General features: G+C 43.0%; 4 protein-coding genes and 1 long non-coding RNA gene across 11 annotated transcripts; 1 reads left to right on the forward strand and 4 right to left on the reverse strand.

Moving 5' to 3' along the window:
- Positions 1–118,137: 118,137 nt before the first annotated feature.
- CPM (carboxypeptidase M) lies at positions 118,138–190,128 on the forward strand. 2 transcript variants are annotated; one of them, XM_036298051.1, is made up of 9 exons: positions 118,138–118,272; positions 118,810–118,972; positions 160,919–161,016; positions 171,569–171,741; positions 173,469–173,653; positions 174,667–174,837; positions 178,032–178,184; positions 184,268–184,416; positions 186,635–190,128. In XM_036298051.1, exons 2-9 carry the CDS (start codon positions 118,813–118,815, stop codon positions 186,875–186,877), a joined length of 1,332 nt encoding a protein of 443 aa, XP_036153944.1. In that variant the 5' UTR covers positions 118,138–118,272; positions 118,810–118,812; the 3' UTR covers positions 186,878–190,128. The 2 variants fall into 2 exon arrangements, with proteins under 2 accessions (XP_036153944.1, XP_036153943.1); XM_036298050.1 differs by lacking the exon at positions 118,138–118,272 and adding an exon at positions 118,414–118,460.
- On the reverse strand, positions 178,180–186,641 carry LOC118650131. Its single transcript, XR_004965877.1, has 3 exons — positions 186,326–186,641; positions 184,482–184,503; positions 178,180–178,984 (listed from the first exon to the last, which is right to left on the reverse strand). It is a non-coding gene; the product is annotated as an uncharacterized LOC118650131 (long non-coding RNA).
- An 11,080-nt stretch (positions 190,129–201,208) lies between the features above and the next one.
- Positions 201,209–205,228, reverse strand: LOC118649553 (translation initiation factor IF-2-like). The gene is made up of 2 exons (XM_036296731.1): positions 203,701–205,228; positions 201,209–201,407 (listed from the first exon to the last, which is right to left on the reverse strand). Exon 1 carries the CDS (start codon positions 204,525–204,527, stop codon positions 203,766–203,768), a length of 762 nt encoding a protein of 253 aa, XP_036152624.1. The 5' UTR covers positions 204,528–205,228; the 3' UTR covers positions 201,209–201,407; positions 203,701–203,765.
- Positions 205,229–205,681: 453 nt separating this feature from the next.
- On the reverse strand, positions 205,682–221,716 carry MDM2 (MDM2 proto-oncogene). Of its 6 annotated transcripts, none has more exons than XM_036298682.1 (12): positions 221,577–221,716; positions 220,902–220,983; positions 220,713–220,797; positions 218,342–218,416; positions 217,891–218,024; positions 216,726–216,775; positions 213,166–213,233; positions 212,949–213,042; positions 211,838–212,001; positions 209,491–209,646; positions 208,796–208,873; positions 205,682–206,285 (listed from the first exon to the last, which is right to left on the reverse strand). In XM_036298682.1, exons 3-12 carry the CDS (start codon positions 220,791–220,793, stop codon positions 205,713–205,715), a joined length of 1,473 nt encoding a protein of 490 aa, XP_036154575.1. In that variant the 5' UTR covers positions 220,794–220,797; positions 220,902–220,983; positions 221,577–221,716; the 3' UTR covers positions 205,682–205,712. The 6 variants fall into 6 exon arrangements, with proteins under 6 accessions (XP_036154575.1, XP_036154573.1, XP_036154574.1 ...); XM_036298680.1 differs by having other exon boundaries at positions 220,692–220,797; XM_036298681.1 differs by lacking the exon at positions 221,577–221,716 and adding an exon at positions 221,454–221,552 and having other exon boundaries at positions 220,692–220,797.
- Positions 221,717–232,126: 10,410 nt separating this feature from the next.
- On the reverse strand, positions 232,127–232,931 carry LOC118651053 (THUMP domain-containing protein 3-like). The gene has a single exon (XM_036299794.1). The coding sequence runs from the start codon at positions 232,842–232,844 to the stop codon at positions 232,338–232,340; it is 507 nt and encodes a 168-aa protein (XP_036155687.1). The 5' UTR covers positions 232,845–232,931; the 3' UTR covers positions 232,127–232,337.
- Between the last annotated feature and the right edge of the window lie 24,638 nt (positions 232,932–257,569).

Genomic DNA, 257,569 nt, shown 5'->3' on the forward strand with positions numbered 1-257,569 from the left:
ATGCTCTTTTCCTTGGTTTTAAGATTCCTCATAAACTGGTCCCCAGGCAGCTGGGAGATTTTTCCTAAATCCTGGTCTTGAGAGTCTCAAGGCAGAGGCTCCCAGAACATAGCTGGAGTGCACTGAATTGCTTCCAGATATCCAGTTTCCCAAATTGTGACATTCCCTATTGGTCTTATTCTGGGTTAGTAAAGTGGCTGTAATCTGGGAAGAGGTGTCTTTGGGATCAGAGAAAGGACTTTTGTGATCCTTACATACAAAGGTGGTGATTAAAGCCACTGCACAGAATGAGCTAGCCCAGAGAGAGGCGATGCGAAGAGGACCAAGGTCAGAGCCTAGGGCAACACCAGCACAGGGCTAGACCACTGACTAGACTTCTGGAGCCTAGCTCAGTGCCTGCAGCGTAGTAGGTGCTTGATAAACATTCGTAAAGTTGTATACCATTAAATAGCACGTGTAATTCATTCATTCATTGATTCCTTCATTCAACAGATGTTTATTAAATACCTAGAAAGGATACAGTTAGGGGCTGGATGTTGAGAGTATATTGATGATAAAAATAAACAGTGTCCTGGGAGCTTACAGTTGGGGTGGGGGGGGGGTGCGGTTTGGAGACAGACCTTAATCAAGTAATCCCAACAATATTATCACAACATGATAACATATAAACTAGTCTAGAGTGGCAGGGAATGTTTTCTAAAATGTGACATTTAAGCTAAGATATCTAGAGTGGCCGAGTCCGGGAACACTCAATAAATTCTTGTCAACAATGGCCAGTGGCCTCTGCTGCTGCCCAGAGAAGAGACTCCGCCCTGGGGTTCCTGGGGGAGAGGAAGCAGGGCTGTGTCCAGGGTGCTGGGCAGCCACGGCCTTTTCTGCAGGTGAGCCTAGTAGGTTTTTTAAATGACCCGGTGCATGTTGTTTCCCACTGGGTATGGAAAGTTGCCTTACTTAAGGAGTAGTATTAAAAACCGAGTTCAGCCCTAGCCAGTTTGGCTCAGTGGATAGAGCATCAGCCTGGGGACTGAAGGGTCCTGGGTTTGATTCCAGTCAAGGGTACATGCCCAGGTTGTGGGTTCAATCCCCAGTGGGGGGTGTGCAAGAGGCAGCCGATCAATGATTCTCTCTCATCATTGATGTCTCTATCTTTCTCTCCCACTCCCTTCCTCTCTGAAATCAATAAAAATATATTAAAAAAACAACATCAAAAAACCCGAGTTCAAAGATTATTCGGAGAAATATCACAGAGGCACATGCAAAGTTTAAGCCCCATTTACCCAAAGTTGTCCTCCTAAGTCACAAATGTGGGCATGACTTTGGGACAATCTCAGTGGAGACCCTTGTGCTTAGAACCTGTCCACATAGCATCGGGGCCTGTCCTGTCCGGGGGAAGACCACACACCTTTGGCATCAGGCCAGAGACCTCAGCCTGCAGCTGATGCCTCCCCTTTACATAACTCAACTTTTCCAACGGCTAGGTTTTTATACCCTAGAATGTTAATAATTCTCGTTGCCACTTGAAGGGACACAAGGCTAAGTAGGTTAAGGATTAAAGAGAGTGCATGAGAAAAGCATTTTTTTGTTGTTTCACTTTTGTAATCTTAAAAGAAAATACTGCTTAGGAAGATGGGATGGATATACCAGGAGAAATCACAGGATCAGGTGGCAGTGCAGTCGAGTGTCATGGAAAACCAAGTCGATGTGCTTTAGTAGGTGCTCACCCAGTCTATCCGTTCAAAGGCTTCTTCTCATGGATGCTGGAACTTTCCAAGGCTCTCCTCAGGCTCACTGTGAGCCTATGCCCTCTAGTATTTTTTACTCCCTTCCTTTAGTACCTTGCATAAAATAATGTTCTAATATAAAGCAGTATGTACACGTGGGAAAATGAATTATGGAAGCAAATATGATACACGTGAGAAAAACAGACCATGCTATTTTATGCTTATGTTTACTATCTTCTATTTTCCTTTTGCTTTAAAAAAAAATTTTTTTTCTCTCTCATCATCTGTCTTGTACCCATCAGAGACCTTTTGGGAATTTGTCTCTTCATTCATCTTTCATGCTGTTTCTTAGAGCAATTTTACATCTGAGATTTTTACATTTAATAACACTGAGGGGGACAGCTGCATAAAACATTAATTACTTTATATGATACAGAGCTGTGATGCCTTCTAGATAACTCTCTGGGTCACGGCTCAATTACTAAACACGTTAAATAGTTTGAAAGGGCACTATTCTTAACATTTGAAGTTATTCGATTTATTTGCTTTTTTTATCCTGCTCTTTTAATTACCAGATTCTTCCTTTTATTTAACAAAGAGATTTGTTCCTCCTGTCTTTTTGGGTTTGCAAGACTGTGAAATCTCTATCCAGTTGGAATGCACAGAGCTCTGAAACTGGGTTGGACTCGTACAGGGTCTGGCTTGTCCTTGATCTACACAATTATGACCCCTCATTCCAGGCATTGTTTTTCTTTAGTCAATAGTTTTTTGTGCCCAAAAGTCTCATAGGGATACTTAAGGAAACAAAAATATAGCACCCCAGGGTTTGGAGAACATCATCCTTAAACCAAAACACTTTTGTTTTATGATTGCCCTTGCTCTGAAAACAGTATGTTTTCAAAGGGCAAGAGGCTGAAGCAAGGAAATAAAAGAAGACAAGTGTTAGAGTATAAAGAAGATAAAACTGGCCATCATTAGAGAAGAAAGTAGGGAAAGGAAAAGGGCAACTGAGGCTAAAGTTCAGCAAGAGATCCCATAGTCCCATATTTTCAGAGCTTTCCTGTTATTTCCTGGGGTTCATGTAAAAAATTAGCATTTGCAGGGTCAGCCTGGATGGAGGTGCTTGGATGGAGCAGGTACAGGGCACATTGATGAAGCCATAGAAATATTCTTGAGTGAAAGAAGTAAACAACAAGAGTATATGGTATAAGTACATACTGCATGATTCTATTTATATGAAGTTCAAGAATTGATTATAGTTACTTTTTATTTTATTTTTTAAAGAATGGTTTATTGATTTTTAGAGAGAGAGAGAGAAGTGGGGGGAGAGAGAAACATGGATGTGAGAGAGAAACATCAGTTGACTGCCTCCTGCATACCCCACAACCTGGGCTTGTGCCCTGACCATGCATCAAACTGGCAGCCTTTTGGTGCACAGGACGATGCCCAACCAACTAAGCCACACTGGCCAGGGCAGATTACACTTACTTTTGAGGCCTTGTTGACTGACAGGGAACATGGGGGAGCCTCCTGGGGTGACAGAAGTAGTCTAGATCTTGATCTGAGTGGTGGTTACGCAAGTGCAGACATGTAAAAATTAACCAAACTGCACACTTAAGAAAAATGGGTGTTTTCCACTGTGTTATACTTTACATTTGTTTTAGAAATCCACTTGTTCCCGCCACACAGGAAGACTTCCGTGGGACTTCTCCAGGGCTGTAGAGAATGGTCCTCAAACACACTAATCTGATGCCACGACTTTTCTCAAAGTGCTGCTCCTAAATGTTTTGGTTTGATGAGACCACATGAACAAATTACAGGACTCTCCCTTCAGTGTTGTCTGGAGGGGCAGACTAGACACGGAGTAGTGTTTTGGTGTTTGGCAACATGGTATGCAGATGGTGGGGGCGTTAAGGGTAGGCACACTTGGCACACATTCCACCCTGTGCCTCGGGGACGATGCATGGACAGAGAAAGATTCCCACTGGCACGTTAGTTAGCTCAGAGCCTGTTCCGGCTGGAAACGCTGGCAAGCTCTACCGCTCTCTTCCTTTGCTCTTTGGCAGGAGAACGCTTTGAGCGAGGAGGTAAGCAAGGGGTCCCGGAGGACAGCGGGCTCTTCCCCATCTTCAGTGCCTTTCCCCCAGGAGATATGTTTACAGCATCCTTTGAGGTAGAACCACTAAGCACACCCAGAAGTACATAATCTCCCCTCACATTCCACCTCTGGGGGGGCCCTCCCCTGTGCCAGGCCATATCCTTGACAGGCCTTACTGTGCGTTTCCAGGCCCTGGCAAGATTCAGCCTTGCTTTGTGAACCTCAGGGTGGGCCTGTTTAATTAATCTTCAAAGCATCTGGATCCTGTTTCTCTACACAGGTTAAGTAACTAAGCTTCTTGAGCCCCTCTATCTAAGCTCCTTGAGAATGAAAGAGTGAGTTGCTTTCTGAGGGATTTGCCTCCGTTCCATAATATCTTCCTTATGTGAGCTGACAGGGTGCTGTGCTCCATTCCCAGGAGTGGATGTCACCCCAGAATGGGGATCATTCTAATTTTGAAATGGGAGCAGCACATTGTGGGATCAAACAGAAGCTCGCGTGACATTTCTTTGAGAGGAACTGGGAGGTTTTCTTTTACTTCTGATGGTCCCTACATTCTTCCCTGCTTCTCTCTCATTTTCTGTGTCCTTTCTGAGATACCCTTCCTACTTTCTCACTGAACTTCACTAATGATTCTGTTCCATCTCCTTACATCCTTTCCACTGGCATCACTTTTTAACATAGGAGAACCAGACCAGACCACCCCACCCTAGGCTCACCTCTTTTATTTCTCTTCCTTCTCTACCCTACCTCTATTTAACGACTTGACTAAACAAAATACATAGAGTGTTGAGAGCCATTTACATTGACACTTTTGTTTATTTAAATCAAGATGTTTTGCTTGAAATACACCATCTGTTGCCCTAGCCAGTTGGCTCAGTGGATAGATTGCCAGCCTGTAGACTGAAGGGCCCCTTTGATTCTGGTCAAAGACACATGCCTGGATTGTGGGCTCGATCCCCAGTTGGGGGCATGCAGAAAGCAGCCAATCAATGATTCTCTCTCATCATAGATGTTTCTATCTTTCTCTCCCTCTCCCTTCCTCTCTGAAATCAATAAAAATAATTAAAAAGAAATACACCATCTTTTTTTAATTGTAACTAAAATATATCAACAAGATAGATTAAATGACTTTTTTTTTTAATGCCTTCTAGTTTGTTTAAGGAGCATTTTAATCTAATTATCACTGGAAAATTTCCATGTCTTTGACATTTTCTTTTAATTTGGAAATTTCTAACAATTACAAAAGGATGATGAACTGCCATGTACCTACCACCAACCATAATAATTATCTACAGTTTGTCAATCTGGTTGCATTTATCCACCACACACATTTCCCTTTTCTTCGATGTTTTAAAGCAAATCTCAGATTCCATTTTATTTCATTGTCCATACTTCAATGTATTCACTGACCTTCAACATTCACAAAGAAACACAAAGGTAGAAGATATAAAAAAATCACTAAAAGCTTTCATAAAACTGTCCATTTTTATGGGTAAATTTGTTTGGAAAGGTAAAGAGCCAATTTATTTATAGGCTAGTTCAGTTGCGTTCATTGTATTCCAGAGCCGCAGAGGTAGGAATTCATAATAAAAGCCACTTACTTTTCAACTAGCATTTACTCATGGTATTTCCCAGATATATCCACTTACCACAGGGTTTCTACCTTCTTGAGACCCATGGACTGGAACCAAACATGACACTTTAAATAATAACTGAAAGGGAAGATGGCCATCACACATTGTACTCTGGGGCTTACAACCAGCAGGGCAACTTATTTAGAAGTCTAAAATATCTTCGTTTTTAAAACGTTGAGCTCACCCAGTGCCAAATGGTTATTTGATGTTATAACCCTCAAACAAACCAGAGACAATGGAGGGCACTACGCATCAGTAGGTCAGAACCAAAGAATAACACGGTAGCTCTTCTGTCGGGTGTGTTCTCATGCCTGAGCTCCGCTGTGCTTTCTTCTCCAACTGAACTGTTTATTGAGCAGGTGTGGGGTCCCAGGATGAAAGTCTTGTTAAACGTAGACAAGAGAGGTCTCAGTGGTTTCTGCTGTAAAAATGTTTTGCTCTGTGATTCTTTCCTTTTTGAGTAACTCTGTTAGCTGGAAGCTGGGAGATTGGCCTCTGGCTTCCCTAAATGTTAACATCTCTTCCTTTGAGGGTAGGGGGAGTAGAGAATGGCCGATCTTCATAATAAGTCTCAGGCCAATGGTGGAGGGTTGAGGGTTCAGCTGCCAGTGTGAGACAGTGGCAGCTCCCCATATTTCTATATGAGAGGGATTTAAAAGACAGCTGTCTGAGGATTTGTGAATATTCAGAACCTCAAATTATTGGAAATAAACAGGATATAAGTAAATTAGTAATAATAGTCTCTACTCTCTAAAATCAATAAATACATTTTTTTAAAAGGGGAGAATGATGATTTTTATTTTTTTAAACATATTTTATTGATTTTTTTTTACAGAGAGGAAGGGAGAGGGATAGAGAGTTAGAAACATCGATCAGCTGCCTCCTGCACACTCCCTACCGGGGTTGTGCCCGCAACCAAGGTACATGCCCTTGACCAGAATCGAACCTGGGACCCTTGAGTCCGTAGGCTGACACTCTATCCACTGAGCCAAACCTGTTAGGGCAATAAATACATTTTTAATTGTATTTTTTCTAGTACTTTATGTAAAATGCAGAAAATGTCAGCCATCTATATCAAAGATTGGGGACATGATAGATTATTATGGGAGGAGGGAGCTCTGCCTATGAGTGAATCCATAGAGAGTGGAACTAATTCAGGATCACTCAGCACTCACAGGATGAGTTTTCTTTGATTAGGGGTCTTTGAAGCTGTCAGAGGGTCTAATTTGCCAGATTCTCTACCAGAAAGATGATCTAAAAGCAGGAGTCTTAACGTGGGCATAGACATCAGGAAGATCTGTGGATTCCCTGAAATTTTAGGCACAATTTATTGAGTAAGGACTTTTTCTTGGAAGCCTACATTTTTCATTAGATTTTCAAATGATTCTATCCCCCCAAAAGGTTAAAATCCATTCTTTACATTTAAGGTATATATATATATCATATATATATATATATATGATATATATATATATATATATGAGATATATATCATATATATATATATTTGATTTCAGAGAGGAAGGGAGAGGGAGAAAGATAGAAGCATCAGTGATGAAAGAGAATCATTGATTGGCTGCCTCCTACAAGCCCCCACACTGGGAATCGAACCTGCAACTCAGGCATGTGCCCTGACCAGTAATCAAACCGTGATCTCCTGGTTCATAGGTCACAATCAAGGTTTATAGGTGGAATTTGGGGAAAACTCAGAAGAACTTTTGCCTTCAATACACATTTTCACTACTCAATTGTCATTGTCCCATCACTCTGCTCAACCTGAGAAGTGAGTCATCTGCCTTTGACTAGGCTCTCAATTGGTTGTTATAGAGATAGGAACCCTAACATTGTCAGAAAAGCCACGTGTTAGTTGTGAGAAGCTGAATTTGATTCTCTCCCAAGGGCTTGTCAAAAACTCTAAAAGCAATGAACCCACTTTCAGGGCACTAACATGAACTTAATGACAGAATGTCTATTTGATGTAAGTGAGCTGCAAAAGCTTGTTTCCCTTCACCGTTTTATAATCCATGGCTTTCTAACACCTTTAGGTATTTTTAGCAATATGGTCAGGTAGACTCATAACAACTGTCATTTTCTGTAAACATTGAATTCTCTTTTACCAAATACAGACATAGTGAGTGTGCCAGCAATGTCCCTGACCTACTTGGGCAGATGAAGAGCATTTCAAAAATTATCCACAATGATGTTCACCTCCATGGATGTAAATAATTGAGAAGTAAGTATCATTCCAAATGACAGGCTTTTAATGCTAGAAAAGGCCCTTCATCTGAAAAGCTGAAATACAGGCATCTGCTATGAGCGCCGTGACAAAGCTATGTAATTTGTCTTCAGAGTAAGTACCGTAAAGCCTAGGCTCTGACATGTCCACTTCTGCCTTGATGTGGCTTTTGTTTTGTTTTGTTTTTCATTTTCTGCTCCATGGTTCTTGAGTTTTGTTGTTGGCAAGCTCTGAATATGGAAAGGACATGTGGTCATCATCCTTCCGAACATCTCCTCAAAAATAACTTCAGCACCTGCAATTGAAGACCTCTAAACAGGATTTCCAAACTGCAGTTCATAAGCCCTTAGTGGGTGGTCAAATCAAGTGACAGTGTTGCATCATGGATTTATTTTTTAATAAGATAGTAGAATATAAACTATCAGAGGAGTCATGTATAATAAACATAATTTTGTGAAATATTTGATGTGCGTTTTGGCAATGGTGGGCATAAATAAGTGGAACAACAAATCGATGTCTCTCTCTCACACTCTCTCTCTCTCTCTTTCTCTTTCTATCCCCATTCCTTCCTCTCTCTCTCTCAAATCAATAAGTAAAAATAAATAAATAATTTTTTTTTTTTTGACTTCTGAGTTAGGGGGCTCTGCTTGTCTGGTGCTGCTGTGTCTCCAAAGAGGACCTGATGAAGTTAGTTCTTCAAGGGTTAAAAAACAAACAAACAAACAAAACCTGACCTAGATTCAATTGTTGCTACGAGAGGAATAGCTGCTGCTCCTGGAAGATGCTTTGTGAGGATGACATGCTCCGAAAGAGGAAGCAGGTTGGGGGAGCAAATCCTTCTTCCTCCGCAGGCCTTGCCTCTTCCTCCAGCACCTGCAGTTGGCAGGGCCTAACAGAGAGCCGCTGGCAAAGCAGGAAAGGGGTTTGCAGAGTTTCAGGCCCAGGATCACAAAGCAGAGTATAAAAGGGAGAGCTTAGAGCTAAAGACAAGAAAGAACCTAAAGACTGTCCCAGCGATCTGCCTGGTTGATTAAGCCAAAAGCCTAGGGCGATCGTTGTTTCTTCTTTGTAGTCTTCATATCCAGTCCATCAGCAGCACATCTTGAAAGTTCTGCCTGCAAAATATATTCTCCACCCGCCCACTTCTCTCCATCTTGGACGCTGCCACCCCCAGACTAAGCCACCGTTGTCAGTGGTGATGACTGCCACGGTCTCCTACCTGGTATTTCTGGCTCCTTGCTTCCTGAAATGTTGTTCTTCTCACAGTAACTAGAAAGGCCTTCTAAAAACAAACACTTTAGGCCTGGTCAGTGTGGCTCAGTGGTTGAGCATCAACCTATGAACCAGGAGGTCATGGTTCAATTACCAGTCAGGGCTCCATCCCCAGTGTGGGGCGTGCAGGAGGTAGGCGATCAATGATTCTCCCTCATCATTGATGTTTCTATCTCTCTCTCCCTCTCCCTTCCTCTCTGAAATCAATGAAACAAAAACAAAAACAAACAAACAAAACAGTCTAGTAGCTTCCTATTGCACATAGAATAACCCCAAACTCCTCACATGGTCTCCCTTGGTCTTCCATCACTCTGACCACACTGTTCTGCCTCCTGTCCTTCGAGGGTGCCCAGCTGGATCCAACCTCAGGCCTTCATGGTGTTCTTCCCTCTGCCTGAATTCCTGCGCCACCCTATCACAGAGCTGCTGCTGATCCTTCATTCCTCAGCTCCAACGTCACCTTCTCGGAGAGGGGTTCCCAGACCACCCCTCCTAAAATAGAACGTCAGAGGCAGTTACCAAAGATCTTGTTCATTTGTTTGTTACTATGGGTCATTTCCCCCAGTAAGTGGGGACCTTACTTCTATTTATCACTCTATCCTCAGCACCTACAATAAATGCCTGGCAAGAAAAAAAAAAAAAAAAAAGACTTGAACCTACATAGTTAAACGGTAGCCTAAATTCAACTTTATTACTACATTTTTAGCCTTTTATTTGTACATGAAACACCTAGGTTGCATGCGTCTCCCAAGGAACTATAATTTAAATCAATTTTTATCCTCACCTCTTGAGAAAAATGTCCCTGAGCGCTTCACGGTCCTCTGCTTTCAGCGGACACAGCCTTTTCATTGCAACTCGGAAAGCCACGGAGGGAATTGGCAGCCAGCCTTTTTGAATGAGCGGGGGAATTATTTCAAGATATCACTTTCCAAAATGCTGCCATCCACAAAGAGGTTTTAGGAAGAAACACCATAGGTGACATACTAGTAAATCTTCCTTTCTGAAAAAGAAAAACAAGTGTTGGATTCTCATTAGTACACGGAACACAGCTGGTTCATCTGAGCTTTCGCCTCAACTATGTCTGCTGACCTGAGTCAGCTGCTCAGAGCCTCGTTGCCCCTTCTCCGTCTCGGCTCTCTGGCTCCCTTGAAGAAGCAAGAAAAACATCCTCAGAGCTCGTATCACTTTAAAAAATTCAAGTTATTACTCTGGGAGGACTTTCACAGAAGTAGAATAGGCATTATCTCAAATTTCCCATGAGTATGCCAGCCATAATGAACGGTTGCTAAGAAATACTTAACTTTCTTCAACGAACTGCTTCAGGGAGATGGAGCCCTGGGTGTTTCCCGCTGCCTCCGGCCAAAGCCCTTCGAACCAGGTTCATTTTAGTTCCTTGTGTATTAGCGAGAATCATACTGGAAAATCTGTACAAGATAAAATACTAATATGTTCCTAAATTATGGGATTGTTTTCTGTGCTTCAAGCATTTAAAGTAGCTATGTGAAACAGCTGTGAGCAAGTATTGCAAGACATGGTCTATACATTACCTTGCCTCTTGTTAAGCTGACAGTCCTTCTGATCGCCAAGATTTCCCACAAATAGATATCTAACGTACACAGCTCCTCACTTGTCAGTAATTTCTTCCAACAGAAACTGGGTTAAGACAACAACATGGAGAGATATGGAGCCTGGGTGGCATTTAATGGGATACATGAGAAAATAAATTCTGTTTCTCTTAGGAAGAATGTATAATACGCTGCAAACATGTTGAACATATTCTGATTTCCAAATCCTATGTGAAAGTTTCCTGGCTGATGCCCAGCTGTGGTTTGAAGGTATAGAATGGTAAAACTGTCTTATACTGTTCTTGCATAGCTTGGCTTGTCTTGAAGGTCAGTCGCTGCTTCGGTCCCAGTGCCAATTTTCTCATCACAGCACAACAAATCAATTATTCTAGTATTCTTCTCATACCCTAATGGCAGGATTATGGCAGGGTTGGCATTTTTCACCTTGTCCTTATGTCTTTAACTTCCTAGGGAACACTACACTGCCTCATTTTGCCTTATCAGATTGGCAAAGAATAAAAGCCTGACAGTACCGAGTGCTGCCAAAGATGTAGAACAATGAGCATATTCACACAATGCGGATGGGAATATAAATTGGTCAATCCTCTGGGAAATTAGTTTGCCAATATTTAGAATAGTTGTAGGTATGAATAACTTCAGATTATTCATAGCAACACTACTTCTAGGAATAAACTCTGAACATTTGTGTAAGAAAACACATAAGAATGTTCATTATAACTTTACTTGTAATTGTAAAAATTCAAAATAGGACAAATTTCTATCAAAAATAGAATAAATAGCCAAAACCGGTTTGGCTTGGTGGATAGAGTGTCGGCCTGTGGACTCAAGGGTTGCAGGTTCGATTCCGGTCAAGGGCATATACCTTGGTTGCGGGCACATCCCCAGTGGGAGGTGTGCAGGAGGCAGCTGGTTGATGTTTCTAACTCTCTATCCCTCTCCCTTCCTCTCCGTAAAAAATCAATAAAAATATATTTTTTTAAAAAATAGAATAAATAAATTGTGTATTTAATGCCATATAATACTCTTCAGCAATGAAAAGTAACTAGTGCTGCATGTTTCAACATGGATACATCTTTAAAATATAAGGTTAAGCAAAATTTTTTAAAGTTGCAGAAGAATATGCACATTTAAAATGCACATTTATATGTTTAAAAACAAGTAAAACAATTATCTGCCCTGTTAACAGATACAATATGACATAGAAAGGTTACAAAAACATGAATGGATGCACTAACTGGCATGGCTAAGTGATTAGGGCGTCAGCCTGAGCAAGGAAGGGTCCCAGTTTGATTCCAGTCAAGGGCATGTACCTGGGTTGCAGGTTCGATCCGCAGCCCCAGTGTGCGGGAGGCCACCAAATCGGTGCCTCTCTCTCACATCAATGTTTCTGTCTCTCCCCTCTTTCTCTCTCTCCCTCCCTCCTTCCTTTCCATTCTCTCTGAAAATCAATGGAAAAAAATAGCCTTGGGTGAGGAGTTAAAAAAAATGAATGGAATTTGCAAACATCAAATTCATGATGTACAGTGAATTTTTTTCCTGTGTAGTTTATTCAATCAACTAGATTGAGCATCTTCTATGAGTCAGGCGTTATACTAATTGCTAGGAGTCAAACAGTCCCCATCCTCAGAGGACTTAGAATCTGGTGGGGGTTGATCCTGAAACCACCCCCTCTGGCCTCATAGCAATTAATTGGAACTTCTGTTATCACCTCCTGCTTTATGTTACGGCATCAGGTTTCATTACACCATTCCTTCTAGGGCAGTGGTAGCCAGTAGGACTTTCTGTAATAATCAAAATATTCTAATATGTGCAATCCAATATGGTAGCCACTAGCCAATATGTAGCTATTAAACACGTGAAACATAGCTAGTGTAACTTGGTAACTACGTTTTACATTTTATTAATTTGCATTTAAATAACTACATGTGGTTAGCAGCTACCATATTGGACAACATGGTTATAGAGTGTATGCTCTTTGAGGGCAGGGACTATATCTCTCTCTCGTCTTTATAGCCCTGCCTCACCTTCTTCCCCTGCAGGACACCTAGCTAGATACTGCCTCTCACAGAAGACATTTGATAATTATCTGTTGACTCGAGTCCTTGCGGTTCTGTTAATTAGCTGGTGCTCCAGGGAAATTCACTTAATCTCTGGGCTGTCATTCGTTTCTTTATCAAATGCACAGTGTACACCAGTTCTGTTCCAAGCTGAGAGGGTATAAACATAAATAAAACATAGTCCCTTTCATTGAGGAATTGATGCCTTGTCTGGCAATAGTTCTTTTAGAAATAAAGCAGAGGGTTAGTCTTGAAGTTTTCTAAGATCTCTTCCACCCTAACATTCTCTATATATTCACTGAATTATTCGTATGTGCCTAAGATCACTGTGAAATTTCATGCAAATGGACAGTAAATCAGTAAAATGAGTTCTCCATAGGCCATGGAGGGCCACGTAGAGGTTACCCTGAGGAACAAAGTGAACAACCAGGTACTATGGAGGCAGGTGTGTTCCTTCTCCCTGGTCCTTGTGGGAGGATGTGACTCATTAAATAATTCCATGGGCTGGTAGAGACCCACTACTCAAGGATAAGCAGGAACTGTGCCTGGCCCATTTGGTAAGGAGAGTTATTTGGCTAGAGGACCTTATCAATGAGAGCAGAATAGGGTGATAGGGTAGGGAACTTGCTGTTAGGCTGTCTGATCCCCTCATGATTTTATCACAGACGTCAGGGCAGCATATGATACTGAGCCTTAATTTTAGGCCTCACACTACACTGGGCCAGGCACCCTTATGGACAAGACAAGAATAAGTGGTTCCTGCCTTTATGGGTCTTTTAAAAAATATAACGTATTTTTATTTATTTCAGAGAGGAAGGGAAAGGGAGAGATAGAAACATCAATGATACGAGAGGATCATTGATCGGCTGCCTCCTTCACACCTCACACTGGGGATCGAGCTGGCAACCGGGTCATGTGCCCTGACCGGGAATTGACCCATGACCTCCTGGTTCATAGGTTGATGCTCAACCACTGAGCCACACCGGCTGGGCCCCTTTTGGGTCTTACGGTTTAAGTTTCAGGGGCAGATTGGTCAAATTAGTGGATTCTAATATGGTTTACAATAAAGATGTGTCTTCCCATCTCTAATTCTGCCATGGGTCCCAGGACCCAACAGAATGGAAAGTGGTTTTTTTGGCCACTAGAGGGCATTTCCTGCTTTCTGCATAAGCTCCTGCTTCCTTGGGGTTGACCCACAGCTGTGGGTTTAGTGCACGGATTGATTCTTAACTGGTACACATCAGAGTCACTTGGGGAATTTTTAAAAAGACGTCTATCCCCAAGAATTCCTATTCAGCAAGAATAGGATGGAGCTTGGGCCTCTGTAACTTAAGCATTTTTCTCAAGTGATTATGGTAATTAAGCAGAGATGAACAACCAATTTAGTGAGGTAGCCTCCATTCTGATTTTCAGGGTTTTGCTTTTTTCAGCTTTATTGAAATATAATTGGCATATAACACTGTGTGTGTTTGAGGTGTACAATGATTTGATACACTTATATGTTGCAAAGTGATTAGCGCCACAGCCTTAGCGAACACTTCTGTCACCTCAAATAATTGCCAGTGCCTTTTTTTTGATGGTGAGAACATTTAAGATCTTCTCTCTTAGCAACTTGCAAGTATATAATGTAGTATTATTAACTATACTCCCTATGCTGTACATTAAACACTCAGAACTTACCCATCTTGTGACGATTACACCAGTTTGTACCCTTTGACTGACATCTCTCCAACCTCTAGCCAGCGGTGGGCAAACTATGGCCCGCGGGCCGGATGCAGCCCGTTTGAAATGAATAAAACTAAAAAAAAAAAAAAGACCGTACCCTTTTATGCAATGATGTTTACTTTGAATTTATATTAGTTCACACAAACACTCCATCCATGCTTTTGTTCCTGCCCTCCGGTCCAGTTTAAGAACCCATTGTGACCCTGAGTCAAAAAGTTTGCCCACCCCTGGGAGTCTAGCCCCACCCCTAAGCCCCTGGTAACTAACATTCTACTCTGTTTCTATGAGCTTGGCTTTTTTTAGATTCCACATAACTGATATCATCCAGTATTTGTCTTTCGCTGTCTGACTTAGCATAACGCCTCCTTAATGTATACTCTTCTTAACATAATGCCTCAGCACAAGGTTGCCCTGAGTGTGGACACAAAAGCTGCGCTGAGTTTTGAAGCAAAGTGGAGGTGGGAAGGCTGACTCATCAGCAGCTCCTGCTGTGCTTGTCATCTGGGATCCTACAGCTCAGGCTGGAAAACCTTATCCTTTGGTTGCTGGCTCTAGACCTGCCCTTCTGGCCAGTGGAACCTGTGTGAGTGCTGGGAGTTTGGGGGGCGGGGGGGGGGGGACCAGAAGAGAGAGAAGGATCTTACACCTCCCCCATCCATCCTCCTCACCTACCCTCTCCCATCTGTCTGCCAAGCCAGACACAAAATTCTTCTCTTCGGCTGAAAAAAAAACAACAAAAAAACCCACCCAGAAATGCTCTCAAGTTTTCCCTTTTGCAAGTAGTTACCTGAAGGAGTCAGCAGCCTGCAGACAGTGAAACCTGAACGCAGTCTGGGCTCAGGTACAGCACGCGCTGCAAACAAATGCGTACATACCGGTTCTCAGCCTCATTTCCTGCCTAACTCCCAGCTCACTCGGTTCCGAGAAACAGGAAGTAAGGGGCTATAATAATTGGAAACACCTGATTTTTCATCACTTTAACCCTGAGTCACCAAGCCTTTCATTGTCCTCTTTCCGTTAAGGTTTTATAGTAGTGGTTTTTGTTGTTATTGTTTGTTTTGTTTTGTCAGTGAAATGGGCTCCCCTCAAAATCTTTAATGAGTTCTTGAGTGATATTTTTACAGTCGCTTGTTTTAAAATCAGTGTAATCACTTGATTATAAACATTCCCTGAAAAAAATAAAAAGTTCAAAGGAAGACTCTGGGCAAAGAGAGCCACAGAGTTATTTAAGGATTATAGACTTCCTTTCAAAGCAGTTCTGCCAAATTATGAAAGATGCACTCCCTGGGAGATAATGCGAGTTCATCTGGAAAAGGCAAGTGCTCCACTTTTAGGTAAGCTGCGAAGTCATTCCGCCCTCTGTGACCACACACACACACACACACACACACACACACACACTATTCTATTTATTAATTGTCAGGAAATCTTTTTAAAGCTCCCAGGGCTGACATAAATGTCCCCTTCCAACCAAGATGATTAAATAAAGGAAGCGGTGTATCTAGTCATCTGGTCCTGAGTGGGAGACAACAGAGCAGCTGGCGGAGCACACGGGGACCTCACAGGCCTAACAACTACTTGACCTCTTTTTTTTTTTTTTTTAAACCAGCATAGAAGGCTTGGTCGTGCGCCTATGCAAATGAGACATTCTATGTGCAGCACTTGCTTCTGAATTACTCACTTGCATCACTCCCTTCGCCACACAGGAGTAGAGCACGAATTGACTGAGTGGTAACTTGAATGAAGTTGTTTCTCCCGGCGCCGGAGACATCCAACAAAATGGGAAGAATGCACCACAAGCACAGGTGTGTCCGGGCGGGGACTGTACGTCACCCTCCGTCCAACTAAACATGTCATTAGAAATGTCATATCTGATATGCCGCCGTCAGGTGGTGCAAGCAGAACGAATAACAATAACATTTATATTAAAGTGATAATAAATACTCTACTGTGAATCTCGCCTCCTTTTTTCATAGTTGTCCTCCACCTACAAAACACATTTCTAGGCAAATCAATCTTCCCAAGAGAGTATGGAAACAGCCGGGCTTTTCTTGTTTTATGAAGCCAGGTCACAACTTACACCGTGAATAATACAGCTACCATTTTACTGAATGCCTATCCCGTGCGAGGCGGTCTACAGGCGGTACCTCATTTAACCTCCTACCAGCTGTTATTTTGACTGTTTTATAGATGGGAAAACTAAGACTCAGAAAGGCTAAACAACTTGCTGAAGTCACCCTGTCGTGAAGAATGGCAAGGGCATCCTTATACAGTTGTGTAAGTCACTACACACCAAGGCACCCAGCTGAGGGGATGAAAGATGCCTGTGATCCACTTGCTGGTCCGCTTACCAGTGGGGGCCGCGCCCACCAGAGTGTGTGGTGGGGGGAGCACCCTTTCCTGATATGAACAAAGACATGGAGGGGCTAGCTGAGGCCTCAGAATAACCTGGAGTCAAGTCCATTGAAGTGACTCCAGATTCCATGCGTTTCACACTACACACCCTTCTGAAAACATTTTCCTACACCAAAGGGTCCCCCAAAGGTCCCAGACCATCCTGTTGCTTTCCTTGGTTGGGTCTGGGGACGGGCATAAGGGGAAGGATGAATCTACCCCAGAAAGGAAGGGGGCGGATGCCCTGTCCCTTTTGGAGTAGCCGGGCTTTCTGGTTTGATGGGAGGGGTAGTGATTGGGAGCAGCAGCAAAGCACTGTCCTGGCGGCCTCCCTGGCCGGCTGTGGGAGTCGCAGCTCTGAGTGGCTGTAAATGCCCGGTGAGGGCGGTGAGAGCCTCCACTTCAGGGCCGTGAGCCGGCTGACAGGAATTCTCGCCGGACTCCACCACAGGCTGGCATTTTGGCCTTGGGGCCAGTCACTTCACCACAGTGACCTCTCCTTCTCATCTGAAAATGCAGACAATGATAATAGGTGCCCCTAAAGGTCCTCAAGGCAACGGCGCCCAGGAGTAACGCTGGGAAACACCTGAAAGCAGGCAGTGTCTCTTTGGTGCTTACAGTCATCTGTGCAGTTCTCTCCTCTTTCTCTTTTCCTCAGCACTCCCCTTTTCTAAGCTTTCTATCAGGAGGTAACGTGAGCCGATGAAAACCAGTTAGCACTAGAGATGTTAGGGATTAAAAATATAGACTTTCCCCAAATTATCCTTATTCCAAAGAAAAGACAAAGGCCTTACACAAGGATAGAATCATTGGGGGAATTTTAGCAGCAGATCAAGGATTTGGGTCTCCCCAGAACCTGTAAATCTGAAAGGTATTGTGACTAAGGATTAGGCTACCCTGGGAAGACATTATATAAAAGCCTAAGCAATCGTTTCGACCGGATGACCAGCCAGTAGCTATGACGTGCATTGACCACCAGGGGGAAGATGCTCACCGCAGGAGCTGCCCCCTGGTGGTCAGTGCGCTCCTACAGCCAACCTCCTGTGGCCAGCCAACCTCCTGAGGTTCCTCCCCACAGCCTGCCGGCCCCAATCGGCCCTGATCGTCAGCCAGGCTGAGGGACCCCACCTGTGCACAAATTCATGCACCGGACCTCTAGTGTGTGTAATATGTAAACAAACAAACAAACAAACAAAGCACCTATGCATGTAAATCACATGTCATATTACACAGTCATACTACACAGTCATTACTTTCTGGACAAGAAAGAACTTCTCACAGCAATTTTGCAAACTTTACATGTTTTTTTCTTCTTCCTCTTGTTCCAGATATTTAAATATTTTATCTGCCTTCAAGGAAAAGGTTACTTAGTTCTTTCTTCTGAAAGAAAGGGAACAATGATGGCTAACACTTACATAGCACCTACTATGCGCTAGCAGTGTAGTAAATGATTTATGCCTGTTTATTCACTTTATCTTCATAATAGCCTTGGCTATTGTAGATGATATCACCATCACCACCACCATCATCATCACCTCCATCATACAGATGAAGAAATCAAGGTACAGAGAAGTTACATGGCAAAGCCTGGCTCTGGAGACCATGTCCTAAAGCACACCACCGCAGTTTCCTGCCTCCTTTTGCAGCCCTGGCTGGCCTTTTGCAGATAGATCCTTTATTTTTCATTAATAGCAAAATAGACTTAGTGGGAAGGATCATCCTCAGCTATTACATTGACTCCTGGATTATCTTTACACATCTCTCCAAATCTCTCTTTCCTACTCCCTTTTCTCTCTTCTTGTTTATCCAGTTTAATCTATTAAGGCCATTTCTTGCCTGGCTGGTGTGGCTCCGTGGTTAAGCGTCAGCCTATGAACCAGCAGGTTATGGTTCGATTCCTGGTCAGGGCACATGCACTGGTTGTGGGCTGGATCCCCAGTAGGGGGTGTGCAGGAAGCAGCCGATGAATGATTCTCTCTCATCATTGATGTCTCTCTCTCTCTCTCTCTCTCTCTCTCTCTCTCTCTCTCTCTCTCTCCCTCCCTTACTCTCTGAAATCAATAATATATATATATATTTAAAAGACCATTTATTTCCTGCCCTTGTCTGGAGGTGGTTTCAGGTTCTCTCACTCATATTTAGAAACCTGTGAAATCAAGGTGGCTCAGAGTGTCTCAATCTCTTTCCCTGTCTCAACCCATTTTCAGGCTGACAATGGTTAGTCTATATTTTAATTGCAGTTATATTTTATCATGACCATGACTGTGGTGGGTGTGATGTTCAGGAGAAAATAAATAGGATTTATTTAATAAACATATTTCAACACCCATGAAAGGTATTTCCATTACTCACGTTGACAAATAAATAAAAAGACTTTGACTTGGAAGCTTAAGGGAAGCAGGGAACAGGACAATGCATTGTATAGTGGGCAGGCTTGTATCAAGGTTCTCGTCTGTCTGCATGCCCTTCCTCCAAGGCACAAAGTGTGTGCTCTCTTCTGCAAGCGAGATTATTGAGGTTTGAAGAGGTCAGGCGATCTGCTTCGAGTGGGTTGTGATGAGGCAGGACCAAGTGTGGGGTAATGCTCCTCACTGCTGGTTCCGCTGCTGGTCCACAGGCCTGTGCAGACTGGTTCCTTTGCTTCTGATGCCATAAGATTTAATGAACCAGACTATCTCAACTTGAAGATTAGCATCCTCTGATGGAAAGGAAACCTTCTTTATTGCTGATAAGGTATGGTCATGCCAAGATATGGATCATAAATTCTTTAGGAAACATCAGTCAGCTTGCAAAGGAAACTCATCCACCCCACTTACATTCATCTATGATATCTGATAGGAGTATCCAGTACCAAAGAAATAAAAGATGGGTCTCACCTGCATTCTATGTTGCAAATATACTATATATATAGTTTATTCTTGTATTATTATATAGTAATTATTGTATTATTTTGCATATAACAACTGCAAACCTGTAAACCTACTTTTGTGCCACCTTGTATATTGTACATATATATGCACACACTCATCTATACTAATAAAAGGGTAATATGCTAATTAGACCGGACATCTTCCAGACATCCTCCCGGATGTCCTTCAGGACAAAGCCACAGTGGCGGGGGCCAAGGGAGAGGCGGTTAGGGGCAATCAGGCCAGCAGGGGAGAGCAGTTAGGAGGATCAGGCTGGCAGGCAGGTGAGTGGTTAGGAGCCAGCAGTCCCAGTTTGCCAGAGGGATGTTAAACTGGCAGTCGGACATCCCCCGAGGGTTCCCTGACTGGAGAGGATGCAGGCCAAACTGAGGGACCCGCCCCCCCCGGCCCCCCCCCCCGCCACATGAATTTCGTGCACCAGGCCTCTAGTATATACATAAATGTAATCATATGTTTTTTAGTGTATTTTTTCCGCTTTTTTTCTTGGTTCACCTTGTCTCCCCTCTTCTTTTCACATGAGCCACTCTCTAAAAGAAACCATGTTGTTTCCTTGCCTGTACCCTTCCATAGTCTTATCATTGCTCATATAATCCTATTCAAATAAATACACACACGTGTTTATACATTTTATACAGGTGCATGTCATTTCTTTTTTAGCAAAGATGGGATCATATTGCATGTGATTTCTGCATCACGCTTTCCTCACCCAGCAGTTTCTGGTGCAGTGTCCTGTAAGTAAACGTGTACTGCTGTGATTTAGTCTTGTTAGTAGTTCCTAATATTTCACGAGTGAGCAGTACCATCATTTCCTTGGCCATTCCCCTGCTGATAGACATTCACATTGTTTCCAGATTTTTGCTACCAAGAACAATTCCATAATAAATATCCATATACTTATCATTTTATGCACTTTTGATTTTCTTTCTATAAGGCTAAATTTCCGGGAGTAAGATTATGGATCCAAGTATACAGACATTTTTAGTGGATGTTACCTGATACATCTGTAAAGAATATTTTTCTAGTCAATTTAAAATAAACTTTTGTGTAAAATACTCCTGACAATTTTTCACTATTATTTGCACTGAAACATTTTTCTAGATAGAAGTTACCTGTTCTGTTCATTACCTCTTTTATGATATCAGCTTTTAATTTTATATAAATGTCTATATTTTCTATTATAACTTCCCAATTTTCCTCTTTACTTCCTTCCCTCACATAATCCTGTTGACTAACACTCAGCTTCCCAGGATCATCTCAATCTCAGAAGTCACCTCCTGTGTATGAACCACCTTTCCTCAGACTTACTCAGCACATTGTGTCGCACTGTCTGAGTAAGTCAGGCCCACGGGACGACAAGCAGCTAGAAGGCAAAATCAGTGTCCTATTCACCTTCATTATAATCTGCAGCTACTCAATATTTAGTGCACAAACAACATTATTTAAGTGCTTTTGTGTAAATTCTTACTTTACACCTACTTTGACTTAATTAGTGCTTCCAAACACCAAGCTGAAAACAAAAGGTTGGGTTAACTCAATATTCCTGAATGGGATCACAACAATGCACATTTGTGATGCTTCAATACTAGTAAATATTTAGAAAAAAACAGAGCGCTTATTCACTTCACCACAGACTGAATTACTACATAGAGGGAATAGGAACCAATGTGTGTTTTTATAGACATTAAGCCCTTGTTCAAAAGTGAAATGCCTACTTGTGCGATGTGGTATTTTCGAGAATATAAAATGAGATTGCTATTGATTCCGTTCTGAAATGGCCACCATCCTTGGCACGACCCTACTGCCTTCCAGAGTTTTCATTTGCTGTTTTCCTGCCAGAAAGTATCCTACTGGCGGAGAGGGGAGAAAGCATCCGATTGGGTAAAATATCCTAGAGATATGTGTATAATGTACATGTGGGTATAGTATCAGATCTTCTTACTTTCATATTTTCATCTTTTGTTTATTTCAATGACGGAGGAAAAAAGTTTAAGGACATAAATATTAAAACTGAAAGACTTGACTTGGCACAATTCTTTACCAAAAGCTTTTTTTTTCTTAACAGAACCAGTCAACTTGAAAACTATTAGAATAAAAATATAAAGAGGCTATAATTTTGAAACCTAGTGTTTGTTTATGCCTCTGTAATATTTACCGTTTGGAAGGCAACAGTAAACTCAAATGTACCCTAAAGTCAAATTTGTCTTAAATGAGCATGTAGCTCCTGGCAGATAATAGGTGCTCCATATTTATTGGGTCAAGGACTGATGAATCGTGGTAGCTGACAACTTCATTTATAACTTTGTTACATTTAGATTTGTTTTAAAATACACCTAACCTTCTCTAGCTGATGGTTTTTTTTAATAAAAACATTAATCCTCAAAATAAATATTTGGCAGAAACTAATATTGTTCAAGGACCGCAACAGGAAACCTATGTTTGGCTTCTTTCCCTGGCAATTTAGGGCTAAAAGCAGCTTCTAGTGACAAGCTTATGGCAGTGTTGTTTTTTTAAAGCATTGGCTCATGTAAATTTTTTGTGGTTTTGGTGCCAAGTGTAAACACACTAAAAAACTAAAACTAAAACTAAATCTAAAAGCAAATTTGTCTCAAAAATCTGACTCAGGAATATTAGTCTATATGTTACTGGGCAAATGATGTGCGTACCCAGGAAGGTAGTCTGATGTGGGCAGCAGTTCTAAAATGCACAAAATGGTTTAAATCGTGCGGCACTGTTCAAGGCATTTGGAAGAAAAACCAGAGCACAGAACTCACTTATAGAAACTGTCAAACAACATATCAATTCTTCAACAACAAATTAAAATATAAAATATTGCCCAATCTTCCCTTCAGCCAACCTTCCACTCTCCCAACATCTGGGAAACTGGGCAGGGGAGGAAGCAGATTGCTTCTAATTACCCCGTGGCCGCCAAAGATTACTTAAACTTTCAAGGTGGCACATGAAGCCAGGGAGAATATTAAACACTGTAAATAGTTTTCCCACATCTTTCACAGATCATTAGCTTGAAAAAATAAATGAAAACTAACAGCTCTAGTCTAGTTTCCTTTGCTCCTGATATCTTTTTCCGAATACTTGACCCAGATCGAAAATTGTTATTTTGTTGACAACCTCCATCACAGTTCTGTGGGTACCGGGAGAAAGAAACAGGTTTTACTGGTCCACCCCACAGCAAAGTGGCTGAATCACAAACATGGGCCCTGGGATGGGAGAAGACAGTCTGGCTGTCACAGGCATCTAACTCAAGTGACATTTGATATAATTAATTTACAGGCACAAAAGGGCAAAGATAAATCGAAGGCAGAGACAACCTTCCAGCACTCTCTTTTCCTTCCAGAGTCTGGCTTCATTCTCCTGGACCAGGTGCTCATCTATTAAAATGAGACTGCTAACTAGTTTACCATTCACAGTCCTATAGTTTGCAGAACAGTGAATTCAGACCATAGCAAATTTGTTTATTTCTTTTTTTTTAAAAAAAAGTGGGGTTTTTTTTTCATTGATTTGAGAGAGAGACAGAGAGACATCGATTTGTTGTTCCACTCATTTATGCATTCATTGGTTGCTTCTTGCATGTACATGCAACCTACGTGTATCGAGACGATGTTCTAACCAACTGAGCTACTGGCCAGAGCCTTGCTTCTTTTCTAAGCTAGGGAACTCTAAGGCTGACTCATAAGCCTTCCCTATGACCTCCTAGGCCTGATGAACTTGTGTCTCCCTCAGGTTCTTCATGAGGCTCCTTACCAATGCTTAGCTAGAAGAACAGGTGAAAACAGCCTAATAATTCTAGGGCAGCTGCTCCTTTGCAAGTCTCACCTAGGTAGTCTGGAGTCTCACTTCAAAATGGAGGAGTGTTTGGAAACTATTGCCTTGGGGCCTTACCCAAAAATGAGTCTGAGATAGTTCCATTTTGACATCCTGTTACACATGTAAAAACATTTCTAGCCCTAGCCGGTTTGGCTCAATGGGTAGAGTGTTGGCCCGTGAACTGAGGAGTCCCGGGTTCAATTCTGGTCAAAGGCACGTACCTTGATTGCAGGCTCGATCCCCGGCCCTGGTTGGGCATGTGTGGGAGGCAACCAATCGATGTGTTGCTCTCACATCAATATTTCTCTCCTTCTCTCTGTTTCTCCCCCTCCCTCCCACTCTCACTAAAAATCAATGGGAAAATACCCTCAGGTGAGGATGACCAACAACAAACAAAAAAGCCTTTCTATACTCAGGGACTTGTGGATTTTTTTTGGTCATTGTTTCATTTTAAAAAATGACAACAATCTTCCATTAGGAGCTTTACTTTTTAAATCTACAAAATAGAGTCTAACATAGAACTAAATGAGACAGCCATGAAAAGTCCTTAGCAGAGTGCTTGGCACATAATAATGGCACACATGTGCTAAATATATACTAGTTCTTAGTATTTTTATTATTAGATATCCTTTCACCTCCATGAAGGAAAAAAAGTGAATTCGAGCATCTCAATTAGGTTTAACACTTCAATAAATATTTGAGATCTATTTAGCCCCTTTGATGTCCAAGAACTTGATGACTATGTATGAGGTAATCACCCTATCACTGATTCTTCTCACTCACTACCATTGAAAGCTGTTTCACTCCTCTTGGCCCACCAATGGGGAAAATCCACTGATTAGCCTAAGAGGTGAAGGGTAATAGATAAATATATATATATAGATCCCTTAGAGAACAGTACCAGCAGCACAACTGCCTGAATTTGAATGGTTTAACATCTTGGAAAGAATTCATTCACACCCCTTGCTGAAGTGCCCCTGGCCCTCATGAATATGGAGTTTCATCATCTTTGTTCCAGTAATCTCATTTCCTTCATTTGAATCCTACAGTGTTTCTCATGGTTTGTTTTTAAATTTGATGCATAATTGACATATAATGTTATATTAGTGTCAGATGGACAACATAACAATTTGATATTTATATGTGTTGTTTAATGACCATCACAATAAGTCTAGTTAACATTTGTCCCCATACATAGTTACAAAACATTTTTTTCTTGTGATGACTTTTAAGATTTACTTTCTTAGCAACTTTCAAATATGCAATAGAGTTTTATGCTATGCATTACATCCCCATGACTTACTTATTTTATAACTGAAAATTTGTACCTTTTGACCCCTTCATCCATTTTGCCTCCCTGCCCCTTCCCTCCCCTGCACAACCCCCCCCCCCCCCAGTTCCCCATCTCCGACCTCTGGCAACCACCAGTCTGTTTTCTATATCTATGAGCTTCATTTTTGTTTTCCTTCCCTAAAATTCCACATATAAGTGAGATAATATGGTATTTGTCTTTCTCTGTCTTATTTCACTTAGCATAATGCCCTCAGGGTCCATACATGTTATCACAAATGGCAAGAGTTCCGTCTTTTTGATGGCTGAGTAACATTCTATTGTACATATGGACCACAACTTCTTTATCCATTTGTCTACCAATGGATGCGTAGGTTGCCTCCACATCTTGGCTATTGTAAATAATGCCATAATGAACATAAAGGTGCATGTCTTTTCAAATTCATGTTTTGGGTTTCTTTGGATAAATAACCAGAAGTGGAATTGCTAGGTCCTTTTTGTCTCTTGCTATAGCCTTTGTTTTATTTATTTATTTTAATTTTATTTTTTAAACTTATTTTTTAATTAATTGATTTGAGACAGAGAGAGAAAGAAAAGCATTGACCTGCCATTCCCCCTATCCATGCATTCACTTGTTGCCTCCTGTATGTGCCCTGACTGGGGATCAAACCTGAAACTTTGGTATATTGGGATGATGCTCCAACTAACTGAGTTCCCTGGCCAGCACTATTTTTATTTTATTTACTGTCAGTCTGTGTGTCTTTCTATCTAAAGTGGGTCTCTTGTAGGCAGCATACACTATATGTGTCTTATTTTCTTCTCCATTCACCCACCATATGTCTTTTGATGGAAACATTTAATCCACTTACATTTAAAGTCATCATCGATAGGTATGTAGGTATTGCTATTTTATTACTCATACTAGAGGCCCAATGCATGAAATTTGGGGCAGGGGGTGGGGGGCGGGAGAGGTATCCCTCAGCCTGGCCTGCACTCTCCAGCAATCTGGGACCACTGCCTGCCTGATAGCCCCTAACCACTTGCCTGCCTGCCTGATCGCCCCTAACTGCTTGCCTGCCTGCTTGATCACTCCTAACTGCCTCAGCCTTGGCCCCGCTGCGGCAGCTTCATCCAGAAAGACGTCCGGAATGATGTCCGGAAGGTTGTTCGGCTGTCCGGTCTAATTAGCATATTACGCTTTTATTATTATAGATAGATTTTTTATCTTTTCTTTCTTTTTTCTTCTTAAAGAAGTCCCTTTAACTTTTCTTGTAATATTGGTTTGGTGGTGATGAACTTCATTAGCTTTTTATTGTCTGGGGTCAAATTAGGGTTTTCATATTCTTCAGATATATATCCAGAGTGGAATTGCTAGATCAGATGGTAGTCCTATTTTTAATTTTTTGAGAAAGCTTCACACTGTTTTCCATAATGGTTGTACCAATTTACATTCCCACCAACAATGCACAGGGTTCCCTTTCCTTTGCATCCCTGCCAACACTTGTGATTTCTTAATTTTTGATGGTGGCCATTCTGACAGGCACGAGGTAATATCTCACTGTGGTTTAGATTTGCCTTTCCCTGGTGGTTAGTCATGTTGAACATCTTTTCATATACCTGTTGGCCATCTGTATGTCTTCTTTGGAAAAACTCTATTCAGATACTCTGCCTATTTTTTAGTCAGATTGTCGGGGTTTGGTTATTTTGTTTTCTTTTGTTTTTAATGTTAAGTTCTATGAACTTCTTATATATTTTTATATTAACTCCTCATCAGATATACGTTTTGCGAACATTTTCTCCCATTCGGTTGGATTGCCTTCTCATTTTGTTCATGGTTTCCTTTGCTGTGCAGAAGCTTTTTAATTTAATATGGTCCCAGTTGTTTAATTTTGCTTTTGTTGCTTTTGCTTTCAGAGTCAGATCCAAAAATTCATCACCAAGACCAATGTCAAGGAGCTTATAACCTATGTTTACTTCTAGGAATTTTTAGTCAGGTCCTACATTCAAATCTTTAATCCATTTTAATTAATTTTGGGGTACAGTGTAAGATAGTGTGTCCAGATTAATTTTTTTCACATGGCTGTCCCAACCACAATTTGAGTAAGTTAGTTTTATATAATAACCAATGCATCTTGCTATTACCATCACAGTGCAAAAATAAGAGTGTACCCTTTTACTATTCAAATTAATAATTCAAAGCTCCACCTATGCAAGAGTGATTTTTATCTTTATAGAGTTTTTCCTTGATGAGCCAAAATCCCCGGGAGGTTATTCAATCTAACAGCTGTCCTGTTGGCTCACAGAAAATCTGCTTGGTGCACTGGAGCTTCACATTCTCTGTGGCTATTGCTGAGATTCCTGACAAAAGAGGTGGCCCACTGTGATGGACATCCTGCAATACACGTAGAGAAGTGTTTAAGAAGACATGTAATAAATATGTTTTTGCGGGTGCAAATAAATAAATAATTGATCACACACACATGCACACATGCACACACACAGCCTCTTGCTCAGAGCCTCTGCTTTGATGATAGACATAGATAGTGGTGCCTTTATTGTGTTTTTTTAATCCTTACCCAAGAATATTTTTCCATTGATTTTGAGAGAGAGTGGAAGAGAGAGGGAAAGACAGAGAGAAATATCGATGTGAGAGAAACATAGATTGGTTGCCTCTGGCACGAGCCCTGACCAGGGCCTGGGCTGGGGGGGAGCTTGCAACTGAGGTACGTCCTTGACCGGAACCGAACCCGGGACCAGAACCGAACCCAGGCCGACGCTCTATCCACTGAGCCAAACAGGCCAGGGCAGATTGTGGTCCCTTTAAAGGTGGCAAGGATGGATGCAAAATGAAGAAGTGGGTCTGACTCCCTCATTATACTCTTTCGTTACACAGCCCTTTCAGCTTGCATGCTCTCTGGATCATTTCCCCAAGGCCACCCACAGTGACAGAGTGGCTGGGAGAGGACAGTCTCTAACCTCAGCTACAGGTTGAATTATCTCTCATCACAATTCAGGCCCTATTTTTATTGAAGAGAAACGGAGCCACTAGATCCAACTGCCCTCCTAGGGGTGAGCTTCTTTTTGGGGTCAGGTGCTCTCCTGCTTGGTGACATTGAACAGGGACCCGTTTAATCCACGAGAGATGTTCTATTTACAGGAAGGAAGGGGGTTGGTGCCCATACCCCTCTCCTTCAAATCTCCTTGGCCCTTGTACCACTTTGCCCATTTCTTCCCAGAAGCATCAACATCTGGGGTCCTCTAAAAGGGGCCAAGCAGGTACAGTTTCCCCAGACAAAGAACATCTGTGCAAGGCAACTGGATATAGGCCCAGCCAGAAAGAGAAACAATACTCATTAAAATAGCATCCATTGTTTACGTTTGCATGACAGTTTCACTTAAAGGAGGTGGGGGAAGGGAAATTAATGTCCTCCTACACTGGGCATCTAGCGGTCCATGTGGTTGAACCACTTAAAAACTTCAAATGTGTGATGATTCATGTCGATACTGGAAAGATCTAAACTCAAGATAGACTTACTACTACTGACCAGGAGTTAGACATCTAAGAAGCTAGCAGGAGAACAAATCCTCTAGGCTGTCCATGCTGAATGAGCTGGAAAAAAGGAAGGTAGCTACATCATTTTAAGGGTCAACTAACCTCAAAACCAATCTGGAATTGCCTCATATAGCACATTCCAGGCGCAATGATTTGGTGGCAGTTTATAGGCAGCAACTATTATGGTAGCCACATCTCTATCATCATTTGAAAGAAATTCCTGACCCAAATGCCATACATACTGAGTCACCTGGCATCCCCTGCCACCCACACCTCCCACTGCTGGCTGCACAAATATGGTTTGTGGTTTCAGGAGGTGACTTAAATAATTTGCCTATAGGAAACAGTTTGTACCACACGTAGAAAAAAAATCCATAAACACATACACAGCTAACCATTTAATTCTTCGGCATGGAACAAAAATAATTTTGTCTGTTGATCTATTCTTTACTTGGTAGTGAAGGGTATGACAGAGAAATGGGTTAAACTATATACTATTTGCCTTTCAGATATTTTTGGTTTGTAATCTTGTCTTCACTGGATGGAACATGGCAGCAATATAAAATTTTAAACTGTTTGAAAAATACAAGGTCAGTAACAACAGAAAGTCTGTAATTTTTCAGTTGGAATCTGGCTCCAATAGACATTTACAAAATATCAAAGATGACAAAGCTCTAAGAATGGGGAATATTTTGGTTTCTCTTATTAAAACTAGCTAATATTCATGCCTTGCCATATTTTCTTCCCTATTTTCTATGGGTAGACTTCAAACTCCTTAGCCTGAAATTACAAAGACCTTGGCAATCCAGCCCAAATCCACTATCTAGCTCCCTAAACTCTACACTCCTAGGACTACCCACCATTACTTGTATATAACTTATAACATAACACAGTCCATTTTGTTCACAGGATGTTCTTATACCCAAGAGGTTCTTCCTATCTTCTCAACCTGAAAAAACTTAGCTCGAAGTTCACCTCTTAAGAAAGGCTTTAAAACTGGCCGTTCCCTCCTCCACAACATTTAATTAAAGTATTCTATTTTACCACTCAGTATTGTGCTTATTTGTGTACTCATCTGTCTCACCTATTAAACTTGAGATCCTTCATGGTAAAGACATTATTTCATCTGCCCTAAGCCCAACAATGCCCAGCACAAGGTATCTACTCAACAAATGTATTTCCATTGGTGTTGACTATGTAGAATGTGTTGAACAATACCACTTTTTCTGACCCAGAAGCAACGCACCTAAAGCCAGGCTTAGCCTGCCTGGGTTCTGAGACCAACCCGAAAGAGAATGTGATGGTAATCTTACTTGGGTGATACAGAATCAAATGGATGTTGATGCTCGATCTGCCCTGAACTTATGCCCCAGTTATAGAGCCTACGCTTTGGTCTTAGGAACATACTATCAACTCAGCACTAGATCCATACTTTGTGTGTCCAAGTTTCTGTTTCGAAAACATGCTGTCTCAGCACTACCAAAGGGAGGTTCCTCCCTCTCTCAATACAATGGAAATTGCAAGACATTAAGAAGCTAGACAAAAATATTTCACCTTTAGTTCCATATTAAACACAATGCTAGGAGCACCCATACCTGTATTGCTTCTAGTTCTTTACTTGAAGGTGAGATTCTTCAAGTATTTAGACCATTCTAGTCAAGGCTCACTTAGCAAGGAGGGCTTTTCTTAGAGACACAGGTAAAGGGGAGAGATGTAGGGGGATTGTGGTGTTTCTGAATCATTGCTGCAAATGTATTGACACTCTTCCAATCTAGAAATGGCATTTAGATCCCCACCCTTTGAATGTGGGTGTGCATTTGACTAATTGAGTAAGTGGGAGTGTTGTTGCATGACTTCTGAGGCTAGATCATAAAAGGTCATACAGCTTCCTCCTTGTTCATTGGAAGACTACTTTTGGAGCCCTGAGCCATTATGGAAGAATTATGACTACTCTGAGGCTACTGTGTTTCTGAGGCCAAGTATAGGTGTTCCAGTAGACTGGCCAGCCTTCCAGCCATCCCTACCAGTGCCATTGGGATCCTACACGAATCATTCCACCAGCTGAATATTACCAATGATCTCCATCAATGTCTTTTGGAAAAGAAAAATCATCCAACTAAGACCAGTCCAAATTTATGACCAATACAATCATAGTATATAATGAAATTATTATTATTTTAAATCACTAAGTTTGGGGTTAATTTGTCATGCAGCAATAGATAACAGGAGCAGAGGTAGACAATAAAATGCCCTTATCCCTTTTTTGTTTTCCTTACAGAAGATATTAAATTTCGATAGCATTATTGAGGATATAGATAAGCATATCTTCTTTAAATTTTTTATAGACACTTAAAAAGCAAGTATTATTTCTAAAATTAAAAGGGGTTATTGTCAGGGGATTTGGAAATGTAGTATTTCTCTTTCCTCATTACAGACTTGCAGGCCATCTCTGGAAATAGATACACAGACTCATGTGCTTTTTGAAATACTAGTGGCCCGGTGCACGGATTCATGCACATGGAAAGGAAACTAATTAGAAGAAATATTTTAATATCACTATTTGCCCTTTTTCTGTAATAGAAATGTCAACAAAAACAACCAAATTCACGATCGACAATGATAGATCGAAACGCATGAGTGGGATTGGTGCTGGTGAGAGCTTTATATGTATTGCACATGCACGGGTCAACATTTATTTTTAAATTGCCAGTGTGCGTCATATGTGCTGGCCGGTCAGTCGGGTGGTCGGACGGACAGACGATGGTCGGTCACTTAGCCTTTTATATATACAGATAACAGACAATAGTCACAGTGTCTGTTAATTTCTTCTGCTTTCCTAGAGAAGGAAAACTCATTACATGAGACTGTGAAGTGATTCCAGACTCCATGGAGATTTTTCTCTATATAGCCCATTATATAAGCCCAAGGTCTAGTTCCTCCAAGATTTCGTAGTGCCTAATTCAAACCTCTAGTAGTGCTTACCCCTTTCTACTTTACATTTAAGATATTTAAATTTATTTCTATAACAGTCAAAGTTTAATTGCAAAGACAGAAAGCAGTTTAAGCAGGAAGACTTTTAAATTTTTAATATATTTTTATTGATTTCAGAGAGGAAGGAAGAGGGAGAGATGGAAACATCAATGATGAGAGAGAATCATTGACTGGCTGCCTCCTGCACACCTCCTACTGGGGATCAAGCCCGCAACCCAGGCATGTGCCCTTGACCGGAATTGAACCCGGGACCTTTCAGTCCACAGGCTGACGCTCTATCCACTGAGCCAGACCGGCTAGGGTAAAGCAGGAAGAAATTTTTGCATTCTATTAAATGACTTGCCAAATTGTTGGGAGGACTAAAAAAAACACATTCTAGACTGAACCACACAGCAGAGCCAAGCCACTAAGTTTGTTGTTCCCTCCTATGTGGTCAAAAAGCCACTGGCTCTTGAATCATATCACCACTGCCATGATTGGGAAGCACCACATCACTAAGTCACCACGATCTGGTGACTGTCTCAGCCCCAGATCCACACCATGTGGGCGGCAATCTGCAGCAGCAGAATAGATGCCCTGAACACCCACAACCAACAACTCAACGAGCATGGTTGAGAGCAGAGAGCAGGAGAGGCTGCCATGACTTCTAGTTTTCTTCTGCTTTCTTAATTTCCCTCAAGTACATAATCTGAGTGGTTGAACCTAAACCACATCTAGAACCTAGAAGCAATAGAATCTGGGAAATGCACTTTTTGCTCTTTTTTTAAAAAAATAACTTTCCAGGTTTTATAGTATAAAAATACACACTTAAAAGAAAGTGACATGGTATTGAATGCCCATCAACAATATCATCATAATGTATCATTTCTTCTACTATACTACAAGCAATTTGGATCTACCTTTATGTCCCAACCCCCAAAGCACCTAGCTTCCAGGTAGTCAATTACTTGAGATAAGAAAATGGGGCTAATTAGAGGTGAGGCAGGGAAGAGGGAAAAATCCTGAAGACCTACATGCCTCTTGCAAGTCCCTACTAGGAAATGAAGTCCTCAAAAGGGCAGGATAATATGATGTCCGTCTTAAAGCTGCCTGTGTCTTAGATGGTGTCCATTTCCCCTGACTACTCTCAGATCTATTTTTCACTCACCCCCACCCTGCTTTGTGCCATGGGAGGCTGACCTCTACAGTTGGCTTTACCTTGGTTCTTGTGCCTTCTGACTCTGGGTTGGGCTTAGCCAATGAGAGGCGCCTGCAAAAGATCAGAGGGCAAGGAGAGAGAATCCAGGTATCTATTCCCTCAGTTCTTTCTCTAGCAGGCTGGTTTAGCTGTGGCTCCTTTTCTCCACCTAATGCCTAATGCCGGTACCCAAGTCAGAGCAGCTGTCACGTGGCCCAGTCCATCAGCCACAGCTCTCACTGGGGTCTGATAACTGCTCCTTCGCTTGCCCCTTCACAGCGGATCCTGTTAATGGCTTCCCACTGATGCTAGTCACAGAGCGCATTACCCTCCCCACCTTTGCAAAGGCACCGGTTAATGAGTGCCATTTGTTCGCTGCGAGGACACAGACTTCAGTGTGATTGCTGGAGTTCCCAGAGACTGCCTGCACACCCCAACACCTCTTCACAGCACCATGCTTTCTGCACCCCACGCTCCACCTCTCTGGTTACTTCTTCCTTTGGCTGAAGCTACGTCTCCGCCCTCTGGACCTGTGCCCATGCACAGGAGGCAGTCATGGCTCCACAAGACGCATCCTGAGATCAGGAGAGCTGGTTCTGTTAACACAATGACTGCCATTGTCTGGATTTACCTGCTTAATTTCAACCCCTCACCTGTAAAGAGAAGAATGCAACACCTCTCAGGACTGGTGCAAGGATTAAATAAGGTTATATATGTAAAATATATAAGTACACTGTAGGTGGTTTTACAAATATCAGGTATTCCACAGGCATTTCCGAAGCCGGATGCTCTTTCCATTTTTCTTTACTGTTACACGTTCCCTTCTGCTCATGAAGTTTCTGATCAGTAGCAAATTGATGTCTTAACTAGTATTATAATCCTGATGGTCTTAATCTTTGTTCCAAGGAGAGAGAAATGAGAAGAGAAAGAAAGAAAAAAAAAGCAAGACAGAGGTGGTATATAAAATGTCATTTTCACTCCTAAATACAGAACACTACTCTGGGGGTCCTAACATTTCTCACTTATTAACTCAGGATGGAGAATTGGCAGAGAAAGTCATTCCTGTGGTTTGCGTTTGTGGGCAGTCAACGAGACTCTGGCCTTGGGCTGAAATAGACAATTTCGAGTGATATTGACAGAATGAAACCAAAGTAAAGTGTGGCCAATCTGCTGATTTCCACAGACTTTGAGGCCCAGTTGTTCCAGGTCTCCTTCAGATCTCAGACAGATTTTAAGATTTTAGCTAAAAGAGTGGCCGGGACAGCTGGACAGCTGTGCAGAGTTTTAATAGGTTTTGAATCCTGACTTTCCATTTTTCCAGACAAAGAAGCTTTTAAAATATTTAGAGGGCTCTAATTACCAAGCAATAATGAAAGACCTTTTAAAGAAGGCAAGCTTCATATAATTATAAAAGATTAAAGTTGTTGAAGAATTTACAGGTTTAGGGAGAATGATTTAATTGTATTTGAAAGATTAAAACTTGGTTATAAGATCTAGGCAAAATTCACCAAAAATTTCTAGGAGACTATTTGAAAAATGGTCGACATGATGAACTAGTCTAATAGAATCAAATATCTGAAATCTGAAGTGAGTCATATGTAAGCCCCAATGCAAGTGATATCTGGACTAAAAAGTATGACAATATTGCATTATGATAAAAATGTATATGTCAGTTTTTAAACAGTTTTAAGAGAACAGTGAAAAAGGTACCGGTCCCCTGACACAGCTATTTCGAGTTAACATGCATCTTCCCTAAAGAGGAGATGGTCAACATACTAAATAACTGGCGGAGCACAAGCACGGACCGAGTAGAGCAGACCCCACCTTGACCTGCTTATGGCTGAACCAGGAGGTCCCACCTGAATACCAACTCCGCCTCCGTCCCATGCACCTGCTCTTCTCACCTGCTGCAGCAACTCAGCCTGAAGCAAAACAATCTACCAGTCAGAGCATTCCACACTTTCCAAGATAAAACCTAGTTCTTTGTTTTTGGGGTTGTTTTATTCTGCGCTGCCTACTTTCTCCATTTCACTACCAAAGGCAACTGGCAACTTCTTGATGACCCTCAAGAAGGTGGTGCCCCCAGGCAAGCAGAGCACAGTTCCACAGAAGAGATATTATCTTGAAGAAGGCAGCTGGCTTCAGGGAGTGCCAGCTTCCATTTCTTGATGTATGTGACTGTCCCCACCTTTGAGAGGGTGACAGGGGGCGTGGAGGGTGGGCAGCTGAGCAGGATCAGGCCTGTTAAGATGTCACTCACCACCATAATCCTGGTCACACTGGCTTCCATCCTGACCAGCCCAATAAAAATTGAAAAACAAAGAGTTCCAGTCATCATCAACGAGTTGGCTGGCTCACCAGCAGTAGGTTTTTGGTTTTGTTTTTGATTTTTTAACTTGAGTAGCTCTTCCATTAAGCCTCATGTCTGGGCTCTCATGCCCCCTGCAGTAGCTTTATCTGCAGGTACCACACTGCATTGAAATCGTCTCCTTCCTGTCTGTCTCCACTGCTCTGTGTCCTTGAGAGCAGGAGGCTCGTCTCCTTCTTTTCTGTGTCCCCAGCACGTAATCCAGTGCCAGGCACACCTGCCATGTGTTCAAAAAGGCTTTGGTGACCTGAACAGAATTGGTCTTAGAATGAAGTGAAGATAAACATTAAATTGTATTGAAACAGTGATACTTTGTGGTTAATCCAACATAATAAAATTATTATTAATTAATTACATTATACTACTTACTGTTTTATAACTATATATTTCCAGTTTAAGAAATGTATACCTGGTGAGAAAGAATTTGACACCCATGAACTGAAACTCTTGAAGCATACTTTTAATATTACATATAAACATGAATTAAAATTAAACCAGTATAGAGGAAATATCCTTTCAATTGCTTAGCATTCTCTTTTCAGAAGTTATCCAAAAATCATTTTCTTTAAAAAGAAAAGCAAAATAATCAGGTTAGTGTATATATATATATATATATATATATATATATATATATATATATATATTCATTCCTGGATTGAGGTTTTTCACAAATGAAGTTTAAAACTATTACTATAGGAAACAATGTTCCCTTTAATCTGAAAATTTTTTATTGATTTCTTATTTATTTATTTTAAAGGGAATACATACTCACTGATGAAGCTTAGAAAAGTATGAAAAAGGATTAAGAAAAAAACATCATGATCTATAAGTTCATAGTGTAAATAATTTATTTTTTAGACATTTCTAAATATGTGCATATCCATATTTCTCACATGGTTGAGATTGTGTTGTTTATATGGTTTTACATCTGGCTCTTTTCTCCTTCATGTCATTGCTTAAACCACACTAAAAAAATTAAATGGTGACACTGCTGTGCTCTTGGGCAGGACGCCCTCTGCCCTGCCTTTTCATGTTGGTGAGTGGCAGGCTGATTGTCTCATCCTTGACCAATCCTGGGGAGAGATTGGATGGGCAGCAGTATAGTCTCTGGCTTGACACCCAAGTGGGCCTGATTGATTGATTGATTGATTGATTTGAGAAAGGAGAGAGAGAGAGAGAGAGAGAGAGAGAGAGAGAGAGGTACCAACTTATTGTTCCATTACTTTTGCATATTTTTGTTGATTCTTGGCTGTGCCCTGATCAGGGATCAAACACACAATCTTGGTGTATCAGGATGACACTTTAGCCAACTGAGCTACCAAGCCAGACCTTGGGCTTTGTGTTTTATTAAGGTGGTTTTCTTTCCAAACCCCTAACCAAATCTTGAACTTTATAAGAGCCAAGAGTAAGACCCAGAGGAATGCAACAAGTGTGATTAAAGGGACGTCTGATGAAGGAGAGAATAAGTCCTGCTTTCCATGAGTACAGAGAATAGTGATTTCAAGGCTCCCAATGGAACCAGGGAATTGTGTTTAACTTGACCTTCAGCATTACGCTGGGTGTCTTCCATGGCCCCTCTGGCTCCCCTCTCATCCTTTACCAGCTGCTCTTTCCACTGGAAGGATGCCCGATGCACTGTTCCCCAGGCTGTCTTGCCCTCTGACTTCTCTTTGGGACTGGCCAATGGGGAGCCCAGATGAAAGATGGGAAGAAAGGAGAGACATTGGCATATTCACTTCCCAGCTCCCTCCCCATGGAGTCACTGCAGGCTGTTGCGTCTTTCCACTGAGGGCCACAGCTCCTTCCAAGTGCTCCTCTCCCTGTGTCTCTCCCTGGTTCTGGCTTCTGGTAACCAGACCCTCCCCTCATGCCTTCAGGCCTGAGCGGAGTGCTCCACTGTTACTAATTCTGGGGCACTGCAGTACCCTTTGGGTTTCCCTTCACACTGCCCTTCTTTTAAATAGTCCTCTTACTCAATTTGAGGGGCTTTCTGTTTTCTGTTAAGAACTGACTGATAGAAATACTACTTATACCACAAGTTCCTCTTCCAATGCTGAGTACTTACTTCATTCAGTCTTCAGAATTAAACTATGACCTGAGGTTCCTCAGCAGGTTCCTCCTTTGGGGATGATAAATGTATAAGTAACCTCCCTCCAGTTCCAGCAAGGGGTTCTTTACAATGGCGACGATGCTGATGGGTACAGTGTAACTAGCTGTTGGCATGTTCCTGGTCCACGCCTGGGCCAGACACTCTCCACAACTGGTCCTGATCCTTCAGCACGAACCAACACGGTGGCTTGTGTTCCCATTTTAGAGCTGAGTAAAGCAAGTATCTAGAAATTTAGGTAACTTTTACCTAACGCCACACAACCAATGCATGCACATGCCCTGTCTCCCTCCTTCAAATGACACTTTCTCAGCTAGACCTTCCTGGCTAACCAATTTTCATATTTCCTATTCCTCTTCTTTTCTTCAGTACTTTTCACCAGCTAATATACTATACGTATATATATTTTCTCATATGTTTTGTTTAATATCTATAGCATCCAATGCTAGCTCTGTGAGGACATGGATCTTTGCTTTACTCACTGCTTTATCCCAGCACTTAAAAACAATTCCTGGCATATAGTAGAGCCTGCATAAATATTTTTAATGCTGGTATGATAAAGCTGGAATTCAGAGCCAGGTCTGCCTCACTTGAAGGTCATTGTTTTCTACAACACTCTCCTTAACCAGTTACAATCAAGGTAAATAGATAATAGCCTCAAAGAGAAAAGACAATGGTGTTCTTTTTGAACTAGACACAACCTGCTGTAACTGCAACAGAAGACAGCTAATGAAATAAAACAAAACGATGCTCACATATTTGTTTTCAAAAATATGTTTACTATCAAGACACTCAGACATATGGGCTTTGACAGAAGTGAGGTGGCATTTGGGATGCCAAGGAGAAGAGTGTTGCGCAATGGGTTTGAGCCACCCACTGTTGGGCCGGGCGCAGGTGCTGTTCAAGTGAAAGGAGGCTTTCTTCAGGGTTGGGAAGCTGGATGGCGAAGGCATGCAAGCTGGGCAAGCATGGCCAGCTCGGGCAGCCGGGGTCTGGAAGGGACAGGCGTTCTGGAATTGAATCCTGATTCTTGCCTTCTGCTTGCTCGTCACATGCCTTGTGCTCCATTTCCCTTAGCACTGACTTAGGAAAAAAGGAAGGAAGCTGATAGTTTATGAACAGGTTGGTGGCAAGACATAAGTGCAGCAGAGAAAGCCCATGCTTTCCAACCACATATACCAGGCGGAGTCACTATTACCATGGACATGGCCTGTAGCCTCAGACATAGATAGCTTTCCCAGCCTGCTCTACCACTCACTTTGATCTCGGTCAAGTTAATTAACCTTTCTAAGTCTCTTTTTTCTTTTCCTTTTTTTAATGTAATTGGGTAATAATAGCATTTATGTTGTTGTAATAATTATAGGAGAAAATCCTTGTGCCTGGTACATAGAGAAGTCCAAAAAATTAGTGCCCAAAGTACCAAATAACAGGTTCTAATGAAGTCCTCTCTTTTAAAAAAAAATATATATATTTTATTGATTTTTTACAGAGAGAAAGGGAGAGAGAGAGTTAGAGGCATTGATGATGAGAGAAACATCAATCAGCTGCCTCCTGCACATCTCCTACTGGGGATGTGCCCGCAACCCAGGTACATACCCTTGACCAGAATCGAACCTGGGACCTTTCAGTCCGCAGGCCGACGCTCTATCCACTGAGCCAAACCGGTTTTGGCTGATGTCCTCTCTTAGCCAAAGGAATATTCTTCAGCATAAGGTCCCATCATTAGAGAGAGAGGCAATTTTGAGAGACTATCTCGGGAATTCCCCCCGACGGGTTCTGGGACATCTGACATCACCAGGTGACAACGTTTCCTTCTCACAGGAAGCAGGTAGAATGAATAGACTGGACTATCAGTTCTGGCTCTTAAGCAAAGCGTTACTTTCTCTGGCTGCTGCTTCCCAGAGACCGTCTCTATATTGTTCAAAGTCTTAGAGGTTACGCCTGCTTGCTGTCTTATGTTTCTATCAGAAATACATTGAAATGTGCCCTTCAGTGTCCCAAATGAGACAGGAAAATTATGAGTGACTGTCACCAAGGGCTAGTAATTTACTCCCTGAAAGAAAGTAATAAAATGGGTCAGAACACCTCCCCGGAGGAACCGCAGTCCTCCAGGCCCACTGGGCTCATCAACAATGCATGAGTGCTCCCTGCCCTATCTACCCCTGATCATCTATTAGCTATTAGCCACATGAGACTATTTACATTTAAATTGGTTAAACAAAATGAAAAACTCAGTTGCATTCGCCACATTTCTAGTGCTCAATAATGGCCCATGTGTCCAGTACCTACTATATTGGATAGTGCAAGTAAGGAAGGTTTCCATCATTACAGAAAGTTCGGCTGGACTGCACTGCTCTGGAGGGTAGTGCCAGCTTCGGGCCCAGGCCCAAGCAGACACGTGAAAAGTCTCCTTTTCAGGCCAGAGCTGCAAGAGGTGGGCATAAGATCTGAACATTGTTTAGCCTTGAATTTCAAGGAGAAAATAAGAGATGGTAAAATTCTTTCAGCTGGATCCTTAGTGTCCTTGAACCCCATGTCATTGTGATTTTTTAAAAATGGAGTATGGCCCCTAACCGTTTGGCTCAGTGGATAGAGCGTCAGCCCGCAGACTGGAGGGTCCCAAGTTCGATTCCGGTCAAGGGCATGTACCTTAGTTGCAGGCACATCCCAGTAGGGGGTGTGCAGGAGGCGGCTGATCGATTTTTCTCTCTCATCGATGTTTCTAACTCTCTATCCCTCTCCCTTCCTCTCTGTAAAAAACCAATATAATATATTGAAAAAAATATTTGTTAATAAAATAAAAATGAAGTATGATCTAGCCCAAAGAGGGGAATCATACCTGGATTTTGCCACATCTTAAGATAATGGTTCAAATCTCCCCAAATAGAATTTTTTGTTGTTGTTAATCCTCACCTGAGGATATTTTTTCCATTGATTTTTAGAGAGAGTGGAAGGGAGGGAGGGAGGGGGTGTGGGAGAGAGAACCATCAATGTGAGAGAGGCACATCAATTGGTTGCCTCCAGCACACACCCCTGACCAGGGCTGGGGACCGAACCTGCAACCCAAATATGTGCCCTTGACCAGGAAATGAACCCGTGGCCCATAGGTTTGTGGGCGGACACTCCAACCACTGAGTACCACAACCGGCGGCCCCAAACAGAATTTTACTGGTTTAAGTCAAGCATATACTTGGAATGCTGAAGAATGTTCACTAACTTCCTTGCTGAAGGGTCAAACTTATGTTTCAATTAAAGGAGAGGAGATTCTCAGCCAGGTCCTAAGAGGGCTGTGATCCTCAATTTACTTTTATTGATTTCAGAGAGGAAGGAAGAGGGAGAGATAGAAACATCAGTGATGAGATAATCATTGACTGGCTGCCTCCTGCACACCCCACACTGGGGACTGAGCCCACAATTCAGGCATGTGCCCTGACCGGGAATCGAACCCTGACCTCCTGGTTCATAGGTCGACACTCAACCATTGAGCCACACCTGCAGGGCGTTCTTAACATTTTTGATGTTGGAGCAGGATAGTATCAGAGCCTCCCGTGATAGGAGGGTCACAGAATAAAGCAACTAAAAACCAATCAGATTGCACCAGGAAAAAACACAAGTAAAAACAAGATCTCATGTTAGCTTTTTGCCATTGTCTTATTCTGAGTTTCTGTCTCCCTTCCAGTCTTGAGTTAAACTTTAAAAAGATCCCTTTTGGGGGTGGGGATGGCCGGGGAGAGGTCAATAGGGGGAAAAGGAGCCATATGTAATACTATATGTAATACTTTAAACAATAAAGAATTTTTTAAAAAGTCTATCTTAAAAAAAAGCTCCCTTTTGTTACTGTGGTCTCAGTAGTAGTTGAGTTCTAGAAAAGAAGGCAGAAGACTCGTTCTGCCACCTTAGACACCTTGTAACCCACTGGTACACAAGCAGAGAGCATCCTCAGTGTCAGATAACAGGAGAGAGGTTTCTGAACAGAAGCAGAGGAGACTCTTCAATTATCCAAGACCAATCGCATTTCCAACTGAAATAAGTTAAAAGCAAGGTGGTTACCCCACACTTTGGTTAAAGAGCTGGTAAATTCCCCAAGTCCATGTTTGTGAAGTTCTTTACTTTTTCCAAAAACAGACCAAAGGTTCCACAACCATCTCATTGTGCAGTTTATATTTTCCCCTCTGGCCTGGCCGTCTTTGGGGTAAGTGTTCTCCGCGCACAGTGCTGCCCCTGCTTCTAAAAGAAGCGCACTGTGGCCCAGTGGTTTTCAAATCCTGCAAAGCTGTGGCAGCCTCTCTCCTGCGAAGTCTGATAGGCTCGCAGTGTTTCAGAGAGACGGGAGTGAAGTGAAGCTGCTCAGGCTGAGGCGGGGGAGGCCCAGCCTGTCCCCTCGGAGTCTCTGGGGAAGCTGGAGGCTTGCAGAGCCTGCACAGAGCTTGACTGCTCCCCACGGACTCAGTGGAAACCTCATATTAGACAGTCCAGTGTCAGGGATGCTGGGATTATGGAAGAGCAGCGCTGTCACCAGCAAAAGGAGTTTACAAAGGAGACTGGAAATCATCATCTCACGGGCAAAGCAAGCACAGAGATCACAGACTTAAAAAGAATCATTTACCCACGTGTCTATTGTCCTCCTGCCCCACCCCCGCAGAGGAGTGGGCGCTCTGCGGCTTTAGTGCTACTTGGATAGGTCACTGCTACTGCCTCCACCTCAGTGGCTTCTGTACACGTAGAGATGAATGTCCATCCGGCCAGGAAATGGCCACATGAAAGATGTTTCTACAAAGCAAATAGTTTGTTTTCAACCTACAAAAAAAAACGTTTTATAAATTATCACTTAAAGATTATTGCCTTTGCATTTTGTTTTAAATTGCATAGTGTTTTGGCAGTAAGAGAAGAAAAGGAAGGTACTGGTGTCCAGGGCAGCACCAGGACAATGGAAAGAGAGAAAAGTGATCCTGGGTATTTATGGTGTGCGTGGAGATGAGTTTCATGCCCTTAAAAGATTGTTCACCGCCTTTTCTAATTTTCTTCATATTTTAAATTACAACTTAAAAAGCTTTGTTCTTTCTTAAGATGTCAACTTATAAATCTCATTATTGCATTTACAAGTCTAGAAGAGTTTAATAATAACTTTTAATAGAGTTTTTACAACTTAATTAAATAATCTTTTAGGCATTTAAAATTGCATTTATAATATCATACCTTTTGTGCTTTAATTGTCTGTTTATCAAATAAACTTTATTATATACTTAATTCAAACACAATTCTTACACATCTACTAAATTAAATTTACAAAAAAATAGTTAAACTCAAGGTTTTTTTAATTATCCAATTATTGCTTATACTCCAAGCAAAATTACCTTATTCCTCTGAGGTTTAATTCAATTAACTCATTCTAAATTGGAATCACAACTTGCTAGACACCTCCATATACCAAATTCTTAAATACTCCAAGTATTTAAAATATCAAATATCACATTTGATATGTATCAAATGTATGTTAAATTTTAAATGTAGCATGCGTAAATAATTTGGGTGTGGTTCTTTTTTTTAACTTCATCTTTTTAAAATTTAATTATAAGTCTTTCCAATGAGGAAATAATTAGGTCAGACCAAATGTATTTGATGCTTGCCCTAGTGCACTATTTCCTGTTGTACAGAGAAAGCTTCTGTGCAGATGGCAGGCCTTGATTCTCTTACTTAATCCTGGAGCCTGAACCCACTGGTAGTGCTCATGATAGGGTTCCAGATCTTTCAAAAAGAGTCAGTGTCATACACCCTGTCCCTGAATTTAAATCACATGTTGCTTAATTCTTCCCCGCATTATTGGAAATATATAACTCCACTAAAATTATAACTAACCCTTGCATTTCTTAATATGTGGTATAGATTGTATACTATAGTGGGCAGTAGGATCACTTTTCAACATGTGGTATTTTAAAGTTAGTCACCTTAACCCCAAAGTGAGTAAAATAGAAATAAATGAAAGTACCTTTTTTGGGCAACATTATTCCTATTATCATTTTCATTTTTAATCAAACCAGCTGTTTTATATACAATTTAACCCAATAGCTAAAGTATGGAAGTAAACTTATTTATTTTTTTAAGCCCTAATTAGTGCTTTGGAAACAAGTTTTACAGGACTTTTTTTTTTTTCATTTTAAGATTCCATTTATAGGAAACATCCAGAATAGATAAAGGAATAGAGATAGAAAGCAAGTTAGGGATTGCAGGGGGAGTGTGGGTGGTGAGGGGCGTTCCATTTGGAGTGATGGGACATTCTGCAACTCACTAGTGGCCGCACAGCATCATGCATGTACTTCATGCTTGGGAATGGCACATTGTTAAAATATAAACGGTAACCTTTACATAGTACTTAAAGTGAAGCATGCCGTGGAGAATAGGAAAATATGACAATTAAAGAAAATAGTCAAAGAGCGGGGGTAAAATAAATTCCAGTGGAAGAGCGAGAGCAAGTTCAACAAGCGGCTCTAGAGCGGGCCCTGCTATGTTTTCAGGAGGCAGCTCCCCGTCTGCGGCAGGAACCAGGGCAGGTCGGAGGGAAGGTTCTTCAGGCAGCGGTGGTGGGGCCTCCGCTCTGTCTGGAGGTGCCTCCCCGGGTGGTCCTGGCTCCGCTGCTGGAGGTGGCAGGACCCCTGGACCTGGACACCCCTCTGAGGCTGCCCCTGCATGGGATTCCTCCGTACGTATGACAGGTGCCGAAGCAGAGGCCGGCACTGCCTCCTGGGCTGCGGCCTTGGGCTCTGCCTCCTGGGGCTCCAGGTTATTGGACCTGGTCCTGGTCACGGGGGAGCGCTGCTCGGGAATCCTGAGCTCCCCGTGGAGCCGGGTGGGGTTCCGCAGAGTCCTCCTCCTCCGGACATGCCAGGGCCCCGGTTCTGCAGACCCCGGGGTGGCCGCGCTCGCTGCAGGCCCGCTCTGGCCCTCCGTGGTGTGGCTCTCCGCCCCCTCCCTGGTGGAGATGGGGCACGTGGCTCCGTCAACCGACTGCTCCTCTCTGACCCGGGCTGAGCTTGCTGAGTCCCGCCGTGAGAAGGGCCACAGGCGGCGCCTGGGCTGAGCCTGGACCCAGCGGCGGCCTCGGCCTCGGCGAAACCTACTCTCCTCGCTGCCGTTCTCCAGGTCCCGGCCTCGGGACACGGGCAGGCAGCACGAAAACATCGCGTCCTTCCCCCTTCCGGGTGGCTCTGGTCCAGTGAGCTGGGAAGGGGCGGTTATAGAACGTGGCTCCAGTTACCAGGGTTCCAGGTGCAGTGGGGCTGTGTCATCAGGAAGTGAGGTCACTGCCCAGGTCTCTCGCCCTGGCCGGTTTGGCTCAGTGGCTAGAGCACCGGCCTGCGGACTGAAGGGTCCCAGACTCGACTCCGGTCAAGGGCATGCACCCTGGTTGCGGGCACATCCCTAGTAGTGGGTGTGCAGGAGGCAGCTGATCGATGTTTCTCCAGGACATTTTTTAAAGAAAAGACACATCTCAAAATGTGGTAGTACTATTAGTAGTAAACCAAATAATAACAACAAAAATGATTCTGAGGAAATGAATGCCAAAAGGGTTCAATTCTACGTTTACTCAGAAGTATGATTCCTCCTGTACTGAGTTCAATTTGTAGCCATAATTGATGAAGTGTTAAAACTACGGTTTTAGCCCTGGCTGGTTTGGCTCCATGGATAGAGCTTTGGCCTGCGGGTTATATTCTGGTCAAGGGCAGATGCCTGAGTTGGGGACCCAATCCCCAGTAGGAGGTGTGCAGGAGGCAGCAGATCAGTGATTTTCTCCCATCATTGATATTTCTATATCTCTCTCTCTCTCCCTTCTCTGAAATCAATAATAAAATAACTAAATAAATAAATAAGTAAAAGAAATCTAACTCTAAAAGATATTTTTTTAAAAAAACTACAGTTTTATCAGTAGAAAATGTACTGACTAATGGAACATTGAGACCATCAAAACTTAAGTGATTTTTGCATATCAAATGAAAGAAAAGGGAAAAAAATTATTTGAGAGTATTGAGTTAAAAAGAATAAAACACCTGAAAGGAACAACTATGAACTATTTCACATATAAGCAGGTTTTCATCTTCTTATGAAGCCGTACTTGGGATAGGTAAGACCAGGCACAGACACAGCTGACCAGTTGGTTTAAAAATGTTGGGTGATACTGTGGCAAAGGAGGTAGCTTAGATGCCATCTCCAGTGAAAGGATAGTCAACATATTTGGAAACTGACTAATGATATGAAAGGCTAACTCAGAAAAAAATAAAACCGTCAAAGTATTTTTTCACTGAAACAAGATGAATGCACAAATACTGTTAATATGACCATCCTTTTAGTATATGTATGAGTTAAACATGACCGTAATGGGAAAAAATAGTTCTTTTATTTTCTCAGCTTTGTGGCCAATAAACACAACTGTGAACTGCATGAAGCTATAAAGGATTACATTGTCCATAAACTCGTCTGGAGTTGGGACTCCAAGGAGGGTTATATTCTGATGGCACAGCTGCAATGACTGGAGAGCATTCTGGATTAGTTACCCAGTTTCAGGAACGCGTGCCAGGACGTAAATCAACATGCACTTCCTTCATCCAGAAAGTTTCACTACAAAATCAGCTGAACTAAACACGGGAAATCTGTGGGGGCCGGAATTCCTTTCTTTCTCAGAAAGATGATTTACAAGTCATTGAAGGATTGAAGACACATTTTGCTCCGTTTTATATAAAAATTTAAAACGACTAACCTAACCTTTCTCAAATTACTCTGAAATATCTTCTTTCATTCTGTCAAAAGTCCCCTTGTGAGGTTGGTTTCTTTATTAAAACCCAGCATGGATATACATTGCTCTCTGTAAGTGGTATCATCAACCCAACCAAGATTGAGACTTCACAGCAGTTCTCAAAGTGTGCAGACAGGCGTCTACCACCGAGAATCCCATTTTACTCATAGATTTCTGTTTAGTTAAGACCACGGAACAACCAAAAGTTTTGTAGGTAGTAGTGACTTCCTAACAAGTGATAATCTTTTGTTCATATACTCTCAAGAATATGCTCATTTTTTGTCATTTTTCTCCTTCTTTATGTTTGTTCTGATTCCATTTATTGAAATGTAATTTTATGTCTAACAATCTAATCATTAATGAACAATAAAAATATGAACTTGCATTCTGTATGTTGTTGTAGTTTTTTGCCAGGAATGCGTTCCTATTATATTAAAAGAAGTATTGATCTGTAACAGGTTGGAAATAAAAAGGGGAAAGATCATTCAGGACAGATTGAGAGAGGTTGCCTTAGAGGGCCAGTCTGGCACAAGGGGTCCATGAAGCAAAGGGAACATGCCAAGGATCTAGTACCCAAAGAATGCCAGTCCCCAAGGCACTGGGGCTGTGTGCAGGACCCATGTAGGCTTCTGGAACACACTGCTGAGGGTGAATGGTACCACCAGCGGGTGAAGTTCTGAACCTCAAGTGCTCATGGGGCATATGGGCAGAGCGAGGATGTGCAGGCCATGTGTGAACAAGGACCCTCGCAGTGTGAGGTGGAAAAGAAGGGGGAGCCTAGGACTATGAGCCGGCTCATCCAGGCTCCTGGTCCAGCATGAACTCCATAGCACGTAGGAATTCTCAATTTGACCAGACTCTTAAGAACGTGCACTTGTCAAGATGGGATGATAGAATGTATTTATTTAACAGCTGTTAACTTTTTTATAACTTTAAAAGTTTGACCTTTGGAACGTGGGCCTTCAATTTGTTCTTTTGTCTGGGCTCCACAAACATCAGAGAACTAGCCAGGAGACATGTCAAAACTGGAGCCATGCATTTGGCAGTCGGCATGGAGGGGATGTTTGAGGCTGGGGGAGAAGCAGTAAAATGTAAAGAGGCAAGTCCTCCATTTAGACTGTCTGCTTTGAATCCTTCATCAGCAACCTACTAGCTGTAGAACTCTGGACTATCTTTCAGTACCTCGATTTTCTCGTCTGTGAAATGGGGGTGTTAATAGCACCTACCTGATGGAATGCTTTTTGAGGATCAAATGACCTCATGTATGTAAAGCACTTGGAACAGGCTGGGCATAGAAAGTAGGCTTCCCAATACGAAGGGAGTTGTTAAATAACCTAGGGAAGGAATACAGAGCAAGAACAGAAGAGGCTTGGGAACATTGGGAAAGTCTAGAGCTACAGAGGGTGGAGAGTGTCCCAGCGCCGAACACAGGGACTGGCAGGTGGTGAGTCCTCAGTAAATGTGGATGGATTTGAAAGGATCCTGGAGAGGAGACTGAGAAGGAGCACTTGCCACGTTGAATGCAGCAGAAAGGTCAAAGGAGGCGGCACCAATGATAGCCTCCTGGATGCACAGTCAGGACATACCTAAAGGGATGTTTCCATCCACAGGAAGTCAAATTGCAGTAAATTAAAGAATGAGTGGGTAGACATTTCTCTTTTTAGTTTAGTAAGTGTAGTGGAAACTACTCTTTTTAGAAATTAGTGTAAAGAATGAAAAAGATAAAACAGTAGCTTGTGGGGCCTGTGAGGTTGAAAGAGATTTCTTTTCTGCGCAAGGAGACAAGGCAGACTTGTTGCTAAGAGAAAGAAAGCAGTGGAGGGGAAGAGACGGCTCCTGGAGCAAATATTAGGAGAAGGATGGGAGGAGGTGAAATCAAGAGAAAAGACAGGGGGGCCGTCTGTAAAAAGAATATTTTGCCTGAGGTGAAAGGAAACAGGATCACCGATTAAAATGTAGAAAAATGTTGAGGGGTGATAAACTGGAGAAGTTCTTGAATTTCGTGCAAGGGGACTTTGCTTTCCGGAAGGACAACACGCCTGGCTGACTGACAGGAAGCGTGCTATCTTACCCATCGTGGCAGATGCGGTCAGTTGGCTCACTCACCCTAGCTTCTGGCTAGCTGTCTTCGGATACTGGAGACCAGCCGCATACCGCTCACGGGCCAAAGGTAGCCGACTGCCTGATTTTCTATGGCCTGTGAGCTGGGAATGGTTTTCACATGTTTGTGTATGTGTGTGCTAAAATATACTTAACATACAATTTACCACTTTAATAATTTGTAAGTTTATAATCAGTGTCATTAGCACATTTACAATGTAATACAATCATCACCACCAAGCATGCCCAGAACTTTTTCGTCATCCCAAGCGGGAATTCTGTACTCATTAAACAATCCTTTTCCGTTGTCCCCTTCTTTCAGACAAGTTCTATTTTACTTTTGTCTCTCTGAATCTCTTAACTTTATCTCTATTCTACGTGCCCCATATACGTGGAATCATACAATATGTGTGCTTTTGTATCTGGCTTATTTCACCTGGCATGACGTTTTCAAGGTTTACCCATATTTAGAAGCATGTACCAGAATGTCATTCCTTTGTAAGGTCAATAATATTCCGTTGTATGGATATAACACATTTTGTTTATTCATTCATTTGTTGAAGAACATCTGGGTTATTTCCAGCTTTTGGCTATTGTGAATAATGCTATGAATATCAGTCTGGGTCTATATCTGGGAGTGAAATTGCAGGGTCACGTGGTAATTCTATGTTTATCTTTCGGAGGAAATACTAAACTGTTTTCCACCGTTTGCCCCACTCTCTATTTTCATTGGCAGTGCACAGGGCTCTCATTTCTCTGCATCCTCCCTAGCATTTGTTATTTTCCATTTTTAAATAATTGCCATTTTAATAGGTGTGGAGTGATATCTCATTGTGTTTTTTTAAAATATGTTTTTAGCCCTAACTGGTTTGGCTCAGTGGATAGAGCATTGGCCTGTGGACTCAAGGGTCACAGGTTCGATTCTTGTCAAGGGCATGTACCTTGGTTGCGGGCACATACCCATGGGGAGTGTGCAGGAGGCATCCGATCGGTGTTTCTGACTCTCTATCCCTTTCCATTCCTCTCTGTAAAAAATCAATAAAATATATTTTTTTAAAAAGAAAGGAAACAAAACAACGAATTCAAAAAAAAAACAACAAAAAATATGTTTTTATTGCTTTTTAGAGAGAAGGGAAAGGGGAAGGGAGAAGGAACGAGAGAGAAATATCAATGATGAGAGATAATCATTGCCCAGCTGCCTCCTGCAGGGGGAATGAGCCCACAACCCAGGCATGTGCCCTGACTGGGAATCAAACCAGTGACCTCTTGGTTCATGGGTCAATGCTTAACCACTGAGCAACACTGGCTGGGCTCATGGTGTTTTATTTTAACTGTGGTAAAATATATACAACATAAAATTTACTATCTTAATCATGTTTAATTACATTAAGTGCACTTAAGTGTACACACTATACTTTAGTATACACATTATGTATATTAAGTAGCATTAAGTACATTCACTTTGTTTAGCAACCATCACCACATTCATCCACAAAACTTTTTTCATTCTACAAAACTAAAACTCTACCCATCTGTATTAATAATAGAGGAATATGCAAATTGTCCAGGATGCTATCACAGTAACAGTAATGACCAGAAGGCTGTCTGGGGCGACAAGGCCAGCAGGGGGGTTAGTGAGGGATGACCAAACCACTGAACAGCAGCCAATGTGGGGCAACCAGGCCAGCAGGGGGCAGGGGAGGGAGAAGGGGCAATCAGGCCTACTGGCAGAGGCGGTTAGGGGTAATCAGGCTGGCGGGGGTGGCAGGGGGGGCGCAGTTACAGGTGATCAGGCAGGCAGGCAGGTGAGCAGTTAGGAGCCAGCAGTCCCGGATTGTGAGAGGGATGTCCCAGATTGGAGAGGGTGCAGGCTGGGCTGAGGGCCCCCCCCCCCCCCCCGAATGAATTTCACCGGGCCTCTAGTTAAACAATAACTTCCCATTCCCACCTTCCCCCAAACCCTGGCAACCACCATTCTACTTTCTGTCTTTATGGATCTGACTAGTCTAACTATCTAAAGGGATCTGATTACCAATTCCACTGTATCTGGAGTTTTTCCACACACACCCAAGCAATTCTAGGATACCAGCAGGGTGTCCTACAATTCAACTCAATTCTGATGCTATGCACCTGGAGATAGCAAGAATTTTCTCCTCTTTTAAGGCTGAATAATATTCCATTGTATGCATATACCATATTTTGCTTACCCATTCATCTGAGTTACTTGTACCTTTCGGCTATTGTGAATAATGCTGCTATGGATATGGATGTACAAATATCAGTTCAAGTCCCTGCTTTCAATCTTTTTAGGTAAATACCCAGAAGTGTAATTGATGGGTCATATACATATTAATTCTAATTAATTTTAATTTTTTGAGGAACTGCCATACAGTTTCCCACAGACGCTGCATTATTTTCCTTTCCCAGCAGTACTCAAGGACTCTAATTCTTCTGCATTCTCACCAACACTTATTATTCTCTGTTGTTGTTTTTTTGTTTGGTTGGGGTTTTGGGGGGGGTTTTTTTGCTTTTTTATAGTAGCCATCCTAATAGGTATGAGGGAGTACTCATTGTGGTTTTGATTCACATTTCCCCAGTGGCTAGTGATGTTGAGCATATATGTATATACTAGAGGCCCAATGCATGAAATTCGTGCAAGATTAGGCCTTCCTTCCCCTGGTTGCCGGCACCGGCTTCCCTCCAGCACCTGGGACCAGGCTTCCCTCCGACCACAGCAGGCACCGGGACCTGGGTTTCCCTCGCAGCCCCAGCTTCATCAGGAAGGTCGTCCAGAAGGGCATCCAGTCTAATTAGCATATTATGCTTTTATTATTATAGATATACTTTTATTTATTTTAGAGAGGAAGGGAGAGGGAGAGAGAGATAGGAATATCAATGATGAGAGATTGATTGGCTGCCTCCTGCACACCCCCTACTGGGGATCAAGTCCGCAACCCAGGCATGTGCCCTTGACCAGAATCAAACCTGGGACCTCTCAGTCCCCAGGCTGATGCTCCCTCCACTAAACCAAACCAGCTAGGGCTGTTGAGCATCTTTTTATGTGTTTATTGGCTATTTGTATATTTTATTTGGAAAAGTGTCTATTCAAGTCCTTACCCATTTTTTAAAGCTGATATTTGAGAAACATTGATTTGTGGTTCCACTTATTTACCCATTAATTGGTTGATTCTTGTATGTACTCTAACCAGAAAACTGAACCAACAACCTTGGCGTATCACGTTGATGTTCTCACCAACTGCACTACCCGGCCAGGGCCCTTTGTCCATTTTTGAATTGTTTTTGTTGTTGTTGAGTTTAAGAAATTTTTATCTATTCTGGATATTATTTCTCTTGTGCGATATGTAGTTTGCAAATATTTTCTCCTATTTTGTGGGTTGCCTTTTTACTCTGTCTGACAGTGTCCTTTGATGCACAAAAGTTCTTAATTTTGATGTTTAATTCATCTTTTTTTTTTTTTTTTTGCCTGTGCTTTTGGTGTCATATCCAAGAAACCATTGCTAAATCCAATGTCGTGAAGACTTTCTCTTATGTTTTTTTTTTAAAGAGTTTTAGTTTCAGCTCTTAAGTCTTTGATCCATTTTGAGTTAATTTTCATATATGATGTAAGAGACCAACTTCATTCTTTTGCATGTGAATATACTTTTTCCCAGCACCATTTGTTGAAAAAACCCATCCTTTCCCCATCAAATGGTCTTTGTATCTTTATTGAAAATCAATTGATCAAATATTTGAGAATTTATTTCTGGCTTCTTCACATTTTTAAGTGGTTGAAACAGATAAAAAGAAGAATATTTTGTTACATGTGAAGATTTTATGAAATTCAAATTTGAGCACCCACAAAAAGTGTTTTATTGGGACACATCCTGGCTCATTTGTTTTGTTATCATCTATTGCTGCTTTTGTGTTAAGGTAGCAGAGTTGAATAGTTGTGACAGAGACCATATTCCTGCAAATCCTAAAATATTTTACTATCTGGTTCTCTCAAGAAAATATTTGCCAATCCCTGATGTAGATGAAAAGCTATAAAATGCATTTCCCAGGCTTACTCACAGCTAGGAGGCAGGCAAGGGACCTAGTTTCCACAAATTAGATTTATGCGCACAGATTTACAAGTGGAAATGACTCACAAGAGTCAGCCGCATGTGGGGAGATCAAATTTTCTGGTAAGAAAACTAGTGGCATGTCATTTTTCCAGGAAAGTTGTCAGAGGGAGGGTTCTGGCATGCGACCCTAGCATCAGGAGTGCTGAGTGGCTGGAGACGGCTGCAATCATGTCCTACTAGGAAGGCCCTCTGGTGTGTGGGGGCATTTTTCTGACTGTACTTCTTGGCCTCATTGTTCCTAGTTCTCTGTCTCCTCTGGAGAATCTGTGAGCTGTCTAATATTCCTTTAATAAATCTCTTCCTGCTTCAACCGCTAGAGTGACCTCTGTTGTCTGCAATCAAGAACCCTGACTGAAAAATAAATAAATAAATAAATAAATAAATAAATAAATAAATAAATAAATAAATACATCCCTGACTGAAATAGTGAAGACAATTATATTGTACTTGGTAATAGTTCCTCAAAGGTAGTGTTTTGTGAGGAACTCTATTTCAACTTTTATTATCCATAATTTTTCAATGTCTGTAAATGGAATGGAATTTATAAATCACAAGGGGATATAATAGAAATTATCAAAGGAATAGGCACAAATTTTAGACACACAAAAAGTTAAGACTCTGAGTGAGAAATGATCATTGAAATAGCACATTTAATTGTAGAAATTTCTCCCCCTCTCTCCGCCCCCCCCTCCGCCCCCCGAAACACACACTTTGATCTCATTGTAACTGAAAGAAAAAGATAGATTTCTGAGAAGAGACCAAAGAAAATTAAGTCCCAGTACTCTATCTCTCTGGAGCAGAAATCTTAATAAGATTGTTTATCATGAAAGCATTTGTTTATTGTGGAAGTTAACATATCTTGGAGGTGATGGAGATGAGCAGGTAGGGAAACAGGTAATGCTCTAGGACCCAGAGATAATAATTCAGAATTCTAATCTCAGTTATTACACTTAGATGCTAAATCATTGCATTCAGAGCTGCTCCCATTTCTTCCAGCCAATCATTACACTCTTGAAAAAACAAAGTGCTCAAATTAGAATGTTTGTTTTATTGTTTCTTATGCATGCTCTCTATTTTCCCACACAGTCCTGTGGGTGAGTAATAGTGACATCACCACATAAATAAACCTTACATGAACTCTGCTACAGGAATGCTCATGATTTCCAGATCTTGGTTGTTGTTTTTTTCCTATGTGATTTATGTCTATTATTTGATATTTTTACTTTTTCTTCTTAATTTGAACAAACTGATCCCATCAAGGGAGTCATATATTTCTCCCAGGTTCACCTCTCCTATAAAAAGGACAATTTTTCTAATACTACTCTATGTGAGAAAAGTTGGGATAGAGAAATGAAGAAAATAATTTAAAACGGAATAAAGTAAATAACACAGACATATCCTAAAAGCTGACAAGATATATATATATATATATATATATATATATATATATATATATATATATACTTTTATTGATTTCAGAGAGGGAGAGAGAGACAGAAACATCAATGATGAGACAGAATCATTGATCTACTGCCTCCTGCGCACCCCACACTGGGGGTCGAGCCCGCAACTCTGGCATGTGCCCTGACCGGGAATCACACCGTGACCTCCTGGTTCATAGGTCAATGCTCAACCACTGAGCCACACTGATCGGGTGACAAGAAGATTCTTAAAAGAAATCAGAACAGATGAAGAAGTAAGACATAAAAAGTAAGTAAGCTAGCACTAGGTGAAGGTTGATTGGGAAAATAAAAGTACCTTCAGAGAAAAGCACACTTTTCCAGAAGGAAGAGGGAGGATTTACTCTTGAAGTCCTTGCCCAGTGGACTGTGTCACCCGGGCCCTCCCCCTTTGTAGGTGAAGAACAGCCTATGCGCTCGCTTGTGCCACCACCAGCTAATGACAAGCGACATCAGACATCTGAGAAATAATTAACTGCGTGCCCTTCACTTGCAGCCTACAATTAGACAATTGTGGGCGCGATTATCTGTGTGTGCAATTTTATAACAACAGATAATTGTGGCTGAAGAACTGACTGCATTGTGAAAGGGAGATAAAATTGGGGCCCCCTTTTAATAAGTTAGTGTTTAAAATCTAAGCAAGTGTATAATTTGATTAGTGGAAACACACCCATGACGTTTTGTAAATTACATTTTTATGTTTTAACAGGTGCTTTCCCCAGCCCATTTGTGGGCCTCGCGGTAGCATCATTGGCATCGTACAATCGTAGTTAACATTATAAGCAAGAAATGCCACATCACAGACGGTCCAGCCATGGATGCTGCCCGGGCCACACGGCGATTCTACAGCCAGCACAGAAAAGGCACAAAAAAAGACTCAAAGTTGAATTTAATACCTTGTATCCTGCTTGAAATATATAAAGAAATCAAACACCGGGCTTCCAGGACGGTGCCCAAATATGGAAGGTACACAGCGAGTGTTGCCTGAATTGATGCTGTGTTAAAAATCCCCTCCTTTTGTGCTCCCACAGCATTCAAAGCATGCCTCTACGTTAGCCCTGAGTGCTTTGTGGGTTTTGTTTGTTTGTTTATCTCTCCCATGTCCTATGGGTTAATGAAGGAAAATGCCCATGTCATTTTTATCTTTTATTTCCTCAGCATACATCAGTGATGGCGAGCCTTTTGAGCCCGGCGTGTCAGCATTTTGAAAAACCCTAACTTAACTCTGGTGCCATGTCACATATAGAAATTTTTTGATATTTGCAACCATAGTAAAACAAAGACTTATATTTTTGATATTTATTTTATATATTTAAATGCCATTTAACAAAGAAAAATCAACCAAAAAAATGAGTTCGCGTGTCACCTCTGACACGCGTGTCATAGGTTTGCCATCACTGGCATACATCTTTCTTTGGTGGCAGAAAACAAACTCAAATTAGCCTAAGTAAAACAAAACAAAAAAAAACATTCCTAGCCATTTTGGCTCTGTGGATAGAGCACCTGCCTGCAGACTGAAGAGTCCCGGGTTTGGTTCTGGTCAAGAGCACATACCTTGGTTGCAGGCTGGACCCCCTGCCCTGGTTGGGGTGCATGCGGGAGGCAATCAGTCAATGTGTCTCTCCCCCTCTCTCCCACTCTCTCTAAAAATCAATGGAAAAATATCTCCGGTGAGGATTAACAACAACAACAAAAACAGGCAACAGAGGTAAGGCTCTTAGTAGGGCTCTCTTTCCTCTATCTCATGAATTGGCCCCTTTTAGTAAGTTGGCCTCATTCCTTCTACTGTAGGTGGGTGTCCTCCACGTGGGCAGCAGTATGGGCTGATGGCTCTTTAGTCAGACTGCCAAGGTTTGAGTCTGGCTCTACCACTTACCTAGAATAAGTTACGGAACTGCTCTGAGCCTCAGTTTCCATATCTGTGAAATGGGGAAAATAATGATACCTACCTTATTAGGTTGTTGTAAAGATTAAATGTAAAGCACTCACAACATTGCCTGTTACATAAAATATGCTCAACAAATGTAAGCTATATTACATGTTTTTTGTTTATTTTTTAATGGAGGAGGGAGGGAGGGAGGGTGGTATGACTGCAGACAATTCTAGGCTTATAACATTCCAACTTAGTGACCCCCCAAAAAAGAGGGGACATTTATATCACAGCATCTTTAACAATTTTCCTGCATCCACAACTTTGAGGAGGCATTTTGATTAGCTAAGACTTAATGAGGATTTACTATAGGCCAGGCCTTCTGTGTGTTACTTCAGTGGATTTTCACAACTATAGATGTCAGTGCCATTTTTATCCTCATTTCACAGATGAACAAACCAAGGCTTAGAGAAGTTTAGTACAGAGGGTGCAAATATTGGCAACTTTTTTTTTGTAAAGAACTAGATAGTAAATATTTTAGGCTCTACAGGCCATATGGTCACTGTTACAGTTAATCGACATTGTGCTGTAGCATGAAAGCAGCAGTAGACAATGTGTAAAAAAATGAACATGGGCCTGGCTGGTGTGACTCATGGTTGAGCATTGACTCATGATGCCTGGTCAGGGCTCGATCTTCACTGTGGGGCATGCTCTATCCACTGAGCCAAACCAGCTAGGGCAGCATGCCAATGATTCTTGACCATAGACATGAAAATAAATTATATCTGGTTTAGGGACAGCCCTCCCTCCCCCACTGTGAAAACGTCAGTTTTGTATCGACTTGTAAATTCATTTCGATATTCCTGATCTATACAAATGTCTGTTCTTCGGATTATTCTTTGAATTGGTTGTAACATCTATCTGATTTCCTCAGCAAATAAAGAGTTAAATAAAATCTTTAACACATATTCATTTGATATCTGAATGAGAGTCAGGATTTTACCTTTTTTAAAAAACGTATCCTCTAGCAGTTTAGAGGTCTTCCATGAGATGCCCAATGGATTCAACTGACGGAGCCAGGAGAACTCCATCAACAGAAATGGTACACCCCACGTACAGCTAAAGTCTAGGCACATTTTTTTCTTGAGTTTTAGAGGTGAATTTAAAGTGACAATAGCCCTAGCCTGGTGGCTTAGTTGATTAGAGTGTCATCCTATGTACCAAAAAGGTTGTGGGTTTGATATCCAGTTGGGCTGCATATGGGAGACAATTGATGGATGTTTCTTTCTCACATTAATGTTTCTCTCTCTCTAAAATCAATATACATACCCTGAGTGACTATAAATAAATAAATAAAATATGCCCAGCCAGTGTGGCTCAGTGATTGAGCGTCGACTTATGAACCAGGAGATCACATTTCGTTTCGATTCCCAGTCAAGGCACATGCCCAGGTTGCGGGCTCAATCCCCAGTGTAGGGCATGCAGGAAGCAACTGATCAATGGTTCTCTCTCATCATTGATGTTTCTTTTTCTTTTTTAAATATATTTTTATTGATTTCAGAGAGGAAGGGAGAGGGAGAGAGAGATAGAAACATCAATGATGAGAGAGAATCATTGATTGGCTGCCTCCTGCACACCCCCTACTGGGGACCGGGCCTGCAACCCGGGCATGTGCCCTTGGTCGGGAACGGAACCTGAGACCCTTCAGTCTGTAGGCGGACGCTCTATCCACTGAGCCAAACCAGCTAGGGCAGTGGTCGGCAAACTGCGGCCCCTTGAGTGTGGCTCTTCCACAAAATACCACGTGTGGCACGCATGTACAGTGCAATTGTAACTTCGTGGCCACACTCGTGGCCGCATGTGGATCGTGAGCCACAGTTTGCTGACCACTGAGCTAGGGCAAGATAAAATATTTAAAGACGCACCTATTGGGCTCCTGGGTCCATTTCTCTGTCTCCAGTTTTCTCACCTACTGTCCTTCCTTTCCTGTCTTTTAATTCATTTCCTTCTTTCTGGTTGTTACCCCAGTTGTCATTAACAAAGCCAAAGGAGTTCATCAACACCAAACCAGCACTAATGAAATGTTCAAGGGTATTCTTTAAGAAGAGGAGAGGCCAAAACCGGTTTGGCTCAGTGGATAGAGCGTCAGCCTGCGGACTGAAAGGTCCCAGGTTCGATTCCGGTCAAGGGCATGTACCTGGGCTGCGGGCACATCCCCAGTGGGAGATGTGCAGGAGGCGGCTGATCGATGTTTCTCTCTCATCGATGTTTCTAACTCTTCTATCTCTCTCCCTTCCTCTCTGTAAAAAAATCAATCAAATATATTTAAAAAAAAAAAAAAAAAAAAAGAAGAAGAGGAGAGGAGGAGAAGGTGCAGGAGGAAAAGGAGGAGGAGGAGGAGGAGGAAGAAGAAATAAAATATATGAACAATAAAATGGCAATAAATACATATCTATCCACAATTGAATCTAAAAATAAAAATAAACAAACAAGAAATTTAATGAACAAAATAAAATGATGAATAAAATAGAATCATAGGCATGGAAACTGGAACAGACTGACGAATCTCAAAGGGAAGGTGGGAGGTGGGGTGGGAAGAGATTAACCAAAGATTTTCTATGCATATATGTATTACTTATAGACATAGACAATAGGGTGGTGAAGGGCTGGGGTGAGGCAGGAATTGGGTGGAGGGGGGCCATGGGGTGAAGGGGGTGGGGGGATAGGAACATCTGTAATACTTTCAACAATAAAGATTTTTAAAATATAATAAAATTTTTAAAAAATTAAAGTACAAGTCTTATGCTCATTCCTACTATTTCTGGTCCTTGTACACCTCCAAGTTTTCCTAACAATCTGGCTCAGTCTGGCAGGGGAGAAAAGGTCAGGGGAGGGTCTGAATTGCATGATTACTTGTCCTGCCAATCAGTCAAGTAGTCCCACGCAGTGTGTTTGGAAGACAGGCCAGGCTGAGCTGCTCAGATGGTCATCCAAGGGAGTCTGAGGTAGCACTTGACCTAGGACAGCTGAAACTCTGTTTTACCAGGATTTGCCTCCAGATATGGAGCACCCCTGGAGAAGATTTTCTTATTTCTCAGCCCCCTAACCCCAAATGTTTTCTGTGGGTTTCAAGTCATACTTGGGATTACCTAGAATTTTCTAATTCCTTTTCTGGCCTACAGCAGTGGTTTTCAAAGTGTGGCATCACCTGGAAACTTTTTAGAAATGCAAATCCCCCTCCCCTACCCCCAAATTACTGAATCAGAAACTCTGGGGGTGGATCCCAGCCATGTGTGTTTTAACAAACTGTCGGGGCTAAAAAAACTAATACTTTCCCTCCAACCTTCTAAGTTCTTCTAACTGGGATAATAATTAAATTAACAGAGACAGGGTAATAGGAGAAAATCAAGTTGTAAATACATGAACATAGGAGATTCACATAAACACAAAATTCCAAAGACAGTGAGGCAACATGGGGTATAGAAGATATTTTTGAACAAAGGAGAAAAGGGGGTGGACTGGGTCTTAGATTTCAGAAATGTGAATGGGCAATTGACAGGTAGAGGAAGAGAGGAACACATATGGCAGGAAAATTCTAGTTGGCAACTCAGCAACAATGGGGCCCAGGGGGATCTAGCCAACAATCCCCTGCCTTCAGCTCTCTATCACCATACTTAATTCAAATTAGACTCAGGTGAACATACTAAACTCTCCTTCCTGAACCAGGTTTCTTTGTCTGAATCTCTTGGGCAGGAAAGGGGACAGGGTCAAAGTTTCTTTCTGAGTCTTGTTTCTTAACAGAGAGCTTAAAATCAATATCCCAGAAAGCAGCTTCGAGTGGCAGAATCTTGGTTCCCTTTGATATAGTAGGGCCTATATAGTTTGCCAGTGATGGCGAACCTTTTGAGCTCAGCGTGTCAGCATTTTGAAAAACCCTAACTTAACTCTGGTGCTGTGTCACATATAGAAATTTTTTGATATTTGCAACCATAGTAAAACAAAGACTTATATTTCTGATATTTATTTCATATATTTAAATGCCATTTAACAAAGAAAAATCAACCAAAAAAATGAGTTCGCGTGTCACCTCTGACACGCATGTCATAGGTTCGCCATCACTGTAGTAGGCAGTTAGGCATGAGCAGAGTAGGAATGATCGGCCTGGTAAGGAAGATCACCAGAAACTGACAATTATGGGGTGGGCCCTCACCCACAGGGTGACCCTTCCTCCCCTAACATATCACACTGGTCACGTGGTTCAGACCCCCTGACCTTTCATATCACAGGTCATACCGTTCAGACCCTCCCCTGACCTTTTCTCCCCTGGTATGACACTAGTCATGAGGTAACAGAGAGGGCCAGAGAATAGCCTCATATAACTCCCATACAAGCCCTTGCACAACCACTCCCTAAGGCCTCAAGACATTGATGTTCTGATCAGCATAAATAATCTCAGAACAAAGCCTCTGATCTGCCGACCTCAGAGACAGAGTTTTAGTCAAATTAGAAATAATATTTAGGCCCAGCTGGTGTGGCTCAGCCGCTGAGCATCAACCCAGGAACCAAGAGGTCACATTCAATTCTGAGGACAGATTTCCCGGTTGAGGGCTCAATCCCCAGTAGGGGATATGCAGGAGGCAGTTGTTTGATGATGTTTCTATTTCTCTATTCCTCTCCCTTCCTCTCTCTTTAAGAATCATTAAAAATACATTAAGAAAAAAGAAATAATATTCAGGCCTCAGTTGTTTCAGCCCCAGGCCCAGAAAAGCAGCAAAGCCAGAGGAAGGGATGCCATGGCTGACTTCAGGATCAGCTGTGATGACTAATGACCTCGTACCCTAGTGTTGACCCATCAGTGGAGACCATGACCCTGAAAGGACACATCTAAAAAGCTGATGAATATTCTATTGAGATCCTCCCCTGAGACCTCCAGACAAACCCCATAAGAGAAAATTCCAGGGTTTCTTCTCTCTCTCTCTCTCTCTCTCTCTCTCTCTCTGAAATCAATAAAAATATACTTTTTTAAAAAAAGGTGAAAAACCACCATTCTCTGGAGCATCATCCCAATCCGTTGAGATTCTGCTCCCCAGCAATTGTCAACAGTTTGGCTCAAATAAACTTATCAAAATTCTTTTTTTAAAATATATAATTTTTATTGATTTCAGGGAGGAAGGGAGAGGGAGGGAGAGATAGAAACATCAATGATGAGAGAGAATCACTGATTGGCTGCCTCCCTCATGCCCCCTACTGGGGATGGAGCCCACAACCCAGGCACTTGCCCTTGACTGGAATCGAACCTGAGACCCTTCTGTCTGCAGGCCGACACTCTATCCACTGAGCCAAACCAGCTAGGGCGCCAAAATTCTGTATAGGTTTGAAAATTTCTTATGTTAACAAAGTGGGGGTTTTTTGCTGGAATGAAGGTGGACAGTGACAATCTGATAGAATCTCCTGGTCTACAGTTTGAGTATCTCTGGTGATGTCATCAGGTAAATTCTCTGTGGCTTACACAGCGTCAGTCACTGAGATTGTTTAAGCATGAGCTGTTGTGAGGATTTCTCTGAAGTTTATATCATGTCATCTAGCTGCAGTTTGTAATTTCAAGGCTCAGAAAAAAAACAAAACAGTTTTGGTTCTCAATAATTCCAAGTCAAATGATGGGAGAAAAATAATACATTAACTCAGTGGGTTGTAACCAAACATGAAAGAAAACTAGAAAATGTAGGATCCAGTGCAGTTTACAGGTGAAAAAATAACTTTAAAGACAAGTAGCTGAGCTAGAATTTAATATCCACAACTGTGTATTAGAGTTTCTGTTAAAACATAACGTTTCTCTCGAAAAACCCTCATTTTTCTCAAAGATAGCCAAATTAAGACTAATTTACTTTCTGCATAAGTCTAGTTTCAATAAATTTGTCCTGATTATTTGTATAAGTGTAACAAGAATATCAACTGATCATATATACTCTTTTTTGAATCTGCTTTGCTGAAATTTCATAGGAATCTCCAGATTGAACTTTAATTAGCTTCCCAAGGCTAAGTAGCCAAGCCACTCAGTTGCCATGAAACTTCTGCAATATGTATAGATTTGGGTGAATTCTTCAGGGCCCCCAAAAGGTCTTGAGGTTCTTCCTTTGCCATTTCCAGAAAAAGCAACCTTGGCTCCTTACCTTGAAAGACTGCTGTGGGCCATGTAAGCAAGGTACCAGGCTGTTTTCCTAAAGGGTTTTTATCGGCTTCCAAAGTCAATCTTAATTCCTTAAAAGCTTCCTGGTGACATCCTAATCTATGCATGTCTCTTTCAAACATGGCATTCCATTCAAAGCCTAATCAATATACCAGTTTCCAAATTGTGTTCTATTATAAAGAGAACAGATTCTTATCTAATGTATACAAAAAAACTATATTGGCATGAACATAATACTCACTTGTTAAGAGTTTCCAAATACTGAAAGAATCAGGCAGGGAGAAGAATACAAATGTTTCAATACTGCTTACAGTTAAAAAAAATTTAGTACATTTCTCTAGGAAAAACAAGTTTCAATTATATCTGGGGGGGAAAAATTTAAAAATCAGCAATATTCCAAATAAAAAGGCGTAAGAATTATAATTATCCTCAGTTCATTCAATCCCACAAAATTAATTCTTGTTCATCCTCAGCAAGCCAGTATCTCATGAATCCAGTTATTTCTGAGAGTTCATCCTGTTTAAAGGTATGATCTGAAAATTTGTTCTTGTGGTGGGCATTAGACAGACATGAGCAAAGCAAGGACAACAGACCAGTACAGGTCACCAGAGCGAAAAGCCCTGGGTGCCTAGCAACGGGCAAAACTGGGGGGAAAATGACCTCGTCCCCAGGGTGACCTTTCCTCCCCTGGCATCTCTCTGGTCCTGTGGGTTAGGCCCCCTGGTGTCTCATATCCCTGCTCACGTGGTTCAGATCCTCTCCTGACCTTTCCTCCCCTGGCCCGTTGCTAGTCATGCAGGTTAGGCCACCTTAGAGGGGGAACAAACAAGAGAGCTGGAGAACGGCCTGTTAGCATTAAGCCCCCAGGACAAGGACATTCTGACTGGAATCAAACACATCTAGGCCTCAGTTGTGTTTCAGCTCTAGGCCCAGAAAAGCAGCAAAACCAAACAAGCAATGCCACGGCTGACATCAGGACCAGCTGCATTGACTGATGACCCCCTGCCCTGGCGCCGACCAATCAGTGGAGACCACAACCCTGAAAGGACACATCTAGAAAGCTGATGAATATTCTATTAAGGTCCTGCATTGGGACCTCTCCTAAAATCCCCATTCTTCAAAGCCTGCAGAGTGCTCTCCCTTTCTGGAGCAGACCCCAACCTTTTCCTTTCCCTTCTCTCCCCACCTGTCTTCTTTCCTCTAGGTGTGCTAACTTTACCCTTACCTCTCCTAAGCTCCAAAGGCCCTTCCTTTGCTTCTGTAACTTGTTTTCTTCTACCACTCACTTCTTCTACCTCTGTGACTTTTAAATAACTAGAGGCCTGGTGCATGAAATTCATGCATGGTGGCGGGGGGGGGGGGGGTCCCTCAGCCCAGCCTGAGCCCTCTCGCAGTCTGGGAGCCCTTGGGGGATGTCCGAGGGAGCGAGCCTAAGCCATCAGTCGGACATCCTTAGCGCTGCTGTGGAGGCAGGAAAGGCTCCCGCCACCATTGCTGTGCTTGCCAGCCACTAGCCAGGCTTCTGGCACACTGACCATCAGGGGGCAGCTCCTGCATTGAACATCTGCCTCCTGGTGGTCAGTGCTTGTCATAGCACTGACCGGTCGTTCTGCCATTTGGTCGGTTTGCATATTAGCCTTTTAATATATAAGATCATTCTCTTATAGTTTGAGCCGTGGCTCTGAATTCCTTCTTAGCTGGAATTCAAGTACTGAGGTACTGAACCGAGGTCCAGTCTGACTCTACCAGTCTAACACCTGGTGTCGTTTTCACTGCTGCCAACATTCTCAGAAACCTGTATTCTATATAATAAAAGCCTAATATGCTAAGTGTCCGGTCAACCGGTTGTCTGTTAAACCATCAAAGCATAATATGCTAATGATATGCAAAGGCTACTCACCGCTCCCTATGACGTACACTGACCACCAGGGGGCAAACGCTCTGACCGGTAGGTTAGCTTGCTGCTGGGGTCTGGCCAATTGGGACTGGGTGAGACAGGCCAGACATGCCCTGGAGCCCTCCTGCAGTCCCTCCCAGGCTGGCCAACCTCCTGCATCCCTCCCAGACCCCAGTCGTGTACCAGTGGGGTCCCTCGGGCTGCCCTGCACACTCTTGCAATCTGGGACCCCTTGGGGGATGTCGGAGAGCCAGTTTTGGCCCAATCCCACAGGCCAGGCCAAGGGACCCCACTGGTGCACCGGGCCTCTAATTTAAAAATAAGGCTTGAGCAACGGGCTTACAGAGACTCTATGCCTGTGTTTTCTTCTATGACAAATGACATAAGGAACATAGAAGGGGAAATAATTTCCAGGAGGAAAGTATCTATTTCCAAGAAGCTAGCTTCACAAATAGTTTCTCCTAACAATCTAAATTTAGAAGAGAAAAAGATTCACTCATTAATGTTAGGGTCACCAAAGGAGGAACGCACGAAGCCAAAAGGGGGTAAATAATTATGAATTTATTAGGTCATCTGGATACCAGATGGGCTGAGCCCCAAAATGACGCCAGCCCCCAAAGATGGGGAGTCAGAGGTTTTTAAAGGACTCTAGGCGAGCTTTTTCTGTACAGGTCCGGATTTTGGGAAACTCCGGAGGGGAGAGATAAAGGTCTTAGCAAGTGGAATGTGGTCTAAGCAAGTGGAACGTCCATTGTGAAGTGGCCCAAAGGTCAGTTCCCAGGGGAGGGGCCATCGATTCAATTATAAGATCAGACCTAACAATTAATTCCATTGAACCCCACAGTAAGAGACCAGAAAGGCTGACAGGGTAAAATGCTCACCCTTTCTGCTGGCTGTGGTCAGATGTTCACGATCTTCCAGCTGCAGCAGTCCAGGGAACCCACTGTGTCCCAGCCAGTGAATTCTCCTTGCTGGCTTGCCAAAACTATCAGGGCTAAAAAAGAAATGCTTCCCCCCCCGCTAAGTTCTTTTAGCTGAGCTAATAATCAAGTTAATACAGACATTAACAAGAGAAAAATCAAATTTTTAATACATGTGCATGGGGAATTCACATAAGCATGAAATTCCCAAAACAATGAGGCACCATTGGGTATATAAGACATTTTGGACAAAAGAGAAAGGGGTGGAGACCAGGTTTTAGAATTCTGAAATGAGAATGGGTGATTTACAGGTAGGTGAGGAAGAGCAGAACACACTTGGCAGGCAAATTCTTGCTAGGTGACTCAGAAACAAAGAGACACCAGGGGTGGTTAGCTAACAGGCCTCTCCTTAACGTGTCAGGGGCAAGAAAGGAATATTGGGGACTGGCTATGGCTGTGGGAAATATTGATCATGCTCTGTTAACCATGATTGCCTTGTGTTAGTTAAGGAAAGGACATTCTGACCTGGCTGGGAGTTGTACACCCCTGGGACCTGGAAGTCAACCTTGGACCTGGGAGTCAACCTTGTAATGAGGTCCATTCTCATGGAAAGATTAACACCCCAGCCATCAGCCCAGCTTGTGGCTGAGCAGTGCTCCCCCTGTGGGAGCAGAATGACCAACAGGGGGCAGCTCCTGCTTTGAACGTCTGCCCCCTGGTGGTCAGTGCATGTCATAGCGACTACTTGTTCCACTGTTTGGTCAATTTGTATATTACCCTTTTATTATATAGGATTATTATCACTGTTGAATTGGGTTTAAAGTTAAATGACTATCCTATAAAGTTTCCTGAAGTCTATTTTAAATCCACAAATGTTATCTGAGTCCCTATTATGTAGCAGGCGCTGCACTATGAAGGGACGTTTAGGATTAGGAAGTAGGTGCAAGTCTGTCACTGTGCCCCTAGACATCACTATCCATGTTTTTACAGAGTTAACCATGTTCTCCTTGGCAACACCAGCCTGGGGATAAGAGGTGTCAACACTACAATCCCAGAGCAGTATTTCTTAGGTTCTGCTCCCCCCTCCTTCCAATTATAGAGACCCTGGCTCATCTCAAAGTGCTTCTAAATTCCGTGTGCCGCTTTGCTGGCCAACGCATGCTCTCAGCCTGGCATGCAGTTCCACTCTTCTGCTGGCAAAAGTAGAGCTCCTGCCCTGGCCGGTTTGGTTTAGTGGATAGAGCATTGGCCTGCGGACTCAAGGGTCCCAGGTTCAAGTCCGGTCAAGGGCATGTACCCAGGTTTCAGGCTCCCTTCCCAGTAGGGGGCATGCAGGAGGCAGCCAATCAATGATTCTCTCTCATCATTGGTGTTTCTCTCTCTCTCTTCCTTTCCCTTCCTCTCTGAAATCTATATATATATATATATATATATATATATATATATATATGTATATTAGAGGCCTGGAGCACAAAAATTTGTGCACTCGGGGGGGCGGGGGCGGGTGACCCTCAGACCAGCCTGTGCCCTCTCGCAGTCTGGGACCCCTCAGGGGATGACCACCTGCTGGCTTAGGCCCACTCCCTGGGGAATTGGGCCTAAGCTGGGAATCAGACATCCCTCTGGCAGCCCTGCAGCCCTCGGGGGATGTCCACTTGCCAGCAGGGAGCAGGCCTAAGCTGCAGTCTGACATCCTTAGTGCTGCTGAGGAGGTGGGAGAAGCTCCCACCACCACCACTGTACTGGCAGCCGTCAGCCTGGCTTGTGGCTGAACAGAGCTCCCACTGTGGGAGCGCCCTGACCACCAGGGGGTAACTCCTGCATTGGGCGTCTGCCCCCTGGTGGTCAGTGTGTGTCATAGTGACCAATCATTCCCAGTCATTCTGCTGTTAGGGTCAGTTTGCATATTACCCTTTTATTATATAGGATAGAGGCCTGATGCACGGGTGGAGGCCGGCTGGTTTGCCCTGAAGGGTGTCCCGGATCAGGGTGGGAGACCTGCTGGGGTGCCTCGCCAGCCTGGGTGAGGGGCTGATGGCTGTTTTCAGGCTGGCCACATCCCCTTTAGGGTCGGGGGTCCCCACTGGGGTGCCTGGACAGTCTGGGTGAGGGGCTGAGGGCCCTTTTCAGGCTGGCCAAGGCCCCCAGCGATGGAAGCTCCCAGCCTCTCCTTTTTTTCTTTTTTCTTTTTATTCTGGGATTTATTTACCTTCTATAATTGAAACTTTTCTGTCTTGAGTGGAGCTCACAGCTGGCTGCAGCAGGCGGGAAGCTTGGCTTCTTCCATCACTGGAGCAACCAAGCCTCCTGCTCACTCCAGCACCGTGGCTGCCGGCCGCCATCTTGGTTGGGTTAATTTGCATATAGTCGTTCTGATTGGCTGGTGAGTGTGGCTTAAGGCATAGCAAAGGTACGGTCAATTTGCATGTTTGTCTTTTATTAGATTTTATATATATAAAATAGAGCTCCCGACACCAGGTGATGTCTCCATGCCTTCTCCCCCAGCCTACTTGCTTTTTAGGCTTTCTTACTGCACCATCTGTCCCTCAGCTGGGGTTGAGTCCAGAAAGAGCTGTGAGAAAACTGTTTCCACAGGAAAGCCTCATTGGGGTGAAGGAAGTGAGCTGCTTTCTTTCTCCATCCAAGAGGAAGAGCCTTAGTGGAGTGGCCATTCTCTTTAGGAATGCTAATAAAACTACTGCTGTTTTTATTTTGTCCTCTTCCCAGGACTCTCTCAACAGTCCCTGATGAAGAAAATATGGTGAGCAACACGCTCCCGCTTCCCTCCAGCCTGACCCCGGGAGTCACTGCTCTCCGCCTGGCTTCCTTTCCTCCGCAGGCCTCCTGGGTTCTCCCCACTGATCTTCTCCTGGAGGGAGACATCCAGCTGTGCCCCAAAGCGCCCGACTCTTCAGGCCTCTGACTCCTGTGTCCTTAGACGCTAGAGCAGCGGTTCTCAACCTTCCTCATGCCTCGACCCTTTAGTACAGTTCCTCATGTGGTGGTGACCCCCAACCATAAAATTATTTTCGTTGCTGCTTCATAACTGTAATTTTGCTGCTGTTATGAATCGTAATGTAAATATCTGATATGCAGGATGTGTTTTCATTGTTACAAATTGAACATAATTAAAGCATAGTGATTAATCACAAAAACAATATGTAATTATATATGTGTTTTCCAACGGTCTTAGGAGACCCCTGTGAAAGGGTCGTTCGACCCCCAAAGGGGTCGCGACCCACAGGTTGAGAACTGCTGCTCTAGAGAGAGAACTCTTGCTGCCAGGTAACTAAAATATAGGCAGAGTATAATCCATGCTATATTTTAAATAGTATCTCTGTAATTAAATCCTAAATCCTTTCACTGTACCCCAAATAATGTGATTTCAAGATTCTTTACTTCTTGCTCGTCCTTTCAGGATACTTTATATAGTGTGCCAATTGTTAAAGAAAACTTTATTCTGACCCTTGTTGAAATGGCAAGGAAGACTTTATTAAGACACTTGTAGGTATTGTAATAGGGGAGAGAGATTCAGCTCAGCAACAGACAGCTGGGAATATATAGCCAATGAGCTGAGTGAGGGGGTCAATGGATGAAAATGACTAAGAGGAGACATCAAAGGTGGACATCCTCACTAAGGTGACTTAGCAGGATCCTTGCTACGAGGTAGGAACTGACCTGGACAGGCTGAAAACAGACGGAGGCCAAGGTCCAGGCCTACTTGAAAGGAGGGCTCAGAGGAGCAGAACTAACGTTCGGTCATCACAACGTTGCCTGTTTTAAAATGTGGTTCTTAAAATGGAGCAACGCAGACATGATCTGGCCATCGCAGGGTCTAGAAGGCTATGTGCTTTTTGGATGTGAGTGTTAAATTTCTCCAGCATCTAGCTGAGTTTGGCACGAGGTTACTAAATAGCTGTGGAATTCAATTATATGGTTGGCTCACAATTCAGGCTGCAGACAGGTAAAATTTAGCTGTTTACTCTTCCAGAAGACAGCCTGAAGTGATGTCTGAAAATGGCTCACTAGTCACCTGACCCAGAAAATGCCACAAAATCATGCAAATCAATAGGTTCAAATGTTGGCGTTCACCTTAAGGGCCCTTGTGAAACTGCCCAGGCCGTGAAGGGTGTGCATATCTGTAAAGCCACCAGGTATTTGAGATGTCACTTTACAGAGCAATGTGTGCCATTCCGTCATTATGATGCTGGAGTCGGGAGGTGTGCCCAGGCCAAACAGTGGGGCTGCACACAGGGTCCGTGGCCCAAAAAGAGTGCTGAAATTTTGCTGCACCTGCTTAAAAATGCCGAGAGTAACGCTGAACTAGAGGGTTTAGATGTGAACTCTCTGGAGCACATCCAGGTGAACAAAGCTCACAAGATGCAGTGCAGAACTGACAGAGCTCATGTATGGGGAAGAAAAGTTAAAAGCGAATAAGAAACAAGAAAATAAATATAGAGTCCAGAGATGGCTTGGTGTTTGGGGGTTGGCTGAGCATTTACAGGGGCATGAAATTATCTAAGCTTTGGCTTGATCACATGGTACCCTGGGATCCTAGGAGCAGCTCTACTGTGAGCCTAGACATTTATTTCAATAGGCTGGACATCACGGGCCTCACTCCCTCTTCCATGCTGCTTTGCAGATCAGAATGGCGACCCTAACTTCGCCAGCATATGATATCATAGAAAAGATGCTACACAATCTAAGGCTGATGCTGAGGACGACCTCATCAGCTGGTGAGGCATCTGGTAGATGCCGAGTAATGCACTTGTCTTAACATTTAAAAATAATATTTTTTAAAATTTATATATATATATATATATATATATATATATATATATATATCTTTTAGTCTTCACCCAAGGATATTTTCTCATTGAATTTTAGAGAGAGTGGAAGAGAGAGGGAAAGACAGAGAGAAATATCGATGTGAGAGAAACACATTGATTGGTTGCCTCCTGCAGGAGCCCCAACCAGGGCCTGGGCCAGGGAGGAGCCTGCAACCAAGTTATATGCCCTTGATTGAAATTGAACCCAGGACCCTTCAGTCTGCAGGCCAACGCTCTATCCACTGAGCCAAACTGACTAGGGCAATAATTTTATTTTTATTGATATCAGAGAGAGGGAAGGAGAGGGAGAGAGAGATAGAAACACCAAAGATGAGAGAGAATCATTCATTGATCCGCTGCCTCCTGCACTTGCCCTACTGGGAATTGAGCCTGCATCCGGGAATTGAATCGTGATCTCTCAGACTGAGCAACACTGGCCAGCCTTCTATTCTCATTTTAAAATATCCACGGCACCTGTGTGAGTTTGCGGCAGCCCCACAGGGCACATAGGAGCAGGTTTGAGAACCATGGCCTTGGTAGGCACTTCATGCCCTTTTTACTTATATATCTGGGGTTTTTTAAATTTTTTTTCTTTATTGATTAAGGTATTATATATTTGTCCTTTTTGCCCCATTGCCCCTCCCCCACCCCCTATATCTCTGTTTTATCTTTAAACATTTTTTCCCCATTTTCTTATTTGAGGACTTATTGGCCAGAGTCACCCAACTGGTGGCACAAACATGGTGAAGAGAATCCAAAAAGGTAATCTTGTGACCATTTGGAGAAAATGTCAGTGAAAATGATGAAAAATGGGGGGTGAAGGGGGGATGAACTCAGAAGGTCTTAGAAAATGAGACAAGGAGCCATGGTCTTGTTAAATCACCCAACACGTGTGAAAGCGTGTCATAAACTTAAAGTCTTTTTTTTCCTCTTGAATCATGGCCAACTTCTGTCGCTTGGTTTTGAAGGGCAGCTAGGATAGACTGGAACAGCAGGGAGTTGGTGACCGGGTTGTTGCTGTTTTAAATTTTTAAAAACCAAGGAGGAAAGGTGAAAGAGAAGGACGAAGACAAGGGGGGAAGAAAAGATTGTCGCTTCCCTCACACACATAGTTTGTGTTTAAATTATACATGTGGCAAATACCTAATTCCGCTGCCTAGAAATAGTCATTTTTGCATCAGATGCTTTAATGCAGAAGGTGAAAGCAACAGTGGCTGGTCAGACTGGGGCTGAAAAGAATGAAAGAATCACTGGGCTTGCACAGGGCCTCCCCTCTGCCTCCTTCAGCCACGGCCGTGGTCAGGCACGTGTCCTGCTCAACTCTGCCTTGTGCTCCACTTAAGCATCTTGGCATCCCAGTCTCTGGGTCCGTTAGGACCAGCACAAGGTCTTGAAGCAACGCCTCACAGTGAGCCGGGGCTGCTCAGACTGTGCAGAGCTATGAAATCCTCAGTCCTTCTGGGAGTAGGGGCTGTTGTTCTTAACCCAGGAGGAACCTTCATGATCTCCGTGAATGGGGGCCTCTCAGCCTGGTTCCTTAAAAACTCAGTGAGCCACACAATTGAAAAATCAGAACACCAGATCCTGGGACCCCTGAGCAATAGGGTGCTGTTTCAGAATCCGGGGGGCATTTGTGCTCTTGCTTCCAGATTCCTGAACTTGGGTTTCATTAAGTAGAAATCTGAGCTGGTGGCAGAAGGAGCAAAAACGAATGTGTTATGAGCCCCTTGGTTCGGAATCAGCATTTTCCTGTAGCCCGGCCTCAGAACAAGGAGCAGTGGTGGGATTTTGTTCGCCTCCCACAAAGCAGCTGTGCTGACACTTCAAGCAGCTGGCTCTGTGTCAGCAATCAACCTGACGGTGAGTTCACAAGCCAAGCGAAGCACTCCGGCTCCTGGTGTTGGCAGTGACTGGAGCACTCCGGAAGACAAGCAGCCAGGGAGGAGATACAGCCCCTCCGCCCACAGCGGAGAACGCTTCCCTTTTGTATAAACTGGAAGGGAAAAGAGGCGAGGCATCATATTTTAAATTACTAATTAGCTATTTCATGCTGCGGCCAAAGCACTTATCTGTTGGGCTGAATGGATCACTGTAATGGTTTTGTTTAATGGCGTTTGGGGAGTTACACGTCTACAATGTGAAACATTCAACTCATTTGCACCAGCATTAAGGAACGGCTTGGAGCCGTGGCATTTCAGAGTTGAATGTGGTGCTGTTCCACATAAGGCAGCATCCTTTGAGCATTTCCGTGGAGCCAGACAGGCCCCCGGGTTTCCGGAAGCAGAAGTGACTAAATAAGTGGGATTACTGAAGGTATGGAAATCAAAACATCTGCTCTGAGCTGTCTCCTTTTGTTAGGAGCTGTCAATTTGCAAAGCCAAACTGGAGAAGAAACACTTTGTAAAACGCACAGAAGAGGACTCTGTGGCCTTTAACCGTGTCATTAAACAAGCCCAGCAAGGAGGCACTTGTAGGGAATCACAGCTCTACTATTACAGGAAGTGGGAGGCGGATCTCAGGCTTCAGATGGAGTCTCATCTATACTAGTACAGCAAACGTAGGGGCAGGGACAACGGAAAAATATAGGTTCCATAGCTTTGGATTCCACCTCACATGAGAAACAAGGAAGGAATGTATGTACAATTATTATCTAAACCACACAGAACTCTGATCGCCTGTGGAGGAAGCCAGGAATCACAGGTGTTTCCATGGGGCCAAATGGACAATGACTCTAAGTCAGCGGTTCTCAACCTGTGGGTTCCGCAGGCCTTTGGGGGTCAAACACCCCTTTCACAGGGGTCGCCTAAGACCATCCTGCATATCAGATATCTACATTATGATTCATAACAGTAGCAACATTACAGTTATGAAGTAGCAACGAAAATAATTTTATGGTTGGGTCACAACATGAGGAACTGTATTTAAAGGGCCAGAAGGTTGAGAACCACTGCTCTAAGTGGTTCCCAGATACAGACTGAGGAAGAAGGGAATGAATGGGAGCCTCTGATTTGGGACCTCACGTGCAGACTCTGCTAACAACAGCCGTATTAGCAACACAAATTCTTTCCTCTCTCACGGCCTTTACACTTGCTTTTCCTTCTACCCAAAACATCCCCTCTGTTCTTACATGGCTGGCTGCTGCTGGGCTTTCACCTCTCCACCAGCTTTCCCAAGCTCCGGCCACCCTCCACCACATCACTCTGTTTCAGCGCCTTCCCGGCGCCTGCCCCCACCCGAACTTGCTTTGTATCTGAGTATTTGTCAATGGTGTGTCTTCCCAGTGGTGGTAACTGTTTAATAACTGGCTATGGGGGAGGAGGAGGGTAGTAAATATATGTAGCACTCAACTTCCAAATAATAATAAAATATACAATATCTGTTGTAACCAATTCTGACAGAATGCCTTTGAGGATTTTTGACAAACTCTTATATCTGTAGCCAAACTTTAGTTGCAGTTCAACCATGATTTGACAGACGGAGTTGCAGCCCAATCTACTCTTTTCCCAGTAAAAGTATTGTCATTAAGTCTGATAAGTCACCTGCCATTAAACTATTTCTCACCCTCATACAAATTATAGTCACTAACTTGTCACCTCTTTCAGTTTCAGCACTATTGCAAACTATTGCGACCCTGCTAGCCATCATGTTAGATCTTTGTGTAGTTGCAAGGAGTGGAGCAATGTTTATAAATAGCTTGCAAAATTCCTGAAAGTGTATCAACCTGCTTCTCATGGTCCACACAAGCTCCACACCTCCTGTGCTTGGGTGATACGTTCTATGATGAGGAGAACATCTAGCAAATATCAAATATGTGCAGATTGTTTTTAACTTTTTATTTCTAATTAATCCTCACCCAAGGATATTTTTCCATTGATTTTTAGAGAGAGTGGAAGGGAGGGGGAGAGACAAAGAGAGAGACACATCGATTGGCTGCCTCCTGCACAAGCCCTGACCAGGCCGAGGTATTGAGCCTGCAACCAAGGTATATGCCCTTGACCAGATTCAAACCTGGGACCCTTCATTCCGCAGGCCAACGCTCTGTCCACTGAGATAACTGGCTAGGGCTGTGCAGATTGGTTTTTAATTCAAAATATACGAATATCTTGGTTCTGATTCTCTTAAACCTTCTACACCCATTCTTAGACTTCCTGAAATGGAAAGACTGGGAAGAGAGCTCTATCCCAACTGTGGTTGCCCAGCTACTCAGGATGCAGTTCCCACCCTGTTATGTGAGGATTCTAATGATCACAGGTGTTAATCAGAGTTGCAGACGTGCAGAGCAATTCTTCTCCCTGTCTGATTATCTTTTTTATAGACATTGTGTCATGGGTTTCAAAACATTGAGAGGATTTTACTCTCTTGACTCACACTATTAGTTCTGCCTACTCACAGAAGTCTGTGACTCCCACCCCAAGCTAGTCATGTGACTGGCTGTGGCCTTCCCTTAGCTCTTAAGACATGTGGATGCATCAGTTTCCTAGGGCTGCTGTAACAAAGTACCACAAAGTGGGTGGCTTCAACAACAAAAATTTACTGTCTTATTGTTTTGGAGTGTGACATCAAGGTGTTGGCAGGGCTGGTTTCTTTTGACAGCTCTGAGGGGCAATCTATCCCACGCCTCTCTTCTAGCTTTTGGTGGCTTGCTGACAATCTTTGACATTCCTTGGCTTGTGGACCTAGCACCTTGATCTCTGGTTTCATGTTTAGACGGTGTTTTCCCTATGTGCCTGTCTGTGCTTAAGTTTCTCCTTTCTGGCCTGGCTGGTGTGGCTCAGTGGTTGAGCATCAACCTATGAACCAGGAGGTCATGGTTTGACTCCTGGTCAAGCACATGCACTGGTTGTGGGTTGGCTTCCCAGTCAGGGGCATGCAGGAGGCAGCTGATCCATGATTCTCTCTCATCATTGATGTTTCTATTTTTCTCTCCCTCTCCCTTCCCCTCTGGAATCAATAAAAATATATTTTTAAAACCCAATTTTAAAAATGTTCTCCTTTGTTTAAGGATACTCGGTATATCGGAATAGGAAACACCTGACTCCAGCATGACCTCATCTCAACTAATTACATCTGCCATGACCCCATTTCCAAGGCCACATTCTGAGGTGCTGGGTGTTGACAAAAGAAACATGCAAACCTGTGGAAAGTCTTAATAAGAATTTATTTGAACCAAGATTTTGAGGACATGCCAGGATGCAAGATTTCAATGAACTGAGAAAATGCTCCAGAGAACGGCCATTCTACCGTTCTTTTTATACATTTAGAATCAAAGGAGAAAAGAAAGGTTATATGAAATCTATTGGTGGTGATTAAAGAGGCAGGAGAAAAAGCAGGAAACTCTTTAGGACAGACAAAAAGGATAATAGAGTGAGGATAGTTAACATTTAACAACTAGAGTGAATAGAGCTGGTATGTGGGCAACAAGATAACCAGGAGGAAGAGGAATTTGGTGTCATTGTGCTCTGTTGCCAGTGAGTCTGTGTTTGAGGGTCTGGAAGAGAAAACTGCCGAACACTTCAAAGGTGTGTGAACCTAGAGGCACAATAACAATAGGCAGGGCTCACTGAAGGTAAAGAGAACCTGTGACTGAGGAAGCTATAAGCCTGGGATGTGACTACACACCGTGACCTGCCCAGTTAGGAGTTAATGTTCAGACCATCCTATGATCACCTTCTGTCACTGGGCTTGTCAGGCCTCTGTAGCCCCCTTTCTTTTTGGCAGGGGGGTGGGGGGGTGAGAGGATGGGGGGATGGGGGAGGGGGGTGGACTTTATTACATGAATTTGAAGGATGGGGAGACAGTTCAATCCATAACAGTAGATGCTTTTTGTGTGAATGTATGTGTGTCTACCTATAAAGACCTTTGAACTAGACAAATTCCTAATATAAGTAAATGTATTTTCTACCTAATAATTAAAAAATTGTTAAACTTTATGGGATCTTGCATTCTTCCATAGCTTTAGAACCTTACATCTCATCGAGGTATTCAGAGATAGCTCACATAGCTTTGTCTGTCTTGTGGTCCAGAGCTAGAAGGTCATTCTTCTGACAACCTGGATTGAGTGGACAGTGTTCAGTCTGGATAACAGGCCGTGGACAAACATTATATCTTTGAAATCCACTCAGAAAGCTCTACTCTTACACCCGTAATCCCTCTAGGATTTCAAAATATGGTTCAGTGCTTACTTACTGTGAGTCAATTCTAAGGTAAGCATTTCCCCCCACATTTTAACATCTTAGAAACCAGAATCTGTTTATGATCTCTGTGGTGTTGTAGTTTAATTAGCAGCATTTTTTTTCCCTCTTTTTGATGGGCCATAAAAATAATGCTATAATCTTAATGGTGTCTTAGTTTTAATGGCATACAGTATTGAGCATCTACTCTGCAGGCGTTGCTAAGAATCGGGAATATAAAGGATAGTAATAACAAGAAGCCTCACTGTCTCTTAGGAGACACAAGTAAGCCATGAACTTCAATGCCGTAATCTTGGGAGATAGTTTTCTCTTGCAGACTCCTGGTTTTCATGTGCCCACCCCCCTTTGCATTGGAATTGTTGGTTTCTTGCCTATATTCTTGACTCTAGCAACTTGAGTGCAAATCCCTATCGTAATTGCTCTTTTACGATAATTGCTCTTTCACTGCCCAGGACTGCACGTGGCCCACAGTCAATGCTACTCATAGACTAGATTCAATGAGTGGATGTATCTCCTAAGCCTACACCATACTGAAAAGTCTCACTAAGAAAACTTAGAATTTAGTCTGACTTCTAAAAACCAACTCAAGTTTAATTGCCTGTTCCAACAGACTTTCAAGCAAGACTGCCCAGAATACGTATTGTTAAGTGCCTTTTTGTTGTGGTGGTTCTTAGTGAAGTTGGAAAAATCACACCAAAGTGTAAGAACTGTTCCGTTGTTTGTAGTGATTTCACAGCCAACTGTCAACTGGATGCAGTGTTAATCAGAAATGCAGGGATGTGGCAAGATGGGATGTGTGGGGTGAAGTCTCCCCTCTATTCCAGGGAGGAGCTCTGCAACCTTAAGGGTCCTATTGTGCTTCAGCTTTCTCAAGTTCAGACAAAATGAAGTCTAGGTGAGCTTTCGCTAGCATTTTGAATAGGTAAATAGACACACAGTTGAGGAAGAGACCAAGTGTACAATTTAATAATGCAAGTGCAATGTAAGGCATGCATATTAGTTTTTACTGCTGCAGAGCAGATATGAAATCGAGCAGCTTAAGATACACTTTTATTATCCGACGGGTCCTGTGGGTCAAGAGTCGGGGCCTGGTGTGTCTGGGTCCTCTGCTTAAGGTCTCAGGAGGTTGCAAGCAAGATGATGACTAAGTGGTGTTTTTACCTGGAGGCACAAACAAAGAAGCATCTGTTCCCAAGCTCCCTCAGCATCTCCTTGTGGTTGTTCAACTGGGGTTCCCTGTTTTCTTGTTGGGTACGGCCTGGGGCTGCTCTCAGCTCACAAGGTCACGGGTAGCGCCTTGCCACATGCCTTCTCCACGGGCTCTCTCACAACAAGGCACGATGCTTCAAAGCCAGCCATGGAGAGTGTCTACCTAAGGGAGCACCCAGTCTCCCTTTAAGGACTTCTTACTTGGTTGTCAGCCCCCTCCAGGGGCTTTTGATGAACTCTAAATCAGCTGATTTGGGATGTGGATTACATGTGCAAAATCCGCTCAGCTTTGCCCTATTGGCTAAAGGCTGGTCACAAGTTTCACCCAAACTCAAGGGGAGGGGGGATTTCAGAGGGTGTGAACATCAGGAGGTGGGGATCAGAGGACTCAGAATCCTGCCTACCTCAGCATGTATTCCTTCACTATAACTTCAGGGAAAAGCCATGGGAAAATAATATCCACGAAGTTAGCCTCATGGAATTCCAGGGTGGGAAAGGACCTCCAGAGCCAGTCTCTGACTCTAAGGGAACAAGCCTTTACAAGACCTGAAACATGAACACTAGCCCTTTTACAGGCCTCCAAGGACAGCGATCCTCTTGGTAGTCAGTCCTCGTGGATGCTGAAAGTAGCACTGCCAGGAGAGAAATCGCCTTCTTCTCCACACCAGGTCCAAGTCCTTGTAGTGGCTTTCTAGCCTTGTGGGGCATGAAACTGGGAAGGCTGTGGGCTAAGAGCTCAGTGGGAGAGGATTTTGGATCAATTAGTGATGTCTGCCCAGGAAGAGAATATGGAGGGCGCGGACGAAAAGGGGCCGCATGCAAACCTGACTAGCTCAGGGAAGGCCTGTGTGGCGGCCTTGCAAACTCTAGAGACTAAAGTAGCTACAAAGGATGGTCTGAGATGAAAACTTTTTAACTAAAAGCAGTTTATGGCAGGTAGTCATGTCCTAGGCTAGATTCGTCCCTGACAAAAGTCAGTCTTTACCTTAACTAAGCCTGTCTGTTGTCTCTTGCATCTATGATAACTTATCATTGGAATGTCAAGGTAACTTGCAACTTCCCCTTTCCCAGGCCCTTCAGGGCAAAACCAATGCACCAGGGCCCCAGGACTGAGACCACACATTTCTTCACGGTTATTGTCATCATGTTACATGTTGGCTGTTCACTACCCTGTACCCACCTGTGTGAAAGAAGCATGTGCCTATCATTTTACTTTTCATCCAATCCTAGAGGTTTCCCGCTTTGCTTTCTCCCACCTCCCTAATCTATCACCAATGGATTTCATGTAACCCACTTATGTTGCCTCCTTGGATTGTCATGTATAAAAATAGGTGTAAAACCTCCATTCTCTGGAGCATTATCCCAATACGTTGAGATTCTGCTTCCCAATAATTGTCAACAGTTTGGCTCAAATAAACTCCCCAAAATTCTTCACAGCTTTGGAAGTTTGTTATGTTAACAAGGGCAAGCATGATATGGTTACAAATGTTGTAATGAGAAAAGGACCAGGTTAGAAGATCTCCATTCTATTCCAGCTCCACTCCAGCCGTTGGTTAGGAACAAATTACCTTTCAGACCTTGTTTCTTCATCTGTTATTTTGAAAGAAAGAAAGAAAGAAAGAAAGAAAGAAAGAAAGAAAGAAAGAAAGAAAGAAAGAAAGAAAGAAAGAAAGAAAGAAAGAAAGAAAGGAAGGAAGAAAGGCTGCCTCTGAGGGTTTTCTTAAAGATCAAATGACATAAGTTGCTCCAAAATGAAAATCTTTAAACAACTATAAGCTCTCATTGCCATCTAGCTTCCTGAAAAAAAATTATTCCAGCACATCTTCTAACACGGTCTTCATCCCCAGCACCTTATTTCTGCTTTCTTCAAATCTCAGGAGGGAAATATCTTTCTCAAACTTGCGCTTGATGAACCAGTAGCTCCCTGGAATAGATGCCTGGAGTATACTGACAAGCAGCATGACAACACCATCGTAAATGGTGAGTCAACCATCGTGTGCATCCTAGGATTGCGAAACGTGCGGACTGCGCAGGTAGATGGAGCAACTTGGGATCAGAGCAGGTAAATATTTGTGAAGTAAATGCGGTGTAACTTCCCTGAACTCTTTCTAACTTCAGGGAAATGTGGATTCAGGAGCTCAGACCCACGGGCTCCGATCTACTCTTCTTCAGTAGTTGGTTTTGCCAGTATCGATCAGAAAATGCAAGAGAGGGAACAGTTACCACAGGAAACCCTTGAGGACCCAGCAGCATTGGCATTGTGTTAAATTTGCAGACTCTTGGCTGCACTTCAGACCTGTTGCCTCGGAATCTGCATGTTAATGAGATCTCTAGGCCACTCACATGCACATCTAAACTCTCCAGAGAAAGATGCCGCCACCCTCCCCACACCTCTGGAGAGCCAGCCACCTTTACTGGTCTCTGTTTTGCAGGAATTACTGGCGTGTTGGTATTTTTTGTTGTGATTCTATTTGTATTTATTTTTTCCTAGATTTAGTAAAATATAATTGACCTAAGACATTGTGTAAGGTGCACAATGAAATGATTTGATATATATATATATAGTGTAAATATGTGAGGTGAAGGATGTGTTGACTCAGTCAACACACTGAATCAACACATTCTTCACCTCACCTATTTACAACCTTTTGTGTGTGGTAAGAACTTGAAACACCTACTCTCTTAGCAACTTTCAAAAATACAACACAGTATTGTTAACTGTAGTTGCTATGCTGTACTTTACATTCCCTGAATTCATTTGTCTTCTAACTGGAAGCCTGTACCCTTGGATCACCTTCACCCATTTCCCCATCCCCACCCCTGGCACTTTAAACGTGACTCAGAATCATTGCTCTGACTGCTATTTCACTTTTCTGACAGCAACCTGCGATCTGATCTGGTAGCAGTTTCTTTGTAAGATAAAAGAGGACATTATTGGGATTTCGGCAACTTGTTTTTTGAAGTCATACGTGTGACCTGTTTGTTATAAAACAGTTCCATTAGGAACTGATTCAGTTACACTTCAACACCCCAATTTGGTGGTGGTGCAATGACCAAAACGTCAATATCCTAAGGACAGATACCATCTGATTTCACCTATATGTGGAATCTACAAAACAAAACAAACAAACCAAAGCAGAAACAGACTCAAATACAGAGGACAAACTGATGACTGACTGCCAAAGGGGAAAAGGGTGGGGGGAAGGAGGAAAAGGTGAAGGGGAATAAGAGGGATGATTTTCCAGTTATAAAATAAACAAGCCATGGGGATGTCATAATGTACGACACAGGGAATACAGGCAGTGACATTGTAAAAAGTTTGTATGGTGACAGATGGTTACCGGACTTAGTGTGGTAATCACTCTGTTAGGTATAAAAATGTTAAATAGCTATGTCGTCTACCTGAAACTTACATAATATTCTACATTAACTATATTTTAGATTTTTAAAATGTCGATATCCTTAATGGTTACATTAGGTCGCAGAGCACACACATATCTGACAGTTTGCTTCAACCAGAGCACGTATAAGATGGCAGTGAACTCCCGATGGCAGTGAACCTTGTCATATTCACATCTAGATCCCATCTAAGGCCTATTAAAGTGTTTTGTAGTGAGAAGGAAAATAGGGGGCAACGTTGGGGGCTTGCAGCCTAGTTCAGTATCTAGTTAAACAGGAATCTTACTCCCCCATTCTAACGGACTTGGGCGGAGCTGCAAAGGGGCCGCCACAGGAAGATACACATAACAAAACCTCCCACACTGTCAGTTTAGGCTTGGGATTAAAGTCCCCTGGACGAGCAGCTGCCTAATAAAGGTTTTCTTTCCTGATTCCTCTGGGTGCCGGCTCTCGCTCTCTTGGGCCATTTGCCGCAACAGTAGCAGAAGCGAATTAATAAGGGCACAGGCCTGTATTACGTAGGAGGAAAGTGAAACAGGAAAAGATGGTCTGAATCTCACTTACCTGTAGGCCAGGTGTCAGGGATCCTTGCAAACAGTCCCTTCTGCAGCAATGAAAACGGGGCTCAGTGCACATCCCGTCTGCACCCAGCACAGGCTCCTTACAAACTGCCAAAGAACAATGTCGAGCGCACTAGAGACTTTGTGGAAGTCAAAGAAAAGGTTCGTCTTAAACTGCAAACAGCCTAATAACATTCCCCATTGGACCTTGCTGTTACCCGCCAGCTCTGGGCTGCCCTACAGCCTCTCTAAATACATTTTCCGCCAATACCCCTAAACTTCCCTCCCCATCTCCCTGCCCTTTAGGGTTCTTCCTTTCCTATGAGAACAATGTCCCAAGTCTTCCCATTTTGTATAACTGCACATTACTCAATACTTTCGCTAAGAAGGCTTTCACTTTGCACTCGTGAAACAGATGATCCTCCAGCTCAGGGCCCTGTCCTCCTTAGGAGGCTGCCAGGGACTCTGAATAACAAACGACCTGCAGTCCAGGGTTTGGGGTCTGGAGTCAAGACTCTGCTCATGGAAGCTGCTCATGCAGTTGTTCATGTAACTTACCTCATCCAAATTGCTCAACTCCTCTAAGCCTCACCTTCTTCATATGTAAAATGAAGAGTGGACCCTGAGCAATAGAGGCTTTATCTTGGGTAATAAAAATAGTGCCTACCTTATGTTTGAGGAGGGTTATGACAGGTATTATATGAAAAGGACTTCCCTGAGTCCAGTGCCTGGCACAAAATAATACTAATTATTATTAAATCACTTCTGATCTCAATCATCCCAAGTTGTGGAGGTCCAGAACAGGTCACCCCACCCAAGATGTGCCTCTATGGTATGCAGATTGTTTTGAGCTAAAGGCAACTTTAGCTACAGGCTCAAGAGAAACTTCCGCCCCCTACTCTACCTTAAGTACCTATAAGAATTTGAATTAGAGGCCTTTCCCATAAAACAGCGGTTCTCAACCTGTGGGTCGCAACCCCTTTGGGGATTGAATGACGCTTTCACAGGGGTCGCCTAAGACCATCGGAAAACACATATATAATTACATATTGTTTTTGTGATTAATCACTATGCTTTAATTATGTTCAATTTGTAACAATGAAAATACATCCTGCATATCAGATATTTACATGACGATTCATAACAGTAGCAAAACTACAGTTATGAAGTAGCAACGAGAATAATTTTACGGTTGGGGGTCACCACCACATGAGGAACTGTATTAAAGGGCCGCGGCGTGGGGAAGGTTGAGAGCCGCTGCCAAAAGAGATGATCAGAGATAACTCCTGTTGGCCTATCTGTAGGGCAGGGTAAACTTCTATTTACTAAGCATCTGCTCTTCTTATCCTGCAATGACTTTTTAAAAATATATATATATTTTTTTACTTCAGAGAGTGGAAGAGAGAGGGAGAGAGTTCGAAACATCAATGATGAGAGAGAATCATTGATTGGCTACCTCCTGTATGCCCCTTACCGGGGATCAAGCCCACAACCTGGGCATGTGCCCTGACCAGGAATCGAACCCGTGACCTCCTGGTTCTTAGGTCGACGCTCAACCACTGAGCCACACCGACTGGGCCTACAGTGACCTTTGATTCCCCCAAGGCACCTTACTCATCCCTAGCTCAGGATGTCTTATCTACCTCAGCCCCCTTTCTATCTCTGAACCTCTCCTGCATGTGGAGCCTCTGACTCTCTCATGTATGCAGGGTTCTCATACATATGTACACATTACATTTGGTTATTTTCTCTTGCTAATCTGTCTCATGTCTATTTAATTATTAGAGCAGCCAGAAGAATCTTGAGGGTAGAGGAAAGTTTGTTTCTCCCCCACAAAGTATATGAGTCTACCAAATTAAACTCTAAGTACTCATTCAGTAGGCACCTACTTAATGATTCCTTCATGCATAGTACTACAAAAACAAAACAAGAAAAAAGAGAGTAGGGAATAATAAATAGATGCTATAGAGAGCATCTATGTGCCAGGGACTTTACATATATCATTTTATTTATTCCTCCAAATAATGTGATGAGAGATCAGTGTCCCCACATCTATAGCTGAGGAGACAGAGCATTGCAAGGTTATATAACTTGCCCAGAGGCACTGATCTGATTTTGCACCCAGTCTGTGTAACTCCAGAACCCTTTCTCTTCTGTAAATTTCAGTGCTTCAAAGGTAGAGTTGACCAAAAAGGTAGAGATATGACCAAATCTTCTTAAGAAAATTCTAAAGGAAAAGGGGAGAAGTGTTAGGTGAATAGAAAAGGGAGAAGAAAGAGGGGAAAAAATTAGGAAGGGGAAGACAAGAAAGAGAATTAGATGTTGAGGGAGAGATAAGAGAGCAGGAGGAAGCTGGGAGGATGATTTCTCCGGTTCCATTTAAATTGCCCGGATGAGAGCCAGCACTCTGAGCTCACCTTTTCACCTTAGGTGATATATGAACTAGCGCCAACAAGAGCAAATGCACCACTTCTGTGGTTTATCAACAACTCCAGCTAGCAACAAGTGGTCTCACCCTCTCCTTAGAGAGGCTCAGGCAGACGTACTTTAGCCTCCTATGTCTTTTGTATTTTGTACTACCCAATAATTGTCTCATATGAGTTCATCTCATCCCCATAATCAGGCTATGCAACACTCAGGGCACGTGCTTTGATTTTCTCCTTTGTAAGAAGGTAGTCACGGATGAAAACACACTACTGAATTTCATAGAACTTTCGAAGAAGAAACAAACAAACAAACAAAAAATTAGATAAAGGTTGGGGTAGAGAGAGTTATTTTAAGAGTAGAGAGCCCAGACATACACCCACACATGCATGGTCAACTAATTTTAGACAAGGGTGCCAAGAACATACAATGGACAAAGAATAATCTCTTCAATAAAAAGTGCTGGGAAAACTGGATATCCACATGCAAAAGAATGAAACCTGGATGCCTAGCTTATACCACTCATAAAAAGGAACTCAAAATGAATCAAAGACAAATGTAAGATTGGAAACCATAAAACTCCCAGAAGAAAACATAAGGAAAGATCCTTGGCATTGGACTTGGCAATGATTTCTTGGATAAGATGCTGAAAGCACAGGCAACAAAAAGCTTCTGCACAGCAAAGGAAACAATCAATAAATTGAAAAGGCAACCTACAGAACGGGAGAAAATATTCATAAACCATATATCTGATAAGGGGTTTATGTTCAAAATACATAAATAACTGCCCGGCCGGCATGGCTCAGTGGTTGAGTGTGGACCTATGCAGGCTCGATCCACAGTAGGGGGCATGCAAGAGGCAGCTGATCAATGATTCTCTCCCATCATTGATGTTTCTCTCTCTCTCCCTTCCTCTCTGAAATCAATAAAAAAAATACATTTTTAAAAAAGGAAAAAGAAAAGGAGGGCTAAAGAATCATAGGCATAAAGAAAATAAAAATTTCAATAAATAAATACCTATCAATAATAACTTTAAATGTAAATGGGTTAAATGCTCTAATCAAAAGTCATAGAGTAGCTGAATGGATACAGAAACATGACCCAACTATATGTCGTCTACAAGAGACCCACCTCAGAACAAAAGACTCACGCAGAATGAGAGTGAAGGGATAGAAAAATTTTTTCCATGTAAATGGAAAAGAAAAAAAAGCTGGAGTAGCAATACTCATATCTGACAAAATAGACTTCAAAATGAAGGCCATCACAAGAGACAACAAAGGTCACTACATAATACTGAAGGGGTCAATCCAACAAGAGTATATAACCCTGGTAAACATATATGCACCCAATATAGGAGCACCTAAATATATATATATATATATATATATATATCTTCTAGAGGACTCTAAGGAAGAGATTGACAACAACACAGTCATAGAAGGGGACTATAACACACACAGCCCCCCCCCCCCAACACACACACACACACACACACACACACACACACACACACACACACTTCACTAGCTAGATCTTCCAGACAAAAAATCAATAAGGAAACAGAGGCCTTAAATGACACACTAGATTAGATGGATCTAACTGATATTTACAGAACATTTCACCCCAAAGCAACAGAATAGACATTCTTCTCAAGCGCACATAGAACATTCTCAAAGATAGACCACATGTTAGGATATAAAACAAGTTTATATGTGTTTCAAGAAGATTGATATAATACCAAGCATCTTCTTGAAAGGACAGAGCAGGACTGATGGCTGTGTCCTTAACCCCTCTTTCCAAGAAAAAGCCGCAGGGTGTATCAGTTACTCAGCCTGCCCTTATCTCGGCCAATGGGAAAGCGGGGGAAACTAGCCCAAGGCCAAAAGTATGCTGGCCACCCCCCCTGTCTTTGTGTAACCAGACCCTAGCTGCACCCTGCCCCAACCCCCGACCCCAAGCCCTATAAATTCTCTGTTCTCTTGGGACTCGGGGCTCTCTCTTGTACCCAGTAATGGAGGCAAGGGGGGGACCAAGCGAGCTTGTATAAGAGACCCTCTGCTTTTGCATCGGACTGGCTAGTTCCCTGGTGTGGTTTCCTTGGGGATCTTGAAATCTGGGCATAACACTTCTCAGGTCACAATGACATGAAGTTAGAAACCAACTACAAAAAAACCCCCAAAAAACTCAAAAACACTCAAATACAGGGAAGCTAAGTAGCATGTTATTAAACAACGAGTGGATTACCAATGACATCAAGCAAGAAATTAAAAATTTCCTGGAAACATATTAAAATGAAGACACAACCACCCAAAACCTATGGGACACAGCAAAAGCAATCCTGAGAGGGAAGTTCAAGTCAAGAAACAAGAAAAAGCATCAATAAACTATCTAACCCTACAACTAAACAAATTTAAAAAAGAGCAGAAAGAAAAGCTCAGAGGAAGTAAAAGCAAGGAAATAATAAAGATCAGAGTGGGCCCAGCTGGCGTGGCTTAGTGGTTGAGCATCCACCTATGAACCAGGAAGTTGTGGTTCTATTCCCAGTCAGGGCACATGCCTGGGCTTGCGGGCGCCATACCAAGTAGGGGACGTGCGGGAGGCAGTTGATCAATGATTCTCTCTCATCATTGATGTTTCTAAATCTCTCTCCCTCTCCCTTCCTCTCTGAAATCAATAAAAAAAATTTTTTTTAAATCAGAGCAGAAATAAATGGCATAGAAACTAAAAAAACAAAAAAGGACAAAAGATCCATGAATTGAAGAGCTCATTTTGTGAAAAGAAAAATGATTGATGAATCCTTAGCTAGACTCACCAAGAAATAAAGAGAGAGGACCCAAATAAATAAAATCAGAAATGAAAGAGGTGCTATAACAATGGACACCACAGAAATACAAATGATTGTAAGAAAATACTATGAACACCTATATGCCAACAAAGTGAACAACCTAGCTGAAATGGACAAATTCCTAGAAACATGAAATCTTCCATAACTCAATCATGAAGAATCAGAAAATCTGAATAGGCTAATAACAACTGAGAAAATGGAAGCAGTAATTTAAAAACTCCCAGCAAACAAAAGTCTGGGACAAGATGGCTTCACAGGCGAGCTTTACCAAACATTCAAAGAAGAGCTAACACCTATACTCAAACTACTCCAAAAAATCCAAGAGGAAGGAACACTTCCAAGGTCTTTTTATGAAACTAGCATTATCCTAGTTTCAGAACCAGATAAAGACACTACAAAGAAAGAGAATTACAGGCCTGATGAGCATAGATACTAAAATCCTCAACAAAATACTAGCAAGTCGATGCAGCAATGTATTTAAAAAATCATACACAATGATCAAGTGGGTTTTATTTCAGTGATGCAAAGTTGGTACAATATTTGCAAAGCAATAAATGTGATACATCACATAAACAAAATGAAAGATAAAAATCACATGGTCATATCAATAGATGCAGAAAAAGCAGTTGACAAAATCCAGCACCCTTTTTTGATAAAAACTCTCAGCAAAGTGGAATTGAAGGATCATACCTCAATGTAATAAAGGCCATATATGACAAACCTACAGCCAACATCATACTCAATGGGCAAAAACTGAAAGTGTTTCCCTTAAGAACAGGAACAAGACAAGGATATTTGCTTTCATCACTCTTATTCAACATAATACTGGAAGTCCTAGCCAAGGCAATCAGACAAGAAGAAGAGATAAAAGGCATCCAAATTGGAAAGGGGAAAGTAAAACTGTCATTATTCACAGATATTATATTGTACACTAGAGGCCTGGTGCACGAAATTTGTGCATGGGGGGGGTGTGTCCCTCAGCTCGGCATGCACCCTCTCCAATCTTGGACCCCTCGAGGGATGTCCAACTGCCCATTTAGGCTGGAACCCAGTGGGATCGGGCCTAAATGGGCAGTCGGACATCCCTCTCACAATCCAGGACTGCTGGCTCCCAACCGCTCGCCTGCCTGACTGATTACCCCCTAACCAGTCCCCTGCCAGCCCCTAACTGTCCTCCCCTGGTGGCCTGGTCACCCCCAACTGCCTTTCCCTGCAGGCCTGGTCCCTCCAAACTTCCCTCCCCTGCTGGCCTGATCGCCCACAACTGCCCTCCCCTGCTAGCCATTTTGTGTTCACATGGGGACGGCCATCTTGTGTGTTGGAGTGATGGTCAATTTTCATATTACTCTTTTATTAGATAGGATAGAAAACCCTAAAGACTCCACCAGGAAACTACTAGCCTCAATAAATGAATTCAGTAAGGTGACAGGATACAAAATCAACATCCAGAAATCGATGGCATTTTTATGCACCAATAATGAACTCTCAGAAAGAGAAACTAAACAAGCAATCCCATTCACCATTGCAACAACAACAACAAAAATAAGATACCTAGGAATAAACTTAACCAAGGAGGTAAAAGACTTGTACTCAGAAAACTATAGGTCATTGAAAAAAGAAATAGAAGAAGATACAAACAAATGGAAGAGTACACCATGTTCATAGATTGGTAGAATTAACATCATTAAAATCTCCATACTACCCAAAGCAATCTATAGATTCAATGCAATCCCTATTAAAATACCAATGGCATACTTCACAGAACTAGAATAAATAATCCAAAAATTTATATGGAACCATAAAAGACTCCAAATAGCTGCAAAAAAAAACCCACAAAAAAAACAAAGTTGGAGAAATCACAATACTGGATATCAAACTATATTACAGCCAGAGTAATCAAAAGAGCTTGATACTGGCCCAAGAGCAAGCAGATAGACCAATGGATCAGAACAGAGACCCCAGGAATTGACTCACACCATTATGGTCAATTAATATTTGACAAAAAAGGCAAGGGAATGGAATAAAGACAATCTCTTCAACAAATGGTTTTGGGAAAACTGGACAGACACATGTTAAAAGATGAAACTAGACCACCAACTTACACCATACAGAAGAATAAATTCAAGGTGGATAAAAGACTTAAATGTAAGCCATGAAATCATAAAAATCCTAAAATAAAACATAGGTAGTAAAATCTCAGACATTTCACATAGCAGAATTTTTGCCAATACATCTCCTTGGGCAAGAGAAACAAAGGAAAAAAATAAACAAGTGGGAATACATAAAAATAAACAGCTTCTGCACTGCAAAAGAAACCACCATCAAAATGAAAAGGGAGTCCACTGTATAGGAGAACATATTTGCCAATATACATCTAATAAGGGATTAACCTCCAAAATATATAAAGTATTCATACAACTCAACAAAAGGAAGACAATCCAATTAAAAAATGGGCAGAGGACCTAAGTAGATCCTTCTCCAACGAGGTCATATAAATGGCCAAGATACATATGAAAAAATTCTCAAAAGTCACTAATCATCGGAGAGATGCAAATTAAAACCACAATGAGGTATCATCTCACCTCTGTCAGAATGGCTATCATCAATAAATCAACAAACAACAAGTGCTGGTGAGGATGTGGAGAAAAGGGCACACTAATTCACTGCTGGTGGGAATGCAGATTGGTGCAGTCACTATGGAAAACAGTACAGAGTTTCCTCAAAAAATTAAAAATGGTACTGCCATATGACCTAGTAATCCCACTTCTGGGAACATATCCTAAGATACCCAAAACATTAATCAGAAAGAACATATGCACCCCTATGTTCATAACAGAGTTATTTACAATAGCTAAAATTTGGAAACAACCCAAGTGCCCATCAGTGGATGAATGGATAAAAAAGCTGTGGGACATTTACATAGTGGAACACTATGCAGCTTTAAAAAAGAGGGATCGCATACCCTTTGGGACAGCATAGATGGACCTGGAGACTTTTATGCTAAGTGAAATAAGCCAATCTGAGAAAGACAAATATCATATGATCTCACTTATTTGTGGAATCTAATGATCAAAATGATTTGCTCAACAAAATAAGACTCGAAGCATGGAGGCATGAGACAAACTGGCATATCTCCAAGTGGGGGTGGAGGGACGAGGAGAGATAAACCAAAGAACGTATATACTTATATGCATAGCCCATGGACACTGGCGATAGAGTGGTGAAGACCTGGATGGTGGGTAGGGACTGAGCTGATGGGGGTAAAGGAGAGGAAATGGGAGACAACTGTAATACCATCAACAATAAAATAAAAAATTTTAAAAAGTAATCAGGGAAATGCAAATAAAAACCATAATGAAATATCACCTCAAACCTGTTATGATGGCTAATATAGGGGAAGAAAAAAATTCTCTTTGTCCCTTCCAGATTTTTTGCCTGATCTAATAATTAAATTGACATAAAACAGATTACCAGGGGAAAAATTTAATTACTTATTTTCAAGAGTCCCACAGATATATGACTCAAGGGGAAGTTGGGCAATTAAGGCTTATATGTCATCCTGAGTTAAGGAATGAGGCAGGGGCCTGAGGCTTCAAAGGGAAGAGGGAAATTCACAGGATGATAAGAAGACCGGTTATTTGGTGATTAGAAGTTTGCCCTACCGAGCAGATAGGTCTTTTAGAGGGGAAAAAGCAAAAGTCATCTCTCATAATAGGTCTTTTTCTGGTATAGGCCCCTATCTAACTTCTTTTTGGTAGGTAAGGGAGAGGTGAAAGTTTTTCCTGAGCCTGCTGGGTCTTGATTGCCTTCAGCTCAAAATAGTCCACATGCCAAAATGGCATATTTTGGGTAGTGTATTATGCCCCCTTCACTATTGTAAAAAAGAGAAGAGATAATAACTATTGACTAGGATGTGGAGGAAAGGGAACCCTTATACACTGTTGGTGGGAATGTAAAATTGTGCAGTCATTATGGAAAACAGTATGGTGGTTCCTCAAAATATTAAAAATTGACCTACAAGTATCACATGATCTCACTTATATGTGGAATCTAATGAACAAAATAAACTGATGAACAAAAATAGATCCAGAGAACCATAAAAGTACTAGAGGAATCCAAAGGCAGTGAAATCTCAGACATATGCAGAAGCAATTTCTTCACTGATACTGCTCCTAGGGCAGTGGTTCTCAACCTTCCTAATGCCGCGACCCTTTAATACAGTTCCTCATGTTGTGGTGCCCCCAACCATAAAATTATTTTCGTTGCTACTTCATAACTGTAATTTTGCTACTGTTATGAATCGTAATGTAAATATCTGATATGCAGGATGTATTTTCATTATTACAAATGGAACATAATTAAAGCATAGTGATTAATTACAAAAACAATATGTAATTGTATGTGTGTTTTCAGATGGTCTTCAGCAACCCCTGTGAAAGGGTTGTTCGACCCCCAAAGGGTTGCGACCCACAGGTTGAGAACCGCTGTCATAGGGCAATGGAAACTAAAGAGAAAATCAAAAGCTTTTGGACAGCAAAAGAAACCATCAACAAAACAACAAGAAAGCCCACTGCATCGGAGAACATATTTGCCAATGTTATCACTGATAAGGGTTTAATCTCCAACATTTACAGGGAACTCATACAACTTAACAAAAGGAAGATAAACAACCCAATCAAAAAATGGGCAATGGACCTAAAATAGATACTTTTCCAAAGAAGACATAAGGAAGGCCAAGAGACTTATGAAAACTTGCTCAAAGTCACTAATCATCCCAGAGATGCAAATCAAAATGACAATGAGGTACCATCTCACACCTATCAGGATGGCTATCATCAACAAATCAACAAGTGCTGGCGAGGATGCAGAAAAAAAGGAACCTTCATGCACTGCTGGTGGGAATGCAGACTGGTGCAGCCACTGTGGAGAACAGTATGGAGTTTCCTCAAAAAACTAAAAATGGAACTCCCACTTGACCCAGTGATCTCACTTCTAGGAATATATCCCAAGAAACTAGAAACATCAATCAGAAAGAATATATTCACCCGTATGTTCATAGCAGCACAATTCACCATAGCTAAAATTTGGAAACAGCCTAAGTGCCCATCAGCAGATGAGTGGATTAAAAAACAATGGTACATCTACACAATGGAATACTACACTGTGGTAAAAAAGAAGGAATTCTTACCATTTGCAACAGCATAAATAGAACTGGAGAGCATTATGCTAAGCAAAATAAGCCAGTCAGAGAAAGATAAATATCACATGGTCTCACTCATTTATGGAATATAAGGAACAACCCAAACTGATGAACAAAAACAGATCCAGAGACAGAGAAGCATCAATCAGACAGTCAAACCTCAGAGGGAAGGTAGGGGAGGGTGGGGGTAAGGGGAGAGATCAACCAAAGGACTTGTATGCTTGCATATAAGCCTAATCAACAGACACAGACAACAGGGGCGTGAGGGCATGAGTGGAGGAGTGGGGGGAAGGGGGGTACTGGGGTGATAAGGACACATATTAATACCTTAATCAATAAAGAAAAAAATTTTTTAAATAAATCCAGAGACTTAGAAGCATGCAACAGACTGGGGATCCTCAGAGGGAAAGGGGGGAAGGAGGATGCAGAGAGGGAAGAGATCAACCAAAGAACATATGCATATATTCATATCCCATGGACACAGACAATAGTGGGGTGAAGGCCGGGGAGGGGACGGGAGTGTGGAGGAGGGGAGTCAATAGGAGAAAAAGGGGTTCATCTGTAATACTTTCAACAATAAAGATAAATTTTAAAAAATAAAAATTGAACTGCCATGTATCTAGCAGTCCCACTTCTGAGTATATATCCAAAGGAATTGTAATCAGTATCTCAAAGAGATATCTGCACGCCCTTGTTCATTGCAGTATTATTCACAATAGCCAAGACATGGAAACAACCTAAGTATCTGTCAATGGATGAATGGGTAAAGAAGATGTGATATGGATATATATATATGTATCACATATTCTGTCTTCAGGAAATATTTTTCAGGCATAAGAAAGAAGGAAATCCCGCACTCTGCAAAAATGTGGATGGAACTTGAGGTCATTATGCTAAGTGAAATAAGTTAAAGACAAATACCGTATGATCTCATATATGTGAGAAATATAATAAAGCCAAACTCAGAGAAACAGAGAGTGGAGTGGTGGTGACTAGGAGCTGAGAGGGAAGGGAACTAGAGAGATGTTATTTCAAGATAAGCAATTTGCAACAGGTAGATCATCTCTGGAATCTAAGGCACAGCATAATAATTATAATCAACAGTACTGTATGCTGTACTTCAAAGTTGCTAAGAGATGACATCCTAATTGTTCTCACCATCGAAAGAAATGATAATTATGTGACCTGATGGGTGAGTTAGGTAATGCTAAGGTGGTAATCATATTACAATATAGAAATATATCAAACCATCATTGTACACCTTAAATTTATTCAATGTTATATGTCAATTATGACTCAGTAAAAAAATTTTAAGAGGAAGCCCTAGTCATTTGGCTCAGTGGACAGAGGGTTGGCCCACACTGAAGGGTCCCGGGTTTGATTCTGGTCAAGGGCATGTAGGTACCTCAGTTGCAGGTTCCAGCCCCTGTCAGGGCGCATATTGAAGGCAATTAATTGATGTGTCTCTCTCACATCAATGTTTCTCTCTCTCTGCTTCTCCCCATCCCTTCCACTCTCTCTAAAAATCAGTGGAAAAATATCCTGAGGTGAAGATTAACAAACAAACAAGTAAAATTTTAAGAGTAAATAATATAGATTTGTCAATGTACTGCCATGTGCATTTACCTTGTTGGTCCCAAGGAGGTGTCCCCTGAAGAGAATCAGCCACCCTGGGAAGAATTCAGTTTACGAGTGGGGAACACCCTCTGGGGAAGGAGCATAGGCAGCAGGTAGGAGGGATGTTTGCTTTGCTCTGTGCCTGGCCAACACTCAGTCTCAGGTCATAGGATTGCCAGGAGCACTTCTATAAGCAGGGAGGGCTGTTCTTTGTCACAGAAAGGCAGAGAATGTGTGCAGGAAAGGGCCTCAGGTTAGGTCCTGACTCTGCTGTACCTGACTCATTCTTGGTGCCACGTGTCCTTTCCCCATCCTTACAGCCCGTCCTGCACTGAATCAGGGAGGGGTCCACACCCTCACGGGGTCAGAGAGACACCAGGAAATGCTGAATCCTCCCTCCAGGTCAGAGGACACCACCAGCAGAGAGCATCTGGGCTCAGGGCACAGAGGCACTCCCTAGGGGCGTTGTTTTGATGAAGCCACTTAAGCAAAGCCCTGTCTCAGTTCCCTATTTGTAATATGAAAAGAAACAATGTCTACTTCTCACGGTTGTCATTAGAGAAAATATGTGCGGAGTGACTGGAATTTATATATTTATTCAACATCTCACCCATGTTATTGTAATTACGCGCCATGAGGCAATAGGAATATGGCAACGAGCAAGACAGGTCAAGTTCCTGCTCTCTTGACATTGTTCCTGCGAGGAGGAGACAGAGACCATCAGCAGATAAATACACTGTCAGTCTGAGGTCAGCATTTGGGTTCATGTCAGGAAGAACCTATGAAGGGTGAGGGAACCTGGATGGGGAAAGGGACGGAGCTGGAGAATGTGCTCAGGGGTCTCACCTTGGCCTGGCATGTAAACTGCACCTGCAGAGTTGAACTTTGAGGCAAGAGGATAAAGTTTTTACCCCTGTCTCTCTCGGTGCTTGGCCCCCCCCAGGTGAAGTGCTCCTTAGTCAAGGGCATGGCTGCAAGAAGGTCACGGGTGTAAGTTGTCAGCTGCAGCATTCACAAGAGGTGGGCTATGGACTCACCAGCTGGTTAAAGGGGTCTGGGCAGAGCACCAACACCATCTATATTCACAGGGGAAAAGTCAGAGTGTAAAGTTGGAGGAAGAATGACCATCAGTGACCTGGAAGGGACTGTTGTGGCAGAATGCACGGGAGAACGATCAGCCAGCTCTCTGAGGGAGGAAAGTTTAACCTTTATTTCGCAGATCTGCTAGTCCAGGGGAATTCAGATCCAAAGCCTGAACTGAACTCGTGGGGAGGCTCTGGCTTCCATATCTCCTCCTGTGGTGGCCCCTGAGGGTCCCCGCAGCTCTGCCCAAGTCAGCTGTGGTGGGGCCCTGGGGTTAGGCTCTGCAGCTCCGCCCAAGTCAGTCAGAGTGGGGAAGGAAGACTACAGTTTTAACCAGATGCTGAACTAGGTTGCAAACACTCCTCCCTCCCCCCACATTTTCCTTTTCAGGACCATGTGCTTACTCTAAATTGGATGGCCATGAAACAAGGCTGGTAGACTCAGAACCTAATGCTTATAATTTGGGGGGGGGGGGGGGGCTTCTAAAGTAAAGAGAATATAAAATCATAAAAACTAGTACACACAGGAAGATTTATTCAAAATGAGAAATCTAACAAATTATAAATAATAAGAGCTAATAAACAAACATTACAAAATCCGGGGAGGGGGGGGGATAACATAGTATTTACATTAATGAACTTTCCCCACACATTTTGGCTATATATATTTTTATTACCTCCTCATGTGATAATGTTTGGTAATACACTCTCTATTAAGAGAATCAAAACATTTTGATCTTTTCCCTAAAATGGTAGACCCCAAATATTTTTTGTTATTAGTATCTTTTTAAAGTTTCAGCTCTAGCTTTTGTTATTTGGTTAAGTCATATGACTTGTAGGATTATTGTCAAGTTCGGGAAAGCCTTTAGGTTTCTTTCATATTTGACCTGTAAGCTTTGGAAAGGTGTACTAGCTTCAGACTCCACACATTTCACACCCACTCTCCTCCCATGCTGTCCTAATCTTTTGGTTGCTCGGTGTCATGGGACATGTTCATAGTGACAATGCGCAATTGGCAGTGTGTGAGTGGTAAGATAATTCCAGGAAATCGTTACTGCGCTAGGACATCTAGAAAAACATACCTACGAAAGGAAATAAATGTAAATGACTTCAATATTTCCCCTAAACGCACATGAAACAAATCCCTAAATCAACTTCCCCTTAGCCAGGTCTCCAAAATGTCCATAGCCACTCCAATGCCAGCTGACGAGGGAAAGCACGAGGGAGGGACAATTGGAGTAAAAAAAAGAGAGACTAGTCCTATGTTTTAACTGATTGTGGTTAAAATATTTTACTTTTGCAACATTTATAAAAACACACAAGCATGTGACTAAATAGCTAGAGGCCCTTCCAGGACTTAGAAAGGGCCAGGCACGTAAGAAGCTCTGAAATGGAAGCTTCCTTAGCATCACCTCCAGTCCACCTCTGTCAGCGAGGAGCTATCCAAGGAGGTGACATAGAGGCTGAAAACACTTCGTTGACACCCAGTAAGCTGTTAGCACCTGGAGACTTGTGGTTTCTGAAGGCTGAGATCCTTGCTCTCCTCTGAGACTTGATCCAATGATGTAAGGTCAGGAATATAGAACTTTGTCTGGGAGGCCTCTTTGAATATAGAAGTTGCCTGCATCAGAGACCTTCCCGACAGGATCCCATTTTGGGTGGTTGGCCAGCCCGCATATAGGCAATAAATGGTAACATTTGAAGTGTCTGTACAGTGTTGGCTGGAATCAGTAAAGATAAAACCAGCTCAATGTTTGTCAGTGTTTTGCATTTTCTTCTTTTATATTAGTTTTTTAAAATTTTAATTAGAGTTGACATTCAATATTATATTAGTTTCAAGTCTACAGCAATGTTTAGACATTTATGTAACTTGCAAAGATGCCTCCCATAAGTCTAGTACCCACCTGACACCAGCCATTGGTTTGCATCTTCCCTTCCTTTGCTGGGTCCCTGGGTGAGGAAGTCCCTGGTTCCTGCCAGGTGTTCTTGATTAAAACAAGAGTTTCCTTGTGTTTGTTTAGCTGCCTGTCTTTCTTAAAAACTCAGCTGTGCCAATGCAGCGGCCTTCTCTCATTTATGTGCCCAGCACACTGCCCAGCACTCAGAAGGCACTTGACCATGTTGCAGGATGAGTACCTAACTGCCCATCCAGGGATGTGCGAAAGAAAGAAAATCATTCCACCAGTTTCTTTATTTTCTCTCAAATTCCCAAGGAGAGGTGAGTTAACACCTTGTCTAATTTGGTCAGTCATGGAATGCTTGACCCTGAACAACTTGGGAATATTTCCATTTTTCAGGTCCTTTGTAGAAAGCATGAGCTAGTTTACGTAAAGAATATTCACTGTTGGATAGAAAGCACTCACAAAATAAAGAAGAAATAACACACAATGTGCAGTTTTCATTCTGGTTACTCGGCACCAAAATATGGGACAGATTCTCTTTCTTATTTTTGAGAAGGACAAGAGAGCGGCTGTTCCCTTTGTCAATAAATAAAAGGTCTTTGTGTTTGCACGGATTTCACATGATGGACTGAAAAAAAAAAGAAAGAAAGAGAAAGGCGTGTAAAGTTTTCCATAGCAAGTGCGCTCACCAAATTTGCGGGAACCACTTAATTACAGAGAATTCGGGGGGGGATAAACCATACCGTGTGCAGGGCTAATGGAAAGGCTACAGGAGGTCAGGGCGTTTTTTCCTTTGGGTTTCCTCTTTCCTCCCTAGCTTCCACGCATCCAAAACCAGCAAAAGCAACAACAACAAAAACCCCACAAATTATTTTTTAATTAAAGTTGACAATTTGCAGCTTATTTCCAAGGGACTAATACTATCTCACATCAAGCTAAATCAATAGCAGAGAAAATATTTTTTCCTGTGTTTCAGCTACCAGGAATGTTTAATAAAAGCAACTTAGATCCATCATAAACGTTCTAGGGTTCTCAAATAAAACCTGGCTTAAGATAAAAAGCCTGCTCAGCTTCAAAGATTTCAAAGGAGTTGAACAACATAAATATTTTTATTAAAAAAAAATTAAAATCCAGACGAATTCTGAAACTAGTAAGTGAAGATTAACTCGGGATATTTGAAAAGGATCTATGCCTACCACATAGCCATGTTTATAAGGCAAGAAGAGCCTCGGTTTCATTAATGAAGGAATAACAGGGGCTGCTTAAATGGGCTTTTATTAAGTAAAAGTTAATCTAGGTTAAAAAAATAATAACTTAATCCATGTAGTTTCAGGTAATTGCCTCCTAACCAACTGCCCTATTTCTAAGGGTAATTTTGAATGATATTGAGAGTTTTTGCCTAATGACTCTGAACTATTTCTGTGAACACAGGTCTACAACGTATGTGAAAATCAGCATCATTATTGGGCTCTGCTACATAGCTTTGCTTTTATCAGTCATTAATACCTTAGTTTGAATTGGCAGTTGAGATAGCAAAGATGTGAAAACAAGAACTCTGGGAAGGCAGGTGGGCTACAGGGGTCCAGACAGGTTAACATAGGAAATAGTCAATGCCCTAGCCAGGTTTGGCTCAGTGGATAGACTGTCGGTCGGCCTGCAAACTGAAAGGTCCCAGGTTCGATTCCGGTCAAGGGCACATGCCCAGGTTGTGGGCTCAATCCCCAGTGGGGGACTTGCAGGAGACAGCTGATCAATGATTCTCTCTCATCATAGATGTTTCTATCTCTCTCTCTCTTCCTCTTTGGCAAGTGAAATCAATAAAAATATGTTATTCTTCTTCCTCTCTGAAGTCAATAAAAATATATTACTAAAAAAAAGAAAATAGCCAAAAAGCAACTGTCTCAGAGAAACAGCTATCCTCTCTCTAGGCAGAACCTGTAGAATGAGATCGCACTCTGGACCGCGGTCAGCTGATGCAAGTCATGCCATCCTATAAGACTCTTCGGGAGAGAGCAGATGGCCTTCTCCAAGGCCCATGTTCTCTTCTCTCTCCATGTAGCATTATGTCTCAGTCAAACCCATGGGCTCTGCAGCCAGACTCACATTTCAGCTCTATGACCTTGTTAGACACAGCACATTTTTTGTTTCTGCATTTATGCCCCATCAAAATGTAGCTTTCACGAGGGTGGGAACTTTTTTAAGTTCACGATCATAGAAGAGAGCCTAGTGCAGGGGTGGGCAAACTTTTTGACTCGAGGGCCACAATGGGTTCTTAAACTGGACCGGAGGGCCGGAACAAAAGCATGGATGGAGTGTTTGTGTGAACTAATATAAATTCAAAGTAAACATCATTACATAAAAGGGTACGGTCTTTTTTTTTTTAGTTTTATTCATTTCAAACGGGCCGAATCCGGCCCGCGGGCCGTAGTTTGCCCACGGCTGGCCTAGCGCATAGTAGGTGCTCAGTGTTTACTGATTGAATGAGTGAATGCAGTATTTAACCTCTCTGGGCCCCCTTTTCTCATCTGTAAAATGAGGATAATAATAGCACTCAATGTGACATGTGCACAGGTAGCAACCAGTGTCAAAATGCAGGATCAGGGTTTACTTTCCCAAGGAGTCCTTTATGTTCTTCCTATTCAGGGGAGAACGTGGTTGCAGGATGTACAGCTGCTGACAAGGGGAACGGGAAGGCAAGCGCAGGTGGGTCCCGTTATGTGCTGTTTAATGGTGTTTACTTGGAAATGCTCTCTGCTCTTTCAGGGAGATGTGATCATACAGATGTCCCTTATGCTCTTATTTTTGTTGTCACGGGCCAGCCACTTATGTTTAATGAAACGAAAATGACTCAAATAAAATGTGATGGGGAAGGAAGAGGGAGAGGAGCAAAACTTTTCAGTTACATTTTGCAGCTCTCATTGGACTTACACAACGTGGGTGGGAAAATATTTTTAGAATTCAGTATGCTCAGTCACAAAATAAGCGTGTAAACATTGGTATTCTTCCCTACAGAGGGCTGTGTTCAGTATGAAAAAAAATAATGGAAATTTTTTTGCAAAGGCAAACTAAATATGAAACACCAATGAATAAATGTAGCAAGAACTATGAAGGCTTATATGAAAAATCCGCTGCAATGTTACTTAGAGACATGAAAGAAAATAATTAAATGAAGAGATACTTTATTTCTGAATGAGAAGGTTCTTTATTACAAACATTCCAAATTTATAAAACATTTATAAATATAACTAGTGGCCAGTGCATGAAATTCGTGCACAGAGGGGGGGGGCATTCCATCAGCCCATCCTGCACCCTCTCCAACTGAGGACCCCGTGGGGGATGTCTGACTGCCAGTTTAGGCCTGATCCCTGTGGGCCTGGCAATCAGACATCCCTCTCGCAATCTGGGACCACTGGCTCCTAACTGCTCACCTGCCTGCCTGATCACCCCCACCCCCAACTGCCCTCCCCTGCAGGCCTGATCTTGCCCCCAACTGCCCTTCTCTGCTGGCCAATTTGGTTTTGATTGGTCAATTTCTATGCCAGTCAGCATCAAAAGCTCTACTTCCTAGGCAGCCATTTGCTCCTCATAGCACTCAGATTCTATTCTGATTGGTCGGTTCCTATGCCAGTCAACATCTCTGTACCTATCAATGGGGCCTGATCAGAAAGGTGGGGCTGATCAGCAGCCTGGGTGGAGACCTGGAGAGAAATGGAGGCATGGCTGCTGGCCAAACTGGGAGAGAAAAAGAGAGGCAAGTGCTGATCAAAAGCTGCCACAGAGGCAAGGGATCAGTCCCTGCTTCTCTCTTCAGGTCTCTCTCTGGCCCTGATTCACAGCCTCCTCAGCAGTCAGTGCTGGGGCACCGCAGGACTGCAGGACTGACTTCCGGTTGGTGGAGCCTTGGTAGTGACCGGTGGTTACGACTCAGTGTTTTTATATATAAGGATGTGAAATTTTCCACAGTATTTTTCTTGGACCTATTTAAAATAATTTAAAGTATCAACTTTTTAGACTAAACTTATAAGAATAGCCCTGGCCCAGTAGCTCAGAGGGTTAAAGCATCATCCTCAATAAGACAAGGTTGCCCTGACCAGTTTGGCTCAGTGGATAGAGCATACGCCTGTGGACTGAAGAGTCCCAGGTTCGATTCCAGTAAAGGGCATGTACCTTGGTTGCAGGCACATACCCAGAGGGGAGTGTGATGGAGGCAGCTGATTAATGTTTCCCTCTCATAGATGTTTCTAACTCTCTATCTTTCTCCCTTCCTCTCTGTAAAAAATCAATAAAATATATATTTTTTTAAAAAGACAAGGTTGTGGGTTCAATCTCTGGTCAGGGCATATACAAGAAGCAACCAATGAACGTATAAATAAGTGAAACAACAAATCCATGTTTCTCTCTCTCTCTCTTCCTTCCTCTCTCTCTCTAAAAAGAAATAAAATCAATAAATAATAACCAATATGCCTGGCCATCATAGCTCAGTGGTTGAGTGTCATGGTTCGATTTCAGGTTGGGGCACATGCCTGGGTTGTGGGCTTGATCTCCAGGGTGGGGCGTGCAGGAGGCAGCCGATCAATTATTCTCTCTCATCATTGATGTTTCTGTCTCTCTCTTCCTCTCCCTTCCTCTCTGAAGTCAATAAAAATATATTTTAAAAATAATAATAGCCAACATAAGTTAGAAGAACAAAAGAATATGGTTAAGGAAGGACTTATCCTATCAATTATTTAATAAAGCATATTATAAAGGTACAATACTTAAATGTAAGAAATAAAATTGCTAGTCATGATCCCCTAAATTTATGGCCTATTAAGGGTCATAAACTACACTTTGAAAAACATTGGTTTATAGATATCAAAAATGGGCAATTTGTTTAAATTTAATGTATAGTCATAATGCAGAATATATTACAGTTATTAAAAATAATGTGATAGAACTATATTTGTTTGCATGAAAAGGTTTGACAATATATTAGTAACTAAAAAATTTACTAGAATTACTTATTTTTTTAATATTTTTTAATTGATTTTTTACAGAAAGGAAGGGAGAGGGATAGAGAGTTAGAAACATCGATGAGAGAGAAACATCGATCAGCTGCCTCCTGCACACCCCCTACTGGGGATGTGCCTGCAACCAAGGTACATGCCCTTGACCGGAATCAAACCTGGGACCCTTCAGTCCCCAGGCCGACGCTCTATCCACTGAGCTAAACCGGTTATGGCAAAAAATTTACTAGAATTACTTATTTTTTAAGAAGAAAAAAAGCATATGGACAAAACGTGGACAGATAAGTGCCAATACATTAATAAGAGTTATAGCCCATTTTTCTTTAGCTTAAACCTTATTTTCAACTTTTTACTATTTTAGATAATGTTATGATTACTAACTTCACGAAAAATTTTTTTTTCCAAAGTTTCTAATGATGCCTTCAGAATAGAGTCCTAGAAGTAAAATTACTGCAATAACCATTTTTAAAGCTATGTTACAAAATTGTTTTCTAAAAAGGCAGTAGCAATTTTCATTCCTACCAGAAATATATGAATGGCCACTTTCTTGTTCCCTTACTTATATTAGGCACCTCATTTTAAAAAACGAGTAGATATACAATATTTGCTCTTTTGATAGGTTAAAATTTTTTCACTGTTGTTTTAATTTGTATTGCTTACCAGTGTAAACATTTTAAAATGTTACCCTAAATTTAAATGACCATCCTAATAAATAAGTGAACAGTTGCTGAGATTAAAGAATACAAATCATTTTAATTTCCTATTATGACGTGTAACATTTTGTTCATTTTCATATTTAGTCATTTGCTAAAAAAAGGTTTATTTTATTCCTACCAAAGGCTGGCCACTGTACTGGGCGCTGGGAATTGAACTGAGAAAAAGATCAACTTAGTTCCTGCTCTGGGAAGTGTCCAGTCTAGTAGGGTATATAAACGAGGACACAAGCCCTACCTGGTTTGGCTCAGTGGATAAAGCGTCAGCCTGTGAGCAGAAGGGTCCCAGGTTTGATTCTGGTTAAGGGCATGTACCTTGGTTGTGTTTTATGTTTCTCATTGATGTTTATATTTATGTTTCTCATCTGATTTATGTTTCTCATCGATGTTTCTAACTCTCTATCCCTCTCCCTTCCTCTCTGTAAAAAATCAATAAAATATATATATTTTTAAAAAGGACACAGGGAAAGGCAATCACAATGTAAATAAATAAGCAGATAACGGGGGAGTATAGGTTACAATTCCCTCATGGGGGATCAGCGAAAGCTTCCTGGAGGAATGATGACTAAATTAAGGTAGAGATGGTGAAATAAAATTACTATAAGTTTCAATTTTTTTACTCACTCTCATTTAAAATCATAGTTGAGGCCCCGGGCATTGCAGTGGTGCTTAATGAGAAATGGTGAGTTGGGACACAAATGCTTTTACTTCACATAGCCCTGGCTTAGTCATCACCCTCCAAAAAAAATGCAGGAGGTTAGAGAATGCTTACATACCTGTTTCCAACAAATTCAAGTCTATAATGATTTTTTTATCTTATAATCATACAGCTGGTTTCTGTCTGTTTGCTAAGAAGGGCAATGGGTGTTCCTGTAATATTCAGAGGTAAGTTTTCATCGTTGGAGGGGCTGTTGATCCCTAACCCAAGACTAGGAATGTTTGTTCTGCAGAACTACATGTAACGTATAGATGTCATTGCGGAGAATCCCATTCCTCACTTGAGGTTGTAAACCGTTTGTCGTCGGAGGTTAAACTGGCGCACCAACATTGTGATAATGAACCAGAAAGACCTCACAAATACTGTTCCAAGTGAACTCCACCCGTATAAAAGACTGTGGGTTTTTCTGGCGTGGAATAATAGCTGAAGCTTTTCCTCCTGGCGAAGGTTACGCAAATAAAAGTAAATAGGTGAGGCTAAACCAATTACCAGTACAGTAATTTTAAGCACGCGAGGTGGAGCGGAGGAGTCTGGCCCAGTGTCCCAGGTCATGGGCACTGAATTAGCGAAGGTCCTGGAGGCCCGCACAGGTAAGCGCTCTGCAGGCACTCAAAGTCGTTCGGATGCAAAGCTTCCAGGTGAGGATGGTGGATTACACAGATGCATGAGATTTCCCTCCCCAACATCATCTACTGTTGTAATACCTTCCCGGGATGGCTTTCATAATCAACACATGTATTGCTCTCTAAAATACTATATAGCTTACCCTTTGTTTTCTGTCTCCACCCTCCCTCCCCATTAGGATGTAAGCTCATAGGGAACAGGACTTGGGTCTATTTTGCTTACTAACAACCCCAGTTAAGAATGGAGACTAAAAACTAATTGGAGGTTCAAGAATGAGGCTTATTAACTTTGGTCTTCATTCTAGGCCCAAGGTGATTATTTGCTGACTCTCCTCCTCTCTACCCTTTATCCCCATATTCGTATTTTTAAGTGTTTCCCATTGGGCTGGCCAAAAATGTCCCAAGAAGAAGAGTCTTGCAAGCTCCTATCTACTCGTAGAGGGTGAGGTCTGGCCGACTATCAGATCCTCAGAGCTTAGTGAGAGGAGGTGGGAGCTTCTGCATTCAGTGTATTTTTTATCAACTTTTCCACGTTGGCTTGTAGACTCGTGGGAGCAAATCCATGTCCAAGTTAGCTCAGCTCAAGAAATAGGAGCAAAAAACTATCCTTTTATTCTCTGCTTCCAAATTCTGCCAGTTCCCTTTGACAGTCTCTCTTTGGCCCCATTTATCAACTCCAACGTTATGCTACAACTGTTCACCTACTACTTTAGGTCATTAACATGCTCCTTCTGCACTTCTGATCTGAGAAATCCCCTCTCATTCTTCCGGTCCTTTTAATCCCAATGAGCCATACCTGCTCTCCTTATCGAGGACAGGACCTGTCCTGCATTTATTCATTTCCTTAACATAAAGCACGTACAACCCGGATACAAGGAAGTCGCATTATTCCTGATCAAAGAGAATGAGGTAGAGGGGAAGGGAAGCGAGGGAACTGACTGGAAGGCCGGGAGCAATCACACAGCGTACTGAGGATGTTTATGGGAACTTCGTGGATTTCCTTAACTCTACCACATGTATATAAAGATCCCAGCTGAGTTTACATGAACTTGATGAACTTCATTTCTCCATGAAGTCATATTGGCAAGAAAAATGGTCTTCAAGATCAAGTCCCTCTTTGCCGAACCTTCTATTAATTTTTCCAGTTCCAAGCTACCATGTGCAAATGAACTGCAATGACAAGTCAAGTTCACTAGTTAGCCAGAATTTACCAGTGAGGACCCTAGAACTCTCAGATAGATGATGATACCTTTCTCAAACAGTAGCATAACTTTCACCTAATGATGGCTTTATTTGCTTTTTTAAACCTGGGAGCCAAAACACATTTTTGATATTGAAGGAGAAATATTATTCAGAATTCTTTAGGGGGAGAGCATTGCACTTGTTTCAAAGGAATCCTATATAATAAAAGGCTAATATGCAAATTGTCCCCTCCACCAGGAGTTCAACTGGGAGTTGAGGGGGGGGGGGCAGCAGTCGGCCAACAGCCCGCAGCCCTGCCCCCTGGCCAGCCTTGCCCCCGATCCGCCACCCCCACCCCCCCACCCCCCATCAGGGGCAGTGCTGGCTGGTTAATCTCCTGCAACCTCTCCCTGCAGCTGGCCCAGCCTGATAGGCCCAAATAGGGCTGGCTGACCAGACCCCACTCATGCACAAATTCATGCACTGGGCCTCTAGTATCTTGATAAGGCCTTTGGGAGTATAAAACAAAAAACTAGCAACCCGTGTGTTCATGGAGAAATTAATTGATAAATAAAATGTAGTATGGTGTGACTAAGTGGTTAGAGCATTAGCCCAAGCACTGAAGGGTCACTGGTTCAATCCCCAACCCCAATTGGGGGCACATTTAGGAGGCAACCAATCGATGTGTCTCTCACATCTCTCTCTCTCTCTCTTTCTCTCTCTCTCTCTCTCTCTCTCTCTAATTCTCCCCCTCCCTCCCTCCCTTTCACTCTCTCTAAAAATCAATGGGAAAAGAGAAAAAGTGAAAAATATAGTATGTACATACAATGGAATATTATTCGGCCTTAGAAAAGAAGTAAATTCTGATACATGCTATGACATGAATGAACCTTGATGACATTACACTAAGTTAAATAAGCTAGTCACAAAAGATAAATACTGTATTATTCCACTTGTTCGATGACAGGATATAGTAAAAAGTCAAGATAAGTAGGCCAAAAAGGGCCTTTCTTCCTTTCATTCATTCATTCTGCTTTCTTAATGGGAACCTAGACCCAGAAGATTCTGATTGCATAGGTCTACAGTGAGCCCATTAATCTGTATTTTTTAAAATGGTCCTCAAAAATATATGATGATCAGACAGCCCTGGGAACCACAAGACTAGAGGGAAAGCATTAAAAATTTTCATGGGCTGGTAAATATTTGGGACTAACATTTTGAAGTGATTCTGAAGCTCTTACTAAAAGAATTCCAAGTTTTAAATAGAAAACCCATGTCAGAAGAAATTTGTACACTACAAATTCTTTTTATAATTCTATTTTATCTTTTTTTAAAAAATATTTTTATTGATTCCAGAGAGGAAGGGAAAGGGAGAAAGAGATAGAAACATCAATGATGAGAGAGAACCATTGATTGGCTGCTTCCTGCACGCCCCACATTGGGGATGGAACCTCTAACTCGGGCATGTGCCCCAACTGGGAATTGAACCATGACCTCTTGGTCCATAATTCAATGCTCAACCACTGAACCACACCAGCTAGACTCTGTTTTTTCTTACTTGAAGATTACAATTACATAGACACCTTGATTTCTTCTCTCAGTTGTGATAGGTAATTAGCATGCTAATTCTTCTTACCTGTTCTGCAAGTAGGAATAGGTAGTTTCAGAATGGTTAGTTCATATGAACAAGTCATGCTAAGAGGATCTAAAATAAAGATGTAGGCAGGGCCAGCTTCCTGAGCTCAAGACCTCTTTAGTGACATGGGGTCCACCCTTAGATGAGCCTGGGGCTGGGGTTAATGATCTGCTGTTGCCATCTTAAATTTTTAAATAATTTTTTTAACAAGGGGCCCTGCATTTTCATTTTTCACTGGGCCTTGCAAATCTACCTGGTCTAGGACTTTGGTCACTGATTCCAAAATGTGATGTTCTAGGCCAGTGGTCGGCAAACTCATTAGTCAACAGAGCCTAATATCAGCAGTACAACGATTGAAATTTCTTTTTTTAAAAAAATATATTTTATTGATTTTCCACAAAGAGGAAGGGAGAGCGATAGAGAGTTAGAAACATCGATGAGTGAGAAACATCGACTAGCTGCCTCCTGCACGCCCCCTACTGGGAATGTGCCTGCAGCCAAGGTACATGCCCTTGACCGGAATCGAACCTGGGACCCTTGAGTCCGCAGACCGATGCTCTATCCACTGAGCCAAACTGGTTAGGGCTGAAATTTCTTTTGAGAGCCAAATTTTTTAAACTTAAACTATATAGGTAGGTACATTGTTATTAACTTAATTAGGGTACTCCTAAGGCTTAGGAAGAGCCACACTCAAGGGGCCAAAGAGCTGGATGTGGCTCGCGAGCCACAGTTTACCGACCACGGTTCTAGGCTCACCTAGAAGAAAGGTCATATGAGTAAAGCAGCGCTGTCCCTTTTATTCAAGATTCAGTGTATTTTATACACAACTTTCATATTGGTTTGTCCATGTAGCACTGCAAACTAATAAGAGTATCCACAATTTAAAGAGAATTTAGAGCACAGAATAAATAGTTACAACCGAGTCTCGGAGAGAAATCCTCACAAAGACTAATATAATTTTGTCATAAATATTTACAAGTTTTAAATTCTTGGATATTAGTCACTCCATTTATTTTGGTGTTTCCTTGTGAATGAAGTCCATCCAGTGTCTACATCTGATTGAGAAGAATCTGTGAAGCTAATGCAGAAAGAAGAATCAAGAATGCCAAAAATAAATGTTTCTAACTTGAGCCAAAGAATGAATCACTTGTGCATTCATATGTTATAGAAAATGTGATCCTTTTTTCCAGTTTTATAAGACCAACACCTATCAGAAGCATGAATTCTTACGTTTACCAATTTAGATCTGAAACGCCATAAAAAGGCCGTTCATGGAAATGAACAAAGAATGTATTTGTATCTTTACCTGAGAATGCTTGCCAGAATCCATTCCAAATTAACAGAGTAACATTTACGTTACATTTGTATGTTTTGGTGAGTTTTATAAACCCCGATGCTAACTGACTTTTGCTTGTAAAGTAGAGACATAAACTGATGTTGAGAGAGAAGACTGGTTATGTCAGAACTGAAATGTTTGTGCCTATTTATTAAACATGGTCAACCTTTCTCACCAGGAATCACCATGGAGTCGGCTTCCTCAGAAGACATTGAGGTCCAAAGTCTGGGTTTCACTTCTTCCTTATCCCTAAGCACCTAACAATTCAAGGACATGGAAAGTATTCAGCAAATCCTCTCTCCATCCTCTCTCCAATTGCAGCCTCCTTTCTCCTGCAAAGTTTTCACACAGATCTGTCCTGATTGGGAGGTGCTCCCAGGCAGCCAACTTTTCATGTTCTATCTTTCAAACTTCCATTATAATGTATTTGTCCCTGGTCCCACTCCCTCTCTCTGATTCCCAGATGAAAATCATCTGATGACTAACTCAGGTTCATGTTTTGAAGAATTAGTATATTAACAAGGTAGTACAAGACTTCTATTCTCCTTTAGGTAATATTTTTACAGTAACAATGATGGATCAAGACAGTGGCCAATAGAGTGACTCTAAAACTTAAAATTTCTGACTGGGCAGTTGGGATATTAAAATATCTCTTAGTCTCATAATTTGTTTGTTTGTTTATTTGTTAATCCTCACCTGAGGATATTTTCCATTGATCTTTTAGAGAGAGTGGAAGAGAGAGGGAAAGACTGAGAGAAACATTGATGTGAGAGAAACACACTGACTGTGTTTCTCCTGCTCGCATCCCGACTAGGACCCGGGAAGGGGAGGAGCCTGCAACCAAGGTACATGCCTTTGGCCGGAATCGAACCTGGAACCCTTCAGTCTGCAGGCCGACACTCTATCCACTAAGCCAAACCGGCTAGGGCTATTTATTTAAAAAAAAAAAAAATATATATATATATATATATATATATATATATATATATATATATATATATTATTGATTTCAGAGAAGAAGGGAGAGGGAGGGAGGGAGGGAGGGGGAAATAGAGAGAGAGAGAGAGAGAGAGAGAGAGAGAGAGAGAGAAACATCAATGATAAGAGAGAATCATTGATCGGCAGCCTCCTGCATGCCCCATACTGGGGATCGCACCTGCAACAGTCTCATAATTTAGATGGCAGCCTATGGACAGGACTGGCTCTTTCAAAAAGTTATTTCATTTTTTTTATTGAATCATCAAATATGTATAAGGACTTAACCTGTGCCAGGGCATACAACATTGAGCAAGATGATCAGGTCCCTATTCTCATGAAACTTACATTCTAGGAGGCATGTGGGGAGAGCATCTACAAATATATATACTAAATATATATTTAGTAATAAGCAGGTGCGATGGCATTGGAGTGGTGACGAGACTGTAGATGCCAGAGAGGAAGCAAGAAAGGCAACGGGACTGAGATAATGGTGCTTAGGCCAGGATGGCACCAGCGGGGGTGTCAGCAGCAGATGGAAAAAGGATAGATTTTGCAGATAGAATTAGTAGAAGTTACTGATATATTACACATGGTGGGGAGGACAGGAAAGAGAGAAATCAGCATGAGTTCTGGGTTTTTGGTTTGAGTAACAGTTTCATTTCCTGAGATGAAAAAGCTTGGGAGGGGAGACAGGAAGTTCAGTGAAACAATAGGTTTTGAGGGGGAAATCATGGCTTACATTTTTTAGATATTGAGTTTGAGATGTCTCTTAGACATCTAAGTAGAACTGTCAAGTGAGCATTTAGATGTGTAGGTCTGGAGCACAGAGAAGAGGTCAGGGATAAAAAATTTAAATTGGAAAGTTGTGCCCGGCTGGTGTGGTTCAGTGGTTGAGCGTCGACCTATGAACCAGGAGGTCACAGTTCGATTCCCGGTCAGAGCACATGCCCAGGTTTCGAGCTCAATCCACAGTGGAGATTCATCACTGATGTTTCTATCTCTCTTTCCTTCTCCTTTCCTCTCTCTGAAATCAATCAAAATATACTTAAAATTTTTTAAAGAAATAAATACATCGGGAAGCTGTTGGTATATAAGTATAAGCTAAAGCCATGGGGCTAGATGAGATTATCTAAAGAGGGAGGGTGAATGGAGAAGATGAGAAGTCAAGAAAGCCACCTCGTAAGGGATAAGCAGAGAAGTCAGGGGAAGAGTGTGTAAAGGTGCCAATGCTGATGGGAGGCAGCATAGGATGCAGACAGGTGTGTGGCTATTGGAGGCTTTTGGCAGCCTTGACAGGGAAGTTTCACAGCGATGGGAACAGAGTGAGGGGACTGAAGAAATATATGTCATACTGGAGAGTATTATGCCAAGTGAAATAAGCCGGTCAGAGAAAGACAAGTATCACATGATCTCATTCATATGTGGAATCTATGAACAAAATAAACTGATGAACAAAAATAGATCCAGAGACATTGAAGGTTGCAATAGACTGTCAAATTTCAGAGGGAAGTGGGGGGGGCGGGCCACGGGGAGGGAGCAGGAAGAGATTAACCACTGAATTTATATGCATACTAGAGTCCCGGTGCATGAATTCAAGTACATTGAAAGGAAATTAATTAGAAGAAATATTTTAATATCGCTATTTGCCCTTTCTCTATAATAGAAGTGTCAACCAAATTCACGATCAACAATGACAAATGGAAACACACGCGTGCAATTGGCGCCAACAAGAGCTTTATATATATAGATAAACTTGCTTAATTAGACCTGTTTTCTGATGTAGCTAAACTTTTTCCAGCCCAGTGAAGCACCCAACTTCTCTTTCAGGTAATTGTTAACAACACAGCAGTAAATATCAACACAAAGCAGATTATTATTGTAGATCACGCAGGGAGAACAAAGGGTGAAATATTTAACTGCAGCAGTGTTTGACTATATTCTGCACAGTGAGAAAACCTGAAATCATTTTCAAGTTCCACCATTTCTTACTTATTTTCAGTTGGGTCATGTTTCTAAACTTTCTAAATCTCCATTTTCTGGCTAATGAAAAGAAAATAGGAGTCTACAGAGTCTCCTGTCTACCTACTCCAGGACTTCTGTGAGGATCAAATGAGATGAGGCGCATGAAAATGCTTCACAGACATTTGGTTAAAGTGTAAAATGTTTGCACCTGGCTATAAAGCAAGTCATGTTCCTGGGCTGAAGAAACTCCAAGGAGGCTAGTCACTAGGCCCTAGTGACTAGGGAGAGGAAGCTGGGTGTTGCTACATGATGTTATTACCTGGCACCCACAGCCACCGTTTCTGGGCTGGGCTGGGCTGTGGGCCATATTTTGCGCTAAGGGGTCTCGGCAGCGTCGGCTGCAATTTGGTGGGGTGTTGCTCTGGGGTGCTGTCGGGGCCTGTGTCCCGCTTGGGGGAAGCCGAGTGTTGGTTTGTTGGCACCAGGTCCGTGGTGCCATTTCTTTGTAAATGGCCAGTGCGCATCACGGCAGCTCCTGCACTGAGCATCTGCCTCCTGGTGGTCAGTGCACATCATAGTGACCGGTTGGATGGTCAGAGGGACACTTAGCATATTAGCCATATATATGCATAGCCCAGGGACAGACAATCGTGCAGGGAAGGCCTGGAGAGGGGAAGGGAACAGGGTGGAGGGGGTCAATGGTGGGGAGGGACATCTGTAATACTTTCAACAATAAAGATAAATTAAAAAGAGAGAGAGAGAAATGCCATACTCTTTAAGAAGCCCAAAGCCATGCTGGTCTAGGAACACGTGATATTCTAAAAGGTTTTTAAATTTTTTTCTAACCTATGTAACACACAGAAAATACCCAACAAAAATGCTGTGAAGTTTTCATTGCTACCTACATAGCTCATAAATCTTGAGATGCCCTCAAAGAGCTCCTAAATCACCAGCATTAATGATTTTATGGGGTAGCTCTCCAAGACACCATGAAGAAAAAACGAATAAAAACATCTGTAAACAGTCTAACAAAAATAGAAAACCTGACTGGGATAACTCATGCCTGATGAATTTCTGCGTTGTAATGCTAACGAAGCTACCGCAAACACAGAGTATTGACTTCTGTGGTTAAGGCATTCATATTAGATCAAATCCCACAACTAATAAAACTCTGTCTGCAGTTGTGACAGACTTTTGTTTCACTTGTCACAGGGTGCTACTGAAATTCTCTCATGTTCCATTTAGTTCAGCAATTGTTTTTATTGAGCAGATAGTAAAGAAAAGGGGTTGTGCCTGCTGCTGAAGGGGACACAAAGATGAATCATAAGCAGTCCCTGCCTTCAAAAAGCTAACAGAGCCCTGATGAGTTTGGCTCAGTGGATAGAGCGTCAGCCTGCGGACTCAAGGGTCCCGGGTTCGATTCCGGTCAAGGGCATGTGCCTTGGTTGTGGGCACATCCCCAGTAGGGGTTGTACAGGAGGCAGCTGATCGATGTTTCTCTCTCATCGATGTTTCTAACTCTCTATCCCTCTCCTTTCCTATCTGTAAAAAATCAATAAAATATATTTTTCAAAAAGCTAACAGAGTATCTCCACCAGGCTGCCACCACAACAGGGACAGGGGCAGGGGCTGAGCCTATCGGGGTGTCCACTGTAACCCAAAGCCTAGGTGTAGAAGGAAGGCACTGGCCTCAGTCCTTTCAGGCTACTATATACCGGGTGGCTTATGAACAATAGGAATTTGTTTCTCAGAGTTCCAGAGGCTGGGAAGTCCAGGAACGTGCTGCCAGTGGGTTTGGGGTTTGGTAAGGGCTTCCTGGTTCACAGACAGCCATCCTCCTGTTGTGTTTTCACATGGGCCAGGGCGCTCTCTGGGGCCTCCTTTATAAGAGCATTAATCCCATACTTGAGGGCTCCATCCTCATGACCTAAGTACCTCACAATGGCCCCACCTCTTCATACCATCACCTTTGGCATTAGGTTTTCAACACATGAATTTTTGGTGGAGGACACAAACATTCAGACCACAACAGCACCCAAATCAGTATATCTAAATAAATGGATCAATTCAAAATAGAGAGGATTGGTATGCCTGGCATAGCATACTAGGTGTTTGATAAATATTTGTTGAACAGACATCTTAGGATACGTTACAAAATAAGTGGGAAAACATAAAGGGATATAGGGCTGGGATTGTCAGAAAAGATTCTTGAAAAGATTGTACCTTCTGAAATCGGACTTGAAGGCTAGATAGAATTCTAACAGAGTTAGAAGGAAAGATATTCCAAGCATGGAAATAAGGAGAAATGTTTCTTTAAGATCTTTAGACACAAAAGAAGACCCTTTAAAGAAAGAAAGAGAGAGAGAAAGTACATGCACGCTAAAGGAGGCTCTTCATTACCCAATCACATGAAGTGTACTACTTTCAGTTTGTTACCTAATATTGAGCCAAATATTCTGTAGGAGCAAAGTGTATCAATGCCCTGGGCTGGGTTCCGCCATGATAACTTGCAGAGAAACTCGTTTTCTATGACTAATACCTACCTTCCCTGCCTGGCCTTATCTTCTGGAGAAACAGCAGTTTTGGTTAGGTCGCCTGTAAATTGTGGATGAAGCTCACCAGCCATCCAACCTCAGCCAGAATCATGCAAATAGACGAGGGTATGACACAGGTAGCAGAGCTCAAGCCTCATGTCCTTCTGACCCACACAGAGGAGGTTAAACAATTAGAAAAGCAAACAGTTGTCCTCCCTACCCACTTTCCTGGGAAACAGGTATCAAGGACACTTGCAGGACTGATTGACCAGATGGGACCTCCATGGACTCTTGCCCTGTCTGTCCTCTTTCCCACAATTTGGAGAAGGCAAACACTCTGGGAAGTGTGAAAAGATTATAAATAGGACAAACTCGGGGAACGCCTCTCTCTCCCCTCTTCAGCTGGTGCTCTGCCTCAGAAATATCCCAGATGTGCATTTGAAAGAGGGAAGAGAAGTGGGCAGAGCCAGCTTCATGGATGTGGGGACCTGCACAGTCTCTCAGGGCCCTTGGTTTAATGCCATACTTTCACTGTTTTGAAATTCTCAATAATTTTTAAAAATATTTTTATTGATTTCAGAGAGGAAGGGAGAGGGAGCGATAGAAACATCAATGATGAGAGAATCATTTATCAGCTGCCTCTTGCACGCCCCCTACTAGGGATCAAGCCTGCAACCCAGATGTGTGCCCATGACTGGAATTGATCCCAGGACCCCTCTATCCACTGAGCCAAACCGGCTAGGGCTCAATAATTTCTGAACGTTGGACCTCACATCTTCATTTTGTACTGGGCCTACAAATTGTGTAGTTAAGTCCTGGAGTTGGGAGCTGGCAAGAACTAGCCTTCAGGGAAAAGCAAGCTCATGCCTGACTCTCACTGGGCCTGAAACTGGTGCTTCTTGACCAGTTTCTGGCCAAATACTTCCTTTTCCCACGTGTGTCAGAATAAAGGGATCTTGGACTCACTAACCTGGGTCTGAGGGAAAGCAGGAAACAGCTCTCCTCAACTGTGACATTTCTTTGAAGGCTTATATTTTATCCTAAAGGGAAAAAAGTGATATCTGCATGCTGTTCCATAATATATCTGTTGGATACATTTTAAAAATAAGATAGACTTTCCCTTCCCCCCAAAAAAAACTCATTAAGTAAGACTGACACTTTAAGAAGATACACCCTGTCTATCACTTGGGCATGAAGGTCTTCTGACCTGTCAAATACCCCCCCCCCCCCCCCCCCGGCTGTATCAGCGGGGGGCACACAGGGCCAACTCAGCAAATATCCACTCACGGGACTCCCATTTCCTCTCTGTCCTTCACTGGCACATTATGTAACTCATTATGTTGTTCCTTTTTTTCTGCTCTTCTTCCTTTTCCTCTTCCAGTAAAGAAAGTCACGCTTGCTTGCTAGCATACAGCCCTACAATTACTTTACATTTTCTCTCTCAGTCTAGATGTGCCCTCACAGTCAGGCTGGTTGGCTTCTGATTAGGCCTCCTGTCTCCTGGTGGGGCTCTGCTCTCCTGGGCTCTACACCACCTCCCAGTCTCCATCCCTCTTTTCTGCTTGGGACACAAGGTTTATTGTTGGTAGGGGGGACGGGGTCACGGAAGGGGGGTTTGAGGGGCTGTCAGGGCCAATATTCAGCATATGCTATGGGAACTCTAACAATAATGACAATCATCAGATTCTCTCTTACTTCGCAGGTTTGCACACACAGTACCCTCTTAGAATGCTCAAGGAGTCCTACCTGTCCTCCGTTCTCCGTTTAGATAGCACTTCCTCTGGGAATCCTTTCCTGATATGCCCCCCCCCACCCCCACTCCCCACCAAGACTAAGCCAGTCCTCCCCCCTACTCTTTCTTCCCCATATAGGAACTCCTACCACAAAGTACTTACCACGTTCTTGCGAACTTGCCTATATGCCCCCTCAACCCCAATGTGATCAGAATAGGGACTTGCCTCCCTTGTTCTCCACTCTGTTCCTAAAGCCTGGCAGCTCTCCCCACCAAAAATAAAAATTAAAAAATTGTTGAATGCTGTCGAAGGCTAGACACCAAGTGATTTTTATGTATTATCTCATCACAATCTTAGACGGAAAGCATTAGTCTTCCCGTTTAATAGATGGGGAAAGTAAGGTTCAGAGAGGTGAAGTTGTCCAAGGTCACACAACTGGAAGTGGGGTCATCAGGCTGTCAGACTTTAAAGTCTTTATGGTTAATTCCTGTGCCCGTTGGGGTTCAGTCAGAGAAGCAGAACCACTAGGAGTGATACAGATGAGGGGTTTAAGAATCGGAACTTTTCAGCAGCAATTTTTGGAGCTCCTTAAGTGGTCTTTATAAGGCTATCGATTCTGCACCTGGTGCTGGGGCCTGCAATCTGCAGGGTAGGTAGTCAGGAAGGAAAGATGGGCGTGAAGTGGAAGAGAGCAAGGACAAACTGGAACCTGCGTGGACCATCTGGACCCTCCAGGACAGACTGGTACCTAGAGAATTGCTTGATGGTGGTGGAAAACCCTCCCCGCCCCCATAGAAATTGGGTGTTCAGAACCTCTTTAGATGGGGAACAGCTTATTACAGTTGTTTGGGATGTAGGGATGTTAGAAATGGGTAGAGCATATGACAGTGTACTTCTTTTTTATTTTTTTAAATATATTTTATTGATTTTTCACAGAGAGGAAGGGAGAAGGATAGAGAGAGTTAAGAAACATCTATGGGAGAGAAACATCGATCAGCCGCCTCCTGCACATCTCCCACTAGGGATGTACATGCCCTTGACCGGAATCAAACCCGGGACCTCTCAGTCCACAGGCCAACGCTCTATCCACTGAGTCAAACCAGTTAGGGTGACAGTGTACTTCTATTAAAAAATGAAACTACTCATTAGCTCAATACTGTTTTAATGCGTGTAAAGAAATGTAATAAAAACTACATGAGAATGTAAAATAAAATATACTATCCTTTCTGCCTGAACCTCCATGTCTCCATCCTCCCCAGGCTTCACCCTAAACAGACACAGCTTCAAGGAGCCTTCTCTGACCTCCACCCACGCCCACCCCAACCGCATTTACATTTTGTGATACACATCAAAATGTTAATTGAGTGGTTGTTTATCTGTGAGTCTTCCCCAAGAGCATGTGAACTCTATTAAAGTAAAGGCTATTTCTGCTTTTCCACCATGTATTTACAGTGCTTACAATATTATTGGATGTTTAAGAATTACTGACAAACTGGCTAAATGAATCAATCATGAGGAGACAAAAGACTTTGTTTTGGCTGCTGTCTGAGTATATTTATAATTTCATTTTGTGAGGTATTGTTGAATGGACATCGTGTAGGCTGTTTTCAAAAGGGTCATTGAAAAGGAAATGATTGCATGAACTTATAAGTACCAACTAGAGCATTTCCCCTTTCAGTGCACTTTCACTTTCTGCAGTGTCAGTTACCTGCAGTCAACCACGGTCTGAAAATGTTATATGGGAAATCCCAGAAATAAACAATTTGTAAGTTTTAAATTGCATGCCATTCTGAGTAGTCTCGAACTGTCTGTGAGTCTGCCTGGACATGAATAATCCCTTTGTCCATTGTGCATCCATTGGTCATTCGGTAGCCTTCTGGGTTATCAGATCGGCTGTTGTGGTATCTCAGTGCGTGTGTTCAAATAACCCTTATTTCACTTAATAATGGCCCCACGCACAAGGGCAGTGATGCTGGCAATTCAGATATGCCAAGGAGAAGCTGTTATAAGTGCTTCATTCCAGTGAAAAGGTGACCGTGCTCAACTTAATACGAAAGGAAGAAGTATCGTATGCAACCTTATAAGATCCCTACAACCATAAACACCCAGTCATGGATAAGAGGATTATCTCCATTTTCCAGAAGAAAGAGAGCGTCTGCATTTCCAACAAGCTCCAAGGTGATGCCAGTGCTGTGCCTGGACCACAGTCTGAGTTGCTAGGGTCTAGATCAGTGACGGCGAACCTTTTGAGCTCGGCGTGTCAGCATTTTGAAAAACCCTAACTTAACTCTGGTGCGGTGTCACATAAAGAAATTTTTTGATATTTGCAACCATAGTAAAAAAAAGATTTATATTTTTGATATTTATTTTATATATTTAAGTGCCATTTAACAAAGAAAAATCAATCAAAAAAATGAGTTCACGTGTCATAGGTTCACCATCACTGGTCTAGATCTTCAGCCCTCAAACCTCTGTACTCCCCACCTCCATTCTCTGACTGACTGCTCCTGAATTTGCTTCCCTTCCTACCTAGTGTGAACTCCAAAGGCAGTCATTTCAACCATACCTTGCCCCTGTCTTTCTGGAACAACCACCCTGGCCATCTCCACCCCTGTCCTGATAAAATCTCCGGTCTCCAGTCACAGAGCCATGACAGGACGCCACGGAACTGCCACTGCTTCTGTAACAACTGTGTGATTTCCAAAGTCAAATCAGCGGCCCTTCACTTCGTTCCTAGTCAGTTCCCTTCCCCAGGCCTTATTGTACCTTTGCCTGAATTTAACTGATCTCCTCTATCCCCCGCCCCTCCTTTCAGGACTCAGTGAACAATGAAAGGAGAACCTTTTCAGGCCTTCGAGAAGTCATCTCTAGCATAGTTAACTGCTGCATACCTTTAAAAAAAAAAAAAATCCACTAAAAATTTCAACAATATCATTAAAAATTTCCAACTCTTAGAAAATTCTGCAGACAGAGGTATTAATTAAACTAGATTATTTCCTTTATAAACAGCTTACAGAGTGATCCAGATGTGTGACACTATAGTCTCCTTAGCTCTTAAACCTTTCTGTTCTGCTGCCTGGGAATCACAGGTGGCCTCGGGGCTCCTAAGAGCTCGATTTTACAATAGTATCTGCAACAACAAAAAAAGGGCGGGCACACTCTCAAGGCACAGTTGAGTCACCGAAGGCATTTTAAATTTTTTTTTATAACTTTGTCATTATCTTTTGTGCATTTACTATAAGTTTTTCCTTTGTGGTTGCGGTGAGTTTCACATATACCATCCTATGTACATAACAACCATCTATTTTAAGTTGATAGCAACTTAAATGTGAGCACATTCCAGACTTTATATTTTTACTCCCCAGCACATTTTATGTTTTGATGACCTTTTTACTTACTGTAATACTATGTCTTCCTTCACCAAGGCACTTTAAAAAAATACCTTCCCTCGGCCTCATAGAGAGAAATCCTGTTCAATTCGTAGGGAGTGAGGCCGTGGCGCCACCATTTTTAACGTGTGGAAGAGGAATGTTATTGCAAATCAGTGGTTTCCAAACTTTTTCTATTCATAGGACCCTTGGCACCGAGTCCCTCATTGCCTGACGGTCACAGGTAATGCGTGACAGGTGTACGCGGTCTCGGCCCGCACCGCAAACTGCCTCAGGTTTGGGGGGAGTCCTCATTCTCCCCAGTGTAAACACAGACCACCCAGCCCTTCCAGAATGAAGCCTTTTAGGGAGAGAGAACGGATATTGACCCAGGAAGTATGAGTGGAGGCAGCACTGGATTTACAAATAGTGGTTCTGCTTTGTTCTATGGGATTTGCAGCTTTAAATTGACCTCAGATGCAGCCAACTCTCATACACCACATATATTTGTCGGAAATTTCCCTGGACTCCACACTTGACGACATTGAAAACTCTTACACACATGCTTTCTTGCTTTCTTAAATCCCACGCGACTGCAGAACAGGGCAGAGGAGCGGGGCGCGGCTGGGGGCGCGGTCCCAGCCTCTCCGGCCGCAGAGACCCGCAAGAGCCGGCGCGGCACCCGGGCACCCCGAGCTCGCGGGGCGCCTCCCGCCGCTCCAGGTGAGCTGGGGGCGCGCCGGCCCCCGAAGCCCAGCGCGGGAAGCCGGCCGAGTTTTGAACACCTCCAAACCTGCAGCAGCTGGAGACACCAAACGCCGGAGCGCCCGGGATCCCAGCAGCGGCGGGAGTGGGAGCAGAGGCAAAGCCTGAGACGGCCGCCGACCCGCACAGCCCGGCCCAGCGCCGGCTCGCCCAGGTGCGGAGAAGGCGGAGGACTCCGGGAGGCGCATCTCGGCCCCGCCTCCGAGGGACCCACGGCGCCTGAATGGGCCGGCGGGACGTCAGTCAGGCGACAGGGGCGGGTCCTGAGTGCGCCCGCCCCCTGGCCGGGCTATAATCGCCGGCCCCGCGCCGCGGGCGGGTGGAGGTGTGCGCGGTGCCGGGGTGAGGCTGAGGGCGCGCGCGGCTGGTGCGGCTGGTGCAGCGGGTGCAGCTGGTGCAGCTGCCGCAGCTGCCGGGCGCCGACCCGCAGCGGAGACGCGGGGGGGAGAGGGAGGAGCGGGTGGCGGGATGGAAGGCACCCCAGGCTGTGCCCGTGTTCCGGTTGCACTAACTCCCGAAGGTGTTGCTTCCAACTTTTGCCTCCTTAGGCAGCAGGGAACGGTAGTGTCGGGAGATCTGACCCTAGAGACTGTCAGTGCCCCGGGCTAGTAAAGTCCACACCAGCTCCCCACCCGCCCCATCCCCTTCCTTGCCGGGTCTCCGCTTGATTATCCTTTTTATTCATCTCTAGAACATGGACTTCGCCCGCCTCTGGCTAGGGCTGCTGCTGCCCTTGGTGGCCGCGCTGGATTTCAGCTACCACCACCAGGAAGAGATGGAAACGTTTTTGAAGAATGTTGCCCAAAACTACAGTTCTATCACTCACTTACACAGTATTGGGAAGTCTGTGAAAGGTAGGGTCCGTCTCGTGCGCCTTTCCAAACCTTGCTTTCACTTATTACATAGGCCTCAGCTTCGGGACCCCTCGCTATGAAGCTGCTCGGAGGAGCTCCTGGCGGGCGCACCAACGCCGTGCTTGTTGGTGGCCTGACGCTTTTGTGTGTTGTGTAATTTTATCTTGTTAGAGGAGCAGCAATAGGGCGCCCCGAGTTTTGCTGAAGGTCTCCGCCGCCATTCGGAGTCATTCAGTCCTAGGAGTTGAGGGTGTTCTGTCATTTCGGATCTTGCAGACATTGGTTGGCTGGGATGTGTATTTTGGTTCCTTTTGCGGATAAGCTGCCAAGGAAGTCCATCTCAGGTTTCCCTTATAGTTGACTTCTTTAAGTATGACTCGGACTGTTAGTATCAAGTCTAAAGGTCTCTTTTAAACTGAAACAGTGCAGTTCTGTTGGTGAGATTTCCATGTCTTACTGTATAATTAGTCCAAATGCTTAAAGTGCAAAAAAAAAAAAAAGTGGCTCTGATACTGTTAAAGGCTGTTTTTATAATTATCCATTTGAATAAGACAGTTGCTGGATAAGAAATACATTAGCAGTGATTGGCACCACCTCTGCATTCACATCTGTGGTTTCATTGTTTTAGTGATTTAATTTAGAAACTATATATTAAGTATAATAAATATATAACTTTATATTAAGTAGTTGTCATTTTTATAGACAGGGATGTTGAATCATAAAGATATTAAGGATTTTGCCCCAGGTCACCCAGTTGATAAGTTTTACAACCAGGATTGGCTCTGAGATCAGTACTTCGGGGCTCGGACATTTGGGGGCAAGATAAATAATGTTATTAGCTATTCTTTTTAAATCTTCATTGTTGAAAGTATTACATAGGTCCTCCTTTTCCCCTCATTAACCTTTTCCAGCTCACTCCCATCCCCTCACTCTCATCCCCCTAGGCCCTCACCACTGCATCGTCTGTGTCCAGGGTAGATATTATTTCTTAATCCTCTTTTATTGTACTGGTACCTACAAAAAGATTAACAAGAAAACTTGACCCTTAAATCAAAAGGTTTGTCAAATTTATGCAGTTTTGTTGTGGGCAGCAGGAACCAGCACCAGGTGTCTGACTGGTGGGTGAGGCCAAACCTGGGTTCAGCAACCTCAGTACTTAGGTTCTGGCTAGGAAAGAATTCAGAGCAAGACCCACACTGTAAGAGAACATTTATGGGGTAAAGTACGGAGGTCAAAACAGTAATTCCTAGAAGAAATGGGCTGAGGAATCAAGTTATAGAGCTAAAGGAAGGGTCATGGAATCTTGGGAGTGAAGGGGCTAATGGTAACAGGCCTGGGGCAGGGAGAAGAGGGAAGGGAAGGGAACAGAAAGGCAGGAGTGTGCTCCCGAGGGCGAGAGCGCCCTGGGTCCTCTGTCCTAAGGTTTTAAGGATGGACATTTTAGGGGAGGTCCCAAAGGAAGATCTTAATAGAATTTTCAGCAGTTTTCCAGGCGTGTCCTTTCGGGGTTGTGGTCTCCACACTGGTTGGCCGGCACCAGGGCAGGTGGTCATTACTCAATGCAGGTGGTCCTGACTGAGGCTGTTTTTCTCGCTTATCTGATCCTGACAACTGAGGCATAGACCTTATCTCTGGGGAGAAAAGGTCAAAGGGCCCAAGCTCCTGACCTTTCATAGGGGAGGAAAAGTTACCCTGGGGGCAAGGTCCCACCCACCCAGTGATTGTCCACTAGGCACCTGAGGCTTCCCATCCCCATGGCCTTCTGTACTCGGGCTCATTGTTCTTGCTCTGCTCGTGTCTGTCTAGTGCAGCGGTTCTCAACCTTCCCAATGCCGCGACCCTTTAATACAGTTCCTCACGTTGTGGTGACCCCAACCATAAAATTATTTTCGTTGCTACTCCATAACTAATTTTGCTACTGTTATGAATCATAATGTAAGTATCTGATATGCAGGATGTATTTTCAGTGTTACAAATTGAACATAATTAAAGCATAGTGATTAATCACAAAACAATATGTAATTATATGTGTGTTTTCCAATGGTCTTAGGCGACCCCTGTGAAAGGGTCGTTTGACCCCCAAAGGGGTTGCGACCCACAGGTTGAGAACCGCTGGTCTAATGCCTAAAACAGTTTGGATCTCAATTCTGTATCTTCAAACCCTACCTAGATTTTAGCTCTGAGCTTTTCAGCCCTTGGGAGTCTCTTAATGACTCTATTCTTATTCTTTCCCCCCAAGGTTTATATTAAAGAAGTATTATATACATTTGCTCATGTGCAATGCAAAATATAAATAAAAATCCCGGGCTTATGTGTATAATGGTGCCTTTGTTTTAAAACAACATTGCCAAAAGAGTTGGTGCTAGAATTACTCTATAATCCAAAATTATAGAGGTAGGATGCATGAGAAAGCATATCTTGAATCAGCATATGTATTCAACCTTTTGAAATCATTTCCCCTAAGGTTAGAGAGGGACAATTTTAGAAGATCTAAGAATACTAATTATATTAATAAAGAAAATTCAGACCACAACTAGCTTGAGTTATTGTTTGGTCATCATTTAAACCACAAGGTGAGAAGGATGTTGTTAATTTTAATACTGGATTAAGTACTAGATTTGGTAAGTTCTTATTTCTTCAAGCACAAAGTGTTCTTGAAAGCTGGGGAGTCTCTTAATGCAAGCCAGCTATTTTGATCTGTCCTGTGTGATACCAGACTATAGACTATTATAGAATAGTAAGAAGCTAGGAAAATTCCAGGACAAGCAGAATAGAAAAACTAAGGTACTTAAACAGCAGTTTGCAGCCACCTAATAAATCTTATCTTCCTTAAACCAAGGACACTTAAGAGTAAATGGTTTGCACTTCTCCTCCCCAACCAGAGAGTAAATAGTTTAAATAGCCCTACTCAGGGAGAAGATAACAGAAATCCAACTAGTGCCATTTTCCAACCACACCCAAGGACAGACAAATTAAGAGACTAAATCTCATTTTGGTACCTCAGCATAAAGCTGATGAATATTCTACTGATCTGCCCCTAAGACCTCGTCTAAACACTCGGCCTTTATTTATTTTTTTAAATATTTGTGTTGATTTCAGAGAGGAAGGGAGAGATAGAAACATCAATGGTGAGAGAGAATCATTGATTGGCTGCTTCTTGCATGTCCCCTACTGGGGATTGAGCCCGAAACCCAGGCAACACTCAGCCTTTAAAACCCCTAAAAGTGAAGGTCCCAGGGCACTCACCCTCTAAGGAGCATGCCCATGCCATTCCCTCCTCCCTACCCCCCACTTATCTGCTAACCTCTAAGGGACCCCTATGATACTTGCAACCAGGGAGCAATGGGGAGCAGCAGCTAATCCAGCGCTAGCCCCCTTGAACCTGTCTCCAAGGCCCCCTGTTCTCTGACTTCCCAGTGAGCCAAGGCAGCCCAGCCTGGGCTCTCCTGTTGCTGCCTCTATGCCAGTGGTTCTCAACCTTCCTAATGCCGCGACCCTTTAATACAGTTCCTCATGTTGTGGTGACCCCCAATTTCATTGTTACAAATTGAACATAGTTAAAGCATAGTGATTAAGCACAAAAACAACATGTAATTACATATGTGTTTTCCGATGGTCTTAGGCGACCCCTGTGAAAGGGTCGTTCAACCCCCAAAGGGGTCTCGACCCACAGGTTGAGAACTGCTGCTCTATGCCCTTCCTTGTTTCACTCTCCTAAGTATATTTTTGCCGCGCTCAATAAATTCTTGCCTGCTTTTGTACACTTTGTCTCTTGACTGAGATCTTTCCCGCAAGAAAACAAGAACCAAGATCTTCTTGTCTCTCCAGTAACAGGACCAGCAGGCTTTCTGTTGTTGTTGTTGTTTGTTATACGAGTTCCTGTGGTTAGAGAACTGAGGAGTTATCCTGTGAAAAGAACATCTGACACTGGTCGTCAAACGTTTGTACTGAGTATGTTCTGAGTAATTCGCTCAGCTTGAGAAAAACCCCAAATCTGCTCTTAGATTCCAAGCGGCCGGTGAACCTGCACACCGGTAGCTGGGAGTCCATGGCCGCAGCCTCTCTGCACGTTAGTAGGGGCATTAAGGACAGGGCTCCTTTGTTGGCTGTTCACTAGATAGGCAGTTTCTCCCGGCCAATCTGCCCTCTAGTGTAAGATAAGTTTACTTAGCAAAAGGATCTATTATACGTGATGTTTATTTTTTCTTTTTCTGTTATGAACATGGGCAACCTACCCAGAAGGGGAAGTAATATTCCTACCTCACCAAATACATTATTTTTATTTTTGTAAATGCATATTTTATATATTTTCATTGTTGTAATGGATTCTACTCTGTCCCCCCCTCCCCCCGCATTCTCATTATTTCATTGCATATTTTTATGAATTGACAAAATCTGCAGATGTGAATTGGTTGCTATATAGTATTTTATACATTTGGTTGTCTGGATTTTCTTAGTCATTCACCTTTTTCGGGCATCAGTATAGTTTCTGATCTTTTTTTTTATAAACAGTGGTGTTATAAAACCATTGATGCATGTCATAATAATTGACTTCTGTTATATTTTTCAGTTTTTAATTTTGAAGTGTTTGAAAACCACACAAAGTTGAATGCACGTATACCCTTCACCTAGATTCAGACGTAGTAGACTGACCCTATTTCAGTTGAATCTTTAGGAGAAACCCCACTACCTAATACCGTAGTAAAAGAAAATCTACATGAAGCGAGAGAAGCAACTCCAAACAAACAAGCAAAACAACCTGGCAAGTGAGTTGAGAAAAATCAGTAAAAGTACAATGGTCATTGGTTCATCCCTCCATTCAGTGAAGGAAGCTTCTCTCCCCGCCCCTTTTAAAAATTCCTAATGCCCCTTGTGTAGCAGGATACCTGGTACCTATTCAGTAATCTATGTTTACTTAATGAACATTTGCCGGGCAGGTACTGTGTGAAGCAAGCAAAGATGCGTGCCATTTGTTCCCTGCCATCAGGTAGCCTGCTTTAAAATACAAATGTATTTATTGTGGGTTCCCACTGCTTGGCTCTTCACACCACCACCTCCCCCCCGCCCCCCCCCCCAAAAAAAAAATTAGTTCTGGGACCTTTTATCTGATTAAGGAAGGTTGCAAAGGTTAAGGGTTAATAATAAAAATCTCTGTTATCAAGTGTTTTCTATGTATTAGGTATTTTAATACATTATTTCAATCTCAACAACTGAAGGTAGGCATTATCCTCATTTATAGAGCAGGTGAAATGAGACACAGAGAAGTTAACGTGCTGAAAATGACACAGCTGACAAGTGTTAGAGGGAGGGTCCAAACTCAGCTTCACCTGGCGCCCAAGTGCGTCTTTTCTCTGTAAAGAAGCAGCTTGACACGGATGTAGATGGTTGCATGTCCACAGAGGTTGTGAGTGAAGGGTTTCGGGTTCGTGGTTTGGGCACATTTGATGTGAGAGTACAGCTTCCGCCAAAGACCTGTAGCTGTGTTGTCCATTACACCACCCATTCGCCACTTGGTAACTGAGCAGCTGAAATGTGACTATACTAAACTGAGATGCCCTGAAGTCACTTTGAAGACTTAGTACAGAAAAGTAAATTACTCCATTAATAGGTTATATAGATTAAATATTGAAATGATAATATTTTAATATGTAGTTTAAATAAGAAACACAAGTTCATCTGTTCCTTTTTACCTTTGTTAATGTGGTTATGGTTACTAGAGCATTTTAAATTACATATGTAACTATATTTTGATGGGCTGTGCTGATCTAGACAGAAATTTCTTTAAAAAAAATATTTTTATTGATTTCAGAGAGGAAGGAAGAGGGAGAGAGAGAAACATCAGTGATGAGAGAGAATCTTGATCCGCTGCCTCCTGCACACTCCCTACTAGGGATCGAGCTCACAACGCCGGCATCTGCTCTAGACCAGAATCGAACCCGGGACCCTTCAGTGCACAAGCTGATGCTCTCTTCACTGAGCCAAACCAGCTAGGGCGAGAGAAATTTCTTAGTAATATTTTTCTGGGTACAAAAATTCAAGTTCATTTAGAAAATTTGGAAGATACAACAAAGCACCAAAAAGAAAATTAAAATCTCACCATCCAAAGATAACACGTGCCTTCCCCTCTCCCACTGAGCCACACATCTTGTTTGTCCATGAAAACATGTTATCTAGAAAACTTGGTATTTTAAAATATATATATTTTTATTGATTTCAGAGAGGGAGGGAGAGGGAGAAAAAGATGGAAACACCAATGGTGAGAGAGAATCATTGATTGGCTGCCTCCTGCATGCCCCCTACTGGGGATAGAGCCTGCAACCTAGGCATGTGCCCTGACCAGGAATTGAACTGTGACCTCCTGGTTCGCAGGTCGATGCTCAACCACGGAGCCACGACAGCCGGGAGAAAACTTGATTTTTGATACCTGCTTTGTGTCCTATCGATAGATGTACTATTGCTTATTTAACTCATACCCCACTGATGGACTTTTAGTTTGCGTCTAAACTTTTCCTGTTATAAACAATGTCATAGTGAACATCTTTGTAGCTAAGACAGCAAAAGTTGACAGAGCACAGGCTTTGGAACCAAAGAGTCCAAGTTCAACTTCTAGATTCTGTGACCCTGGGTTGTTAGAGTAACTCTTGGCACATAATAAGCACTACATAAGAGCTACTGTTAGGGATACATTAGCTGCTATTAGGGATACATTTCCAAAAAGGAAATTACTGGGTCTTAAGCAGTTTTATGTATTTGATACATGTAACCAAATTGCCTTCCAAAAGAATTGTATTGATTTATAATCTCAGGAGAAATGTATGCTAAGAAAAAAACAACTCTAAATCTTATACCACTCATAAATCAATACTGGCCTTAATGGTTTGAAAGATTACTGTAGTATTTGTCAAAGGGTACAAAGTTTTGGTTATACAAGATGAATACATCTTAAAGATCTACTGTAAAACATAGTGCCTATATTTAATAATACTGGAATATATGCTTAACAATTTCTAAGAGGATAGATCTTGTGCTGAGGTGATGATGATGATGATGATGATGGAAGATTACTGTACTATCAATTTTTCATTGTGTTTAATGTGTAAGGAAGAATTTATTATTAAAAAAAAAAAAGAATTTGTTTCTCATGCTTTCCTCCCCAAGTGCTCTCACCTTCATGTATTCATTGAACAGATATTTATTTAATTCCTCTGCCAGGAATCTTTATACAATTTCAGATGCTCAAAAGTCTCCCGAGATTTGGCTTAGATTCCTGCTCCTAAGAGGCACAGACTGTGTTCACATACACTGATCTCTCATTGTCTACTGCCCTCAACTGTGTAGATTTTGGCTGGCAATTTTTTCTAGGGGGATGGGGCATGTATGTTAAATTTTGCCACAACACTTAGTTTTCTGTGATCCTCATTTCTCCAGTGTGGTCATAAAGCCAGTTTGCTTGAGAGCCTGTATAAATGCTCTTTGTGATGTAAAAGATGGGGACATATTGAGGAATGAATATCAAGAAAACCACTAAAATCTAGGAATTGCAGCTGTAATACACATGTTTGTGATTTAAAGTTACACTGATTTAGCAGGTCTTTCCCCTTGTTTAACTTGAAATGCAAATTTTCCCCCTGAAACATCCTTTTGGATATTGGCTTTGTTTTATAATTATTCAGGTGGTTTGTTTTTTAAGACACTGCTCTTTTTGTTTTCTTATAAGGAAACTAGAGGCCCGGCGCACGAAATCTAGCGTGGGTACGGTCCCCAGGCCTAGCCTGCGATCAGGGCCATCTTCCCCTGCTGCTGGCAGCCGGCCCCGCCCCCCACCACCACCCACCCCGGTTCCCTGTTCACCATCCTGGCGATCGGAGCCTGCGGGCGTGGGGGAGGGACCAAGAGGTCAGCCCGGTCCGCCCGCTCGCCAGTCCCACCCCCAGCTGCCGCCCACCCTGGTTCCCTGTTTCCCATGTGGTGATGGGAGCCTGATGGTTGGGGGAGGGACTGAGAGGTTGGCCATTCCCACCTGCTCGCCGGCCCCACCCCCACTGCCGGTCGCCCTCTGTGTGTGGGGTGACCAGCGGGGCAGGGGCCTTGGCCTGGTGCCACCCACATCCCCCACCACCCACCCCAGGTCCCCGTTCGCTGCCAGCGATCAGAGCATGCCGGTTGGGGAAAGGGACCAAGAGGTGGTCAGTGACTGGTTGAGTGGTCGTTCTGGTCATTCTGCCGTTATGGTCGCTAGGCTTTTATAATATAGGATGATTTAGATTTATCCTGTTTGTAGTATAATTTAAAAGAGAAAATTGAAACAGAATATCCTCTGTGCTTATACCTAGTAACCATTTTCTTTTTAATCCTCACGCGAGGATAACTTTCCATTGATTTTTAGAGAGAGTGGAAGAGAGAGGGAAAGACAAAGAGAAATATTGATGTGAGAGAAACATATTGATTGATTGCCTCCTGCATGCGCCCTGACCAGGGCCCAGACAGGGGAGGAGCCTGCAACCAAGGTTCGTGCCCTTGACCGTAATTGAACCCCAGACCCTTCAGTCCACAGGCCAACGCTCTATCCACTGAGCCAAACTGGCTAGGGCTATTTTTATTTCAAATCTCAAATATATCTAAACAGAAATAGTCTAGATACAAGTGGCATTTGAAACTTCAAAAAAAATAATGACAGCCAACAAACATCAAGTGATTTTACTATTTGCCTGGCACTTTACATTTATGTTTCACTTAATCATGTTCATGATAGTATGGAATACCATCATTACCCCCATATTAACATGTGAAGAACTGAGATAAAAACGAATTGTTTATAGTTTGTAAATGACAGAGGGGGTGATTGGAACTAGTCTGTCTTGTGCCAATAGTGAATAAACCTTAAATCTCTTTGCTGTAGAGAAAATTTTCTCCAGTTATCTTTTTGTTGCCTACCCTCTTCCACACATCTTGCCCCTAACCCCTGTGATTCTGAAAAAGTTGACAAGTATCCTCTATCATCCAAGCAAAAGCCTATATTAAATGTTTGTGTTTTGTTTTTAAATATGTTTTTATTGATTTCAGAGAGAAAGGGAGATGGAGAGAGAGACAGAAACATCAATGATGAGAGAGAATCATTGATCGGCTGCCTTCTGCATACCCCCTACTGGGGATCGAGCCCGCAACCCGGGCATGTGCCCTTGGCCTGAATCGAACCTGGGACTCTTCAGTCCACAGGCCAACACTCTAACCACGGAGCCGAACCAGCTAGGGCTTGTTTTTGTTTTTTGTGAGTGATCTGTGGAATTTCTTGAACCCTTTTTGGTATTCACAGTTTCATCCAAAGCAGTTTGAATTCCATTTTTTTTCATAAACCTAATTTTTTTCTAAATGCAGAACTCCTGGGTTGTGAGACAGAAGGCAGAGGTTCTGGTTTACACACCCACAGGACAGACAGAACACCATCCAACAAACTGCCTTCTTCTGAAAACGGTGGTTCTCATTAAGAGCAGTAGCCCCCCCTAGAGGGACCTTTGGGAATTGAGAGGAGTTTTAGGCCACGAGAGTAGGGGGTCCATTCCTTGATGTATCCTCCTGATCTTGTTAGCAAGGCACAGAATAGCAAGGCACATGGATAGTGAAAAATTGCCCCTACATTTTTTAATGCCCTCCATAGAGGAAAGACCAGCTTACAATGATCTGAGCCGAAAACCATACTCTGTTTTATGTACAAACACAAAAATACTTCCCCTCCACAATCTTAATATATACTAAACTTTTCAGGAACGTAACTAGATAAAAAGGAAAATTTTGATTTTTGTTTTTCTCTGAACTTGACTGAGAGGTATTTCACATTCATAAAATTCTGACACCAGTGACCATACAGCTGAATTAGCCTGCATTTGTAATAGATGCATTCACTGTGATTCTCAGGTATAGTCAGCCCTCCTTATCCTCGGGTTCTGCATTCCTGGATTCATCCAACTGCAGAGCAAAAATATTCGGCGGGGTGGGGCGGGGGAGGGGGGGAGTTACATTGTTGCTGATGTGTCCTGCATAGTTAGGCCTACCATGGCTGCATCTGTACTGAACATACACAGACTTTTGTTTTCTTGTCATTAGTCCTTAAACAACTATTTACATAGCATTCATATTGTATTAAGTATTATAAATAATCTTGATGATTTAAAGTATTTAGGAGAATATGTGGTTATATGAAAATATTACACCATTTTATATAAGGGGCTTGAGAATTCTCTGATTTTGTTATCCTCAGGGGTCCTAGAACCAATCACCCACGATACAGGGGGAGGATCATATAGATATGAGCATCTGATTTTTCTTTCTTTTTTTTTTTTTTTTTTTACTTTTAATCTAGTGCCCCTTTCATTTTTTTATTGTTTAAAGTATTACAAATAGTAGTACATATGTCTCCTTCCCCCCCCCCATTGACCTCCCCCCGGCCTCTTCCACCCCCAGGTCTCCCCCACCCCCTAGTGTCTGTGTGCATTGGTTATGTTTATACACAGAGCATCTGATTTTTTCATCATGTCTACTGGACCATGCCCAAATTTTTGCATACTGATATCATTTTTTATTTTAAGTTGCCTTCCTTTTATTTCTCCTTTATGTACAGCTTGAACATTAAATTGATCTTTTCAAAATTATGTATATAAATATGTTATATCTTCTATGCACTTAATGCCAGCATGGTGAAGGGAAAGTTGTAAAATATTGGACATAGACCGATATGTTAGGAACTGTTAGTCCACAATCACAGAGAGCTGGTCGGGACCCACTGCACATTTACGGAGCAGCGTCCAAAGGTGTTTGGTGTCTGTTCTTAATCAGCGAACATGTGTGTCTGGAGGTAACAGTGGTGACGGCAGGATCTGGAGTTGAGAGATGATAACGGCCATTAGCTGTTTCCTTCTTTTCGTTTGCATAGTTGGAATTTCCCTTTCTCTAAGAGTACAAAGCAGGAAAGTATAAAAAGAATTTTAAAGTAAAAAATTTTAAAAATATTATATTAAATACCAACATGCTTTTGGGTGAGGGGGAGGGGATTAAATGAAATCTTCCTATCTAGTGATTTGAAACCATCGATATGCTCCCTAACTTCTTAGCAGTTCGATGGAATGCAGTATAGCAGTTTACTGAGCGGTTTGTAAGTCCTCATTTGAGTATGTGTTAAAATAAAACAGGCATGAATTGTACATTCAAAATGTTTCTTATCGCTGCGTGTCAGGTGTTTAAAGTACAAAATTTCTAGTCTGTGACCTTTCACATACATAACCTCACACCAGAGGGCTTAGTCTTCACTGCGTCAGGAAAAGTGTGGCCACTTCAAACACGTGGCCTTCAAACTGGCCCCACAGACTTATCATGAATTTACCCAGAGCTAAAGATAACGGCCTTTCTGGTGGGGTATGGAGGCATTAACAACAGTGCTCACATATTTGGAGGGCTTACCCTATCACGGAGTTCACCAGACGAAACCACCGAAGTAACTCTTCTATTTGTTTAAACAAAGAGCTTTCAATTAGTTGCTTTCCAAGTTTTTTACTTTCTCTGACAGGAATCTCTCTGAGGAAACTAGACCTACATTATGAAGCATAGCTACATCACAGGAACGGACAGTTACCCAAATGCATACCTAAGACTCCTTTCTGACAAAGTGCCCCGGTGTATTACGAACACAGCAGGTGTGGCTGTGACAGACGATTTGATCATTTACTCAGTTAACTGAGGCTTATTTGTAAATGGTACCTCCTCCTGAAAGCCTTTTCCTAGTCCCCGGGGCAGAGTTAGAATCCCACGCTCCTCTTCCGAGCATCTTCCATCTATACGTTGCACCTGGAGAGCAGGGACCAGGCTTTGCCCATCTTTGTGTCCAAGGCCAGTACCTGCTTATATGTGACACACCCTCTACGGGTCAAAGTTGAAGAGACTTTCTGTATGTGGCAAGTGAAACATGAATGCACATATGCTTTTATACAGTATCTATATATATAAAAGTCTAAGCGACTGGTTGACTGGTCGCTATGACACACACTGACCACCAGGGGGCAGACGCTCAACGCAGGAGCTGCCCCTGGTGGTCAGTGCGGTCCCACAGTGGGAGCTGACCGATGGGTTCCAGATGCCGGGCTCACTGCTGGCAAGCGCAGCTGCTGCAACACAGCCTGGCCTGCAGGGATCCAGCCAAAACCAGCAGTCCGACATCCCCTGAGGGGTCCCGGATTGCAAGAGGGCGCAGGCCAGGCTGAGGGACCCCACCAGTGCACTGGACCTCTAGTAGTATATAATATGTTATATTGTATAAGTATATTGTATAGGATGTGTATTTCTATGTATATTTCTATATAGTTACATATGCTGTATGTAACTTTATGTATAACTTTACATAGTGACACATATCGTAGGTAGTAAGTACTTCAGTCTCTCAAGAAAATGAACTTGTTTTTTGGCAATGTAAATTTTTTTTGGCTGCAACTATTTTATGGTCAGTAATACGATAACTTGGAGAGGCAGACGTGGAGGACTCATTATGCCACAGCTCAGGTACGCTCCTGGAGTGGAGGAGGAGGCAGCAGGGAAGCTGGTGCGTCGCAGGCAGGAAAGGGCCTCATTCAGCTATTCACTGACAGGTCTGAGGTGGTTCTTTCCTCCCCCTCAGCCCCCCAAACCTAACCAAACATGTCTCTAAGGAAGAGAGAGTAAATATAGGATATACACACACCTCCGTTAAGCAGAGTTTAAGTAAATATCCCTGGTTTTACTTGAACAGCACAAGAATAATTCTCCAAATAATTTTATTTGGAGAATATAAAAAAAGAGAAGCCTTTCTCTTTCTTCATGTGATGAAGTCTTTCCCCAAAAAAAGTTAAACAGATCTGAAACCCCTCAATTTTAAGTCTTTTTTTTTTTCCCTCTCTCCATACTCAGGAATGTTGCACAGGTTTAAGATGAAGGCAGTCGGCTTGCTTAATCATTCTTGCTGTGAGTGGTTCAGAAACACGCAGGTTTTGGGAAGACACATGTAGATAGACTGTTGAAGGTATCTTAACTTTAATTTTCAGGCCCTATTAAGTATCCACTCTCTTGCCATTGTTGGTCACTCAGTTGAGCCCAACCACTAAAATTCTCTTAATGTGTATGTGGGGTATTCACCCTGTGAAAGTGTAGAGACCTGGGACACGGGGCACAGGTCATTTTAACATGTGGTAATTCCACAGGAGCTTTGCCATCAGTTTTATTTAGATAAACTTATTTATACCTTAATAATAGCACTAGGTGCACATGGAGTTAAATGTCAGATATAGGTTGCTCCACTGGGGAACATTTTTGTTTTTTGTCTGTTACACGTAGGAGCTCAGAGGGATAATCTTACTGTACTAGAGATAAGCCTAGCGGGTTTATCATTTGTTACTGGTAAGTTCCCTTCTATTTATGAAGAAGCAGAAAGATAAGTTGGGAAAATACCTCATTCTAGCCTTAACAAACATTTAATTGGGTTGGGTCATGTTTTGAGTTTTAAGAACATGTACTTCTAAATGTACAAAATGTGTTGGCAGGCTCTACAGCATCCACTGGTTCAAAGTGGAGAGGCGGGCGGTGAGCACAGAGGCCCGAAGGTGGAAAGGTGTGCTGTGCTCTGTAGAAAGGAGAGCAGAGGGCCCTAACTGGTTTGGCTCAGTGGATAGAGCGTCAGCCTGTGGACTGAAGGGTCCCAGGTTCGATTCCGGTCAAGAGCATGTACCTTGGTTGCAGGCACATCCCCAGTAGAGGGTGTGCAAGAGGCAGCTGATTGATGTTTCTCTCTCATCGGTATTTCTCTCTATCCCTCTCCCTTCCTCTCTGTAAAAAATCAATAAAACATATAAAAAGAAAAAAGAAAGGAAAGCAGAGGGGCTGAAGCCCACTGAGCAGGGGAGAGGTGCTGGGTGGAGGGGGATGTGTGTGGGGACAGTTCATAGAGTGCCTTAGAAGCCAATCAAACATGGAGAGTTTGAATTCTGTTCTGAGAATAGAATCGAAGGGTTTCAAGCAGAATGATGTGGTCCGATGTAGGTCTGAAAAAAAGATAACTTTGGCTGCGGATTGAGGATTACTTAGGGGCCAGTATAGAGACAGGGAGAATGATCCAATGAGAGTCATCCAGGCAAATGGCGATGGTGATATAGATTAGAAAAGGGGAGAAGTGGAGGGATCCCACTTCTGGAGATTTGTTTTGGAACTAAAACCAACAGTACTTGCTAACAGATTGGAAGGTGGGTGGGCAGGAAAAGATTGAAAAGCCAGGAAGACCTTTAGGATTCACGCGTGGGCAACTGAGAGTATCAGCTTTACTTACCCAGATGGGAAAAACTAGAAGAGAACACGCTTGCAGTGAAATCAAGACCTCTGATTTAGGCAGTTTTTTATAGCTTTGAAATCCTTATTTCAAACAATGGACATCTCCATTGTAGACATACAATGGGGATGTCCAGTAGACAGTGGGTGGGTGTGTGGAGTCTGGGGGAGCGCTTGGGCTGTAGAAGTAAAATTGAGAACCATCCACATAGAGATGAAATTGAAAGCCCTGGGACTAATAAAATAGTCTAGAGCAGTGATGGCGAACCTATGACACGCAAACTCATTGTTTTGGTTGATTTTTCTTTGTTAAATGGCATTTAAATATATAAAATAAATATCAAAAATATAAGTCTTTGTTTTACTATGGTTGTAAATATAAAAAAAAATTCTATATGTAACACAGCACCAGAGTTACATTGGGGTTTTTCAAAATGCTGACATGCCGAGCTCAAAAGGTTCGCCGTCACTGGCTAGAGCGTGGAGATAAAAGGCCAGAATTAGAGCTGCAGGACCTTATGTCATTTAGAGGCTGGCAGAGATAGAAGCCAGCAAAGGGGGCTGAAAGGAAGTCAGAGGCAGGAGGAAACAACGTGGTATCGTGGTATCGCAGTCATCAAGGAAGGGCCACAGGTCAAGAAGGAGGCTGTTTCAGGGTCCCATGACCACCCCCTTGGGAACTGCCAGAAGCACTAATGACTCAGCATAAAGTCACTCTCCCAGCTGAGAGTTACTCAGCAAAGGATGCAGTGCAGGAACAGCAGGATAGTGACATACAGGGTGTGCCCACAAATGGATACGCACTTTGAATGATTATAAAGTTGTCGCTTATTGACATATAGTTCGTTATCTGTTTATTTTTATTCTTTTTTTAAAATAAATTTTTGTTGTTGAAAGTATGACATAGGCCCCCCTTTTTCTCCCTTGACCCCCTCCAGCCCGCCCCTGCCCCCCCACCCCAGACCTTCACCACCCTATCGTCTGTGTCCATGGGTTATGCATATATGCATACAAGGTCTTTGGTTGATTAATTCCTACCCACCCTCCCTCCCCCGCCTGCCCTCTGAGATTCTACAATCTGTTCCATGCTTCCGTGATATACAGTTCATTTTCAAAATTTAAAAGATTCTACAGAAATGAATAATTTTGTGTGTGTGTCAATGCCTGTTTTCAAACTGATGCCCATTCTGGTCCAGGCACTGCTGATAACTCCAAGCATTGGAATCGCAAACAGCAAGAATCACTTTGTTCGGTATTTGTGCCCCCTCAATGCGTTGGCTGTTGCCGGTTTTTGCCATAAACTTTATTTTTTATATATCCCCATAAGAAAAGGCCTCGTGGCACGTTAGGGTAAATGTTCTTTGTTTAAAGCTTAGTTGGCTTCACCCATTATTTCAAATCAGTTAAACCTGAAAAGAAGTGAACATGGAATGAGTTACCAGCTGTTAAAGTGTGTATACATTTTGGGGGGGGGGGCACCTTATGTGTAGTCACCGATGAGAGAAGTCAGCATAGGCTTTCTTCTCCCTCGGTGAGGATCCCACAGATTCACATTTCTCTCCAGCTGTGCCTCCACCCGGGGAAGACAACTCCAGTGTTGGCAGTGCAGAGTTCTTCAAGGCTGTGCGACCATCCAGGGTGCCGGCCCACCATAGGCACCAGGGGCACGTCGTGAATCTTCATGCTTACCTTAGTGCTCTCGGCTCGGTACATCCTGACCACTGACTCGGGGGCACAAAGTAACGTCATTAACTAGTGCACATTTCAGCACTTGAGTGCTCAGTGTGGGTAAGAGTCCTTACTGTGACTGCAGGTGTTCCCAGAGATAGATAAGCCAGGAGTGAACAGAACAGAACAGACTGGCCGTGTTAACACGTTAAGCGCCCAGCCTGTTTTGTCTTCCGGATGGAAGGACAGCACAGTGTCAGTCACCGGTGACAGTTACATTCTGTGTTTGTCTAGACAGGATTGATTTAATTTCCTCAGCACACATTTGCTGAATGCCCGATATGGTTTGTGGCCTGTGCTGGCCTAGGCATATGGAGGTAAAAGATTGGCCCCTTCCCTGCTGGAGTTGACAGTCTGAGGGGTGGGTGGAAGATCATTCAATAAATACAGATGTGATCGGCCCTGCAGAGGGGAGGGCTTCTGTTCAGGGGAAGGGCTTACCCGGACTGATGCCAAAAAGATAAACAGAAGCAGCCAGGTGAGAGGGAGAAAGCAAGGCAGTAAATAGCATGTTCAAAGACCTGGTTGTGAGGGAGCGTATTGCCCTTGAGGAACAAAAGGAATTCAGTGTGGCTGGAGATGGGGAGGGCGCGGGAGGGGAGAGCGCAGGCCGGGCGGGCAGACCGCGGAAGACCTTGTGCCATGGTTAAAGACTCTGCTACATCCAAGGGGAGCCATAATCATCCTAGGGACTCATGCGTGATCAGAAAATGGGACATTTTTCTGGTGGAAAACTTTCCAATCATTTTATAATTCATCCTGCATTACAATAAAAATTCCCTTTTAAAAAAAAATAAGGCAAAGCAGCCTTTTCTGGGATTTAAAAAAGTGAGAAAATATAAACACACCAGGGTGAGAAAAGCAAAGCACCAACAAAATGCAATGTTAAATCTGCAAAACTAGAAACAGCTCCTAAGAACAGGCAGTGTGAAGAGTTCTGATTTAAATACCATATTTAGATCAAGTTGTTTGTTTAAACCAATACTGTGTTATACATGGTGTCTTTTCTTTTTGTCCCCACAGAACACAGATCACACACACACACAAAGGTTCTTTAATCAGTGATTTTGGAGACAAGTTCTGTGTATGCCAACCATGCAGAAACTGATGAATATGAACTGAGTCTATAATTCAAAGAGAAAGCCAGAGTCCTAGGAACAGATACTGTTCCCAGCTGTACCTATACTAATAAAAGGGTAATATACTAATTAGACCGGATAGACTGGACATCCTTCCAGACAAAGCCATGGTGGCGGGGGGCCGAGGCAAAGGTGGTTAGGGGCGATCAGGCCTGCAGGGGAGAGCAGTTAAGAGGGATCAGGCTGGCAGGGGAAAGCAGTTAGGGATGATCAGGCAGGCAGGCAGAGGCGGTTAGTGGAGATCAGGCAGGCAGGGGAGTAGTTAGGGGCGATCAGGCCAGCAGGGGAGAACAGTTAGGAGCCAGTGGTCCCGGATTGCGAGAGGGATGTCCGACTACCAGCAGTCAGACATCCCCCAAGGGGTCCCAGATTGGAGGGGGTACAGGCTGGGCTGAGGGACGACCCCCCCACCCCCCAGCCCCTCATGCATGAATTTCATGCACTGGGCCTCTAGTTGCGATATAATTGTGTATGCTTTTAAAGTATAGGATGTGGTGCTTTGATACACACGTGTATTATAAAATGATCATAAGGTTAGTTAAGACACCCTTCCCTCACATAATTATTATTTTGTTGTTGTGATGGTGAGAACATTTAAGCACATAATGCAGTTTTGTTAACCATCGTCACCATGCTGTACATGAGCTCCTCGGAACTTATTCATCTTATAGCTGGAGGTTTGTACCCTTTGACCAATACCTTCTCATTGACCCCACCCCCCATCTCCTGGTAACCATCGTTCTACTCTCTGTTTCTGAGGTCAGCTTTTTTAGATTCCACATGTAAGTAAGTCATGCAGTATTTGTCTTTCTCTGACTTATTTCATTTAGCATAAAGCTAAGTTTCATCCATATGGTAGCAAATGGCAGGATTTCCTTTTTTATGGCTGAATGGTGTGTGTGTGTGTATGTGTGTGCAGGTGTGTGTGGGAGGATTTTGTATGAGTGTGTGTGTGTTTTCTTTTTTTAAAATATATATATTTTATTGATTTTTTTTTTTTTTTTTTTTTTTTACAGAGAGGAAGGGAGAGGGATAGAGAGTTAGAGACATCGATGAGAGAGAAACATCAATCAGCTGCCTCCTGCACACCCCCTACTGGGGATGTACCCGCAACCAAGGTACATGCCCTTGACCGGAATCAAACCTGGGACCCTTCAGTCCACAGGCTGATGCTCTATCCACTGAGCCAAACCAGTTGGGGCATGTTTGTTTTCTTTATCCATGTATCTATTTATGAACCCTTAGGTTGTTTCCATGCCTTGGCTATTGTGAATAAAGCTGCAGTGAACATAGGGGTGTAAATATCTCTTGGAGATAATGAGTTTATTTTCTTTGGATATATACCCAGAAGTGGGATTGCTGGATCATACAGTAGTTCTAGTTTTCTTTTTTTTTTTTTTAGAAACCTCCATACTCTTTTCCATTTACATTCCCACCATCAGTGCACAAAATAGGAACAGATACTTTCTACTTAAGAATAATTTTGGAACATTTTATTATGAAATACAACCACTTGTATTTTCAGCACTGCGAGGGCACTTACTCTTGGTCTCATGCTCTAGGTAAGCTATTCAACGCGAGCAACGAGGGTGGGAAAATGAAAGAAAAGAAACTCCTGTTCATTGAGTACCTATTATATGCCAGGCACCGGGCTAGGCTCTTTACAAATGTTTCTCCTTTAAGCTATACAAAAACTCTGTGACATGTTATTCACATTCCCGTGTTGGGGCCAAGAACAAATCGATTTTATAGATGAAGTAAATGAAGGATCCAAAATGGTATCTTGGTCACTGATAGATTTGAGTCATTAACCCAAATTTGTCTTTTTAAATTCATTTACATATTTGTTCAACACATTTACTGAGCTCCTGTTGTCTAGCAGAATCTGTGTGGAAGGATACAGAGGAGAACGTGGACCTCCTCTTTAGGAACCAAGGCTGGGAGCCTTAGGCACCATCACTGTGGTGGGAAAAGCACTGAAACAGGCCTGGCCTCTAGGATGCTTGGTCCAGTTGAGAAAGGCTTTTCAGGGAAGCTGATGCTTGAACAGAGCTTTGAATGTTACCAGGCAGATTGGTGAGGGGGGTAGGGATTCCAGGTGAAGCGAAAGGGGAAAGAGACTGGAGCCTAGGGGCCCGGTGGGCTGGTGCTGAGGAGAGGGAACTGCCCTTGTGCCTATGGACAAGGATAAAGACTGGACGGCAGTTGCTAATGGATCTTAGCAGGGAGGGATCTGAGTCTGTGCTCACTGGAAAATATAACATTTTAGGAGGATTTTCGTCATCATGGTGGTTTTCTTTTTTAAAACGGATTGTTCAAAGAACAGTGATAAATAGAGAAAATATTTTGACTCACGTAACTCTTCATTAGAAATGCAATATTTGTAGCCCCAGGAGAACTGTTTACATAGGACATTCTGTTCTCTATCCTTGGGAAAATGTTTTAAAAGGAATGAAAAGGGGTGTCTGAGGATTGGTAACGAAGTTGGACACTTTATTGAATGTTTACTGTGTACTAGCGACTTTCACATGTTATTTGAAATCCTGGCATTGGGGAATGAGGTAGTGTTCTCCCGGTTTTACAGATGGGAAACTGAAGCTTAGGGAAAGGTGACTTGCCCAGGACAACTTAGCTAGAAAGTGACAGAGCTGGAAACTCACACCCAGGTCTGTCAGGATTCAAGGCCCCAGTTCCTTCAGTTTTCAAACGCTCTCCAGAGCCTATAGGCTTCTGTTGAGGAGACTTGGGGCACTTGAGCGGGTGAGGAGACTGGCAGTGTGGGGTTCCCTTCCTTAAGCCAGAGCACCTCAACTTTAACTTTCTACATTGGATTTTCACGTAGACCTGATTATATAAAGGTTCCATGAACAGGAGTGGGTAGCATGAAAACTACCATCGACCATGGTCCCTTTGCAAGAACAGACGGAGGAAGTGCCGTAGGCTAGGCAACGTGCCAGGCGCTCTGGCGTGTGCCCAGGGTATCAGTTCCCACCTTTTGGAACGTAGTAGCCTAGTGGGACGTGTATAAGTGATGCTTTACAAAGGTTCAGTGCCCCCTGAAATGGATCGAAACAAGATTGTATCTATTGGAGAATATTGAATGTATTCTACATGTCAAGCCGAATGCTAGGAGCTTGTGTAAACAGCAGAGTGTCTCGGCTGATCATCTGTATGTTGAGTTAAGCAAAAGATCCCTTGACCTTCCCCTCATCCACTTCCTTGCTTTGCTCGGAGCAGGTACAGTCTCTCTAAATATCTCAAAATGCTCAGAAACACTTCACCACCTTGACTGGTTTTCTTGGGCTGAGGGGCTCCCTCCGCACAACTGAGACTCAGACTCACACAGACTCTGTTGATTGCCACGGTGGAGCTGGAGAGTAGGGAGCAGAACCTGGCCATCAGGAACTTGGGTTTTCCAATGAGCACAGTCTAAGATACCTCAGATGCTAAGGCTGCAGAACCCCTGAGGGAAGACATCAAAATTGATAGGACAGATGCCACTCAGCATCCTTCACATCTGGGAAGAGAAGATGGCGGTGCAGGATAGGGGCATGTGAGCTAGGCTGACCAGCCTTACTCCTGTGCATCCTGTGAGTGAGATGGCCGGGTTAACACGTAACTGTCATTCCTCGCCACGGGGGTCCAACTTGCTAGCAGGGGAAAGCTTTTCCCTGCGTGCTAGAGATGGAGCTAGAAATGAATTAAAGAACAAAAACAAAATAACCTTTTACATTGGGTACATTAACAGAATCCCAGGCTGCCCGACACTGGGGCACGCTCCATGCAGCAGCAGTCCAGACTATATTTCCTCTGAGGGACATATCATGAGCTGGTATAAAAGTGCATGTGGTCTAGTGAGAAACCATTCCATTTTGAGGTGGGAACTCTAGGGAAATAGTCGGCTAATGGACCAGAGTGCTGTCCATTATAAGAGATGGTAGCTCTCCAAGCACTTGAGTTCCAAAGCATCTTAGACTCCTAGGAATCCTGGTGTGATCTTAAGGTCATAAGTGACCAATGGAAGTGGAAAAATGCATTTTCTTATATTTGTTCCTTTACTATCGCCACCTTTAAACAAGTTATCATCTGGCAGTCATTTTAAACATCGATTGAGTGTTTAGCAAAACAATCTTAATTTTGAAAATCGTGGTAAGAAAAAGGTCTGGGTATCAGGTATTGAAATTGGGGTCTTTCCGAATAGGCGGAAATGCCATACTTATACCCACACCCGTAACTACACAGATATCTGTGAAACAATGATACGCCAGTTTAATAGTGGTTAAGGACACAGACTCTGAAGAGTTCAAATCCTGGGTTCAAATCCTGGTTTGGCTATTTAGCCACTGTGTTCCCGGACCAGTTTCTTGCCTTCTGTGCGCCTATTTCCTCTTTTGTAAAATGGAAATAATAGTGTTTACACCACAGGTTGATAAGATCGTTGACTAAGTTAATAGATGTTAAATGCTCAAAATGTGATTGGCACGTGGTAAATGCTACAGAGGTCTGCGCTACTGGTACTGCTATTACAGGAATAGGATACCGGGCAACCCGGAAGAGTGGCTCGGCCACATGCTTTGATGGATAAAATACTTGAAGCTGCTGTTTACTGGGGGCATCTTTGGTGTCAGACACAAGAGAGGCAAAAATGTGCGCTTTATCTCCTTGAATCTCACAGCGCCCTGTAAGGTAGGTACCAACTGACAGCTTGAGAGACTGACCTGCAGGTGACTTGCCCAGGGCCCTAGAACACGTAGCTGGCAGATTCAGATCTGAACTCCCAGCTGCAGAGCTTGGCTCCTACTCCCTCCGCTCCTGCAGGGTTAGGCTGACCTCGTTCCTGTCAGCACACCTACAGCCACACCAGCCACAGCATCCAGGCTAGACCCCCCATTTTTCAGAAGAGGAACATGAGACCACTGGATTTTAAGTGAATTGCCGAGTGTCACCCTCTAATAAGACTGAAGTCCACAGTAGGAAGCCAGATCTAATATGAAGGTGGTGTCTCTCTCTCTGAGGGGCCAGTTGGGCAAAAAGACGGATAAGCGGCCACATAGCAGATGACTGATTCCACTGGGGTCTGGCAGATGTACACGCAGATACTGGGTAACGAATCATCTTTTGCTTTTGTTGGCTTGTATTTCTACACTTGACAATGTGAATGAACATAGAAAAATAAGAGGTTTTTTTGTTTTTCCACTTTTGCATTTGCTTTGGAAAATCCCCTATGTTTTTAAGAGGGTTCAACATCATGTGTAACAATAATGTAGTCATCAGGAAAAAACCAGCCCGAGTTTCTTCTTATCACTGGCCCTCAGCAGATGAGTTTTCCGTCCAATAGAGAAACACATTTCTACAAAATATGTTTGAGGGATAGATTTAGGACATTATTTATAACAGTATGAAATAAAAGAGATAGTTACCTAATGAATGCTATGAATTGTATACTTTAAATGGTTAAAATTACAAGTTTTATGTTGTCTGTTTTACACAATTTTTTTAAAATATATTTTATTGATTTTTTTTTTTTTACAGAGAGGAAGGGAGAGGGATAGAGAGTTAGAAACATCGATGAGAGAGAAACATCGATCAGCTGCCTCCTGCACACCTCCTACTGGGGATGTGCCCGCAACCAAGGTACATGCCCTTGACCAGAATCGAACCTGGGACCCTTCAGTCCACAGGCCGACGCTCTATCCACTGAGCCATAGCTTATTTAGTTATTTCCATATTGATGTATATTTAGGGCATTTACAACTTTCAAGTATTTCCAGCAATGCTGTGATCAATACCCTTGAACAAGCACATGAGCTCAGTAATTCCCCAAGGTAGGCATTCCTAAGTCAAAAGGTACGTGCATTTTTGTACTTGGTAGATACTGACAAATTGCTCTTCGATGAGATATTATTTCACTCCCAGTGACACATGAGTATGCACATTTCCCCACATCCTAATTTCCAATCCAAGGGTAAAAATAGGAGCTCCAGTGGCGCAACCGGTTAGCGCGCGGTACTTATAAGGGTAAAAATTAAAATCTCCATTTGAAATTGTATTTTCATGTTTAAAAATCAGAATGGGCATGTTTTTACTCTATTTCCCATTCTATAAATATTGAGGTTGTGCTGTAGATGCTGGAGAGACATCAGTGAGCACACACAGATCCCTGCACTTGTGGAACCTACTTGCAAAGCCTATTGGCCATTTATACTTCCTTGTGCCCTTAGCCCATTTTTCTAATTTGTAGGCTTTCTTAGACATTATTATGTTTGTGGCAAATATTTTCACCCATCCTGTGGCTTGTCTTTTAAACTTTCTTTTCAATGTCTTTTGCATTACTGAACTTTTAAACTTTTATGAGGTCATATTCATCAATCTTTTTATTTATGCTTTTAAGTTTTATGTCTCATTTTAAAAGGCCTTTTTTTTTTTACCCCAAGGTCATAAATATAGCCTGTACTTTTTTTTTCAATATTTTTATAGTTTTCATATTTATATTTAGCACCTGAATCCATCTGGAATCTATTTTTGTGAGTTGAGTGGTGTATGGATAGATTTCATATCCTACAGTATATATTTTTTGAATGCTCACAGTTTTAAAAAGCATGTATGATTTCTGTAAGCAGAAAGAGCTGTGGAGATTTTGAAAAGACGCTTAGAGAGTGACTGTCCAGCGGCACAAAGGTGAAGCGATGGGGAAAGTAGGCTGTGGGCCTGTGGAATAGGTTTGGGTCGTAAGGGTTCTAGGTAGCGACAGGGGCAGAAAGATGGGCCCATGCCTGGCCTTGTGTCCTGGTTGTCACAGCAGCTCAGGAAATAATGAAACATCTCAAACATACAAAATGTCATAGCTTCAGAAAACACGGTAAAATGAACCAGAGACTGGACGCTGCAGTATTTCCAGTTGTGACAGAATTGTGAATCCACCATCTGGGACAAAATCGAGTTTGGATTAACAGCCTATTTAAAAATAACCCAACCCTGGATTAATGATTGGCTTGATTCCCATTAGTTCTGGCTACCAGAGGTTAATAAAAGTACGTTCCTAAAGTGTGTAGGCATGTTAATTAACACCTTTTAGATTTAAGAAAGAGAATGTTGTGTGACAGAAATATGGGTGACAAATGAACAAACCTTCAGAAGATATAATTCTTTCAAGGGGAACTGGTCTGGGTTAATCCACTCAATCATCTCAGTACCTTTCTTCCTTTGGCACGAAACCCATACGACCCTTTAGTGTCTGTGTGACACCAGTGAGTCTAGAAATGCCAATTCATCTATCAGGCACGCTTGCCTGCTTGCTACGTGCCAGACCCTGTTCTACGTGTTTTTCGAATGTTAGCTCATTTACTCCCTATAACAACCCCAAGAGGTACAAACGTAGCCTTATTTTTTTTTGGGGGGGGGGTGCATTTTTTCAAACTTTATTGAGATATAAATTATAGCCTTATTTTATTTATGTGGAAACTGAGGCTCCAAAGAGGTCAATAGGGTGCCCAGGGCCACATAAGATGCAGCAGAATTACAGTTTGGAACTAGGTAGTCTGGCTCCAAGTAAGCATAACCACTGTGTTAATTTAATGCCTCCAAATGGGCTGGTTCGGCAGTTGCAACGAGCAGAACAGAATTCTACTCCGATGAGTCCTCCTGAGGCAGAGCTGAAAAGCCTGTGCCAGGAAAGGGTACGTATACCGCCTCCATGCTTATCAGACCACCTGGAAGGAGCCTGTGTGAAGTTGGAAGATGGGCTGCCACAGCCCATTCGACTTCAGTCACAGTGTGAGTTCCATAGTTCCTGGCAGAGCTTGACCTTGTGGCAAACGTGAAGGAGAGTGCCTTCTGATATGAGTGGTGGCACATCCATGCAGGGACGGCTCCTTACACTTCATTCTGGAAGGCAGTGGCTCTCAATTTGCTTTGCATCACACAATGGAATACTGTACAGCCCTGAGAATGAGTGATTTGCATTTATACAACAGTATGAATGAATCCACAACAGGGAGTCGTGCCTGGAAGTAGGATAAAGGTACTTCTAGGGTGCTGGCTGCACAACTGTATGTCCACTTTATAAAATCCACAGTGAGCTGTATAATGTACCCTCTTCTATATGTACACTAGAGGCCCGGTGCACAAAATTTGTGTGGGGGGTGGGGGGTGGTCCCCTCAGCCCAGCCTGTACCTTCTCCAGTCTGGGAAATGTTGATTTTGGGGTCATGGCATCCAAGAAAAGATGATCACTGTGGGATCAGGCCTAAACTGGCAGTCAGACATCCCTCTCGCAATCCAGGACCACTGGCTTCTAACTGCTCACCTGCCTGCCTGCCTGATTGCGCCTAACCTCTCTGCCTGCCTGTCTGCCTGATCACCCCTAACCAGCCTCACCTGCTGGACTGATCACCCCTAACTGCCCTCTCCTGCTGGCCTGATCGCCCCTAACTGCCTCTGCCTTGGCCCCTGCCACCATGGCTTTGTCCAGAAGGAGGACTGGAAGACCTGGTCTAATTTAGCATATTACCCTTTTATTAATATAGATTATTTTACTAGAGAGTTTTTTAAAATAGTATATTCTGTAGTTAGCTGAGGTGTTGTAAAACACTCAAGCTCCTGAACTCACATCCAGAGAGTCCCATTCTGGGTGGAGCCCAAGAGCCTGCAGTTGTGATAAATGCCTCAGGTAATTCTGCGGCAGGTAGTGCAGAGAGATGCCTGTAAGAAACACGGTGATGCTACTGACCTCGTCTGCTATTGGTCAGCTTAACTCTGGCCGGCAGCAGGACTGCATAAGCCGAGCAAAAGATTTTTTGAGAATGACTGAATCCACACTATAAAATACAGCTTACATGAAAAATCCACAAAAATGCAGAAACGCTATATAAAATGCCTGCAACAAGATTTCTCTGAATCCCTCGGATGGGTAGATGAGAGCTGTTTAAAAATCTTCCTGCATTGCAGTGGTGTGGCTCTAGCCTACCAGAGTTTGTCTCCATTCGATAGAAGCCGTCCTTGTGTGACTAAATCACCACCCACACCCTCCACGGTTTCTTCTTCCCCTTCCACCCAAATGCAAAAGCCGTGGCTGCACTGATTCCCCCAGCGTTTCCGCTGGGCCTTTGTCATACCATTTTGTGCCAACTTACATGTGTGGCTTGAACCGTACCTTATTATTGGCCTGTAAGAGCACATCTAATTCTGAGTGATGGTTGGGCATGTCTCAAGGTATTGCCCTATTAGTAATTCTTTGAGTATTGCCAATGGGTTGAGCAATGAGAAAACCCTGGAAAATCTTGTTGCCCGTCCTCTTTTAAGAATCTGCCTCATCCTTTCAGTCCAATCATTTGATTGAGTGTAGGTGAATAAGGCCCCTGTCTACCAATTTCTTAAACTCAATTGAGGTAAACAGAGGCCCACTGTCAGAAAGGATAATGGCTGGCCTACACGTGCTGCAAATGATGGGTGCAGAGCTGTGACTGTGAGATGAACCAAGGCTACCTCCACCCATTGTGAGAAAGTGTCTAGTAGAGTCAAAAAGCACAGCTGGAGTGGCTCCTAATGTTTATTTGGACTTTTCAGTCAGGTTCCTGTGTCACAGCCCTTGGAAACGTAGGTGCCTTTTAAGAGGCCTGACTTGCATCATACATTTATGTGCATGAAATCAATTCTAGGCATCTGGCCCACTCTTTCTTGGGAATAGTTTGCCAGTGAGCAATGTGCTATGTGACCAAGCTGTCTCATATCCTTTGTGAAATTGGCAGGGCATGAATCATTCATTAAATATATACAAACTAGCAAAGATCAAGATAAGATGTGCTTTAATGGGTGAGTAAGCTCAGGTGGCTTATTAACAACTGCATTTCCTCATGCTTCTTCTGAAATGGACATAGCTCAGCCCATATTTTCAGCGAGGAGCTGATACGAGATGAAGCTAATTATAGTATTGGATGAAGCTGAAGAGTTGGGCTTGGGAGAAGTTTTGACCTTACGATGTTCATTGGCGGTGGCCCGGGTAACCTTGGGTCTGCTCTGGCAGGCAGTTCAGAGCCTAAACGTTCAGTGTTGCTCCTAGAGACAGATTGAGCAAAAGGCGAGTTGTGGGTCATTGGTGAAGCTAAGATCTTCAGTGCAGGAAAGACTTACGATCAATGAATTGCAAATACACAGCCAGAGAAACTGTTGGGAAACTTAGTACCTTCCAGAATAAATGCTGGTTTCTTTGTCTATGTGTGCACAGGCCTCCTTTGCAGATAACATCGGCTTTGATGACCAGTTAGTGTCTCAGAGCTCTTACAGACACAAAAGTAAGCCCATGGCATTCCAGAAAGCATCTTCTCATTGATGAATCTAGTGACACTATTGAAGAAGTGACTTAGCAATGGTTGTTTTTGTCTGGTGGGGAGATGGACCTGGGAGACAAAGCTCTTGCTTTGTTTTGGGAGTTAGAGATACCTCATGAATTTGGGAGTTAGATGCCTCAAGTTTTTGTTCTCAGAAAGACAAATATCTATTGCACCAAGGTGATTACAGAGGAAGTTATGTTTAACATTGGAGCAATGTGGGACAAACATTAATCTTAGAGTTAAATAAACAGAAAACCAGTTCAAAGCTACTGGTTTGAACTCAGTGTTCTCATCTGTAAAGTGAGGATAATAACATCTGCTTTACCTATCTCATAGGGTTCCTCTTGAAGATAATAAATAAGATGAAGTATATGAAAATACTTTGGAAATTATGTTAAATATCAGCATTTTAGGCAGATATGATTTCCTGAAATCTTTGAGGTTTTCCTCAGATTCCATGATTATGACATCATTTAAATATGCTACCCCCTTCATAATGCTAATGATAAAATTCTCAGTGAAATGCTGGCAATGTCCCAAATCGTGAAAATTCCTACTAAAGCAGCTCATCTTCTAATGCTCCTCAGTGAGTGATCATTATCAATGGGTCTGCTGAAAGCATCGTTACCAATTGTTTCGTAAGCTTGAGAAATCTGTTGATAATTTTAAAAAGGTAGGGTGTTGTGATGAAATGAATGTGTAGGCACTGGTTCTTTTTTTAAAAATATTTTTTTATTGCTTTCAGAGAGGAAGGGAGAGGGAGAGAGAGATAGAAACATCAATGATGAGAGAGAATCATTGATCGATTGCCTCCACGCCCACACTGAAATCGAGCTGGCAACCCGGTTATGTGCCCTGACTGGGAATGGAACCATGACTTCCTGGTTCATTGGTCGACACTCAACCACTGGGCCACCCTGGCTGGGCCTTTTTGTAAAAAGTCAATATATTTGTATTGACTTGGCAACAGTAAGTACAGCAAATTTAACAAGCTACTTTGTTTTAGAAATTTGTTAGTTGGTTTAAATGATCTAGGACTGTAGTGTTCAAGTATGCTCATATTCTTGGCTTTATTAAAAATGAACAACAGGCCCAGCCAGCCTGGCTCAGTGGCTGAGCGTCGACCCATGGACCAGCAAGCCATGGTTCGATTCCCGGTCAGGGCACATGCTCAGGTTGCCAGCATGATCTCCAGTGTGGGGCATGAAGGAGGCAGCCGATCAATGATTCTCTCTTATCATTGATGTTTCTAATCTCCTTCTCCCTCTCCCTTCCTCTCTGAAATCAATAAAAATAAGTTTGATTATTTTGAACAACAACAAAAATGAACAACAGAAAGGAAGTAAATCTCATTTTTAACACTTATTTGAAGGAGGTTGAGTAACTATCATATAACTTCTTAAGTTTGTTGACAACAAATGTAGGCTGACTTTGTTAAGGGATAAATTGAAAGAATCCTCGATTTTTTCACAAATATGTGGCCCTTCATTGATGTCCACTGGATAAAGCAGGGCTTCTCCTGAGTCTGTGTCCACAGGCTGGGTGATAGGCAGGCCCTTCTTTCTCATACTCTTCTCCTCAGTAGCCACTGATGCTGCCTCGCCTCCCTCCCTCTCCTGTAATAGTCTTGCTGATCTGTTCTAACCAACGCCCAAGGGGGAGTGGTGATAGAATTGAGGCAGAGAGAACAGTTTCAAGCATCTACATTTCTCTTTCTGAGACCCAAAGTCCAATCTTAAGGAAGAGATGAAAGTCATGATTAAATTGCCCCAACTCCAGCTTTACTGATTCCTTATTCATATCCTATGTTAATTGCTTGGACTTGGTTAGATTAATGAGTTGGTGACCAGAGGGCTCAATGATCACATAAATCATATAATCTAAAAATATTTTTATAGTTTTTTTTTTCTGATTGTATAAAAATAAGAAATGTCTGTTCTTTAGTCAGCATTCACATTTGCATCCAGATGATTTTTCTTTCTGAATCTATAGGGAGATTAATCAGCTAAGGTGCCTTCGTTTTGGATAGTTTACATAGTAATTTCTACCCCTTCTCTAGTACAGTTCTGTGTTTTCCAAGGGAAGAGGCAGCCTGTGAATTTCTCACCTGGGGCTTCATTCTCTCTGCATGACTCCTCGTTTCCGGTGATCAGCTCTGATTTCTCTTGATCCTGCATCTCACCTTTACAAGCTACAGAAGCCTGAAGCCAGATCAAACCATAATTTTTTTACCTTTACCTTTTTTAAACTTCCCTCTCCTCCCGTCAGCTTTTTATTTTAAACATTTTCAAACCTATAGAAAATTTGTAAAAATAGTAAAATAAATAGTCTTCATGTAGATCCTCCAGGTCGCATTTACTTTCTCTCTCTCATAAGCTCCATCTACAGATTTTGCTAAACTATTAGAAATGGTAAATGGCATGCTTATTTACTAAGTCCTTCAGCATGCACCATCTAAAAATGACTTTTCTCTACCTAACCACAACACACCATTATTAAATTAAGAAAAACAATGATCATTCAATAAACCATTTTAAAGTTCTCCAGTGTTTCCAAGAATGTCTTTTATAACTTTTTTCCCCTCTTAGAATCCAAACAAGGATTGGAAACACATTGCATAGAGTGTCATATCTCTTTAGTCTTATAACCTGGGATAGTTGCCCTGCCTTTTGTTGCCATTGACCGGCTCATATTGAGCCAGTTTTATGTCATTGACTGATTCCTAATGAACCAAGTCCTCATTGCCAAGTTCCCAGGCTGTCCTCTTACAGTAACGAGGTGAAATCTCTCCTCCATAGCAGGGCCAGACTGGAAATCTTACATGGGTGAGCCTGGAGATAGTTAAAAATCTATGCAATAGCTTCAATCACTTTGGCAACAGACCCTGTAGGGAAATGTTGTGAAAGACGTGTTTATGGTTAAGGTTTCAGCACAATTTGCCAAGGAGACCTGCTCCTGGGTCTAGCACTGTCCTCAGGCATTCTGTCCTGGGAATTCTCTGTGAGGGATTCTCCTGCTGTCAGGGATTCAGTCCTTGGGCTTAAAAAATAAACCCACCTGGCTGTTTGTGTGCTAACAGGTGTTGAAGGACATGCTCTCAAGGTAGCCCCTTCTGCTTCCTGAATCCACACTTCACTTTTTAAAAATCTTCCATGTGTCTGGTCTGTCTGAACTGATCTGCAGACCCTCTGGAACATGCGTTTCTGCTGACTGTTGACATGTGACCTCTGTCTATATTTTATGGACACAGTTTATATTTGAATTTTTTAAAAATTGCTCTAATACTGTGTCATCTGCTAGGGCCGATAGTTTTTCATCAGCCAATTCGGTGCTCTCAAGCCCCCAAACAAATGTGAGCTTACCATGTTTCTGGCACTCTTTGTAAAGAGTGTGAGGATTAAATGAGATCGCAACCCCATCATGCACAAGTGAAATTAATCCCATAACACAGATGAGAAAACTGATCCACTCAGAGAGATTTAGCAACTTGCCCACTACCACATGGCTAGGGGTTTAAACTGGATTCTAGAACCTGCATACTTCATCTTTTTATGAGATGCCACTAAACAGGCACTGCATATCTTTAAAAAATTTTTTTAAAAATATATTTTATTGATTTTTTACAGAGAGGAAGGGAGAGGGATAGAGAGTTAGAAACATCCATGAGAGAGAAACATCGATCAGCTAGCTGCCTCCTGCATACCCCCTACTGGGGATGTGCCCGCAACCAAGGTACATGCCCTTGACCAGAATCGAACTGGGACTCTTCAGTCCACAGGCCGACACTCTTAGCCACTGAGCCAAACTGGTCAGGGCTCTTTTAAAAAATTTTAGATGCTGTTTTGAGATAGTGTGCTGCTGAAATACTGGTTTTGATGTCATTACTAAACTATTGAGCCATTGGTGGATTTAAACCTCAGAGCAATGGTACTGGTGAGAAGTCCACCGTTGTTGAGTTGAGCTCTTGAAGGAACCTCATGTTGGCAATGCCAGGGCTTCTCCTACTGTCAGGGGCTCAGCACCCTAGTCTGGACCTTGGCTTGCTTCACTTTCAAATGAAAGCCTTTTAGGGCACAGACACAGAGAGTAGGATAATGGAAAGAAAAAGTTTTATTCTCCAAAGCAGTCTATGAGGACACTAGAAATTACCTTTTTTTTTTTGCCACTAAAAAATGAGCCCCATGGTAGCAAAATATAGACAATAAGGATAAGCACCTCCAACAAACTGCCTTTTCTTTGGATCAAATGGCTATGAATTGACCTCGTCATAAATTATAGCCACGTGACACCTGCAGGAACTCATAAGAGATAAAACACCAAGTGGGGAGAAAGACCCAAAACATCAACACTGAACTAGAATGGCCCTGACCAACCATAAAAGAGAACCTTCAAGTGGACAATCAGTGTATAGGGTTAGCTGAAATTGTTGTATCTTTTAAAATAACATTAAAAAAAAAATCTCTTTAAGTACTTGTTGTACTTTGGGATAAGATGATGTGGTTCCGTTTGCCTTCTCTCCCCAGGGACGGAAAACAGCCGTTCTCAGCTTTTTATAGCGGGCGGCCTCTAGGGGTTTTCACTTCGGTGACTTAAAAACAAGTTTCCTGTCTCTATGGAAAAAAAAAAGATGAGAAGGGAACATGGGGAAATTATGATGGTTGGGACATGAGAATTGTGGCTGGTTTTCAGAACTCAATTTTTAAAAATTTCTTATAATGTCCTAATTTATAGCTTACAAATTAAAATTTTTAGAGGGAGGGGAACAGATTCATCAGCCTCTGACCTGGGAATAGAGTGGGAGGAAGAGAGAGGGTGGAGCTGGCAGAGGAGGAAGGCAGAGGAATTTTCTAGAGTCCCGTTTTGGTTGATGGTTGGTGATTAATGAGACAAGCCGCTTCTCCGGGAGTCTTGACTGTCTTAAAATCAAAAAAGAAGAAAAGAAAATGTATTCCAGCTCAATGCATCCTCCAATTTTTCCTTTCTATTTTTCAATTGAAAAGGAATCCCTGGTTTAGAAATGGAGGTTCCCTAAGCCTCTCTACTCACTTGTTCAGGAAGAAATAAAGCAGAACCTGACATCTACATTTCTCAGATATTGAAAAACATTAGTGCCACGGGGCAAATGTGTAAGCAAATGAAATTTCATCTCCCCCTGATGTCGGACGAGTCTAACCCAAAGCCATATCGTTGAGTCTAACCCAAAGCCATATCGTTGGTTTAGATCTCGGCACTCTCTCATACGGAAACGCTCCAAGAAAGTGCGTTGCTCTGGGATTGATCTCTGTTCTTTTCAGAGACCACCTCAGTGTGGCTGTAGACTTTTATATCAATACTGGCAAATAATCTAATCTAATTATTTAGATTAGAGGTGACCCCGCATCCAACTGGACTTCCTCGGCTGTTTATTATTTCATCCCGTCATTCAATCCTTTAGCAATATTGGTCAGTCACCTATGTATGTGGCAGGCTACGCTCAGTGCTGCCAGCACAGACATGCACAATCCCTGGCTGCAGGGAAGCCTGTGGCTTCCGGAAGTGTTAGGAGCAGGGTTGCAGAAGTGCCATCAGAGTTCAGAAGGGAGAGCAACAGGCTGTAAGGGATGGACCCAGGGAGGAAGAGGGTCAGAAAGGTGTTGGATGGAGGGGGCTTTTGGTTGAGCCTTGAAAAGGCAAGTGGACGTTGGCCCCTTTGGGTGGACAAAGGACTATTCATGCAGAAGAAAGAGAATGTATTAAAGATAAGGCCGATGGTTGGCTCTTTCTGGAAATACACATAATTAAGAATGGCAGGCCGAGTCCCCTCTCCCCCAGAGGGACAAAAGCCACAGCAGTCGCCACCACCCATGAGGATCCCAGGGCCCTGTCGGCCAGCAGCCTCTTGGAGCAGAGACCAAAAGGTCAAGGAAACAAAGGACAAAATGGATCTGTACCCAAAAGGATGGATGAGATGGTGATGATTTGGAACCTTGCTTGAGTCCACAGGCAATGCCCCAATAATGTGTATACTGCCGTGTCAGATTGGCACTTCCCCAGTCACTACGCCTGCATCTGCCTATCCAAACAGGGGAAAAAATGATCATCAAGAGAATTAGGACTTTTTTCTTAATTTTATTGACTTCAGAGATAATTGTAGACTTGCAGTGGAAGTATTGGAATTTCACAAAAGACATAGGACTTAACTGGAAAATGGGGGAAAAAGAAAAAAAAAATCCCTCTAGGTAGCTTAGGTGAAAAAAATGTCCCTTTTGTTTTGCCATTGGTTATGATTTCAGAGCATAATGCTTTGGGCTTTTGTTTGTTTGTTTTTTTTACTATTATTTTTCGGATTTTAAAATTTGTACGTACATACAATTTTCTCTCATTTTTAAACCCTTCCCTCCCCCATTGTGACATTTGCACTTGGAGAACACCCCAGAAAGTGGGAATTCCGTTTTTCCCTTCCAAACTGGAAGAACATTCTTACAAAGAATTTTTGTCTTGGAGAATTTAACAGTGTTCCCCAAGGCTGTGTCTTCAAGGGTGGTTCATTTTCTCTGACACTTGTTACTCACCGTAAAGTACTAGGAGTCCTCAGAAACGGTCTGTTCCTGTACATTACACTGCTTGAGTCAGGATTAGTTTTATTTCGCAGCTGAGAACAGTGGTAACTTGTTTACAGAAATGCATTTGGGAGAGAAAAATCTTGTAAAGCACAGTGAATGTTTCTTCAATTTCTTGTTCAGCCAACGAGGAAAAGACATTGCCTTTATTTTGACCATTAGTCACTTCTCAATCAATGTAAGAGCCTGTTGAGCATTAAAAATAAGAGAGAGCGGGAGGCTAGAGCCTGGTGTGTGGGGAGGACGGCGCTGAGAGGCCTGTGTGCCCCGGGAGGGGCTTTGCTCCGGCTCGATGCCCTGGAGCCGCCGTGGGACACGCCGTGGAGCCCAGGGACCGTTCACATTTGATTAACCCCCAATAATGGAGCCTTTACTACCAAACATTGTGCTGCTTTTGGACTTTATAGTTTTCAAACGATGAAAGTGATGTCAGAAATACAAAATTGGTGTTTTTCTTGGCAATATAATGAGTGAGGGATTTACATTTGTGTCAGCCGACTAGAACTGGCTTGGGATAGGTAGTCAGTACCTATTGTTGAATGAGTGTGTGAGAAAACCAAGAGTTAAGCTTTTGTGTAGGATGGTCGCTTACACAATGGAAATGTATCTGATTTTTTTTGAAAATTCACACCCAGATTTACCAATGAGTCTGGTCACCTTGGGAAGCTGCGGTCAACCCCTCAAGGCTTCGGTGCAGGCGACAGTGTAGGTGCCGCGCTCAGCTTCGTCTCGGACCTGTGGTCAGCCCGCCTTTGCTGTCCAGTTCCTGATTCCTGAGGTCAGGCACTGTGTTCCAGCACGTTCCTGGACTACCCTTGCCTGCCACCGTGTCTCAGCGCATCCTTAAAGGGCCTCCCTGCCCACCTCGCTCGAGATCGCCCCCCTTTCCTTAACCATGGGGCAAGTGTTTAGGAGCTTTTGGTATCTTTTTTTTTTTTCTCTTCATGCTCAACTTTGCACTCCTAGAATTCAAAGCATTACTTCAGCTCTGGAGTCATATCTGCCCACATACAAATACTATTTGATGGTGCATGTAGATATAATGAGATTATCCAGGGAAAAAATTCCAGGAGATAGGCTTTGCCAGTGAGGCCTTACTATGTGGTATTTTTTCTTAATATAGTGTTTCCGTACCTTTAATAGTAAAATATTGACTGTCCATGATCAGTCGACAAGTACAGTGGATGTGCACGACACCTTATGGTGCTATAAGAACAAATCTGTACAACATGTTTGGCAGGTGATCATTTGGAATAGAGTCGCCCTGGGCAAAAAAAACTGCCCAGCCCCATGCTGCTTCCAGGCAGAGCAGAGCACTGGCTTTTATAACAGTAGCAGCAGGACTCCTGGGACCCCCGATTCCTTTCCAAACCCCTTCTTGACAAGTTCCTGTGTTCATGAACAAGGTCGGGAATTCCAGGCCCAGTGCATAGGAAATGACAGTGAAGCTTCATGGGATTACATGGCTGACTTGGGGGCTGTGTATGGGGGGAGAGCATTGCATCTGTGTAAGTGTGGGTTCTCCGTTTTGCAGGTATGGAAACGGGCTGGGAGTTCACATGGGCTGGCCAGAACCCTTCAATTCCGTGCAGAAGCCACAGTGAGCCCTGGGCAGTTTGCCACGAAGCAGACATTTGCATGAATTTCGGGTTGCAGAAACAGGATATGTAGGCAGCATATGGGTTTTGTCTATGTCTTTTCTTCTGTTGTTGCTTCATTCACTCTACTTTTTTAGCCTCTTTGTTGACCAGTGGCCAAACATATGGCGGGGAAAACACCTAGCAGCCAGATCCCGTGAGGCACAGCCACTCCAGACTCCACGACTTTGGGGCTTGCTGTGTCCTTACATAGAAGGCAACTTGGGGGGATACACTGATATACCAGCTTGCAAACCCCTTTTGGGTTTGCACACCAATGGAGCAAACAATATCTTTAACTTCTCAAAGACTCCTCAAGGGTCTTCTCAGCCTCCTCCTTCTGGTTCTTCAGTGGGGGGAAAGAGAAATATCTCAGCACCAGAAGTGGTACAGAGCAAGCTTGGGTCAGGTTTCCTTGATTTTGTCTTTGATATTTTCCATCCCTCAGGTGACTAGAGCAGGGGTCCTCAAACTTTTTAAACAGGGGACCAGTTCACTGTCCCTCAGACCGTTGGAGGGCCGGACTATAGTTTAAAAAAAAAAACTATGAACAAATTCCTATGCACACTGCACATATCTTATTTTGAAGTAAAAAAACAAAATGGGAACAAATACAATATTTGTATTTGCATGTGGCCCGCGGGCCATAGTTTGAGGACCCCTGGACTAGAGCATGCAGCTGAGGGGTTAAGAACTGAGCAGATTCTGTGGGTGGGTTACCCAACTTCATGCCTGGTTACAGTGGTTCTTCCACTAGTGGGAATGCGAGTCCCCTGGATTCTGATTAAAACGCAGGCTGCTGGTCCTTACCCCAGTGTCTGATTCGGTGCCTGAGGGGCGGAGCTCAAGAATGTACATTTCTGACGAGGTGCCAGGTGGTGCGAATGGACCACACTTGGAGAAACACTGCCTTAGGTCACTTAAGACTGTGTCCACCCCTGTGAAAGGGAATACCAGGACCTCCTGCTCATGGCTTTGAGCTGTGAATACTGCTCTGCAAGCATAGCCATTCTGGAAACTTTTGCTGGTGCTTTTTGTCCTTGTTTTGTGTGTCAGTGTTTGGTATTTTTTTTTGTAATGAGCCATTAGCAGGTGTGAACTTTGGAAGCTGAGTTTATAACCTGATTTAAGTAATGTGCTATTTTCAATTCTTTCTTCTTTCTTTTTTTTTTTTGTAGCATAATTTATACAGTTATTTAAAAACATCATTTAAAAAAATTCTTGTAAGGGACTCATCCATTATTTAATTTAAGGCTTAATATGCTATGGCGCTATTTCCTTCCCTGGTATTTTTAAAACGAACAGTCTGTTTCAGGTGGTTGTCATATAATTATGCGTTCTGATTTCTTTCGCATGATAAAATGTTTTTATGTTATAAATTCTGTGCATAATCTCAGTGGACTTGCTGACATTTATATAAAATCATTTCTTGTTGGACATCTACCAATAGAGCATTGGTTGAGTAAATGGTAGTACTTTCATGTATAAGACATTAAGCAGCCATTTAAAAAGATATAGTAGAAGTATATTTGTTAACATAGAGACATATTCACGATTATATGTAAAATGAGATGATTTTACCAAAAGATCAACTGCCTGCTGGATCTATTAGGCCGTTTACCGCCCCAGTCCCAGAAGCTTTCACACTTTAATGGGCCTCAGAGTCACCAAGGAAGCCTAGTAAATGCAGGTTTCAGGCTTCCTGCCTCGAGTTTGATGTAGGAGACGGGACTCAGGGGCTGGCATTTTTACAAGGACCCAGGTGATTCTCTCTCTTTTTTTTTTTTTAAGGACCCAGGTGATTCTGATGTGGGAGTGACACTCCTCCCATTTCTACCTGTGGGAGCTAAACTTAATTTTCCGAGCTTCTCCTACTTTCTTCTCAACACCTAGAGAACTTTGTGGCACTTCTTGCCTGCTTTCTTGTGTCATGTGGATCTTGATGAAGCCTTCTGAATGCTAAGGCTTTTTCCAGTCCTCCAAGCAGGCCCCGTCGGGCTCCCCTGTCAGAGCACTGGGGTTTGTGTCAAGCCCCACGTGAGTCCCTGAATACAGATACTGACATATTTGGAATCCAGTCTTGTTTACTTTGTAATGAGGAGAAAGAGTCCCAGCATTTCAGAACTATTAAGCACACCTGGTACTAGCAATAATCACCTTTCCAACCTTGATAGAGAGAAAAAAAAAAAATCCTGTGTAAATGACCTTGGCAGTCAGGCTGTGAAAAATAAATAGTTTGTCCTTTGCGTATTAATTCTGGTCTAAGCCAGACAGCCAGTGTTCATTGAGAGGGTGGTCAAAACCCTTCAGGAGGCTTGTCATTCCTAAAGCTTTGTGGGAATACTATTATCTTCCGGATTTATTGCCTGGTTTCTTTCTTAGACTTTGTGCCCTTGAGGTTTATTCAAGGTGAGTGTCACACCTTGCAGTTCACTTAGGGGCCATCTGTGCTCGAGTTGAAGTGAGTTTCCCATTAAAGTATTTCTTCGGTTTTATAGGTTTGGTTTCTCTCCTTCCTTAAACCAAATCATATTGGCTATCCATCTCAGGTCAGGTTCAGTGTCTGACACTCTCCTTTGTGTAGCAGGCCAGCTGTCACAGATGTAGTGTGATAAGTATAACAATTGGTAAATATTTTGTTGAGATTATTTTGAAATTTTCCCTTACCTATGAGGGGACTAGGCCATATTTTGTACAAACCTGTGATTATCCTAGCTTTAAAAGCACAAATTGCTACCTAACAGCATTCCCCAGGAGGAAACCTGAAGAGCCAGATTTGATAGCTCGCTTCTCAGAAAAAGTTATTTCTTGCTTCACGTGCAAATGTTAACTTTGTACAATTAACTCCAGATGACCTGCAAATTGGCATTATGGGCAAATAGAAGGTGCTGGTTAATGAAATGATTCTGGCAGATTGTACTTGTCCATATGGCAAACTCAGAATCATTCTTCAGAACTCTGTTCAGACATCAGATCTAAAACGCTACACCTGTAAAGTTTTACATGCTCCCCTTGCTTGGAAAAAGTTAATCATTTCTTTTATTCTACATCCACAACAATACCTTTCACACAGCTCTGTGATCAACTATCACAGTCCAGTGTAGTTATATGTTTGCACGTTGCTCTTGTCCACCAGGTCAGAAACTCACTGGGCATAGAGTGTGACCTACTTATCCATACAATCTAATCACCTGGATAAATGCCTGGCTAGAGCAGAACTCAATAAGTGCATGTATGAATGAATAATCTGCAATGAACAAGTAGCATCAACCGGATAAACTGCATTTTGGGGTTGTTTTCTGAGAATTCCTGCAGTTGCCAAATTTAAAGCTATCACCTTGTCAAGACAAATTTCTCTAAAATATTGTTATAGTAAGGATAAATGGTGAGGCCCTAGCCCATTTGGCTCAGTGGATGGAGTGTCAGACTGCGGACTGAAGGGTCCCAGGTTCGATTCCGGTCAAGGGCATGTGTCTCAATTGTAGGCTCCAGCCCTGGCCCTGGTCAGGGCATGTGCAGGAAGCAACCAATTGATTGATGTGTCTCTCTCACATCGATGTTTCTCTCTCTCTCTCTCTCTCTCTCTCTCTCTCTCTCTCCCCCCCCCCTCCCTTCTACTCTCTCTAAAAGTCAGTGGAAGAGTATCTTTGGGTGAGAATTAACAACAACAAAAAGAATAAATCATGCAAAAGATAAGTCCAGCATCTGCTTCTTCCTGTATTCCTCATGGCAACTGTGTGTTCCCAGCCTGTGGGGCCCCTGATTTAAGGAATAGAGCTGAAATTCTGTGGAAAATTGCTCTACATTAGCCCATTAGCTACTATTAAATTCCTTTCCTGGGCTTGAATTCCACAGAAGGCTTAGCTATCACAGATATTTGAACCGTACATATATGTGGTAGACATCAAACACACAATCCCCAATCTCTAATCCTAAAATGTATGCATTGAAAGAGCCAGATGATATAGAATTGAAAGGGACCTCTTCCCTTTCCTGATTAGGAAACCAAGCCTCTTGAGAAAGGGGCCTTTTCGTTAGTGGAAGGAGCGCCAGAATTGTAATCAAACAGGCAGGATTCCGGTCTTGGCTCTGGGGCTCAAATCACAGTCTCCTCCTGGCTGGCTGTGTGATCATAAGCAGTTTACTTCATATTTTTTGAAGATCAGTGTTCTCATTTGTAAAGTTTGGTTAAAGACCCACCTCAGTGAGTTATGACAAGGGATGTCCTGAGATGCTGTGGGCCGGGTATAGACTGATGTCTGCACAGAGCGAATTCCCAGAGACCGCAGTCTCTGTCCTTCCTGCCCACATCACACCCTCTGTGACACAGTTAGGACCTAGAGGTTCTCCTGGGGTATTATTAGGGTATGTGTGGTTCCCAGTTTACAAGACGCCTGCACATCAAAGATGCGCGGACACTCACCACAAAGGAGCTGTGTCCCACCAGCATTTGAATACAAGAGTCAGTTTCTCACCTTAAGAACAAGCTCCCTTCGGAGTTACATGTTTACTGGCTGTTGATTTTTTTTAATCTATTTTTCCCTTTCCTTGCCCTGAGAATTATGGCACCTCCCAGTCAGCCATCAACTACAATTGAAGTTTGTGTAATTGTGTGAATTAGCAAGATCATCAATATATATATATATATATGATAAAAGTGTAATATGCAAATCAACCGAACAGCAGGACGACCTTCTGGACCACCACGCTATGACATGCACGGGCACCAGGCCAGCCAAGGCGGGTGCGATGCAATTGGTCGGGGAGCCCTGCCATCACCCCACGATCGCCCTGCAGAGGGAGGCCCAGGACACCCTCTGCACAGCGATCGATTGTGGAGCCCAGGCCGTGTGGGCGTGGTCTCCCTCTTTGGGGCCCAGGCTACCTGGCCGGCGGCAGGTGGGCAGGGCCTCCCTTTGTGGGACAATCGATCTGGGGCCCCCACAATCAATCACCCCACAGAGGGAGGCCCAGGCCACCAGCCAGTGACGTTGTGGCGGGTGTGCGGGGCCAGCCAGCGATCGCCCTGCAGAGGGAGGCCCAGGCCAGCCAAGCAATCGCACCCCATGCCTGTCACCTGCAGAGGGAGGCGACTAGTGGCGGGGAAGGGGGGGAAGCACCACACAGATGGCAAGCAGTGGCAGCGGCGGGGGTGGGGCCAGGTGCCAGCAGCCAGGGGAGGGAAAGCCTCAATAGGCCCTGATCACCAGCCAGGCCTAGGGACCCTACCTGATGGGTCCCAGATTGCAAGAGGGCACAGACTGGGCTGAGGGACATCCCTCCAACCCCCACCCCCTTGCATGAATTTCGTGCACCGGGCCTCTAGTGCACCAGGGGGTAGATGTTCCAACCAATTGCTATGACATGCACTCACCACCAGGGGGCAGATGCTCAACGCAGAAGCTGCTGAGCTTCGGTGACTTGGTAACTGTGGTTCTTGGGTCACACACCTGGAACCAGAGAGGAGGGAGGCCAGTTCTGTGGTGTGTCACCCGAGAACCACCCTCTCACAATCCAGGACCCCTCGGGGTATGTTGGAGACCTGGTTTCGGCCCAATCCCTGCAAGCCAGGCCAAGGGACCCCACCAGTGCACGAATCTGTGCACTCGGCCTCTAGTTTTCTATAAAGCCACTAGAAACTCAGAGCAAAGCATATAATAAGCATTTTGGAAAAATGAGATCTATGTCACCCAGCAAGTCTTCAGGTTTTTTTTGGTTTTGGTTGGGGTTTTTTTAAATATATTTTTATTGATTTCAGAGAGGAAAGGAGAGGGAGAGAGAGATAGAAACATCAATGATGAGAGAATCATTGATCAGCTGCCTCCTGCACCGCTCCCCCTCCCCCACACTGGGCATGTGCCCTGCCCAGAATCGAACCTGGGACCTTTCAGTCCGCAGGCCAACACTCTATCCACTGAGCCAAACCAGCTAGGGCTAGCCGTCAGTTTTTAAATATCACATTGTAAAATAGTAAGTTAAATATTTGTGCTGAAGTGAAGGGTCTGGGCTGGCAGTACACTGGGGGCCCTTTAAGCACAGCGGTGCTAGTTGTGAACTGGAGCATCATGAAGCTTTAATCAGGGGGAGAAGCAGTGGTTGTTTCCCTTGGTCATTCTCCCAGAGTCCATTTGTCATTTTAAAAGACAACTTATTTTTCGGTCTTTTTTTTTTCTTTATAAAGGCAGAAACCTGTGGGTTCTTGTCGTGGGACGCTCACCAAAGGAACACAGAATCGGGATTCCAGAGTTCAAGTACGTGGCAAATATGCACGGAGATGAGGTATGTATGGGGCCTAAATAGGTGAAATGTCACCACAGAAACTCCGCTGAGGTCTTTTGAGCTCTGCCTAAGTGCCAAGAGGCAGCACAAATTACAGCAAAGAATCTGGAACGGTCTTCCTGTTGGGCCTTCTGAGAGAATTAAGCAACCAGAACCCAACAACCATCGCAGGCATTTGGTTGCTTACCCACCCCTCAACCCCCCCATCAGCAACAAGGTGACCCAACAAAGGAGCTAGATTCTGTTTCAATTCCAAGCAATCAGAAGATCCCAAATTACTATCCAAACTCATAATATCTGGGTTTTTAATGCTTTTGTCACTTGGTCTTCATCTAATACTCAATGTTTTCCATGCTCAAGTTTAGACAATCAAAGTTAGGGTTCTCTCATAGCCACCATTCTACAAACACTCTAAAATTCCATTAATGCCTTGTCTCTTTTCCAACTTAGCAGGGATAAATTCTATTTTTATCTTGTTTTCTGTTATTTATTTTATATTTTGCAAAATACCCTTTTACTGCTCCTACCTGCCCTGCCATTCTTGCTAGGCATTTGAAAATGCTCACTGCTATTTCTCACCTTACATCTCAGAGTATTTTAAGAATATGACAGCTGGCCCTAGCTGGTTTGTCTCAGTGGATAGAGCATCGGCCTGCAGACTGAAAGGTCCCAGGTTCAATTCCAGTCAAGCGCACATGCCCAGGTTACAGGCTCAATCCCCAGTAGGGGGTGTGCAGGAGGCAGCCAAGCAATGAATCTCTCTCATCATTGATGTTTCTATCTCTCCCTCCCTTTCTGAAATTAACATAAAATTAATTTTTTTTGTTAAGAATATGACAACTGTAGTATTTTTTGTTTGCCAGGACTTCCTACAACTAGGCAATCAGATGGAAGGCAAAGATAGTTTATAGTCATCACATTCAGGAAAGTTTACGTAGGAATAATGTGTAACGCCCTGTAAAACACACTTAACTTTAAGGAATGTCAAAGTAAACGCATATCCAGTAAGTACAACCGGCAGGCTTGTTAAAACACTTCTGAAGTTGCAATCGTGTGGGTGGCATGCTCTAATCGAATGCTGAGCTTCCTGTTGTGGCTCACCCCTCCCCGAACTCGGACTCTACAGGGACAGGACACACGCACGCACGCAGGCAGGCATGCTGCCCAACCTGTCCTGCCACAGATGGTTCTTCTTGAATCTGCAGCTATGATACAAACGCTTGCCTCCAAGAAAGAGGCTGATCTTTGAACCTGATTTGTAGTTGGGTGGAAGTTCAATCCCTCTGTGACTTTTTGAGCATAATGGGCTGCACTTTAAAAGACTTGGTACTGCTGGGAGTCTGACCAAAGTTGTTTTTAATAAAACAACCATTCATTATAGACAGCAGCCCAGAGTTCCTTTGCCTTTTGCTATCTGGCCTATTGATCAGGGTCCTGTGCAATCCATTTCTAATAAGAGACACATGACACTCATTGGCTGCCGTCATTTATTACTGAATTCCTGACATTTCAGAGGTTGCAGCCTGTTGCTCCAAAATTAATTCTCTGAACCCAAACTTCCAAAGGTAAGCAGAGTCCTTTCCCTCGCTCACCTCTGACCATGCTTATTCCTTCCATGCACTTTCCCAAATTTCTGGCACCTTGCTCTCCAGGTAGTCAGTGTACCCCTCAGATCAGGGCTCTCTGGTTCACTTTGATCTGAGGACTGAGATCAGGCAGGGGAAAGTACCGGGGTGTTTTGGGGTAAGGCCCTGAAGTCCTGTTTCCCGCTGTGTGTCCCCGCTGGGAACAGTGTTTGTGGTTCTCTAGGGGCCGTTGAGAACCTTGTTATTCTGACTTTGAGATCTTGCCTGTTCTGCCCTCCTGGTGCCACTAGGAGCTGGGGGGTGTGGTGGCTTAACCCAGGAGCAGACGAGTCACTTGAGCTTGAGGTCTATCACTTTACTCATCCTTCTTCTTCTCCCAGATCTTTTGGAATTGAAAGAACATTTCAAAACCCACTATTAAAAAGCACCATAGTTAACCTCTTAGGGCCGTGACTCCTAACCTTCTTAGGATGGAGTCCTCACTCTTTGGCACAGACTTTGAATGCTGACCTCAGGGACTGTGCTGTTCCAGGATTTGTGGGCCCCGTGCAGAGAATCCCACAGGGACACATGTGCACGGAGTAGCGTGGTGGACAGAATTAACCACACTGTATTATAAAATGTTTCCTCTTGCCTGGCTGGTGTGGCTCAGTAGTTGAGTGCCAACCTATGAACCAGGAGGTCAATCAATTCCTGGAGATCAGGGCACATGCCTGGGTTGTGGGCTCGATCCCCAGTCTGGGGCATGCAGGAGGCAGCCAATCAATGATTCTCTCCCATTGTTGATGTTTCTGTCTCTCTCTCTCTCTTCCCTTCCTCTCTGAAATCAATAAATATATTTTTAAAAAGAAAGAATCCTATATAATGAAGCGTTAATATGCAAATTGACCATCACACCCTCACAAGATGGCTGCCTATGACCAGGCCGGCAGGGGGGTTAGTGAGGGATGACCAAACGACTGAACAAGCAGGCTGCATGGGGCAGCCAGGTTGGCAGCGGGGTTAGTGAGAAACAAACAAACGACTGAACAGCAGGCTGCGTGGGGCAACCAGGCTGGTGGGGGGACACGAGGGGCGACCAGGCCAGCAGGGAGGGCAGTTGGGAGCAACCAGGCCAGTAGGGGGACCAGTTAGAGGCAACCAGGCTGCCAGAGGGGGGCAGGTGGGGGCAACCAGGCCGGCAGGGGGGGCGATTAGGCTGCAGGGGGGGCAGTTAGGGGTGACCAGGCCGGCAGAGGGGGGCAGTTGGGGGCGACCATGCCAGCAGGGGGGGCAGTAAGGGGTGACCTGGCCAGCGGGGGGGCAGTAAGGGGTGACCAGGCCAGCGGGGGGTGGCAGGCAGGGGGCAGTTAGGAGAAACCAGGCTGGCAGGGAGGGGGCAGTTGTGGGCAACCTGGCCAGCAGCGGGGGGCAGTTAGGGGTGATCAGGCTGGCACGCAGAGGCAGTGAGGGGCGATCAGGCCAGCAGGGGGGGGTAGTTAGGGGCGACCAGGCAGGCAGGCAGATAAGTGATTAGGAGCCAGTGGTCCAGGATTGTGAGAGGGATTGGGCCTAAACTGGCAGTTGGACATCCCCCAAGGAGTCCCAGATTGGAGAGACTGCCCAGCCTGCACCCTCCCCGTGTGTGTGTGTGTGTGTTTCCACACTAAGGCCATGGCTACATGACAGTGGCATCAGCAGCATCAGGAAGACACAATTCTGTTGATCAGATCTGCCATGAATTTTTACCTTACCTCATTTTGCCTTGTTTTATAATCTGATCATTTTTAAATTAAAAATAAGCTGTTATTACAAAACCAACATATGTGTACCTTAGAAAAAAATACAGATATGCAAACAAACCTTGTATACTCACCTTCCAAACATTAGGGCTATTAATTCCTTACTATTTATGGTTCCAGATATTTGCATGTGCATTTATGTGCCTGTACTTTTACCAAATGAGCTACACTAATTTGCTATTTAAAATATTTTAGTTAACACAACTCTCACTTCATGTCTCTAAATCTTTATCCTATTCTCCACTTTGTAGTTCCTCCAATTTTCCTCAGAACATCCCCAAAATTGCCCAAATGAGGATCCAGTCTGAGACCCTGTATCACATTTGGTTGATGTATCCCTTGAATCTCTTTTATTTCTAGGATTTAAAGAATCTTTTCACGACATTAGATTTAATAAAGAGCCAATCAGTTGTCGGCCCTGCAGAATGTCCCACATTCTGAATATTTTGTTTCCTTCCTTATTGTAGTACTGAGCTAGTATATCTGGTTCCTCTATTTACTTCAAACGAGAAGTTAGATCTAAAGGTTTCTTGAATTTAGGTGAAATATATTTGGCTAATCTATATCTTAGTAATTGTGAAGATGGGTTTATTTGGCTGATGCTGAGGGTTTGGGCTAATCAGCCTGCCTACACTCAGGAATGCAGAAAGCAAGTTGTGAGTAGCAAAATCAACTCAAAGTGGGCCATCTGCCAGCAAGTATTGTAACAGAAGCAGTGAAGTTAAATCTGCTCTTGTCTGATCTTGTCTCAGTCGCCTGGCCGTTGGCTCATATCCTATTGACGGCGCTGCTCGCTATGCCACATGGAGCAGCCTGGCAAGTCAGCTTCTGTGCAGTGCTTCGCAGGACAGTAATAAAAGCGGCCTGCACGTATGGAGCACAGGCCACACTGAGTGCTTTGTGGGCGTCGCTTCTTCTGCTCACCTCTGCAGGTGGCGTGTCTGTTAGCACATTTGCCCGGAACGGAGGCCTGGCTTGTGTCTGGTCATAAGCTGTCTGAACCCAGAGCCCTGAGCTCTGCTTCCTTTATTCTCTCTGCTGCTTTTAGAATGTTCTGTTTTTATTGTTTTTATTTTCACATATAGGTCTAGGATTTACTTTTACATCTAGATCAGATTAATTTTGTTTGTATGGATACCTAGTTGTTTCAGTGCCATTAACAAGATTTGGGCTAGCAAGCTCAGAGAATACTGGAATCAACATCTCCCAGTCACCTCTATCTGTTCCTTTCTTTGATTGATTGATTGATTGATTGATTGATTGATTGATTTCAGAGAGGAAAGGAGAGGGAAAGAGACATCAGTAATGAGAGAGAATCATTGATCAGCTGCCTCCTGCACACCCCACACTGGGGATTGAGCCTGCAATCCAGACATGTGCCCTGACCAGGAATTCAGCCATGAACTCCTGGTTGACACTAACCACTGAGCAGGCTGTCTGCCCCTTTTTTCTCCCTACTCCGCCCCGCCCTCCCCCCCCCCCCCCCCCCGACTGCAGCGAAGCCACACTGGGTAGCTAACTGATGTTTGATAAGCCGTTGTCACCTGATGTTCATGCTGCTTCAGAACATGGGAGAAATATTTCTGAGTTTCTACCTTTCTCATTTTAGTGAGACTAGCAGTGTTTCTCCAGACAACCCAGTCCCTCCTTGCACATCCTTTGGGGTGGTGCATTGTAGAAGCCCGATTCTAGGTTCACTTTATGCAAGCGCCTAAGTGGCAGTGCTGACACACCTGAAGTCTAAGAATTGCTTTTAATCGCGAGGGATGATACCAGGGCGCACTGAGCGGGGCTCTGGGCCATTCTCTCACTCCACTGATATTCCCAGTGTTTGCGAGTGGGGCCTTTGTCTCCTTGCCCTGTCCCTCCACCTCATCCTGCTACTGGCTGGCTTTGTAGTAAACTGTAACCCAGTCTCTACAATCAGAGCTCTACTGAGAACTGGGACCATGCCCTGACACTGGGACAACTAATACCCGCGGCCTCTACAGGTGCCGGGGAGAAGCTGGGATATCGCTGCTGCCTCCTTCCTCAAGTCCCACCCCCCACCCACCCACCCACCCGCCCGCCCCCGTTTTGTGCCTATCTTCTATCCCATTCTATAAAAACCTTTGTAGAAAAAGATGTTATACTTGGGTAATCTCCAGACTGTTAAGACTTATCTAATTCCTCTCTAATACAAATACTGAAGTGAAGCCTGACAATGCGCTTAAAAAGTTGGGTGCCAATAAATTTAAACTAATCCAGTAATAGGCAAAGCACAAGTCAGAAGCTGGGTTCACAAGGTGCCCTTGACCTCAGGACCCATGGTTGTAAGTAGTATCGGAGTAGGTGTTCAATATGGGTTTGTTAAGCTTAACTGCATTACCAATTCTAATTTTTTTGGGCGGGGGGAGTTTTTTAAAAACTTCTGTTTCTTAAACATCAATGCTTTTTTTTTTTTTTTTTTTTTTTACTATGATGGTTTATTTGGGTATAGACTTTTGAAATATCCACATCACACTTAGAATTTCACAGTTGGTGGCATTAAGTTATATAATTACTTTGTATTCCAGATATATGGGTTGAAGGGAAAGACATTCCCTGCATAATAGTGACCCTATTTTTCAACTTTAAAGACAAGTGATTTTCACACGCTCTCTAGATATGAGACAGCCTATGAGATGCAGTTGGTATGTCTAAATGTTTGCATTTAGAGGGTATGCTCATGTTTCCCTGAACAACAGGACATACTGTCTGAAGCTGTGCCTGTCCCGGACAGTCTGGGATGTGTAGCCAGCATGCAGCAGAGGTTCCAAACTTAGTAAAACAAAACAAAAGATTAAAGCGTTAGAACTTGTCCTTCCAAATGCCACTTCCCACATTTTTCCTCCACCCCATCCAAGATGGTAGGAGAATATCCTGTTTTGCAGCGTGGCTTTGGATAATTAATTCTTCTTTTTGTTTTTGTTTTTTAAATATGTTTTATTGATTTTTTTTTTTTTTTACAGAGAGGAAGGGAGAGGGATAGAGAGTTAGAAACATCAATGAGAGAGAAACATCTATCAGCTGCCTCCTGCACACCCCCTACTGGGGATGTGCCCGCAACCAAGGTACATGCCCTTGACCAGAATTGAACCTGGGACCCTTCAGTCCGCAGGCCAATGCTCTACCCACTGAGCCAAACCAGTTAGGGCTTCTTTTTGTTTTTTGTTTGCTTGTTTTTTATTGTTTTTAATCCTCACCTGAGGATATTTTTCCATTGATTTTTAGAGAGAGTGGAAAGAAGGGGGAGAGATAGAAACATCGATGTGAAAGAGACACATCCATTGGTTGCCTCTTGCACATGCCCCGACAGGGGCCAGGGATCGAGACTGCAACCGAGGTACGTGTCTTTGACCGGAATCAAACCCAGGATCCTCAGTCCATGGGCCGACACTCTATCCATTGAGCCAAACCAGCTAGGGCTAAATCTTCTTTTTGGATTTAGATAGAACTAATCTTTACTCCAGATAAAGTATCTCATCCCTTTTATATATATATATATATATAATCCGTTTTGGTGAGGCTGGGCTGGGTGACCAGAAATTCTGAGCCTTCGGCATGAGCAGAACTGTTAGCCCCATCCCTGTGCAGTTTGTTTAATATTGAAAATCCTTCAAAGGAAATAACTTGAGCATTTGTATGTCTCCCCTCACTAAGGGACTGAAGTCCTTATGTTTTCAGAAAATTCCTCCTGGCATAGTTTTGACCTTGGAACAGACTTGTCGACAGTAATTTTTGAGTCCATGATATACCAGGAGCTGGGTAAGATCCCAGGGCCACCGAGAAAGCGAGCAGAATCCCTGCCCCCAGATCTAGATGGTGGAGTGGGGCAGGGTGGCCAGTCGGTCGGTCAGGCCATTGTACCTATGTGAGCAGTGTTGGGATAGCACACATGTGCAGAGCTGTGGGACCACATAGGCTGGGAGGCTGGGTAAAAGTGTGCCAGACACAGTCATCTTTAGGCTATTTGAAGAGGATTTAGTCAATCGATTGTAAATTAAATCTGTAACACCACTGTGGCACCTCAGAGCTAAGAGTGTACCAATTCCCGGACTCAAGCATGGGATTGCTGACGCTCCTGTGCTACTCAGACTCCCTCTCACACAGCACTGCCTATGTCATGGGTTGCTCCTACAAAAATGTTTTCATTGTTTATAAACATTCTTGAAAGAGCTCAAACACTCAGTTTTATCTGTCTAAATTCCAGCATGACCGAACTGAATGAAAACGAATGGGGCATTATTTTCTGTTTTCTGCATTATGTCCGGTTCAATGGCCGGATGAGTTATGAGGGAAAGGCTGCCAGAGCTGGTGTGTTCAGCCTTTCGCATTCTTCATTAGGGAGTCTCTCCTTAAGTCACCCTCCCCAGAAGGAAGTGAGCGGCCGAATGAAAGGCTGCTTAAGCTACTGGACACTGTTTTGACCACATTCTTTCTTAATATTTGAACTCTCTAAGGTTTCATATTCAAAGACTTAATTTTAAATGAAGAGAAGTTTATACATAAAACATGAGTGTTTGAGACATTTATAGTAAAGTTGGGAAGAATTAATTTGAATATTATTTGGCATAAATCTGCTGTTACAGAGGCAGCAAAAATATGGCCCAGCCAAAAAAAGAGGACTTTGTTTGACTCCCTCTGAAATTTCATCTGTTTATCTCAGCATTTTTTAAATCATCTGACTCTTTGCTAGTGTTTTATTGTATTTCCAAGATTTTTATTTACCCTCTGCAGTGAAGAACTTGGGGTTTGTTTTGGCATATGGAAACAAACAGAAAAGCATGATTTTTTTTTTCCTCCAGTAACATAGGTTTTCTTTCATTTAAAAGTGACACTGGAGGCCTGGCCTGTGTTGCTCAGTGGTTGGAATGTCGACCTATGAACCAGGAGGTCATGGTTCGATTCCTAGTCAGAGAACATGTCCAGGTTTCTGGCCGGATCCTGAGTAGAGGGCATGCAGGAGACAGCCGATCAATGATTCTTTCTCATCATTGATGTTTCTATCTCTTCCTTCCTCTCTGAAATCAATAAAAACTCTATTTTTTAAAAAAGAAAAGAAAATGAAAGTCCCCAGCCCCCTCTCACTGGTTTTAGGGTAGCCTGAAGATGGCTCATGGAGGTTGCTTCCAAAAGTGCTTGAGTTTCCAAAGCACAGAATTGGAAACCCAGTGCATGACTCGCTTAACTTTTCTGGTTATTAGGTTGTAAGGACTTTTTCAAGTGACAATTTTTGTTGTAAAAACAAAAATCATAGTAAGGGGAAAAGATAGAAACTAGCAGGAAGAATTCGAAGCCAGAATTGAGTGTTTCCACTCTGAATGTCATGGCTACCTGTGAATAAATAATTGGCATATGCCAAATTTTCTTAGTCCCAATTATTTTGTGTTTATTTATTCAGATAAAAAATTCATAAAAAGTGGTCTCTTTGTTTGCTTGCCAGTGAGGAGCGAAGGAATTGCTCATCCTTTGTCACAGCAATGCATTCCCACAGTGGGGTTGTAATGGAAGGGTCTTTTCCTGCACTGCCTACATTAATGCCTCCTCAGCACTATCTCTATTTAATCTCCTGCTTCCCAGCTTCCCATCTCCAAACCCTCAGCAGCACCTGATCTTATGTAAGAGGTAGACATTCCTTACTCAGAAACAGGCTCCTTAAAGCCAGGGTTACAGGGAGAAATTGATAATCAAATCTTTCCATAATAAGGCTAAAATGTGAATTACTTAAAAAAACAAAACAATAAATCTCTCCATTCATTGCTGCATAAGATAATTTTAGGTGGATGTGATGACCATTTTATTTTCAGAGTCATGCTTTTATTTTATTTTAATTGTAGTTTTTGTTAATCCTCACCCGAGGATGATTTTTAGAGAGAGTGGAAGGGGGAGAAAGAGACAGAGAGAGAAACATCGATGTGAGAGAGACACATCGATTGGTTACCTCCTGCATGCTCTCTGGCTCCCTGACCAGGGCCAGGGACCAAACCTGCAACCGAGGTATATACCCTTGATTAGAATAAAAACCGGACCCTTCCGTCCAATGGCTGATGCTCTATTCACTAAACCAAAACTGGCTAGTGCTTTTATTTTAATGTACATTAGAAACATACCCAGCAAAATGGTAGTGACACAGAGTTTTTTGTTACTTTAATTTATTTTGACGTTCAATATTATTTTGTATTCATTTCAGGTGTACAGCATAGTGGTTAGACAGTTATATACTTTACAAAGTGTTCCCCCAACATTTCAAGTACCTACCTGGCACCATATATAATTATTAGCTAGATTCCCTATGCTGTACTGTATATCCTCATGACTGTAACTATCATTTGTACTGCTTAATTTCTTCATCTTTTTCACCCAGATCCCCAGGCCCCCAGCCTCTGGCAACCTCAGTCTGTTCTCTGTATCTATTAGTCTGTTTCTATTTTGTTTGTTCATTTATTTTGCTCTTTAGATTCCACATGCATATACGTGAAATAATATGGTATTTGTTTTTCCTTTTTTAAAATATTTATTAAATTTATTGGGGTAACATTGGTCAACTTGAACATATAGGTTTCAGGTGTGGGTTGCTATGTCACAAGATCTGTATATTGCACCAGGTGCCCGCCATCCAAACTCAAATCTTCTCCTGTCACCATATATAAGGACCCCACCCACCCACCCCACGTCTGGCAATGTATTTGTTTTTTACTGACTTATTTCACTTAGCATAATACCCTCTAGGTCCATCCATGCTGTCGCAAATGGTAATATTTCATTCTTTTTCATGACCAAGTAATATATATATTACAGTTTCTTTATCCATTGGTCTATCCAGTTGGGTCACTTCCATAGCTTGGCTATTGTAAATAATGCTGCAGTGAACATTGGGGTGCACATATTCTTTCAAATTAGTGTTTTGGGTTCACTCTAATCCTTTTTAAAAAAATAAATTATTTACAGATGGGTAGTTTTTAATTAACTTTTAAAAGAACTTCTACTAATGAATAATTTCCTGCACCCCCGTGATTGACGGCCCCTCGCCAGTGTCGATGTGCTTGAGAAACAGGGGTCTCTCTCGCAACTGGTTTTGGTAACATTTACCACGTGTAGAGCCCCTTGCTGGGGAATTTGAACAGTTCTCCTCTGACCTAATGCTACTCCCTTTCCCACATGCAGACTGTAGGGCGGGAACTGCTGCTCCATTTAATTGACTATCTCGTAACCAACGATGGAAAAGACCTTGAAATCACCCGTTTAATCAATAGTACCCGGATACACATCATGCCTTCAATGAACCCAGATGGATTCGAAGCTGTCAAAAAGCCTGACTGTTTTTACACTAATGGAAGGTAAGGAGGGGCTAGTCGATCTTTATTTAACATACAACAAAACAACAAAAAGCTCCCCACTTCCACCCCCTTTAAGAGAGTCCCTGGGCCCTGTGCAAGGAGTTAGGGGACCATCTCAGAGCTGAAACCTCCAGGGCTGCCTGCCGGCTGCTTTCAGGATGAAAAGTGAAATCCAAATATGGCTGCTTTACTCCTGTGCCCTCCTTACTGCTGCGTTCGCCACCCCTCCTCCCTCACCTGCTTCCGCAGCTCCGGCAGCCTTCGTCTTCTGGACCTTGCGGTTCTTTCTCACCTCAGGCACCCTGCACTTCCCACTCTTCAAGCAGCACGTCCTCAAAGACTCCTGCCCTGGCCTAGCGGGCATTAGGTCCCTAATGATGCCCATATCACCTGCACTTTACTCTCAGAGCACCATCTTCAGTGTCCCATTTCCTCTGTAACGTCTAAACTATACGCTCCCTGAGGTCAGGAATCCTGTCCATTGTGTTCGTCAAGCCCCAGGGCCCAGCATAGTACCGAGGCCCTCAATAATGACCGCTGGATTTATTAAGCCAGTACGAGAACTAATCAAAAAGAAGAGTGAGTCTTACAGTATTTTTTTTAAGTGAACAGATCCTCAAGATTTTTCCTTCATCATAAAACAAAATATGAAGCTTAGAACCAGATCACTTGGCCCTTTCTCTTTTCTCCTCCCAGTTCAAAATGCTTGCATCTCTTAACGGCCAGCATTCTTTCAGATCCGCAGTTGGGTTCATCGCCTTTAAGCCTCAGCACAATCTTTGTAGTTTTAGTCTGCCCACCATAGCCACTCTGCTGCCTGTCCAACACCGCTGCCCCTGCGCACCCGGAGAACCCTGGCCTTCTCGCCTGTGTCGCTTTGTGGGGTTGGTGCTGGCCACTTACAGAAAGTCCGCCGGGTTTTAGGAACATTCACCCTGTTTACGAGAGCGCTGTCAGGATGGAAAGTAGTATTTCTGACTTAAACAGTTCATTTGGTTTCAAGCTGCCTCGGGCAGTTTGGAATTTCCCAATTGTCTAATACACATTTATATTCGTGCAACTAAAAGTTTGGTTGCTTCTACCCAAAATAAATAAAATCTCACCATGTGACCCCTTCAAGGTTCTCTAGCATATTTAAACATGGCCAGAACCTTTCCAAGTAGCACCTTCCAGTGGTTTCTGCTCTCAGTACTTTGTAACAAACCACCCCAAAATGTTGGGACTTAAAGCAACCTCTTTTTTATTTACTCTCAGTTCTGTGAGTTAGGGATTTGGGCAACGCAGCAGAGATTAGGGTTGGCTAAGCTCCGTGCATGGTGTCTGGGCCTTCGCTGGGGTCTGCCTGAGACAGCTAACGTGGGACCACATGTCTGGAGTCTCACTTCCGATTGTCCCCTGGGTTCCTCATTTCTCTGTGTGGGCTCTCCACGTGGCTAATGTTGGGGTCTCGGGGTTCCAAAAGGGAGTGGAAAGAGCAACAGCCCCCAAATGGAAATACTCATCACACCTCTGCTTACATCCCAGTAGCTACTGTCCGCTGGTGAGAGCGAGTGGCAGGAGAGGGGGCTGCATGTTGTGTGAACGCCAGGTGTGGCTCATATTTGGAAAAACCACCCTGCACTCATATTTGGAAAAACCCCTGGAACCCAAACAAAATGTTTACACATTGCACGAATCCACTCCCGCACATGCCAACAGTAAAGCCTAAAAAATTCTTTCTTTTAAAGGGAAAATAATAACTTCTATGACCTGAATAGAAATTTCCCCGATGCTTTTGAATTTAACAATGAATCAAGGCAGCCTGAAACTGTGGCAATCATGGAGTGGCTGAAAACAGAAACGTTTGTCCTCTCGGCAAACCTCCACGGTGGTGCCCTGGTGGCCAGCTACCCTTTCGATAACGGTGTTTCAGGTAAGCAAACTCGGGCTGAAACTCTGCCTCTGAATGGGGATTAGCTCTGTCCCTAGTAACTTCGCTGGCAGGGGTAGAAAGAGCCGTATTTTCTCAACCCTGAGCCATCCTCCCTACAACTTATAAACAGTAGCTGGACAGTATGGCTGAATTGACAAGCAACAACAGGATTGCTTGACATTCACCAGTGAAACAGTAAAACTGGGATTTCAATGACCTCACAAGCGGCAGTATAGCTAAGGGAAAATAAAACTAGAACAGCTTACCTTTCTTTGCTAATCATCCTATATAATAAAAGCCTAATATGCTAAGTGTCCTACCATTCATTCGACCGTTCAACTGGTCGCTATGATGTGCACTGACCACCAGGGGGCAGACGCTCCGACCAGTAGGTTAGCTTGCTGATGGGGTCTGACCAATCAGGACTGGGCAAGGTGGGCCGGACACGCCCTAGAGCCCTCCCACAGTTTCTCCCCGGTCCTGATTGTGCACTGGTGGGGTCCCTTGGCCTGGCCTGCACCCTCTTGCAATCCAGGATCCCTCGGGGGATGTCAAAGAGCCGGTTTCGGCCCGGTCCCCACAGGCCAGGCTGAGGGACCCCACTGGTGCACGAATCCATGCACCGGGCCTCTAGTATGAGCAGTAATTGCTGACTCCTCTTAAAACTCTGCAGAATGAGGTATACCCAGGCCCTAAAATATGACAGCGGTTTCATTTAACCCCTACCCAGGGGGTAACTTGACCGACCTCCAGAAATCAGCAAGAGTGACTATTTAGCTGAGGGAGGAGGAGTTTGGATTTATAGACGGCTTATTCTGTGTGCCGTCACCTCGTGTGTGCTCATTACACAGTAGGAAGGAGGGGGGGGCATTCACGGGCGAGGCTAGCGGATTTCTCGCTAAGCAATGAGAGCCTCTGAGCGTGAAGTGCTGTTGTTCCTGCTCATGGCACCCTGTGTGCTGCCTCCGGCCCTAATGTCAGCACGGGGGTCTTGGTTTGTCTTTCACATACAGCAACGGGGACATTACACTCCCGGAGCTTGACCCCCGATGATGATGTTTTCCAATATCTTGCAAATGCCTACGCCTCAAAAAATGTCAACATGAAGAAAGGAGATCAGTGTAAAAACAAAATGAACTTCCCGAATGGGATTACAAATGGGTACTCTTGGTATCCTCTCAAAGGTGAGTTTCTCTCCATTTCTACCAGCTCCTAGTGCCTGCACCAGGGCTACCAGCTGGTTGTCATGTGTGTTAGGCACCGTGCGGTCCCTTCCCTCATGAGAGCAGTGGGGGTGATGGCCGTTAGAGAGATGCTCAGACACGTTCCTCACTGCCAAGGCCGCCTTCACTCACTCAGATGCTTGTTCAGCGTTTTCTACGATGAGTCAGGGATGGTGCCAAGAAAGGTGAACAGGTCACAACTCTTACCCCCAGTTTGATAGGGAAGGGTGACATGCAAATAAGTCATTGCAATGGCAGTATAATTAAAATGAAAATAGAATTGAGAAAAGGTACAGTGCCCTGGGGTGTAGAGCCAAACACAGGAGGAAGTGGGAAAGACCTTGGAGAAACCTAATGCTTACGTCTCATCTGATGGGACAGCTGCGGCTTAGAGCCAGGGAACTGTTGTCAGGCCACAGCGAGTCCCAGTGCTGCCACATCTTCCAGGTGATACAACAAGCTGGATTCGGACATGAGGGCTCATGGTTTTAAAGCCGCTTTGCAAGCTAAACAAAATACTCTTCAGACTGGATGCAGTGGGAGGGGGGGGCCTCTAGTTTTCCAACCTCGGAACAGGCTGGCCAGTGAGGGAGGGAAGGGGAGGAGACTGCCAGGTAGGGAACATGGGAGGGGGGATGCTCTATCAGAAGGAATAATATAAGCAGAAGCTCTAATATAAGGGATGTCAGAGAACTCATCTTAGTCTGGGAACTGAGAGATAATAGGGACCTAGGATGGAAGGACAAGAGGGAAAACAAGGTGCTGGAGCGGGTTTCCGTGGCCTCAGTGGAAAGTGCCCCCTTCGAGGCTGGCTGGCCTGACCCTCCCAGTTGTGAGCTTCTGCACACAGGCCACTTCCCCGGTGGTTCCTCTGGGTGCAGAGGCTATCAGAAGTCTTGCATACGCTGGCACTGCGGTGTCTGGGTGGCTTGCTCCAGCTTTCCAGGCAAGATAAATAAGCATAGACCATGAATGCTAGGCAGCAAGACCAGCTAGATACCACGACATCCCAGACTTCTCTGCACTGTCCTACAGCCTCCCCACCTCCAGCTCGGGGCTCCAGCTTCATCCCTGCTCATCACAGGGAGGAAAGGCCCCCTCCTGCCCAGTGGATACTCAGTGTGCACATTTCCTGGCAGATCCAGATGTGTGGGAAATTAGCGAGGAACCCAATCTTGCTGCCAGGAATTTTCCAAGTGTGCCTGTGTGTGAGCTGTGTATCCTTCGGAGAGGAAAAGGCAGGCAGAGCCAGCTACTCTAAGGAGCTTGAAACAAAGCATTCTGGCTCGGTCTGGATGCTTGGCAGCCAGGCCTGACGGGCCTTGTGCAGCGGTGCACACACTGTCCACACTTGGCATTCTCAGTCCCCCGTGCTTTGCACACCTGTTGTACCCTTAAAGTTCTGTCTACCTGAGACAGCCATCCGCCAAGCGCTTTCATTTTGATTCTCTCTCCATTTTTTCCCCTCTTCTATTTCACGGTAAAAATGAGGTCAGAGAAATACAAAAATCTATTTTAAAAAATAGAAAGGACAGAGACCTTCTTCCTGGCTGGAATCTGAACCTAAATAGATACTATTTAATATTCAAATAATATTTTGATTTATTTTGACCATTTTTTTTAGCATGAACTTTTTTTCTACTTTAGTACTTCCCAAATACCCTGACGGAGTTGAGAATATATATTTTATTGGGCAGATATCAAGTCTAACAAATTAAAATCTGGCAGAAACTACTTCCTTCAGAGTTGCTAAATTTTATCTCATCAAATCAAAAATGCCATTGATTGTAAAATACAATATACTACCGAGAAAGAAAGAAATGCTTCCAGCCAAACTAATGACACAATGATATTTTTTTAGCCATCAAATTTTAGACACATCCCAATTCAGAGATCTTAAAATATGTAAAGTTTTGCATCTTAGAAAAGATGAAATATGATTATAACCCGTTGAAAACAGGCTCTCCAGAGAGAACTGGAAAGTGTGGGTACCAGCAACCCCAGAGCAGGAGTGCCTGGGCCTCTTGCCTCTTGAGAGTCAGCACAGCACCTTTTCCTTCCCAGAAACAGCTTGATGTCATGGCTGAGAGCACGGCGGCTCGAGCAGGAGCCTGTGCCCTGGTCTGTCACCCTCTGGCTAGAATCCCTGGGCATGTTACTCACCATCTCTGACCAAGTTTCCTCATTTGTAAAATATGGGTAACAATTGCTCTGAGGCTTAGAATAGTTGATACAAAGCTCTTTAGGCAGTACCTAGCAATAGTGAACACTCATTAAATGTTGGCCATGATTATTCCTCCAAATTAGTGTACTACTTAGCTTTAAAAATTTTTTTTTAAATATTTTTATTGATTTCAGAGAGGAAGAGAGAGGGGGAGAGAGATAGTAACATCAATGATGAGAATCATTGATCAGCTGCCTCCCCCCCCTCCCCCCATTGGCCTGAAACCTGGGCAGTGTGCCCTTGACCGGACTTGAACCAGGGACCCTTCAGTCCACAGGCTGATGCTCTATCCACTGAGCAAAACCAGCTAGAGCTGTAGGAATATTTTTTTAAAATATATTTTATTGATTTTTTACAGAGAGGAAAGGAGAGGGATAGAGAGTTAGAAACATCGTGAGAGAGAAATATCGATCAGCTGCCTCCTGCACACCCCCTACTGGGGATGTGCCGCAACCAAGATGCATGCCCTTGACCAGAATCGAACCTGGGACCTTTCAGTCCACAGGCCGACACTCTATCCACTGAGCCAAACCGGCTGCGTGCGGCTGTAGGAATATTTTTAAAGAAGTGTCACTGTAGTGTACATCTGTTTAAAATGTAATTTAGGAAAGAAAGATAATTTGAAGCATCCTTTTTGTAATGTATGATTACAAACTAGGACCCTTCCTCTGCCCCTCACTTAATTTTAGGCACAGTTGAACTTCAATCAGCTGTGATCTGGTTACCCATATGGGAAGATTTAGGGTTGCCCGGTCATGCCTTGGTAATGAGCTGCCAAGCCCTGATTTTATATGCTAATATGCCAACTTCACCTTTTCCTGTTTACGTGTACTTTCTGTGCAACTGTCTGATTCACTCGTCCTCAAGGGCTGGGACTCTTGGCTCCACTCCAATTTTAAACCTTAAAAATATTGACTATGCTTGTGCTTAGGTGGAATGCAGGATTATAACTACATCTGGGCCCAGTGCTTTGAAATTACGTTGGAGCTGTCATGCTGTAAATATCCGCGCGAGGAGAAGCTTCCGTTCTTCTGGGATTCCAACAAAGCCTCGCTAATTGAATACATAAAACAGGTGCACCTAGGTTTGTACAATTTCCTGATTAGTTCCTGTTACAAAATATTACATCTAGCAGAGCCTCTGGGCTGAGAAAACGAAGCCCCTATTTGTGTTTTCTCAGTCCAGCCCCACTTTCGTACACAACTTAACGGTTTAAAATTCTCTGTGTGAGCGTCTGCAGCGTGTGAGAAATGCAGTGCCCGTAGGTTCATATAAGAAAAAGCATGGTGTATGCTGCTTTAATGTGGGGATGTGATATCGAGTCCTTCTCATTGTACATGTTGAGTGACCTGGAGAGCTGGGAAAGATCGGGAAAACGGGTTGTTACATCATCACCCAGTTAGAAAAGAGCCAAGTTTGCTTGTCACCCGCCAGGCCATGTCACAGACTCAGAGAACATCGGACATGCCGATGCACCCTTAGCTCTCACCCCTCCCACCCTTCACGCTGGCACCCTTCACGCTGGCACCGGGCATCCTCCAGCCCGTTTTTTGACAGCTCTCTGGCCTTGATCACAGATGGACAGACCGAATGTGGGGAGAGTGGTCATCCTCAAACGTCAGCAGTCGACTCACCGGGGGGTCTGTTAAAACACAGATTTCCGGGTCCCTCCCAGGGTGTGTGTGATTCCGTGGGTCCTGCATGGTTAGCATCTCCTCGGGGGATGCCGAGACTGCGGATCCAGAGAAACACCCGCTGGAGGTGGTGATGGAGTCACACACAGTTCACTGGAGCTCATTTGACAGCCCGTGTCTCTCTGGGCGGGGTAGGTGTGGAAGGCTCTTCATTGCCAGAGTTAAAGTTATTTTTCTCCATTCAGAACGGCTTAGGGGAAGAAATATCGAGAAATGACACAAAAGTTATGCTACCACATCAAGCCACAGTTGGGGGGGGGGGGTATGTTTGTGTTGAAGAGGCTTGTATTGTGTGCCTGCTGCATAATTGCATCATTCCTGTGACTTTGTAGATGCTTCCCACCTGCTACCAAGGAGGGAAAAGTAAGAAGCACAGAGGTACAGGACTGAGTACAAGGAGAATTAAGAGCTCTCCTTGACCACTAAGCCAAAGAATGGGTGCCCCCCCCTTTTCATACCTATTTTCCCATTCCCGTGCTCCCTGCCCAACACGAGTACACAGAGGTTACTGGTGACCTCCCAGGACTGTGTCTAACTGGCTGAGACTATGGGGTAGGTCGATTCCCTGTGGCAGATGCTACAAAATTTCATCTTTCTTTTTCACTAGCATATACCATTTATTTTCTTATTGTTAATCCTCCCCCGAGGATATTTCTTCCATTTGAATTTTAGAGACTGGGAGATGGGGGGGAGAGGAGAGAGAGAAAGAGAGAGAGAGAGAGAGACAGACAGACAGACAGACAGACAGACATTGATGTGAGCAAGACACATAGATTGGTTGCCTCCCATACATGCCCCCAACCGGGACCAGGGACCAAACCTGAGACTCTTCAATGCACAGGCCCACACTCTACCACTGAGCCACACTGGCCAGGGCATAACATTTATTAAGCTTATTATTGTGCCTTTCTCCTTTCTAATTGTCATCAAAGTTTGCTTGGGATGCTCTCTTGCTTAATATTCTAGTATTTATCCACTAGATTTTCCTCATGAGACACATACCGGCTTAACCTTTCTACTGTATTTCTGACTGTATCGGCCCTTTAGTGTGTACTCTGCCTATCTTTTCTAAAATGTCTCCTCACCAGCATCAACGGCAGAGGGTCACTGAACATGCACTGCGCTCCACGGAACTGCACCACTATTTTAGAAATTCGTTGTGGTTACTTACCAAGCACGGAGTTAAGGCAGCCCCTAGGAGCTCATTGTGCTGACATAGCATTGCCAGTGAGGGGCTTTGTAAACTGTTCGATAGCATGCAAACTATAGCATAGCTGTTGCCATTATTAATTTGGAAGGCGTGCAAGCCCCTTTACACGAGGTCTTATAAAGAATCTGTATCTGCCTGGCTGGCTCTATAATGAGAGATGCACAACTCACTTAAAAATGTATTCATCAGCACACCAACCCTGCCCCCTTGTGGTTTAACACAGAGGTGTCGTTTTTTTTGTTTGTTTGTTTGTTTTTCTAGCTTAACATGAAATCCTATTTCAAAACACTGATACAGTGTCGTTATTGTTACTTGATAGATAGAAAGAAAGGTTCTCTTCATACTGGTGCCCAATAGGCAGCCAAAGAATATCTTTGTTTGTGGGTGATGGGAGCAAACACCTCCTTCCTGGTATTGTTCTGGTTTAAGGAAATTGTTGGTATTTGTCAGTCGCACTTGCTGGTACAATTTCACCACTTGCTAAGGAAGATGCCTGAGATTTTGATCTGCCTGATGCCTCGGAGGGGCCTGGCCAAGAGGACAGGAAGGCCCACGCTGTTTTGTCGTCTGCCCGAGTAAAACCTTGAGCAAGGCACTTGTCCAAATGCAGTTCCAGTCGTTCTGGGCTCTCTCTTCTACCCCCTTGAGCTATCTATCTGTTAGGCCATATTGTTTTGATAATTATACCTTTCTTGGTACAGTTTGAAATCAGGAAGCATGATTCCTCCCCCTTTTTTTCTCAAGGCTTCTTTGTCTATTCAGGGTCTCCTGTGATCCCATATACATTTCAGGATTAGTTCTAGTTGAGAACGCCATTCGTATTTTAATAGGGATTGCAGACCTCAAAGCCAACATAGCAAAAGAGGGTGAGTCTGATTCTAGGGGCCTGGCATGCTTGTCCCCCTCTCTGGGGAGAAGCAAAGATGAGCGGGACACAATGTTACCTGTTGCTGTCCTCTCTCCCCAAAGCAGACCTGAACCCTGAGGTTTGGGGGATGGCCCGCAGCACCCAGAAACCTAAGCAACCTGTCCTAAGAGAACCTGGTACATGCTGAGTTCCGGGAGCCTGTGGGTCACAGGTAGCTGTCAATCTGTCACCCGATGCAGAGTAGGTGGCAACTGGTCATCCGGGGGAACAGGGAGTGGACACGCCGTCTCCGAGTCCCACCCATTGTGCCCGGCAGATGCAGTTCCAGTTCTTGCCAGACACAGGCTTCTCATTCACGAAGCTGATACACTTCCAAGGGAAGGGGAGCTTTACGTTTCTCTACCTCGTTTTCAGGAGGGCCCACAAAATTTAAGTCTCAAATTTTATTCTCCTTTGTTTATTATCTGAGCTTTTTCCAGAATTTTACTTTTTTGTTCCCCTGATGTAATAGTACTGGCTCTCTGCATCTCTTTGGAGCTACTGGTCTTTTTCCAATATTTCAGTTTCAACATATAAAAATAAATTGTGTCTTCTGGTAAAACAATTACTACCCTCTAAAGGAAAGGTTTGATGGTGCCTGGACAGAATATTGTAAAGACATGTAAGGTATGAAGACAGCTTTTATTTGGCTGATGTATGGGTTTCCCTCCAATAGAAACTCCATATTTAAGCATGGTCTGTGTTTGTTCAGCAACAGTGACATTCAAATACCCCAGCCTTCCCTAGCTTGAAGAACTGTCTCTAGGTTTGGAATGTGAAATATAGGATTTAAAATGAGAAGAGTTTAAAATGTAAATGGCCTTTTATTAACTAACCATAGTTCTGAAAAAAATTTTTAAATATATTTTATTGATTTTTTACAGAGAGGAAAGGAGAGGGATAGAGAGTTAGAAACATCGATGAGAGAGAAACATCCATCAGCTGCCTCCTGCACACTCCCCACTGGGTATGTGCCCGCCACCAAGGTACATGCCCTTGACCAGAATCGAACCTGGGACCCTTGAGTCCGCAAGCCAACGCTCTATCCACTGAGCCAAACCGGTTAGGGCCATAGTTCTGAAATTTTGAGGTAAGGGGTATGGTGTTGGTTCGGTGTGGGCTCCGGAGACCAGCATGGACTCACAGCTAGGCTATGCCACGTAGTTGGTTATGTGAGTTTGAGAAGGTTGTTGAATAATCCAATACCTTAGTTTCCTCACCGTGTAAAGCTGTGGCAATAACATTGCCTATCTCATACAGTTGTGTGAGGATTCAATGAGAAAATGCACATTAAGCACTAGGCATAGAACCTGAAATATACTAACTGATCAATAAATATTCAGTTATTAGTAATGATAGGACTCCATCAATCGATTCCATGCCCCAAGTAACCCTGTGATTATAATTTTGTTACCCACGTAGTTTGCCTTACGGCAAGACACTATTGAATCCCTTGCATAGATAATTACCCTGTTGTAAAGTAATACATTAGTGTTGTTGAGTTTTGTTTAGGATTTTATGGAATCTACCTGTGGCAAAGTCACAGTGCAGTTTGGTGACTGAGAAAACACCTTGAAAATGACAGGAATGGATTTAGGATTTTATGCTTTCTAATTTTGATATAACATACTTAACCTGTAAATCAGATTGGTAGCTTGATTGTATTTTAATTACATTAAACATAAGTGTACCAGATTCTGGATCAAGGTGGTGATGTAGGAGGATCCTAAACTCGCCTCCGCCCACAGACACCAAATCTGCAGCTACAAATGAAACAGATCCCTCTGAAAGAAACTCAAAAACTACCTGACAGACTCCTACATATTGGATGAATGAGAAGAAGAAAAACACACATTGAAACTATTGGAGAGGCTGAGACACAATCTTGCCATAAACCTTATTCCAAGCACAGCACCCACAATCAGGAAGGAACTCACAACTTTGTTCCCTGAGGTGTGAAAGGTTTGAACCCCACATCTGGCACCCCATCTTTTAAGAACTGCACTAGAGAGATGAGCCCCCAAAACATCTAACTTTGAAAGGTGAGGGTCTTGCATCCATGAGACCCACAAGGATATAGAAAACTAAGAAACAGTTCTTAGAGGGCTCATAAGACTCACCTGGCTATCCACCCGCAGAGACAGCCAACTGAGAAATGCCCAGTCTCTCTTTGAAAGAAGCCTGTTTGCTTGTCTTAAAGCTTCAACCCAAGGGGCAGGCCTCTAATTTAACCCACATCTAGGTACCTACTGAAATATTCTCCATAGATGGAGACTGGCAGGTATCATCATTTCACCTCCCTCCTAGTTACCAGTATCTCCACACCCTCTCCTTCCCCCACAAAAAAATGTGACTAAAATATTGGCAGAGGATCTGAATAGAGATTTTTCCAAAGAAGAATAATAGCCAACAGGTACATGAAAAGGTGCACAACATCAATAATCATCAGAGAAAAGCAAATCAGAATCACGGTGAAGTGTACTGCTTCCCACCTGTTAGAATGGCTATTACCAAAAAGACCCAAAATGACAAGTGTTGGCGAGGATGTGGAGAAAAAGGAACCCTTTTACACCGTTTGTGGGAATGTAAACTGGTACAGTCTCTGTGTAAAAACAGCATGGGGGTTCCTCAAAAAGTTAGCATAGAATTACTGTATGATCTGGCGATTCTACTTCAGGGGGAAACACTAACTCGAAGAGATCTCTGCACCCCCATGTTCACTGCGGCTTTACTTACAATAGCCAAGACATAGAAGCAACCTAAGTGTCCATCAACGGATGAATAAAGAAAATGTGGTATATATTTACTATGGAATATTATCCAGCCATAGAAAAAGGGTGAAATCTTGCAACATGGATTGACCTTGAAGGTGTGATGCTAAGTGAAATAAGTCAGACAGAGAGATACCGAGAACACCTTGGTAGCTGCCAGAGGCAGAGGGTGGGAGAAATGTGTGGTCAAAAGGTATAGACTTCCAGTTCAAAAATAAATTAAGTCCTGGAGATGTAATGTGCAGTGTGGTGAATATAGTTAAGAATACTGTATTGTAATTTGAAATTTGCTAAGAGAGTAAATCTTAAAAGTTCTCATCATAAGGAAAAAATTGTAACTGTTAACTAGACATATTGTGGTGATCATTTCATAATATATACATATGTCAAATCGTTATGTTGCATACCTGAAACTAATATGTTATATGTCTATTATATCTCTCTTTTTTTAAGTTTTTCTTCTCAAACATTTTATTAACTCAAAACAGCTCATAAATATTGGACATATTTTACTTAATTACAAGAAATATTTTTCATATGCCATAATACATAGTATTAACATTTAATTCTCTTTTTGCCTTACAGGTATAAAGGGTCAAGTTTTTGATCAAAAGGGAAATCCATTACCCAATGTAATTGTAGAAGTCCAAGACAGAAAACATATCTGCCCCTATAAAACCAACAAATTTGGAGAGTATTACCTCCTTCTCTTGCCTGGGTCATATACGTTAAATGTAAGTACACAGTTCTAGTTTTTGGTATTAAAATACTATAAAATTCACAATACTTACTTACTCACCTAGAAGGAATATAAAATATGTCTGGCAAGTCCAAAAGTAGTACATGAGGACAAAGGAAAAAACAACATCAGACTTGCCTGTGGCCGGGACTAAGAGAAGTGAGCATGATAGGAACAAACCAAAAAAAAAACCAACTTGTTTTTTTCCCAACTGGCAGTTAATATTTTTAATAACGGCTAAATCCTATTTCTTGTGATACTTTTTATGATAAAAAAAGAAAGAAAAACCTCATACATTGTGTACTCTAAACAATGTAGCTAGAGTACTTGCAAGCTTTATGAAATACCATTTTAATGCCCATTTCATGAGACATCATTTCTGCTATTAAAAAATAGATTTGGCCCGGCCAGTGTTGCTCAATGGTTGAGCGTTGACCCATGAACCAGGAGGTCGGTTGATTCCCCAACAGGGCACATGACTGGGTTGTGGGCTCCATCCCCAGCAGGCGGTATGTAGGAAGCAGCCAGTCAATAATTCTCTCTCATCATTGATCTCTCTCTCTCTCTCTCTCTCTCTCTCTCTCTCTCTCTCTCTGAAAATATACTTTAAAAAATATATTTGGACACAATTTCCTTAGGATTCATTATAAGTAAAATTTGATGCACAAAATTTAGCACTATATTAAGCGATAGACATATTTTGCAGACCTTTCAAAAGCAAATGATAAGTTTTCCAACCAATGAATTTAGCACTATATTAAGTGATAGACATATTTTGCAGACCTTTCAAAAGCAAATGATAAGTTTTCCAACCAATGCAAGTAAAAGCTCAGGTTTTAATTTTAATTTAAGATGCATGTTTCTGAGTCATTTCTTCCTAGTAGGAAGCATGCACTGGCTTGAGCCCAGGTAAGCTTATGTAAATGAACTAAATGAATAAGTGTCTGATTTAGTTGTCCAGATTGTGTCTCTTATTCTTTGATAATATGACTTTCCTCTAAGAAATTCAAAATTCTCCACTTTGCTTAGTGGGTCTAATGTCAAGTGTAGCAGTTGTTCTAAGCAGAGCTACTCCTAGGAGAAGGTAGTCTGGTCTGTAGGAAAAACTGGCTTTGCATTTCATTATTTCATCTGCAGGACATAATAAAGGCATGGCTTTCAGTTTATAAAACTATAGAATTCAGAGCCTCCCTGCTCCACAGGTTATTCCTACAGTTTCCAGCAGCGGAGCTCATCAATTGCTAATCCTTTTAAGAATTCTCCTTCTACTGAGTGGCTAGAGCTGGAAACCTCAACTCACTACATGAGTTGTGAGTTGTATAAAAAAGGCTCTTTATTTTCCTGTCATGTGCTGTGACATTTCCATTCTATGGGGCGAGTGGGTTTCCTTGTAGTGAATCTAAATTACTTTTATATAATCCCATAAGTAAGCCACACCTTTATAGAATAGTTATGAATAGTTCATTTCCAACTAGACCAACACAGTACATGCTGGCTTTACCTACTAGTTATAGGACAAGATTGCAAGGCTAGACTTTGGAAATGGAAATGAATGGCTAAAATACATACTAATTAATGGTTATGTAAATGTTCCATTCTTCTCTCTCTTCACCATATATATTAAAAGCATCTCTCAGTGGACATGATCTATAATTAGTTTAGCATTTGTTCTTTTTTTTCCTGATCATTTCCCCCAACAACAACAAAAAGTCTAGCTAAAGATTCAGACACATATGAACAAAACCAGGTAAAATTAAAGCTTTATAAGGAAACAGTAAATTTGTACACTTAGATCAGCTGCAAGGAAATGGAATTAATTAAGAAAATAATCCCACTTACAAAGGATCTTGATACCCAATCAGGATATTAAGTACAGACTTGGGACAAGAGAAACAGCTCTTTACCTTTAATCTCCGTGAAAATGATGGGGCAGGATCAGTCCACCACTTCCTCCTGCTGACTTACACCTCGTGATGAAGGACCTGTCTGTATTCCACTTTGTAATTCTTGGCAACAGCATTAACAACTATGGTCCATATCAACAGACATTGGGTAACTCTTTCAATGAGCAGAACTGAAGTGGTTACTAGCCTGGGGGGCCTGGCAGGTTGTTCTATGTGTTTCATAAAGGCAGCATTTGAGTGGTGGATATTAGTGTTTGCACCACAAAACATCTGAAATCATTCAAATAATTGTTTCTTGTTTCTTCTCAGGTTACAGTCCCTGGACAAGAGCCATACCTCAAAAAGGTGATTATCCCAAAAAAATCCCAGGACTTCAGTGCTCTTAAAAAGGATATTGTATTTCCACTCAGAGGGCAATTGGATTCTATCCTAGTATCAAATCCTTCATGTCCTATGATTCCTCTATACAGTATTTTGCCAAGCCACTCAGCCGCAACAAAGCCTAGTCTGTTCTTACTCTTAGTGACTCTTTTTCACATATTGTTCAAATAAAGCAAAATGTGAAACTCAACCCCATCACCACCTGGAATCAGGGATTACTCATGCCAGGTTACTGCAAATCTAACTCCCTCTGTGAGACAACTGGCCAAACGCCACTGTCCTTCCCTAAGAAGACAAATGGTTACATCCTGTAACGAGAAATGTGTGGTGATAACGAAAGGAATGATTTCGTTTTGATGATGAATAGAAGACACCCACCTATCAAGTACTGCCCACTTACACTTCATTTTAAAGTCATCTTAGAAATTTGTAAGAAGTTAAACTTGAGGAGCAAAAATGAAGCTCCTGCAAGAAGACGACGAAAAAAAAGAAGCTAATTCTGGATACAAGAAGATAATTCTGAATATAAGCAATGAACATGAACATTTATTGATCACCTATCATATACAAGACCTTGCTATGAGTGCTATATATGAAGAGATAGTGCCATATATCATTAGTTCTCAGGACAGGGAAAAATGATAACAAGACTGGGAATATTTAGCTTTGCAAATGTTCTAAGGAAATATGAGAGAAAATAGGCAGCCATGTCTCAGTGGCCCCAGAAAATATGGGCCTAATAGCATAACAAGGTGTTGCCTACAGAGTCCCAAAAATATGGGTCATTTAAGTGTCCCTGCCATTCTGCACCTGGATGCCACAGTCCTATCATGCTGATGACCGCCAAATGTGTAATTCTAGCCTCTTGCCTGAGCTTCAGACTCACATCCAACTGCCCACTGGATATATATCCACCTGGATGTGACCCAGAGGTACCTCAAACTCATGCAAAAATGGAACATACTTTTCTCCCTAGAGCTGCTCTTCCTCCTGTATCCTGTCTCAATTCCTGGTACCACCAAACCTGGGAGTTCTCCTTGATACTTCTTTCTCCTCTGTCATCCCATATATTCCATCAATCACTAAAGACTATAATTATCGATTCTACCCTCCCTCCAGGACTACTAACACTGCCAAGTTCCGGCCGTCACAGCTCACCTGCACCACTGCAACAGCTGTACCGTCACTTGCTCCCAGCTTCCTCCTCTTCAGATCCATCCTCCGCATGGCACTGGGGAAGGGGGTCTCTTTGAAACAAAAGTCAACAACCTACTGACACCTAATGTCCTGCTGTGTCCTGGTGCCTGGAATGCCATTCTGACCCACTTTTTCTTTCTTCCTCCCTCTTTTACAACTCGGTTTAGGCATCGACTCTTCCAGGAAGCCTTTGCTGGCCATCATTCCATTCCTTTCCATCTCACCTCCTCCCAGTCAATCTGGGAACCCTCCTCTTTGCTCCCCAAATAGAACAGGTTACCTCTACTATTGGATTTACAACACTGTGTTATAATCTTATACTTCCAGGTACGAGTTTTCTCTAGTAGAGTGAGCTCTTTGGGACCGAGGGGCTAATTTGTTTGAAAAATGCATTTTTACATCCTCAGAGAACATAGTAGAAATTGAATGAATGAACAAAGGGTTCCAGCAATCTGCTACTCCCAGTCTCGCCCAGAAACTGTATAGGGCTTTGAGTTAAACTAGATCCCATGCTTTGGCAATTTCTGGTTCCTAGTAATGCTGACAGAAGAGTGTTTTCATGTATGTATCAAGAAATAAATTCAAATACGGTGCTTTTACTGGACTTTGCATTTATCCTAAGCTTCATAGTAAAGGTATGTTACCTATTAACTCTAAGGCTACCTTTTTTATTATTGGAAAACAAAATTTTTATCATTAGTACTCAATATGAAGCATTTATTCTCCACTATAATGACAGTTAACCTAACTTAAAACATTATATAAGGGGAAGTAGCAAACAGAAAATGAAACTATACTTGGCTTGGAACATGGTGAATGCTTGAGAACCATACATGAATGGGAGATACATGGGCATTTAGGACCTATTCTTGTGCCAAGCTTATTCTGTCTATACAAAATCATACATGTTTAATATAAACAAAATTTATAATCTTTTACTCACTTCTTTGAAATCTGGCAATAACCTAAATATCTTGATCATTTTTATTTAAATAAACTATAACTTATTATACTTGAAAGCATATGTTAATATATTACAGAAAATGATTTGGTATATTACATATAAAAGTATATGCAATTTGGCTTGATTTGCCATTAAGCCCTAAAGAATTTTTCAAGCTGGCATTCTGAGTTCTAACTTTTCCTTTCCCAAGACAGCAAATTTTTTGCCTTTTTAATCTTATTTTTTACTCTTTTATTGTTAATTTTTAAATTAAATTTATTAGGGTAACATTGATTAACAAAATTATGGTAGCAATTTTTGAAGAAACATGAACCAAAATCTGAATTGGTTCATGAGCCATAATGTTAAGGAAATGTTTTTAAAATCAGAAATTTTATCAGAATCAAAATTACTTAGAGATGAGCAAAACAATTAAAATAATCTCCAAGCCAAATGCACGCCAAACCTGAACTTAATTCTGAGCAGGTTTGGGGTACATATTTTCAGCAATGCCCTACAGTTTGCAGCAAGAGTTAGTAAGTACAGCTACACCCCCCACTAATCCATGAAGTGTCCAAGAGGAGAAACAACTATGGAATTCCGACCAGATCCCCACATCTCCCTGCAGAACAGCTTCCCTACACCCTCCTACACTCCTCAGGTTCTAACTTCAGATATAACTCCTTTCATGGAGAAACCGATATGGTAAAGGTTTTCAAGATAGAAGAAAAGATAGCAGGTGGCAGTAAAATGATACTTAGGTGGGAGCCCTGGGTGCAAGCCCACCCCGCTCTCAGTTTCCTTACCTGTAAAACGGAGGCCTCTGCCTGCCTGATGCTGTGACTGTCGGAAGTGGCAGTGTGAGAGCCGCACTGGTGCTGTCTTTGGTGCTTGCCCTGGTGGAGGAAGGATAATTAACACGCAAGTGGTCAATATTTTGAAGGCTGTGTAACTTATCCAGGACCAAGTCTTTTGCATCAGATACAAACAGAATTGGTCTGAAAACAAATGAAACATCGGTTAGCTAGAATGATCATTTAATTACACTTAAGGAAACTTGCATGAAGTAACTGTTTTTCTGATGTAGGTACTCGAATTATGTAAACATGAGAGAATCTTTAAAGAAATGTTGCTAAATCCCTGCAGGTAAGTATCAGTGTTAATTTTGGTGCCTCATTTACCACATTCATTCAGACTTGAGTGGTTGGATGTACTTGATGTTTTGTTCCAGAAGCAATTTTGCGTGTTGTACCTGTAGAAAGTAAAAATATCTGGCACTTGATTGGAAATAGCGTTTCCTTGGAAATCCGGAAAAAATGAGCCTAGCATATTGTCTCACGGCAACAGGATAAGTTGCTCCCTGAGAAGTTTGATTCTTATTGTACACAGTGAAAACACAGTTAATGCTTATTTTATGACAGATCCCTTATACCTTCCTCATGACTTTAGATTGGGAGAGAGGGAGAAAATGGTTAAAGAGAAACAAAAAAGTTAATAACACCTAAAAGAGAAGTTTGGGGAAAGTCTAACTTTATTATATACTTTATGTCACCAACAAGCAGGTATTGTACTGTATTACTTACAAACTTTTATTATGCTTTAGCATATTAACTATTCCACAGTCTTTTATAGATATCTCTAAATGATTTTTGAAGTGACTTTCTAATTAAGAACTTTAAGTGTACAAATTAAGAATGTAAACTTTTATTGGGTATTGGCCATGACTACCTCTGAACTCAGTAAATCTAAAATGTATCTTATTCTCAATAAATTAATATTCATGTAAACCATGGATGCTGTTTCTTTCCATTACATTACTTTGAAAACAAATACTTACACAAGTGTAACAAAGTCCACATACTAGAGAACTGATTACCACTGAATAAAGACTGGTAAAGACCAGATTTAATGACCCTTTATGAAGCAATACTATAACTCTTCAAAGCCCAGGTAGTTCTTTCATAACTTTATGATATACTAGAAGCCTAGTGCATGAAATTCGTGCACAGGTAGGGTCCCTAGGACTGGTCGGCGATCAAGGCCGATCTGTGGGGCAACCAGTTGGGTGATTGGGGGGGGCCCCCTACTGGCACCTGCCTTGGCCAGCCTGGCACCACCCGCTCACCGGCCCCGCCCACTGCCGCCACTGCTCACCTCCCTCTGTGGTGCAAACGGGATGGGGTGGGGGGAACCTGCTGGCACTCGCCTTGGCTGGTGTGGGGCCTGCGGGCTGGGGGCAGCTCCTGCATTGAGCATCTGCCCCCTGGTGGTCAGTGTACATCATAGTGACCAGTTGTGCTGCCATTCGGTTGATTTGCATATTAGGCTTTTATTATATAGGACTAGAGGCCCGGTGCACAAAAATTTGTGCACTCGGGGGGGGGGGGGCCCTCAGCCCGGCCTGTGCCCTCTCGCAGTCTGGGACCCCTCAGGAGATAACGACCTGCTGGCTTAGGCCTGCTCCCAGGTGGCAGAGGGCAGGCCCAATCCCTAGGTGCAGCCCCTGGTCGGGCTCAGAGCAGGGTCGATTGGGGAGTTGGGGCGCTGCCCCCTGTCATACACAGAGCAGGGCGATTGGGAGGTTGTGATCCCACCCTCAGTCACGCTCAAGGTAGGGCCGATTGGGGGGTTGGGGCACCATCCCCTGTCACACTCAAGGCAGGGTCGATGGGGAGGTTGCGGCACCACCCCCTGTCATGCACAGAGCAGGGCCAATCGGGGTTGGGGCATTTCCCCCTGTCACTCACAGAGCAGGGCCCATCAGGGGGGTTGGGGCTCTGTACCCTGTCATGCACAGAGCAGGGCCGATCCGGGGGTTGGGGTGCCACCACTCTCACACTCAGGGCAGGGCCGATAGGGAGGTTATGGCTCTACCCCGTCACACACAGACCAGGGCCCGTGGTGGGGGAGGGGATTGGGGCGCCGCACCCTGTCACACACAGACCCGCAGGGCGATCAGGGGGTTTGGGCGCTGCCCCCTGTCACGCTGATCCCGGTGCCGGGAGGCCTCGCGGCTCCGCTGATCCCGGTGCTGGGAGGCATATTACCCTTTTACTATATAGGGTAGAGGCCTGGTGCATGGGTGGGTGCTGGCTGGTTTGCCCTGAAGGGTGTCCTGGATCAGGGTGGGGGTCCCCACTGGGGTGCCTGGCCAGCCTGGGTGAGGGGATGATGGCTGTTTGCAGCTGGTCACACATCCTTCAGGGTGGGGGTCCCCACTGGGGTGCCTGGCCAGCCTGGGTGAGGGGATGATGGGTGTTTGCAGCTGGTCACACACCCTTCAGGGTGGGGGTCCCCACTGGGGTGCCTGGCCAGTCTGGGTGAGGAGCTGAGGGCTGTTTTCAGGCTGGGGGTGACTGAAGCTCCCAACCGCTCCTTTTTTTTTTTTTTTATTCTGGGCCAGCTTTAGCTTTGAGGCTTGGCTGCAGCTCTTAGGCCTCTGCTGCTGAAAGTAGGTTTCTGGCCTTTGCTTACAATGTTGCAATCCTGCTAGCTGAAGCCCAGCAGGTTTCTGGGGTTTTGTTTAGCTTCTATGTTTGTTACATAGTTGCTTGCAGCTCAGAGGCCTGAAGTGGCAGGCGGGGAACGTTGGAGTCCTCTGCCACTGAAGCAAGCAAGCCTCATGTTAGTTTCAAGCTGCCTGGCTGCCGGCCGCCATCTTGGCTGACAGTTAATTTGCATATTGCCCTGATTAGCCAATGGGAAGGGTAGCGGATGTACGGCTAATTATCATGTTTCTCTTTTATTAGATAGGATACTCATCCTAATGTTATATTCCAAATTAATTTGTACCATAGGGTAGGTAATGAAAAGTGTGCCTTCTGGTAAAAACAAAACAAAAAAACTGCAAAATTCACATGAATGTAGTTAAAAGGTCTGAGAAATCATACAACAAAGAAACAGGATTTCCCAAACACACGTAGCCACGGAACCATTCATACATAAATTAGCCCAGTACCATCACTTTGAACTTACTTTCCTAGATTTCCAAACACACTTCGGGAAATGCTGATATAGAAAGAAGTCTTTACTCCTAATTGCTAAATAAATAAATAAATGTCCTAAATAATAAAGTACTTTTGAAACACAGAGAATACTTATAACTTGCCTCCTACAGGAATTGGAAAATAGCCCTTACCCTATGTCCATGCAACCAGATACAAATTTCTAGTCACAGAGAAATTGGGCTTGAGTATGTCTGCCCTCAGAAACATGCTAAAAAAAGTTAAGTTTAAATGAGAAAAGGCCAGTAGGAAACAGGTAATTTACAGGTACCAATTTTTAAAAGTGATAACTCTTTCAACTTAGAAAATAAATTGGGAACAGTTTTCTTATTTCCAAAAGAGAATTCATTTGCAGAAATTTTCTGGTATATTTTAGATAGACTTTGATGTTTAAATTTGCAACTCAGGCATCCATTACTTCCTATCCCGACTCCACCCCCAAAAACAAGGCACAATCTTTTTCAAAATGTTTCACGACCATGTTTTTATTTATTTTTAATGTATTGTTGAAAGTATTACAGATGTCCTCCTATTTCTCCTCCACTCCACCCCCACCCCCAGGCTTTCACCACACTGTTGTCTGTGTCCATGGGCTATGCATATAAGCATATAAATTCTTTGGTTAATCTCTCCCTCACCCACCCCCACCTTCCCTCCGACTCATCAATCTGTTCCATGCTTTTATGTCTCTGGATCTACTTTGTTCATCACTTTATTTTGTTCATTAGATTCTACATATGAGTGAGATCATGTGATACTTGTCTTTCTCTTGGCTTAGTCCACTTAGCATAATCATCTCCAGGTCCCTTTACAGTCCAGTGGTTCTCAACCTGTGGGTCGCGACCCCTTTGGCGGTCGAACGACCCTTTCACAGGGGTCACCTAAGTATAAACAAGTGATTAGTCCATTTTTTAAAAACTTCTATTTACTAGTTTTATAATGAAAAGCAACTGATTTAAAGAATGGAACCCCAAATTTTAGAAGCACCAGTTTACACAATCACTACACTTTCTTACATATTCACTAAAGATTTCCAGACTTTATACTAGTGATTAAGTTAAATCAAAGTTAGTAAATTTTCTAATTGATCAAAGATCTCTCAATGCCAAAGCATAGTATTTTTACGTATAGTGAGTGTCTCATGAAACTCTGAAGGATAAACAGTGAAGGATTTCAGGACTGAAATGTGAAGGTTGCTTTACCTGGGAACAGAATTCTCATCATTTCTTTTCTTTCTAGCTCAGCAATCTCTCTCCTGGAGTAGACTGCCACAGTCAGGTCTACTCTGAATGCCTTCAGAGAACCCAGTGTGGTGCTTCCACCTTGTGGTTTAAAACATGCGTAACTACGGACCTAAATAGATACTTTTCGAAAGAAGACAGAAGGCCAAGAGACATATGAAAACATGTTCAAAGTCACTAATCATCCGAGAGATGCAAATCAAAACAACAATGTGGTACCATCTCACACCTGTCAGACTGGCTATCATCAACAAATCAACAAACGACAAGTGCTGGAGAGGATGTGGAGAAAAAGGAACCCTTGTGCACTGCTGGTGGGAATGCAGACTGGTGCAGCCACTGTGGAGAACAGTATGGAGCTTCCTCAAAAAACTGAAAATGGAACTCCCATTTGACCCAGTGACCCCACTTCTAGGAATATATCCCAAGAAACTAGAAACACCAATCAGAAAGGATATATGCACCCATATGTTCATAGCAGCACAATTCACCATAGCTAAGATCTGGAAACAGCCTAAGTGCCATCAGCAAATGAATGGATTAGAAAACTGTGGTACATCTACACGATGGAATACTATGCTGCTGTAAAAAAGAAGGAACTCTTACCATTTGCAACAGCATGGATGGAACTGGAGAGCATTATGCTAAGTGAAATAAGCCAGTCAATGAAGGAAAAATACCACATGATCTCATTCATTTATGGAATATAATGAACAACATAAACTGATGAACAAAAACAGATCCAGAGACAGAGAAGCATCGATCAGACCATCAAACCTCAGAGAGAAGTTAGGGGAGGGTGGGGGTAAGGGGGAGAGATCAATCAAAGGACTTATATGCAAGCATATAGGCCTAACCAATGGACACAGACAACAGGGGGGTGAGGGCATGAGTGTGGGGGATAGGGGGTAACGTGGGGATAAGGACACATATGTAATAACTTAATCAATAAAAAAATAATAAATAAATAAATAAATAATGCGTAACTAAAGACTTGGTCTTCTCATGCCACTAAAAAATGATTGTGATAGAAGATGAAAAGTTTTTAATTTCAGAGGGATATTTTGTTTTTTAAGAAAAGCTTTCCCAAATCAAAACAGCACAAGAAGAACCAAGATGGCAGCATAGGTAAATGCCTGGACTCGCCGCCTCCCACATCTACATCAAAATTACGACTAAAATAAGAACAACCGTCATTCAGAACCACCTGAAAGCTGGCTGAATGGAAGCCCTACAACCAGAGAAGTAAAAAAGAAAGCACATTAGACTGGTGGTAGGGGTGGAGGTGCAGAATGGGCTGGCCCGACGTCCAGGTGTGCTATATTTTTAATCAGGAAGGAGACTGTCTGTGCAGAGGCCACCTGTGAGAAGCGGGGGGTCCCAGCCATATACCAGACCCCCAGCGCAGGGCTCCAGAGCTGGGAAGAGAAGTCCCCACAACTACAGGCTATAAAAACCCGCGAGGATTGTGGCTGAGAGACACGGAAGCTGCTGGAGACTCAGCTATTTCTTTCAAAGAGCCAGCACATGAGCTTACACGGCCCCACTTCTTCCAAGCCCCAGTGCCAGGGGACCCAGACACATACAGGGAGAAACTGAATTGTCTGGCATAAGGGCAGGAACTAGGGGGCAGCTTTCTCCCAGCCTGGAGTGCTCTCTGGGGTCATTGTTTCTGTGCTGGGACCTCCCCTGTCACAGGGCTGACTGGCACCCATATCTGTTTCCATCAGCTTGGCTCACACTGTTTCTCTGCCTGGGGATTCCCTGAGACCCCACCCCATCCAATTTGTAGCCACACCCAAGCTGCTTATAGCAGCTTTTCCATATGGATGGCTTGTCCTGGCTCAGGCTTCAGACTTTGCTAAAAATTTCTCAAACAAGCTGCAGCTGGAGACAGCGTGCCCCAAGCCTATCAATAAAAGGCCCAAGCCCCAGGTGGTCTGGCTCAGTGGATAGAGCATTGGTCCACGGACTGAAGAGTCCCGGGTTCGATTCTGGTCAAGGGCATGTACCTCGGTTGCAAGTTTGTGCACGAGTCAACCAATCCATGTGTCCCTCTCACATCAATGTTTCTCTCTGTCTCTCCCTTTCCCTTCCACTCTCTCTAAAAATCAATGGAAAAATATCCTCAGGTGAGCATTAACAAAAAATAATAACAAATTTTTAAAAAATAGGAAGGGTTTATATTTTAAAAATAAAAATAAATAAATAGCTCAAGACCTGGCACTTGCTTCATAGCAGCCATCTGCAGATCCCTCTGTAGCTCTTACTGATGGCCTCAGGCAGTGACTGACTTTGTACCTCCCTGGATGCCCTAAAGCCAGTGTACCCAACGGACAGCTTCAGCCCATAGCAGATTACAACTCTACATAGCCATAAGTGATACACTCAAGAGGCAGACTCAGAGAGCACCAAAGCCCCATTGAAGCAAGTCCTGCTCCATAGGGGTGTTTCCTGCACAGCAGCTCTCCCACTGTGGTCGCAGCTGGTCCTCACAGCCAATTGACCTGGTCCTCCCAATGACGCCAACAGCAATAAAAGATCAACTACAAAAAGACTGTGCACACAACCCACACAGGGGCACACCTAGAGTGCACAGCTCAGGTGACTGTGGGGACTAAGCCACTGGGCCCTACAGGACATCTACTACATATGGCCACTTTAACAAATCCAGGAGACATAGCAGCTCTGCCTAATACATAGAAACAAACACAAGGAAGCAGCCAAAATGCGAAAACAAAGGAACATGTCACAAATGAAAGAAATGGAAGCAAGCAAACTACTGGACACAGAGTTCAAAACCATGGTTATAAGATTACTCAAGGATATTCATGAGACTTTCAAGGATCTTAGTGAGAATGTCAAAGACATGAAAAAGGACCAGTCAGAAATTAAGCATACACTAACTGAAATAAAGAATAATTTACAGGGACTCAACAGTAGAGTAGAGGAGTCCAAAAATCAAACCAACAATTTGGAATATGAGGAAGCAAAAAACATCCAGTCAGAAAAGCAAAAAGAAAAAAGAATCCAAAAATATGAAGATAAGTGTAAGGAACCTCTGGGACAACTTCCAATGTACCAACATGCACATTATGGTGATACCAGAAAGAAAAGAGAGAGAGCAAGTTATTGAAAACCTATTTGAAGAAGTAATGACAGAAAACTTCCCCTACCTGGTAAAAGAAATAGACTTAAAGGCCAGGAAGCACAGAGTCTCCCAAATAAGAGGAACCCAAAGAGGGCCACACCAAGACCCAAAGAGGACCACATCATAATTAAAATGCCAAGGGCTAAAGACAAAGAGAGAATTTTAAAAGCAGCAAGAGAAAAAGAGTTAGTTACCTACAAGGGCACGCCCATACATCTGTCGGCTGATTTCTTAACAGAAACTTTGCAGGCCAGAAGGGAGTGGTAAGAAATATTCAAATTGATGAATAGTAAGTACCTACACCCAAGATTACTCTACCCAGCTAAGCTCTCATTTAGAATTGAGGGTCAGATAAAGAGCTTCACAAACAAGGAAAAGTTAAAGGAGTTCATCACCACCAAATATGAAATGTTTGAAGGGTATTCTTTAAGAGGAAGAAGAAGAAAAGAAAAAATGTGACCAATAAAATGGCAACAAATACATATCTATCAACAACTGAATCAAAAAATCAAATGAACAGGAAATTTAATGAACAAAATAAACTGGTGAATAAAATAGAATCAGAGGCATGAAAGCATAGAACAGACTGACGAATCTCAGAGGAGAGGGGGCTGCAGGTGGGCAGGGGGTGTGTGTGTGGGAAGAGGTTAACCAAAGATCTTATCTATGGACACAGACAGTAGGGTGGTGAAGGCCTGGGGTGGGGTGGGAACCAAGTGAAGGGGATGATTGGGGGGAAAATACTATCAACAATAAAGATTTAAAATTGAAAAGAAAAAAGGAAAGCTTTCCCAATTGTTACAAATCTGACACCATACTGACTTTTAAAGATTACTGTTCCCAGCCAGTGTGGCTCCATGGTTGAGCTTTGACCCATGAACCAGGAGGTCACAGTTCAATTCCCCAGCAGAGCACATGCCTGGGTTGCAGGCTCGATCCCCAATAGGGGGTGTGCAGGAGGCAGCCAATCAATGATTGATCATTGATGTTTCTATCTCTTCCTCTCTGAAATCAATCTACACTAATAAAAGAGAAAGATGCAAATTGACCGTACCTTCACAACACCCACCAGCCAATCAGGCGTGAGTATACAAATTAACCCAACAAAGATGGAGGGTTACTTTGCATACACAGGCACCAAACGACCAGGGACAGGGTGGGACACTTGCGTCATCGCCATGGTGACGACACAGGTATTCCACACCGCCCCAGCCACTCCGGGCCTCTGGGCAGCGTGGGAAGGAGAAAGGCGGCTCCGGGCCGGAATGAAGACAGAAAGGTGGCTCCAGGCCGGAGCCAAGGCAGAAAGGTGGCTCTGGGCCAGGGCAAAGGTGGTGCCAGCAGCCAGGGGAAGGAAGGCCCATTCTTGCACAAATCTTCGTGCATCGGGCCTCTAGTAAAAATATATTTAAAAAATAAAGATCACAGTTTCTTTATTTTTAGGAATTTTTGTAAACTGCCTCTTTTCCTAGTATAAACTAGGAAAAACTGCTTAGTGGCTTTCCTTGCCAATCAGTATCCTTTACTGAATGCCTACTGTCACACAATGCATAGACTAGGCACCTGAGAGAAGGTGACATGAAAGGATGTTACATTCATCTGCTGTGGGAGAGTACAAAGAAACACATCAGCGAATGTGAAGAGCACTGAGTTGAAACAATGCAGGAAAAAAGATAGGGTTAACACAGCTGAGTTTTGGAAGTAGTAGTCATGAATGGATGCGATGAAATTAAACAACTGTGATTTATTGGAAGTCCTTACTACCTGCCAGACCCCATCTTAGGCTTTATTATGCACTATTGTCTCTAATTCTGAGAGCACTGAGCAAGTAGCAGAAGTGCTATTAGAACTTAGCTCTTCCAACTCTACAGAATGAAAATTAAAACTCTTGGGAGAGTCAGGATGCAAATAAACTTTGTTGCACTAAAAACGGTGAGATTATGGTGAAAAGAAAGCACCTGTTTCATAGAGCTCTAGAAGTCTAAAACGACCAGGCAGAACATTTGAGATAATAACCAACAAGCAATGAAATTAATGATTTTTTCCCCCATAAATGAACAAAAAAATGGGGGAGACCAAAGAAAGTGAAGTCAATTTAGGCAGATATTACTGTATTCTTGAAAAAAGACCTAATTTGGGGGTGGTCTGGGTTCGGGTGAGAATCAAAAACACACAAGAGTACTAAAATTGAGCCAAAAAATGAATGAAATTCACCTAACATAACTGTAATGGAAAAATTGAACAATTATTGTGGATCTCTTATCCCAAATAGCATTATTCTAACAATATTTTTAAAGATATCATTCCAAGTACATTACCTACATGGGGTTTTCTACCTGCTTGTCACTTCACACTGCTCTTGTTCTATTTTCTGTTGATTTTTATTAGATTCTGTTTATAGTCCATTTTACAATTTAACGTATTCAACACTTCTGAGTACTGATGCTTTTGGATATTTATCCTTTTAAAGCAGTGGTTCTCAACCTTCCTAATGCCACGACCCTTTAATACAGTTCCTCATGTTGTGGTGACCCCCAATTTCATTGTTACAAATTGAACATAATTAAAGCATAGTGATTAATCACAAAAACAATATGTAATTATATGTGTTTTCCGATGGTCTTAGGCGACCCCTGTGAAAGGATCGTTCGACCCCCAAAGGGGTCGCAAACCACAGGTTGAGAACTGCTGTTTTAAAGCATCACTTGTAAATGTCAAAAAAAATGCCCTATTATATATAATTGAAAGTTAGCAAATATCCTAAACAATATAACCACAATCTAAATAATTGGCATTTTTTAAGCTGAAATTTTTGTAAATATTAAATCAAAATTCAATTCAGAATCCAACCAATCAGAAAGTGTGACTACAAACCTCCTACAATATACCGCATATCTTGCAATTATCGTCACAAACCTACACACTAATCAGTGTCTTTGGAATCCTTATAAAAAATAAAAATCTAAACCAAATGATGCCAGCCTGGCCGATGTAGCTCAGTGGTTGATTGTCACCCTATGAACCACATCACAGTTCGATTCCGGGTCAGGGCACATGCCTGGGTTTTGGGCTCCATCCCCAGTGTGGGGCATGCAGAAGGCAGCTGATGATTCTCTCTCATCACTGTTGTTTCTCTCTCTCCCTCTCTGAAATCAATAAAAATATTATTAAAAATAATTAAACTAAATGATGCCAACAGCTAATCCTGGCCTGGCTTTGGGGCCCACAGTGTCTGTTATAATGCCGACTTCAGGACTCAAGTCCTAGTGCTTTTATTCATTCAATAAATTCTTGGGGAGAGAACAAGATGGCGGCATAGGTAAACACCTGTACTTGCTGCCTCTCACAATCACATCAAAATTACAACTAAAAGACAGACCAACTATCATCCAGAACCACAGGAAAGCTGGCTGAGTGGAAGTACTACAACCAGAGAGATAAAGAAGAAAGCACATTGAGACTGGCAGGAGGTGCGGAGGCACGGAACGAGCTGGCACCCAGGCATGCTGCTTTTTTAATTGGGAGGGAGATACAAGCTCCCGCTTGCTCTGAACTCCAGTTCCAGGTGAGACTTTGGGGGACCCAGCACATACGGGGAGAAACTGGACTAAATGGCATCAGGGCATGAACATGAGGGCAGCTTTCTTTCAGACGAAGGTGCTCTCAGCGGTCATTGTTCCTGTGCTGGGACCTCTCCGGAGCAGGGCTGACTGGCAATCATTGCTGTTTGCTCCACCTTGGTGATTCCCTGAGACCCTGCTCCACCCAATTTACAACCCCACCCAAGCTGTGTGCGGCGGCTTTTGAATGGGAAAGAGAGAAAAATGTGAGAGAGAAACATTGATTGGTTTTATTCCACCCCTACATGGAATTGAACCTGCAACGTAGGTATGTGCCCTAACCGGGAATCGAACCCACAACTTTTTGGTGTATAGGACAATGCTCCTGGCCAGGGCTGGTGGTTTCTTGAAGTCAGTCATTTTCTTTCTGTCTCAATGTGGCTTCTTCTGTAAGTTATAAGACTTCTGCACAGTTGGTTATTCAGGTTGATCTTTCTATATTTCAGCTGTAATTCCAGTTTGGTACTGGGAGGTGAATGTGGTTAACATCCACCTAGTCTGCCACCATCTTGAATCTCTACAGTATTTTTTTAAAAGGTCAGACACTTCTCATTTAAGAGAAAGTGGAAATTATTATTAAAATGAGGGCCAAGGGTAAAGAATGAGCAATATATCCAATTAAAATTACATTAAAACTTAAATATAAACAGAAGTGAAATTTTCCCTCTCTCAAAGTAGGGAAATTACACAACACAAAATAAATTTACATGTACTATGATAATTTCTTCTTCTTCTTTTTTTTTTTTTTTTTTTTTTTTTAGTTAGGAGTCTTTATTACGTGCGGGCTCAGAGGGAGGTGTCTTCCAAAGACATAGAGGAAGTTTTCCTTATTTATACCTTTGGAGCTCTTTGTCCACAGATTTTACAAAGAGCTCTGTGTACATTATTTTTGCAGACAGTTTGTAATCTTAGATACATAATGAACAAACACTTAGCATAAGCATATGGGAATTATTATCAGTATTTGCCTATTACGTTAGACAGCTAGCTTGCAAGGTCAGACAGTTAAGTTTTTATCTTTTCTATTATTCAAACTAAAACAGTTATTTTACGAGAACCAAGATGGCAGCACGGGAAAGCTGAGTGGAAGTTCTACAACTAGAAGGAAAGAAAAAGGCGCATTTAGACTGGGTAGGAAGTGCTGAGGCGCCAAGAGCAGAGCCTAACCTAACAAACTGCAGCTGGGTCAGAGAGCTCCAAAACTTCCAAACTCCAAACAAAGAGGATAAATCTGCAGATCTTGCTGTAGCTCCTGCTGGGTGGACCTACCCAGCAGCTGACTTTGCACCTCCTTGGAGATCCAGGAGCCAGTGTATCCAGTGGTCAGATACCAGATTTCAACTCCTCACATCCATAGGTGACACACTCAAGAGGCAGACTCAGTGAGCATCAAAGCCCCACTGACGCAAGTCCTGCCCCATAAGGGTGTCTCCAGCACAGCAGTTCTTCCACTATAGACACAGGGGGTCCTCGCAGTCAATTGGACTGGAGGTCATTTCCTCCTAGGGATACCAACAGCAATCAAGGCTTAACTACAACAAGACTGTGCACCCAGCCCACAAAGGGGTGGACCAAGAGTGTCCACCTCAGGTGATTGGGGAGGCTGAGCCACTGGGCCCAATAGGACACCTACCACACAAAGCCACTCTATCAACACAGGGAAGCAGCCAAAATGTGGAGACAAAGAAACATGTCACAAATGAAAGAAATGGAGGAAAGCAAACAACTGGATATAGAGTTCAAAACCACAGTTATAACGTTACTCAAGAATCTTCTACAAACCTCTGAGAAACTTAGTGAGACCTTTAAGGATCTTAATGAGAATGCCAAAAAAAAAAAAAATGGAAAAGGACAAGTCAGAAATTAAGCATACACTGACTGAAATAAAGAATAATATAGAGATCCAACAGCAGACTAGAGGATCCCAAGAATCAAGTCAAAGATTTGAAATATGAGGAAGCAAAAAACACCCACCCTGAAAAGCAAAAAGAAAAAAGAATCCAAAAATATGAAGATAGTGTAAGGAGCCTCTGGAACAACTTTAAGTGTACCAACATCCGAATTATAGGGGTGCCAAAAGAAGAGAGAGAGCAACATATTGAAAACCTCTTTGAAGAAATAATGACAGAAAACTTCCCCTACCTGGTGAAAGAAATAGACTTACAAGTCCAGGAAGCACAGAGAACCCCAAACAAAAGGAATCCAAAGAAGACCACACCAAGACACATCATAATTAAAATGCCAAGAGCAAAAGACAAAGAGAGAATCTTAAAATCAGCAAGAGAAAAACAGTTAGTTACCTACAAGAGAATACCCATACGACTGTCAACTGATTTCTCAACAGAAACCATGCAGGTCAGAAGGGAGTGGCAAGAAATATTCGAAGTGATGAATAGCAAGAACCTACAACCAAGACTACTCTACCCAGCAAAGCTATCATGTAGAATTGAAGGTCAGATAAAGAGCTTCACAGATAAGGAAAAGCTAAAGGAGTTCATCACCACCAAACCAGGATTATATGAAATGCTGAAGGGTATTCTTTAAGAAGAGGAAGAAGAAAAGGGTAAAGGTAAAAATTATGAACAACAAAGTGAAAACAAATACATATCTAAAACAGTTATTTTACAAAGTAAGGGACTGTCTAAAAATAAGAGTTTGACCTATAGAACAAGGGACTGTCTGAAAATAACAGAGTTTAAACAGCAGTTTTAAACAGCAGTTTTCCAAAGGAGGGATTACTATGCTTCAGTATCACAGTTGTGTGGATTGCTCAGCACCAAGATTAGATGCAGGTACAGCCTCCTGTCAGACCCCATGCTTTGCAAGAACTTCACCTACCATGGTCGTCCTCTCCTCTGCATCACAGGGACTTCATGTACATACATGGGCAGCCCTATGAGCTTTCAGGCCGCCATGCACCTCGGCGCGCTGCCGCGGCGCGGCGTCCTCCTTCCCCATCTCCTGACTGCGGCCTCGGCACGTGGGGGAGCCCGGAGACTCCGCGCCCCCTTCCGTGGGGCTGGTCTGGCGCTCCGTGAGGCCGTGCTCCACCCAGGGCGGCAGCCAGTGGCGAGCCGCGGCTCCACGTGCTGCCCAAGGACGCGGTCCGCGGCAGGAGCGGGTACACCGGGGCGACGTGGAGGGAGAAGGCGGGGGACTCGGGCACCGGGACGGTGATGAAGCGCCCGAGGGCGCAGGCGAGGCGCGCGGCTGCCGCCGGCCGCACTCACAGGCTTCACGCTCACGTCCACCTGCAGCTCCATGGGCGCCCAGGTTGCCCGGCGCCGGCTCACCCGGCGCGTCCCAGGGCACCAGCTCGGTTCCCACCGCCTCGCCGTCCCGGGGCTGCTCGGCTGCAGCGGCCCCGGCGACCGCTGCTCGGGGCCAGCGGACAACTGGCGGCGGAAGGCGCCGTAGCCGAGGCTGGCGGGCAGCACCCGCAGGCGCGCGGGGCGAGGCGAGGCAGCTTCTTCCCGCCCGAGAGGTCCTGGCCCGCGCCGGTCGCCACCTGCACGGCCGCGGCCGGGCTGTTCCCGGGACTTTCTGGTCGTCGCTCCTCCGCGGGGGCCTGTGGCTGCGCCAGCCCCGGTACCTGGCTTTCCAAGGGCTCCATTGGCAATTCGGCCCGGCTTGGTCTCCTCCGGATGCTGCCGGGCTCCCTCCATCCCGGGCGCGGAGCCACTGAGAGACGCACAGCGGAGCCCACCTGGGCCCAGGTAGGGTGTCCGTTTCGCCTCTCGGGTCGGGATTGGTCCAGCTGAGTGGAAGTTGTGGATCCACGCCCCTCCCCGTGATGCCCCACCCTCCAACCAAGCTCCCCCCGGGGATTGGCTGTAGTTGGGGCTGGCCACGCCCCTTCAGGCCACCCGCCCTTCCTTCACCATGCACCCGGGAATGAGTGGATGAGAGGGGCCTCAGTGTATGCTTTTCCGGGGAAAGGTCTGGAAGCAGACTTAAGGGAGCACCCAGAGCCCCGCCTGAGTCTTCGCTATTCTTTGTCCTGACTCCCACCCACTTCTTCTCCCACCCACCCCTCAGCGGATTTGGAAAGTTACAACTTGGGCTGAGGGGGGTTGGTCAAGTCCTGTAGAGATCCTCAGACCTCAGAAAAACCAGGGGCTCCAAAAGAAATGGGGCGAAAGAACAAGAACAAAGAAAAAGAAAGAAATGGGACGGCCTGCGGAAAAGTAGCAAAGCGAATTGTCCGGACAATGTAGTGAGAGAAGGGGCGCCACACCTGAGAGGACTCCCGACCCCCTCCCGCACAGTCCCAGGGACAGCTCCTCTGGGAGCCTGACTCCTACTAGCCTAGTGGTCAGCAAACTGCAGTTGGCGAGCCACATGCGGCTCTGTGGCCCCTTGAGTGTGGCTCTTCCACAAAATATGTGTGGGCACGCATGTACAGTGCAACTGAAACTTCGTGGCCCATGCGCAGAAGTCGGTATTTTGTGGAAGAGCCACACTCAAGGGGCCAAAGAGCCGCATGTGGTTCACAAGCCGCAGTTTGCCGACCACTGGCCTAGCTCATTAAAGACTGAGAAATGAAAATATGTCTTATCATGGTGCTACAGGAGCTGGTCCCCCGTCAGCCTTTTGGACTGGAACCTGGATTCGTTGACTGCCAGAGTCGAAGAATGAATCCATGGACAGAGAGTAGTGTAGCAAAGGTGGAGACTTATCGAAGAACAAGTACAGTCTCCCATGTGTTGAGAGGGAAAGAGTCCCACAGAATGGACTCCCAAGTGGGGAGGGGGAAAGGGGTCCCCTATGATAATTTATTGTTTTTATAGATGTAAAAAAATAAAATTTCATTTCTAAATTTTGTTTAAAAAAATTTATAGGTAGGTCGACTAGGAGAAATAAGTTAGCACAATCATTTGAATTGGTTGTCTACACACTGGACAGGGCTTATTTCTTTTTTTTAGCTTTTTTGCACATGTAAAGCATGCCATAAGATGTCCTGTTTTGCCATGGACGATGCAACCATTTTTAGGTCGGCCTTGGCAAATCACACAAGGTTCGATGGCATTATTGGGAAAATTAGAATCCACACATTCTTTGTCTTGTGTTTCTTCCCTCTCATACTCTCTGACATCTTCTTGGCTGCTATAAATGATGCTACCAGAAGTCGATGGCTGAGAATAGTCCTCACTTTCTTGGGATAGGGAGGCTTGTGTGATCTTTTCATCATTTTCCTCAACACATGATTCTTGGGAATCACTCACTGTACTTTTTTTACAATCAGGGACATCAAAGCCCTCTTCTACTTGTGTTGGGTTTTCTAGTTTGGTTTTCTCAGGCATGCTTCCTTTTTCTTTCCCTTTGTCTTCAGGAAGCCAATTCTCACGAAGGGCCCAACATCTGTTGCAATGTGATGGCAGGGGAGGATTCATTTCATTGCACGAAGTACACTTCCAATAATCCTTCAATGAAATAAGACAGTTAGTCTCTGTTACCCTCTAATGACTAGTCATATTAACACTAACTTTAATATGTCTAGGTCAAGGGTGGGCAACCCCTGGCACGCGCGCCAAACATGGCACGCCAGTAACTTTTGCTGGCACGTGAAACCCTCTCTTACAATCTTCCATTTACAATTTTTTTCTTAATATCGACTTTATTTTTCAGATAAATTCAGTGTAGGTGCATCTTAGATAAATAATTTTACATAACATGTATACATTAAAAAAATAAATGTATTTTTCATCATCATATACTGTGTTTTTGTCGCTCGAATGAATTTTATTATTTCTTTAAGGTTCTTCACATACGTACACCTTAAGAGATATCAAGTAGGCGTAACATGTTCTCAAAAAATTAGGGTTGGCACGCAGAAGAATTTTTAGTCAGAGATTCTGCTGGTTTTGGCACGCACTCACAAAAAGGTTGCCCACCCTTGGTCTAGGTAAAATGTATCACAAGGCCTAATTTTCAGCATTTCATGTTTTACAGAAAACATTCAACATTTAAACAGTCTTTCCCCAAGTATGAGATTTTAAGTACTTTTTTTTTTTTTTCAGCTAACCTCTTAACCATGCATCTCAAGTTATCTGTTGGAGGACACAGATACATGCTGGTTCTGAGTTGAAACAAGTGCCAACTACTGGCATCAACTACTACTCTGTAATGAGACCTGTAACCACTCCACTCCCTTAAAGGCTCAATCCTGGATACTGTGCCAGAGTCCACCCATCGATCTGGATGAAACGCTCTCTCAATCCACCACGGACTCTCTCAGCAGTGCTCTAAAACTCAGGGCTCAGCTGAGTGTTCCCTAACTTCACCCACAAAAGCAATGTGGAAACATTCTTCAATAATCACTGTCAGCTAAAATCTGTCGTCATTGTCACTATCCAAAATGTATGCCCTTTACTTGTTTATCCTTTCCTGTGTTCTCACTCTGTAACTGCTCATTGCTTTTTCTTTATCCCAATTTATTTCCCAAAACTTTCCACCATCTTCAGCCTCTTCACTGAACATATTCTTACTTCCCTATCTTAACTGAAGCATGGTTTCCCTGAGGACCCTGTATATGTAACACTTGCCACAAAAGGTCCTGCCTATCTTGCCATGAATAATGTACCATTTCTAAGTTGCCTAACAAATGACATAATACATTAGCAACAAGGGTGGAGAATGTTCATTCTTCCACATTGGTTCTTTCAAGTTGTTAAAATAGGTTTCTTATAACTGATAAAACCGAAGACAAACGTTTTGTAATATTAGGGGTTGAAATGCTTCAAAAAGTCCAAAAATTTGCAAGATCTATGTCTGAAACATTTCACTCAACTTGATATCAAATGAGTCTAGTTGCTTGAATTATTTTCTAACTAGAGACTCGTGCATGAATTCGTGCACTAGTGGAGTCCCTCAGCCTGGCCTGCGGGATCGGGCTTACTTATACCAGCACTGTACCTAGGGGCCAGTCAGCGAAAGTCGCTAGGAACGTCCAGGTCTGCCTCCACCTGCCTCCAACTGTTAGGCTCAGTCACTGAAAGGGCTTCTAGCAGTACTCGAGTTGCATGCAACAGGTTCTTAGTGAGTGACAAGGTGAGAGGTGTTCTCCATATCTATGAGTCCAATCATGGTGCCAGAGCTGGGTCGGAGAACACTCGGCAAATGTCCCAGGGTATACCAAGTCTAGCTGCTCCTGCTGGGTGCTCGCACACCTTTGTGGTGGGCAGGGTCTCAGGGAGTCGTCAGGGTGAGGCCAGCAGAGTTTATCAGGCCTAAACAAGCCAAGATTTGGCCCTGTGAAAGGAAGGCTCTGCACCAGTTGGACGTGTGAGGAAAAAATTTCCCCTGTCCAAGAGCCATGCAACAAAATTTGCCTGAATCCTGCCTCTCCCTGGCAGACAGAAATCCCGCTGCTTTCCACAGCCAGCTGTTATATGGGCAGCTCTTCCTGGCTCTGGTGCTCTGGGCTGGGGAGCCTGGCTTGGGCTTAAGACCCTATACTTATCAGGGACTCGCCCTGCAGCTGAGATACTCCCCTGGAACCTCAACTGCTGCCTGTGGGAGCAGGGTCAGTCCTTTTGCTCTCTGCACTTCCTACAAGTCTCAAGTCTTGATGTGGACTCTTCTGTAAATCCTTGGTTATAAGACTTCTCTTCAGCTGGACTTAGTTGGTTATTCAGGTTGATTGCTCTGTATTTGTTTGGTCCTGGGAGGAGGTGGGTGTACCTCCCACCTATTCCACCACCATCTTGGACCACCTTTCATAATCATGTTCTTTAAAAGTTCCAGCTCAAAAAGTTAAAAAATGTAGCAACATATCCCAACACAACAAATAAAAGAACAAAATGCTTTAAATAATTAAAATTTTAAAGATTTTAACTTTATAAAAATTGCCTCGTCAGGAAGTAGACTAGATATATTCTAATCTTGATTTCAATGTTATTTTTTGATACCTTAAAAACAGATGTATACTTACAGCTAAGGAAATTTCAGGATCATCTTCAAATGAGTCTGTATCACTCTCCCCTGCATGATACACAGTAACTTGATATACCTAATAAAATAAACCCATTATTTTTTTTCAACCAGAAACGTTTCTTAATGGTGAGTCCTAAATGAATAACATGTGCTACTATATATCAGAAATTCTGAGACAACGGTCAAATGGAATGAGAGAGTATAAAGGGGGAAAAATGGAGATCAGGGAAATCCTGAGCCAATATGGTAAAAACTCAGATAAGATATATAAAATGAATGAAGCAAAATATGCAGTACAAGCATCTTATTTTATAAATAAGGTATTAAATAACAATGAAACAGCTAAAAATGTAGGCAACAGATCTAGAGATACTATGTGACTTTATATAACTGCAAGCATGCGTCACTTTTATAAAAAGTAAATTAATATTAATAGAGGGGAACTGAGTTAAATATTTTTAATGAGCAGACTATTTTATATAACAATGCTCATTAAGGCCTACATACTTCTTGGCATATTTATAAAAATATAAATCAGACAAGGAACTACAAAGCCTCAATTCCACATAACAATATTCCAGTTTGAATATATCAAGTTCAAGTATTTCAAATGAAATCTGAATACATTCTTTCAATCTCATCAGTCAACAAATGAAAAATATTTTAGAATATAATTAGAGAAAATAAAACTACCTCATCATCTTCATCTGAGAGTTCTTGTCCTTCTTCACTGAGGTTATAATCTTCTGAATTGAAAGACTCAACTTCAAATTCTACACTGAATCGATCTGAAACTGAATCTTGATCCAACCAATCACCTGATTGTTCACTTACACCAGCATCAAGATCCTAAAACCAGGGGTTGAGGGGGTGACATTGTACATTACTTGTTGGCCTCTATAACAGCTTCCTAAATCATCCCTGTGCCCCTAACTCTTCCTTAATTCTATTCTGCACACTGACACTAAATTAAGATTCTGGATCCCCCAGCCAGTGGGGCTTAGCAATTGAGTGTCGACCCAGGAACCAAGATGGTCTATCTTCCCATGAGGACAGGGATCATATCTACCTTGACTACCACAGTATCTCCAGTGCCAAATAAAACCTGGAAAAGAAGACACAACACATTTCGTACCGCTCAGGAGTTTTCTCGTGTTTCGCACGCCATCTGTTAAGGACCGCTCACGAGTGTTCTCGTTTTTCACGCCCATGGAAAAAGGAGCGAATCTAGATACTTATGTAAATTTTGTTTGGTCCCTCTTCATAGAGGAAAATGTTTTACGCAGTACCATACGTTAAAAAAAGTACTAGGAACTTTAATTGTTTAATTGTTTTTGTAAATAAAAATGTTATAATTATTGAAAAACAACACCTAGAGTGCATTATGATGATTTAAATAACGTGCAGTTTGCCCAAAAAACGTGCGGTCCCTGGCGTATGTCTTAGAGATTTCTATGCGGTACGCAATGTGTTAAATATCTACTGAATAAACTTGTTCTACTCATGCCATCTAGTGGCCTACATAAGTAACAGCTCTTCTAAATACTAACTGTAAAGTTCACATCTGTATCCATAAAATTACTGCTTTGGAAGAGAAAAACAAATACTAGCAACAATAATACATAAAAAGAATAGGGTTAATATCATGATTGGTTCAGTCCCTTATATATTCTAGAGAACTAAAAAATGATCATTCGGATCCAGAATAGTGATCAGGAGAAACTGTCATATCACAAATAAATGTTCTAATTTTAATTACATTTTAAAGACCATGTTAAATGACAAGAAAGAAAATATTCCATTTTTCAAGTGCTCTTGCTAGCAAAAACTTCTTTACAAAACTTCTTTCAGTGACATCGCTTAAGAATTTTACTCCTGGATTTTAATCAATCCAACACTTCGGATTTTTATCAATCAAAATGTACTGATATGTCATCCATGCAATATTACACCCATTTCACAGCATTAGTATCAGACCTCTTGATGTCTAGACCTACATATCGCAAATGTAAAGCTCAAACTCTGCCAATTTACTTGCTGACAACTATAGTAAAAAAAATTTATTCTAAATATTTAACACAAATTTGCCTTAGAATACTAAAATATCTAACTAAATCAAATTTCCATTTTTGTTCCCTTACTTTATTTTTTATTTTTTTATTGATTTCAGAGAGGACGGGAGAGGGAGAAACATCAATGATGAGAGAGAGCCCTAGCTGGTTTGGCTCAGTGGAGAGAGCGTCGGCCTGCAGACTGAAGGGTCCTGGGTTTGATTCCAGTAAAGGGCATATGTCCAGGTTTCGGGCACGATCCTCAGTAGGGGGCGTGCAGGAGGCAGCCAATCAATGGTTCTCTTTTAACATTGATGTTTCTATCTCTCTTTCCCTCCCCCTTCCTCTCTGAAATCAATAAAAATGTTTTTTTTCTTTAAAAATGATGAGAGAGAATTACTGATCAGCTGCCTCCTGCATGCCCCACACTAGGGATCAAGCCCACAACCTGGGCATGTGCCCTGACTGGATATTGAACTGTGACCTCCTAGTTCAATTGACCCTCAACCACTGAGCCACACCGGCCAGGCTATTCCCTTATTTAAAAAAAAAATTCTAAATTCTCAGACTATCCTATATTCCAATTTATTTGAACTTATATTGGTACAGTGGCCTACAAGATTCTCTAACATATAGGATGACATTAATAACTATTAATATTGGTACTAATTTTACCAACCCACCTCAGTGGTACTCTGCTATCTTACACCATTCTCCCTAAACCTAGGGTTGGGGTAGGGAAGAGCTATACTTGTTTATTTGGAAAAAAAAAAAAAAAAACTTACCGGGAGCATTTGAGATCTTGCTCCCTGGCATATGTCACCAGTTTGGCTTAAACAAACTCATAAAAATAAAAATAAAAAATTACCACTGTATAGCAGTAATCACATATAAATGTACATCCTACCTGAATGCTTATTAGAACTGCCAAAATTAGATTTAAAAAACAAGTCTTATTAAGTCATTTTTCACTTAAGCAAGAAGATTACCGGATTTGATGAAGTTCCTGTTGATTCACTACTACTACTGCTTCTTTCACAGCGTATCTCCCTTATTACACACAGAGCAAGGCTTTCATCAAAGGAAAAGGAAATACTATCAGATCTGTGGCGCTTTCTTTGACGTTCACCAGGTAATTCATCTGAGTTTTCTTCTGGATATGTAAGGAAAAACAAATTAATTAAATTGCTACACAGTTTATTTAGAAATTGAGCTGTCATGAGTACCTATTCGTACTGAAATTTAGTTCCAATGAAATTAAACCTGTTTCAACAGTTAACACTTTCATTGGATCTGTCCAGAATAATAGAATACTATTTTTAAAAGCTTTTTAAGCTTCTTTCAGAATGTTATCTCCATTAAATCACAATTTAATCTATCCCTAGCTTGTATTAAACAATCTAGGATTTCTGTCATAAGTCAATATACTTAGAAGGTACATCTGCAATTCACTTCAGCATAAGTTAATACAAATATAAATTGATTCTCTCCCCCCAAAATAGCTAACCTTTTGTTCCAGTCCCATATATTTAATAAGACCCCTCTGCCCTTACTACCCTCACATACAGGATTTTAGTCTGGGTTTAACTATTTCATTGATCTTCTTTCACCTGATTCATATACTTTTGGTTATAATGACTTTGATTAGGCAACAGCCTCCTCCTCCAGTATCTTTTAGCTGCAAAATTGTTCAGCTATTTTCTTTATCTTGTTTTCATTTCTAAGACGGTATTTACCGTTTTTAAACTCACTGATATTTTATCACTTATTAAAAATTACAATACTTTAACTGCTAAGGTGACTAAGAATAATGAGTAAGAGTTTATAACTTTGTCCTCTATTATCTTGAATAGAAAACTGGCTAACTATAAAATCCAGGGGAGGCAAAGTAAACTGTGTCTACTGCAGTCAACCAGAAAAATGTTGCTCAGAAAGCAATTTTTAAAATCAAACAAATCACATAAAACTGAGACTAAAACTCAGAAATTAATTCATCTAAACCAAAAAAGCACAATTTAATTAAGCCAAAGTGTATTAATTTCCTAAGAAAATGAACACTGAAAAGCTGTTTGAAAATGACAATTAAATATTCACATATACCTGTCTCACTAATTGTTCTCCTTCTAGATGAGGTAGATGGTCTAGAAACCAAATCTGAAGATGAAGGTTTCTCTTCCTGCTCTTGTACAGAGTCCTAAGAATTCAAGGGGGAAAAGACCCACAAACTTAACTTGTAACACCAGAAAGCTAATTCCCCAATGTAATAACCTTTCCTATTTTCAAGAATTATACTAGAATGAGTTAATCTCAAAATTACCTTTTGATCACTCCCACCTTCAAGGTGACATCTGTTTTCACTCACAGATGTGCCTGAATCTGATGGTTCTGGTGGAAAATAAAAACAGAAAAACACAAACTGAGAAAGGTCTACTCAATATATAGTCCAGGACAAAATGCTCACACAATTTAACCTTTCAACAAATATTAAACATGTGTCTCCCAGCCTGGCTGGCATGGCTCAGTGGTTGAGAGTCAACCTATGAACCTGATCATGGTTCGATTCCCAGTCAGGGCACATGCCCAGGTTTTGGGCTCGACCCCCAGTGGGGATCAATTAAAAATATACATATTAAAAACCAAAAAATATTTTTTAAAAAAACTGACTTTCTAGTGCATAGCAAGTATTTTCTCCAGCAAGCAATAAGAAACCCTTCCCTAAATGGTCTTTTTATAAATTATTTTATTTATTTCAGAAAGGAAGGAAAAGGGAGGGAGACAGAAATAGAAACATCATTGATGAGAGAGAATCATTGACTGGCTGCCTCCTACACACCCCACACTGGGGATCAAGCCTGCAACTCGGGCATGTGCCACCCCCGCCCATCCCACTGGGAATCAAATCGCGATCTCCTGGTTCTAGCTCGACCACCAGCAATGCCAGCTAGGCCTAAATGGTCTTTTTATGTGCAGGAGTGACAAATCACTCAGGCAAAATATAAGGAAAAGAGAGCAGAGGCAGGAAAACCAGTATTGGACAGCAACTGCAATAATACACATAAAAAAGTATTAAAACCTAAACTAAGCCATGGAAAAAAAGATAAATTTCAGAGAAATTAAAAAGGTAAAAACCAGGGTGTCTGACATACAAGGCAAAAGGAGAAAGGAGTTAAGGATTCCAAGATTCTACCTGGGGTGGATAAATGGGTGGTGCTATTCACCAAGACAGAAACTGGAAAAGATGAATAGATTTGGATGGGAAGATAGTGAACTAAAGGGGATGAAACTCAGGTAGGTAATTTTAGTTTTTAACTGGATGTGTAGACATGGAGCTCAAAAAGTCAGTTTCAGTTATAGAAATTACCAAATATCATAATCAAATGCGCTTCACTGCTCCCTGAGACATTTTCACCTTAGTAGGGAAGTCAGGACTGAGCATTAATAATTTGAAATGATATACAATGTCATAACAGTTTATTTCTTCTTTATATCATGAGCAAGGTATTATACTTATTTTAAGTTGTACATGTACATTTTATATTTTTAGTATAACAGGTATTACAAAGCAGATGTAATAAAAAAGGAAGCACTAGATATGACAAGGTTTAGAACACTATGAGTTCTAAAGTTAATGCCACTCAACTGAACCTGAAACTCAGAATGGAAACATAAGAAATTTACGAATTACCATCTCATTAACATAATGTTCCTAGTAATCCACCAAGGTTTATTTACTTTTTGTTCTTTTCAAAATTCTACCAAGATTAACTTTTTTTAAAATATGTATTTTTACTGATTTCAGAGAGGGAGAAGGAGAGAGAGATAGAAACATCAATGATGACAGAGAACCATTGGTCAGCTGCTTCCTGCACGCCCCCAACTGGGGGTTGAGCCTGCAACCCTGCATGTGCCTGGACTAAGAATCAACTGACATCCTAGTTCACAGATGTAAGCTCAACCACTGAGCCACAATGGCCGGGCTTACCAAGATTAATTTACATGAATGAACACATCAGAGATAATACTTCAGAAAACACTACTACAGATACTATTTATAGTTGTTTATCTGCCTTCATTTGATTTCATAAAGAGCTTTGTAAAACAATAAAGTCACCAGACTAATAATCACCTCTATTCCAAATAAGATAGATGGTGATGCCCTTTTCTGGGTCTTAAATCCTAACTTTGGAAGAATAAGTATTCAACACATTTACTAAACACCATATTAATAAAACACTACTGTGTGTGTGATGCAGAATGTAGAACTGAACAGGACATAAGAAAGCAATATAAACAATTATAAAAAGAAAATTTATATCAATAAAATTTAAGTACAGAATAGTAGGAGCATAAAGAAATGGTCTGTTCATTCTGGGAAATAAACTTCTGAGAACAGTTTTTTGTTTTTGTTTTTTGAGAAGAGTTCTTAACTGACTTTCTAGGATGGGCTTTAAGAAATCTGTGGTGTACTGGAGCCAGCTCCTACCATCACTCAAACCCAGGCTGTGCACCTCTCTTCCCAATTCTGTGTTTGTAAAATGGCCTAAAAATGGCCATGGTGGGAGTATTTACACCATGGAAATCAGCAACCACTATAAATCAGGCCTTTTCCCCCGGGGAGTGGATTAAAACACTTACCAGCATACCACTATCCTATATAATAAAAGGATAATATGCAAATGGACCCTAACAGCAGAACAACTGGGAATGACTGGTCACTATGACACACACTGACCACCAGGGGGCAGACACTCAATGCAGGAGATGCCCCCTGGTGGTCAGTGCGCTCCCACAGAGGGAGCTCTGCTCAGCCACAAGCCAGGCTAATGGCTGCCAGTACAGCGGTGGTGGCGAGAGCTTCTCCCGCCTCCTCAGCAGCGCTAAGGATGTCCAACTGCAGCTTAGGCCTGCTCCCCACTGGCAAGTGGACATCCCCCGAGGGCTCCCCGATGCCAGAGGGATGTCTGACTGCCAGCTTAGGCCTGATCCCCTGGGAAATAGGCCTAAGCCAGCAGGTGGACATCCCCCAAAGGGTCCCAGACTGCGAGAGGGCACAGGCCAGGCTGAGGGACCCCCCCCCCCGAGTTTGAAAATGACAATTAAATATTGTCCTCCTTCTAGATGTCACTCCTGCACATAAAAAGACCAGTGTATTAATTGGTCTTCAAACCCCCCCCGAGTGCACAAATTTTTGTGCACCGGGCCTCTAGTATATGTTTATTTTTCTAGAATGAGAATACAGTGCTTTTGTCACATTATTAAAGGGGTAAGTGACCCAAAAATAACCTGTTAAGAACAATACGTCTAAAGGCAAGAAAGTACAATGCCACTTACCTAAACAAATTGGTAAACAAAGCTTTGTCTATTATAAAAGTAAACACACACACACACACACACACACACAAACAAATACCCATCCTTTAAATGGTCCTACCTAGGTATATACATTACTTCCCGAAGCCTTTCAATACATTTCAGGTTTGATCACATCTCTACTAAGCAGTAACTTTTGAAATTATACACATTTCAGAACAAATACTAACCCTCATATCCCAAGGCCTACACAGAGGTAACAAGACATTTAACCTTTCATATCATAAATCTGCATTAGAGCCTTAGTGTTATGTTGTTTTAATTCAGTGGTCGACAACCAGTGGTCTGTGGACCACTGGTAGTCCGTGAGGTCCGAAAGGTTGACGACCGCTGTTTTAGTTCATATGTAGTTCTTCCCATTAAATTTATCATATTCTTTTATTACAGTTAAACATATCATTAAAGCAACTTTTAAAGAGAATCACAATTACAAAATGACTAAACATACACAAAATGTCTTAAAATATTTTCATGGTATATGTTTATGATATTCGAAAATTAACTTACCCGCCTGATTGACTATTACCAAGTTTTTGTAGATCATTGTGTATATTTTCCTTGTAGGGAGAAGAAATAAGAAATGCACATTTTAAAATAAATGTATCAAATTGGCCTTAACCAGACTTTTAAAAGTATTATTATATTTAAGTGCACAAAGACCAAATTTTAAATCACTGAATTCATATTATATCAATGTTCTAGGTCTTAAAAAGCACCATAATTAGTTGTAGAATGATTACATACAGCTACCTTTTACAATCACTGAAGTCTCTCTAGTTGAAAGATTTTATGTTTCCATCTCTTGAAATGTGCCTTGTTTGGACTTTACCACACAATTCCAGAGAATGGGTATAAATGCAGAAAGCGGGTTAACATATGTACTTATTTTCAAAGAGAAATTTTCTAGCTGTGTTTAGAAATAGACTTCCTAGAAAAAGTAGTGTGTTATAAAAACCCCACTATAGGAACTTGATTCTAATTTTGACTCATCAACCCTTGACCAGTCATCTAATGGATTTTCTTTCTTGACCTTAAAATTTGTTGAAGATAAAACCGTATTATTCATCTTGTAAATACAGACTGAGAACCTACTATGTACCAATCACTGTTCTAGAAACTGGAGGGAAAGAATACAAAAACCCCACAAATCTCTGCTCTCACTGAATTTAACTATATCTTAATAGGAAGGCAATTCACTTATTCCAGTCTTCATTGATATCATAGTGTGTGTTTTTTAAACCAATGATTTTAGAGAATGTTTTTGGTCGCAAGACATCATTTCTAATTCTCAAGGTTAAGAGAGAAGTGCCAAATCCAACTATTTCTTTTTACCCTTGGGACTGATGATACAGCTCCTTAAACTCACAAGTCAACATTTTTATTCATATCCTTTTTCTAAGTCAGCAATTTCCCCAGTATGTAACCTCTCAACATATCAAAGATAACTTTAATACCAGAAATTACATCTCCAAATAATACAAGAATAAATTCTGTTTCTCGTACTCACAACTAAAAACCTACTTTTGCCCCACCCTATATGCTATATTGCTAAGAAATTAAAATTTAGCATCTTTTACATATAACAATTTTTCTCTGACAAAAAGGAGGGTGGAGGCGAACTGAAACATTTACCCAGCTTGTTTTTTACAATAGACTAAACCGAAAAATTCACCTGTGTTCTTTCACAGAGAAACTTGGCACTCCAAACAAATCCCCTAGAAGGTCATTTGAACAATATACAATATGCTGTTGCTTCTCATCATATAATCGCTTCTTCATAATATACTGGCCAAGATAAAATATAACCTGAAACAGAAATATGATTTCTGAGAATTAATGAAAATTAAATGTTAGTTTCAAATACATTCAACATCATTTATCTGAAGAGGGTTAAACCAGCAACCACATTCACAACCATCAAAAATAACAACCCTATAAAAATCTTTTCCTTTTAATTTGATGGATGCAGAGACATTGCTTCTGATTTAGTTAAATAAAAGTTTAAAATGTATTTTTTCAGACCTTAACTGCCCAGATATCTAGGTACTACACATTAGGAAAAGAAAAGGCAGCAAAATGCTAGTAAGACATTAGTTATCTCATTAACTCTTAGTTCAGCTTACCTCTTTCATAGTATAAGTGTCTTTTTGTGCACCAACAGATTTTAACAACTTCAAAAGCAATGGCTTTGGTCTAACCTATGAAAAAAAGTTGCTATTATACTTCCAAATTTATTACAGAACTATAAGCCCCATTGCAAACATGTCCATAATTTCAATAAAGATAGCAGACACTACATTTAACAATCTCACAAGGTTATACTTCAAAAAATAAGTCACAATGTTTTCATTAAAAATAATAGACTATATAAACTGAATACCAGACTATCTCAGGAGTTTGAAAAAAAAATGCTGGGACCTAATTATTACACAGTCAGACTTCTCAACTGTTACCAGTTGTCATCAAAACAGGTATCCATGCCGATGCAGTGAAAATTATGTTTTTTCCCTCCAGCTGTTTCTGTCATCAGCTTATTATCTTACAAACCCAGCCATAAATGGAATACCCCTATGAGCTTACTGTAAACTAAATTACAAAACCCAAGAAAAATAAACCTCTAGTGTGGGGCCTTTTACCAATCTTTTCCTTCTTACAGATTAGGTTCCTGAAGAATGGAGAATTTAAATAACCAAACCAAGGTGACAAGATAATTAAGTGGCAGCTCTGAGACTGCCACTTATGCCCCTCAATTACAAGCCACCATTTTCTTCTGACTATATCATGCTGCCTCTTAGTTCAGCGGTTCTCAACCTGTGGGTCGCGACCCCTTTGGCGGTCGAACGACCCTTTCACAGGGGTCGCCTAAGACCATCCTGCATATCAGATATTTACATGACGATTCATAACAGTAGCAACATTACAGTTATGAAGTAGCAACGAAAATAATTTTATGGTTGGGTCACAACATGAGGAACTGTATTTTAAGGGCCAGAAGGTTAAGAACCACTGTCTTAGTTGGTCTTCATTTCAATTATCTACTTAATAAACATTACTGAGTTTCTACCATGCACCAAAGAGTGACAGGTATTGGCTAAAAAAGAAAAGAAAAGCATATGACCTGTATTCCAGGGGCCAGTCAACTACACTGAAGGGAACCAAAGTTTTGCTACCCTGAAGCTGCTTTTGGGGATACTGATTTTAAGCTGTTTATTAAGGGACAAAAGATTCAGAAAGACTTTCTGACCCTCCCCCTCTTTCCTTCCCAAGAGATCCAGAAAGAAAAACCTGCTTCAGGAAGGAGATCGCAGGCTGTGCCTTAGCCTCATTGCACTGAGGGGGTAATAAGAGGCGTCAGGCAGGGGCCGGTTAGTAGCTGCCCTCCGTGCCCCACTGTTTCTGAGTGGCCTAGCAAGCATTTTCCGTCAAAGTAAGGGAAATAAGTACGCTCTGCTCTTCCTCAACTACTTATAAATGGCCCGTTCTCGTTTCTGAAATCTAATACCCCACCCCCCGTTTTCTCCTTCTTCCAAAAATGTCTTATGCACCCCATGTTGCCTCACTGTCTTTGGAACTTTCATACCCATGCCCATGTATTAAAACTTTGATTTCTCTCCAGTTGATCTGTCTGTTAATTAGCCCAGCCAGAAGAACTTAGAAGGTGGGAAGAAAAATGTTAATATTTTTTAGCCTCACACTATTAACAGTCTTTTGGTGAGCTAGCAAGTTATCAGTTAGCAATCAAATAGTATGTCTATAATTCAAGACCCATGAGTTCTCCTATAAAATACTTTTACAGAAACATTCAAAAATAAATCATAACCTTTTCATTAAATGTATCCTAACACAAAGCAGCACTAGGTGTAATACTCAAACACTAAAAGGCAATCAAAACACAGTCAAGGCATAAATTTTTTAAATGGCATACTGTTACAAAATACTATACAGCAGTTAAAAACAATTCTGTAATATTATTTGTCAGGGATGTACCTCTAACTTAATGTCATCTCACTAGAACAAAACAATAACATAAAAATTCACATGTGCACATATGTATGTGGTTATATACACTTTAAAAAAATCTAAAAGACAGAGTCAAAAGGCTAGAATTTTCAGTTGTGACTTGTCTTCATTTCTGCCCATGCCTCAACTCTACCGGCATGAATGACTTTTGTGACTTCTAGGAACCATTTAAAAAGTTAAATACTAACGAGTCAACACAGGGAAAACCTCTGTCACATAATGCACGCCAGCACCCCTGCCCCGGCAGGCCATGGCACTCACCTTCACATCCAGGGTGGTGCAGAGCTGCGAAAAGGCCGTTCCTTACAGCAGCGGACCCCACCCAGCTATGCCCACCTGGCAGAATCTAAGCTACGCACACACCACCCCACTCTTAAGGAGCCGTGCTATGATTGGGTGGGTCAACCTAATTCAGCTGGTCACATCACCAAGGAAAATATGTTTAAAAATTACCCTTTGAGACAAAATACCAACCAGGGTCTCTTGTTCAGAAGCCGGAATCTGGGAGGTGCTCACAGCACCATCCGTAGACACAGACATACTGGTATTGCACATCTGCCTGAGAGGAGGGGAAAAAGATAAAACACCATCAATACTCAAAACAATACCTTTCGATAGCAATGCGTTTACAGAAACTGAATCCATCTGCAAGCGGGTCCTCACCTGGCTCGCTAGAGATCGAGCGCCGCGTGTGCGCCGGTGCCAAAGTGAGCACAGCTGGCAGAGGTCCGGTTTAAATCCCCAGCTGCAGACAAGTCGGGGCTTAGCTCCGGGGCTGCGGGCTCGGAACGTGTCCGAACTTGACCGGCCCAGCAAACAGCTGAGTCAACCTGCCCGCGACCCAGCCCACTCGCGCCCAGGCTCCCCGCCCGCTGCAGGCGGGGGGGCACGGAGCAGGCACCTGTCATTACTTCCGCCCCCGCCCGGCCGCCGGCGCCGCAGCGCCCCCCGCCCGTGACCTCCGCCCCGCCGCCCGCACGGCCCTCCGCCCGCCCGTCCCCCGCGCCGGGAGCGCGCGCGGCCTGGAACCCAGATGGCAACCAGCTCGCCTCCTTCCAACAAAACCTCCCCGAACCCACGTGCTCTGCACCCCCCACCACCAAGTGCACAAAGCCTGCGTGCAAGGGGGAAGGCTGGCAGCCACGGCAGCGAGACCCGAGTCCCGGCGCCAACCCAGGACTGCCCGCGCGCTTCCCGGCTGGAACCTGCTCTCACCCAGCCGGGCGGTCCGCGCCGGGAGTCGGGTGGGGCGTCCCCAAGGTGACCCAGGGCCCTTCGCGGGCGCGCGGCAGCCCTCCACCCGGGGCGTCCACTCGCGGGCCCGGCCGCTCCACTTACTCTGCGCGGAGGAGGAGGCCCCTGGCGTCGGAAGCGGCCGGGCCTCGGTCCGCGGGCTTAGGACCGCCCCTCGGGCTCGGCTTCTGGCTCCATGTCCTTCTGGACGCACAAGCCCGCACATGCCCCACGGGGAGCGCAGCTGGACAAGGGGCACCGAAACGGCGACCCCTACCGCCCGAGGGCACCGCGCCGGAAACCGCGGCCCATCCGGGCCTTCCAGCGCGCGCGCCCGGACCCGCTGCCTCCGCCAATAGGGGCCGGGGCGGGGCGGGGCCTCCGCGAGGGCGGGCGGCGGGCTCTGCGCGCCCCCGGCAGGTGGCCAGGGGCGCAGGGCGCCCGCAACCGGCACCCCCGGGCGCCCCTTTCCGCTGCCGCCTGGTTTGGTGCGAGACGCTGGGACGCCTTTGTCCGTGGTGCTGTTTTTTGTATTTCTTCTGTTTTCTCCGCCCGACCGGGGTGGAAACTACAGGCAAATGCGTAGCTTCGTGCGGTCACCGAAAGGGAAACCAGAACTGACAGCTGTGCGGTATATTCAGCTGCGCCGCCCGCCGCCGGAGCCGGATGCGAGGGAGTTATTTCGAGACTTGCGTTTTCACAGAAGTGCGACTGACATTAGCACCATGTGGCCTTGTACCGCGGATGCACACGAACGGCCCGGTGACAGAAATGAGAGACCGGAGGGATGAAGAAGAGCGGTCACTTTTCATTTATGCTTCCAGAATATTTGGCTTTGTTTGTATAACATCTGCGTTCATCCCCATTACAAATGTACACGTATGAAGCGCTCAGTACTGACTTGCCCCTTTGGGGCACGCAGACGTGGCAATCTCAACAGTGAACAAGGACGTGAGAATTGAGTGGGTTCAGCCTAGAAAGCGCTGTCATTGGCAAAGGCCAGCTGCTTCTTCGGCCAGAAGCAATTAGTTGCTTGTGAACAAGGACCTTTTATATCTTTCCCTTCTTCCACGCCCTCGCTTTCTAGAAAAGAATCTTCCTTAAACATAGTGGCCACTCAATTGATTTAATCAGCATTATTCAAGGATGATTGGGTTTGGTTTTAAAAAAAAAAAAAAAAACTATAACAAAAATAAACAAAGACCCAGCCAGTTAGTTCCTTAGTTGGTTGGAGCATGTCCCAGACACCAGAAAGGTTGCAAGGTTGCGGCTGGGCTCCAGGCCAGGGAGGGCACATACCTAGGGTGTCGGTTCCATCCTTGGTCCGGGCATGTACTGGAGACAGCCAATCTGTCTGTCTGCCTGTCTTTCTGTCTGTCTGTCTATCTGTCTCCCCCTCTCTCTCTCTCATCAATACAAATATATTCTCAGATGAGGGTAAAATAAAAATAAACAATAAACTAATAAACCAAACTCATAAAAGGAACAAATTGGTAGTCCCCAGACTGGGGAGTGTATGTGAAAAATGTGAAAGGGATTAAGAAGTACAAATGACCAGTTATTAAAATGGTCACAGGAATGTACAGTACAGCATACAGAATATAGTCAATAATGTTGTAATAACTGTGTATGGTGTCTCATGGGTATTAGACATCCCAGGCTGATTGCTTCGTAAGTCTAATCGCTATATGGTACAACTGAAACTAATGTAATATTGTATGTCAGCTGTAATTGAAAAATAAGTTATTTTTAAAATACTTTTTTATTAAAAAAATTACAAACTTGAGAAAATAAACAAATGGGACTACATCACAATAAAATGCTTCTGCTCAGCAAAAGAAACCATCAACAAAACAACAAGAAAGCCCACTGCATGGGAAAACATATTTGCCAGTGTTATCACCGATGAGGGTTTAATCTCCAACATTTACAGGGAACTCATACAACTTAACAAAAGGAAGATAAACAATCCAATCAAAAAATGGGCAAAGGACCTAAATAGACACTTTTCAAAAGAGGACATTCAGAAAGCCAAGAGACACATGAAAACATGCTCAAAGTCCCTAATCATCCAAGAGATGCAAATCAAAACAACGAGGTACCATCTCACACCTGTCAGAATGACTATCATCAACAAATCAACAAAGGACAAGTGCTGGAGAGGATGCAGAGAAAAAGGAACATTAGTGCACTGCTGGTGGGAATGCAGACTGGTGCAGCCACTGTGGAAGACAGTATGGAGTTTCCTCAAAAAACTAAAAATGGAACTACCATTTGACCCAGTGATCCCACTCCTAGGAATATATCCCAAGAAATCAGAAACACTAATCAGAAAGGATATTTGCACCCCGATGTTCATAACAGCACAATCTATAATAGCGAGGATTTGGAAACAGCCTAAGAGCCCATCAGCAGATGAGTGGATTAGAAAACTATGGTACATCTACACCAGCGGTTTTCAACCTGTGGGTCGAGACCCCTTTGGGGGTTGAATGACCCTGGCGGAAGCCGGTCCATCCTTGCTGCTTGACACAGTCGCTGCAGGGAAGAAACATCTGCACAGCATATGTCTCGGGGGACCTGGCGTATGTGGCATACTGTTCTTAATATCTTTGCTCCCCTTCTTGGCGCTATGTGTTTTAACCAAGTCACCTCTCCGAGAAAGGTTGTTTCCCCAGATAGGGATTTTTCCCTGAAGTTAGGGAGGGAATAAAACCCCTTAACTAAGTGCCAGACGGGTAGTTAATCACTTTACGAACAAACATGCTTAAGCTACATAATCTTTACTCCCTGGAATGGAGATAAGAAAGGCCCTAACCTTTGGAATAGAAATTGATAGGATTAAAATCAACTGGTATAAATACAGATGTAATAAGACAATAAAAGACAGAACTTGGCTGGAGATCCTGGCTAGAGATCCTGGCTAGGCTGCTGATCAACTGAACGCTGTCTCCGTGTCATTCCTTCTTCGCCGACTCCGTCCATACTTTTGGGAACCCCTGGACCTGCTGGGGCTGGACCCCAACATGACCCTTTCGCAGGGGTCGCCTAAGACCATCGGAAAACACATATATAATTACATATTGTTTTTGTGATTAATCACTATGTTTTAATTATGTTCAATTTGTAACAATGAAATTGGGGGTAACCACAACATGAGGAACTGTATTAAAGGGTCGAGGCATTAGGAAGGTTGAGAACCACTGAACACAATGGAATACTAGGCTGCTATAAAAAAAAAAGGAACTTTTACCATTTGCAACAGCATGGATGGACCTGTAGAGCATTATGCTAAGGGAAATAAGCCAGTCGGAGAAAGATAAATATCACATGATCTCACTTATTTGTGGAATATGATGAACAACATAGACTGATGAACAAAAATGGGTCCAGAGACAGAGAAGCAGCACTGAACGGACTGTCAAACCTCAGAGGGAAGGCAGGGGAGGATGGAAAGAGTGATGTAAGAGATCAAGCGAAGGACTTGTATGCATACATATTAGCATAACCAGTGGGCATGGACACTGGGGCGGTGGGGGCTTGTCCTGGGGGTGGGAGTGGCCAGGGAGGAGTCGATGGGGGGAATAAAGAGACATATGTAACACTTTAAACAATAAAAAAAAGAAATTTAAAAAAATTTACAAACTCTAACCTTTATCACAACAAATATAATGAAGTTTCTGATTGTGAGAGCATGTGCTTGACACAGAAGAGAAAATCACAAGAGATGAAGAAAAATAAGCATAAAAATATAAATTACACAAGTTGGCATTTGTTAAATGAAGAAACAGGTGTGTGATGTAAAGTTCAAAGTCAGGATTGATCAGTGAATATCCGGGTAGTTCACAAAGGCCTCAGAAAGGATCAGAGTGTTTTGTGCTTTGAAGGGCCATGAGACTTAAAACAGAGGAGAATATTATAGGCACAAAAGAAATATTATTTAAAAAGTCCAGAAATGAAAGTGTAAAGAGCTTTTGGTGAAACAATAAATTAATTTGATTTGTACAAAAGTCAAGAAAAAAAAAAAGTTTTAAGAACCTTTAAATTCAAAGCAAGGGGATGGGGGCTTTGGACAGGGAAGGTAATAGACAGGTTGGGGGAATGTAAACAGGAGAATTGCTTTCCATTGTGTTTCTTAAAAGACCACCATAAACAGATTCAAGCTCTGAATAATCTGGCCAGCCCTCTCTGGACCAACTTCCCCCCTTCTCATTAGCCCTGTGTTTTGAAAAAATTTTGTTCAAAAAGTTTTGAAGAGCAGAAACAAAGGGCAGAAATGATGGGATTAGTGCTTTTCTAGCGATGGAACCATAAATGAAGGAAGAAGTGATCATATTCAGAGCGTTGGGGAAAGAGATATAAATGAGGCAAGGATTCTATCTTTGGAGGAATTGGTATTGACAAGGAGAAAATTCTGAGATGTCCTAAATTAAATTATAGCAGGACAGAGGGTGGAAGGAAGAGACAAAAGGGGTTAGTCATTAACAACTGCAGTGCAAAAGCAACAGAAGACAGCAAACACTCCTTAATGTATGTTTGAATTATTAAATTAGCCTGCAGGTGGCTAGTTCTGAAATTATCTAAAAGGCAAGACTAGCCAGGCACCATAGAATCCAAGGAGCCTCTGCTGCTTGTTTACACAGGAGTTTTACAGACTCTGCTGCCCCACTCCCAGAACTAGGCCCGATTCACCTTCTCCTACCTCTTTGTTTATAGATAATGTAAATGCTTTCAGAAAGGCTTTCTCCCTGCTACTTAATGTATAAAAACACTTGCAAAGTCCTCCAGAATCAGACATGTTGTCTTTCCTACCTAGCCACGCTGCTGGTGGTTTAGACTCCATGTGCCAAGACTGGTCTTTTTTACTACCAATGGCCTAATAAACTTTTTCTTTAAAAAACAAAATAACAAAACAACTTTCAGCCGTGTAAGTTAAAATTTTTTTTTTTTTGGTGAGGTTGGTGATCTTATTTATTTGGTTATACTTATTTATTCTTTTTAATTATATGTACACTAGTAGCCCGGTGCACGAAATTCTTGCACATTAAAAGGGAATTAATTGCCCTAACCAGTTTGGCTCAGTGGATAGAGCATTGGCCTGCGGACTCAAAGGTCCCAGGTTTGATTCCAGTCAAGGGCATGTACCTTGGTTGAGGGCACATCCCCAGTGGAAAGTGTGCAGGAGGCAGCCGATTGATGTTTCTCTCTCATTGATGTTTCTAACACTCTATCCCTCTCCCTTCCTCTCTGTAAAAAAATCAATAAAATATATATTTTTTTTAAATATTTTTTATTGATTAAGATATTACATATGTGTCCTTGTCCCCACGTTACCCTCTACCCCCCCCCCCCCCCGCTCATGCCCTCACCCCCCCGTTGTCCGTGTCCATTGGTTAGGCCTATATGCTTGCATATAAGTCCTTTGGTTGATCTTTCCCCCTTACTCCTACCCTCCCCTACCTTCCCTCCAAGGCCTGACAGTCCAATCAATGCCTCTCTGTCTCTGGATCAGTCCTTGTTCATCAGTTTATGTTGTTCATTATATTCCACAAATGAGTGAGATCCTGTGGTATTTATCCGCTCTCCAGTTCCATCCATGCTGCGGCAAATGGTAAGAGTTCCTTTTTCTTCTTCCTCTTCTTAAAGAATACCTTTCAGCATTTCATATAATGCTGGTTTGGTGGTGATGAACTCCTTTAGCCTTTTCTTATCCGTGAAGCTCTTTATCTGACCTTCTATTCTGAATGATAGCTTTGCTGGATAAAGTAATCTTGGTTGCAGGTTCTTGCTATTCATCACTTTGAATATTTCTTGCCACTCTCTTCTGACCTGCATGGTTTCTGTTGAGAAATCAGCTGACAGTCGTATGGGTACTCCCTTGTAGGTAACTGACTGTCTTTCTCTTGCTGCTTTTAAGATTCTCTCTTTATCTTTTGCTCTTGGCATTTTAATTATGATGTGTCTTGGTGTAGTCCTCTTTGGATTCCTTTTGTTTGGGGTTCTCTGCGCTTCCTGGACTTGTAAGTCCATTTCTTTCACCAGGTAGGGGAAGTTTTCTGTCATTATTTCTTCAAAAAGGTTTTCAATATCTCGCCTTCTCTCTCCTTCTGGTACCCCTATAATTCTGATGTTGGTACGCTTGAAGTTGTCCCAGAGGTTCCTTACACTATCTTCATATTTTTGGAATCTCTTTTCTTTTTTCTTTTTCGGTTGGGTATTTTTTGTTTCTTTGTATTTCAAATCTTTGACTTGATTCTTGGGATCCTCTTGTTTGCTGTTGTATCTCTGTAAATTATTCTTTATTTCAGTCAGTGTATGCTTAATTTCTAGTTGGTCCTTTTTCATGTCCTCCATGGTCTCACTATACTTATTGAGGGATTCATTAAATTTATCGGTGGTTTCCATAAAATTCTTGAAAAACCTTATAAACGTGGCCTTGAACTCTATGTCCAATCGTTTGCTTTCCTCCATTTCTGCCATTTGTGACCTGTTTCTTTGTCTCTGCATTTTGGCTGCTTCCCTGTGTTGATAGAGTGGCCCTGCGCTCCAGGTGTCCTGTAGGGCCCAGTGGCTCAGCCTCCCCAGTTACCTGAGGTGGACACTCTTGGTGCACTCTTGGTGCCTTGGTTGTTGTAGGTTCACTGGGAGGAATTGACCTCCAGGCCAATTGGCTGTGAGAATCAGCTGTGTCTGAAGTGGGAGAACTTCTGTGCTGAAGACACCCTTCTGGGGCAAGACTTGCTTCAGTGGGGCTTTGGTGCTCACTGAGTCTGCTCCCTGAGTGTGTCCCTTATGGATCTGAGGAGTTGCAATCTGGATGGTCCCCCTCTGACCACTGGGTACAGTGGCTCCTGGATCTAAGGAGGTGCTAATTCAGCCTCTGCCTGAGGCCACACAGCAGGAGCCACGAAGAGGCTCAGCTGTGAAGCAATGCAAGCCGCTGCCTTGGGCCTTCTCCAAGTTAAAATATTTTTTAACAATATTGAAAATTTTATTAACCAATATCACCCCAACAAATTCAATTAAAAAAGAAAGAGACTGGTCAGATTCTATGCCAGTCAGCATCAAAAGCTCCTCCTTCTAGGCAGCGATTGGCTCCTTGCAATTCACCCAGATTTGGTTCTCAATGGTCAGTTTCTATGCCAGTCAGCATCTCCGAGCCTATCTCAGGGCCTGATCGGAGAGGCAGGGCTGGTCAGCAGCTGCTCCAGGCTGCTGGCTAGTGGACTGAACTGCTGACCTCTTGGGGAGAGAGAAAGAGGCAAGGCTGCTGTTGAGGCCCTGGGAGAGAGAGAGGCAAGGGCGGATCAACAGCTGCCACAAAGGCTGCAGATCAGACCCTGCTTCTCTCTCCAGACCTCAACTGCCTCTGCCTGCCTGCCTGATCGCCCCTAACTGCCAGTTTGATAACTTTTACCACAGAAAGTTTTAAGGGAGGACCAGGAGCAATATAGGTCACCTTTTGGAGGAATGAGGAGTTTATATCCCCCACATCCCCCAACCAAATCTGACACTTATAATCATGTAACCTCAGAATCATGTAATGCTCAAATGTTGCTATTCTGTTTAATGAAACACTGAGTTGCTTTTTGGAGACAACAGACCAAAACTTCAAGTCATGCAGCTAAAGCATCTGCAGAGGAGAGATCTTTGATCTCCAGCAGCCAGGAAACAAAGTCTTGCTTCACCACCCCTCACTTCACCACCCACACTCCCCCACACATGGAATCAAAGGACTAGCAGTGGTTCTCAACCTTTTGGCCCTTTAAATACAGTTCCTCATGTTGTGACCCAACCATAAAATTATTTTCGTTGCTATTTCATAACTGTAATGTTGCTACTGTTATGAATCGTAATGTAAATATCTAATATGCAAGATGGTCTTAGGTGACCCCTGTGAAAGGGTCGTTCCACCGCCAAAGGGGTCATGACCCACAGGTTGAGAACCGCTGGCCTAGGGTATAACTAGACCTTGAACACCAGAACACTTTCAGAAGCAGAGGGTCTGGTTGTCCAGAAAGACCCTGTGTTGGTGCTCCTTACCATAAATGGCCAAGCTCCAAGGTCCTCCAATAAAACTTGCCTCGCCAATGCTTCCACATACCATAGTGTTCCACTGAAATGCTTTAAATCCTTGCCTGAACCCTGGATCAGAGAGTGTGGACTTTGAGCATCAGCTTCCTTTTCTCCTGGGTGGTGCCAACTCTATATATAAAAGCCTAAGCAACCATTATGACCAAATGACCAAAACAACTGGAATGACCAGATGACCAGCCATAGCTATGATGCACACTGACCCAGATCTTGCTGCTGGGGCCCTGACAGCCCCGAATCTGGTTCACCCACACCCCAGACCCAGACAGGAGGGAGGAGGGAGCCCAATTCCTTGTGGAATTGGCCATTGGTCAGCTTGCTGCTGGAGCTAACCTCCCTCGGTCCCTCCCCCCAGCAGGCTGCCCCCCCCTTTGCCCCCCCGCATTGGCCTCGATCACTGGCCAGGCCAAGGGACCCCACCCGTGCACAAATTCATGCACCGGGCTTCTAGTTCATAATAAAATAACCAATCTTTCTCCACTGCAATTCTTAGTGTTTACTGTTTGGCTTTGCTAGCGCAAGATGAACGAACTCTTTCTGTTCTGTAACAATCATATCTTGTATGAAAGTTGCTGAGCTAGTTAACTGCCAAAAAAGACAAGTGAGTTTGGGTAGCCTCCACCCTCCTTCAGCGTGGAGTGGTTGCTAGAGTTTCCTGCAGAAAATGGCAAGGGTTTAAGAAATTTTGCTGGTAGTCCCAAAGAGGGCCACTGCTTTGGTAATAGAATCTTGGCGGCAACAGGAGTTCTATTTGATCATGGCATTGGAATGTCTATTGGTGGGATGTTCTGAGTTGGGGCATAATTTCAGCTTCATTCGGATCCCTATTTTCCCTCCCTCTCACCTCCCCACCCACGCTCCATTTCCCTTCTCTCCTGACAATAAAGAAAATATAGTACATACATGCTTGATCAATTTTCTACCTCTGACTTTTGTAATACTTGATAGAGACTATAAGCTCCACAAGGCCTAGGTCTTGTCTGTTTCTGTTCACCTTTGTACCCCCAGGACAGACACAGTGCCTGGCAGGCAGCATGTTTTCAATGATTAGCTGTTGAATGATTGAATGCTTAAATGAGTGGTTTAACTGGACATGAAAATAGACATACATGTAGTAAAAAAATTATTTATTCACTTGGTTTTTTATTCACTCTTCCACAAATATTTACTGAGCACTTATGACAGACACACAGTTAGATGCTGGGAGTACAAAATCCCTGAGTGAAATAATGTCACCCAGGGGTCTTTCCCAACGAGGTGAAGTCAAAGAAATAGTTCTTTATTCAGTTGGTAGAATAAAGAGGCCATATAACTGTACATATAACTGTACTAACCCCAGAAAAGTGGAAAGAAATGGAATACATTTCCTTTCATCACAGCACTCTCAATCTGCAGTCCAGAGAACACAGCCGGGTGCAAAATACTAAACTTTCATGCAATGGCACATTCATGAACAAGAAAATTATTAATATACCAACAACTGGACCAAAACACTGAAGCTCTCTGAGTAATTCAGTGATCATTACTCATAATGTGTCTGTCAGAGTTTCCATCTGCCACCAAGCTCACCCCACCCTCTGCCACAATAACTCCTCTCATGCTGAGCTCAGAGTCTGTGTCTACATCTGTGTCTACAGGCCCCTGTTAGTCTCTCTTTCAAGAAACCAGTTTTTTTCCTTCTGAAAAAAACGCAAATTCTATTTCCTTTGGAAAAATACAATTTGCAATTACAGATAGATAGATAGATTTTAAATATATATTTTTATTGATTTTTTTTTCAGGTGAAGTTTTTAATTCAAAGATAAATCAGTCCTTTTAAGAAACCAAAAATATTTTGACAGGTTTATGTTTGACTTTCAAAAGCAATACCACTTTTGTATGCTGAAAAATAAAATCTTTAAATTGGACTTGTTGGTCCCATTCTTCATCTCGTAATTAATGTATTTGCTACTATTTACAAATAAAAATGTATCTTTTTAATTCCTTTGCTAAATCCTAGTCCTCTATGTATTAACCTGAATAACATGCATGTTTTAATTTTTAAGGCAGATGGTAAACTTTTCAATAGGTCTTGTTAGATTTCATCTCATCATGGGGCAAACACTTTCACAAAATGTAATAATTCCTTTTTTAAGGTTGATGTAAAGAGAACTTGAGCAACTAAATAGCAGAAGTACATAGGCAGTATATATGTTGCCTAAGATGCTATGATTATGTTCTCTGCTTTTCCATTTGGCCATGGTGGCTACAGTGGAAAACAGGAACTGGTACAAAGCCTGAAAAAAAATGTAAACCCAAATCTCAAGTGCATTTTAGGAAAAGTACCAATTGCCCAGCTACCTCTTCACAGCAGCTGCAAAGGAAGAAATGTTCTTCTCTCATAAGACTTTCAATTCCATGACGTTACATTCACACCTGCTAACCTGGGTGAAGAGCTTTAGACCAACTTAAACAGAAAACTGCTTTTGTTAATACTAAATACTATTTTTCTCTTAAAGCAAGAAAATTCTGGCATTTCCAGTGTCAGGAAGCACAAATACTATTAATCATTCTTTGCACGTAGAAGTTCCTCTTTATCCTGTCCTGAAGGATGAACAAAAGCTTGAGGTGTACAGTTCAGAAGGTAAACTGCAACAGGAAGACCACCTATGTTCACCCAGACAGTGTGCACTTTCCACCATACATGTTCCATTCCAGATAATGCCTTTGTACAGCATTTCTTCTCCTAAGTAAGTAGTGCAGCTCGGCCTGTCCCTGGTTTACAGATATGGCTCATCTCCCATAGGCAAGCTGGGTAAAGGTTCCAGTTTCTTTTCTTGGAGTCCATCCTTTTTTCCAAAATGGTATGTCTGTTACAATAATGTCCACAGAGCCAGTTCTTAATGGCAGATTGCAGATATCCCACTGAATAGCATCTATGGGCAAGCCCCAGGACAATTTGCCTTCGTTAATTTGGCTCTTGGTCAGTAAAGATGAGATGTTATTTGCTGCTCTATTCACAGCCAGTGGATTATTATCACCAGCAATATGAAAGCAGTTAGACCATTCAGTAGCCCCTTCTATTGGTATTGCCCCTGTTCCACACATCATATCAACTACTATATCAGAAGGTTGAGGAGCACAGAGCCGGAGCATCCCATAAGCAAGAGTAGGTCTTAGAGTTGTAGGTCCAAAATGTGTGATATTTCTTCGGTGGAGACTCTCTTCTGTCAATGCGATGCCCACAATGACTTCATTATCATGGATATTCAAAAGCACCTCCACATCAAAGTTGGTCATGTCAGCCTTCCACTTAAAATAATCTTGAACAGCACCCCCAAAATCTCTTGCAGCCTCATTTGAGGAAAAGCAATGTTTCTCTCCTGCCCTTTTTTATTGATTTTTTACAGAGAGGAAGGGAGAGGGATAGAGAGATAAACATCGCTGAGAGAGAAACATCGATCAGCTGCCTCCTGCACACCTCCTACTGGGGATGTGCCCCAACCAAGGTACATGCCTTGACCGGAATTGAACCTAGGACCCTTCAGTCTGCAGGCCGACGCTCTATCCACTGAGCCAAACCGGTTAGGGCCATATATATATATATATATATATATATATATATATATATATATATATATATATATATTAGAGGCCCATTGCACAAAAATTTGTGCACCGGGGGGTGAGGGGGTCCCTCAGCCCGGCCTGTGCCCTCTCGCAGTCTGGGACCCCTCAGGAGATGATGACCTGCTGGCTTAGGCCTGCTCCCAGGTGGCAGAGGGCAGGCCCAATCCCTAGGTGCAGCCCCTGTTCGGGCTCAGAGCAGGGCTGATTGGGGAGTTGGGGCGCCGCCCCCTGTCATGCACAGAGCAGGGCGGATCAGGAGGTTGCGATGCCACTCTCAGTCAAGCTCAGGGTAGGGCCGATTGGGGGGTTGGGGCACCGCCCCTTGTCACACTCAGGGCAGGGCCAATGGGGAGGTTATAGCTCTACCCTGTCACACACAGAGCAGGGCCCGTGGGGCAGGGGGGCGGGGGGGGCGGGGGTTGGGGCGCCGCACCCTGTCACACACAGAGCAGGGCCGATCAGGGGGTTGGGGTGCCGCACCCTGTCACACATAGAGCCGCAGGGCGATCAGGGGGTTGGGGAGCTCCCCCTTATCAGGCACAGAGTAGTGCTGATCAGGGGGTTGGGGTGCCTTCCCCTGTCAGGAACAGAGCAGGGCGGATAGGGAGGTTGTGGCCCCGCCCCCTGTCACACACAGAGCTGCAGGGCGATTGGGGGTTTGGGCGCTGCCCCCTGTCACGCTGATCCTGGTGCTGGGAGGCATATTACCCTTTTACTATATAGGATAGAGGCCTGGTGCACGGGTGGGGGCCGGCAGGTTTGCCCTGAAGGGTGTCCTGGATCAGGGTGGGGGTCCCCACTGGGGTTCCTGGCCAGCCTGGATGAGGGGATGATGGCTGTTTGCAGCTGGTCACACACCCTTCAGGGTGGGGTCCCCACTGGGGTGCCTGGCCAGTCTGGGTGAGGAGCTGAGGGCTGTTTTCAGGCTGCCAGGTGACTGAAGCTCCCAACCGCTCCGTTTTTTTCTTTTTTCTTTTTTTATTCTGGGCCAGCTTTAGCTCTGAGGCTTGGCTCCAACTCTTAGGCCTCTGCTGCTGAAAGCAGGTATCTGGTTTGTTTGGGTTCTATAATCAAAACACTGTTTCAACTCCAGCTCTGAGATCCCGGCTGGCTGAAAGCAGGTTTCTGGGGTTTTGTTTAGCTTCTATATTTGTAACAATGTTTCAAACTGCAAGCTCAGAGGCCGGCAGCGGTAGGCGGGGAACGTTGGTTTCCTCCGTCACTGAAGCAAGCAAGCCTCATGTTCGCTTCAAGCTGCCTGGCTGCTGGCCGCCATCTTGGCTGGCAGTTAATTTGCATATTGCCCTGATTAGCCAATGGGAAGGGTAGTGGATGTATGGCTAATTACCATGTTTCTCTTTTATTAGATAGGATATTTTTGTTTCTAGTCTTTCTACTTTACTAACCTACAAGCTCCAAAAACAGGAAGACTTTGTTTTAATCAGGCTATCTTTCAATTGCCTTGCAATGTGCCAATAAATATTTGTTAAAGATATGAATTAAGGATCACAGCCAGATCTGCAGCTGGCCGGGCACCATTCTGGGAGCCCCACGCCCCACCACAACGGTACACTCCTTCGCTCTCAGGTCATCATCTTCATCACTTTCTGGGGCCTCATCAGCAACAAGGCACCCATCACCATCTTCACTTTTTGGGGCCTCATCAGCAACAAGGCATCCAACCGCCAAGAGATCATCACCACGCTGGTAGCCACCACTGTCTGCTGTTACCTCTTCTGGCTCATTGCCATGCTGGCAGCTGACGCCCCTGTTTGGGCTGCAGCTGAAGAACAGACCATCTGTATGTGCACTTCCTGTGGGAGTTGTCACTGCCACTTCAGCCCAGGTGCCCCAGCTCTCTGGGTGACCTTGGCTCAATGGTCCCTGTAGACCCCTTTGTCTCCACCCCCACAGCCGTGCCCTGGTCCCTCTGTGCTCCCTCACCCTGGGCCTTCCTGGTTCCCAGAGGTACCCCCTTCCTCAGCCTGAGCTCAGAGTCAGGCTGGAGCAGGAAAAAGCCACCCTCTCACTTTCACCGCCCCTTTCCAAGCAGAACCTACCCAGGAGTTGACAAGCCTGGGATCTGCCCTGAGCAATGGGGAGTCCATGGAAGGCCATGTGTCCTGTGGAGAAGGGCCACCAGCCCAGGGAGCTCTGAGCCTGGGGTGGCCAGGCCAGAGAGGAAGCTCTGGGTGGGAGGCGGGGACGCAGTTACCAGGTCTGCCCCATTCGGGAAGCCCCTCTGCCTCCAGGCCTCCTTACCTGGGCAGTGGAAGGAGGGGCTCCTTCCAGGGTGGCAAAGGCCTTTCTGGGAATTCTTGAATTTTCTGACACAGCCAGATGTGGAATTTCTGAAAATGTTGAAGTAATGGAAAAACATTCACACCAAGAGCACCACAGTAATTTGGGTCTGGATTGAAACTTGTGTGTTTAATATCCTTTATAGTTGTAAAATCACTTAAATTGGCCTGCTCAGAAAGTTGTACCTTCTCAGAATATCTGGTTCCATTCTCCTCCCACACCTGCCCGCCCCCCTCTAGGGATAAGCACCCCACCTCCCCCAGAGACTCAGAAACAGGGCAGCTCCTGCACCTGGGGTGGGGATAGGGTGGTGGGGGCGGGAAAGAATCACCGCCGTATTCCTGCTTTAGATATCTTGATACCTGTCTGAGAAGACTGCAGTGCTATTGCAAGAAACTCCCGATGTGACGGGTCGCACAGGATTTATCCTTCTACATTGAGCTAAATGACTGCTTTCACCTATGCTGGACAAAGACATCTCATTCATTCATTCATTCATTCATTCATTCATTCATTTGTAATTGTGATAAAGACTCTAGTTTGCTTTTCAAAATTGGTATTTAAATTTTAAATGATTCAGTTCCACATTTAAGTGATATTGGCTTTACTAAAATTTTAGAAAAAAAATTTTAAAGGTCCACTGGCTTATAAAAACATATCACAAATCAAGCAAATTATATAATTAGTGGTCCGGTGCATGAAATTCATGCACATTAAAAGGAGATTAATTAGAGGAAATATGTTAATATTGCTATTTTCCCTTTCTCTATAATAGAAGTGTCAGAGATGAAAGAAAATTAGTAAAATGTATATGAAAATCTTTCTCCTGTCAGAGTCTGGGGTACGCCACGGGATATAGAGTCAAGTCCCCGCCCAACCACAGCACCTCAAAATTGCACGAGACCCAGGCCCAGCCGGCCCCACCCCCATTGGGCAAGATTCAGACCCAGCTGGCCCCACCCTTGTCAAGCCCTGCCGGACAGGGGTCATGGCTTGAGGTCCCCCAGCCAGGGTCAGGGCGAAGGGCGCACCTTGAGGTCCCCCGTCAAACCCCGCCGGGTGGGGGATGCGGCCTGAGATCACCCATAAAGCCCCGCCGGGCGGGGAGCATGCCTTGAGCTCCCCCGTCAAGCCCCGCTGGGTGGGGGGCATGGTCTGAGATCCCCTGTCAAGCCCCACCAGGCAAGGGGTGCAGCCTCAGGTCCCCCAGCCTGGCACCAGGTGGGGGGTGCAGCTTCAGGGCTCCCATCAAGTCCCACCTGGTGGGGGGCAGAGCCTCAGGTCCCCCGGCGCCAGGGTGGGGGGCGCCGCCTCAGGTCCCCAGGCCTGGGGCAGGGGGAGCAGCCTAAGGTCCCCCAGCCCAGCACCGGGGAGGGGAGTGCACCTTGAGGTCCCCTGTCAAGCCCCACTGGGTGGGGGCGGGGGAGGGGCGCAGCCTCAGGTCCTCTGTCTCAGCCCAGTGCCACACAGCCTCAGGTCCCTGCTGATTGCTCATTAAGGCTCGTTACGGGAACTCAGCCTGTGCTGTGGGTGCAGCTCTCTTGTGTTACAGAAACCCCAACTCTGCTGTGGGCGCAGCCTCTTTGTGATGGTGTGATGGTCAATTTGCATATCCCCTCTTCATTAGCTAGGATATATTAAATAAATATCATTGGGTTGTTTGTTTTCTTTTTTTTTCTTTTTTTTTTTTTTAAATATATTTTATTGATTTTTTACAGAGAGGAAGGGAGAGGGACAGAGAGTTAGAAACTTCGATGAGAGAGAAACATCCATCAGCTGCCTCCTGCACACTCCCCACTGGGGATGTGCCTGCAGCCAAGGTACATGCCCTTGACCGGAATCGAACCTGGGACCCTTCAGTCCGAAGGCCGACGCTCTATCCACTGAGCCAAACCGGCCAGGGCGTTTGTTTTCTTTTTTACTTTTCTTTTTATTGAGATAGAAACAACCTATAACATTGTGTAAGTTTAAGGTATACAGTGTGTGGGTTTAACACATTTATATACTGCAATATGATGACCACCATAGTGTTGGCTAGCCTTCGCCTCACATAATTATCGTTTTGTGTGTGTGATGTGAACATTGAATATCAAGTCTCTCAGCAACTCTGAAGTACATAATACAGCACTGTTGATTGCAATCACTATGCTGTGCCTTCGAGCTCCAAAACTTATTCATCTTCTAAACGCAAATTCCTACCCTTTGACCAACTCTCCAATTGCCCCAGTCCTACCTAAAAATAACAAAACCCAGAATCATTTAATTAAAACAACAACCCCATTAATTTTTGTTCCTATTGTAATGTGGTGTATTTGTGGGTTTATATCTTTAAATAACTTACATATGATGAGGACACTTGTAGGTAAGGTGATGAGAGAAGACATCTATTCTTTACTGAGATTTTAAAAACAGACCACAGCCTCTAAGCTTGAAAACAAAACCACAGTTAGATTGTGCCATATTCTGGTCTTTAGAGGGAGCCATTGCTACCATTGGCTTTCTAAATCTTAAACTTATTTATAGAGAAAATCCTCTCTGTTTTCTTAAAACCAAAGCCTTTTGAAAGTATTTAAATTAGATTTTAGCTCAGTGACTTCCCTTAAATGGCAACAATCCTAAGAGGTAGAAAGAAGTAAAAAAATTAGTCGATTGACTAACATTGTAAAATATAGGAACGCTGCCTATTAGAATTTGAATTTATGTTTAGATTTTTTTTCAGAGAGGTTTAAAGGTCCTGCTGTGTTCACTAACAAGACATACCACCAGTTAGCAAATGAGGAAGAGAACCTTTTGAAAGGAAGGGTGACTAACCTCTCAGGGTCACAGCCTTAAGATCGTGGTGAATTAGCAAATTGCAACACACGGATTTTCCTCTAAAAAAACAAAACAAAACAAACACAACACAAAGAAACATTCTGTACTGACTTCTCATGTTGACCCCAGTAATTACTTCTCAGCCTATAATTGTGCTTGCCCTTTAATTTCCTCCTCTGATGATAAAGGAAGCTGCAGTTGGTAAACGTTTGAGTTGAAAACATCAAACAGGACAATTACATGAGAAAATGGACAAGCTGGGGCAGAGATGAAGGCAGGAGTCTGTGCCCTCTTGTTCCTCCATTTTCCTTTCTCTTGTTCATTTTGCCATCATTTCTTACCATATTACCTTTTTTTCTTAACCTTTTCTGCCACTCTTTTTCCTTAAGCTCACCAGTTAAAGCGCTGGAGAACACTTTCAACTTGGACCCCAGTGGTAACTACAATATAATGTAAAGCACATTCCTTTCTGTAGAAACATAACCCACAAGTTTTTCTGTCTACAATAGCCCTGAAATGAGAATTTTTAACCTATAAAATTGTTTAACATTTTGTTTTATTTTTCATGAAAACCTATAAATCCATATCTTTCCAATTTAGTATAACCAAGGGTACAGTAAAACAAATAATCTCTTACATCAATCGTAGCACTGTAATTTGGCATACCCTTTCTTTGATCCAGAGAATCCACTTGTAGGAAGGAGTTGGTCGTAGGGAAGTTAAGATGTACACAAGGGTTTTTGTCCAGGGAACTTTATCCCAGAACTATTGATAATAGCAAAAAATTGGAAATCACCTAAATGTCCAATAGTTCTTGGTCCAGTGATCTTTGTGATTCCCCAGTTTTCTGGAAAGGCCTGGGGTTTTTACTTTGTACTTAGCACCTGAAGCTCAGTGGTTAGGTGAAACCCAGGAGGCCATGCACCTTACAGTTAATGACTGCTGGTCTTCTGAGTACTTAGAACTTCTAAATACTTGCAGTTTTAACCCCCACTACTAATATAAAAAGCTAGTTCTTTCAAGCCACAGAAAAGCCTGGGAATTTTTATGTATTTCTCTTGTGAATTGATTATTCCCATGCCAGACAATCATGATCAAATTCTTACTATTTAATTTCCCCCTTTACATACTTCCTGTATATAAACATAACCCACCTTTACTATATATATTATTCCATACAGGCTCTAAAATAACTAAGTTACAATTTTCATTTTAAAGACACATCCTGCTCACTTAGATAAGTCTTGGGTATTTGTCTTATTTCAGCACTCTATGTGTGTGCCTTTAGTGGGCGATTCCTGAAGATGGCTAGTTCACCCAAGTTAGGGAAATACTAACAATTCAGTAAATGGCATTAGAGCAATTGATCATTTGTTTGGTAAAAATAAAGTTAGATTCTCTACCTAACACTGTTCAAAAAATAAATGCTGGAAAGATTAAAGACCCAAACATAAACTACAAAATCCTAAATATATCAGAAAAAAATATAGGAGACTATGTTTATGACATTGAGAAACTCGAAATCATTATAAACCAGACCCTAAATGCAAAAGACATAAAGGGATTCAATAAGTTTGACTCCATTGCGACTGATATATTTGAAGAGCATGTAACACTTCTCTACTCCAAAAGGCATCATAAGCAAAGTTACAAGATTGATAAATTTCAACAACATGAACAACATGTTTAAGCAAAGTTAAAAGACAAGTGACAAATTAGGAGATAATCTTTGCCACATGTACCATACAGAAAGGACTAGTATTTAGATCTATAGAGCACTCTTACAAAAAAGAAAAAAAAATACTCAAACAAATGGAAATACGGAAAAATAATAGGATAAGTTATTTATAGGAAAATAAATACAATTGGCCAATGAACATATGATAGCTGATCCTCACCAATTATCAAGAAAAATTGATTGATTATATATATTTTTAAATGCTTATTTATTGATTTTTAGAGAGCGAGAGAAAGGTGGGGAGAGAGAGCATTGATTTGTTGTTCCACTTACTTATGCATTCATTGATTCATTCTTGTATGTGCCCTGACTGGGGATCAAACCCGAAACCATAGAGTAGGGAGACGAGACTCTAACCAACTGAGCTACCTGGCCAGGGAAAAATTGATTATATTTAGAACCCTGAGGTAATTTTAAACCATTACATTGGCAAAAATGAAACACATTAATAAAATATTGACATGGGTGTGGGAAAGCATGCAGACACTGCTAATGGGAATATTAAATTGATATAGCCATGTTGAAGGGCAATTTAGCAATATTGAGTAAAATAAAAGTACAAGTATATTATGATCCAGCAATTCCAGATATCAGTGTCTACTTTTGCAAAACACTGACATTTTGCACAGGAAAACATGTACAAGCATGTCCCTTGCAGAGTTCCTCATAAGGAGAAACTGGAAAAACTGAACCACGAATAGATGAATGACTAAGAAAGGGGACATTCAAACTATGTATGCAGTGGTATGAGGCAGCTAAAAGAATGTGGTAGGTCTGTGTCAAACTGGATAGCTCTTCACAGCGTCCAGCTGGGCAAAAAAGCAAGTTATAGATATATTTTTCTATGTAAAAAGAAAATAAAGGGCACTACAGAATGAAATTACATATTTCCTAAGGGACACGTGTAAATATAGGTAAATGTTGAAAGAAGCACTGAGAGGATGCTAACCTAATTGATAACCCAGATTTCCTCTGGGGGAATAAGGTGGGGCTTGAAGGGGATTTGTCCTTAGCTATAATGTGTGGGGGCTATAAAATATGAATACTTTTCCTCCCACCTTTTAGCTCTTCTGGCTGGGCCAATACAAAATTAATGAGACACATTAACAGGAGAAAATCTAGTATGCATGGGGAAATCACATAAGCACAGAAATGCCAAAGACAGTGAGGCAAAGATAGTGGACAAAAGGGAAAGAAGTGTCAGAAGTGAGAATGGGCAGTTTACAGGAGCTGAGGAAGAACAGAACACACATGGCAGAAAAGTTCCTCCCAGGCAACTCAGAAACAATGGAACACAGGGCTATCTGAGGCCCCTGTGTGAAGCCCTCTACCTGCCATACTTAATTCAAATTAGGCTGAGGGGACAGCCGAAGGTCTCCTTCCTGAAGCAGGGTGCTCTGTCTGAATCTGTTAGCCAGGAAAGAGGGGAAGGGTTAAAGGTTCTTTCTGAGTCCTGTTTCTTAATAACTAGATTAAAATCAATATCCCAAAAAGCAGCATCAGGATGGCAAAACTTTGGTCCCCTTTAAATGTAATTCTCTTTTTTCACAAGGAGAATTTATGTATTACTTATTTAAAACGAGAAGCCCAGCACATGAAATTCATGTGCGGGTATGGTCTCTAGGCCTGGCCTGCGATCAGGGCCATCTTCCCCGGCTGCCGGCAGCTGGCCCTGCCCCTCACCGCCACCCACCCCCAGTTCCCCATTCACCATCAGGCGATCGGAGCCTGCCGGCCAGGGGGAGGGACAAAGAGGTCAGCCGTTCCCGCTCGCTCTCCAGCCCCAACCCCACCACGGGTCTCCCTCTGTGTGTGGGGTAACTCATGGGGGCCTTGGCCTGGTGCTGCCCACGTCCTTTCCCATCCACCTCCGCTTCCCTGTTTGCCATTGGGTGATGGGACCCTGTTGTCCAGGGGAAGGGACCAAGAGGTGGTCAGTGCGCCTCATAGTGGCTGGTTGAATGGTCGTTTGGTCATTCTGCTGTTAGGGTCAATTTGCATATTACCCTTTTATTATATAGGATTTATTTGTTTAATTAAGTCAGTTTTCTGGTTAATAACTGGTATAAATGAAATATGTATACTCCCTTTAAACATATAAAGATGCTGACTAAAATGTCAAATAAAATTTAAATAGTATAAACTTATAAATATTAATTTAAATATATACACATATACATGTATAGCATAACTTGAAATAGATTTTTTCATTTTTATTTATTTTTTATTTTTTACTTATTTTATTTTTGTTCTTACTAATCCTCAACCGAGGATATTTTTTCATTGATTTTTAGGGAGAGTGGAAGAGACAGGAAAAGACAGAGAGAAACATTGATGTGAGAGAAAAACATGGATTGGTTGCCTCCTGCTGAGCCCTGACCAGGGCCAAGGCCGAAGAGGAGCCTGCAACCAAGGTATGTGCCCTGATCACAATTGAATTCTAAAGTCCCGGTTCGTAGGTTGATCGATCAATGCTCAACCACGGAGCCACACTGGCCAGATTAGATTTAAAAAAAAAAAAAATTTAATTTTAGAGAGGAAGGGAGAGAGATAGAAACATCAATGTGAGAAAAGAAACACTGATGAGCTACCCCCTGCACACCCCGTACTGGGGATCAAGCCCATTACTGGGCATGTGCTCTGGCCAGAAAGCGAACCTGAGACCTTCTAGCGCATGGGATGACACCTGACCAACAGAGTCACACCGACCAGGGCTAGAGATTTTCTTTTGTAGCAGAAATTAAGAGGGAATGGGATTAGACTTCATTAGTAGGGACTGGACATTCACTTGTGGGCTGCAGCATCAGAAGCCAACAGAGTGTGGATTAACCAGGTGGACAAGGACATCAGGCTGGTAAAGTGGATGAGAGCAGAACTGACAAAGAACAGCACATGGCTAAGAGCAACTCCCAACCCCAAATTCTAGAATAGCAGCTTAGAAAAGCAGGGGGTGGGAGAAATATAAAACCAAAGACTGAACATTTCTTCCTATCTGTCTGTCTATCATCTATCTATCTATCTATCTATCTATCTATCTATCTATCTATCTATCATCTATCATCTATCTATCTATCATCTATTAAAAACCAGAACATTTATTGCACAGCTAATTATTAAAATCTTTGATAAACTGTTAAATATCACAAGCATCTATGAATATTCCTATTTAAAAGAGGCTGGACATTGTCTAAATGGACCATTTAAATGATCAGATACAGCCAGATTTAAATAATTAGTTTTCCTATTAAGTTCCAGGTTCAGCCTCAGGAATAACTGTAGGCAAAATTAAAGTGTTATATTTTTATTTGCCTGAGTTGTAATGAGTTGAATGTGCAACCCCACATAGTTTTCAGAAGCTTAGAGCAGGGCTCCTGGGTGAGCGGGAACCACAGTCTACTACCAGGGCTAAGTACAGATGGCGAAACCCTGGGCTGAGATGAGTTTGTTAATAAGGAACGTGGTCCTGTTGCAATCCAGATGACAGAGTGCCTAGAACCAGGACTAAGGCAGACTTGAGTGATAACTTTTGAGCTAGGTTTGATCCTTCATCCTGTGCCTGTGGGTTGGCACTCAAGAATGTGACAAGGGTGGTCTCATTGTCTTTGTTTGGGGGAAGGCTGCACTTTCATACCAAAGCTGGCAGTTAGGTCCCCTTACCTGTGGGTCTAAGGTGAGGTTTGCTCCTAGAGACGGAGTTACATAACCTTCTGCCTCCCTGCATATGTTAGTGTAGGTAGCTAGTTAGTATTAATAAGGAAAGGAACAAAGGGAATCAGACCTTAAACATCATAAACTAGGGACCTGAATTGGACAGTAAGCCTGCTTCACTAGGAAGTAGCAGCCTAGACCACTGCATCCTCTGCCCTGGGGACCTCATCCCCAAAGTGGGCAGGATTGTTACTAGTCATTAGCTGTGATTAGCTAGTGAGAAATAAGAACAGCAGAGAAATCCCTCTGCTGGGCACATGCTCAGGGGTGGGGGGAAGAGATTAACCAACGAATTTACATGCATATATGCATAACCCATGGACACAGACAAGAATGCAATGAATCCCTAAAAGGGGGGGAGGGTACACGGTGCAGGGTGGGGTCGGTCAATGGGGAAAAAGGGGGCTTATCTGTAATACTTTCAACAATAAAGAAGAAAAATGTTTCTAAAGCAGGTTACTCCAGCTTACAGCAGTTAGGGGGGCTGCTCCTTGAGATGACCGCTCTGCACACTTCGGTGTGCAGCAGAGCGCTTTCTGTGTACTTCCCATGACATCACACAGAATACTGGCGAGCCGTATATTCAAGGGTCAAGGCGAAGTACAAGGAATGCTTTTGACTGCTTCTTCTAGGACATTCTTAGTTGACTCTTAAGGGAAACTGTCTTTTTTTTCTTTTTCTTTTTTTACGGTGAGTGCGTGATGGTGAAGAATAATACAATGACTGCTAGTAGAGCTGGTGCCACAGCCTTGATTCATGCCAAGGTGCCAATCATCCTACCCACCATCAGTGTAAATGTCAACAAGGTAAAAAGAAGCAAATAAAGGCTTAATATTATTATGAAAACAATTTAGCCGAAACCGGTTTGGCTCAGTGGATAGAGCGTCGGCCTGCGGACTGAAAGGTCCCGGGTTCGATTCCGGTCAAGGGCATGTACCTGGGTTGCGGGCATATCCCCAGTAGGAGATGTGCAGGAGGCAGCTGATCGATGTTTCTCTCTCATCGATGTTTCTAACTCTCTATCTCTCTCCCTTCCTCTCTGTAAAAAATCAATAAAATATATTTTAAAATATATTTTATTGATTTTTTACAGAGAAGAAGGGAGAGGGACAGAAAGTCAGAAACATCGATGAGAGAGATCGATCAGCTGCCTCCTGCACGCCCCCCAGTGGGGACGTGCCCGCAACCACGGTACATGCCCTTGACCGGAATCGAACCCGGGACCCTTGAGTCCGCAGGCCGACGCTCTATCCACTGAGCCAAACCGGTTCGGCATAAAATCAATAAAATATATTTTAAAACAACAACAACAACAACAATTTAGACTTTACAAGAGCCTTTCAGGAAGTACATAGACCACACTTTGAGAACCTCTGCCCTCAGCTTTCAGGATGTCACAGGGAACAAAACAACAAAGTCCCTGCCCCAGGTGGAGCTCAAATCCCAGGGATGGTAGACAATCAAGAAGTAGAGAAGTAACAAGGTGATTTCAGAGGTAATGAATTCCATGAAGAGAATAAGCAAGGGCAGTGAGAGCAGGGGACTAGGCCTGGGGGAGGGGCTGCCTTGGCGAAGGCCCTCCCAGGTGGTGATATCTGAGAGGAGAGCTCAGTGATGAAAGGGATCCACCATCAGGAGCATGTGGGAGAGATTTCTGGAAACATGATACAGCAAGGCCCACAGCCCTGTGGCAGGAATTGGTATTTGAGAGATGGAGGAAGGCAGACAGACAGGTCTGGACAGGGAAGTATTTTTTATGGTCCTTACCATTTCTTTTGGGGGTTTCATGTTATTATTCTGAAAAATGGTAACAGTATATGCATTAACTTTAATTCTAGCAACAATCTTCTTATTATCCCCCATTTTACAGATGAGGAAACTGAGGCATGCAGAGAATAGGAAAGTGGGTGTCAGAGCTAGAACACTGAGGCAGATTGGCCACAGAACCTATACTCACAATGTTTAGAGACTCTTTTTGAGAAAACAATCTCTCACTAGGTTAAAAACGTCCTTGTTAGTGCACATAAAAGCTAGTGTGTGTGTGTGTGTGTATGTGTGTGTGTGTGTGTGTGTACTACATCTAATGTATCCCTTTTCACTTTGGGTCTGGGAACTGGAAGCTCAATCACTTGAGGAGTAGCCAAAGTTCAGTGGAAAGGAGTTTCTCAGATAATTACCCTGAAAAGTGTGTCAGCTTGAGCAGTCAGTCACCTTTGCATTGATTCTTTGAAGCTTTTGTCTTATCGATATATATTATAAAAGCCTAATACGCAAATTGTCCCCACGGGAGTTCAACCGGGAGACCAATCGCTCACTATATGAGCGCTGACCACCAGGGTGTGGTGCGGAACAAAGGAAGGCCCTGGCCGGCAGCGGAGGGGGCAATTTGCATATTGGGCTTTTATTACACAGGATAGCCAAATTAGGACTAATTTATTTATTACATTCAGTCCAGTTTAATTATTTGCATAAACATAACAAGAATAGCAATTGATCATAAAGGCTCCCTTAAATCAGCTTTACTGCAATCTCACAAGGAATCTCCAGATTGAACTTTAATTAAACTCTCAAGACTAAGAAGTCCAGCCACACAGTTGCCATCAGGCGCTGCCTGAAATACCTGTAGATGTTTTACTTGTCTAAATCTCTCGGGCGGAAAGGGGGGAAGGTCAAAGGGTCTTTCTGAGTCTTTTGTTTCTTAATAAAACAACTTAAAGTCAATATCTTAAAAAGCAACTTCATGGAGGAGAGTTTTGGTTTCTTCTCTACTTATGCTAACACTTTAAGGATTTTGCTTTTCCCCTTTAATAGAGAATTCTTGCTTATAGAGAGAATTTTCAACATGAGAGCATTTGGAATTAATTAGAAAGAGGCAACACCACAGATATTCCTAATTCTAAAGATTTTGTCAAATTTACAATGAGAATGCTAATTATCTTTTCATGCCTCTGTATACGTATTGTCGTATTCATCCCCAAAGTCACTTACGTTTATATTGCAATCACAAATCTTATACTTTTGAAAATAATGCTCTTAATAAATTCAACCTGAATTCCTCAAGGACGTTCACTGCAACCACAGTTTAAACAAGATTTTTTTTCTTTCTCCCTTCTGTGTTGTGAATGCACATTTATTCTGAGTTAGCCCAGAGTCTAGGTTTGTTGCCTCTGAATCAGTGCTCTGTCTAGGAGGTAGGTGCTAGAGAAGACAAGCCTCCCTTTCATAGGTTGAGGGCAGCAAAATAAACTCTTTCAACCTTAGGTCTGATGGAGAAAGTTCTTCAAATTAAAAATAAAAAAAAAGCAAGGCTTTCAGAATAGCATACTAATTTTTATTTTATTTTAATAAAAGGTGTGACTTTAAAAATCATGTATTGATATTTTAAAACAAAATTATAGGACTAATTTAAGTAAAAGTGTTAGCATAGATAGCTAGACACTAATAAAGGAAGAGAGCAAAGGGAATCAGACCTTATTAAGCACAATCAACTGGGGAGAATATGCTTCCCTAGGAGTTCACAGCTCCACACCCTCCCCGGGGAACCACTGGTCCACTCCCCACAGGTCACTGAAGGAAGGGATAGAACAATGAAGGGGAAGGTAAGCACCTGTGCAGTAAGAACCAAGATGGCACCAGAGGGGCCTGTCAGTCTAGCAGGGAAAAAGGACCAGATTGGATAAAAGAAACAACCCAGAAGATCTAGGAAAAAGATTTGTTAGAAGGTGGACCCATCAGAAGCCCATGAAAGCTTGGGAAGTTGATTGGTTATTTTGAAAAAGCACCGCCCTGCCCTGGCAGGTATGGCTCAGTGGGTTGGGCATTGTCCCATGCACCAAAAGGTTGCCGGTATATAAATTTCAGGTCAGGGAACATGCCCTGGTTGTGGACTTGATTCCTGGTGGGGGGCGTGCAGGAGGTAGCCGATTGATGTTCTGCTCTTGCATCAATGTTTCTCTGTCTCTCCCTCTCCCTTCCTCTCTTTCTAAAAATCATTAAAAAATACATATATTTTTTAATGCACCTGGTCCTTCCCAAGCCTGAGATAATATAATCCCAGTTAACAAAACCCCTTTTTCTCTCTCCGTAACTGGTGCTCATCCATCTGTTCGCATGTTTTCTTTATAGTGGCCATGTGACCTTAGCAGCCTCCTAGGGCCTACAGACACCACACAGGCTCCAAGTGAGGGCCTGGACCCAGTGCCAGCCAGAGCACAAAGCTGGGTAAATGGGGAGAAAGATTGGACTAGCTTTGGCATGGAATCTCTGGACACTGTCCCTATTTTGGGGCCTGATGAAGGCAAGCTTGGACTTTTTCCATGGTGGGACGAATGGAGATGGGACATTGGAAACTCAGGGAAATTCCTTTGATTTTGCATCTGGTGCCACAAGTAAATCTTACCACCTCCTTCCCCATCCCCTCCCCATGAGTCTCCTGGAATGCTTTCCTGCGACACTGAAACCCCACTTCCATCAGCCACAAAAGGAGGAACTGATCTACAACAATCAGTTGCCCTACATTAGAAATAATATATATATATATATATATATATATATATATATATATATATATATATATATATATATATATACAGCCAGTGACAGGAACACCATAATGACCAGAACGACCAGTCACTATGACGCCCACTGCAGCCAGGGAACGGGCCCAATCGGTGGGGTGGGGCCGAGGCCAAACTCCCATGGCCTCACCCCTCAGCCAGCCCACCCTCGATCAGCCTCTCCCACCCTGATTGAGAGTGGGGTGGCCAGCCAACCCCCCCATAGCCCTTCCCCCAGCCCTCCCTACCCTGATCGGCCTGCAGCTCCTCTCACCTGATGGCCCCACCTCTGATTTCACTCCCCACCCCAATAGGGGGCAAGGCCGGCTGGCCAACCTCCTGCAGCCCCTCCCCCCACCTGGCCCCAACTCAGATCAGCCCCCTCACCCCGATCAGGGGCAGGGCTGGCCAGCAACCACTTGTGGCACCTCCCTAGGCTAGCCCCATCCCCGATGGGCCCCCACCACCCCGATTGGCCTGCAGCCCCTCACCCCAGTCAGCTCCCATCAGGGGCAGGGCCAGCCGGCCAACCACCTATGGCCCCTCCCCCAGGCTGCTGGCCCCTAATCAACCCCTCCACTGCAATCAGAGGTGGGGCTGGCTGGCCAACCTCTCACGGCCCCTCCCCCTGGCCACTGACCCCCGATTGGCCCCCCACCTCATTTGGGGGTGGGGCCAACCAGCCCACTGCCCACAGCCCCTCCCTATGGCCGGCCCCACCCCCAATCAATCCCCCAACTCCAATTGGGGGCAGGGCCCACTGGCCAATCACCCTCAGACCCTCCCCCCAGCTGGCTCGGCCATGATCGGAGCAGGCCGGCTGGCCAACCTCCAACCATCTCCTCCTCCCTATAGGCTCTGCCCTCATCCACCCCAAGTGGGGCTGGGCGAGCCGGACCCCACCCATGCATGAATTCGTGCACTGGGCCTCTAGTACTAGATAATGGAAACAGCCCTAAAGATTCACCAAAAAAACTATTAGAATTAATAAATGAATTCAGTAAAATAGCAGAATACAAAATTAATATTCAGAAATTTGTTCTATTTTATACACCAATTAATGACCTATCAGAAAGAGAAATTAATAAAATAATTCAATTTACAATTGCATAAAAATGAATAAAATATCTATGAATAAATTTAACCAAAATGGTAAAAGACCTATACTTGGAAAATTATAAGACTTTGAGGAAAAAAATGAAGAAGGTACAAATAAATGGAAGCATAAGCTGTGCTTATGGATAGGGAAAATTAACATCATTTTAATGTCCATACCACCCAAAGTAATCTACAGATTCAAGGCGATCTCAACCAAAATACCAGTGGCATCTTTCACAGAACAAATAATCCAAAAATTTATATGGAACCACAAAAGACCCCCAAAAGCCAAAGCAATATTGAGAAAGAAGAACAAAATTGGAGCTACCTAATAGCAAACTATACTACAAGACTATATAGTAAGCAAACAGCATGGTACTGACATAAAAACAGACACACAGATCAGTGAAAGATAAAAGAAAGCCCAGAAATAAACTCATGCTTATGTAGTCAACTAATCAATGTCAAAGGAGGCCAGAATATACAATGGGTTAAAGACAGTCTCTTTTATACATGTATTGGGAAAAACTGGACAGATACATGCAAAAAGAAAAAAATTAAACCAGACCACTGTCTTACACCATATACAAGAATAAACTCAAAGTGGATGAGAGACTTAAATGTAAGACCTGAAACCATAAAATTCCTGGAAGAAAACACAGACAGTAAACGCTTTGACATCATTCTAAGCAATATTTTTTGTTTGTCTCTAGGCAAGGGAAACAAAAGATAAAATAAATACATGGGATTACATCAAACTAAAAGGTTTTGCCCTAGCCAGTTTGGCTCAGTGGATAGAGCATTGGCCTGCGGACTGAAGGGTCCCGGGTTTGATTCCGGTCAAGGGCATGTACCTCGGTTGCAGGCTCAATCCCTGGCCCCAGTCGGGTTGGGTGCGGCAGGCATCCAATCAATGTGTCTCTCTCACATTGATGTTTCTATCTGTCTCTCCCCCTCCTTTCCACTCTCTCTAAAAAAAATAAAATAAAAAATAATCCTCAGGTGAGGATTAACAACAACAGTCATGGAGATGTAAAGTACAGCATAGGAAATATAGTTATTAATAATGTAATAACTATGTGTGGTGTCAGATGGATACTAGACTTACTGTGGTAGTGTTTTGCAAGGTATATAAATGTCTAACTACTATGTTGTACACCTGAAAGTAATACAATATTGTGTCAACTGTAATTGAAAAATAAATTTTTTTAAAAAAAGGGAATTCTGACCCATGCTACATCATGGATGAATTTTGAGGACGTGTGCTCAGGGAAATAAGCCAAATAGTAGTAAAGCAAAGGAAATACAGAGTAGTCAAATTCATAGAGACGGAAAGTAGAATGGTGGTTGTCAGGAGCTGGGGTGGAGGGTAATGTGGCATTACTGTTTATTGGATATAGTTTCTGTTTTACACGATGAAGAGTGCTAGAAATGGCTGGTGGTGATTTTTGCACAACAATGTGAATGTACTTAATACCTCTGAATGTGTACTTTAAAAAATAGTTAAGATGGTAAATTTTATGCGTATTTCACTACAGTAAAAAATTCAAAGAATTTTAGATATTAGAAATTGGAGCCAGAGAAGTGGCCCAAAATGTGCTTCTCAGTCCACTCCCTGTATGCTTAGCCGCAACCCAAATTTACAGTTGAACCTTTAACAATGCAGAGGAGGGGAGTAGGCCTGCCTCCCCTCTCCCTCACACAATTAAAAATCCATGTATAACTTTGACTCCCCCAAAATTTTATAGCTAATAGCTATGGGAATGTAAAAAAAAATACTCCCCCCACCTTTTAGGTTCTTTTAGCTGGGTTAATAATCAAATCAAGACAGATTAATAGAACATATCCAAAATTTATTACGATTGTACATGTGGGGGTGCTATAAGAATCTAAGTCCTGATTTACATGCCATTTTGAACAAAGGAGAAGGGGGACAGGGGCCTAGGATTTCGAAGGGAAAGTGGGCAATTCACAGGTAGATGAGAAAAGAGTAACATGTAATGAACAAATTTTTGCTGGGCCACCCATAAACAATGGTTCACAGAGGAAGTTCAGGAAGCGGGCTCTGCTGGACTTCTCCCTGCCTGCCACGTTTCGTTTATGTGATGCTAGGGTGATGTTCCCTTCCTTTAAGCAGTTTCTTTCTATCTAAATTCCTTTAGGCACCTAAGGGAGAAGGTCCAAGTTCTTTTCTGAGTCTTTTGCTTCTTGATAAAGAGCCTAAAGCCTGGCTGGCGTGGCTCAGTGATTGCGTGTTGACCTATGAACCAGGAGGTCATGGTTCGATTCCAGGCCGGGGCACATGCCCGGGTTGGTGGCTCCATCGCCAGTGTGGAGCATGCAGGAGGCAGCTGATCAATGATTCTCTCTCATCACTGATGTTTCTATCTCTCTCTCCCTCTCCCTTCCTCTCTGAAATCAATAAAAATATACTTTAAAAATAATAAATAAACAGCTTAAAATACATTTTCCAAAAGGCATAGTATTTTGGGGTGGCAAAAGTTTGGTCCCCCTCATTGCCCACTGTTGACTAGAAGCCTTGCCAATAACAAAAACAGCTGATTAACACATTTTTGTGTGTTGTATGTATTATGTATTATTATATTCTTACAATAACATAAGCTAGAGAAAAGAAAATGTTATTAAGAAAACCAGGAGGGCCCTGGCTGGTTTGGCTCAGTGGATAGAGCGTCGGCCTGTGGACTGAGGGGTCCCGGGTTCGATTCCGGTCAGGGGCATGTGCCTTGGTTGCGGGCACATCTCCAGTGGGGAGTGTGCAGGAGGCAGCTGATCGATGTTTCTCTCCCATCGATGTTTCTGGCTCTCTATCCCTCTCCCTTCCTCTCTTAAAAAAATCAATAAAACATATTAAAAAAAAAAGAAAAAGAAAATAAAACCAGGAGGAAAACACATTTACAGAATTTATTGAAAAAAAATCCATGGATAAGTGGACCTGCGCAGTTCAAACCTGGGTGGTTCAAGAGTGAATGGTATTTATTAGTCACATTTATTATTCTTTTGACTTTCCTGCATATGGCTACATCCATTCCCTCCTCCTGAGCTGTTCTGCTTATTCTGGTTCCAGCTACTTATCTTGGGGCAGGATCCAGACCAAACACTTAATCTCGCTTGTAGAAGCTTCCAAAGCCTCCTGGGAGACACAAGATCACCGGGTTCACTACCTGCACCCTGAAATGTAATCGTTCACTATTCTAGCACATTCTCAACATCAAGTATCTTAAACCAGTAACAGATGGTTTAAATAAATTATTTTTATAATTGTACAGGAAACAAAAAAAAACCTCTTAACTTAAACTTACCTATAATGTCATCTTCACTCTTCTTTTCTGTTGTCACTGTTTCAAACACTTGAAAAGATGTGTGTTCTTTGCTTGTTGGGTTGCAGGGTCCTCGATACAGCTTATTAGACAAGCTCACTAGCTTTCAGGCTACTTGCACTATCAATTTCTTTTTTAAAAAAAATATGTTTTTATTGATTTCAGAGAGGGAGAGAGAGAAACATCGATGAAGGAGAATCATTGATCGGCTGCCTCCTGTACGCCCACTACTGGGGATTGAGCCCAAAAGCCAGACATGTGGCCTGACCTGGAATCAAACTGACCTCTTGGTTCATAGGTCAACAATCAACCACTGAGCAACACCGGCCAGGTTGCGTTATCAATTTCTAATGGAGTTATGTTTAAAATCTCAATTTTTCTTTTACTTTTATTAGTTTGTTATGTTACTCATGATTGTTTATGTTCTTGGTGAATTGTCCTTTAAAAAATGACCCTCATGATCATGGTATCTCCCCTGTCAGGTAAGTAGTCACCCTGTTTCAGAGGTCCCAGGAGATCTCAAAAGGCTAATTTTTTTTCCAGTCTCCCACCTCCTGGGTTAAGGTCCACCCGTCACGCTCCTGCACCAAACGGCCAGCTGTAATTTTAAGAAAAGGAGAATTGAGAAAACAGGAAACTGACTTTTTTGGGGAGTGTAAGTACAAACAGGAAAAGGAAAAATGATGACATTTGGTTGATCATTTAATTGTAAAAGGAAAAATAATCTCTATGGGTAACGAAAAATTTCAAAATTTAGAAATGCATGTAAACCTAAAACTGCTCTTAAAAAAATAAAGTCCTTGCCAGCTGGTGTGGCTCAGTGGTTGAGTGTCAACCTATGAACCAAGGAGGTTACGGTTCAATTCCTGGTCCAGGTACATACCTGGGTTTCAGGCTCAATCCCCAGGGTAGGGTGTGCAGAAGGCAGTCACTCAATGATTTCTCTCTCATCATTGATGTTACTATCTCTCCCTCTCCCTTCCTCTCTGAAATTAATAAGAATAAACTACCTCTTGACGGCAGAAAACAAACAAACAAATTAATTAATTAAAGTCCTTAAAAAAATGCATAGCTCTGGCTGGTTAAATAAGTATGCCGGCTTGTTCTTATGGCATATATAGTATTTATGAGATATTTTTAAATAGAAAAATGTGAATTACTATGGTTTTGGGTGATGTGCTATTTTCCATATTAAAAACAGCACAGAAATAACCATAAACAACTAGTTGAATGGCAGTAATTCACCTCCCAATGATTTCATATGATGTGTGAAGCAGCTTAAGTCAAATGAATCAACACATGTCTTCTAATATAAAAAATATGAAAATAAGTTACATTTAATGTTTTGCATATACTTTCTAAAAACAGAACCCAAGAGTAAATAAATGCTCATGAACAAGAAAATCCTTATAAGGATTAAATAAATTCTTTCTTGTTTACTTAATAAAATCCGCTCTCCATAAGAACAAATGAGACATTATAAATTTAGTCTAAGAAAGCAGAACCAGGGGATTTTATAGCTAGAGGGCCCCTTGGAAATCATCTGGATCCAAGCTCTCACTTTACAGATGAAACAGAACTGAAAGTCAGGTGACTCGCCTAATGCCAAGGGTATCCCAGTACACAGCAGAGTCTGGACTGGGAGCCACAGTCCTGATGTGCAGGATAGCCTCCCACCACAGCACCATACTGGTTCCCAGACTGGCACTGGCCTTTCTCTTGGCAGGTTCTTTTTCTCTTTAACTTAGCAGTACTACAAACAAGAAAATGCATGACTGGATCAGCCGTTAGTGGTTCACAAGATTGTTTTTCCAGAGTATCTGCAGTTGGCAAAAGTAACTGTTGGTTTTATTAATAGCAGTCCATATGACAAGAATACATTCGGGAGCTCAGGAGCCAGAAATAAAACCTCTTTTCAGAGCAAAAGATCATCGTTGTCACAGAAGCATCTGCCCTGTGCCTAGGGGTACTAGGCTATTGGGTACTACACAGCTTCAGTTCTGTAATGATAAGTTACCATCACAATAAGTCTTAGGCTCACTCATAAAGAGCCCCCAGTTCTTATCAGGCAACACTCAACGCTGCTTGTGACACTGCGTGTAATTAGCTACAGAATTGTCTCCACTCTTGGACTCTATATCCTGACCTCTCACACGCTGACTAAGCCCAATCCAATCTGCCTTTTTGCCTCCATCACTGCACTGAAGCAGCCTTACTAAGGTCAACAATAAACTGTCAATACAATTGCTATTTTTCTGTCCATGTCTACCTTGATTTCTCGGCAATATTACCACAGTTGTCTACCCTCGCTCCTATTACATCGTCATCCTCACTTTCCCTCTACCCTTCTCTTCCTTTTCAATTTCCTTTGCAGAATTATCTTCCTCTACCAAGATATGCTGAAGTTCCTCAGGGTTCAGTAGACTTTTTGCTTTATACCAAGCTCATCCTGGTCTGTGCTTTCATCCTTATTGGGTATACTCCAGTAACTCTCCAAGTTTTATCTCCACTCTAAGTCAAACATTTCCCAACTCCTACATCTGTATATCTGATTACTTGGTTAACATCTTTAATCAGAGGCCTGAAAATCAAGATAGCTGTGTCTGAACTCATCACCTTCCTCCGCCCTTGTATTTCCTAAGAGAATGGCACCATTCTCTATCAGGCTGCGCAGATCAAACATGTGATTATTGACTTCACCCTCTCCTGTGCCCTTCATTTCAGTTCATCTCAAGTCCAGTGGATTCCATCGACTAAATTCTCTTTAATGTATCCAATCCTATCGTCTCACCACCACCCTTCCAAGCGATCACATCTACACTAATAAAAGAGAAACATGCAAATTGGTGTCACTCTACTACGCCCACCAGCCAATCAGGACGAGTATGCAAATTAACCCACCAAAGATGGTGGTTAATTTGCATACACAGGCATGGAGCGAAGACTGAAGGCTCTGGCTGGAGTGAAGACTGAAGACTGAAGAGCCCTAGCCTTGCTGCAGCCAGAGGGGAGAAGCCTAGCCTCAAGGCTTGGCTTCTCCACTGTGGCCGGACCAAAGGCCTGGGTCCCGGGTGCCGGAGGAAAACCGGTGCTGGCAGCCAGGGGAAGGAAGTGCACGAATCTTCGTGCAACGGGCTTCTAGTCTTACTATAGTCACCACCCAACTGGTCTCCTGGCATCTCTCTGGTTCTCCTTCTTTCATTTCAAAACAATGGGGCTGACTGTGCCATCCAACAGAACACACCCTCTTGCTCTTCCTAGATTTCTCACATAGCATACAAGATATTCTATGGTCTCAGGCCGGTCTGCCATTCCAGGCTCATGTCACACTCTATCTCTCCCCTTCCCTATACTCCATCCTTTCTGCAGTTCTTTACACTCATAATTCCTCCCACCAATGGGCCTTTGTATGTGCTATGCCCTTTTAGCAGAAATGCAGTCCTCTCCCTTTGCTTAGCCAACTTCTATGCATTCATCAGATTTCAGCTCAACCATCCTTTCCGCATAGATGCCTTCACTGACAGCCAGTCCTGGGCCAGGTTATTTGGTTACATGCTCCAGAGAACCACGTTCTCTTCAGCATAATAAACTCAGTTTGTTTTTATTTAATTAATGTCTATTTTTTCTGCTAGACAGATGTCTCTTGGAAATATAGAGCTGTCTTTGCACAGTACCTGGCACATAACACACATTCAGTAAAACTTTGTTGAGTGAATGAAATTATTGTGTTCCTAATATTCGCAAGTATAATCCAGTTCAAGTTTGGAAACAGAAATGCAAAACAGGGTATGTTTAATAAACCTGATTTCCATTCTTTTAATCAGACTTTCACCTTTGGCCATTCTGCATATTCACTCACTCAACTATTGACTGACAGAGCCAATGTGAAGTGCTTGATTAATGCTATTGCTCTTAAATTAAAAAAAAAAAAAAGATGACTAATGAGCCTGGCCAGTGTGGCTCAGTAGTTGAACCAGGTCAGGGTTTAATTCCCAGGTCAGGGTTTAATTCCCAGACAGGGCATATGCCCAGGTTGCAGGCTTGATCCCCAGTAGGGGGCATGCAGGAGGCAGCCAATCAATGATTCTCTCTTATCCTTGATGTTTCTACATCTCTTTCCCTCTCCCTTCCTCTCTGAGGTCAATAAAAATATATTTAAAATAAGTAAATAAATATAGCAATGTTTAAAAAGTATTTTTATTTTAAAGATGAAACAGGAGAAAGCTTGGTTCATTATAGAGAGAGATATTCCTCCTTTGGGTTATTTTAAAAGGGACAATAGGATTTCGCTTCATTAGATTCCGCATATTTGGGAGCTGGACAGGCCAGCGTTCCCACTGCACATACACAGTGTGCGATGCTATCATTCTTCCACGGGTTCTAATACACACACGAAAGTGAAAACATCAGGTTCTCTTTATTTTACAGGTAAAAACTGAAAGTCCAGTCATGTAACATAGGATGAAAAACAAGTGCAGTTATATCTGTAACAGGACGGCGGTGTCCTCCACAGCACCAAGCTTCCAGTGTGCCTCTGGGCTGGTCCTGGTCATCTGGAACATTTTCCCTGGGAATTTCCTTCCTTGTCAATGGGAAGACCATCTTCAGGGTCAAATCTGTTCACCAGCCTCTAGGTCCAGGAGTACACATTTTATTCACTTACATATTTGTACCCCTCCAACTTTCTCACTGCATTCCTACTGACATCAGTCATTCATTATAACCCTTCCCCAACATTTACTAACCCCCCCCACCCCCAACTTGTATTACAGTTAAGGAGAATGTGTACATGGCACAGGTTAACTCAGCTGCTAGTGCACAGACACCACATGATCCTCACTG

Source organism: Myotis myotis, unplaced genomic scaffold (genome assembly GCF_014108235.1).
Source record: "Myotis myotis isolate mMyoMyo1 unplaced genomic scaffold, mMyoMyo1.p scaffold_m19_p_3, whole genome shotgun sequence".
In the NCBI taxonomy this organism is placed as follows: Eukaryota; Metazoa; Chordata; class Mammalia; order Chiroptera; family Vespertilionidae; genus Myotis; species Myotis myotis.

What these genes read in the sequence shown, in the direction of transcription:
- CPM (XM_036298051.1), top strand. Translation starts at nt 118,813, where the DNA reads ATGGACTTCGCCCGCCTCTGGCTAGGGCTGCTGCTGCCCTTGGTGGCC. An exon ending in TGTTTTTACACTAATGGAAG is followed by an intron (nt 171,742 to 173,468) that starts GTAAGGAGGGGC and finishes TTTCTTTTAAAG; the next exon opens with GGAAAATAATAACTTCTATG. An exon ending in CTCTTGGTATCCTCTCAAAG is followed by an intron (nt 174,838 to 178,031) that starts GTGAGTTTCTCT and finishes GCTTGTGCTTAG; the next exon opens with GTGGAATGCAGGATTATAAC.
- LOC118649553 (XM_036296731.1), bottom strand. Translation starts at nt 204,527, where the DNA reads ATGGAGGGAGCCCGGCAGCATCCGGAGGAGACCAAGCCGGGCCGAATT.
- MDM2 (XM_036298680.1), bottom strand. Translation starts at nt 220,793, where the DNA reads ATGTGCAATACCAGTATGTCTGTGTCTACGGATGGTGCTGTGAGCACC. An exon ending in ACACTTATACTATGAAAGAG is followed by an intron (nt 218,025 to 218,341) that starts GTAAGCTGAACT and finishes TTTCTGTTTCAG; the next exon opens with GTTATATTTTATCTTGGCCA. An exon ending in GAGAACAATTAGTGAGACAG is followed by an intron (nt 212,002 to 212,948) that starts GTATATGTGAAT and finishes TTACATATCCAG; the next exon opens with AAGAAAACTCAGATGAATTA.
- LOC118651053 (XM_036299794.1), bottom strand. Translation starts at nt 232,844, where the DNA reads ATGACCAACTTTGATGTGGAGGTGCTTTTGAATATCCATGATAATGAA.